This window comes from Magallana gigas, chromosome 2 (assembly GCF_963853765.1).
Source record: "Magallana gigas chromosome 2, xbMagGiga1.1, whole genome shotgun sequence".
NCBI lineage: Eukaryota > Metazoa > Mollusca > Bivalvia > Ostreida > Ostreidae > Magallana > Magallana gigas.
The window spans coordinates 4419554-4683526 of record NC_088854.1 but is presented as its reverse complement, the minus strand read 5'-3'; the positions used below and the strand labels follow the sequence as shown (position 1 = coordinate 4683526).

Below are 263973 nucleotides of genomic sequence, written 5' to 3'. Positions count from 1 at the left end.
TATCTGACAAATCTTGGGTTAGTAAAAATACTACAAATTGTTAGGACACCAATTTCACTTCATTATGTCCATAGGCTTTGAAATATAGGTGTAAAGACCAATGTTTATATAACTGAGCTACCATGGTTTTTCTGGATATTCCTTACAGCTGATGGTTCATGGTTTGTCTGGCAGTCCTTAGTGTAGAACTAGGTGTGTATTGCACTTTAGCATACTCTCAAGGGACTCAGTTCAGTTGATTAAATTTTTTTTGCATTAGAGTAACAATTACCACACTATCTTCAAACATGTCATAACAGATAATTAAAGTGAGAGACATCTTACACTGGCAAGAGGAAAGTTGTTGTCTACATTTCTGTTTAGTATTATAAGCAATATACTCAATAATATTGAAAATGAGTAATATGGGTCCACCATCTAACTTTGTCAACAACCTCTTTTTGCATCTAAAATAATGGAAATTTTGCTTTTGGAATCCCAAGTCACTGTATACCATGAAAATAACATCTGATTGTTTTGTTGGGGGAGGTGTCTCTCAAACTCAATTTGTTTGAGTTTTTCACAGCTTCTTTATTGATATTAAACCAGTACTCCATTAGTCATGTCTCTCCCAAGTGTGCCATTTTTCACTCAGGAGATAATATTCTTAATATCAAAGCCTACAGATGAATGTTGCACAAATCTGCATGATTGTTGTGTTTTTATCCTTTTTAGAGAATTTCTTGTGTCCAGAGAAAAATAATTGCTTGAATTTTCATGAACAACAACCAATACATAATAAGTGCACTAGCTAGCTTGCAAACCAGATTGAAAAAAAAAAAATTCTGTTATAAAGCATGCTAATAAGTTATTATTTTTCAGATGGCAAAAAATCTTTCAAATTAGGAATGAATGTCTCTCAATATTTCTACAAAAATATCTCAAAATCATATACTAATTATGACCAAAGATCATCAAATTGAAACAAGAAAAAACATTTTAGCATGAAATACAGTGAAAAAAGAGGAGTCATATTAAAGGGGAAGGAAAGTCAAAAACATATTTTATCTATATTAATAAAGTTCATGGTTTAAATTATCAAATGTTACAAAAAGTCATGCTGTTTTGAAAATAAGCTTTAATGTATGGTTGAAATTACAGAAATCGTATTTACTCAAGGTTGACATGATATAAAACTCTTTTGTATCAAAAACCAAAAATTAATTATTTTGAGGTCACATCATCTATTCCTTTTGGTTTACATATACAATATACACAGTGCTGAGCTATATAAAACACTGGTTCATGCCTTTCTGTCACTCAAGTATCCAACTAAACAAATTGATAATGTTTAAGTTCACATGTCAATTTAAAGAATATACATGTATGCATAAATACTAGTATATGCATTTTTAAAAAATGAATGACAGCTGTTAAGGTGGAATAACACACCTGGAAAGAGTCACTCAAATTAACAGAAAATGATTTGATTATGAAAGATATAATGATAAATAAACTGTACATATGTCAAATCAGCGAAAAAATTGCAGTTTTTGGATAAAAATGAATATCTAAAAAATTCAATTCAGTAAATAACAACAAAAGCCCCTGCAGGGATTCGAACTCGGGATGTACGGATCACAACCCCGACACTTTATTCACTCGGCTATGAAGTAAGTTACATGTTGACGTCGATAAAATCCTTTAAAAAAACAACATTTTGTTTCGATAAGAGAACAGCCATTATGTGATGATGTGTTATTCCGCCTTAATCTGCTATCATTCAAAATTGAAAATGACCTCGAGTAAATTTTTATTCCAAATCAAGTTCTTTGCTAACTAAATAAGTCTCTTATAATTGAAATATGGATGCTTAAAATACATTCTCTAAAGTCGGAATTAATAACCATGTCAAAATAACAAAAACATATTGTAGGATACTTGACATCTGTTAACAATTTCCACAACTACGCGGAGATTCAATCGACACTAACCTCTGCTTTAAGATTTCAATTGAACATTGCTCGGTTTAACGTTGGTTTGTAATTTAGTGGAAAGTTAAAAGTAAAAGAATGGTTTCCAATCGATATTCTTTCAAATTTTCCAGAACATTTAGAGCAAAAATCATGATTTGCTAATATTGATGCTATGTTGATAAAACAAACCATAATAATAGATGGTATGACGTCATAGATTTATTAATAAGATCAATGGCAGCTCCCATAGATGATAAATTTAAACTAATTAAGCAATCAATTTTCATGATTTATTCATTGTTCTAGGATTTTTAATGAAAATAAATACAATTTGCAATTATAGTAGATGATAATTGATTTATTGTACAACATATTTTTAGTTTCTTTACCCTTTAAATTACAATTATTAATTATAAAATACCAATTATTACATAGAACTTTAAAAATTTTCCTTTTAAATAAATTACTAAATAACCCTTTATAGCTGAACATATCATATCTTCAAATTTAAGGTAGATCTGACATGGGAAATTTTGTTGACCACACAGGCTATTAATGCATTGTGCTATCATCATATACCAAGGTGTGTGAAATATAAACACCTACTATAGAAAACTTTAATCTAGCTAACTCGTTAAATAAAAGTGGTGAGCATTTGTGAATTTGTGTAGACCAATGTGGTGTACTGAGTGAAAATCTAAAGAGGGAGTTGTAATTATAGACAAAGATTTGATAAATTTGAGCTTGTTTTTCTGCTTTTTTTAATAGCCCAGAAATAAATAAATGGAAATTGCAAAGTATTACTTAAATTCAACTGCAATTGTAATTCAATGAAGTACCGTATATTTCAAAGTAATTGACCCCAGTATATGAAAGTAATGGTAACAGAATGTAGTGAAAAGAATTTCAAGATTACAATTAAATATATGTAAACAATAAGTATTTGATAATCTCAATGTATCATTCATTGCAATAGTTTCACGTAATTTCGCTGCATCTATGAAATTTAGGTGAAGATTGGAACAGCAGTAATAACTTCAAAGGCATCTGCTAAAAAACAATAGGTAGCAAGGGACAGTTCCTGATAAAACACCTGTCAATACTCAAACTATTCTCTGCCTTGTTAAAGGTATTTGTGCTAAAGGGGAGCTGAGAAAATTATAGTTACAGAGTTCTGAAGACACGTAATATACCCCAACTACTGCAGTGACTTGTATAGAAAAACAAGAGGCCCCTATGAGCCAAATTGCTCACCTGAGAAACAATAACCAAAATGAGATCAGTTTTATGGAGTCATTACGACACTGGACAAAAAATGATTAGAATAGCTGACGTGAGCTTTCAGCTCAGATAAGGTCAAAACCACTAAGAGGGGCTGTTTATAAAAAGCAGGAAAAGCAAAATCACTGAGAGGTGTTAAACTTAATTGTCTTTAAGGAAAGGGATTGCTTGCTGAAAAAGCTTATCGGAAAGGAGAGTTTATTGTGGAATATTCTGGGGACCTCATCAGTTGCAAAGAAGGGCTCAGACATGAAAAGTCTTACCCTACCTAAAGAGAGGAAGTTCCCGAGTACGTTAAGGCAACTCCGAGTTTAATGATAGTTGATATTATGGTCATTTTAAAAATTAATGTTTATTTATATAAAAACAATGCTGAACATTAATATGAAGTGAGAGTATTCACTAAGATATTATAATGCTTCTACTTCGGAATAGAGTCAATCTTTGAAGCTTCGTGCCTTGGTATCACATGACAGTAAAAATATATCACTTTTTCACTTTAACAAAAAATCCAAAAGTATAACACTACCCAAAAATTCATTTGTTTGTAGGATATAATAATTCGTTCAGCAATTAGCTCATGTTTATAAGTATAGCTGCTGTAATCATAGTGTTAATCGCATAATTTATTATTATTTATCGAAAACCCATCATCGTTTTAAATTTCATTGAAAATACTATGCAATTTTCATTTTCAACTCCAAAGCAAAGGATTCTAGCAGCACTTTTTAAGTATTTAAGGTCATATGCTTTTGATATTTGCCAAATTCATCTTTCATAATATGTGTGGTAGTGTTACACTTTTGTCCTTTTTGTATACACAAACAGAAGAAAGGCCAGTCAAGCCACATAAATATTTATCTACTTTATAACCTTATAACACTTGCTGATAAAACAAAATAACCATGCCTGCATTATCCTTATCATATCCTAAATGACACTTATCTAACTCTTGGGTATCTGTATTAGATCAGTCTTATTCTGGCATTGTTTTCACTGCACTCCGATGATTTGCCTCCCGACATTGATCTACGTACTTTATCAAACATACTTGTGCTGTTATCAATGAAGACTATATCGCTTATACAGAGAAATCGAAAATATATTCAGTTAGAAGAGTTTTCAGTGACATTTTACGCCTGTAGTTTTTATAATTTTGACCAGAGATAAAGTTAAAATTGACAGGTTTCTTGAGTAAAATATGATATCATGCTGCTAATTTTGACATCATATCGATCAGAGTAATTTTTAATAAATCGATCGCTGAGAGTTGCCTGCGTTATATCTACTTTTTTGTCTAGAACAGCAGAAAGTACTGGCAGGTTTTTTAGCGAAACAAGGAATTATTTGAACTTGTAATAGTTATTATAACTCCGCTAAGCGGAGCATCTCCTCGCGACATCAGTTATTGTGTGGAGGATGCATTATTTAGGAATATATAGTTATGTAAATGAAGAGACCACATTCTACTAACCCTACAAAACTACTTAGACTAGATCTAAATCCAAAAAATACCAAGTTGTTGATTTGAACTGCCTACTTTCACTTGGCTTCACAGAAGAGAAGCGGAAGTAGTTATTGTCAAGTCGTACATAAAATTTGTTTAAAATTGTGTTATTTTAACGATATGTTAAAAAGTTCTTAACTAGTTGATTTGAAAATTAACAAGGTTTGTCCTTTTACCATGCCAAATAAGTGTACGAAGTTTGATTAATTTCTTTTAAACTTGCTTCCAAGCTGAACACACACACAAATAAACACACGCACAGCAGCGATGCTATATCCCCTTCGCAACAAGTTGCACAAGAGGATAATAAATCCTGAAATTCAAGAATCAGGCATAGTACCTGATCACTAACTTAGTTTTCCTGTTAAACCAGTTTTCACTGTAGTAGATGCTGTCTAACTCACTAACTGGGTGAATGTGTATATATACATAATAAATAACTTTATATCATTGAATTAAATAATGGTTAGTTTTTTTTATTTTTATTTGTTCATATTGTTTTAATTTCATATTCTTATTGTTCTCTTTTTTTCTTTGATAATTTGCTACTTCATATTCTTATTGTTCTCTTTCAGTTATTGTTGTTATTTCTTTGATAATTTGCTACTTAATATTACGCAGTGTTTCTGGTATAATGCTACTGTACATCTCACTTGAGGGGTTAATTTTATATGTCTGGCATCGACTAACCATCTGCAGTCAAACGGTAATAATCCGTAATCCTCAAAAGATCGTCATTAAATTAAAGCTGTCACAACATTTTCCTTCTGAGGTCTAAAATCTTCGGTAAACATTGTCAACAACACACGGCTTCAGTCCCAATGAATGAAGACTTCAGCCAAAGAAATGACACCCCGAACGAAAATACATACCAAAGCATATTCAGCAAGACAACAGCAAATAGCAACATGTTTTCACAATTGTAACAACAATACTACTGAGGGTGTTTAAGGATCAGAAGGTGCATATACAGTAAAACTCGTTTAGTACGAACACAGATATAGCAAATTCTCGGATATAGCGAAGTCTTTTTAAGTCCCCGGTAAAATTCTTTACAAATCTAAGCAAATATTTTAGGTTAAAACGAATTCGGATATAACAAATTTAGGGATATAGCGAACTGATTTTGAGTCCCGTAGAGGTGAATTATAACGAAATTTAACACTTTTATAACGAATGCCTTTACAGTTTTAAAAACGTTTGCACTACCCTAGCTTTAACAATATGATAGTTTGAATAAATTTATTAATTTTCAAATTAATTTTTCGACTTACAATCCAATTATAAAAGGTATCAAAGTAATGTTTAAAATGTTATTCTAAGCCTCAATTAGCAAAAAGTATAGTCTGGTCTAAGAATACATGTATATAGTGAATTCGCTATACCGTAATGTCTCGTGTATAACACGCACTTTTTTTCACTCCAAATTTACTCAAAAGTGGTGGGTGCGTGTTATACATAGGACCTAATTTCTACCCCGTTTTTTTCAGGACTATCCCTAGCACAGTAAGACAACCCATATCATGTCACGTACTGTGATCTACCGTTTACAAAACGATCGGGTCGATTAAAACATCTTATTAACGATCGGGTCGATTAAAACATCATATTAACGAATATTTACAAATCCTTTAAAAAAACGTACATTAACAAATAAATTTAGCAAACTTTGTTGTTTATTGTAATTGTATTCCTGTGTTATGTTCAAGATCGCCATTTTGACAAAGCACCTGATGCGTGATCAATAGTTACGCAACAATTTCCGGTAGCATATTTTGTGTCTCGTGCCCGACGATATAATGTAGTATAGTGATATTATATACATGAACTTTGGTAAGTAAGGTAAAAGAAGTTTTAAAATAAAATTGTGTTTCCCATTTTGTGTTCGATTTCTTTTAACTTATTGAATAATGAGTTCAACTTAAAACGTTTACCGGTAATTAAATAGACAGTGTCACTGATAGGGACTCATTACACGCTCCACTTCACATAGAACACCGTTATACTTGATAATTGTTTATTTAGCAATAACAATAGCACAATAAGAACAGGTAAGACAAGGGATATCTTGATTGTATACATATAATACACGACACAATCAAACATTATGTAACTCGTAAACACTCAGCACTAGCTTTGATGTACATGTACCGTTAATACACTTTCAACATTTATTTCGTTTATTTCACTGTCGACCCATCGCCACGTCTTCTTCTGTGAATCCGTAGAATACTTCTTTCTCACACTCGCTGTCTCTGTCAAATAGATGTTCATATTCTTCCTCTGTCCATGGGAAATCGCTGTCTGTGTAGATAGGATCCTCAGCATCACCCTCGTCTTCTTCTTTCTCGCTGTCGCTCTTGTCATCCCAAAGCAGGTCGTCCTCAGTCCCGTCCATGGCGTTGGAGATCCCACACTTCTTGAAGGCTTTAACTATGATCTTCTTAGGAAGCTCCAACCATGCGTCTAGAATCCACTGGCATATGGTAGGGAGATCTGGCTTCCTGCGTAGTCCCCCTTTGGTGTAGCTATGGTTCCTGTTCAGCATCCACTCGTTCCATTTTCTCCGTAGACTGTTCTTCATGGGCTTGTTGATGCTCACATCTAGTGGTTGCAGTATGCTGGTCATTCCTCCGGGGATGATCGCTGGTGTCGTCTTCTTCTTCTTTAGCAATTTCTTTGTCTTCTCTGTCTTGTGACATCTGAAGGCGTCCAGTACAAGAAGGCTTGGCTCGCTGGGTCTCGTCCTCTTCCCCCATACAGTCTTGATCCAGTCGTGCGTCAGCTCTTCGTCCATCCATCCTTTTTCGTGTACTTTAACTACCACTCCGTCAGGAAATTTCTCTTTTGGCATGGTTTTCCTCTTGAAGATGACGTATGGCGGCAGCTTCCCTCCATCGGCTGTACATGCAAGCATGACCGTGAATCTGTTCTTTTCATTTCCCGTTGTCTTAATGTTTATAGTTCTGTCTCCTTTGGTGGCGACTGTAGTGGTGTAGGGAATGTCGAAGGTTAGTAGCGTTTGATCAGCATTCCCGATCTGATCAGGGGCGTAGTCGTTCCTTTTTCTTTGCTGTATAACGAACCGCTGGAATTCTGTGACTTTGTCCTCGTAGTCTTCAGGCAGGCGCTGGGCTATGTGCGTTCTTCTTCTCATTGACAGATTGTGTCGCCGGAAAAATCTGTAACACCATCAGTGGGAGGCCTTGAAGTTCGCAATCTTCATCTGTTTGGCGATGATCTTTGCCTTGATCTTTACTTCTCCCATGGAAACGCCAACCCCCTGCTGCCGCACGTCCTGGATCCAGGCGTTGAGCTGTTCTTCCATCTGTGGGTGGAAGGTCTCTCTGCCTCTCTCTGCCATCTTCTTCTTTGGGAGTTGTTGAAGCCGGTCTTTTTTCAGCCGCCACTGTCTGATGTTCGCCTCGTTGACCTTAAATTCTCTACCCGCAGCTCGGTTGCCGTTCGTCTCAGCATACTTAATGATCTTTAACTTCACCGCCGTCGTGTAGGAAACTCTTTCTTTACCCATCATGAATTCTCAGATGATGTTTGATACCGATGTAAATCATACCCCCATATTTATGTAAAATTGTAAAAACAAAAAACAATACATATTTTGTAACTCCGCCCATTTAATTATGAATAACAGCGGCTTGTGTTTTTTTTAGATGAGACACTGACACTAATATCGCTTGGGCTAAGTTCCGATCACGAAATTGCAGTAATGGCGCTTGGGTTTCATTACGATAAAAACGGCTTGTGTTTTTTTAAGATGAGACACTGACACTAATATCGCTTGGGCTAAGTTCCGATCACAAAATTACAAAAATTGCGCTTGTGTTATAAAATTATTATTAAACATCGATAGTTCTGTGGGAAAATTACAAAAATTGCTCTTGGGTTATAAAATTATCATTAAACATCGATAGTTCTTGGGAAAATGGCGGCCGTCGATTTTCATTGTAATGTATGTGCTATGTTCCGATCACAAAATTACAGAAATTACGCTTGGATTTTAATATTATCATTTAACATCGATAGTTTTGGAGGGAATGGCAGTCGCTGATTTTTGTCATTTTTTGGGTGCGTGTTATACATAGGACCTGCTGTTTTTTGACCAATTTTTGATCAACTTTGGGGGTGTGTATTATACATGAGTGCGTATTATACACGAGACATTACGGTAGTTATTATTACGAATTTGTTATACGGATATAGCGTATTACGGATATAACGAAGTAAATCTATCGGTCCCTAGGACTTCGCTTGACCGAGTTTTACTGTACTACAAAATCACTTGCTAAATATAAAGCAAAATCTACAACGGCAATAAAGGCGTGAATCTGCAATTTTTCTATATCATAATATTATAATAAGTATATCTTAAATAGGCAGAGAAAGAGAATCAACAAGACTGTTTCAGGAAGCACAAAGAGCATTGAAAACATGAAGAAAATTGTTAATTCCAATCTTTAAAATTCAGAATTCAAAAATGTTAAATTCCTCCCATGCTCAACAAGATTCACCTATCACCAGATTGAAAAGAGCAACTTTTTGAACAGTTTGATTCACTGTTGGCATTTGAATGTAGCTACTGGATCTTTTCAGTACAGACCATTAATCGAGAACAGTGCATCATCACAAAAATAGACACAGAATATGTTCAACTGTTTTGCACCCTTTATGCCGCTATTTCTGCTGATTTCAATTAAAAATAATAGTATTAATGTCTTTGACAACATGCAAGACCACATTTTTGCTTGATTTATTGTTCCTTCTCACTGGTCTTTTTATCTGCTTTTTTTTTAGAAATTATATGGAATCTTAAATCATCACAGAGTTTGTTCTTTTAATACGTGCTGTCTAACACTAAGTAGAGAATACACTACCCCTTTTTGTGGTAGAGTCTCAAGTTGAAGCTTACTACTACAGCAGCCAAACATGAAGACTGTAGCAATGAAGAAAGCCAACCTTAAGAGGACAGTCTCTGGAATTGCCTCTCCAAGATGAAGACTTATTAAAAAGAGGACAGTTACTTAGCTCCATTTTATTACTAAGTTGTATTTCAAGATTTAATTTTATTTTTGAGTAGATTTGTTTAACTGAAGTGATATAATTAGTGTTATAGGTTTTTTATTCTTATTCCATTTGCTGTATGGATATCTGTGTTTCAGTGATGGGAAAATAATAATAAATAAGAAGTCAAGAAATCACGACCAAGTCAATTAATAAGCTCAGATGAAGAGGGAAGCCAAATAGTTACTTCTTAGGTTGGTAGGAACATGAAATGCTGTAATTCTGACCATAGTTTGATTTGATGTGTACGGCTGTTTGCAATTGGTCCTTCAAATTTCACAATTTGTTGTTTGTTCCATACATTACAGTTTTGCACGTTATGTACCTGAATATATAACAGAGTCCAGGGTAGAAATTACCTGAATATGCCCACCCTCTGATCTCAAATGAAAAGGTCAGATTCTAAGAGGAAATATCAAAACTTTCGAAGTCTAAAACTGAAGATGCCTGAAAGTTTTGTTTTTCTTTCGTCAGAAAGGCAAAACATGCTACACACACTTTTCTAGACAAAGATTAGGTATTCATTGTCCTTATTAAGTTAGGGATGGATTCTAATAATAATTTGTTTTTTATCTTAAATTTATCTATTCATCTTTTTACCAATTTTTTTTATTTATGAGTACTTCAATGAACTCCCCATTAATTTTCATTTATTAATTTATTCATTCATTTTATCTATCTTTTTAATATTTGCTTTTTTTCATGTATGAGTAGAGATTATTTATATTACTACGGTATCTATTTTATCATTTTATTACATGCATTATAATATCATTATCAAATTTTATTTAATATTTATTATTAAAATATATTAATAAACAGAATGATGAAGTCACCAGCATCGGCAAAGTCTACATATACCAAGGAAGCAAAAATTATATCAATTCACTATCAATATCAGCCATCACACATCAATTTTGATTTTTTTAAATTTATCTATATCCTTAATATTTATTTATTTATTTTTTAAAGCTTTTTAGACACTTAAAACCAAATTAGAGCCAGTTTTTGCATTGCATTGCTGCCATTTTACTAAAAAGACTAGATATGGCGATATTCTTCATTGCAGTGCGGCAAGTCCTGTAAAACAAGCAAACAGCAAACAAGAGGCACATGGGGCCACATCGCTCACCTGAGCAACAATGGGCATTCAAAAGATATTGTGCCATATGGTCCCTCGGTAGAATAACAAAAAATAAATATTCTTAGGAATAGCAATAATTATTTTATCCCCGCAGTCAGAACTATGGAAACTGTTTTAAAGATGTCGTTTTTATTTACTCATGTCTGAAAAACTATCAAAATTGATGTACATTTCACATTATTTATTGTAAAAAGAGATGGCCCCAGAGAGTAGGTATATACAGAATATCATTCTTTTATTTTGTTTGTACAAGTATTTAACATACCGTATTTTTCGAAAATTAGGTCGATATGGTTTATTGGGCGAAGGTGGCCGTTTGTAGCAAAAAAATAAAAAAAAGTATAAATAGGTCAACTTTGAAGAATTGGTCAAAAACTACCGCTAGTTCTAATGAATGAATGGTTTAAACCAATAACGTTATCATATGGTAGCCTTTAATCTTATTGCACAGTTTTAAACAAAAGGGAAATAAAATCTATGTCTTGAAAACATTGTAAGAAAATGTCTGAAATTGCTTCAAAATTTTCAAACCAATTAATTCAGTACGGCCAGTTTTAATTTAAGAGCGTTTTTTATTACTTCCCTGCCATGTGTACAAACTGGTGTTAACCGGGGGATAGTAACCTAGCCTGGAGGCATGACTACGGTAGCACATGCCACCCCGTGTCTCTGTGTGACTCTTTACTGTGTATATACACACGAGTCAACCTCTGATCTTATTGAAGCCTGCGGGCATGAGTAGCACATGCCGAAAGTTCAACTGTGTATAAACAAAGTATAAGCACTACCCAGACTGATTTCAGAGACACCTGGCTAAAATTTCATCGAAAGTTTTATGTTGAATATACAGAAAAAAACTTGTTCATGTTCTCTACTATAAAACAAATTGTTTTTTTTTTTTATTTCTACCCGATGATATTTTTTCCCCGTAAATGCCCTTTGTACGGTTCTCATTTTACTTTTACCGCGCGAAATCGATTTCCTGTTTATCATAAGCACACGATCAAAATGCATGACAGCATATAATAGTGATCGAAATAAGATTCAGTCAGTGATCAAAGTAAGAAATGTAAGAAGAAATAAATCTATTTACATTTAATTTTGTTTAAATGATAAATTACTACAGTATATTGATTAAAATCCATACGATTTTTACACAGAAATTCAAGCAGTATTATAGTAAACACTCATGATTTTATTGGAAGGTTGCATAAATTTTTGCAAAATTTCACATCAAATTTTCCAACCAAAAAAAAAAAAACATAAATTGGGCGAAGCGATGAACAGGGCAAGGTCCACGTGTTTGGGGAAAAAAAGTATCGACCTAATTTCCGAAAAATACGGTACTCTAATTCATATAGAATTTCTAATATTCAACCAAAATTTCAGCGTCAATCGTAGAATTATAAGCAAGATACAGAGCTCACAGTTCGCCTAGGTTTGAGTCATATTTTGTTCACATGAGTTTATTACATTCAGCTTAAGATTTTTAACTTGGTATTTCCTATTCAGCATTTAAAATGGAAAAAAAGAATGGCCTAAGATTTTCAATTCTTTTATTCACTCAAGACCAGTTTACTGGTATTTGAGGTTCAAAATCAGTTTATACAAATGTACACAAACACAGTCAAGGATCACATGTACAGTAGGAGTAATAATGACGAAAAAAGGTTAAGTTTACAATACAATAAGTTGTGAAAGTTGGTTTCTGGAAGAACAGACTTTGAAAATTTTCTTTAAAAATATTGACAAATTCTTTACTTTTTTAATCTTTAGTTTTTAAGATCTATGTTCAAACATAGAATTGTGAGCAAATCTCTGTATCTTGCTTATACATGTAATTCGAAGCTTAACACTCAAATATGGTTAGTAAATATAAATTGAAAACAATTAAACACAAGAAACATGCACTAGAACAAATAAAAAACACAATTTATTTTTTCGAAATGAATCATATATATACATGTATATATACCTACATATTTCTGTCAGCGGTATCAAACTCTATTCAAACTGAATAAACTCGAGAAAATGCCGAGCATCTTAACAATACCTATGCATTAATCTACCATTACGCAAAAGATAATGCCGAATTACCGATAGAATGAATTGTATTTCAGTACTTTTTTGATACATCAGATTTTGCTTAATTTGCAGGTAAACAGTTAACTGTTTGATTTACCGAAGTCTCTGTTTGATTTGATACATAAAAATCACGAAATACAGACGATAGTTCCCAGGTTACAAAACATAAATAATGAAAACGAAACGAAAATCAGAACAAGCTAACACCAACGTCATGTGAGAAAACTGTCAACGCATTGAAATATTTAGCCTCAATTTACTTCACAAAATCGGCACCAATATATTTTGCATGTTTCAAAAATTTCCCTTCATACGCAAACTGTTGCACAACAAGCAAATTCATCATAGTCAGATTGACCCTTTTTCGTATAATGTCATGGCTGCTTTAAACAAAGAACCTCGTTTTTGAAGTATGGAATACGAGTCTTGGTAAAATGGGTAGCAAACCGGGGCCGTGGCAAAATAAAAGCCGTGGCAGATCGGCAATCGTCAATTCCAAATACGCATTATTTTGCAGCAATATCTACAGCGAATACAACTAGAGATACTGTGAGCAAGCTCACAACTGATACCCCCCGCTAAGAAAAAAATCATAACGCGTGTTTTTTTGCTATTATAGAAAATATTAGATGAATCTATTTCACTGACCATATGCTATAAATAACAACTGCTCTATTTTTTAAAACTGTTAATGATAATGGGAGTAAACAAACCAATTAATATCCTTTAATTCCATTTTATTTTAAGTTAACTGTTAATGCATGAGGACATTTGCATCCTTCCTTTAACAACCATGACTCAAATCAAACGTAATCCACATGCCAAGCAGCCATTTAATATTTAAACATTTTGAATTATTGGTATACTGAGCCCGATTTATTCCGAAATTTTTTTTCCACACATTTTTTTTTCCAAATAAAAATTTCATCGGGGCTGGCCATTTTCAGAGAGATGGGGATGAAAATCTAAAAATAATTTTATGTGGCCTGAGAAGAGCAAGCTTTGTGTCAAATTTTAGCTTCTAATAATTCCATTAACACAAGAAATGAAAAAATTTAGCATTTTTGAAACAATGGCCTTGAACTTCCTCAATTGACCTTGGGTAAAGGTCATGACACACCCTTACGTCATAAGCAATATTTGTGTGAAGTAAGAATATTCAATGCTTCTCCATAAGGAAGATATGGACCATACACAAATTTTGCATTTTTTCTGCCAGTGACCTTGACCTTGCATGAATGACCTTGGGTCAAGGTCATAACACACCCTTTGGTCATAAGCAATATTTGTGGGAAGTAAGTACTTCCAATATTTCTCCATAAGAAAGATATGGACCGGACCCGAATTTTGTATTTTTTCTATTTTTTCTGCCAGTGACCTTGACTTTGCACGAATGACCTTGGGTCAAGGTCATTACACACCCTTAGGTCAAAAGCAATTTTTGTGTGAAGTAAGAACTTTCAATGTCAATGTTTCTCTATAAGAAAGATATGGACCGGACACGAATTTTGCATTTTTTCTGCCAGTGACCTTGACCTTGCCCGAATGACCTAAGGTCATGGTAATGACTCACCCTTAGATAATAAGCAATGTTTGTGTGAAGTAAGAACCTCCAATGTTTCTCCATAAGAAAAATATGGACCGGATACGAATTTTGCATTTTTTCTACCAGTGACCTTGACTTTGCCCAAATGACCTTGGGTCAAACAGAATTATTCCTTAATTTTTGCAATTTATTTTTCCTTCCAATAAGGATAATTTATGCTAAACTACGTTGAATTGGACTCAGTAGTTCTTGAGAACAAGATTTTTAAAAATGCACCCCCCTTTTTCTACAGTTTCAAAGTTTTCTCCGCTTTGAATACAGATCGGACTTTTATTTCTGCAATTCATATTCACCCTCCCAGAAGGATGCTTTGTGCCAAATTGGGTTGAAATTGGATAAGCGGTTTTAGAGAAGTTCGAAATGTAAAAAGTTTACAGACGGACAGACAGATGGACGGACGACAGACAAAAGGTGATCAGAATAGCTCACTTGAGCTTTCAGCTCAGGTGAGCTAAAAAAGAAGCAACACCCAAACAACAGGCCTATGGGCCATATTGCTCACCTGAGTAACAATAGCCATAATGAAGACAGATTTATGGGTTCATATACAAAATATCTGGACAATGAAACAAAAAAGTTCCTGCAAAAAAAAGATTTTAATTTTTCTCCAGATATTCTTATTTCAATCTTTGAGCCCCTTTTGTAACAGGGTGACTTCACAGTCATTGAGTATTGCAGTTCTCAAGAAGATCTTAAACAATTGTTAATATATCTATAAACCTACATCAAAGAGCTAGAGCCAGGAAGCATCAAAATGTGCCTTAAAACTCAAGTTTGAAACAATACAAATTGTAATTACTTATAATGTAGGGCACAATATTCTGCTTCTATGCTTATAAAATTATTTTCCAAATTTGAATGTGGCCACACTTGAGTACCTCTTTGAAACTTTTAAAACTGAGAAATATTGCATAAATGCTTCTGCCTGCAAAATTTTGTAGAGGTACTCAAGTGTGGCCAATGTGTATTTTACAAATTTTAAAAACTTTAGTAGCAGAAAATAAAACAGTCCCCTCTGTTTTAGGGTAGTTATTTGCTTACTTTTTATTAAAATAGCAGAATTTACTTAATAATGATAAAGAATTATTTGTGATTATTTACAAAATCATCATTTTATTTAATATTTAAGGAAGAAATGTATAAAAACTGAACTTTAAAATGCTTTATCTAGTAATTTTATACTGTGTAATCATGCTTACATCGTGCATCATCAATGACATCATAATTTGACGTTTGCGACGTCAGTTGAATCTGTACTTGGAATCTTGAGTTCTTTTTAAAGCATTATTTCTATGTACCACGGTAGTATTGAATTGCAGCAGAATATGAGATACATGAACATTGCTAACAAACAGAAAAAATTAAATTATGGCAATGTTAACATTGTACTTTCGTAAGTAAATATATATTCCTATACCTTTATGTAGAATACATGTAAGTGATAGCATATTGTATAAGTAGCTAGTTGTGGGTTTTTTTGTCAAACAGTGAAATGCATTAAACAAAACGAAAGATGCAAGCGATTTTTTTTTTACACAAGTGTTTCTGAATACCACGGGAGAAAGACAGTGGATATCACTTGTAAAACATGTATATATATGATAAACTTAACTTATTCCGTCAAAAAACTTGATTATTTAATTCCCAATGCATACGTCTTTTCGTGAGCAGCCACATGTTGATCAGTGTTGATTCGTCGCGTGGTCAATGTATATCTGGTGAACCGTTACATGCATTTACACTCCTTTTCCAAAGATCAATTGTGTCCGTTTTGATGAAGGCGGCTTTTGGTATACACAGCATAGAATACATTATCAGCATGCGCACTATATTAAAGTCTAATCCTAATTATGATGTTTTTGTTGATAATTTGTCCAATAAAATAAAAAATCATCCTAAATGTGTGTACACTGGTGACTTTTGTCTATAAAATTCTCGATTGAAATTATCTTCGATTATTTTAACGTTATGCGTATTAAATCTCATTAATGTTTGTCTTGCATGGCATATAAAAAAAATTCAGAATGCCGGGCCCTTTTCTTAAAAAAAAACAACGATGAGTGCAGAGAGATTGTTTCAACCCCCTCCCCTACCCTCTGAAAAAAATCGATTTGCAGCCGAGTTCATTAAAAATCTAAATACATATCTATATCATGTATATGATAACACAAATTCTACATGCTTGCTATGAATCCAGCTTTTCAAAACATTTTAAGACATTATTCATGTGCTACTGCTTGGCTTTAAAAAATCAAATGTTTTAAATAAGAATGTTCATTGTAACCTATCTTCCCTTCAAAATAGTAAGCCATCTCTCTCTCTCTCTCCCTCTCTCTCTCTGAAATATGATCTTGATTCTCAAGACATTTACGGATAGTTTGTCTTTTATAACAATTCTCAAAAGACATGAATATCACTAGAAAAAATGAAATGTAAATACAGCTTACTCCACTTATATTGAACTCGCTTATTTTGAAATTCCGCTTATTTTGAAATAGAAATAAACCCCCAGTTTTTACCTCTCATATTCCTTGCATTGATTTTACGGATATAATGAAATCGGTTATTTTGAAATATCGCTTATATTGAAGCCACTGATCGGTCCCCAAAGGTGATAATTAGTTGTTTTTATAACGGTTATATTGAAGTTCTCCCTGGCGGCTGTCGTCACGGTTGGTGACAGTAATTATGCCAGACTGACCGGTTGATATACAAAGGTGTGAATTGATAAGTTCTCATTATGTGTGTTTTTATACTTTTATCAAAAAGTAAAATTTATTCACTTTAATTTTTTGTTTTTACGAATACGGATGTATTGAGGCTAGACGTAATATGGAAACCCCACGGAAAAGACATACCTTATCTCCGGACGCTAAATACAAACTAGTTATGGCTATTGATGAAAGAACAAAGCCTAAATTCGAAATAGCTAAGGATTTTGAGATTATCGCGTGTACACTTACGATGATATACAAGCAGCGTTCAGCAATATTTGAAGCGTTTGAGTGTGGTGATTTTTCTCTAACGTTTTTCTAAAACGTAAAAGAATGCGATCCGAGATTATGATGAGGTTTAAGATAGCAACAAAACGAAACTTACAAAACTTTCGGATATAATTTTATTCAAACTTTCAAGGACTAATGTTCCATGTAATCCATTTATTGTAATAGATAAATGATGATCTAATAATTTGTTTGGGTTTGGTTTTCTATGCTTACATCGGGATTGAACTTTCAAAAATGGCTTATATTGAAATACGGATATATTGAAATAATTTGCATGGTCCCCTGAATTTCAATATATCCGGAGTAGGCTGTATTATGTTACGGTATTTATAGGAAAAGATTTAAAGATTTTAAAATATTTTCAAAGAAATCATTATTCTTTTTTCATTTAAAACACTGCTGTAATGTCATTCCCTTGTTCCAGCAGTCAAAACTTTTATTTGTGACAGTCCAATATATTAGTGAGCTTCTTTATACCAGACCGTTACCAGTGGTTACAATACTGTTAGTCTTTAAAATTGGGCTGTCTCAGGGAAATCAACAAGCAGTGATTTAAGTACGATATATACGTCAAACACTTCTGTATAAAAAAATATTAGACAGTTCTCGGCCCTTTAACGGGCCTCAAAACTGTTTTATATTATTTCATACAGAACTGCTTTCGGCATACCAGTAGATCCATTACATATACACAGTCCCTGAAAGGTTGTATTTTTCACTGGAACAGTTCGTGAACAGTGAGCTCACGCAGAGTGGAATTTGAATAGCGCTTATGAACAGTGAACTATGAGTGAATGCAGAGCCCAAACGGAAGCGCAAAGTGAACAGTGAACGATATTTGAACTCTGTGTGAACGCAAGATGAACGATTTCTTCGGAATGCCCCGGGAGGTATTGTTACATTGTGTTTCATTGGTAATCAGGAAATAATAACAATAAACTACATGTATGTATTGTTATTAGCCTAAATATAATATTATCTGACTAAACAATAAGTGAACACTGAACGAACGGTGAGCACAGGGCGAACGATATGTGAACGCATGGTGAACGCACGGTGAGCGCTTTGTGAACGATGAGCGGGAACGGAGCAGAGCGGAGAGCGCAAGTGAACGCACAGTGAGCGCACATGAACGCACGGTGAGCCCACGGGAAAATAAAACATTTCAAAATACTGAATCCTGGCATCCAATTACCCAAGGTCTGCCCCAAAATGCCTCCTTATGATGCACAGGCCATATCCCTAACACTCTTCCCTGCTGGGCTACCCTCAAGACTGTTTTTGAATAAATATATTACAGGTCTAAACAAATCAAAATGGCTGAGATATTGGACATCACTTACTATTGATCAGCCCATACATTAAGACTCTAAAGAAAATAGCAACATATTTAACACCAGAGGACCAATATACAATATTTGAAAAAAAAAGAAGACATTGTAAGATTAAAATTACTTCATATATGCATATTGCTAACATCAGAAAAAATGCCAATAAGAAGTCAGTAAAAAAAACACCTGCAAACCAACAGCAGAATATAATGCCAAGATCATAATAATATTATGATCATAAGATCATAATATACCATGTAGTTTTCCATCTGCTGACAAAGAACTGTTGTCTATGTTTATGGACAACAAAAATTATGTAATTAAGCCCCCTACAGACAAAGTCATTGCCCTCCGTTGCATAATCAATGTTGCCCCCAACCCTAGTCTGCTTAATAATTGGTGGACAGACATCATCAAACTAATAAGCATATTAAAATCAATTACTCTATATGTATTTTATTTATTTGTTTATTCATTTACTTATTTATTATTTTGTGTAAAGATAATATTTGCCTTTTCAGGATGTTCAGTTATTAAACATATAATATGAAAAACTAAGGAACTGTCAAGAAGCACATAAAAAAATTATGGACGGATAAAATAACGAAAACAGTTTACAGAAATGCTTAAAGTTAATTGTATATTTTTTATGAACAATCATGTACAAATCATGGCAACTATACCCACATACAACAAAAAAGATCATTTGATGAAGACGAAGAATCTACCAGTCATAAGATGCAGCAGCCATGAAATTTAGGTGAAGACAGGACAAGTAATAACTTAGATATAGATATGGCAATCAAAGGGCATCTGCTCAAAATCTTATGGTAGCAAGGGACAGTTTTAGATACAGTGCCCACCGATATATTTGTAAAATTGATGCGCAAAGTCATGCGCACTCGAACTGTACTCGGCCTCGTTAAAGGTATTTGTGCTGAGTGGGAGCTGAGGAAATTCTAGTTACAGAGTTCTGAAGACACACATACCTACCCCAACTACAGTAACTTGTATAAAAAACAAGAGGCACATAAGCTACATTGCTCACCTGAGCAACAATAGCCAAAAAGAAATCAGCTTTATGGGGTCATATACAACACCTGACAAATAGCTCACTTGAGCTTTCATCTCAGGTAAGCTAAAAAATTACAAAGTGGGCTGTTTAAAAAGCAGGAAAAGAAGGGATCCTGTGCTAAATATAAATCAAAGGCCAGATCTAGAACGGCCACACAGGCATCAATCTGACATTTTTCTATAACACATAATATTAAGTATATCATATAATATGAAGTATATGTCACATTATTTAAAATAATGCAGAAATTAAAAATTAGTATTGATAAAAGCAGAGAAAACTATCCAACATTTGTATTTATGAGATGGATGCCAAAATTTTGGGTGCATGTCTTAAATAGACAGGGAAGGAGAATCAACAAGGCCATTTCAAGAGTCACAAGAGCATTGATGATAATATGAAGAAAACTCCAGTGATGTAAGACTGATCTCTACATACAAATCCAACAAGATATCTGTGAGCCAATGCTCACTAGTGATACCCCCGCTCTGATGTGAATATGCAAAATAAGCAAAGTCGACATTTAACAGAAAGCTGGCATCCGATTGGTACAGAAATATATCCCATAATATGGCATGCCTAAACAAATAGTGTGTTAAAATTTCAAGCATCTGCGATTAATAGCTGCTGAGAAATCTTTGAGGAAAATTTGTTTGAAAATTTTGGCTAAAATAAACAAAGTACTCATTTAACAGGAAGATGACGTCCGATTGGTACAAAAATATATCCCACGATATGGCATGCCTTAACCAACACTGTGTAAAAATTTCAAGCATCTGCGATAAATAGCTGCTGAGAAATCTTTGAGGAAAATTTGTTTGAAAATTTTGGCAAAAAATAAACAGTCATTATTTAACAGGAAGTTGACGTCCGATTGATACAAAAATATATCCCACAATATGGCATGCCAAAACAAATAGTGTATTAAAATTTCAAGCATCTGCAATAAATAGTTGCTGAGGTATCTTTGACGAAAATTTGTTTGAAAATTTTGGCAAAAATTAACAATTGAAAGTCGTCATTTAACAGGAAATTGACGTCTGATTGGTACAAAAATATATCCCACGATATGGCATGCCTTAACAAACACTGTTAAAATTTCAAGCATCTGCGATAAATAGTTGCTGAGATAAATGCGACAGAAATGTTTGTTTCGGACGGACAGACAGACAGACAGACAGACAGACACACAAGGGTAAAACAGTATACCCCCTCTCCTTCGGAGCGGGGGTATAAAAATTCAGAATTCAAAAATTTTCCTCCTATGCTCAACATTTCTCTACCAAGATTTACCCATCATCAGATCAACACAGAGGAGCTTTTTGAACAGATTGGTTCACTGTCGTCATTTAAATGCAACTACAGGATCTTTCCAACAGACCTCTAATCGATGAACAACGCATCTTCATAGTTAGACACAGAATATGGAGACACAAATGAGTTACACAATGTGTCTTGTCTGTCATTTCAGAGTAATGACGACCCGCGTATCTGGATGAGTTTTGATGACAACAAACTACAGCTCTACAGACCTGTGAGGGAAACTATCAAGTCAGTCCCAACAAAGTCGAGAAACAGGCCATGGGACATAGCGGTTACCAAGATTGGAAGATATAGTGTACAGAGACTATGAAGAGAGGGCTTCCTGGTCTACATAATTTTTCACAGATGTGTTGGAGTAGAGAAGATTTTTGCCTTGCCCCTAAAGTCCCTATGGGGCAAGAGTCATGAAATTTGCAATTTATGTTCCCCTTACCCCAAAGATGCATCATATCAATTTGCTTTGGGTTTGCTCTTGGTCAGCTTTTAAGTTCCATTTTATGCACTGAAGTAAGATTAGCAAACCTGCATGTTCCTTACTGCCTGTAAGCCCTGCCACTTGTGTATCAAAATTACACACTCACAGATAGTCAAGTCACATACAGTAAGCACACATACATTTATTTAAAAAATTTAAATCAAGGACCTCAATCAAATTAATTAAAATTCACTATACTGGTGAAGAATTATTTGTTCAAGATTAAACTATTCCTACAACAACTAAAAAATCCTTGAAACAATCATGAAAGAGGATTATCATTTTTTTTGGTAACTGCATAATTCTCCATGGTAGTTGTGAATCTTAAATAAGGTAAACTAACCTAAGGCTTGTGTATTTTCATGGGATATTCATATCAGGTATCACAATTCTCAGAAGAAAGCAATGTGGTTCATAAACCTTATTTTCAAAATGATGGTTACATATATTACAGACTACATGTATTCTGAAGATGAGTAGGACATTCAAAATAAAAATTTAAGCTGAAGTACTAAATAATGCATTGATCAGTTTATTTGATGTTAGTACTTTCCTGGCTTTAAAAAGTGCTCTTAATTTGATAATTTTTCGTGACCGATTAACACGACCAGGCAAGATGTGCGGCCACACAAGTGAGACATCTTCAGCGAAATACTTTTATTATAACTATTAAGAGGTATGTGACTTACAGACCCTGAAACGTGCTACTACACCAGTTGCACCGTTCAGTTCGTTACACTTTTTTAACGGTACGGTTCGCTTTGTGAACGGTACAGTTCCTTTTGTGAACAGTACGGTTCGCTTTGTGAACGGTACGGTACGCTTTGTGAACGGAGCTGTTCGCTTCTTGCACGGTACGCTTTGCTAAAAATAGCTGCACGCTTTGTGAAAGGTTTGCGCGCTTTATTAATGAGGTAGGCGTGGCCTGAAGCTTTGATTTTTCTCGATATAATTTCGTTTAGTTTTTGCCTGATCTACTTCAGCAAGGTGGTAATTATGACATATGATAATAATTTTTTTGTTTATTTATATGATATTTTACAAATGTATTTCAATCTATTTAAAATCAGAACTTTCATCCGTTCCCCTGTTTTTGATACGTTTTGTGAAACGTGTACTCAGTGACAACCGTGGAGCGGGGTAATTTTTATTTTGATTAGTCTGCTATTATTAGTATTTTTGGGAGTTGATTTTAATCAACTCTCCTATGCAGTTACTCTGGCAAACCGAAAGTGAAACAGTGTTTGGACCTAAGCACAAATCATCACCGCTGACAAGATTTAGTTCTTGAAAATAATCGATAAATTCGATGTAATGTATCTTGAAGCATTGGTTTTTAAGAAACTTATTTATGAATACCTTGAAAATAGTCAGGTGTTAAATAGTACGGACAATTTAGATATTTTTTGCAATCGTATGTATTCATACGCAAGAGTTCAATAAAGTCTCGTTCAACCATCGACTGTCTCCGTAAATCTCCGACAAGCAGAGAGTATCTGATAATCGGTTAATCTGACAATTTTTGCCTGACAAACAGACTATCAGATTAAGCGGAACCCTCTATATTGAAATACGGATATATTGAAATAATTTGCATGGTCCTCTGAATTTCAATATATCCGGAGTAGGCTGTACTTGTTTTTATTTATTTTTATGTTTATTTATATTTTTTATTAGCTTACTTGTTGATTGATTTATTGTTTAGGGCTTAGGTACTTGAAACCAATGAAGGCCATTTTGCCAATGCATTGCTGCCATTTTACATGACACAACAGGTATGTCTCACCAAAGAAAGCAGCTTTTCATTGTCAAACCAGCTAGGCCTACATTTTGACCTGGATTGATCATAAACCTTCAGACAACAAAATGGTCAACAAAATTTGTCTAGAAATATCTGAAAAATTAGAAATGGAGGCTGTGTGTCTTCTTTGTTTAATTATCTATTATTTTATGCATTAGACTTCTTTATAAAAATTTTTAATTTATTTCTGAGTTTATTTTTTAGACACCTGAAACCAAATGAAGACACAGTAAAGCAACAGTGAAAAAAAGAACAACACCCAGAAATCCTCAAAAAGACATGCTTTTGCAAACTATACAAGCTTTACATGTTAGGCCTGCAAGCAAACACTGACTTTCAATCCACTAACAAATTATTTTTCTCAAAATTATTGGCTACTTTAACATGTGAAAAGCATTTTCAAATTCTGATTTTAAAAAACAGAGAAGTATATATTTGTAGCCTTAACAAAATGTTTTGTAATTGTGTGGCCTAGCGGTAGTGCATGGTTGTTTTGGTTTTGTGGTCGCTGGATTGATTAACCCCGGTAGTAAATATATTTTTGCTAGGATATAAGAAAGCTTAAATTTTATGTATCTAAAATGCTGGGTTTTGGAGAGCTAAAAAATGTTCAAATCCTTTTGTATTAATACTGAGTATGAGCACATCCAATATAAACAGGTTTCTTCAATAAAACTTAACACTCTAGTTTAGGCGAGAGAAATTTAATTTTTAGTTTTACGGATTTTGTTATAAAAAAAAATTGGGTCGAAGGAGGGAAAAAAAAACAACCCAGTGGGCAAACTTTTATTAATAAAAATTGCACATTATTTGCTTGAACTTATAATATTAAGTTTAATTTGTCCACTATCCACTGTGTACTTTGTGTTTGTTTCAAGATCATTGGTATTAACCTTACTAAACTTGTTCAAGATAACATTTTCTTTGCTATTCATGAAAACTTTTAAGCCAAACCATGCATGGCTGACCTCCATCTTAAATACTCCATGTTATAGAGATGCTTACACCTGAATTTAAAAGCTCCCTTTGTCAAACGTTTTGCAGATTTCAAATAAGATAGAGTAGTTTTAAAACCAAGATTGGTCAAACTTGAAAATTCCAGAAAAATTTCCGAAGATACAAATTTTTTTTCATTTTTTTTTTTTCAAAATCGAAAAAATTGGGTCGGCGGATCCGTAAAACTAAAAATTAGATTTCTCTCGCCTTAGTTTAGAATATCAATTAAACTTATAAACATTGTTTTCAATTTTCATTTCTTGATGCAGTTTTCTTGAATTTATGGACATCCAAAAGGTACTTTTCTTTCAAACATGGGTGCAGGCGAAATAATGGGGAAATCACTTAAGCTTTTCACAAAGCACCTTGCTCCAAAACTATAACTTGTGCTCATTAAGTAAGCCCAGATTTGGACTGACCTTGGGGCCTTAAGACTTTAATGATGAAGCTCAATCACTTTTAATCTCAGTCTCAATTTTCCACTTAAATTCCGTTTGGTTAAAGTGAAACTGATCAAAAGTTAAGACAGACTATGGATTGGAATTAATGAAGAAATGAGATTTCCTGTTTTAAAAAAAAATCTAATTATTCTTTTTAACTTATGTCAAAAGAACAAATCTTACTGACAAGACTACAATGTTGAAGGGAAATTGATAATTTGAGGTGGGAATGAGAAAACTAATTCATTAGTCTCTCTTGCTTACACGGCAAAATTCATCAAGACATGTTCAAAACATTGGTAAACGCCCAAGAGCTAGTTGACTGCCAAGGTGTTCCATAGTGATTGACTTTGGAACTACCAGTATTAGTTTACAAGATTAGCTTTTAAAAAAGCTAAGGAAGTCAGTCAGCAGAACATCAATTTTAGGACAAAAGTTAATACACAATTTAACCTATAAAAATAGAAGATATACAGTTTCCAGAACAACCATTATATATACAGGACTGATGTACATTTGGTTTACACCTTTATTTTCTAAGGCTGTATGTGAGGAAACAAGCATGTAGGGGTGTACATACAGTGTATAGAGTATAACTGCACATCTACATATACTTAAATTTGTAATTTTGCAAAGATTGCTCTCTGAATTTTATAGTCCCGTCGCAAACCACTGTTTTCTCTTATCTAGCTAAGAGAGTCGGGAAGATATACCAGTATATGCGGACTCGGGGCCACGACTGCGGACGATACCCATGGACAAGTCTTCCAAAGCGATGATGCGCAGTTTGACCTAAAAAAACTGACCTGTTTCATAACTTATATGAATTTCTCTAACATGGACTGTCTAATTCCTTCCCAGAATTCTAATTTACGCAAGCACAATTGAAGCTTCATCCTAACTTAATTAGTCAGCCTGTGGGCTGATTAAGTAATTTACCTAGGTTTATTACCTACAAAACTATGCACTGTTTGGTTCTTGGTATTAAAAAATCAATACAATCAACAATAATTAATAAAGTTAGCAATAAACTTCATTATGAACTAAAATAAGTTTGTATTCATTGCATATCATTTGGATTATTCTAACTGATAACAAAATTAAGTTAATTTTCTTTAGATGAATAGCAAGCCAACATTGGACAAAAATACATTTGCTGCAAAATTGTGAATGTTCATTCAAGTATTGACCTCCTTTCTTCCAATTTGCTAAGAGAAGCTCATCAATATTTATAGACTGTCAAAATCAGAATGTTGTTTGCCAAGATCTGCTCTGACTAGATGAAGTCGGACGAGTCTGTCATTGCATTCAATGTACTAATATCTATTAGCCAATAGCCAATGACAGGAAAGTTAACCATGAGTAGACCCTGCCTTCATCAATTTAGAGTTTGTCATGTACTGCCGAAAGTCCAAGCTTGTGTTAAAATTGTTGTAATATTAAAATATTGGTCGAAAAGAAAGATACCTATATAGCAGAGCCTCACAGTCATTTTCAAATTAGTAACGTGCGAGTACCCATTATTGCCAAAAAAATAAACAAGTATTCTCTATTACTCTCTTCATGTAAGTGTCATGTAAAAATTTCTAGGCAAATCTCTGCACTGTTCATTTATTTAATTTGAGGAATAATTTTTATTTTATTCTCATCAATACCGACTTACTTCTGGCTAAAATTACACCCTGTCCATGACCTTCGATTTACAGGAAGTTGAGTACCTATTATTGCCACTCAATCTTTCCAGTAATTAATCGGTAAAAGGTCAAAATTTTAAAAGAATCTAACAAAATAAGATAAAATGTAAGAATATAACATTATATAAATAGTGCCTGTTTGGGAGGGTAACAGTTGAAATTGACACCCCGAGAAAACCATTGTCAACGGAGGTTGACAATGGTTTTCAAGGGGTGTCAATTTCAACTGTTATCCTCCCAAACAGGCACTATTTATTTCATTATACTGAATGTCTTAACTTTAGAGAATTTTTTACTGCTATTAAATAGAAATGACGTGAATTCTACGGCGAACCGTACACGCATGATTTATGTGCATGTAACAATTCGTTGTGTTACCCTTTGCTAAGTGTGTTTCTAACGCTGAGGGTAATAGAACGGATTAATAACTGCATCTAATCCAATCAGATTTTAGTATTTAACATGAAAGTATAATTTAAAAAATTATATCATAAATGCAATTTAATCATATTATAAGCCATATTCTTTTCGATGTCCCTGCAGCCACATGCACAAAAACTGAGGAACATGTGCTTCACATGTCTTGGGAAAATGATTAAAAATTAAATTAATGCATTGTTTATTTATTAAAAAGCTTTTTTAAATAAGTTTTAGTGTGTCCATTAAAAGAAATAATGTGTGTGAAACTTAATAGAAACACCTCTGATTTACACCGAAGGTGCATGTGGATGAATCTTTGATCTGCCTCAGGTTGGAAACAAACTGGCGTATTACAAGCAAGCAGACGCTTTGTTTTCTTTCTTAAATATTGTGTAGTAGAAATGATATCTTGCTTAATTTTGTCAAATATCATAACACGAGTAACTTCGAATTTGGACTTAACCAAAAAATTCCCTGTCATCAAAGTGGATTACAAGTCAAACATTCAGTGGCATGTGTCATCGCACGGATACAAATGTGATACGTTTCCATAGGCTTACCTTTGTTAAGGTAAGTTCCGAGATGTTTGAAGTAAATTTTCTTCATTCCCAACTCTTAAAGTGTCTTTAAAGTTCTATTATTTATTTATTTTTGTTAGTAGCTAAAAATAACAAATAGATAGAGGAAATCTTGCTGTTTTTATAGCAATCGGCAATAATAGGTACTCAGCAATATTGGGTATAGTTGCGAACAAAAAAGAAATCTTGAAAACCATCAGGCCATACTTTTTTTGATTTTTTGCAGACAAATGATTGAATAAAAGACAGAGTATCAGAGTCACAGAACACCATATAACTTGCTGCATTGAAAAAAAAATACCACAGACCAGGAATACCACTTGATGGTCATGTAACATGGCAATTTTTAAATTATATAAATGAAAGTAATGAAATAATCACAAATAAAATAAAAGCAAACAAGAAATAAAATGACTGACCTCTCTCTCTCTCTCTCTCTCTCTCTCTCTCTCTCTCTCTCGTAATTATGTCTCAGGTCAAGTGACTCGCAATAAGGGTTTGACTTCATTCGCGATTGATTTGTTAAAAAAATAAGTAGCCTAGTTTTGCTTGAATTTAAACCAACCATGAGTGACGACCCGGAATCTTGGCGACTTCCCATATTACGACAAGAATTTAAACTGACCTGTTGAGAAAACGAAATGTTGCTTATTGACAAGTGAAATTCACCAACCTGTTAGGCCTACCACTCCGCAATTTCATTTTCACAATTTGTCGTCTCAGGTTACATCGTGTCCCTGTAGATCGAGCACATTACTGATGTAGTCGCGTGGGTAGCAGGACTTTTAGGCCCCAAGATGTTTAGGCCCTTAATCTATAAGATGTTTAGGCCCCAAGATGTTTAGGCACCTATCTTAAGATGTTTAGGCACCAACCTCCTTTTTTTTAAATTTGTTTAACATTATTGACTAATTTTATAGACTGAGATTGAGATTTATCTCTTACAAATCTTTTATTGTATTTATAAATTAAAAAAAAAATTCCTACTTAATTTTTATCAAATAAAATCTACATTAAAAAGTCCGTATTATGCGTCTTCTCTTTAATTAATTATCAAATTATTTTCAAATTCAGAATCTTATATTTAGATCTTAATTCCACTCAAAGGGTATTTGAATATTGCATAATTTTTATTCAACAAATTAAGATAAAATAATGAGCATTTCTTTACCATGTGTTGAACCACCATTACCATTAATTAAATTGTTAAAACAACATCCACCCTCCACCCCAATATCCTGCTCCCTCTCTGGATAGGTGCTAATAAGGAGAGATAATGAAGAGATACTGCAATACAATGAGGGTTTCACACCAATCATGAGAAGTAATTAAATTATGAAGAGACTAGTCTTCTTTAAGCAGTGATTTATCTAAATCTGTTATAAATATCACATATTCTATACATGTATGGGTTTTGTCAATGAAAATAATAAATTAACTCAAAAATGAGTATAATGTGTATTTGCTGTGCATGCCTGTTAAATTTCATTTAAAAAAAATATATCCAAAAATTATATAGTGAACCCTAAGAAATATATTTATCACCTGCATCTACAGTTAAGAATCAGCGTAATTATAACAGCCAAGTTGTATCTTTCTACTGGAATGATTACAGAAATAACTTGTGTTTGAGTAGAAAGTTGCTTTGAACAGGGATTTTATTCTTATTTATATATCGGTAAATCTGCTGCTGTGTGAAGAATATATATCAATGATAAAAGATTGTTTTTTAAATATTCAAACATTGTATTATTCCAATGATGATAGGCAACAAACCAATTTTCAAATATGAATACTATAATGCATACCCTCATATAACTTTAATTTTGTGTTCTAGTCATGAATCTCATAATGGCAGCTCTGACAATAATATCGCAATTTTTATGTAATTAATTTTCTCCAAATTTAATTAAAATGCATTTATTTGCTTAAAACTGCTCAAGAGATACATAATTAAACAGTATATTAAAAACAACAGGTGCCTAAACATTTTGAAATTGGTGCCTAAACATCTTGGGTCCTAAACGTCTTTGCTTGGGCCTAAACATCTTGGGTCCTAAACATCTTGGGGCCTAAACGTCTGTAATTCGTCGCGTGTATCTAAATATAGAACAGTGCTCGCACGGAGTGAAAATCCCCATCTCCAAGGTAGCAAAAAGAGGCCATAGAAATCAGTTTATATTCTATTTTTCATTTTTATTCCATACTGGAGGCTTTCGCACTCTATTAATATATATTTATTTATTCAATCATTTCTTCATTCACTCATTTATTAGGGCTTTTTAGACAGCATTTTTTTTTCAAAACGTGAGGGGGAGATCACGGTCACATCGGTAATCACTTTCAAATATGTGAAGATCTACAATCAAAGATTTCAGGGAAAACGTCAAGATTAATTCTCACCCCAAAAATACACATCAATTAGGCCTTAAAAGAAAATATATGACAAGATGTATCCTCCTGTGGAGAAAGTCAATGTCCCGGTATTCAACATGGACTAACTAATAAGACTGACCTTGGATTAGCCAAGGTGCTGAGATTCACAAAACAAGTTAATTAGTGCACATGTGGGAAGTGCTATGAACTTGCAGACCTGAGCAGTGAGATATCGTTCTCTGAGAGAGAGAGAGAGAGAGAGAGAGAGAGAGAGAGAGAGAGAGAGAGAGGCTGAAGGTGAGGTTAAATAATAAAATATTTCATTCAAGGAAATTAAAAAGCAGTCAAACTTAACAACTCAAAAAAAGTTCAAGATCCCCATAAGCAAAATGGAAATTAGTTCTTAATGCAAAGGAAATCTGTAAAACCCGCTTTCATATATAGCATTGTATTAAATTTTAAAAATGATAAAAATGAAGCTGCAGCATCGCAATCTACAAAATCAAAACTCAAATAATCTCTAAAGGTGGTTTTTTTTTTACACTTACACTGATCAAATTACATTTGAAGCAGAACTGAAATTGACAGCGTGTACTTTTGGCTTTTTACATTTTTAAGATATAGTACAGATGTCAGGGAATTCAACACTCATTATTTCTTTGGAACAAGAAATTAAAACCTCTCCACTCGCATGTTTCCCATGAATATTAAGATTAATATTCATGTTAACATACAAGCTGCTTTTCTATTCATATTTACATGATATATTGAACTGATTTTTTTTATGTACTGTGGTATTTATCATTTACAGGTTCAATACTTTTTGCATCCTTAAAAACTAACTTCAAGCAAAGTGCAACATGTGATACTCAAAACAACCTCAAAGGAAATTCTGACGTTGTGAAATATTTCTGATAGTGGTTGACCATGACAAAAAATAGATATGTCAGAGGTTGGGGCAGAGCTTGGCACGTAATCAAAATGAGTGAAAATCATACATGTGCTCTCAGTAGTGCTTTTATGAATTAATAGATTCTATAAATATGAGACTTCATACCAATTAAGACATACGCTTACACCACCCCTTTCAAAAAGTGTGTCATGTTCCTCAAAATCAAGAATAGGTTTTGGATAAAAACAGATGCTTTTCATTATCTGCTTGCACGAGGAATAAACCCACGACTGACTCATTAGTAAATAGTTTTTCAAATTTATGTGACACATACTGAAGAGCCAAATGTGTGAGTTATCTGATCTAATTCAGCTTAGACTTGATTAGCGTAGGGGCCTACCACAAGTCGCTTGCAGTATGGGAAAACAAAAGAAAGAATATTGCAGATTTTAAAACAAAATCAAAAAAGTTTTAGCACAAACTTAAAAAGTTGTTAAAAGTATTGATAAAGTTCTTCATTTGTCTAAAATATTTGCTCATTCAGAAATCCCCATGTGATGAAATAAATAATGAGACGAATCAATTTTATAAATCTTAAAATTTTGTCCCTGTCTCTACAAAGCTACATGTAGAGTTATATTTTTGTCAGAATTCAACGGTAACTATGAATAATAATTTGCAAGTTGTTGAAAAACAGAAAAATATTAATTGCATTCTAATTTTTCATTTTTTTAAAACGACACCAATACTAGTATATACTTGTTCAAAGAGCTGCATTTTTATGAATTGAATAAAAACGATGTTAGCTGCTTAAATATATGGCTTATTCAAATAAAAAATTAAACATTTAGTATAGAAAGTTATACATGTGCTTAAAGTACATACATAATTATTACAAGCATTGGTTTGCAAACATTTTGTGTTAAAACTGACAACAATAACCTTAATTAAGGACTCTCTCTCTCTCTCTCTCTCTCTCTCTCTCTCTCTCACACACACACACACACACACACACACACACACACACACACACACACTCACCGATTATTGAGTTGACGTCTTTTTCGGCACATCCTGGCTTGTCTTCTCCCCGGTAAATGAATGCCATTGCTTCCTCTTTTGCAGTAGCAAATGGAATTACCTAATTCAACCAAAAAAATGAAGAACGTGTCACCTGAGTAATCATTTATGAAATATCTTCTATATAATGATCAAGAAAATCAGATCAATTTTATACTTACATCTTGTTGAGCTCTCTTTCTGCTTATTGCCATCTGGAACATAAAAGGGGATTTGTAGAGAGAGAGAGAGAGAGAGAGAGAGAGAGAGAGAGAGAGAGAGAGAGAGAGAGAGAGAGAGAGAGAGAGAGAGAGAGAGAGATTGATCGATTGACCGTATTACCTTTTGGAAGTCCTGGAGTGAATGTTACACTGAAATATCCAATGAAAGAAAAACAAAATCCCTCCTACAAGCACGTTCACAAAAAAAGCAAACAAAAAATAATTATAAAAGATCATACAATTGAAGCTGAACTAAAAACGTGCAATACAAAGCTATATAAAAAGTATATGGTTGCAAAAATATAAATAAAAAGCTTTTCTATAAAATATTTTGCAAAATAGGAATTATAAAAATCTTCCAAAAAATGGCGTCCTTGTTCGGTTTTTTTCTAAATCAGAAAGGACTCATCTAGAAAAAAAATTGCGCATGTGCATTCTGGAAGCTGGCTTTTACGGGGAAAATAAAAAAAAAAACAACAACAATGTGATAATATATCGTATAATAGTATTCTTAAAACTGTTGGAATATATCAGTTTTATAATTATTAACTATCGAGGGAAATTAATATAGGAATAAGTATCCGCTTAATAATAATAAAAAAAACAACAATCCCCTTTGATACCCCCTAAGACCCTCTTCTCCTGGTACACAGGATTCGTCATTAAAACTTTGGCTAGTCTTGACAATAAATTTAAAGGGAGTTCCTCCAGATTCATGTAAACTGTTGCAGCTAAATAAGATAGAATCAGTTCTAACTTCTGTGTTGAAGCAATTTATTTTGCAAATCTTATGAAACTAATGCATATATCGTATGAAAATGTTTGAACTACAAGTAGATTTCACCCCTTTTCCACACAAATCTAATTTAACTGCAGCAGTAAATGAGACAACAATTAAGGTTTGTTCCATCATTCCTGAACCACACTCATAGTCTGACAACTTAAATCGCAATCAAATCCTCATAAGCTGTGCAATTCATTTTGTTTATGAACTTATGTAAACTTAAATCACAAAGTACCCTTTCTGGTGAATTAGTGTTGATTTAAATAAATTCCTAACAATCAATTAAATTGTCATATTTATCATAAACGTTTAAATCGATTGATTGTACCAGAAATGATTTTGCTAAGTAAATGTTCAAAGTAAAATTTTGATAAGAGTATTAAGCTGCATGTATTTTTAAATATCAACAATGCTTAAATCACATTTTAATTGATAGAAAAGATATTGATCAGAATTATGAAGATAATTTATTGATTTAAACATAACGATTTCAAATTCAAATGAATTGGGTATCAGACATAGTCTATGTAAACCCTCCCCATAAAAAAACGTAAGTTATTAAAGAAAGAAAATTCACAAATAAACTCATTCATCTCCAGCGATTAAAAAAGAAAAATTAAGATTAGAAGGATTAAGTATCGTTCATTCACGTATATCCCTGAGCTTCACTGAGTGTACATTGAGGTCATGCGTCTTATCAGCACATCGTAGTAGAAGAGCTAGGCAGGAAACTTGCATATTGTTATTAGATGGATACAAGGATGGATGTGAGATTGTTGGGTTTTTTATGTCATGAGTTCTTAAAGAAATTTTTCTTATCGTAAATAAAACGATTTTATTGCAAAACAACGTTAGTGTAATAAAATAATTAAAGTAATTTTTACTTGTTAAAAAAATGACTTACTAGTATTATGATAACAGTTAGATTTTAAGAACTCCTAATGATTAGGATCCAGAAAAAATGTTCTAAGAGTTTAATAGGGCCTATAATGTTATAGAGAAAATTAAGAATCAGAGATTTCTAAATTATTCATAAAAGGTGTCAATCTATTAAACAAATCATACACAAGACACGTAAGTAAAAGTTCGACAGTATTGTAATGGAGAGCGCTTATATGCACGAGTTCTTGTACGAGTTGTGAAGATTGTTCTACGAGAAATATATGTGTATACGACGTATTACGAATTGGCTATTCATTCGTTTGTTGGGTCTCATTGATAATTTTCCTTATGGCCCGAAAAAAGGTTCAAAAACCTATGCAATGGTGGTAGACGTTGCTAAAGATGATCCTATGATCATCCATGTAAAGTACTGAGATAAAATAAAAGAAAAGAAAACAGCTCAGAACATGTACAGATTCGTACAAATGTTGAACAGAAATCTTTCAAACTCGTTGCATACCGGGCGCATGTCGCGTAGAGATCGTATAAATGTCCTCGGAACTAGCAACGCAGCTCGTAACATGTCTAACTACTTTTTCACACGGCGAGAAGCGCCGACATAATACGAATTATCGCCGACGTGCACACAGGATTGGACGACATCAATTCAATATGTCTTCGATATTTGTTCGATAATAAAAATCGCATGCGCGGGAACTCATAACCGTGTGAAATTCTCCCGGTGGCTAATTGGCGAGCACTGGTGACATATTTAGACATTTATTTGACATGAACATATATGTGTTCGAGTCCTACACGATACCTGAGGAGTTGTGGTGAGTTTAAACTGGCCACAACTCGTAGCTCCAAATAATGACAGTGTGACCTGAGCTCCATTTAACAAAGCATGCTTATGACTAAATAATATATTTGCTTCTACGGGTGCGATCTTCGATATAAATTGAACGCACATTGAACAAACGTCACATTTTCGTCATGCGTGCACCAATTGCTCGTGGTGCGAACGAATCGCTCATAAACAAGATTTTTTATAAATATCGAAATCAAATCAAAGATTCTAGTAACGACTCTCTAGAAGCCAAAATTAAAACAAAATAGTACACACCCCCCCTCCAAAAAAAGAAAGAAAATAGAATGGCAAAGAAATGAAAATAGGACAATAAGGAACTGGATATTGAAGTAGATTGTGGAGAAAGGGTAAAAGATTCTCTTATCACTTGACTTGCAAGTGTGCTAGGATAGAATCATACACATTTTCGGAGTAAGGAGAAGAAAAATGATATTAACGGACAGAACGATATCTTTCACTATCATCAACTACACAAAACACTTCAACACATCCCACTGCAGAAAGGTGTTGTTTTCGTGAGTATGATGTTTATCCATTGTATATAGAGTATTTTCTCCATTTTGAAAATATTGATTATCATCTCATATGACCATTAAAACTTTATAAAACTGTTTTCATAATTGTATCAAAATCAGAATACAAGAAAAGAATTTGTAGATTTTGTTATTTAAACGAATGAAGTGTTTTTAAGAAATAACATATGTAAAAGCAAACGAATTCGATGTGGCTTTTTACTTTCAGTTGAAAGTTTCGTGAACACTTTTTCGAAAATCTTGTTAAGTTCAGCAAAGAGTAAACAAAATTGTAAAATCTTTTTAAACTATTACATTGGCCAGGAAAATTATCAGTTGATAATTAATTTGCTGATGTTAGACTTTTGCGCCGACTTCCTTTTATATTTAAGAGAAGTTTTCAATATCTATGGTATCAGGTTGGAAAGTTAAATTATGTTTTCAAAACATTCTTCATCTGTGTCGTCTAGTGTTAAGCTAGTCTGGTCACAAAACAGCAATTGCACGAGAATAGTCTCCTTTTTCTATGAGTTCTTTTGACGTTTCAGTATTTATTTCAGTATATAGATGCCCAAAGAAAAAATGTTTTTTAATTGAAAACAATAATATCTGTACATGTATGTGGTGCAGCCGCCGTGAGGCAAAGAAAGACATATGTCGGTACGATTGACTTGCGAGTGATCTACGACGCGAATAATATTAATGATTTTTATCCCGTTCGCAAGCCTAACGTACGTTTTGAGCACAATAAATGTAAGACGGAAGTACGGTTCTTACGGGCATCGCATATAGCAAATAGCAACCCGTCTTTATTAAACAGAATTGTACATGACTCCTACGACCTGCACGTCAAACGTCTGTTTGTCTTACGTTGCACTCTCAGGAACTTCAACGGGAATTTTAACGCTACGATCAGCCAGGGAGTCACTACTGGCAAAATCAATCGTGCCCGCACCAAACACATTTACGTACGGCCAGTTGTGATCGAGGCTTTAGGAAAGAATTTTTCCCTTAGTTTATTACTTATCCGTTACACGCGCAGATGGATAGGTGGTATAATTATAGGTATAGTGTACTTATAATGATTAAATTACACATGCCTAAGAATCACTGATAAACAATAAATAGACTTAACTACAGAATGACTGAATAGTTTGTCCTATCTCTCCACGAAATAAGTTTTTCTTTTTCGAGAAAATTTTTAGGTGTTTTTTTTTGTGCTTGTACAGGGGGGGGGGGGTATAAGATTTATTGTTGGGGGAGGGGGGCGGGGTGTGGGTGACCGGGAAGTAGTTTAGGAATGTCGATGCTAAATCCTCTATGGAAATTCGGTTTCATCCAGCAGTTGTCGCTTCTTCTATCAGCCGAGGTATATTTATCTGCGATGTTTCTTTTTGTAAGAGAGAAATCATCACACTTGTATCAAATATACAAGGAAACAGGCATTACGTTGAACTTCGTTAAAATTTCCACATCTCCTCATTTCAGATCTTACTTGTCATTGTATACGACTATTGTATTCCATTTAGAATATACCGTATGATAAAGTAAAATCATAAAATTTCCATTTCTCAACTAACGAGTTTAATTTAATTTAGGAATAAACATAACTCTATATGTTAACACATGTACAATGAACCAACTAGACCAAAAAATGCACTCTGTCATTCATAAAGAATAACAGAAGTTCTAGCAATGGTCAGTGTTTTCAATTCACTCATGTGGTAATATCTAAAAAGAGATAATAAGCATTTGAACGTGAACGTGTAGTAGGTGAATCCCTTATTTTATGTGTGTAACGTCATAATGTCTGCATACCGCATCATTCTACATCGAATCGAATGAACTCCTACAGAGACTCAATAATTTCTGAAACAGTCACAAAAATATAGGAATGTAAGCCGTTCCCTAGTATTTAAGTGGCCCATAAGATTTTCAGACAGAAGGGAGAATGTAATGGATGATGTGCGGGAGGGAAGACCATCATTTTGAAATAGTGGAGCCGTGAAAAGTAAAGTTCGTGACGTTATTGACGGTGATCTGTGAGTGAAGATACAGAAAAACGCAAAGTTTCAAAGACTTCGGCACATGACATTTAACTCAAGATTTGAATATGAGTCGTGTCTGTACACGATGAGTTTTAACACCTTTGACAATTGAAAATTTGAAAAATTAAGAGAGTAGAATAGTTGAGAAAGAGGCAGGCGGAAGTTTTTTGGACATGATTGTCACAACTTATGAAAGTTGGTTCCACTACTATGATCCCGAAACAAAACAACAGTCCGACCAATGGAAAAATACGAACTCTTCTCCACCGAAAAAAGCGAAAGTTACTAAACCTTTTGGAGAAACGCAGTACCCGCAGTACCCGATGGCCAGACACATGAGACAGTAAACTCCAATCACTTTTGCAAGGTAATTTAAACTTTTGAAAATAAAATTATAATAATAATTGTTACTTTTTATTTGAATAAAATAAGTAGCAAATAAAATGTTTCACTTTATTTAAAACAATATTTACATTCCATTAATTAGCATTTTAGAAATATAAAATGTTATTTAAATTGTTGATGTGGTATTAGCAGTGATTTGTTTTCTTGTTAGGTTTATAGGAGAGAGTGGGTACAGGCATGTGGAAAGAAGCGCCCATACCTCACAAAAATATTGCCCCCAGCCATACATTTAATATAAAACAGGTTAAAAGATTGATTTACTGGGGTTCTATTGCCTTCAGCATCTTCCATACAGCTTAATGGACTTTGCCGTATTCCCCCTACATCAAGTCAATTTCGCGCGGCTTAATATGTTTGGGGTTGGGTAACGTCACAAATTTTCGATTTGATGTTCCGGGTATAATTCAGTATCTTTTTGCATTTGCTGAAATTATCACTATTTATTCTTTGTTTGTGATAAAATTCGTATATTTAATAAAACATGAATTGAATGAAAAAACATTTTATTTTCTGTTTTCCCTTTTTTATTAAGGTTTTACACGAACTTTACGGTGAACCCTCGTACATCTATTAGGAATAATTTTACAGCCACAAATGGAGCCACAAGCAAACACCAGCACCCGTAACCATGAATTTAATTATTTTTACAAACTTTTAAGTATTCAGTTTTGGGTGATTTTTGGTGGTTGGGGTAGTTATCGGATAAGAATCCATCGTTTTCAATTTCATGCTACGTAGCTAAGGCTGGACATGCTATGTTTAAACAGGGGCGTCGGAATGTATTTTATATTAGGGCGGCGAATTTGATCGATATGGACGGAGGATCGATAGGAGTGTGGTTGGATGACTTGACCATGTTGAAATTAAGATATTTAACGGTATATTGTCACTTACATGATGGCAATGTAAAAACCAAAGCAACTCTGTATTTAATGTTAAATTTGTCTATTTACACATATGTGCGTAAAGATGTGTTAAAGATATGTAATTAAATCAAAAGTAGTTTTAGATGCCCTAATAATTTTCAAAATACACCAGAAACAAGTATATACCCCAGTTGTGCTTTTGTAAACAATCGAATTCACACATTGACACTTCATTATTTCATATACATAATTACAAACCATACAAGTATAAATGACTTAGGACAAAACGTTACTTCAATAGGAGCCATTTTATTTTACTCTGATTAAAATGCTCCTAAAATATGAAATAGCATAAGCATCCCAAAGTCAAGATCGGATAAAACCTACCACAACTCTTTTTTCATATCAATAGATATAGATTATTAAAGACTAGTCGCAATCAAAATGTATAGAGCTGTGATAATCTGTCCTGCTATAAACTTTATCATTCCCAAAAACACGCATACTCGAGATTTGAAACAATCTCTTTACTTCATATTCATAGTTACACCAATGTTGCTCTTTGAATAGGCTGAAGCCAATAGGTTCTTATAGATGAAACACATGTGTGTCTCTAAAATCCCTGTCACACCGGGGCTGCGTTCTCACGGCGATCCCGCTGCGTCCTTAATTAATGTAAAACGCCAAGATAAACGCAGTAGAGTCTCTTACAGCGCCATAACTTCGTTCGTCGCGGTGGGATCGCCCCTAGAACATTTTAGAACGCCATGTGACGGCGCGCACTTTGAACATGCACAAAGTACGCGCCGTTGCCTGCGTTCTAATACACATGCCGTAAAAGCAGAGTGAGGTCTCCAATAGCGCCACGAGAGCTCCGTTGGCGCGCTCAAGGTACGCAGCTAATCGCAGTGTAGACGCAGGGATAAGTCAATTGCACAGAGAACTCTCGGAGTCCTTTGGGATCTCACTGCGCCTCTATCGCGCTCTCACTGCGCATCCACAGCGTTTGCACAAGTTTTTTTTTCATTTGACTGCGTTCACACAGCGACCCCAAAGAGCCGTTGCTGCGTTCACTGCGCTCTCTTGACGTTTCTTAGATGCGTTTATTAGCGTTTGTATCGCGCCCCCCTGCGTTTCTAGTGCGTTGTCATCAAGACCACGAAAACTCGAACAATGACTGGTGTACAATAACAAGCGATGTAGTAATGTGGATGATTATGTAAAAAGCAGCATTTGCTAATATTCCAGGACATATCAAATGACGTAGATGAAATACATGCCATTTGGTGCTGATGTTTTCATATCTTTTCTATGTTTTCTTACAACTAATAACGGACCTTTTTGTAGATCTGACTATACTTTAATAGACCATCACAAATTGTTTAGAAGTAGTTAAGTTTCAATTACAATGTACCTATTCATCAAAACAAAACATTTTTTATCATTTATTTACTAATTGTAAATTCTTGGTTGTTTTCCATACAAATGTACAAATTAACATTAACCTCCCAAGAAGCAAAGAACGTCTTGTGCACGCAGTCAGCGCACAGAGCACGCCGTGGACGCGCGGTAAAAACTCCTAGCACGTCCTGAGCGCTCGACGAATACTAGTACCCAGCAAGAGCGCAGTCAATCGCCAAGTAGAACTCTGTGGAAACGCAGTTACACGCCGTGGGAGCTCCGTAAGAACGCCTCGGTCGCCGTCAGGACGCCGTTACATCTCCACTTGTAAAATTTTCAAATAAAATTGTACATTTGTTCTGAATTTTCCTTTCGATCCTACGGCGATTCCATGAATTTTACAACGCCGTGAACACGCCTTGGGAACGCAACTTGGTGTGACAAGGCCTTTAGCTATCACACAGATTAAGCGGTCACAAATGCGACGCATTTCAAATATTAAAATATGAACCGTTCATTTGAACGCTGTATGGTAAATATCTTAAAATATGCCATTGCAGGACACGTATACAATGTACTTAAAGCTTTAATTCATATCGTCAAAATCATTTACGACCTCCAGCATCCAAAAACGTCACCTGAGTAATATGTACAGTAGTAACCAAGTTTTGCAAATACATCACAATATGCATATAGTTAAAGACGTAACCGGTGATAAACATATAGTCACAACGTACAGATCACTTACATTAAATTAAAGAATACAAAACCAATTTCACAAGTCATTATCATTCAACAAATGAAAAATGCTTTTCATGATTTTTTATAACCAGTCATATAAACAGTCATACACCACTTAAACATAAATGTGTCCATAATATTAACTTTCTTCAGAATTCTTAAGCAGGTTTAAATCTACGGTGAAGTAAAAATTTTAATAATTTCAGATTTAATGAATCATTTTAAAGTTGTTTTAGCAGATGCTAGTTCAGAGATTTTATGTATTGTAACATTATCCCCCTACAGAAATGATTATTATATAAATAGTGCCTGTTAGGGAGGGTAATAGTTGAAATTGACACCCCGAGAAAACCATTGTCAACCGACGCGAAGCGGAGGTTGACAATGGTTTTCGAGGGGTGTCAATTTCAACTGTTATCCTCCCAAACAGGCGCTGAGGGTAATAGGACGGATTATTAACTGCGTCTTAACTAATCAGATTTCAGTATTTAACATGAAAGGATAACAAATTAAAATGTAGTACGTATTATGGTGCTAAAAGCTCTACGCGCGAAAATTTAAATGTCCCTATGATATTGTCATACTGTTAATTGTAAATGTTCTTGGTGGGTGCAAATACACATTTTACAGTATAATGTATGTTTTATATAAAATTGTAAATTTCATATACTTATATATATTTATTTTATTTACATCCTCCTTGTAAATTTACAGAAAAGTTTACAGGGAGGAAATTCAATATCGCCCAATTAACACATCCACGAATATATGTCCGAAAAGTAATTTCAAGTACATTCAATTCGTGTAAAGCATGCAGTTCCACGCAGTTAAAAGACAATTCAAAACTCGGTAGGTGTAGTTACGTGACGCTGAGCCGTGAGGACGTGTTTGTTCCACGCTCCGTGTTTTTGGCAATTTTTGAGGGATTTAAAGGCTTTTGGCTGAATCTTCTTCGCAGATTTTGTATATATTGTATTTCTGTATATAATATTTCTTTGAATCGTCATTTTCTTTCACTTTTGGATTTATTTTGACCGGTTTTTTTAAACAACCTGTGTACAACATTGTGATTTGTATTCAACGAATCGATCACCGAAAGTGTTGTGAGTGAAACTCTTTTACATAACGGGAATCAAACGGTTACATTGATTGTCCTTTGATTCTCCTTTAGAATTGGAGCTTCTGAAACCTTTTTATTTTAAGGACAAAGAGATCCACGGGATTATAACAAATGAAGCTAATCGTGTTTCTGATTATAAACTCTCTGTAGCAACAAGCAAAGTTGTGAATGATATTCAATGCATTAAAAAAGACAGAGGTCTTTGACGGGTCTAATCGTCCAACAGCAGATGAAAACTTCTACAGGAAGGGTTTGATATCAGAAATAGGCACATTAGTGTATATGACACCAACCCCTTCTCCGCAGGTACCAATGAACCGTCTGAGCAGGTGCTCAAAATTACGGTCAAAGGAGTCCCTCTGTCCGTAGATGATGATGAAATCATGAAAATGGTAAAACAGTTTGATCTAAATTTCACCAGTGGCTTAAAGTATGACAATATTAGACACCCCGAAACAAGAAAAATGACAGGAATTTTGAATGGTAAATACTTCATCTAAGTTAGCGCTCTTCCGGACGGCAAATTTCTGCCCCGTCAATGCAAATGCGCAGGGTTGCAGTGTTTCATATATCACTACGGTCAACATTCAAATAAACGCACCCCACTTTGTACTAACTGCTAGGAGGCTACCCACTATAAAAGAGACTGCCCTAACTCGGCCAGATGTAAGGTTTGTAAGAAGGGCGGACACTCCCCGGGTGACGATACTTGTGACCTCTACACAACACCTTTAGCCAAAGTTGTACCTTTTGCGGGGGCTTCTGATACCCTATCCAATTTTTCCCATGTGAAATAAAAGTATTTGGTGTTACTCACAAATCGTCAGAACACGCGTTTCAATACGTGAAAGCTGTACGAAGTAGCGATATTCCCAAAGCAAACGCAATTCAGTCTGCGATTGCTGCATTAGATGCACAAAAAATAAAATAAAATTGGAAAGACCATCTCGAACTCTAACCGTTACAAATCAGAAAAATTAGAATTGATGACAGAAATAATAGACGCGAAATTTGACCAGGTATCGGCTTTCCGTTAGGCTTTGGTCAAAGCAAAAAAATCAACAATCTTCGTTGAGGCAACCTACGATGATTTCTGGGCGTCCGGCCTTGACAAAGAGGGAACGATCCTCACCCATCCCACTGCCTGGCCCGGTCAAAACAATTAAGTAAGGAGAAATTCTGGCTATCGTCGCTACATCTCATTCTAAAGACAATCGAACCACTCAGCGCTCAAATTCAGCACCGAGAATGTCCAAAGACAGCTCCCAGCAGGCCATCTCCAGTATGCTCAGCGAGCTCAGAGCCCCGAGAAAACGCGATTGCTCCGGTACACGGAAAAATTCACCAAAGTCACAGAAACAAGCTAAGTGATGGCTAACATTTCATGTGAACTTTTACAAATAGTGTCAATCCGACTATCTGATCTCTTGAAAAAAATGGCCTTACAAGAGGATACCTGGACTTTTGCATAGGTACACATATTTACTATTCTTTGTTATCTTAAACAAAAAATATGGGTATTCAATTTTCAACAATGTTATTTTCTAATGGGTAGAAAGCTATTGAAAAATGACCGAGGGCATGAATTCAACAACTTTTAATTTTCAACAACAAAAAAAAAACCCACCCCGGATCGATAATCAACGTTGAAATATGACCCCGGGTCAATATTCTTCGTTACATCTGTTTTACCACAAGGGTGAAACTCTAGCTATACTGATTAATTGCAGAGGTGGATTTACCGGTAGTATAGTGGAACACTTTTTATAAATGGAAATGAAACGTTTTTTTTATTAATAAAATGATACATATATGTGTAACAATAAAATTAAGGAAATTACGAATGTATTTTAGTTTCTATTCGACGTATCTTAGTATTGTGAATAAAAATATTACATTTCCATTGAATATATTTACTAAGATTGGAATTTATTTATGTTTGTTTCATTTCACTTTCAGAAATAAGGAATCATTCTTCTAGTATTATGACTTTTGGTCGGCGCGTGGTCAAATCCGATAAAGTCCGAAAAGCTTTATGATATATATGATCACGCTCCGACCGGAGTTACGATCTTAAATATATAATGCTCACAAAATGATTCCTTATTACTTATATTTATAAAATTTTCAGCAATTGTACGATAATAGTTAATATTACATGTAGAATATTGACATATTTAATTATTCAAACCCCGCTGCACCCCAACAGCACGTCAATTGAATCAATACAAAATCGATTCGCAGTGTTATCACAGACATGTTAATAAACCGTAGATCAAAGAGGAGGTAATTCATTGGGGCAATGGAGAGAGAGAGAGAGAGAGAGAGAGAGAGAGAGAGAGAGAGAGAGAGAGAGAGAAAGCGAGCCTCTGTGTTTTTAATTAAGGTAATTGTTATCAGTTTTAATACTGTAATCCGGTAACAGGAGGGGGTCTTTAACCGCCCAAGGGAAAGTAAGCTAATTTTGTGCAGAGGTGGGAATAATATACTGGGGTGCTTTTTCCGCCCGTAGAGATACTCCAAACAGGGTCCTTTTTCTGTGGAAAAGAACTAAGCGGATGGGGGATCGATGCTTTAACATCCACTACAAAAGCTTTTTAATAATGGAAAATTCAACGCCAATTTTTAGCAGATACAGCAATAAGAGACCATGCAAAATTTATCACAATGATGGGACCGGTACAAAAAGAAAATTTTAATTGATATGTCCCATGGCTTTCACATTAAAAAAAAATCTGTGTCCCATGCCTGTGTGCTAAAAAAGTTACTTTCCCATGGATATTCATGAGATAGTAGCAACAAAAATTACCAAAAATATAATGTAAACAATTATTTCTCTATTCTATTAGTACAGTGTTTGTAGATGTACATGGAAGGGAGTACATGTAACCCCCTCTTTATTGTACAGAATGGCCACCACTTGAGTAAATTGGCATAGAAAGTAGGAATTTCCTATTCTGATGACAATATTTATCATACAGCCTTAAGTTAATTAATGAGATAAGAATAAATGCTTTAAAACAGTTTTTATGAATTGAATCATTAAATTTATAAATTTGCAGCAATTTTGCTGTCTGATTTTATGAAATGACACTAGGCAACCAAATTAATTAATAAACTCATTTTTTTGGAAAGAATATTTCTCTTTCAGATGTAGTTTACATGTAGACAAATGCAGTAACCATAGTATACAAAATCTCTAAACACCTACATTTACATGCATGCATGTAGTTGAAAAATGCCCCCCCCCCTTGTTTTTCTAATTGACTCCATTAACACTACGTGTAAGATGTGTAAATATATACATTTAATAACATTCAAATAACATCTGCTATGATTACTAATTTTGAAATGAACAAGAATCAACATCTTTTACCCTTTTATTGTATACTAGTATATGCATTAACAATGTAAAATTTGAACATTTTTCATGAAATTTTTATTGGTCTCCACTCTCCAGCTACCCTGGTGTGTTTGAATCTTAATTTAATTTAAGGCAGGCTTCACACTTGTAGGTTTTACTGTTTTAGCATTGTTTGATAAAAGGGGACTAGAAACCAGAATAGATAAAATACTCACAAAATATGATTGCTAGTTTCCTTGTTCATGGAAACAACAAACCACGTACTGGACGGCGTGTCTATTTGTATTTAAAAAATGCTAAAAATCATCCAATTTACCTAAAAAGAGCGATCAATTCTTAGCATCAGTGATGATATTTTAAAATATATGTGAGAAATGACTTAAGGAAATTTCTACAAGTTTCATGATATCAGGTAAAATATTTGAAATTATAAATGCTTTTTATGAAAATCCAAAGATAGGGGGAGGGTATACATGTAAGGTTATTTCTAAGTGATGTGATGCTTTTATCATGATAATATCATGTAGATGTATGTAGTATTGAATAAGGTTTCTTATTAAAATAGGTTGAACAGCAACTGACCTCAAAAAGATCATGTAAATATGTTTTACTGAAGGAGAGCTCTGTGATGCTGGGTTAAATAGAGGAAAATGGAAATGGTGGGTTCACTGAAATGGTCATGTTTTTCTTAAACCTCAATGAAATTGGCAATATGAGGCATACTTTTTCTAAGAATTGCATAATCTTTCTAATTCTAAGACAATGTATCTTTTCAGAGAATGCTAGTGTAAGTTAGAAGTAGCAAAGGACAGTTTTGGTTAACAAGGGGAGTATAATAAAAATAAAATATGTTTAAAAATAATAAATGTTTATCTTTAGATAACAACTGTAACTCATTTTTGAAAAATGTTCATCACATGAGTACTAAATACTAAAAAAAGTTTTTGTCCCATGCTTTTCCTTTATGAAAAAAGTCAGTGTCCCATGCCTGTTTGTACAGCAGGTCCCATCTTTGTTATAAATTTTGCCTGGTCCCTAAGAATAAAATAATAGAATATTTAAAATTATATTTTAGGCATTTTTCAAAGTATCTAAGTATCTTAAAGTAAAATGTTTCACTATTGTTGATTATATTTACCAAGATTAGAATTTGTTTCTTTTTGTCTCATTTCACTACATCTTACCAAAATTCCATTGGTCAAAGAGGAGGTAACTCATTGGGGTCACCGTGTACAGACGGTGGAATGTAAACAATGAGAGAGAGAGAGAGAGAGAGAGAGAGAGAGAGAGATTTTCAATCAATGGATATGCCGAGATATGTTATGTATTGCTGATTGCATGTATAATTGTTACAGATAAAAACATTATTAAATGAATGTAGTTTTTATTACTGATCATGTAGATTACTTATTTTAACACTATAGTAATATAAAGTATTAAAAATTAAGCCTACCAGTATTAATTTGAACAAATAAATGAACCTTTATTCTCAGATCAATCAAATACATAGTTTGTTATGTAAATGAATGAATGTTTAATTTTCTTAAACCTGATTGGCAAAAAAAAAACAAACCCCAAAAGTATTTACAAATGGTGTACAAATGCAAGATTATGAATGATGAAAAAAGATCAAGAGTTTACCAATAATGCCGAACTTAAGGATCATTAACGTGATGTTTTGTCTCTCATTAATACAATCCAGACTAGGATTTGAACCTAGATACCCCATAAAAATTATGGTTGCTTTACTTTAAGCTATCTGGATTTAAGATAAGAAAGAACTTTGAAACATCAGAGGAATTTAGAGAAAATAGAAACAATGTTTACCACAAGCTAACGTTCATTTACCAATTAATACATTTCGTGGGTTTTTAAAAACATCATTCTAGATCTCAGTCGTAATGATATCAGTGGGCATTTCTCAATTCTGATTGTCTGTGTTTTCCACATGTTTATTTTCTAAGCTACGTTATCAGCCACAAAGAGAAGATAACTTTACCATAGCCGCATAATGTAAACAAAAGCTCTTGCTTAAGAATTCGGCCAAGAAATCATAGTAAATACATTCTGTATTGATCCTTATTCAAGAAACAATTAAGTTTGTAAAAAAAACTGTGTATCTCGATAAATCTAAAATCATGTCGTTCTAAAGCACGAGATACATGAGATATGTTAATGAACTTGTATGTTTACGCACATTATTTAAAAGAATAAGGACGTGATAATACAAGAACGATTTTTGGTTTAATTGTATTTATGTATCGGATTTCAGAATGTACATGAGATCATAATAAAAACATTTTAGAGAATTCAAAAAATAAAATAGCGATAAAAATGTGGTATTTTTAACTTCTCTTTGTGTTATGAAACCCGCTTGGTTCGATAAGTTCAGTTTCTGCCGAGTACCATTAAAATATTGTAAGCTCCCAAATCTTTTTTCTATAGAACTTTTCAATACCTTCTCCCATTTAAACAAACAATGACAACGTTTACTTACTGTAAGGACGTAATGGTTTTTCCTTTTTGTAATCCAACGCAGAATCTAAATCTAAAAAAACACAAATCCGTTGATCTAAAACACAACTCCCTTGCATTCACTTTCTTCACACATCCTTATAACATTCCGCAATTGTAACAGATCAGTAAAAATCACAAGAAGCCGAACATTTCGATCGCCATTTCGTCTTCCATCTCGATAACTTTATTGGGTCAAGCATGCGTAGAAGCTTAAAATTATATACAAAAACAACACAGCTGAAAATGAGCACTAAAATTTCTGTCGACGGCGATATCTTTTGAAAACTAGATACATATGCATAGCGCAGTACCTCAAAAAAATAAGTCATAATATTAGCCAGTTACTCTGAGCTTTTTGTTGACATATGTATCAAATTTTAGAAAGAAATCTTCAAAAAACCGACGTTTGCTCCTAAATGACATCTCAGACGGAATCGCTCGGCCGGAGATATATACTTCCTGAATGGGTACCCTCAAAAACTTTACTGGCTTTAAGTTATTATGTATCAAATAATTATTTCAAAACTGAAATTTAACGTCTGAAAGAACTCTCCTTATCATGATTAGAGTTTACCTGGTGTCAGTTCGCGATTCGCCGAGTTAGAGCGATTTAAAAAACCCGATCGGACATAGGTGCAAACCGTTTTTTCGCCCCAAGTCCCGTTGGCACCTAAATGACACGTCAGACGGTTTCGTTTGCAGCTATGTGACAACATTCGGTTATATATATATATATATATATATATATATATATATATATATATATATATAGATATATATATATATATATATATATAGATATATATATATATATATATAGATATATATATATATATATATATAGATATATATATATATATATATATATATATATATATATATATATATATATATATATATATATATATATATATGTTTTTTTGTACATTCATACTAAGTAAACCAGTTCTATATGTTTAAAATTTGGATTATGTTTGTACTTTTATGCCTGATTTGAGGCGTTGAGTGGAATAAAAGTTTCAAAAAGATTATCTTTTAATTTCAATTTTTAATCTTTGTGGAGAACAGATTCAATTTTTAAGATCATACCAATAAACCTTCAGTTGAGGCAATCGGTTTTTAGAACGCAGTTCGCAGTTCGCAATTGAATAGTGAACTGCGTTCTAGAACGCAGTTCGCAATTCAAAATTTAGAATTCATATTTGGGGCCCAAAATTTTCAGGGACATCTACTAGTGGTATTTCACTACCACTGTGAAAATATGGTGATGAAGCTATCTCTAGTTTTTAAGAATCGGGCTTATATGCAATTGAATAGTGAACTGCGTTCTATCTAGAACGCAGTTCGCAATATAAAATTTAGAATTTATATTTGGGGCTCGAAATTTTCTGGGGCATCTCCTGGTGGTATACCACTGCCACCATGAAAATTTGGTGAGGTGGTCTTCTCTACTTTTTGAAATATTGGCCTTTTGGCAATCGAATAGTTAACTGCGTTCTAGAATGCAGTTCACAATTGAAAATTTAGAATTCATATTTGGGGCCCAAAATTTTCAGGGACATCTACTAGTGGTATTTCACTACCACTGTGAAAATAGGGTGATGCAGCTATCTCTAGATTTAAAAGAATCTGGCTTATATGCAATTGAATAGTGAACTGCGTTCTATCTAGAACGCAGTTCGCAATTCAAAATTTAGAATTTATATTTGGGGCTCGAAATTTTCAGGGGCATCTCCTGGTGATATACCATAATTATAACGTTATGAATAAACATTTGTTTCACTATGGCATACAATCAATGAATATGCTAATTTATTATCGAATATTTACATTTTTCATGTCATTTCATCATCTAACTATATTTGGAAAAAAAAAACAGGCGAATTTTTCGGCGGTCTGGAAAGGCGAGATCGGCGTACGCACAAATGAAGAATTAAGCCGGTTTATCAGCGATCAACCGGCGCATTCTGCAAACGCTGGTTTGATAATCGCTGGGAGCTCTATGGAAAACCCCACTGACCATGAACTTTGTACGACTCCGGACAAAGAGATACAAATGCTGTCCACCAAAATTATTGGTTTACAACATTATTTTTGACATTAAAAGCAAGCATACATGTAGAGAGCTGTTTGTAAGGACGGACGAGCAAGTCAACAGAACAGGACGCTTCTATGTTTCAGATCCTCAGTAATGTTCGATAACTCTGATAAGTCTTGAAATTATCTCGCAACCCCCCGCCGGAGTGTAAAATTATTTCATTAGAGTAGCATCACTTTCAAGCTGCATTACTACTGAACCCGAATCCTCTTCTAGACCCGCGCATGGTCTAGAACTCTAAAATGTACTTCTCCTTGACTGAATAATGTGTTTAATAGTGTGTGAAATAATGGAAATACAAGGCTTTCATGCAATTTTTAAGGTAATACCAATAAACCTTCAGTTGAAACTTAATGTACGGTGTCAGGGTTTGTTGTATGTACGTTCGTAATGAGGTTAGAAGAAAGAAAAACTGGAGATTTTTATGATAATACATGTACTTTAAGACATTATAAACATAAAATGAATTATTATTTTCAGATCTTGCTTCTGCACAATGCGATCTTCAAGCTGCAGTGGGCTGTCTGGCTGGCTTTCAACAGCTTGCTGGGTCGACCGATATGGCAGCAACATGCTCGTAAGTCTTTAAATTTTCAGACAGAATGATTTTGATTACCTGAAGTTGCAGTAAAGATTATATTTACTATAACCAAAATGTTATTTAACTCTGCATAATTTAGATCTATCTGTAGGATAACTGTGGGCAATTTCGTTTGTTTTAGCTGTTTTAGTTTAATATTGTCATGTTATATTTTTGCTATACGTTCATATATTGAACTTCAGCGGTGTATGCACACAAATTGAGTAACGTACGTTTTAACGTTTTAAGAAATTCTGATTAAAATTTACTAAGATTTTTTTTACTTCCTCCATCGTCTGGAATTCGAAATGTGATTGTAAATTATTTTATATCTTTTATATATTTATATACACAGGTATGACATTTAATTTGCATTTGAAAAAATCACAATATATATATATATATATATATATATATATATATATATATATATATATATATATATATATATATATATATATATATATATATATATATATATATATACAAAGTATTATTTCCTCTATTTCTTACGGAAAGTTATAGTTAATTCATAAATTCATAGCTGTATAGAATCAGCCAGACTGAAATCTACACGCCCCATTTATCGATTGGTCGAAATCTACAGCGGCTGAAAAGACAGGACTAAAATTGACACGCCCTGTTTATACATGTAGAGGGATTTCTAAGTGATGTGATGCTTTTATTATTGGTCTAAAGCTACAGCGACCTAAGCAAAATCACGGACTGCACGAAATAATATTGATGATGCCAGACTCAAAGTCTCAGAGGAGACAATTTGGCTGTTTCTTTTAGCTAACGCACTTATGTACATTAACAGTAATTTAGTGAATTTTACTAACTTTTCATAATCAATTTATTAATTAGTTAAAGAAAGATGTAAATATAAACAATAAAATGCCTTCTTTTATGATTCATGCGGTTTATGAAGGTAGCGATCATCGCAGGAAAAATTTACAGAACCTGGGTTATGTATTTTTCCTGCAATGTCGCTACCTTCATATCCCGAATGAATCACAAAAGAAAGCATTTAATTGTTTATATATATATAAATATTACCATTTCAGGAATTTTCAAAAAGTTATGACTTGCCTTGCGCCCATCAAGGAGAACTGTAATTCGGATGAAAACTTTCAGAGTAGCATGACCGCGCTTTATTCTGTCGAATCAATGTGTGCAGGTAATTCAAAGTTTCAATAGACACACATTCATATGCGGAGCAGAAATGGTAAAAAAGACCGTTCATGTACAATAAGAATTTAATAATACCCCCGCAAACGAAGTTTAGGGGGCTATATTGGTTTCACCCTGTCCGTCTGTCCGTTTGTTCGTCTGTCTGTAGACGCAACTTTGTCCCCCCTATAGAATTTTTTACTACTGCATGGAGCAGTCTGAAAATTTGTACATATGTTGATCACCATCTGCAGATGTGCACCGGCAATTTTTTTTTAAGATCAGACAAGATTTAGGATTTATATGACAGTTTTTATTTTCCTTATTCTGATGTTGAAAAGTAAGGGAGGTAATCCTTACAGATTTTATTAATTAACTAATAGTATTAAAACACTCTGAAATATATTTATATAAATACACCCAAATGGAGGTTTTTTGTCTTTATGTCTTAACTAAATTTGTTTTTTATAAGTAGTCTATCAACTGGTAATGCACAATTTTTGTTTGTCAATGATAAATTCGTAGGAGCTAATAAGAACATCAAAGACAAGTGTGGCTGAATTCATATGTCCCAAGGGGGCCATTATCTTAGCCATGGCTTAGATGGAGCATGTGTTTAGGGGAAATTGATAATCTGAAAAATGGGCAGTGGCTTTGGGGCTATTTTAAAACTGTTTCATGTAAACCAAAAGTTTTTATCATTATAAGGAAATAAATAATATCATTATTGATAAAGAAGTTAACTATTTTTAGAAGTTGTTTAAATTTATTAGTCAACCAAATTGATGAAGTGACCCTATAAGGCATTAATTTAAATGAAATTCAAAATTACTGATATGATTGTAGTGTTTTGGCAATTTTAAAATTGTTTGTATTATAATTTTTTTTTTTTTTTTTTTTCCATATTTTTACATAGTATGGTAATTATGGTAATGTTTTGGGAGTTTATTAAATTTAACAAGCTCATCAAAGAAAATCATAGTCTTATGGGATCAATTTTCTGATATGGAGTTCCATTGTACCCAGGAGAAAGTGGGGAAATTTTGAAACAACTAATTGCATCTGTCAAGACTTTTATTAGAAAGACATTCAAAGTTTTATCAACAGAAGAGCATTGCTTGGCTACCGGTATTTCCATTTACTGCAAAGGGAGGGGTTATTGTCTTTTTGTTGGTTTTTCTTTAAAACAATTAATAAAAAATATCATCAGATACATAAATTTGTAAATGTATTACTTTTATACATTTGTATTTACAGTGAAATTCTGACAATTTTGATTTAAATTTTTCTTTTACTTTTTTTTTTTTACAATTCTAGAATTTTGTTTAATTCAATTCAATTCAATTATTTGTCCCATCTGAAATTAGCCTTGCCGGGGTAGTAGTCCCATTAGGACAGTTCTAGTTATCTTAATCATTTACAAAACACACTTGCCTACCACAAAGTCAACTAGAGTTATGACATTGTTCTAATTATAACAAAGATGTTTTTCCCTAAAAGGTTTAAAATAATTAATTATATATGCAGGCTCATGTGATCAAATAATCTTTTTATGCTTTTGTTAAAATTTTTTGTTTAAGTAATTTCAGATGACATCCTTAAATAGTTGTCAATAGAGACTAAATCTACTTGAATACAAATATAAACCTTGATATTTTGTTGTTTTTTTTGTATTTTCATTTTTTTCTTACCTCTTTCACGCTAAGGATGAATGGCAATTTTAATATGTTTAAAGTGAATATTTGGAATTCATTAGGTCTCTATAACATGGTTGTATTGAACAGCGCACAGTCAAGAGACGGCTTATATTTTATTTTTAATCTTTTTAAAATATTCTCGTGCAAAATAATTTGTTGTTATTGTTTAATTTAAAGGTGGTGGCGAATGTACCGGACCCTTACAGAACTGCTACAAGGATGCTGGAATTGACACAACAGGAGCCAGTATGCCTGAGCCAAGCTGGTATTTTAATGATTTATTGTAGATTGATTAGAATAAGGCACGCAGGAATAGTCCGATTATTTCCTTGGTAACCTCAAAACCATTGCATAAGTAGCAAGTCAGTTTTTTATCAGAACTTCGCGTCGTGTTTATTTTTTGTTTGGATGACTCTACATTAAGGTGGTGTGTGGCCATCTTGTACATTTGAGGATAAGAATGTAAACATTTCTTGAACTGGCTTGTTTCTGACCGAAACTGACCAAAACTGTTGCCAAGAGGTATAAAAGCTTTAAATATAAGATTAAACATGTTTTGTATGCAAATTATGCATACACGAACAGGACAATGCCTTCTTAATCCCTTTAAACAACTGCACAGCTGCAGACTTATTTTGAAGATTTAAAAATCTGAAAAATATGAAAGTGGTTCATTGGTGTCCTCTCTACAACCATTTGTTGAGAAAAAGGTCTAAGCTTGCTTTTTTTATTATTCTTGATACATTGAGCCTTCTAGATTAATAAGATTGGTCTATCGACGCATCTTATATCTTCAAAAATAGGATTTCCATGATCTACATTTTATATGTTGCTTTTATGCCTTGTCAAATGTTTGGGTGTAACAAAACTTGTTAGACATAAACTGTTGTTCTGATTAGCGTTATGGTCCATTGGCCTCTAGTTTTGTTGGTGTCCACAGTAACACAAAAAGTATACTATTTATATACTCACATTTATTTTTATTTTTCATCTGCACCTCACACATTGTTTTTAGCTCACCTGAGCTGAAAGCTCAAGTGAGCTATTCTGATCACATTTTGTCCGTCGTCCGTCTGTCCGTCCGTCTGTCCGTCTGTCCGTCTGTCCGTCTGTTAACTTTTTACATTTTGAACTTCTTCTCTAAAACCGCTTATCCAATTTCAACCAAATTTGGCACAAAGCATCCTTATGAGAGGGCGAATATAAATTGCAGAAATAAAAGTTTGATCTGTATTCAAAGCGGAGAAAACCTTGAAACTGTAGAAAAAGGGGGGTGCATTTTTAAAAATCTTCTTCTCAAGAACTACCGAGGCAAATTCAACCTAGTTTAGCATAAATTATCCTTATGGGAAGGAAAATATAAATTGCAAAAATTAAATGGTAATTCTGTTTCAAATCTGAGTTATTACGAAAATAATAATAAAGGAAAGGCGTGTTTCAATCAGTTTAATAGCTTCGGGTTCGGCATACGGTAAAATGATTCCATACTTCTAAAACGAGGTTCTTTGTTTATGAATTTGCTTGTTGTGCAACAGTTCGCGTATGAAGGGAAATTTTGAAACATACAAAATATATTGGTGCCGATTTTGTGAAGTAAATTGAGGCTAAATATTTCAATGCGTTGATAGTTTTCACACATGACGATGGTGTTAGCTTGTTCTGATTTTCGTTTCGTTCTCATTATGCTTTGTAACCTGGAAACTATCGTCTGTATTTCGTGATTTTTACGTATCAAATCTTCGGTAAATCAAACAGTTAACTGTTTACCTGCGCAAATTAAGCAAAATCGGATGTAGGGGTACTGAAATACAATTCATTCTATCGGTAATTCGGCATTATCTTTTGCGTAATGGTACATGTAGATTAATGCAATAGGTTTTGTTGAGATGCTCGGCATTTTCTCGAGTTTATTCAGTTTAAATAGAGTTTGATATCGCTGACGGAAATATGTAGGTATATACATGTATATATATGATTCATTTCGAAAAAATAAATTGTGTTCTTTATTTGTGATACATGTAGTGCATGTTTCTTGTGTTTAATTGCTGGCAATTTCTATTTACTAACCATATTTGAGTGTTAAGCTTCGAATTATAAGCAAGATACAGAGATTTGCCCACAATTCTATGTTTGTACACAGATCTTAAAAACTAAAGCTTAAAAAATTAAAAAATTTGTCAATATTTATTAAGAAAATTTTCAAAGCCTGTTCTTCCAGAAACCAACTTTAACAACTTATTGTATTGTAACCTTAACCTTTTTAGCTCACCTGAGGGTGGGGCCACAATGGGGGGTCGAAGTTTAACAAATGAATATATAGAGTAAATCTTTAAAAATCTTCTCCTCAGAAACTAATCAGCCAGGAAAGCTGAAACTTGTGTGAAAGCATCATCAGGTAATGTAGATAAAAATTTGTGAAAATCATGATCTCCAGAGGTAGGGTGGGGCCACAATGAAGGATCGAAGTTTTACATAGGAATATATAGAATAAATCTTTAAAAATCTTCTTCTCAGAAACTAATCGGCCAGGAAAGCTGACACCTGTGTGGAAGTATCCTCAGGTAGTGTAGATTCAAAGTTGTGAAAATCATGACCCCCGGGGTACGGTGGGGCCACAATGGGGGATCGAAGTTTAATATAGGAATATATAGAGTAAATCTTTAAAAATCTTCTTCTCAGAAACTAATCAGCCAGGAAAGCTGAAACTTGTGTGAAGGCATCCTCAGGTAGTGTAGATTCATAGTTGTGAAAATCATGATCCCCAGTGATAGGGTGGGGCCACAATGGGGGATCGAAGTTTAAAATAGGAATATATAGAGTAAATCTTTAAAAATCTTCTTCTCAGAAACTAATCAGCCAGAAAAGCTGAATCTTCTTCGGAAGCATCCTCAGGTAGTGTTGATTCACAGTTGTGAAAATAATAACCCCTGGGGGTAGGATGGGGTCACAATGGGGGGTCGAAGTTTAACATATGATTATATAGAGTAAATCTTTAAAAATCTTCTTCTCAGAAACTAATTAGCCAGGAAAGCTGAAACTTGTGTGGAAGCATCCTCAGGTAGTGTAGATTCAAATTTGTGAAAATCATAACCCTGGGGGTAGGTTTGGGCCACAATGGGAGGTCGATGTTTTACATAGGAATAAACAGTGTAAATCTTTTAAAATCTTCTTCTCAGAAACTAATCAGCCAGGAAAGCTGAAACTTGTGTGAAAGCATCCTCAGGTAGTGTAGATTCATAGTTGTGAAAATCATGATCCCCAGGGGTAGGGTGGGGCCACAATGGGGGGGGGGGGGGTCAAACTTTAACAAAGGAATATATAGGGTAAATCTTTAAAAATCTTCTCGGAAACTAATCAGCCAGATGTTTCTTTATAATTGTTAAGAATTTGGCCCCAGGACAATTCTTTGGCCTCCCGAGAAGGTTCAGAGTTTGATGTACGTTTATATCTAATATATAAACTATTGTTAAGGATCATTTTGAGAACTGCAATACTCAACATGAAACAGTGCTGGTTCTATACTTAATATATAACACTGTATAAGGTTCTGGACATCCCTTTATTATTGCGATTACAGATATAATAGATAACAGATAAATAAATAAATGAATGAATGCCCTGAAATGAAATATAACAATAGTAAGTGATATGTATAAAATACATTATGGACACAGTTATATTTTACTCTTATTAAAGGGCAATAACTCTTATATGTAATTATACATGTAATTACACATTTTATCCATACAGATCATAAAAATGCTTTACAGCTATATATGAGATGTCTTTAAATTTGACATACGTTATAATAATAATGATAAAACATAATCCATACCATTCATATGGGAATGGGCAGTCCCACGCCCTATGAGTGTGCACTTTGCTATTATAGCTTACACAGCAGAGACAGACACTACAAATTACATATATATTTCCATAAGTAATACTAAAATACAGATTACTTTAAAATAAGGTTTTCACTAGTATTATCTCTAGTTCTTGAAGCTCAATATACTTTAATAAATATTCTTTCACTCAAAAATCACTCTTACTAAGAAAGTGCAAAAGGATAATTAGATTTGCTAAATTACAGGATATGTACCATTAATTAAATATTAGCACTTCTGTTATGGTTAGAAATATAATTAATGTTAGCTTACCAATATGAGATGAAGTAAAGTCTATACGTATCAAGGTCTTTCTAAGTCGTAAATATTAAGTCTTGTCTCCTTAGCTTTAATATGAAGAATGTCTTAAAACACAAAGAACTTCTGGAGGGAAATCCACAGACCAATGAAACCCAACTATACAAACTTAAAAACCAATAGATTCTCTCTGTAAAAACACACCTTTTGATTGACCATATAAGGACCATATATCCTAAGGGCCTTAATTAACTTTAGCAGGTAAACCTAGGTGTTCTACCTGGGTGATTTAATATAGAACTAAATGTATTGCTAAAATATATTATATCTTAACTAATTAATATCAAAACTGTAATTAGATTTATCAATATAATAATTAATAAATCTCATACTATTACATTCTCCCCCTCCTTTTAAAATGATGTCCGCATCATTTCAAAAAGAAACTTACTCAAATATAATTCCTTCCGTTGTACCCATCTGAAAATAAACTGGAATATAAAACATGTATTTACAATTAAAAAAAAATTTAGTCATCAGACAGCAACTTCAGCAATGTGGAGGAAGTCTCCTTATCCAATTTGCTGGCTTTGTCAGCTATCTGTGAAAAAAATAAAGCCTTATCTCTCCACTTACTGGACTGAATTTGGTTACAAATGTAACTATTCATCCAATTAGGCTTAGTCCTCGTTCGGGTTGATCGTCTTACTGGTGTTCTTTCTGGAATTTCATCAGATTCATGTTCTTGGTCTCTAACAGCATTGTCAGGATCATCTACAATCTGTAAAGGAATAACAACATTATTGTTATTTACATGTGTACTAACTTCTGGGTCATCAGTATCCGTCGACTGATTGAGAGCGTCCTCTCGCGACCCTTCTTCCAGGTTCTGGACACTATCCTGATCGTCACCAGTGACAGTGCCAGCATCACTGCTCCTCCCATCATCTAACACATCAGACTCATCACCAACTACAGGGGGTTGTCCTGCAAAATAAAGAAAATCATTCTCTTCATCAGACTCATCTGTGTTGTGTTGATTAGGGGGTTCTTCAGCTTCTACTTTCTGATCTCTGACTGTCCGCAGTTTCTTGGTTCTGGGAGCTGGCACGGGAGAAGTTAACTTCGTCCCAATCGGCAGTAGTAGATTCCTATGAAGGACTCTAATCCTCCCCTGACCATCTTCTCTACGGACCTTAAATACTGGTATCTCTTTATTAGGCTGCTTCAGGATGATATATGGATGATCTTCCCATCGATCCTGAATTTTGTGTTTTCCGTCAAAACTCACTACTTTGACCAAAACTCTATCACCCTCTACTAAGGTAACTCCTCGGACCCTGGTGTCATAGTGACATTTCTGTCTGGCTTGAGAGTTCTTGTTAGCAGTTTCTGCCAGTTTATATGCTTCTTGTAGATTCTGTTTTAAATTTTCTATATAAACTGGCATAGAGTTTGACTGTTCATTCCTATTTATACCAAAAACTAAATCAACTGGAAGGTTAGGCTCTCTACCAAACATTAAATAGTAAGGTGAAAATCCAGTAGAGTCATGGGCGGTACAGTTGTATGCATGAACCAGAGGATAGATGTAATTTCTCCAGTTGTGTTTCTGCTCTGGATCTAGAGTGCCTAACATGGAAATAAGAGTTCTGTTAAAACGCTCTGTAATTCCATTGCCCATTGGATGGTACGGTGTAGTCCTTGATTTTGAAATTCCAGTGATTTTACAAAGTTCTGTGATGATCTTGCTGCAGAAGTTTGCTCCTTGGTCGGAATGAAGTCTTTGCGGGAGGCCATAGTGAACAACAAAATGATTGAAAATGGCATCAGCTGTCGTCTTGGCAGTCTGATTCTTCGTTGGCACTGCAACCGCATATTTGGTAAAGTGATCTGTAAGAACTAAAATGTTCTGAATGTTCCCTTTGGATGGTTCCAAGGTCATAAAATCCATACACACCATCTCTAGTGGTTGGGTAGTGGTGACACTCACAAGTTCAGCCCTCTGGTTGTTGGGTGTCTTGAACTTAATACATCTGTCACATTCATCAATCCACTGTGTGATATCTGCATGCATCTTCGGCCAGTAAAATCTCTCTCTGACTAAGGAAGAAGTCCTGTCACGGCCAGGATGACCCATGTCATTGTGCAGATACTGTAAGACAAGATGACTAACCTCTCGAGGTATGACATACTGATACTTGTCTTCAGGTGTCTTGATCTGTCGAATAAGGAGGTCATCTTTGATCCCTAGTCTCTTAAAGTTCTGGTGTAGTATGGCTTCGAACTCATTCCTAGCTGTATTTGGACTTGGTTTTTCACCATCTCTGATGAGTTGTGTCACTGATGATATAACCTCATCTTCCAACTGCAACTTCTTCAGGTCAATGTGTCTTCCATCTAGATTGGGGAAAGTTGTCTGTAGTTGCTGACAGCTGGCTGGAGATGCTGGAAGAGTAATAATGTACGGCTGCTTCTCTCCTATAGCCGTGATGGCTCTAATGGCATCTGCATCTAATGTTTCTCTGTCAGTCTTACCTGGCAATCTAGACAATAGATCAGCATCAGTATTCATCTTACCTGGCTTATACGTGATGCTGAAATTGTAAGATGATAACGAAGCAATCCATCGATGACCTGTAGCATCCAGCTTAGCAGTGGTGAGCACATACGTCAGAGGGTTGTTATCCGTAAATACAGCAAACTTGGCTCCGGTCAGATAGTCTGAAAACTTTTCAGTGACTGACCACTTCAAAGCTAAAAACTCAAGTTTGTGTATCGGATAATTCCGCTCTGACTTGCTCAAACCTCTACTAGCATAAGCGATGACCCTCTTGGCTCCATCCTGTTCCTGGTAGAGAACAGCACCAAGCCCACTCATACTAGCATCTGTATGTAGTTCGAAGGGCTTGGTGAAGTCAGGGTAGCCAAGAATGGGTGCTGTTGTCAGTCTTTCCTTTAGAGTGCTGAAGGCTTTGTCTTGCTCTTTACCCCAATTCCACGAAGGTGGAGGCACTCTCTGTTTTCCTCTAGCTTTTTTTCCGACAGCCATGATGTCAATCAGTGGTCTTGCTATCTTGGAAAAATTCTTGATGAACTTCCTATAGTATCCAGCAAATCCAAGGAATTGTCGGACTTGTTCAGGGTTTGTCGGGATAGGCCAGTGTTCTACTTTCTCTATCTTGTCCGGATCAGCCTGTACCCCTTCCTCGGAAATAATATGTCCGATGTACTTGACCTTCTTCATCAGAAAATGACACTTCTTAGGAGACAACTTCAAACCAAACCTCCGAAATCGATCAAAAATCAACTTGAGGCGGTCAAAATGCTCCTCAATAGATCTTGAAAAAATGATGACATCATCTAGGTAGATAAAACAGGACTTAAGATGTAAATCTCCCAGGCATTCTTCTTGAAGTCGCTGATAAGTAGCTGGCGCATTTACAAGTCCGAAGGGCATCTTGTTGAATTCAAAGAACCCCAGAGGCCCAACGGTAAATGCGGTGCGCTGCTTGTGTTCCTCAAATATCTCAATCTGGTGATATCCAGATTTCATGTCTAGTACCGTGAAGTAGCGATTACCGGACAGTGAATCTAAAATCTCATCTATCCGTGGCAAAGCATAGTTATCTCTGATAGTACGAGAGTTCAACTGCCGGTAATCTACACACATTCGCAGGGACCCATCGTGTTTCCGGACCAATACAACGTTGGAGGAAAAGGGAGAATGAGATGTCCTAATTACTCCACTAGCAAGTAGTTCCTTGACATGGGTCCTCACTTCCTCGATCATGGATGGTGGTATCTGCCGGTATCTCTGCTTGAACGGTGTTGGGTCAGATAATTCTATATGATGCTGGACCTTGTCTGTTGTTCCGATGTCGGTTGCCCCTGTGGAAAAAATATCTTGGTACTTACCTATAAGACTTCTACATCTGTCTGTCTCTTCATCTGTAAGTAGATCACCGATGTTGATCTTATCCAAGATATTTTCTAGCTTGCTGGGTACTGATTCAGTAGATGGTAACTCTGCCAGATAAACTGGCTGCATCTCACAAATCAATGCTTTGGGAGGGACTGATACAGTCCTAGTAGTGACATTGGTTATCTCTACAGATATAGATGATGTACCATCATAGTCATAATAATGTAGAGATGGTGTCACATCTAGATCGGGAGGAATGCAGGAGTTGGATGTAGACTGCAACATGGACAGAACTTTATGATAGGGAAGCTTCTTGTCCATGTATGCATCAAGCACAACTCTACTGTTTGGTGGAATCAAGACTCTAGTTGCTTCAGCTAGCTTAAGCACTGCTAGACGATTCCCATTCCTCTGTAACTGTCTCTCCCTTAATGTTAAACATCTGAAAGCCATATAAAATGGAGCATGCACATCAGCATCTTGTAGGAATCTAGATCCATATTCGTCTCTTAAAATGTCTAATAGCCGATTCAAAATGTTTGTGCCAATTAAAATTGGAACTCTTGTATTATAATCACTGTCTGGAACAATCAAAAAGAGGCAGTCTCGTAAAACATCAGTGGAAGGTAAACCACAAGTGGCAAAATTAACTGACACATATCCAAGATAGGGCAAAGCTTGGCCATCAGCACACTCTACTTCCAACTGTTCTCCTATAGGCAAGAGCTGAGTAGTGTGGGCCAAGTAGGAGTCATAAAATGACTTTGATATAGTAGACACAGTAGCACCAGTATCCAATAATGCTAAACATTCTGTGTCGTTAATTGCCACAAGAACCTCATTTGATGTTCCAACTAATTCTTGGTAAATGGGACTTTTGTACCTTTGGTCAGATCCTTGTCCCTGGGATTTGACCACCTGGCGTTTAAATGATCCAATCGGACTCGACAACCTAGAGCAATATGCCCCTCTTGTCCACATTTGTAGCAAATGACTGGATCAGATTGTTGCTTCCATTGTGGATTCGTGGGTCTGGGAGCACTGGGACCAATAGGATGTGCAGGCATTCTGTAAGTATATCCTGGCTGTCCCCTGCTACTAGGATGTCCTCTACGTCCTCTCTGGAAAGCTGGTCGCTGCCTGTTCCCTGGAAAAGGAGGTCTATAGTATTGCTGCTGGCTCTGAAGTTGATTGATCTGTGCCTGCAGTTCCTCAAACTTTTCATCGACAGATGTGTCAGTCTTGGAAACTGTAGCTCCCTTAGCTAAGGCCTGCTTGGGTTTGTCTGCAGTAGTCTTTGCTGGGTGTTCCATCTCTATCTTCCTCACCTCAACTCTAAATAAATCAAAGTCATGGATGGAATGGTACAAGTATCCACAAAGATCCTTAAGTTCTCGTCTCATTCCTTTGTAGAACATGGTTTTCAGCATCTCGTTGGTGTTACGAGGAAGTACTTTTCCCAACTTCACAGCAGTATTCAGAGTTTCTTCCAAGCGGCAACTCCAAGCTGAACAAGATTCATCGTCCTTCTGTCTTGCACTATAAAATTCAGCTAAAACATCTTCCTTTTCCAAGACATTTCCATATATACTATCCATTTTATGGAGAACCTCGTCAATGGATGCACTTACTCCTAGTCTCATGATCACATTCGCTGCTTCACCTCTGACAGAACGGCGAATGGTCTGAAGTACTGTCTCTTCACTCTTAGATTCCTTCATCAGACAGGTTACTTCATATTTCCACAAATCATATGAGACATCAGATTTCCTGTCTCCTGAGAATATGGAAATCCGGGGTTGAGGTTTGAGGTATCCAGCTTCAGAGACTGACTTCTGCTTTGTTCCACTCTGTGGTTCAGGTTGAAGACCAGTACTGGAATTTGAAGCTGCCCAAGCTAAGAAATTCTCTGGTCTTATCTTCATCTTCTTCAATGCATTCCATACTTGAGTCATGTCATCTGGAGTCATTTCCTCACTACCTGATTCCTGTTGCTTCGCTGTCCTTTCTCCGCTAGTCTCTTGTTTAGCCATCCCTGAAGGATTACCTAATTCACTATCTGATTCTTCACCTTTGATGTTCGGCATATTTGATAAACACAAATAAAATAAGAGGTATACACCTAAAACAATTGATCAGGAGGGTCGTTCGTTTAGAACTAAATAAACACTGGGCTAAATAATTCAAGGGAAAGTCTATATTTCACCTATTGAATACTCTAGACACACCTATTAGGGATATTGTAATTCAAACAGGAGGGTAGCTCTTAAATAGAACTGTAAATACTGTTGGGCAACAAACAAAAATTTGTTCTCTTTTCAAAAATGAAAATAGAAATGCACTTCCGGTCTATTATGCACTTCCGGATGCAATACACAAAAGGCTATGTGAATATTGTCAATATAAATAACCTTGTAAATAAATAACCTGTGTATATCAATAATCAAGTACCTGTGGTGATGATGAGTAATCAAAACACTCTTACCTGATAAACATTGTTCGGTTTTTGAATAATCCTAAACTACATTAAATCAGAATTATAATTATTTATCTCTGAACAAAACACAAAAAAATCAGCTGTTCATCAATGATATTCAGAGACTCTTACACTTCATCGAATTTATTAGAATAAATCACTAGGAATGGACTGCGTCTGAAAAAGAATGCTATCTTTTACCTGTATGATAATTCAAAGAACAAGTGCAAACCAAAAACCTTGAATAACTATTGAAATAATTATAGGTAAACTAAATCGTAATTTTCGTTGCTTTCGTTAACTCGCTTCCGGTGTAAAACGGATTATACGGATATCGAGCTCGATCGGATTGCGCAATCAAGGAAACGATTCCGAGCTAAAAAAAAAATTGAACCCGATGCTAAATCTACAGCTAACGTAAATAAATAGCAAATTAACTATATCTTAAATTAAGTAAATTTTACAGGTAAAATAAAAATAATATGTAACTGAACCTTTTTTTTTTTTGTAGAACACCTCACTGACTTTAAAACAAACTGATGTAAATCCTCCAAATAAGGACCAAACAACCAACTCTATTCAATCAATGCCAATATATAACCGATCACAATTTACTTCAATATAGTAACTGTAAACGTCGTGTCAATAAGTCAACGTTGATCAGTCAAAGAAATAGAAGTTATATCTATATACTATACTCAGGTGAATTAGACAATTAGTAATAATTGGATATCTGGATCTTGGAATGGTGCTGCGCGATATGATACCTCACTTACCAAGTTCTTGCACACACGTATGGAATAATTCTGAATGAATTTATAATAAGTTGACAATTATAAATACCTCAACTGATTTATCTGTATGGAATTTCTAACTAATTAACTATGTTACTTAATTAAATCCCCAAAATACTGCAGCTGAATAATACACCGATTGCAATCTATATAGTCAATAGTAATACCGGCACAATTATTTTAAACACAAATAATATAAATTGCTAACATTTTGAATGACATATGGAATGAAACTGGCCAAAAGTAGAAAAATATGGTACCATTCAAACACTCACCGATCGGTTGATCAGTACAGACTGTAGTCACGTGACGTATACAAACACAAAATACACAATCACATCACAGTTGAATGAACACACACAGAAACATTGAAAGCACAGACACAATGCATACAGAATATGAATTCACAGGATATTCACAAAATCATCCATCCGGAGCCGTGTGCAACACTTGGATCATTTAGCTGTCGCAACTTGATCGTTGTATTGTACGGATATAAGGTCTACCGGTAATCGGGGAGGCAAGCTGTGCTGCGCGCGGAACACTTCCAGATGTACATGGGTACATGTATGCGTGGCACTATGAGCACTTCTCCGTAGGGTTGTTCGAGTGGGAATATCTGTATCACAATAAGGGATGTCCCAACGTGGGCGCCAATGAAACAGTGCTGGTTCTATACTTAATATATAACACTGTATAAGGTTCTGGACATCCCTTTATTATTGCGATTACAGATATAATAGATAACAGATAAATAAATAAATGAATGAATGCCCTGAAATGAAATATAACAATAGTAAGTGATATGTATAAAATACATTATGGACACAGTTATATTTTACTCTTATTAAAGGGCAATAACTCTTATATGTAATTATACATGTAATTACACATTTTATCCATACAGATCATAAAAATGCTTTACAGCTATATATGAGATGTCTTTAAATTTGACATACGTTATAATAATAATGATAAAACATAATCCATACCATTCATATGGGAATGGGCAGTCCCACGCCCTATGAGTGTGCACTTTGCTATTATAGCTTACACAGCAGAGACAGACACTACAAATTACATATATATTTCCATAAGTAATACTAAAATACAGATTACTTTAAAATAAGGTTTTCACTAGTATTATCTCTAGTTCTTGAAGCTCAATATACTTTAATAAATATTCTTTCACTCAAAAATCACTCTTACTAAGAAAGTGCAAAAGGATAATTAGATTTGCTAAATTACAGGATATGTACCATTAATTAAATATTAGCACTTCTGTTATGGTTAGAAATATAATTAATGTTAGCTTACCAATATGAGATGAAGTAAAGTCTATACGTATCAAGGTCTTTCTAAGTCGTAAATATTAAGTCTTGTCTCCTTAGCTTTAATATGAAGAATGTCTTAAAACACAAAGAACTTCTGGAGGGAAATCCACAGACCAATGAAACCCAACTATACAAACTTAAAAACCAATAGATTCTCTCTGTAAAAACACACCTTTTGATTGACCATATAAGGACCATATATCCTAAGGGCCTTAATTAACTTTAGCAGGTAAACCTAGGTGTTCTACCTGGGTGATTTAATATAGAACTAAATGTATTGCTAAAATATATTATATCTTAACTAATTAATATCAAAACTGTAATTAGATTTATCAATATAATAATTAATAAATCTCATACTATTACAAACATATGATATGACTATAAAATCATCTTGTTAGAAAAGGGACTAATGATTATAAACATAAGAATATCCAGGGGAAAATGGATTTTATTTATACAGGATCTACATGTATTATTGTACATTGTCCAGATAGTTTGTATTATGACTCCATTAAGCTGATTTTATCATACCTATTGTTCCTCAGGTGAGCGATGTGGCCCATGGGCCTCTTGTTTAAATAGCTGACCTTTCTTGAAACTCCACAAGGTCTATTATTTTTTATAAAGAAAAAAATTTGAAAGAAATGTCGAACTCTTTTTTAACACACATGCAGCGTTGAATGTTTCGAAATGGGAAGTAAAATTGAATTGATTTAGAGAAAATCTTGATTGTTTTTCAGTGAAGACGCAAAGACTCTTCAGACCTGTTTGAAGGGCTTAAGTACTGTGTGTGAGGGGAACTATGCGTATGACCAGAGCAAGACCAGTCTCCAGGACGTCGTAGCCAAATGTACAAGTAAGTAACCTCAGGGAACTCAGCAAAATTTAGATTTGACCCCCAATTTGACCATACCCTACCCCTAGGGATCATGATTAGAAAATCATTTAATATTAATTAAATAGAAGATATATTGGCGCTTCTGATTGGTCGAAAAATTTCTTTGATATTTTTGCCCGCTTTACTTTTCTCTACTGATTGAACACTGTTTATAGAACGAGAATTTCCAAAATAGACAATGTCAACTAAATATAAAGTTGTGTCTGTTTAATTGTAAGCAAACAAAATACAACTTTATAAATATGAAAAATTTAAAGTTTAACTTTAAAACACATAAATTAATTCACTGAATTGAAAATCAAGTATGCTTGAGGCGAAGATCAACATTAATGGCGAGGCTGGCTGTTCTAATTTCAGGAATCGTTATAAAGAACCTATAGTTCTATGCATGTTTACGGTAACACTGCTAACGATGAGTTTTAAATAAACACACGTACATGATCGGTCATCAGAATAAGCATTGTAGAGCACAGTGATGAGTAGTGCGTCAGCTCCCATCTTCAGAGCAGCGTATTCCAAACGGAAGGTATACCATTTAAGTACCTCACTGGCTATCTAGTTACCGCAACTTTTACAAAAGTTGCTCATACATACTATTCTCTGTCGACATATCAACTACTTTCCTCCATGATCGCGTCTTCTTGCATCGTGGTTATGCCCAGTTGCATGTTTTCAGCAATCTATCTCACATTAAAACTATTTTTAAAGAATCTTGTTGCACAGTGAATAATATCACTAGCCATCCTTTCGGTTTCAATTCAGCCGGTTCAGATTTTAACTCACTATTTGTTTCATTCATTAAATTCAGCTCAAAAGCTCTGCATCAGCTGAAGGCACAGCCATTTTGAATATTGTTGCGGTATTGTTTAGCATTCATATGCATCACTTCAGTTACATTATTTATATTTTTGCTCAATGACACCTCAAGTTTTAAGATTTGAGAATGTTTTATTAAATGATAAGAACTGATGTTTTAATAATTGTTACTATTTATTGACCGATCAGTTTTCCTTTGCTATGTCGATCAATAGAAAAAAATTTAAATTCATTTCTTAAAACTTGAATTAACGCTACTTAAGTATGCCTACACAAAAATTTCAGCTTTTCTGACCTTATGGCAAATACCACGAAATTTTCAATATTTTTGAATTTTTTACATTTAAAAGAGGGCTTGACCCTTTATTTCAACTTGAATTCCCATTACCCAATAATGTTTTGTGTCAAGGTTGGTCAAAATTCAAAAAGTTGTTTTGGAGAAGTTTCGTACGACCAATAGTAAGAACACATTCATCGCCAGTACATTGTTACGTCATTTTATTAACAAAATCATATACGAGAAATGACGCAACGAAAATTGACGTAACAATAAACTGACAAGTGCATTACTGCGTCGTTTTATCAACACATAAAATGATTATTATAAACGAAAAATGACAGAACAGTGCATTAGCAAGAAGTGGTCTTTGGCGAGAATAGATAGCACGTAAGAAAAGGCAAAACGCTTACGGACAGACGGACGTCGGATAGCAAAATATTTATAGCCCCCTTATTTATACCCTTTAAAGTATTTTTGGTATGAAGAATGCATGGGTTTACAACAAGTCAACGAAGGTTAAAGCTTGCTTTGAGAAGAAAAATTCCAGCTGATAGCTATATGCTCCGTTCTGCCACTGCTACCTTGTCTGTTTTGTTTTGTTTGTTCCCCTTTGTTTTACCTGTGTTACTTTTGTCTACTTGTCTTTTTTCACTTTCGTTTATTGACATGTGTTAACTCTGTCTTTTCTACCCATGACAGGTGCAGGAACCCAGGCCTTCCCCTCCTTTGTCCTTATCCTGGTTGCTGCCTTGATGACGTTTGTAAAGGCCTTTTAAGGATATTAATCAACATGCCTACCTCTGGTGAATATAAGCAGTCCATAAAAAGATAGTAATACTATTTTGGACCTAGGATAAAACACGTAGTTAAGTTATGTTGGAGAGAGATCATAAAACACAATTTTGATAAGGAAATTATATGAACAATATGATTTGGGCTTTTTGTTAAACAGTTCTCAAGCACGTATACTTGTTTGTTAGTTAATCCTTTACTACAGAATGAATCGTTTGAAAAATCAAGAACAATGTTTTATTTTACCGTGTTCCTTTCATTTTACTGCTGAAAACGTCACTTGTCCATTGTGCTTGTAGAAATTATTTTCATTTGGAAAGTGTTTGAAGATTAAACATGGTGAAATAGCTTAAGAAAAAGGTTATGCAATTGTTGTTTGTGGTTATTTCAATGCATAGAAGTTGATGTATTTGTAAAAAGTTGTATTAAAGGTTCAAAAGGGTTCAAGTAAAAATTATAATTAAAATTGATTTTTTTTACTTTTTCAGATTCGATTACCGAATTTGAAATGTTTGGTTCAGTAGTTTTTTTTGTAACGGTTAGTTAACTATATGAATGTTGTGTAAAAATGACTGAATGATGTTTTTAATGAATGTTGTATTCCATTCATAAATGGTGAATATACATAATGTGTATGTTGCTTTTATAGCATTGGGTTTTAATGGCTACACTTTTATGATTTTAGTTATTGTGTTTATGATGATGTCTTCTAGTCGTGAACAAATCACAACAAACAAGCGGTATGTTTAAACAAACTGCCTCTCTCCTAATCATACATCTACAGATATTATCATTTTACTATGATTATGTTCATACTTCAGCTATTTGCATAATTATACTTTTACTTACTTTTTGATACAACAATGTTACATTTGATTAAAACCATACAAATGGGTTTTTATGAATCAATGTTTGGTTTCTCTTTCATTATTGGAAAAAGTCTTATTAGTTTTTTGTCTAAATACTTTGTTCAATATTTACAAAATAAATGCTTTTTTAGGAAATAAACTGTCGTAAACATCAATACAAGCGTTGTTTACTTAATCCGAATTTGATGGTAATTAAATGCACCAAGTGGTTCATAGAAGCAGTGGATATGTTGAATGCTAACAGACAATTTTTCTTAACACTGTAAAATTGAGGTGGGCTATTACGTACAAAAATGATCGAACACCGAATAAACAGAAAAAAATCTCCCCTGCGCCCGTACATGTAGCTATACGGTCAGTACTGTAACCGTTTGGTAACGACAATTCATTTCTGTTAAACTTTGGAGGTAACAACGCCCGATCAAACCCATATCGGACATTCATTGGTGTGACGGTCTGTGGATTGACCAGCCGTGTTCAGTTGCTACTTATAACTTAATCATCAGAGAGGTGTACATACTGTTTCATTAAGTGACCGAGACATAAGTTAAGGGTCCTTTACTCTGGGTTGTATCGCATTGATTTTTCAATTTAGAGAAAAGGCATGTATTCTCAACAGAGACCGAGGGTTAATGTGCAATAAAGAGAAGCATGCAGCATCTTTTTTAGTGGAATGGGTGGGACTGACTTATCAAAAAATTATTTGTGTATATTTTTTAACATGAAATAAAATCGAATTATCAAGTTTTATTTAAGGAAACCAAAACAAAATAGGTTTCAGGAGCAGCTGAATGTATAACACCCTGTATTCTAAAATTACAAAAATAAATAATTTCTTATGTTTTTAACACTGTCCAATTGTCAACTTCTTTAACTTCTTTTTTCAATCGTTACGTTATGTATAACCCCCACCTTCTTGTGCACCTTTTATGCAGTTCAACATCTTGATATTAGGCTATAAATTCATTACGTGAAGTACTTATTTCATTTTATAATGTTTAAAAATCATTGTGTATGTAATGATACTTGAAAAAAGATCGTCTTTCCATACCGGCGACATCAGCGAACGATCAAATGAAGCATTAAGTCGGGTTACCACAAATCAACCGGCGCATTCTGCGTACGCCGGTTTGATAAATAGTCGTTTTATCCGAGGTGCAAGGGACAGTTTCGGATACATTATTTTTGTAAAATTGAGAGTTGCTGTACTTGAAGGCTTATAAGTGCTGCTAAAATTCATGAATTTTTTTTTTAATGATTATCATTAGTTAGAGGGATGTCTCTTGTTGAAATTGATATGCAATATGTAACCCCCTAAAAGTAAAGTACATTGGAATTAGAAGTAAAATGCGAAATTTGCGGCTATAACTGTTGTGTTGATTTTACACAGTGAAATTGCAAGTTACAGACAGGAGGTACATGTAAAATGACACAAAAAGTAGGTGGGTGGGACATTGTAAACTATACACCGGTAAGTTTCTGACATGTGATGGTGCAACATGCACAAGGCACGGAAGGTCAACCCTTTGTAGGGAATTAGCTAGGGAAGATCTAAAAAGCCGAAAGATCATGCAAAAGAAATATGAAAGGGTTTATGAAAGGGTCGAAATCTCGAAAAAAACCACTTTGTAGAAAAGGCTACCCATTACAAGTACTGCAATTTTCCTCAGAAAATGGCGATTGGCTTTATGACGAGTGAATTGAAGGTACTTTTGCTGAATGGGAACAAAGGAAATTCTAGTTACAGAGTACCGGACACTCATCTCCTGACTACAGTGATTTGTATAAAAAAAACCCGTCCCCTGTCACCTGAGATTGTATCGCTGGGCGCTCTCTGGAAAAATCTAATGAACTTTGTACGACTAAGGACAAAGAGATACAACTGCTGCTCACCAAAATTATTGGTATATGAAATGCAACCACAGCTTGTTAATACTAACATGGGAAGAGTACTGTTTGTAACGACGGGCGAGCAAATCTGCTTCAGTGGTTTCAGATCCTCAGTAATGTTCTCATATGTCTTGAAACCATTTGTTCATGTATACCTTTATGACATTATATATAAAACTTGATGTTGTTGCTGATTTTTATCATTCGAAATAGTTATGTTGTGTTAAAGATGTTTTAACTTCTTGTGGTTATGTTTATGTTGGAGAAATTAATCTCCCTGCTGAATATATATTGCATTTATCTAAAATTGTGACACAATACTTTACAAATCTATTTTTTGATGAATGGAAAATTCAAATACATAATTAATTAAACTGTTTAAACTATAGAGTTAATAAGACTAAATATTTGGCCTTGAGAACTATTTTTGTGTTTTGACTGCTGAACTCATGTATACATTTTGCAAATTCAGACGTGGTATTCTTAGACTGCCAATTGGAACTGGTAGGTTATTTCGCATAGGAAAAAGTGAAAAAGTGTGTGATTTCTATAATTAAAGAGAGCTAAGTGATGAGTTCTATAATTTGTTTAATAGTGATTGCAAAATTAGAAACATCAATTTTTTTTAGTACTCCTGAATAGCCATGAAAAATATGTTCTAATCAGATTAAATAAATACTGTAAAATGTCAGCTTTTAAAAAATAAATACAACAATATATTATCTTCCTACATCTGTAAACTCAAGGTATATATAGATATATATATATATATATATATATATATATATATATATATATATATATATATATATATATATATATATATATATATATATATATATATATATATATATATATATATGTTTTTTTGTACATTCATACTAAGTTAACCAGTTCTATATGTTTAAAATTTGGATTATGTTTGTACTTTTATGCCTGATATGAGGCGTTGAGTGGAATAAAAGTTTCAAAAAGATTATCTTTTAATTTCAATTTTTAATCTTTGTGGAGAACAGATTCAATTTTTAAGATCATACCAATAAACCTTCAGTTGAGGCAATCGGTTTTTAGAACGCAGTTCGCAATTGAATAGTGAACTGCGTTCTAGAACGCAGTTCGCAATTCAAAATTTAGAATTCATATTTGGAGCCCAAAATTTTCAGGGACATCTACTTGTGGTATTTCACTACCACTGTGAAAATATGGTGATGAAGCTATCTCTAGTTTTTAAGAATCGGACTTATATGCAATTGAATAGTGAACTGCGTTCTATCTAGAACGCAGTTCGCAATTCAAAATTTAGAATTTATATTTGGGGCTCGAAATTTTCTGGGGCATCTCCTGGTGGTATACCACTGCCACCATGAACATTTGGTGAGGTGGTCTTCTCTACTTTTTGAAATTTTGGCCTTTTGGCAATCGAATAGTTAACTGCGTTCTAGAATGCTGTTCACAATTGAAAATTTAGAATTCATATTTGGGGCCCAAAATTTTCAGGGACATCTACTAGTGGTATTTCACTGCCACTTTGAAAATAGGGTGATGCAGCTATCTCTAGATTTAAAAGAATCTGGCTTATATGCAATTGAATAGTGAACTGCGTTCTATCTAGAACGCAGTTCGCAATTCAAAATTTAGAATTTATATTTGGGGCTCGAAATTTTCAGGGGCATCTCCTGGTGATATACCGTAATTATAACGTTATGAAAAAACATTTGTTTCACTATGGCATACAATCAATGAATATGCTAATTTATTATCGAATATTTACATTTTTTATGTCATTTCATCATCTAACTATATTTGGAAAAAAAAACCGGCGAATTTTTCGGCGGTCTGGAAAGGCGAGATCGGCGTACGCACAAATGAAGAATTAAGCCGGTTTATCAGCGATCAACCGGAGCATTCTGCAAACGCTGGTTTGATAATCGCTGGGAGCTCTATGGAAAACCCCACTGACCATGAACTTTGTACGACTCCGGACAAAGAGATACAAATGCTGTCCACCAAAATTATTGGTTTACAACATTATTTCTGACATTAAAAGCAAGCATACATGTAGAGAGCTGTTTGTAAGGACGGACGAGCAAGTCAACAGAACAGGACGCTTCTATGTTTCAGATCCTCAGTAATGTTCGATAACTCTGATAAGTCTTGAAATTATCTCGCAACCCCCCGGCGGAGTGTAAAATTATTTCATTAGAGTAGCATCACTTTCAAGCTGCATTACTACTGAACCCGAATCCTCTTCTAGACCCGCGCATGGTCTAGAACTCTAAAATGCACTTCTCCTTGACTGAATAATGTGTTTAATATTGTGTGAAATAATGGAAATACAAGGCTTTCATGCAAAATGTCATTTTTTTTTTAACTTTTTTTTTTTTTTTTTTTTTTTTTTTTTTTTACATATTTTCCAATCTCATGTTTGGATATATACTCATATTAGATTATCGTTTTATTTCAATTTTCAATCTGTGTGGAGAACATTCAATTTTTAAGGTAATACCAATAAACCTTCAGTTGAAACTTAATGTACGGTGTCAGAGTTTGTTGTATGTACGTTAGTAATGAGGTTAGAAGAAAGAAAAACTGGAGATTTTTATGATAATACATGTACTTTAGGACACTATAAACATAAAATGAATTAATATTTTCAGATCTTGCTTCTGCACAATGCGATCTTCAAGCTGCAATGGGCTGTCTGGCTGGCTTTCAACAGCTTGCTGGGTCGACCGATATGGCAGCAACATGCTCGTAAGTCTTTAAATTTTCAGACAGAATGATTTTGATTACCTGAAGTTGCAGTAAAGATTATATTTACTATAACCAAAATGTTATTTAACTCTGCATAATTTAGATCTCTCTGTAGGATAACTGTGGGCAATTTCGTTTGTTTTAGCTGTTTTAGTTTAATATTGTCATGTTATATTTTTGCTATACGTTCATATATTGAACTTCAGCGGTGTATGCACACAAATTGAGTAACGTACGTTTTAACGTTTTAAGAAATTCTGATTAAAATTTACTGAGATTTTTTTTACTTCCTTCATCGTCTGGAATTCGAAATGTGATTGTAAATTATTTTATATCTTTTATATATTTATATACACAGGTATGACATTTGCATTTGAAAAAATCTATCACAATATATATATATATATATATATATATATATATATATATATATATATATATATATATATATATATATATATATATATATATATATATATATATATATATATATATATATATATATATATATATATATATATATATATATATATATACAAAGTATAATTTCCTCTATATCTTACGGAAAGTTATAGTTAATTCATAAATTCATAGCTGTATAGAATCAGCCAGACTGAAATCTACACGCCCCATTTATTGATTGGTCGAAATCTACAGCGGCTGAAAAGACAGGACTGAAATTGACACGCCCTGTTTATACATGTAGAGGGATTTCTAAGTGATGTGATGCTTTTATTATTTGTCTGAAGCTACAGCGACCTAAGTAAAATCACGGACTGCACGAAATAATATTGATGATGCCAGACTCAAAGTCTCAGAGGAGACAATTTGGCTGTTTCTTTTAGCTAACGCACTTGTGTACATTAACAGTAATTTAGTTAATTTTACCAACATTTCATAATCAATTTATTAATTAGTTAAAGAAAGATGTAGATATAAACAATAAAATGCCTTTTTTTATGATTCATGCGGGTTATGAAAGAAGCGATCATCGCAGGATAAATTTACAGAACCTGGGTTATGTATTTTTCCTGCAATGTCGCTACCTTCATATCCCAAATGAATCTCAAAAGAAAGCATTTAATTGTTTATATATATATAAATATTATCATTTCAGGAATTTTCAAAAAGTTATGACTTGCCTTGCGCCCATCAAGGAGAACTGTACTTCGGATGAAAACTTTCAGAGTAGCATGACCGCGCTTAATTCTGTCAAATCATTGTGTGCAGGTAATTCAAAGTTTCAATTCATATGCGGAGCAGAAAGGGTAAAAAAGACCGTTCATGTACAATAAGAATTTAATAATATCCCCGCAAACGAAGTTTAGGGGGCTATATTGGTTTCACCCTGTCCGTCTGTCCGTTTGTTCGTCTGTCTGTAGACGCAACTTTGTCCCCCCTATAGAATTTTTTACTACTGCATGGAACAGTATGAAAATTTGTACATATGTTGATCACCATCTGCAGATGTGCACCGGCAATTTTTTTTTAAGATCAGACAAGATTTAAGGATTTTTATGACAGTTTTTATTTTCCTTATTCTGATGTTGAAAAGTAAGGGAGGTAACCCTTACAGATTTTATTAATTAACTAATAGTATTAAAACACTCTGAAATATATTTATATAAATACACCCAGATGGAGGTTTTTTGTCTTTATGTCTTAACTAAATTTGTTTTTTATAAGTAGTCTATCAACTGGTAATGCAAAATTTATGTTTGTCAATGATAAATTCTTAGGAGCTAATAAGAACATCAAAGACAAGTGTGGCTGAATTAATATGTCCCAAGGGGGCCATTATCTTAGCCATGGCTTAGATGGAGCATGTGTTTAGGGGAAATTGATAATCTGAAAAATGGGCAGTGGTTTTGGGGCTATTTTAAAACTGTTTCATGTAAACCAAAAGTTTTTATCATTATAAGGAAATAAATAATATCATTATTGATAAAGAAGTTAACTATTTTTAGAAGTTGTTTAAATTTATTAGTCAACTAAATTGATGAAGTGACCCTATAAGGCATTAATTTAAATGAAATTCAAAATTACTGATATGATTGTAGTGTTTTGGCAATTTTAAAATTGTTTGTATTATTAAATTTTTTTTTTTTTTTTTTTTTTTTACATAGTATGGTAATTATGGTAATGTTTTGGGAGTTTATTAAATTTAACAAGCTCATCAAAGAAAATCATAGTCTTATGGGATCAATTTTCTGATATGGAGTTCCATTGTACCCAGGAGAAAGTGGGGAAATTTTGAAACAACTAATTGCATCTGTCAAGACTTTTATTAGAAAGACATTCAAAGTTTTATCAACAGAAGAGCATTGCTTGGCTACCGGTATTTCCATTTACTGCAAAGGGAGGGGTTATTGTCTTTTTGTTGGTTTTTCTTTAAAACAATTAATAAAAAAATATCATCAGATACATAAATTTGTAAATGTATTACTTTTATACATTTGTATTTACAGTGAAATTCTGACAATTTTGATTTAAATTTTTCTTTAACTTTTTTTTTACAATTCTAGAATTTTGTTTAATTCAATTCAATTCAATTATTTGTCCCATCTGAAATTAGCCTTGCCGGGGTAGTAGTCCCATTAGGACAGTTCTAGTTATCTTAATCATTTACAAAACACACCTGCCTACCACAAAGTCAACTAGTTTTATTTCAAATAAGTTATGACATTGTTCTAATTATAACAAAGATGTTTTTCCCTAAAAGGTTTAAAATAATTAATTATATATGCAGGCTCATGTGATCAAATAATCTTTTTATGCTTTTGTTAATTTTTTTTGTTTAAGTAATTTCAAATGACATCCTTAAATAGTTGTCAATAGAGACTAAATCTACTTGAAAACAAATATAAACCTTGATATATATATATTTTTTTGTATTTTCATTTTTTTCTTACCTCTTTTACGCTTAGGATGAATGGCAATTTTAATATGTTTAAAGTGAATATTTGGAATTCATTAGGTCCCTATAACGTGGTTGTATTGAACAGCGCTCAGTCAAGAGACGGCTTATATTTTATTTTTAATCTTTTTAAAATATTCTCGTGCAAAATAAGTTGTTGTTATGTTTAATTTAAAGGTGGTGGCGAATGTACCGGACCCTTACAGAACTGCTACAAGGATGCTGGAATTGACACAACAGGAGCCAGTATGCCTGAGCCAAGCTGGTATTTTAATGATTTATTGTAGATTGATTAGAATAAGGCACGCAGGAATAGTCCGATTATTTCCTTGGTAACCTCAAAACCATTGCATAAGTAGCAAGTCAGTTTTTTATCAGAACTTCGCGTCGTGTTTATTTTTTGTTTGGATGACTCTACATTAAGGGGGTGTGCGGCCATCTTGTACATTTGAGGATAAGAATGTAAACATTTCTTGAACTGGCTTGTTTCTGACCGAAACTGACCAAAACTGTTGCCAAGAGGTATAAAAGCTTTAAATATAAGATTAAACATGTTTTGTATGCAAATTATGCATACACGAACAGGACAATGCCTTCTTAATCCCTTTAAACAACTGCGCAGCTGCAGACTTATTTTGAAGATTTAAAAATCTGAAAAATATGAAAGTGGTTCATTGGTGTCCTCTCTACAACCATTTGTTGAGAAAAAGGTCTAAGCTTGCTGTTTTATTATTCTTGATACATTGAGCCTTCTAGTTTAATAAGATTGGTCTATCGACGCATCTTATATCTTCAAAAATAGGGTTTCCATGATCTACATTTTATATGTTGCTTTTATGCCTTGTCAAATGTTTGGGTGTAACAAAACTTGTTAGACATAAACTGTTGTTCTGATTAGCGTTATGGTCCATTGGCCTCTAGTTTTGTTGGTGTCCACAGTAACACAAAAAGTATACTATTTATATACTCACATTTATTTTTATTTTTCATCTGCACCTCACACATTGTTTTTTTAAATAGTTGACCTTTCTTGAAACTCCACAAGGTCTATTTTTTTATAAAGAAAAAAATTTGAAAGAAATGTCGAACTCTTTTTTAACACACATGCAGCGTTGAATGTTTCGAAATGGGAAGTAAAATTGAATTGATTTAGAGAAAATCTTGATTGTTTTTCAGTGAAGACGCAAAGACTCTTCAGACCTGTTTGAAGGGCTTAAGTACTGTGTGTGAGGGGAACTATGCGTATGACCAGATCAAGACCAGTCTCCAGGACGTCGTAGCCAAATGTACAAGTAAGTAACCTCAGGGAACTCAGCAAAATTTAGAGTTGACCCCCAATTTGACCATACCCTACCCCTAGGGATCATGATTAGAAAATCATTTAATATTAATTAAATAGAAGATATATTGGCGCTTCTGATTGGTCGAAAAATTTCTTTGATATTTTTGCCCGATTTACTTTTCTCTACTGATTGAACACTGTTTATAGAACGAGAATTTCCAAAATAGACAATGTCAACTAAATATAAAGTTGTGTCTGTTTAATTGTAAGCAAACAAAACACAACTTTATAAATATGAAAAATTAAAAGTTTAACTTTAAAACACATAAATTAATTCACTGAATTGAAAATTAAGTATGCTTGAGGCGAAGATCAACATTAATGGCGAGGCTGGCTGTTCTAATTTCAGGAATCGTTATAAAGAACCTATAGTTCTATGCATGTTTACGGTAACACTGCTAACGATGAGTTTTAAATAAACACGCGTACATGATCGGTCATCAGAATAAGCATTGTAGAGCACAGTGATGAGTAGTGCGTCAGCTCCCATCTTCAGAGCAGCGTATTCCAAACGGAAGGTATACCATTTAAGTACCTCACTGGCTATCTAGTTACCGCAACTTTTACAAAAGTTGCTCATACATACTATTCTCTGTCGACATATCAACTACTTTCCTCCATGATCGCGTCTTCTTGCATCGTGGTTATGCCCAGTTGCATGTTTTCAGCAATCTATCTCACATTAAAACTATTTTTAAAGAATCTTGTTGCACATTGAATAATATCACTAGCCATCCTTTCGGTTTCAATTCAGCCGGTTCAGATTTTAACTCACTATTTGTGTTTCATTCATTAAATTCAGCTCAAAAGCTCTGCATCAGCTGAAGGCACAGCCATTTTGAATATTGTTGCGGTATTGTTTAGCATTCATATGCATCACTTCAGTTACATTATTTATATCTTTGATCAATGACACCTCAAGTTTTAAGATTTGAGAATGTTTTATTAAATGATAAGAAATGATGTTTTAATAATTGTTACTATTTATCGACCGATCAGTTTTCCTTTGCTATGTCGATCAATAGAAATTTTTTTTAATTCATTTCTTAAAACTTGAATTAACGCTACTTAAGTATGCCTACACAAAAATTTCAGCTTTTCTGACCTTATGGCAAATACCACGAAATTTTCAATATTTTTGAATTTTTTACATTTAAAAGAGGGCTTGACCCTTTATTTCAACTTGAATTCCCATTACCCAATAATGTTTTGTGTCAAGGTTGGTCAAAATTCAAAAAGTTGTTTTGGAGAAGTTTCGTACGACCAATAGTAAGAACACATTCATCGCCAGTACATTGTTACGTCATTTTATTAACAAAATCATATACGAGAAATGACGCAACGAAAATTGACGTAACAATAAACTGACAAGTGCATTATTGCGTCGTTTTATCAACACATAAAATGATTAGTATAAACGAAAAATGACAGAACAGTGCATTAGCAAGAAGTGGTCTTTGGCGAGAATAGATAGCACGTAAGAAAATGCAAAACGCTTACGGACAGACGGACGTCGGATAGCAAAATATTTATAGCCCCCTTATTTATACCCTTTAAAGTATTTTTGGTATGAAGAATGCATGGGTTTACAACAAGTCAACGAAGGTTAAAGCTTGCTTTGAGAAGAAAAATTCCAGCTGATAGCTAAATGCTCCGTTCTGCCACTGCTACCTTGTCTGTTTTGTTTTGTTTGTTCCCCTTTGTTTTACCTGTGTTACTTTTGTCTACTTGTCTTTTTTCACTTTCGTTTATTGACATGTGTTAACTCTGTCTTTTCTACCCATGACAGGTGCAGGAACCCAGGCCTTCCCCTCCTTTGTCCTTATCCTGGTTGCTGCCTTGATGACGTTTGTAAAGGCCTTTTAAGGATATTAATCAACATGCCTACCTCTGGTGAATATAAGCAGTCCATAAAAAGATAGTAATACTATTTTGGACCTAGGATAAAACACGTAGTTAAGTTATGTTGGAGAGAGATCATAAAACACAATTTTGATAAGGAAATTATATGAACAATATGATTTGGGCTTTTTGTTAAACAGTTCTCAAGCACGTATACTTGTTTGTTAGTTAATCCTTTACTACAGAATGAATCGTTTGAAAAATCAAGAACAATGTTTTATTTTACCGTGTTCCTTTCATTTTACTGCTGAAAACGTCACTTGTCCATTGTGCTTGTAGAAATTATTTTCATTTGGAAAGTGTTTGAAGATTAAACATGGTGAAATAGCTTAAGAAAAAGGTTATGCAATTGTTGTTTGTGGTTATTTCAATGCATAGAAGTTGATGTATTTGTAAAAAGTTGTATTAAAGGTTCAAAAGGGTTCAAGTAAAAATTATAATTAAAATTGATTTTTTTTACTTTTTCAGATTCGATTACCGAATTTGAAATGTTTGGTTCAGTAGTTTTTTTTGGAACGGTTAGTTAACTATATGAATGTTGTGTAAAAATGACTGAATGATGTTTTTAATGAATGTTGTATTCCATTCATAAATGGTGAATATACATAATGTGTATGTTGCTTTTATAGCATTGGGTTTTAATGGCTACACTTTTATGATTTTAGTTATTGTGTTTATGATGATGTCTTCTAGTCGTGAACAAATCACAACAAACAAGCGGTATGTTTAAACAAACTGCCTCTCTCCTAATCATACATCTACAGATATTATCATTTTACTATGATTATGTTCATACTTCAGCTATTTGCATAATTATACTTTTACTTACTTTTTGATACAACAATGTTACATTTGATTAAAACCATACAAATGGGTTTTTATGAATCAATGTTTGGTTTCTCTTTCATTATTGGAAAAAGTCTTATTAGTTTTTTGTCTAAATACTTTGTTCAATATTTACAAAATAAATGCTTTTTTAGGAAATAAACTGTCGTAAACATCAATACAAGCGTTGTTTACTTAATCCGAATTTGATGGTAATTAAATGCACCAAGTGGTTCATAGAAGCAGTGGATATGTTGAATGCTAACAGACAATTTTTCTTAACACTGTAAAATTGAGGTGGGCTATTACGTACAAAAATGATCGAACACCGAATAAACAGAAAAAAATCTCCCCTGCGCCCGTACATGTAGCTATACGGTCAGTACTGTAACCGTTTGGTAACGACAATTCATTTCTGTTAAACTTTGGAGGTAACAACGCCCGATCAAACCCATATCGGACATTCATTGGTGTGACGGTCTGTGGATTGACCAGCCGTGTTCAGTTGCTACTTATAACTTAATCATCAGAGAGGTGTACATACTGTTTCATTAAGTGACCGAGACATAAGTTAAGGGTCCTTTACTCTGGGTTGTATCGCATTGATTTTTCAATTTAGAGAAAAGGCATGTATTCTCAACAGAGACCGAGGGTTAATGTGCAATAAAGAGAAGCATGCAGCATCTTTTTTAGTGGAATGGGTGGGACTGACTTATCAAAAAATTATTTGTGTATATTTTTTAACATGAAATAAAATCGAATTATCAAGTTTTATTTAAGGAAACCAAAACAAAATAGGTTTCAGGAGCAGCTGAATGTATAACACCCTGTATTCTAAAATTACAAAAATAAATAATTTCTTATGTTTTTAACACTGTCCAATTGTCAACTTCTTTAACTTCTTTTTTCAATCGTTACGTTATGTATAACCCCCACCTTCTTGTGCACCTTTTATGCAGTTCAACATCTTGATATTAGGCTATAAATTCATTACGTGAAGTACTTATTTCATTTTATAATGTTTAAAAATCATTGTGTATGTAATGATACTTGAAAAAAGATCGTCTTTCCATACCGGCGACATCAGCGAACGATCAAATGAAGCATTAAGTCGGGTTACCACAAATCAACCGGCGCATTCTGCGTACGCCGGTTTGATAAATAGTCGTTTTATCCGAGGTGCAAGGGACAGTTTCGGATACATTATTTTTGTAAAATTGAGAGTTGCTGTACTTGAAGGCTTATAAGTGCTGCTAAAATTCATGAATTTTTTTTTTAATGATTATCATTAGTTAGAGGGATGTCTCTTGTTGAAATTGATATGCAATATGTAACCCCCTAAAAGTAAAGTACATTGGAATTAGAAGTAAAATGCGAAATTTGCGGCTATAACTGTTGTGTTGATTTTACACAGTGAAATTGCAAGTTACAGACAGGAGGTACATGTAAAATGACACAAAAAGTAGGTGGGTGGGACATTGTAAACTATACACCGGTAAGTTTCTGACATGTGATGGTGCAACATGCACAAGGCACGGAAGGTCAACCCTTTGTAGGGAATTAGCTAGGGAAGATCTAAAAAGCCGAAAGATCATGCAAAAGAAATATGAAAGGGTTTATGAAAGGGTCGAAATCTCGAAAAAAACCACTTTGTAGAAAAGGCTACCCATTACAAGTACTGCAATTTTCCTCAGAAAATGGCGATTGGCTTTATGACGAGTGAATTGAAGGTACTTTTGCTGAATGGGAACAAAGGAAATTCTAGTTACAGAGTACCGGACACTCATCTCCTGACTACAGTGATTTGTATAAAAAAAACCCGTCCCCTGTCACCTGAGATTGTATCGCTGGGCGCTCTCTGGAAAAATCTAATGAACTTTGTACGACTAAGGACAAAGAGATACAACTGCTGCTCACCAAAATTATTGGTATATGAAATGCAACCACAGCTTGTTAATACTAACATGGGAAGAGTACTGTTTGTAACGACGGGCGAGCAAATCTGCTTCAGTGGTTTCAGATCCTCAGTAATGTTCTCATATGTCTTGAAACCATTTGTTCATGTATACCTTTATGACATTATATATAAAACTTGATGTTGTTGCTGATTTTTATCATTCGAAATAGTTATGTTGTGTTAAAGATGTTTTAACTTCTTGTGGTTATGTTTATGTTGGAGAAATTAATCTCCCTGCTGAATATATATTGCATTTATCTAAAATTGTGACACAATACTTTACAAATCTATTTTTTGATGAATGGAAAATTCAAATACATAATTAATTAAACTGTTTAAACTATAGAGTTAATAAGACTAAATATTTGGCCTTGAGAACTATTTTTGTGTTTTGACTGCTGAACTCATGTATACATTTTGCAAATTCAGACGTGGTATTCTTAGACTGCCAATTGGAACTGGTAGGTTATTTCGCATAGGAAAAAGTGAAAAAGTGTGTGATTTCTATAATTAAAGAGAGCTAAGTGATGAGTTCTATAATTTGTTTAATAGTGATTGCAAAATTAGAAACATCAATTTTTTTTAGTACTCCTGAATAGCCATGAAAAATATGTTCTAATCAGATTAAATAAATACTGTAAAATGTCAGCTTTTAAAAAATAAATACAACAATATATTATCTTCCTACATCTGTAAACTCAAGGTATATATAGATATATATATATATATATATATATATATATATATATATATATATATATATGTTTTTTTGTACATTCATACTAAGTTAACCAGTTCTATATGTTTAAAATTTGGATTATGTTTGTACTTTTATGCCTGATATGAGGCGTTGAGTGGAATAAAAGTTTCAAAAAGATTATCTTTTAATTTCAATTTTTAATCTTTGTGGAGAACAGATTCAATTTTTAAGATCATACCAATAAACCTTCAGTTGAGGCAATCGGTTTTTAGAACGCAGTTCGCAATTGAATAGTGAACTGCGTTCTAGAACGCAGTTCGCAATTCAAAATTTAGAATTCATATTTGGAGCCCAAAATTTTCAGGGACATCTACTTGTGGTATTTCACTACCACTGTGAAAATATGGTGATGAAGCTATCTCTAGTTTTTAAGAATCGGACTTATATGCAATTGAATAGTGAACTGCGTTCTATCTAGAACGCAGTTCGCAATTCAAAATTTAGAATTTATATTTGGGGCTCGAAATTTTCTGGGGCATCTCCTGGTGGTATACCACTGCCACCATGAACATTTGGTGAGGTGGTCTTCTCTACTTTTTGAAATTTTGGCCTTTTGGCAATCGAATAGTTAACTGCGTTCTAGAATGCTGTTCACAATTGAAAATTTAGAATTCATATTTGGGGCCCAACATTTTCAGGGACATCTACTAGTGGTATTTCACTACCACTTTGAAAATAGGGTGATGCAGCTATCTCTAGATTTAAAAGAATCTGGCTTATATGCAATTGAATAGTGAACTGCGTTCTATCTAGAACGCAGTTCGCAATTCAAAATTTAGAATTTATATTTGGGGCTCGAAATTTTCAGGGGCATCTCCTGGTGATATACCGTAATTATAACGTTATGAAAAAACATTTGTTTCACTATGGCATACAATCAATGAATATGCTAATTTATTATCGAATATTTACATTTTTTATGTCATTTCATCATCTAACTATATTTGGAAAAAAAAACCGGCGAATTTTTCGGCGGTCTGGAAAGGCGAGATCGGCGTACGCACAAATGAAGAATTAAGCCGGTTTATCAGCGATCAACCGGAGCATTCTGCAAACGCTGGTTTGATAATCGCTGGGAGCTCTATGGAAAACCCCACTGACCATGAACTTTGTACGACTCCGGACAAAGAGATACAAATGCTGTCCACCAAAATTATTGGTTTACAACATTATTTCTGACATTAAAAGCAAGCATACATGTAGAGAGCTGTTTGTAAGGACGGACGAGCAAGTCAACAGAACAGGACGCTTCTATGTTTCAGATCCTCAGTAATGTTCGATAACTCTGATAAGTCTTGAAATTATCTCGCAACCCCCCGGCGGAGTGTAAAATTATTTCATTAGAGTAGCATCACTTTCAAGCTGCATTACTACTGAACCCGAATCCTCTTCTAGACCCGCGCATGGTCTAGAACTCTAAAATGCACTTCTCCTTGACTGAATAATGTGTTTAATATTGTGTGAAATAATGGAAATACAAGGCTTTCATGCAAAATGTCATTTTTTTTTTAACTTTTTTTTTTTTTTTTTTTTTTTTTTTTTTTTACATATTTTCCAATCTCATGTTTGGATATATACTCATATTAGATTATCGTTTTATTTCAATTTTCAATCTGTGTGGAGAACATTCAATTTTTAAGGTAATACCAATAAACCTTCAGTTGAAACTTAATGTACGGTGTCAGAGTTTGTTGTATGTACGTTAGTAATGAGGTTAGAAGAAAGAAAAACTGGAGATTTTTATGATAATACATGTACTTTAGGACACTATAAACATAAAATGAATTATTATTTTCAGATCTTGCTTCTGCACAATGCGATCTTCAAGCTGCAACGGGCTGTCTGGCTGGCTTTCAACAGCTTGCTGGGTCGACCGATATGGCAGCAACATGCTCGTAAGTCTTTAAATTTTCAGACAGAATGATTTTGATTACCTGAAGTTGCAGTAAAGATTATATTTACTATAACCAAAATGTTAGTTAACTCTGCATAATTTAGATCTCTCTGTAGGATAACTGTGGGCAATTTCGTTTGTTTTAGCTGTTTTAGTTTAATATTGTCATGTTATATTTTTGCTATACGTTCATATATTGAACTTCAGCGGTGTATGCACACAAATTGAGTAACGTACGTTTTAACGTTTTAAGAAATTCTGATTAACATTTACTGAGATTTTTTTTACTTCCTTCATCGTCTGGAATTCGAAATGTGATTGTAAATTATTTTATATCTTTTATATATTTATATACACAGGTATGACATTTGCATTTGAAAAAATCTATCACAATATATATATATATATATATATATATATATATATATATATATATATATATATATATATATATATATATATATATATATATATATATATATATATATATATATACAAAGTATAATTTCCTCTATATCTTACGGAAAGTTATAGTTAATTCATAAATTCATAGCTGTATAGAATCAGCCAGACTGAAATCTACACGCCCCATTTATCGATTGGTCGAAATCTACAGCGGCTGAAAAGACAGGACTGAAATTGACACGCCCTGTTTATACATGTAGAGGGATTTCTAAGTGATGTGATGCTTTTATTATTGGTCTGAAGCTACAGCGACCTAAGTAAAATCACGGACTGCACGAAATAATATTGATGATGCCAGACTCAAAGTCTCAGAGGAGACAATTTGGCTGTTTCTTTTAGCTAACGCACTTGTGTACATTAACAGTAATTTAGTTAATTTTACCAACATTTCATAATCAATTTATTAATTAGTTAAAGAAAGATGTAGATATAAACAATAAAATGCCTTCTTTTATGATTCATGCGGGTTATGAAAGAAGCGATCATCGCAGGATAAATTTACAGAACCTGGGTTATGTATTTTTCCTGCAATGTCGCTACCTTCATATCCCAAATGAATCACAAAAGAAAGCATTTAATTGTTTATATATATATAAATATTATCATTTCAGGAATTTTCAAAAAGTTATGACTTGCCTTGCGCCCATCAAGGAGAACTGTACTTCGGATGAAAACTTTCAGAGTAGCATGACCGCGCTTAATTCTGTCAAATCATTGTGTGCAGGTAATTCAAAGTTTCAATTCATATGCGGAGCAGAAAGGGTAAAAAAGACCGTTCATGTACAATAAGAATTTAATAATATCCCCGCAAACGAAGTTTAGGGGGCTATATTGGTTTCACCCTGTCCGTCTGTCCGTTTGTTCGTCTGTCTGTAGACGCAACTTTGTCCCCCCTATAGAATTTTTTACTACTGCATGGAACAGTATGAAAATTTGTACATATGTTGATCACCATCTGCAGATGTGCACCGGCAATTTTTTTTTAAGATCAGACAAGATTTAAGGATTTTTATGACAGTTTTTATTTTCCTTATTCTGATGTTGAAAAGTAAGGGAGGTAATCCTTACAGATTTTATTAATTAACTAATAGTATTAAAACACTCTGAAATATATTTATATAAATACACCCAGATGGAGGTTTTTTGTCTTTATGTCTTAACTAAATTTGTTTTTTATAAGTAGTCTATCAACTGGTAATGCAAAATTTATGTTTGTCAATGATAAATTCTTAGGAGCTAATAAGAACATCAAAGACAAGTGTGGCTGAATTCATATGTCCCAAGGGGGCCATTATCTTAGCCATGGCTTAGATGGACCATGTGTTTAGGGGAAATTGATAATCTGAAAAATGGGCAGTGGTTTTGGGGCTATTTTAAAACTGTTTCATGTAAACCAAAAGTTTTTATCATTATAAGGAAATAAATAATATCATTATTGATAAAGAAGTTAACTATTTTTAGAAGTTGTTTAAATTTATTAGTCAACTAAATTGATGAAGTGACCCTATAAGGCATTAATTTAAATGAAATTCAAAATTACTGATATGATTGTAGTGTTTTGGCAATTTTAAAATTGTTTGTATTATTAAATTTTTTTTTTTTTTTTTTACATAGTATGGTAATTATGGTAATGTTTTGGGAGTTTATTAAATTTAACAAGCTCATCAAAGAAAATCATAGTCTTATGGGATCAATTTTCTGATATGGAGTTCCATTGTACCCAGGAGAAAGTGGGGAAATTTTGAAACAACTAATTGCATCTGTCAAGACTTTTATTAGAAAGACATTCAAAGTTTTATCAACAGAAGAGCATTGCTTGGCTACCGGTATTTCCATTTACTGCAAAGGGAGGGGTTATTGTCTTTTTGTTGGTTTTTCTTTAAAACAATTAATTAAAAAATATCATCAGATACATAAATTTGTAAATGTATTACTTTTATACATTTGTATTTACAGTGAAATTCTGACAATTTTGATTTAAATTTTTCTTTAACTTTTTTTTTTACAATTCTAGAATTTTGTTTAATTCAATTCAATTCAATTATTTGTCCCATCTGAAATTAGCCTTGCCGGGGTAGTAGTCCCATTAGGACAGTTCTAGTTATCTTAATCATTTACAAAACACACCTGCCTACCACAAAGTCAACTAGTTTTATTTCAAATAAGTTATGACATTGTTCTAATTATAACAAAAATGTTTTTCCCTAAAAGGTTTAAAATAATTAATTATATATGCAGGCTCATGTGATCAAATAATCTTTTTATGCTTTTGTTAAATTTTTTTGTTTAAGTAATTTCAAATGACATCCTTAAATAGTTGTCAATAGAGACTAAATCTACTTGAAAACAAATATAAACCTTGATATATATATATTTTTTTTTTTGTATTTTCATTTTTTTCTTACCTCTTTTACGCTTAGGATGAATGGCAATTCTAATATGTTTAAAGTGAATATTTGGAATTCATTAGGTCTCTATAACGTGGTTGTATTGAACAGCGCTCAGTCAAGAGACGGCTTATATTTTATTTTTGATCTTTTTAAAATATTCTCGTGCAAAATAAGTTGTTGTTATGTGTAATTTAAAGGTGGTGGCGAATGTACCGGACCCTTACAGAACTGCTACAAGGATGCTGGAATTGACACAACAGGAGCCAGTATGCCTGAGCCAAGCTGGTATTTTAATGATTTATTGTAGATTGATTAGAATAAGGCACGCAGGAATAGTCCGATTATTTCCTTGGTAACCTCAAAACCATTGCATAAGTAGCAAGTCAGTTTTTTATCAGAACTTCGCGTCGTGTTTATTTTTTGTTTGGATGACTCTACATTAAGGGGGTGTGCGGCCATCTTGTACATTTGAGGATAAGAATGTAAACATTTCTTGAACTGGCTTGTTTCTGACCGAAACTGACCAAAACTGTTGCCAAGAGGTATAAAAGCTTTAAATATAAGATTAAACATGTTTTGTATGCAAATTATGCATACACGAACAGGACAATGCCTTCTTAATCCCTTTAAACAACTGCGCAGCTGCAGACTTATTTTGAAGATTTAAAAATCTGAAAAATATGAAAGTGGTTCATTGGTGTCCTCTCTACAACCATTTGTTGAGAAAAAGGTCTAAGCTTGCTGTTTTATTATTCTTGATACATTGAGCCTTCTAGATTAATAAGATTGGTCTATCGACGCATCTTATATCTTCAAAAATAGGGTTTCCATGATCTACATTTTATATGTTGCTTTTATGCCTTGTCAAATGTTTGGGTGTAACAAAACTTGTTAGACATAAACTGTTGTTCTGATTAGCGTTATGGTCCATTGGCCTCTATTTTTGTTGGTGTCCACAGTAACACAAAAAGTATACTATTTATATACTCACATTTATTTTTATTTTTCATCTGCACCTCACACATTGTTTTTTAAATAGTTGACCTTTCTTGAAACTCCACAAGGTCTATTTTTTTTATAAAGAAAAAAATTTGAAAGAAATGTCGAACTCTTTTTTAACACACATGCAGCGTTGAATGTTTCGAAATGGGAAGTAAAATTGAATTGATTTAGAGAAAATCTTGATTGTTTTTCAGTGAAGACGCAAAGACTCTTCAGACCTGTTTGAAGGGCTTAAGTACTGTGTGTGAGGGGAACTATGCGTATGACCAGATCAAGACCAGTCTCCAGGACGTCGTAGCCAAATGTACAAGTAAGTAACCTCAGGGAACTCAGCAAAATTTAGAGTTGACCCCCAATTTGACCATACCCTACCCCTAGGGATCATGATTAGAAAATCATTTAATATTAATTAAATAGAAGATATATTGGCGCTTCTGATTGGTCGAAAAATTTCTTTGATATTTTTGCCCGATTTACTTTTCTCTACTGATTGAACACTGTTTATAGAACGAGAATTTCCAAAATAGACAATGTCAACTAAATATAAAGTTGTGTCTGTTTAATTGTAAGCAAACAAAACACAACTTTATAAATATGAAAAATTAAAAGTTTAACTTTAAAACACATAAATTAATTCACTGAATTGAAAATTAAGTATGCTTGAGGCGAAGATCAACATTAATGGCGAGGCTGGCTGTTCTAATTTCAGGAATCGTTATAAAGAACCTATAGTTCTATGCATGTTTACGGTAACACTGCTAACGATGAGTTTTAAATAAACACGCGTACATGATCGGTCATCAGAATAAGCATTGTAGAGCACAGTGATGAGTAGTGCGTCAGCTCCCATCTTCAGAGCAGCGTATTCCAAACGGAAGGTATACCATTTAAGTACCTCACTGGCTATCTAGTTACCGCAACTTTTACAAAAGTTGCTCATACATACTATTCTCTGTCGACATATCAACTACTTTCCTCCATGATCGCGTCTTCTTGCATCGTGGTTATGCCCAGTTGCATGTTTTCAGCAATCTATCTCACATTAAAACTATTTTTAAAGAATCTTGTTGCACATTGAATAATATCACTAGCCATCCTTTCGGTTTCAATTCAGCCGGTTCAGATTTTAACTCACTATTTGTGTTTCATTCATTAAATTCAGCTCAAAAGCTCTGCATCAGCTGAAGGCACAGCCATTTTGAATATTGTTGCGGTATTGTTTAGCATTCATATGCATCACTTCAGTTACATTATTTATATCTTTGATCAATGACACCTCAAGTTTTAAGATTTGAGAATGTTTTATTAAATGATAAGAAATGATGTTTTAATAATTGTTACTATTTATCGACCGATCAGTTTTCCTTTGCTATGTCGATCAATAGAAATTTTTTTTAATTCATTTCTTAAAACTTGAATTAACGCTACTTAAGTATGCCTACACAAAAATTTCAGCTTTTCTGACCTTATGGCAAATACCACGAAATTTTCAATATTTTTGAATTTTTTACATTTAAAAGAGGGCTTGACCCTTTATTTCAACTTGAATTCCCATTACCCAATAATGTTTTGTGTCAAGGTTGGTCAAAATTCAAAAAGTTGTTTTGGAGAAGTTTCGTACGACCAATAGTAAGAACACATTCATCGCCAGTACATTGTTACGTCATTTTATTAACAAAATCATATACGAGAAATGACGCAACGAAAATTGACGTAACAATAAACTGACAAGTGCATTATTGCGTCGTTTTATCAACACATAAAATGATTAGTATAAACGAAAAATGACAGAACAGTGCATTAGCAAGAAGTGGTCTTTGGCGAGAATAGATAGCACGTAAGAAAATGCAAAACGCTTACGGACAGACGGACGTCGGATAGCAAAATATTTATAGCCCCCTTATTTATACCCTTTAAAGTATTTTTGGTATGAAGAATGCATGGGTTTACAACAAGTCAACGAAGGTTAAAGCTTGCTTTGAGAAGAAAAATTCCAGCTGATAGCTAAATGCTCCGTTCTGCCACTGCTACCTTGTCTGTTTTGTTTTGTTTGTTCCCCTTTGTTTTACCTGTGTTACTTTTGTCTACTTGTCTTTTTTCACTTTCGTTTATTGACATGTGTTAACTCTGTCTTTTCTACCCATGACAGGTGCAGGAACCCAGGCCTTCCCCTCCTTTGTCCTTATCCTGGTTGCTGCCTTGATGACGTTTGTAAAGGCCTTTTAAGGATATTAATCAACATGCCTACCTCTGGTGAATATAAGCAGTCCATAAAAAGATAGTAATACTATTTTGGACCTAGGATAAAACACGTAGTTAAGTTATGTTGGAGAGAGATCATAAAACACAATTTTGATAAGGAAATTATATGAACAATATGATTTGGGCTTTTTGTTAAACAGTTCTCAAGCACGTATACTTGTTTGTTAGTTAATCCTTTACTACAGAATGAATCGTTTGAAAAATCAAGAACAATGTTTTATTTTACCGTGTTCCTTTCATTTTACTGCTGAAAACGTCACTTGTCCATTGTGCTTGTAGAAATTATTTTCATTTGGAAAGTGTTTGAAGATTAAACATGGTGAAATAGCTTAAGAAAAAGGTTATGCAATTGTTGTTTGTGGTTATTTCAATGCATAGAAGTTGATGTATTTGTAAAAAGTTGTATTAAAGGTTCAAAAGGGTTCAAGTAAAAATTATAATTAAAATTGATTTTTTTTACTTTTTCAGATTCGATTACCGAATTTGAAATGTTTGGTTCAGTAGTTTTTTTTGGAACGGTTAGTTAACTATATGAATGTTGTGTAAAAATGACTGAATGATGTTTTTAATGAATGTTGTATTCCATTCATAAATGGTGAATATACATAATGTGTATGTTGCTTTTATAGCATTGGGTTTTAATGGCTACACTTTTATGATTTTAGTTATTGTGTTTATGATGATGTCTTCTAGTCGTGAACAAATCACAACAAACAAGCGGTATGTTTAAACAAACTGCCTCTCTCCTAATCATACATCTACAGATATTATCATTTTACTATGATTATGTTCATACTTCAGCTATTTGCATAATTATACTTTTACTTACTTTTTGATACAACAATGTTACATTTGATTAAAACCATACAAATGGGTTTTTATGAATCAATGTTTGGTTTCTCTTTCATTATTGGAAAAAGTCTTATTAGTTTTTTGTCTAAATACTTTGTTCAATATTTACAAAATAAATGCTTTTTTAGGAAATAAACTGTCGTAAACATCAATACAAGCGTTGTTTACTTAATCCGAATTTGATGGTAATTAAATGCACCAAGTGGTTCATAGAAGCAGTGGATATGTTGAATGCTAACAGACAATTTTTCTTAACACTGTAAAATTGAGGTGGGCTATTACGTACAAAAATGATCGAACACCGAATAAACAGAAAAAAATCTCCTCTGCGCCCGTACATGTAGCTATACGGTCAGTACTGTAACCGTTTGGTAACGACAATTCATTTCTGTTAAACATTGGAGGTAACAACGCCCGATCAAACCCATATCGGACATTCATTGGTGTGACGGTCTGTGGATTGACCAGCCGTGTTCAGTTGCTACTTATAGCTTAATCATCAGAGAGGTGTACATACTGTTTCATTAAGTGACCGAGACATAAGTTAAGGGTCCTTTACTCTGGGTTGTATCGCATTGATTTTTCAATTTAGAGAAAAGGCATGTATTCTCAACAGAGACCGAGGGTTAATGTGCAATAAAGAGAAGCATGCAGCATCTTTTTTAGTGGAATGGGTGGGACTGACTTATCAAAAAATTATTTGTGTATAATTTTTAACATGAAATAAAATCGAATTATCAAGTTTTATTTAAGGAAACCAAAACAAAATAGGTTTCAGGAGCGGCTGAATGTATAACACCCTGTATTCTAAAATTACAAAAATAAATAATTTCTTATGTTTTTAACACTGTCCAATTGTCAACTTCTTTAACTTCTTTTTTCAATCGTTACGTTATGTATAACCCCCACCTTCTTGTGCACCTTTTATGCAGTTCAACATCTTGATATTAGGCTATAAATTCATTACGTGAAGTACTTATTTCATTTTATAATGTTTAAAAATCATTGTGTATGTAATGAAACTTGAAAAAAGATCGTCTTTCCATACCGGCGACATCAGCGAACGATCAAATGAAGCATTAAGTCGGGTTACCAGAAATCAACCGGCGCATTCTGCGTACGCCGGTTTGATAAATAGTCGTTTTATCCGAGGTGCAAGGGACAGTTTCGGATACATTATTTTTGTAAAATTGAGAGTTGCTGTACTTGAAGGCTTATAAGTGCTGCTAAAATTCATGATTTTTTTTTTTAATGATTATCATTAGTTAGAGGGATGTCTCTTGTTGAAATTGATATGCAATATGTAACCCCCTAAAAGTAAAGTACATTGGAATTAGAAGTAAAATGCGAAATTTGCGACTATAACTGTTGTGTTGATTTTACACAGTGAAATTGCAAGTTACAGACAGGAGGTACATGTAAAATGACACAAAAAGTAGGTGGGTGGGACATTGTAAACTATACACCGGTAAGTTTCTGACATGTGATGGTGCAACATGCACAAGGCACGGAAGGTCAACCCTTTGTAGGGAATTAGCTAGGGAAGATCTAAAAAGCCGAAAGATCATGAAAAAGAAATATGAAAGGGTTTATGAAAGGGTCGAAATCTCGAAAAAAACCACTTTGTAGAAAAGGCTACTCATTACAAGTACTGCAATTTTCCTCAGAAAATGGCGATTGGCTTTATGTCGAGTGAATTGAAGGTACTTTTGCTGAATGGGAACAAAGGAAATTCTAGTTACAGAGTACCGGACACTCATCTCCTGACTACAGTGATTTGTATAAAAAAAACCCGTCCCCTGTCACCTGAGATTGTATCGCTGGGCGCTATCTGGAAAAATCTAATGAACTTTGTACGACTAAGGACAAAGAGATACAACTGCTGCTCACCAAAATTATTGGTATATGAAATGCAACCACAGCTTATTAATACTAACATGGGAAGAGTACTGTTTGTAACGACGGGCGAGCAAATCTGCTTCAGTGGTTTCAGATCCTCAGTAATGTTCTCATATGTCTTGAAACCATTTGTTCATGTATACCTTTATGACATTATATATAAAACTTGATGTTGTTGCTGATTTTTATCATTCGAAATAGTTATGTTGTGTTAAAGATGTTTTAACTTCTTGTGGTTATGTTTATGTTGGAGAAATTAATCTCCCTGCTGAATATATATTGCATTTATCTAAAATTGTGACACAATACTTTACAAATCTATTTTTTGATGAATGGAAAATTCAAATACATAATTAATTAAACTGTTTAAACTATAGAGTTAATAAGACTAAATATTTGGCCTTGAGAACTATTTTTGTGTTTTGACTGCTGAACTCATGTATACATTTTGCAAATTCAGACGTGGTATTCTTAGACTGCCAATTGGAACTGGTAGGTTATTTCGCATAGGAAAAAGTGAAAAAGTGTGTGATTTCTATAATTAAAGAGAGCTAAGTGATGAGTTCTATAATTTGTTTAATAGTGATTGCAAAATTAGAAACATCAATTTTTTTTAGTACATCCTGAATAGCCATGAAAAATATGTTCTAATCGGATTAAATAAATACTGTAAAATGTCAGCTTTTAAAAAATAAATACAACAATATATTATCTTCCTACACCTGTAAACTCAAGGTATATATATATATATATATATATATATATATATATATATATATATATATATATATATATATATATATATATATATATATATATATATATATATATTTTTTTTTTTTTGTTTTTTTGTACATTCATACTAAGTTAACCAGTTCTATATGTTTAAAATTTGGATTATGTTTGTACTTTTATGCCTGATATGAGGCGTTGAGTGGAATAAAAGTTTCAAAAAGATTATCTTTTAATTTCAATTTTTAATCTTTGTGGAGAACAGATTCAATTTTTAAGATCATACCAATAAACCTTCAGTTGAGGCAATCGGTTTTTAGAACGCAGTTCGCAGTTCGCAGTTCGCAATTGAATAGTGAACTGCGTTCTAGAACGCAGTTCGCAATTCAAAATTTAGAATTCATATTTGGGGCCCAAAATTTTCAGGGACATCTACTAGTGGTATTTCACTACCACTGTGAAAATAGGGTGATGAAGCTATCTCTAGTTTTTAAGAATCGGACTTATATGCAATTGAATAGTGAACTGCGTTCTATCTAGAACGCAGTTCGCAATTCAAAATTTAGAATTTATATTTGGGGCTCGAAATTTTCTGGGGCATCTCCTGGTGGTATACCACTGCCACCATGAACATTTGGTGAGGTGGTCTTCTCTACTTTTTGAAATTTTGGCCTTTTGGCAATCGAATAGTTAACTGCGTTCTAGAATGCAGTTCACAATTGAAAATTTAGAATTCATATTTGGGGCCCAAAATTTTCAGGGACATCTACTAGTGGTATTTCACTACCACTTTGAAAATAGGGTGATGCAGCTATCTCTAGATTTAAAAGAATCTGGCTTATATGCAATTGAATAGTGAACTGCGTTCTATCTAGAACGCAGTTCGCAATTCAAAATTTAGAATTTATATTTGGGGCTCGAAATTTTCAGGGGCATCTCCTGGTGATATACCATAATTATAACGTTATGAAAAAACATTTGTTTCACTATGGCATACAATCAATGAATATGCTAATTTATTATCGAATATTTACATTTTTCATGTCATTTCATCATCTAACTATATTTGGAAAAAAAAACCGGCGAATTTTTCGGCGGTCTGGAAAGGCGAGATCGGCGTACGCACAAATGAAGAATTAAGCCGGTTTATCAGCGATCAACCGGAGCATTCTGCAAACGCTGGTTTGATAATCGCTGGGAGCTCTATGGAAAACCCCACTGACCATGAACTTTGTACGACTCCGGACAAAGAGATACAAATGCTGTCCACCAAAATTATTGGTTTACAACATTATTTCTGACATTAAAAGCAAGCATACATGTAGAGAGCTGTTTGTAAGGACGGACGAGCAAGTCAACAGAACAGGACGCTTCTATGTTTCAGATCCTCAGTAATGTTCGATAACTCTGATAAGTCTTGAAATTATCTCGCAACCCCCCGGCGGAGTGTAAAATTATTTCATTAGAGTAGCATCACTTTCAAGCTGCATTACTACTGAACCCGAATCCTCTTCTAGACCCGCGCATGGTCTAGAACTCTAAAAAGCACTTCTCCTTGACTGAATAATGTGTTTAATATTGTGTGAAATAATGGAAATACAAGGCTTTCATGCAAAATGTCAATTTTTTTAAAACTTTTTTTTTCTTTTTTCTTTTTTTTTTTTTTTTTTTACATATTTTCCAATCTCATGTTTGGATATATACTCATATTAGATTATCGTTTTATTTCAATTTTCAATCTGTGTGGAGAACATTCAATTTTTAAGGTAATACCAATAAACCTTCAGTTGAAACTTAATGTACGGTGTCAGAGTTTGTTGTATGTACGTTAGTAATGAGGTTAGAAGAAAGAAAAACTGGAGATTTTTATGATAATACATGTACTTTAGGACACTATAAACATAAAATGAATTATTATTTTCAGATCTTGCTTCTGCACAATGCGATCTTCAAGCTGCAATGGGCTGTCTGGCTGGCTTTCAACAGCTTCCTGGGTCGACCGATATGGTAGCAACATGCTCGTAAGTCTTTAAATTTTCAGACAGAATGATTTTGATTACCTGAAGTTGCAGTAAAGATTATATTTACTATAACCAAAATGTTAGTTAACTCTGCATAATTTAGATCTCTCTGTAGGATAACTGTGGGCAATTTCGTTTGTTTTAGCTGTTTTAGTTTAATATTGTCATGTTATATTTTTGCTATACGTTCATATATTGAACTTCAGCGGTGTATGCACACAAATTGAGTAACGTACGTTTTAACGTTTTAAGAAATTCTGATTAAAATTTACTGAGATTTTTTTTACTTCCTTCATCGTCTGGAATTCGAAATGTGATTGTAAATTATTTTATATCTTTTATATATTTATATACACAGGTATGACATTTGCATTTGAAAAAATCTATCACAATATATATATATATATATATATATATATATATATATATATATATATATATATATATATATATATATATATATATATATATATATATATATATATATATATATATACAAAGTATAATTTCCTCTATATCTTACGGAAAGTTATAGTTAATTCATAAATTCATAGCTGTATAGAATCAGCCAGACTGAAATCTACACGCCCCATTTATCGATTGGTCGAAATCTACAGCGGCTGAAAAGACAGGACTGAAATTGACACGCCCTGTTTATACATGTAGAGGGATTTCTAAGTGATGTGATGCTTTTATTATTGGTCTGAAGCTACAGCGACCTAAGTAAAATCACGGACTGCACAAAATAATATTGATGATGCCAGACTCAAAGTCTCAGAGGAGACAATTTGGCTGTTTCTTTTAGCTAACGCACTTGTGTACATTAACAGTAATTTAGTTAATTTTACCAACATTTCATAATCAATTTATTAATTAGTTAAAGAAAGGTGTAGATATAAACAATAAAATGCCTTCTTTTATGATTCATGCGGGTTATGAAAGAAGCGATCATCGCAGGATAAATTTACAGAACCTGGGTTATGTATTTTTCCTGCAATGTCGCTACCTTCATATCCCAAATGAATCACAAAAGAAAGCATTTAATTGTTTATATATATATAAATATTATCATTTCAGGAATTTTCAAAAAGTTATGACTTGCCTTGCGCCCATCAAGGAGAACTGTACTTCGGATGAAAACTTTCAGAGTAGCATGACCGCGCTTAATTCTGTCAAATCATTGTGTGCAGGTAATTCAAAGTTTCAATTCATATGCGGAGCAGAAAGGGTAAAAAAGACCGTTCATATACAATAAGAATTTAATAATATCCCCGCAAACGAAGTTTAGGGGGCTATATTGGTTTCACCCTGTCCGTCTGTCCGTTTGTTCGTCTGTCTGTAGACGCAACTTTGTCCCCCCTATAGAATTTTTTACTACTGCATGGAACAGTCTGAAAATTTGTACATATGTTGATCACCATCTGCAGATGTGCACCGGCAATTTTTTTTTAAGATCAGACAAGATTTAAGGATTTTTATGACAGTTTTTATTTTCCTTATTCTGATGTTGAAAAGTAAGGGAGGTAATCCTTACAGATTTTATTAATTAACTAATAGTATTAAAACACTCTGAAATATATTTATATAAATACACCCAGATGGAGGTTTTTTGTCTTTATGTCTTAACTAAATTTGTTTTTTATAAGTAGTCTATCAACTGGTAATGCAAAATTTCTGTTTGTCAATAATAAATTCTTAGGAGCTAATAAGAACATCAAAGACAAGTGTGGCTGAATTCATATGTCCCAAGGGGGCCATTATCTTAGCCATGGCTTAGATGGAGCATGTGTTTAGGGGAAATTGATAATCTGAAAAATGGGCAGTGGTTTTGGGGCTATTTTAAAACTGTTTCATGTAAACCAAAAGTTTTTATCATTATAAGGAAATAAATAATATCATTATTGATAAAGAAGTTAACTATTTTTAGAAGTTGTTTAAATTTATTAGTCAACTAAATTGATGAAGTGACCCTATAAGGCATTAATTTAAATGAAATTCAAAATTACTGATATGATTGTAGTGTTTTGGCAGTTTTAAAATTGTTTGTATTATTAAATTTTTTTTTTTTTTTTTTTTTTTTTTTTTTTACATAGTATGGTAATTATGGTAATGTTTTGGGAGTTTATTAAATTTAACAAGCTCATCAAAGAAAATCATAGTCTTATGGGATCAATTTTCTGATATGGAGTTCCATTGTACCCAGGAGAAAGTGGGCATTGCTTGGCTACCGGTATTTCCATTTACTGCAAAGGGAGGGGTTATTGTCTTTTTGTTGGTTTTTCTTTAAAACAATTAATAAAAAAATATCATCAGATACATAAATTTGTAAATGTATTACTTTTATACATTTGTATTTACAGTGAAATTCTGACAATTTTGATTTAAATTTTTCTTTAACTTTTTTTTTTACAATTCTAGAATTTTGTTTAATTCAATTCAATTCAATTATTTGTCCCATCTGAAATTAGCCTTGCCGGGGTAGTAGTCCCATTAGGACAGTTCTAGTTATCTTAATCATTTACAAAACACACCTGCCTACCACAAAGTCAACTAGTTTTATTTCAAATAAGTTCTGACATTGTTCTAATTATAACAAAGATGTTTTTCCCTAAAAGGTTTAAAATAATTAATTATATATGCAGGCTCATGTGATCAAATAATCTTTTTATGCTTTTGTTAAATTTTTTTGTTTAAGTAATTTCAAATGACATCCTTAAATAGTTGTCAATAGAGACTAAATCTACTTGAAAACAAATATAAACCTTGATATATATATATTTTTTTTTTTAGTATTTTCATTTTTTTCTTACCTCTTTTACGCTTAGGATGAATGGCAATTTTAATATGTATAAAGTGAATATTTGGAATTCATTAGGTCTCTATAACGTGGTTGTATTGAACAGCGCTCAGTCAAGAGACGGCTTATATTTTATTTTTAACCTCTTTAAAATATTCTTGTGCAAAATAAGTTGTTGTTATGTTTAATTTAAAGGTGGTGGCGAATGTACCGGGCCCTTACAGAACTGCTACAAGGATGCTGGAATTGACACAACAGGAGCCAGTATGCCTGAGCCAAGCTGGTATTTTAATGATTTATTGTAGATTGATTAGAATAAGGCACGCAGGAATAGTCCGATTATTTCCTTGGTAACCTCAAAACCATTGCATAAGTAGCAAGTCAGTTTTTTATCAGAACTTCGCGTCGTGTTTATTTTTTGTTTGGATGACTCTACATTAAGGGGGTGTGCGGCCATCTTGTACATTTGAGGATAAGAATGTAAACATTTCTTGAACTGGCTTGTTTCTGACCGAAACTGACCAAAACTGTTGCCAAGAGGTATAAAAGCTTTAAATATAAGATTAAACATGTTTTGTATGCAAATTATGCATACACGAACAGGACAATGCCTTCTTAATCCCTTTAAACAACTGCGCAGCTGCAGACTTATTTTGAAGATTTAAAAATCTGAAAAATATGAAAGTGGTTCATTGGTGTCCTCTCTACAACCATTTGTTGAGAAAAAGGTCTAAGCTTGCTGTTTTATTATTCTTGATACATTGAGCCTTCTAGATTAATAAGATTGGTCTATCGACGCATCTTATATCTTCAAAAATAGGGTTTCCATGATCTACATTTTATATGTTGCTTTTATGCCTTGTCAAATGTTTGGGTGTAACAAAACTTGTTAGACATAAACTGTTGTTCTGATTAGCGTTATGGTCCATTGGCCTCTATTTTTGTTGGTGTCCACAGTAACACAAAAAGTATACTATTTATATACTCACATTTATTTTTATTTTTCATCTGCACCTCACACATTGTTTTTTAAATAGTTGACCTTTCTTGAAACTCCACAAGGTCTATTTTTTTATAAAGAAAAAAATTTGAAAGAAATGTCGAACTCTTTTTTAACACACATGCAGCGTTGAATGTTTCGAAATGGGAAGTAAAATTGAATTGATTTAGAGAAAATCTTGATTGTTTTTCAGTGAAGACGCAAAGACTCTTCAGACCTGTTTGAAGGGCTTAAGTACTGTGTGTGAGGGGAACTATGCGTATGACCAGATCAAGACCAGTCTCCAGGACGTCGTAGCCAAATGTACAAGTAAGTAACCTCAGGGAACTCAGCAAAATTTAGAGTTGACCCCCAATTTGACCATACCCTACCCCTAGGGATCATGATTAGAAAATCATTTAATATTAATTAAATAGAAGATATATTGGCGCTTCTGATTGGTCGAAAAATTTCTTTGATATTTTTGCCCGATTTACTTTTCTCTACTGATTGAACACTGTTTATAGAACGAGAATTTCCAAAATAGACAATGTCAACTAAATATAAAGTTGTGTCTGTTTAATTGTAAGCAAACAAAACACAACTTTATAAATATGAAAAATTAAAAGTTTAACTTTAAAACACATAAATTAATTCACTGAATTGAAAATTAAGTATGCTTGAGGCGAAGATCAACGTTAATGGCGAGGCTGGCTGAATCGTTATAAAGAACCTATAGTTCTATGCATGTTTACGGTAACACTGCTAACGATGAGTTTTAAATAAACACACGTACATGATCGGTCATCAGAATAAGCATTGTAGAGCACAGTGATGAGTAGTGCGTCAGCTCCCATCTTCAGAGCAGCGTATTCCAAACGGAAGGTATACCATTTAGGTACCTCACTGGCTTTCTAGTTACCGCAACTTTTACAAAAGTTGCTCATACATACTATTCTCTGTCGACATATCAACTACTTTCCTCCATGATCGCGTCTTCTTGCATCGTGGTTATGCCCAGTTGCATGTTTTCAGCAATCTATCTCACATTAAAACTATTTTTAAAGAATCTTGTTGCACAGTGAATAATATCACTAGCCATCCTTTCGGTTTTAATTCAGCCGGTTCAGATTTTAACTCACTATTTGTGTTTCATTCATTAAATTCAGCTCAAAAGCTCTGCATCAGCTGAAGGCACAGCCATTTTGAATATTGTTGCGGTATTGTTTAGCATTCAGATGTTTTAATGATTGTTACTATTTATCGACCGATCAGTTTTCCTTTGCTATGCCGATCAATAAAATTTTTTTTTAATTCATTTCTTAAAACTTGAATTAACGCTACTTAAGTATGCCTACACAAAAATTTCAGCTTTTCTGACCTTATGGCAAATACCACGAAATTTTCAATATTTTTGAATTTTTTACATTTAAAAGAGGGCTTGACCCTTTATTTCAACTTGAATTCCCATTACCCAATAATGTTTTGTGTCAAGGTTGGTCAAAATTCAAAAAGTTGTTTTGGAGAAGTTTCGTACGACCAATAGTAAGAACACATTCATCGCCAGTACATTGTTACGTCATTTTATTAACAAAATCATATACGAGAAATGACGCAACGAAAATTGACGTAACAATAAACTGACAAGTGCATTATTGCGTCGTTTTATCAACACATAAAATGATTAGTATAAACGAAAAATGACAGAACAGTGCATTAGCAAGAAGTGGTCTTTGGCGAGAATAGATAGCACGTAAGAAAATGCAAAACGCTTACGGACAGACGGACTTCGGATAGCAAAATATTTATAGCCCCCTTATTTATACCCTTTAAAGTATTTTTGGTATGAAGAATGCATGGGTTTACAACAAGTCAACGAAGGTTAAAGCTTGCTTTGAGAAGAAAAATTCCAGCTGATAGCTATATGCTCCGTTCTGCCACTGCTACCTTGTCTGTTTTGTTTTGTTTGTTCACCTTTGTTTTACCTGTGTTACTTTTGTCTACTTGTCTTTTTTCACTTTCGTTTATTGTCATGTGTTAACTCTGTCCTTTCTACCCATGACAGGTGCAGGAACCCAGACCTTCCCCTCCTTTGTCCTTATCCTGGTTGCTGCCTTAATGACGTTTGTAAAGGCCTTTTAAGGATATTAATCAACATGCCTACCTCTGGTGAATATAAGCAGTCCATAAAAAGATAGTAATACTATTTTGGACCTAGGATAAAACACGTAGTTAAGCAATGTTGGAGAGAGATCACAAAACACAATTTTGATAAGGAAATTATATGAACAATATGATTTGGGCTTTTTGTTAAACAGTTCTCAAGCACGTATACTTGTTTGTTAGTTAATCAAATTTATCCCTTACAGATAAATACAGTTATTGAGAATAAATTAGGTAATTTAAATCTAACAAAATATCTCAAATTTTTCCGGAATTTTTTGTTCTATACAGCATGACTGATACTTTATTTATTCTTGAGCATGCGCTCTTGGCCTTTTCATTTTAATCCTCGGCCGAGTGAACATAGAAATTGAGTAGCGGAAAAAATCAAATACCATCATTGAGGTAAAGTACCCATCCGATTTAATTTAAGCGTCGAAATTGAAAAAAGGACACATCAATTACATTTCTTCAATGTATTTTCATTTTATTGGCTAAAAAATCGTGGACGTGCACGCAGATTAATTTTCAGTTATAGATTAACAAATCGAGATTTGTATGTTAAGTCTTGACAGTTTTCTTGTTTATTTGCAAGAGAATGAGCACTGGAATGTTGAGAGCGGGATCGTCTCGCCGATCGAAAACAAAGTCCCCTTACGCGAGACCTGCTCGATCAACACGATCCATGCCGGCCACGGACCAAGCACGTGGCCCCGCACTGGCCACAGACCAAGCACGTGCTACAGACCCCACCCTCCCCACAGATCAAGCTACGACGTCAAGTGTCCAAAACATCCCCCAAGTTCCAAGCAGTGTCCCTAATGCCTGTGGAATGTATAGCTCACCGCCTGCGCAGATGTCAACTATGCCTGCGTTGGAGCCTCAACACAGTCAACCGCAAGGAACCAGTATGTCTACTGTAACATCACCTCTGGTGGCTCAACACGGTACGCATATTAATCCGCTAGTTAGCATTACATCTGATCTTGGTGCTAATGTTTTACTGTCAACACAAGAAAAAATCTGGAATAATGAATACATTGATCTAGCAAAGTTATTGCATTCAGACCCTGCAGCTGAAAATCAACAGCTTCTTGTATTAGAAGATGGGCAAATTAAGATTACAAACAAATCAAAAGATAAGAAAATAGCTTCCATTTCCGAATGGACAGATGCTATTTTAATTTATGCTGCTATATATCTGAAAAGGTTTCCCCAGCATGTCCAGGGTATAATCAAGTATATAAGTTCAATAAGACTAGGGGCATCACGGTCCACAACAATGGGGTGGAGGGACTATGACATACAGTTTCGGTTGAGAAGGGCAAAGAACCATTTGATTAATTGGGAAAACATTGATGCAGAATTGTGGTTATTATATATGGGTCAGGGATCTGTGCCTGAACGGAAGCCTGTTTATAGCTTGCACCAGCACAAGCGCTGTTATGATTTCAATTTGAAGGGTTCCTGTCTCAAAAGAGATTGTAGATTTTCACATAATTGTCTTAAATGTGGTCAAAACCACCCCTCCATTACCTGTTCCAAGATTCAAACCACCCATAATACTAGTTTGTCCAAAAAGGTTTCCCACAGTGTAGGTCAACAAGGCAATGCCAATTTTCATGCGACTAGATTTCCGAGGTCATTTCGTCAATAAGCATTCAAGTCTTTGGGATTTAGGTTACACCCCAGTCAATGTTTCTGCATTTACCACTTTGTTACAAAACTATCCAAACAAAACTGTAGCAGATCAGCTGTTGCATGGGTTTACATTTGGTTTTTCATTGAATTATACGGGTCCAAGGGGTCCTGTATCTTGTAAAAATATGGTGTCTGCTTCAGAAAATAAAGACCAATTGTTAGGTAAATTGAACAAAGAAATACAATTAGGTCGCATTGTTGGCCCATTTGATGTCCCGCCATTTAAAAACTTTCATTGCAGCCCAATAGGAGTTTTACCAAAGAAACAAGGTGGCTTTAGGTTAATTACCAATTTATCTGCTCCTCGCGGAAATAGTATTAATGAATTATCAAGCTGTTAACATGGTACAAAACCTTGGTGCAAATGCACCGTTAGGAAAAATGGATATTTCTAATGCTTTTAGATTGTTACCAATAAGACCAGAGGATTTTAGTCTTCTCGGTTTTAAGTTTCTTGACAAATACTATGTAGATAAGTGCTTACCAATGGGTTGTGCCATATCATGTGCATTGTTTGAGAAATTTTCTACTTTCTTACATTGGTCAGTAGAACAGCATAGTAACTTAAATTCCATTGTTCATTATTTAGATGACTTTTTGTTTGCTGGAGCTCAAGGGACAGGCAATTGTTCAATATTAATGGATAGTTTTCAGCAAATTTGTTACAGGTTAGGTGTTCCTTTATCAGATGAAAAGACTGAGGGTCCAACAACTTATATTGTATTTTTAGGTTTAGGTTTAGATTCAGTTAGTACATCAATTTTCATTCCAAAAGAGAAAGTTGAAGCATTAAAGAAAGATATACTTCAAATTCAAGGAAAATCCAAAGTTACTTTGAAACAGCTTCAATCATTAGCAGGTTCATTAGCTTTTGTAACAAGGGCCTTACCGGCCGGTAGGACATTTACATGTCGCATTTATGGGCTAATGTCTGGTGTTTCTAAACCATATCATTTTGTACGCCTGACAAGAGAAATACATAGTGATCTTCAGATGTGGTTGAAATTTCTTAATGAATTCAATGGAACTACAAAATTTCCAGATTTACATTGGGAATCTGATAAAAACTTGCATTTTTATTCAGATAGTTCAGGGTCAGTAGGATGTGGGGTGATTTTTGGAAGTTCTTGGTCTTATTTATGTTGGCCAGGGGAGTGGAACACGGTTATGAAAAATGATATAACTTTCTTAGAGTTTGTCCCTATAGTTTTAGGATTTTATTTGTGGTCTGACAAGGTGCAAAATAAGAAATTAATACTCCATGTTGACAATCTAGCCTTGGTAGAAATTTTGAATCAAAAAACTTCCAAAAATAAGAGGGTAATGACATTCATGAGAGAATTAGTCTTATTGTCATTGAAGTTCAACATTCAGATTAAGGCAGTTCACATAAGTGGTTATAGAAATGAGATTGCAGATTCAATTTCTCGATTGTAGTGGCGCAGATTCAGGCAGTTGGCACCATGGGCAGACTGCCATCCTTATCCAGTACCTACTCAATTTTGGAGCCTTTTGAAGGGCATGTCAATCGTTTAATTGACGCGAGTCTCTCAAGCAACACAAAGATTGCTTATGACAAAGCCATTAATGTTTTTCATGACTTCAGGTTACAGTATTGTTTACCACCACTTTGGCCACCCCCAGTAGATCACATAGTCAATTTTTTAGCTTTTTTAGCTTCAAAAGACCTTGCATATTCGACAGCTAAAGTTTATTTGTCAGCTTTGAGCCACAATTTGCAAATGCTTGGCCTAGACAATCCACTCAAAACTTTTATTGTCCAAAAAATGTTGGCTGGTTTAAGAAAAACTAAGCCTGTGAAAGACATTAGAAGCCCCATTACTTATCAACTTTTGCTCAAAATATTGCAGGTTTTACCAACAGTGACAAAATCTAGGTATGAGCATTTATTATTTGGATCTGCTTTTTCAGTTGCATTTTTCGGTCTTCTCCGCATTAGTGAGTTAACATCTGCATCAAACAACAATAACAAAAATGTTATACATCTCTCAGATCTACAATTAACCAAAGATACTATCATACTAAACCTCCGATTTTCTAAAACAGATCAATGTGGCAATGGTTTTATTATTAATATAAACAAATCATCAGAGTCATTAGTATGTTTTGAAATCTTGGAGACTTTTCTGCAATGCAGATCTAAGGATGATGGCCCTTTATTTTGCCATTTAAGTGGCAGTCCCCTGTCTTCATACCAGTTTTCAAGCATATTGCACAAAACACTGACATTTTTAGGTATTGAAACAAAAACATTTAAAACACACTCTTTTAGAATAGGAGCTGCTACACACATGTACATGTTGGGCATAGCTGAACAAGAAATTCAAAGAAGGGGGAGATGGTCTTCAGATGCATATAAGCATTACCTGAGACCTGAGTTGGTTACATATTAACCGTCAATTTAATCTGAATGTTTTACAACTTTAATTAACAACACCACCATTTCTGCAGTTTGTTTACTTATCAATTCAGCTTGCAACTACTGCTACATGTATACATGCATTGTTTATTGTTTATAATATTGTAGATTCAATATGGATTGTCATCTCTTATTAAAAGAGCTGAGCAGTATGCATCAATGTCAACAGAGTTTGGTACAGACCTTTCATTACCTAATGTATCAGTGTTATGGAAAGGAGTATCAGGGTTAAGTTTTGACAGTGTTGCCGATATCATTTGTGACTTGCGATCAAAATATCCACATCCAAGGTTTCTGGTCATCCATGCAGGTGGAAATGACATTGGTAAAGATGATAACCCATTATCTAGACAACAAAAGTTTATAAAAAAAGTTATGGTCAATTTGAGTACGGATATGCCTTCAACATGCATTGTTTGGTCACATATATTACCTAGATTATATTGGCGACATGCCATTTCAAACATGGCAGCAGAGACATCTAGGCTTAGGATAAATAGTTCTGTGGCCACTCTTGTTTTGAAGATAGGTGGTGCTTCAATTAAATATGTTGACATTAAACCCAATCAAAGTAATCTCTTTCTGAATGACGGGGTTCATTTGTCGCCTTCGGGCAATCATGAATTTGTGTCAACCATGCAGTCAGCTCTAAGGCAATTTATTGAGGGTAAAAGTTTATGTTATCCAAAGATATGATCAAGAGTTAGTCTGGAACTGTTGTGGCTTTTATTATGAATGTGTTGAAAAATGATTTTAATATGTACATGTATATACACATTGTTAGGTCGATATATGTGAATGTTGCTATGGAAGCTTTAAATGGTCAAAATTAAACCGCTGTGATGGCGGTTGGATTTCATTCTGCATGAAATCCAATTGGCGCAATTTTGACATATAACCATTTGCTGAGGGATACTGTTGTCTCCAGGTCCCCCAGCTCTGATATGGTTTGTTGAATGAATAATTTGTGAATGCTATGCTGCCAAAAGCTTACAAGTGGTAAGATCGGCGCATAGAGTATGAACATGCAAGTGGCATGTTAACTGTGAATGTTGATATGAATAAAAAGCCATGACAGTTCCGCCATATATGTGTTTGAGTAATTTTACTTATGTCAGAGGTGATGTTGGATTAAATACAAATTCAATTGAAGATCAATAAATGCACAATATATATATATATATGTATAATTGTGCAAGAGTGGTTCAATATTTATGCATTTCGAAATAATCAAATTTATCCCTTACAGATAAATACAGTTATTGAGAATAAATTAGGTAATTTAAATCTAACAAAATATCAAATTTTTCCGGAATTTTTTGTTCTATACAGCATGACTGATACTTTATTTATTCCTGAGCATGCGCTCTTGGCCTTTTCATTTTAATCCTCGGCCGAGTGAACACAGAAATTCCCTCCCACCCCTCCCCTAGATATTATGGTTGGTTTGAACATCTATATACCTTGTTTTGTACGTTTTGCATAGCTATTCAGATACTTTTTGCTGCTGTGTATTTTTTTTCAATTCCAGATATCGTCATGGCGTTTAAAAAGTTTGAAAAGAAATCCATGGTTGTGGTGATGAGGACAGATACATTGATGAGAGTGTTGGCGCAATTTTGACATATAACCATTTGCTGAGGGATACTGTTGTCTCCAGGTCCCCCAGCTCTGATATGGTTTGTTGAATGAATAATTTGTGAATGCTATGCTGCCAAAAGCTTACAAGTGGTAAGATCGGCGCATAGAGTATGAACATGCAAGTGGCATGTTAACTGTGAATGTTGATATGAATAAAAAGCCATGACAGTTCCGCCATATATGTGTTTGAGTAATTTTTACTTATGTCAGAGGTGATGTTGGATTAAATACAAATTCAATTGAAGATCAATAAATGCACAATATATATATATATATGTATAATTGTGCAAGAGTGGTTCAATATTTATGCATTTCGAAATAATCCTTTACTACAGAATGAATCGTTTGAAAAATCAAGAACAATGTTTTATAATACCGTGTTCCTTTCATTTTACTGCTGAAAACGTCACTTGTCCATTGTGCTTGTAGAAATTATTTTCATTTGGAAAGTGTTTGAAGATCAAACATGGTGAAATAGCTTAAGAAAAAGGTTATGCAATTGTTGTTTGTGGTTATTTCAATGCATAGAAGTTGATGTATTTGTAAAAAGTTGTATTAAAGGTTCAAAAGGGTTCAAGTAAAAATTATAATTAAAATTGATTTTTTTTACTTTTTCAGATTCGATTACCGAATTTGAAATGTTTGGTTCAGTAGTTTTTTTGTAACGGTTAGTTAACTATATGAATGTTGTGTAAAAATGACTGAATGATGTTTTAAATGAATGTTGTATTCCATTCATAAATGGTGAATATACATAATGTGTATGTTGCTTTTATAGCATTGGGTTTTAATGGCTACACTTTTATGATTTTAGTTATTGTGTTTATGATGATGTCTTCTAGTCGTGAACAAATCACAACAAACAAGCGGTATGTTTAAACAAACTGCCTCTCTCCTAATCATACATCTACAGATATTATCATTTTACTATGATTATGTTCATACTTCAGCTATTTGCATTATTATACTTTTACTTACTTTTTGATACAACAATGTTACATTTGATTAAAACCATACAAATGGGTTTTTATGAATCAATGTTTGGTTTCTCTTTCATTATTGGAAAAAGTCTTATTAGTTTTTTGTCTAAATACTTTGTTCAATATTTACAAAATAAATGCTTTTTTAGGAAATAAACTGTCGTAAACATCAATACAAGCGTTGTTTACTTAATCCGAATTTGATGGTAATTAAATGCACCAAGTGGTTCATAGAAGCAGTGGATATGTTGAATGCTAACAGACAATTTTTCTTAACACTGTAAAATTGAGGTGGGCTATTACGTACAAAAATGATCGAACACCGTATAAACAGAAAAAAATCTCCTCTGCGCCCGTACATGTAGCTATACGGTCAGTACTGTGACCGTTTGGTAACGACAATTCATTTCTGTTAAACAGAGGAGGTAACAACGCCCGATCAAACCCATATCGGACATTCATTGGTGTGACGGTCTGTGGATTGACCAGCCGTGTTCAGTTGCTACTTATAGCTTAATCATCAGAGAGGTGTACATACTGTTTCATTAAGTGACCGAGACATAAGTTAAGGGTCCTTTACTCTGGGTTGTATCGCATTGATTTTTCAATTTAGAGAAAAGGCATGTATTCTCAACAGAGACCGAGGGTTAATGTGCAATAAAGAGAAGCATGCAGCATCTTTTTTAGTGGAATGGGTGGGACTGACTTATCAAAAAATTATTTGTGTATATATTTTAACATGAAATAAAATCGAATTATCAAGTTTTATTTAAGGAAACCAAAACAAAATAGGTTTCAGGAGCGGCTGAATGTATAACACCCTGTATTCTAAAATTACAAAAATAAATAATTTCTTATGTTTTTAACACTGTCCAATTGTCAACTTCTTTAACTTCTTTTTTCAATCGTTACGTTATGTATAACCCCCACCTTCTTGTGCACCTTTTATGCAGTTCAACATCTTGATATTAGGCTATAAATTCATTACGTGAAGTACTTATTTCATTTTATAATGTTTAAAAATCATTGTGTATGTAATGAAACTTGAAAAAAGATCGTCTTTCCATACCGGCGACATCAGCGAACGATCAAATGAAGCATTAAGTCGGGTTACCAGAAATCAACCGGCGCATTCTGCGTACGCCGGTTTGATAAATAGTCGTTTTATCCGAGGTGCAAGGGACAGTTTCGGATACATTATTTTTGTAAAATTGAGAGTTGCTGTACTTGAAGGCTTATAAGTGCTGCTAAAATTCATGAATTTTTTTTTAATGATTACCATTAGTTAGAGGGATGTCTCTTGTTGAAATTGATATGCAATATGTAGCCCCCTAAAAGTAAAGTACATTGGAATTAGAAGTAAAATGCGAAATTTGCGGCTATAACTGTTGTGTTGATTTTACACAGTGAAATTGCAAGTTACAGACAGGAGGTACATGTAAAATGACACAAAAAGTAGGTGGGTGGGACATTGTAAACTATACACCGGTAAGTTTCTGACATGTGATGGTGCAACATGCACAAGGCACGGAAGGTCAACCCTTTGTAGGGAATTAGCTAGGGAAGATCTAAAAAGCCGAAAGATCATGAAAAAGAAATATGAAAGGGTTTATGAAAGGGTCGAAATCTCGAAAAAAAAACACTTTGTAGAAAAGGCTACTCATTACAAGTACTGCAATTTTCCTCAGAAAATGGCGATTGGCTTTATGACGAGTGAATTGAAGGTACTTTTGCTGAATGGGAACAAAGGAAATTCTAGTTACAGAGTACCGGACACTCATCTCCTGACTACAGTGATTTGTATAAAAAAACCCGTCCCCTGTCACCTGAGATTGTATCGCTGGGCGCTCTCTGGAAAAATCTAATGAACTTTGTACGACTAAGGACAAAGAGATACAACTGCTGCTCACCAAAATTATTGGTATATGAAATGCAACCACAGCTTGTTAATACTAACATGGGAAGAGTACTGTTTGTAACGACGGGCGAGCAAATCTGCTTCAGTGGTTTCAGATCCTCAGTAATGTTCTCATATGTCTTGAAACCATTTGTTCATGTATACCTTTATGACATTATATATAAAACTTGATGTTGTTGCTGATTTTTATCATTCGAAATAGTTATGTTGTGTTAAAGATGTTTTAACTTCTTGTGGTTATGTTTATGTTGGAGAAATTAATCTCCCTGCTGAATATATATTGCATTTATCTAAAATTGTGACACAATACTTTACAAATCTATTTTTTGATGAATGGAAAATTCAAATACATAATTAATTAAACTGTTTAAACTATAGAGTTAATAAGACTAAATATTTGGCCTTGAGAACTATTTTTGTGTTTTGACTGCTGAACTCATGTATACATTTTGCAAATTCAGACGTGGTATTCTTAGACTGCCAATTGGAACTGGTAGGTTATTTCGCATAGGAAAAAGTGAAAAAGTGTGTGATTTCTATAATTAAAGAGAGCTAAGTGATGAGTTCTATAATTTGTTTAATAGTGATTGCAAAATTAGAAACATCAATTTTTTTTAGTACTCCTGAATAGCCATGAAAAATATGTTCTAATTGGATTAAATAAATACTGTAAAATGTCAGCTTTTAAAAAAAAAATACAACAATATATTATCTTCCTACACCTGTAAACTCAAGGTATATATATATATATATATATATATATATATATATATATATATATATATATATATATATATATATATATATATATATATATATATATATATATATATATATATATATATATATATATATATATATATATATATATATATATGTTTTTTTGTACATTCATACTAAGTTAACCAGTTCTATATGTTTAAAATTTGGATTATGTTTGTACTTTTATGCCTGATATGAGGTGTTGAGTGGAATAAAAGTTTCAAAAAGATTATCTTTTAATTTCAATTTTTAATCTTTGTGGAGAACAGATTCAATTTTTAAGATCATACCAATAAACCTTTAGTTGAGGCAATCGGTTTTTAGAACGCAGTTCGCAATTCAAATTTTAGAATTCATATTTGGGGCCCAAAAATTTTCAGGGACATCTACTAGTGGTATTTCACTACCACTGTGGAAATATGGTGATGAAGCTATCTCTAGTTTTTAAGAATCGGGCTTATATGCAATTGAATAGTGAACTGCGTTCTATCTAGAACGCAGTTCGCAATTCAAAATTTAGAATTTATATTTGGGGCTCGAAATTTTCTGGGGCATCTCCTGGTGGTATACCACTGCCACCATGAAAATTTGGTGAGGTGGTCTTCTCTACTTTTTGAAATTTTGCATCTCCTGGTGGTATACCACTGCCACCATGAAAATTTGGTGAGGTGGTCTTCTCTACTTTTTGAAATTTTGGCCTTTTGGCAATCGAATAGTTAACTGCGTTCTAGAATGCAGTTCACAATTGAAAATTTAGAATTCATATTTGGGGCCCAAAATTTTCAGGGACATCTACTAGTGGTATTTCACTACCACTTTGAAAATAGGGTGGTGCAGCTATCTCTAGATTTAAAAGAATCTGGCTTATATGCAATTGAATAGTGAACTGCGTTCTATCTAGAACGCAGTTCGCAATTCAAAATTTAGAATTTATATTTGGGGCCCAAAATTTTCAGGGACATCTACTAGTGGTATTTCACTACCACTTTGAAAATAGGGTGGTGCAGCTATCTCTAGATTTAAAAGAATCTGGCTTATATGCAATTGAATAGTGAACTGCGTTCTATTTAGAACGCAGTTCGCAATTCAAAATTTAGAATTTATATTTGGGGCTCGAAATTTTCAGGGGCATCTCCTGGTGATATACCTAATTATAACGTTATGAAAAAACATTTGTTTCACTATGGCATACAATCAATGAATATGCTAATTAATTATCGAATATATACATTTTTCATGTCATTTCATCATCTAACTATATTTGGAAAAAAAAACGGCGAATTTTTCGGCGGTCTGGGAAGGCGAGATCGGCGTACGCACAAATGAAGAATTAAGCCGGTTTATCAGCGATCAACCGGCGCATTCTGCAAACGCTGGTTTGATAATCGCTGGGAGCTCTATGGAAAACCCCACTGACCATGAACTTTGTACGACTCCGGACAAAGAGATACAAATGCTGTCCACCAAAATTATTGGTTTACAACATTATTTCTGACATTAAAAGCAAGCATACATGTAGAGAGCTGTTTGTAAGGACGGACGAGCAAGTCAACAGAACAGGACGCTTCTATGTTTCAGATCCTCAGTAATGTAAAATTATTTCATTAGAGTAGCATCACTTTCAAGCTGCATTACTACTGAACCCGAATCCTCTTCTAGACCCGCGCATGGTCTAGAACTCTAAAATGTACTTCTCCTTGACTGAATAATGTGTTTAATATTGTGTGAAATAATGGAAATACAAGGCTTTCATGCAAAATGTCATTTTTTTTAACTTTTTTTTTTTTTTTTTAACTTTTTTTTTTTATACATATTTTCCAATCTCATGTTTGGATATATACTCATATTAGATTATCGTTTTATTTCAATTTTCAATCTGTGTGGAGAACATTCAATTTTTAAGGTAATACCAATAAACCTTCAGTTGAAACTTAATGTACGGTGTCAGAGTTTGTTGTATGTACGTTAGTAATGAGGTTAGAAGAAAGAAAAAATGGAGATTTTTATGATAATACATGTACTTTAGGACACTATAAACATAAAATGAATTATTATTTTCAGATCTTGCTTCTGCACAATGCGATCTTCAAGCTGCAATGGGCTGTCTGGCTGGCTTTCAACAGCTTCCTGGGTCGACCGATATGGCAGCAACATGCTCGTAAGTCTTTAAATTTTCAGACAGAATGATTTTGATTACCTGAAGTTGCAGTAAAGATTATATTTACTATAACCAAAATGTTATTTAACTCTGCATAATTTAGATCTCTCTGTAGGATAACTGTGGGCAATTTCGTTTGTTTTAGCTGTTTTAGTTTAATATTGTCATGTTATATTTTTGCTATACGTTCATATCTTGAACTTCAGCGGTGTATGCACACAAATTGAGTAACGTACGTTTTAACGTTTTAAGAAATTCTGATTAAAATTTACTGAGATTTTTTTTACTTCCTCCATCGTCTGAAATTCGAAATGTGATTGTAAATTATTTTATATCTTTTATATATTTATATACACAGGTATGACATTTAATTTGCATTTGAAAAAATCTATCACAATACACACACACACACACACATATATATATATATATATATATATATATATATATATATATATATATATATATATATATATATATATATATATATATATATATATATATATATATATATATATATATATATATATATATATATACAAAGTATAATTTCCTCTATTTCTTACGGAAAGTTATAGTTAATTCATAAATTCATAGCTGTATAGAATCAGTCAGACTGAAATCTACACGCCCCATTTATCGATTGGTCGAAATCTACAGCGGCTGAAAAGACAGGACTGAAATTGACACGCCCTGTTTATACATGTAGAGGGATTTCTAAGTGATGTGATGCTTTTATTATTGGTCTAAAGCTACAGCGACCTAAGTAAAATCACGGACTGCACGAAATAATATTGATGATTCCAGACTCCAAGTCTCAGAGGAGACAATTTGGCTGTTTCTTTTAGCTAACGCCCTTATGTACATTAACAGTAATTTAGTGAATTTTACTAACTTTTCATAATCAATTTATTAATTAGTTAAAGAAAGATGTAAATATAAACAATAAAATGCCTTCTTTTATGATTCATGCGGGTTATGAAGGTAGCGATCATCGCAGGAAAAATTTACAGAACCTGGGTTATGTATTTTTCCTGCAATGTCGCTACCTTCATATCCCGAATAAATCACAAAAGAAAGCATTTAATTGTTTATATAAATATAAATATTACCATTTCAGGAATTTTCAAAAAGCTATGACTTGCCTTGCGCCCATCAAGGAGAACTGTAATTCGGATGAAAACTTTCAGAGTAGCATGACCGCGCTTAATTCTGTCGAATCAATGTGTGCAGGTAATTCAAAGTTTCAATAGACACACATTCACATATGCGGAGCAGAAAGGGTAAAAAAGACCGTTCATGTACAATAAGAATTTAATAATACCCCCGCAAACGAAGTTTAGGGGGCTATATTGGTTTCACCCTGTCCGTCTGTCCGTTTGTTCGTCTGTCTGTAGACGCAACTTTGTCCCCCCTATAGAATTTTTTACTACTGCATGGAATAGTCTGAAAATTTGTACATATGTTGATCACCATCTGCAGATGTGCACCGGCAATTTTTTTTTAAGATCAGACAAGATTTAAGGATTTTTATGACAGTTTTTATTTTCCTTATTCTGATGTTGAAAAGTAAGGGAGGTAATCCTTACAGATTTTATTAATTAACTAATAGTATTAAAACACTCTGAAATATATTTATATAAATACACCCAGATGGAGGTTTTTTGTCTTAATGTCTTAACTAAATTTGTTTTTTATAAGTAGTCTATCAACTGGTAATGCACAATTTTTGTTTGTCAATGATAAATTCGTAGGAGCTAATAAGAACATCAAAGACAAGTGTGGCTGAATTCATATGTCCCAAGGGGGCCATTATCTTAGCCATGGCTTAGATGGAGCATGTGTTTAGGGGAAATTGATAATCTGAAAAATGGGCAGTGGCTTTGGGGCTATTTTAAAACTGTTTCATGTAAACCAAAAGTTTTTATCATTATAAGGAAATAAATAATATCATTATTGATAAAGAAGTTAACTATTTTTAGAAATTTATTAGTCAACTAAATTGATGAAGTGACCCTATAAGGCATTAATTTAAATGAAATTCAAAATTACTGATATGATTGTAGTGTTTTGGCAATTTTAAAATTGTTTGTATTATTAAATTTTTTTTTGTTTTTTTTTTTTTTACATATTTTTATATAGTATGGTAATTATGGTAATGTTTTGGGAGTTAATTAAATTTAACAAGCTCATCAAAGAAAATCATAGTCTTATGGGATCAATTTTCTGATATGGAGTTCCATTGTACCCAGGAGAAAGTGGGGAAATTTTGAAACAACTAATTGCATCTGTCAAGACTTTTATTAGAAAGACATTCAAAGTTTTATCAACAGAAGAGCATTGCTTGGCTACCGGTATTTCCATTTACTGCAAAGGGAGGGGTTATTGTCTTTTTGTTGGTTTTTCTTTCAAACAATTAATAAAAAAATATCATCAGATACATAAATTTGTAAATGTATTACTTTTATACATTTGTATTTACAGTGAAATTCTGACAATTTTGATTTAAATTTTTCTTTAACTTTTTTTTTTTACAATTCTAGAATTTTGTTTAATTCAATTCAATTCAATTCAATTATTTGTCCCATCTGAAATTAGCCTTGCCGGGGTAGTAGTCCCATTAGGACAGTTCTAGTTATCTTAATCATTTACAAAACACACTTGCCTACCACAAAGTCAACTAGTTTTATTTCAAATAAGTTATGACATTGTTCTAATTATAACAAAGATGTTTTTCCCTGAAAGGTTTAAAATAATTAATTATATATGCAGGCTCATGTGATCAAATAATCTTTTTATGCTTTTGTGAATTTTTTTGTGTAAGTAATTTCAGATGACATCCTTAAATAGTTGTCAATAGAGACTAAATCTACTTGAATACAAATATAAACCTTGATATTTTTTTTTGTTTTTGTATTTTCATTTTTTTCTTACCTCTTTCACGCTAAGGATGAATGGCAATTTTAATATGTTTAAAGTGAATATTTGGAATTCATTAGGTCTCTATAACATGATTGTATTGAACAGCGCTCAGTCAAGAGACGGCTTATATTTTATTTTTAATCTTTTTAAAATATTCTCGTGCAAAATAATTTGTTGTTATTGTTTAATTTAAAGGTGGTGGCGAATGTACCGGACCCTTACAGAACTGCTACAAGGATGCTGGAATTGACACAACAGGAGCCAGTATGCCTGAGCCAAGCTGGTATTTTAATGATTTATTGTAGATTGATTAGAATAAGGCACGCAGGAATAGTCCGATTATTTCCTTGGTAACCTCAAAACCATTGCATAAGTAGCAAGTCAGTTTTTTATCAGAACTTCGCGTCGTGTTTATTTTTTGTTTGGATGACTCTACATTAAGGGGGTGTGCGGCCATCTTGTACATTTGAGGATAAGAATGTAAACATTTCTTGAACTGGCTTGTTTCTGACCGAAACTGACCAAAACTGTTGCCAAGAGGTATAAAAGCTTTAAATATAAGATTAAACATGTTTTGTATGCAAATTATGCATACACGAACAGGACAATGACTTCTTAATCCCTTTAAACAACTGCGCAGCTGCAGACTTATTTTGAAGATTTAAAAATCTGAAAAATATGAAAGTGGTTCATTGGTGTCCTCTCTACAACCATTTGTTGAGAAAAAGGTCTAAGCTTGCTGTTTTATTATTCTTGATACATTGAGCCTTCTAGATTAATAAGATTGGTCTATCGACGCATCTTATATCTTCAAAAATAGGGTTTCCATGATCTACATTTTATATGTTGCTTTTATGCCTTGTCAAATGTTTGGGTGTAACAAAACTTGTTAGACATAAACTGTTGTTCTGATTAGCGTTATGGTCCATTGGCCTCTAGTTTTGTTGGTGTCCACAGTAACACAAAAAGTATACTATTTATATACTCACATTTATTTTTATTTTTCATCTGCACCTCACACATTGTTTTTTAAATAGTTGACCTTTCTTGAAACTCCACAAGGTCTACTTTTTTTTTTATAAAGAAAAAAATTTGAAAGAAATGTCGAATTTTTTTTAACACACATGCAGCGTTGAATGTTTCGAAATGGGAAGTAAAATTGAATTGATTTAGAGAAAATCTTGATTGTTTTTCAGTGAAGACGCAAAGACTCTTCAGACCTGTTTGAAGGGCTTAAGTACTGTGTGTGAGGGGAACTATGCGTATGACCAGAGCAAGACCAGTCTCCAGGACGTCGTAGCCAAATGTACAAGTAAGTAACCTCAGGGAACTCAGCAAAATTTAGATTTGACCCCCAATTTGACCATACCCTACCCCTAGGGATCATGATTAGAAAATCATTTAATATTAATTAAATAGAAGATATATTGGCGCTTCTGATTGGTCGAAAAATTTCTTTGATATTTTTGCCCGATTTACTTTTCTCTACTGATTGAACACTGTTTATAGAACGAGAATTTCCAAAATAGACAATGTCAACTAAATATAAAGTTGTGTCTGTTTAATTGTAAGCAAACAAAATACAACTTTATAAATATGAAAAATTTAAAGTTTAACTTTAAAACACATAAATTAATTCACTGAATTGAAAATTAAGTATGCTTGAGGCGAAGATCAACATTAATGGCGAGGCTGGCTGTTCTAATTTCAGGAATCGTTATAAAGAACCTATAGTTCTATGCATGTTTACGGTAACACTGCTAACGATGAGTTTTAAATAAACACACGTACATGATCGGTCATCAGAATAAGCATTGTAGAGCACAGTGATGAGTAGTGCGTCAGCTCCCATCTTCAGAGCAGCGTATTCCAAACGGAAGGTATACCATTTAAGTACCTCACTGGCTATCTAGTTACCGCAACTTTTACAAAAGTTGCTCACACATACTATTCTCTGTCGACATATCAACTACTTTCCTCCATGATCGCGTCTTCTTGCATCGTGGTTATGCCCAGTTGCATGTTTTCAGCAATCTATCTCACATTAAAACTATTTTTAAAGAATCTTGTTGCACAGTGAATAATATCACTAGCCATCCTTTCGGTTTCAATTCAGCCGGTTCAGATTTTAACTCACTATTTGTGTTTCATTCATTAAATTCAGCTCAAAAGCTCTGCATCAGCTGAAGGCACAGCCATTTTGAATATTGTTGCGGTATTGTTTAGCATTCATATGCATCACTTCAGTTACATTATTTATATTTTTGATCAATGACACCTCAAGTTTTAAGATTTGAGAATGTTTTATTAAATGATAAGAAATGATGTTTTAATAATTGTTACTATTTATCGACCGATCAGTTTTCCTTTGCTATGTCGATCAATAGAAAATTTTTTAAATTCATTTCTTAAAACTTGAATTAACGCTACTTAAGTATGCCTACACAAAAATTTCAGCTTTTCTGACCTTATGGCAAATACCACGAAATTTTCAATATTTTTGAATTTTTTACATTTAAAAGAGGGCTTGACCCTTTATTTCAACTTGAATTCCCATTACCCAATAATGTTTTGTGTCAAGGTTGGTCAAAATTCAAAAAGTTGTTTTGGAGAAGTTTCGTACGACCAATAGTAAGAACACATTCATCGCCAGTACATTGTTACGTCATTTTATTAACAAAATCATATACGAGAAATGACGCAACGAAAATTGACGTAACAATAAACTGACAAGTGCATTACTGCGTCGTTTTATCAACACATAAAATGATTAGTATAAACGAAAAATGACAGAACAGTGCATTAGCAAGAAGTGGTCTTTGGCGAAAATAGATAGCACGTAAGAAAATGCAAAACGCTTACGGACAGACGGACGTCGGATAGCAAAATATTTATAGCCCCCTTATTTATACCCTTTAAAGTATTTTTGGTATGAAGAATGCATGGGTTTACAACAAGTCAACGAAGGTTAAAGCTTGCTTTGAGAAGAAAAATTCCAGCTGATAGCTATATGCTCCGTTCTGCCACTGCTACCTTGTCTGTTTTGTTTTGTTTGTTCCCCTTTGTTTTACCTGTGTTACTTTTGTCTACTTGTCTTTTTTCACTTTCGTTTATTGACATGTGTTAACTCCGTCTTTTCTACCCATGACAGGTGCAGGAACCCAGACCTTCCCCTCCTTTGTCCTTATCCTGGTTGCTGCCTTGATGACGTTTGTAAAGGCCTTTTAAGGATATTAATCAACATGCCTACCTCTGGTGAATATAAGCAGTCCATAAAAAGATAGTAATACTGTTTTGGAACTAGGATAAAACACGTAGTTAAGCAATGTTGGAGAGAGATCATAAAACACAATTTTGATAAGGAAATTATATGAACAATATGATTTGGGCTTTTTGTTAAACAGTTCTCAAGCACGTATACTTGTTTGTTAGTTAATCCTTTACTACAGAATGAATCGTTTGAAAAATCAAGAACAATGTTTTATTATACCGTGTTTCTTTCATTTTACTGCTGAAAACGTCACTTGTCCATTGTGCTTGTAGAAATTATTTTCATTTGGAAAGTGTTTGAAGATTAAACATGGTGAAATAGCTTAAGAAAAAGGTTATGCAATTGTTGTTTGTGGTTATTTCAATGCATAGAAGTTGATGTATTTGTAAAAAGTTGTATTAAAGGTTCAAAAGGGTTCAAGTAAAAATTATAATTAAAATTGATTTTTTTTACTTTTTCAGATTCGATTACCGAATTTGAAATGTTTGGTTCAGTAGTTTTTTTGTAACGGTTAGTTAACTATATGAATGTTGTGTAAAAATGACTGAATGATGTTTTAAATGAATGTTGTATTCCATTCATAAATGGTGAATATACATAATGTGTATGTTGCTTTTATAGCATTGGGTTTTAATGGCTACACTTTTATGATTTTAGTTATTGTGTTTATGATGATGTCTTCTAGTCGTGAACAAATCACAACAAACAAGCGGTATGTTTAAACAAACTGCCTCTCTCCTAATCATACATCTACAGATATTATCATTTTACTATGATTATGTTCATACTTCAGCTATTTGCATTATTATACTTTTACTTACTTTTTGATACAACACTGTTACATTTGATTAAAACCATACAAATGGGTTTTTATGAATCAATGTTTGGTTTCTCTTTCATTATTGGAAAAAGTCTTATTAGTTTTTTGTCTAAATACTTTGTTCAATATTTACAAAATAAATGCTTTTTTAGGAAATAAACTGTCGTAAACATCAATACAAGCGTTGTTTACTTAATCCGAATTTGATGGTAATTAAATGCACCAAGTGGTTCATAGAAGCAGTGGATATGTTGAATGCTAACAGACAATTTTTCTTAACACTGTAAAATTGAGGTGGGCTATTACGTACAAAAATGATCGAACACCGAATAAACAGAAAAAAATCTCCTCTGCGCCCGTACATGTAGCTATACGGTCAGTACTGTAACCGTTTGGTAACGACAATTCATTTCTGTTAAACATTGGAGGTAACAACGCCCGATCAAACCCATATCGGACATTCATTGGTGTGACGGTCTGTGGATTGACCAGCCGTGTTCAGTTGCTACTTATAGCTTAATCATCAGAGAGGTGTACATACTGTTTCATTAAGTGACCGAGACATAAGTTAAGGGTCCTTTACTCTGGGTTGTATCGCATTGATTTTTCAATTTAGAGAAAAGGCATGTATTCTCAACAGAGACCGAGGGTTAATGTGCAATAAAGAGAAGCATGCAACATCTTTTTTAGTGGAATGGGTGGGACTGACTTATCAAAAAATTATTTGTGTATATTTTTTAACATAAAATAAAATCGAATGATCAAGTTATATTTAAGGAAACCAAAACAAAATAGGTTTCAGGAGCGGCTGAATGTATAACACCCTGTATTCTAAAATTACAAAAATAAATAATTTCTTATGTTTTTAACACTGTCCAATTGTCAACTTCTTTAACTTCTTTTTTCAATCGTTACGTTATGTATAACCCCCACCTTCTTGTGCACCTTTTATGCAGTTCAACATCTTGATATTAGGCTATAAATTCATTACGTGAAGTACTTATTTCATTTTATAATGTTTAAAAATCATTGTGTATGTAATGATACTTGAAAAAAGATCGTCTTTCCATACCGGCGACATCAGCGAACGATCAAATGAAGCATTAAGTCGGGTTACCAGAAATCAACCGGCGCATTCTGCGTACGCCGGTTTGATAAATAGTCGTTTTATCCGAGGTGCAAGGGACAGTTTCGGATACATTATTTTTGTAAAATTGAGAGTTGCTGTACTTGAAGGCTTATAAGTGCTGCTAAAATTCATGAACTTTTTTTTTAATGATTATCATTAGTTAGAGGGATGTCTCTTGTTGAAATTGATATGCAATATGTAGCCCCCTAAAAGTAAAGTACATTGGAATTAGAAGTAAAATGCGAAATTTGCGGCTATAACTGTTGTGTTGATTTTACACAGTGAAATTGCAAGTTACAGACAGGAGGTACATGTAAAATGACACAAAAAGTAGGTGGGTGGGACATTGTAAACTATACACCGGTAAGTTTCTGACATGTGATGGTGCAACATGCACAAGGCACGGAAGGTCAACCCTTTGTAGGGAATTAGCTAGGGAAGATCTAAAAAGCCGAAAGATCATGAAAAAGAAATATGAAAGGGTTTATGAAAGGGTCGAAATCTCGAAAAAAAAAACACTTTGTAGAAAAGGCTACTCATTACAAGTACTGCAATTTTCCTCAGAAAATGGCGATTGGCTTTATGACGAGTGAATTGAAGGTACTTTTGCTGAATGGGAACAAAGGAAATTCTAGTTACAGAGTACCGGACACTCATCTCCTGACTACAGTGATTTGTATAAAAAAACCCGTCCCCTGTCACCTGAGATTGTATCGCTGGGCGCTCTCTGGAAAAATCTAATGAACTTTGTACGACTAAGGACAAAGAGATACAACTGCTGCTCACCAAAATTATTGGTATATGAAATGCAACCACAGCTTGTTAATACTAACATGGGAAGAGTACTGTTTGTAACGAAGGGCGAGCAAATCTGCTTCAGTGGTTTCAGATCCTCAGTAATGTTCTCATATGTCTTGAAACCAGTTGTTCATGTATACCTTTATGACACTATATATAAAACTTGATGTTGTTGCTGATTTTTATCATTCGAAATAGTTATGTTGTGTTAAAGATGTTTTAACTTCTTGTGGTTATGTTTATGTTGGAGAAATTAATCTCCCTGCTGAATATATATTGCATTTATCTAAAATTGTGACACAATACTTTACAAATCTATTTTTTGATGAATGGAAAATTCAAATACATAATTAATTAAACTGTTTAAACTATAGAGTTAATAAGACTAAATATTTGGCCTTGAGAACTATTTTTGTGTTTTGACTGCTGAACTCATGTATACATTTTGCAAATTCAGAAGTGGTATTCTTAGACTGCCAATTGGAACTGGTAGGTTATTTCGCATAGGAAAAAGTGAAAAAGTGTGTGATTTCTATAATTAAAGAGAGCTAAGTGATGAGTTCTATAATTTGTTTAATAGTGATTGCAAAATTAGAAACATCAATTTTTTTTAGTACTCCTGAAGAGCCCTGAAAAATATGTTCTAATCGGATTAAATAAATACTGTAAAATGTCAGCTTTTAAAAAAAAATACAACAATATATTATCTTCCTACACCTGTAAACTCAAGGTGTATATATATATATATATATATATATATATATATATATATATATATATATATATATATATATATATATATATATATATATATATATATATATATATATATATATATATATACATATATGTTTTTTGGTACATTCATACTAAGTTAACCAGTTCTATATGTTTAAAATTTGGATTATGTTTATACTTTTATGCCTGATATGAGGCGTTGAGTGAAATAAAAGTTTCAAAAAGATTATCTTTTAATTTCAATTTTTAATCTTTGTGGAGAACAGATTCAATTTTTAAGATCATACCAATAAACCTTCAGTTGAGGAAATCGGTTTTTAGAACGCAGTTCGCAGTTCGCAATTCAAAATTTAGAATTCATATTTGGGGCCCAAAATTTTCAGGGACATCTACTAGTGGTATTTCACTACCACTGTGAAAATATGGTGATGAAGCTATCTCTAGTTTTTAAGAATCGGGCTTATATGCAATTGAATAGTGAACTGCGTTCTATCTAGAACGCAGTTCGCAATTCAAAATTTAGAATTTATATTTGGGGCTCGAAATTTTCTGGGGCATCTCCTGGTGGTATACCACTGCCACCATGAAAATTTGGTGAGGTGGTCTTCTCTACTTTTTGAAATTTTGGCCTTTTGGCAATCGAATAGTTAACTATGTTCTAGAATGCAGTTCACAATTGAAAATTTAGAATTCATATTTGGGGCCCAAAATTTTCAGGGACATCTACTAGTGGTATTTCACTACCACTTTGAAAATAGGGTGATGCAGCTATCTCTAGTTTTTAAGAATCGGGCTTATATGCAATTGAATAGTGAACTGCGTTCTATCTAGAACGCAGTTCGCAATTCAAAATTTAGAATTTATATTTGGGGCTCGAAATTTTCTGGGGCATCTCCTGGTGGTATACCACTGCCACCATGAAAATTTGGTGAGGTGGTCTTCTCTACTTTTTGAAATTTTGGCCTTTTGGCAATCGAATAGTTAACTGCGTTCTAGAATGCAGTTCACAATTGAAAATTTAGAATTCATATTTGGGGCCCAAAATTTTCAGGGACATCTACTAGTGGTATTTCACTACCACTTTGAAAATAGGGTGATGCAGCTATCTCTAGATTTAAAAGAATCTGGCTTATATGCAATTGAATAGTGAACTGCGTTCTATCTAGAACGCAGTTCGCAATTCAAAATTTAGAATTTATATTTGGGGCTCGAAATTTTCAGGGGCATCTCCTGGTGATATACCATAATTATAACGTTATGAAAAAACATTTGTTTCACTATGGCATACAATCAATGGATATGCTAATTTATTATCGAATATTTACATTTTTCATGTCATTTCATCATCTAACTATATTTGGAAGAAAAAAAACCGGCGAATTTTTCGGCGGTCTGGAAAGGCGAGATCGGCGTACGCACAAATGAAGAATTAAGCCGGTTTATCAGCGATCAACCGGCGCATTCTGCAAACGCTGGTTTGATAATCGCTGTGAGCTCTATGGAAAACCCCACTGACCATGAACTTTGTACGACTCCGGACAAAGAGATACAAATGCTGTCCACCAAAATTATTGGTTTACAACATTATTTCTGACATTAAAAGCAAGCATACATGTAGAGAGCTGTTTGTAAGGACGGACGAGCAAGTGAACAGAACAGGACGCTTCTATGTTTCAGATCCTCAGTAATGTTCGATAACTCTGATAAGTCTTGAAATTATCTCGCAACCCCCCGGCGGAGTGTAAAATTATTTCATTAGAGTAGCATCACTTTCAAGCTGCATTACTACTGAACCCGAATCCTCTTCTAGACCCACGCATGGTCTAGAACTCTAAAATGTACTTCTCCTTGACTGAATAATGTGTTTAATATTGTGTGAAATAATGGAAATACAAGGCTTTCATGAAAAATGTCATTTTTTTAAAACTTTTTTTTTTCTTTTTTTTTCTTTTTTACATATTTTCCAATCTCATGTTTGGATATATACTCATATTAGATTATCTTTTTATTTCAATTTTCAATCTGTGTGGAGAACAGATTCAATTTTTAAGGTAATACCAATAAACCTTCAGTTGAAACTTAATGTACGGTGTCAGAGTTTGTTGTATGTACGTTAGTAATGAGGTTAGAAAAAAGAAAAACTGGAGATTTTTATGATAATACATGTACTTTAGGACACTATAAACATAAAATGAATTAATATTTTCAGATCTTGCTTCTGCACAATGCGATCTTCAAGCTGCAATGGGCTGTCTGGCTGGCTTTCAACAGCTTGCTGGGTCGACCGATATGGCAGCAACATGCTCGTAAGTCTTTAAATTTTCAGACAGAATGATTTTGATTACCTGAAGTTGCAGTAAAGATTATATTTACTATAACCAAAATGTTAGTTAACTCTGCATAATTTAGATCTCTCTGTAGGATAACTGTGGGCAATTTCGTTTGTTTTAGCTGTTTTAGTTTAATATTGTCATGTTATATTTTTGCTATACGTTCATATATTGAACTTCAGCGGTGTATGCACACAAATTGAGTAACGTACGTTTTAACGTTTTAAGAAATTCTGATTAAAATTTACTGAGATTTTTTTTACTTCCTTCATCGTCTGGAATTCGAAATGTGATTGTAAATTATTTTATATCTTTTATATATTTATATACACAGGTATGACATTTAATTTGCCTTTGAAAAAATCTATCACAATATATATATATATATATATATATATATATATATATATATATATATATATATATATATATATATATATATATATATATATATATATATATATATATATATATATATATATATATATATATATATATATACAAAGTATAATTTCCTCTATTTCTTACGGAAAGTTATAGTTAATTCATAAATTCATAGCTGTATAGAATCAGCCAGACTGAAATCTACACGCCCCATTTATCGATTGGTCGAAATCTACAGCGGCTGAAAAGACAGGACTGAAATTGACTCGCCCTGTTTATACATGTAGAGGGATTTCTAAGTGATGTGATGCTTTTATTATTGGTCTAAAGCTACAGCGACCTAAGTAAAATCACGGACTGCACGAAATAATATTGATGATGCCAGACTCCAAGTCTCAGAGGAGACAATTTGGCTGTTTCTTTTAGCTAACGCACTTATGTACATTAACAGTAATTTAGTGAATTTTACTAACTTTTCATAATCAATTTATTAATTAGTTAAAGAAAGATGTAAATATAAACAATAAAATGCCTTCTTTTATGATTCATGCGGGTTATGAAGGTAGCGATCATCGCAGGAAAAATTTACAGAACCTGGGTTATGTATTTTTCCTGCAATGTCGCTACCTTCATATCCCGAATGAATCACAAAAGAAAGCATTTAATTGTTTATATATATATAAATATTACCATTTCAGGAATTTTCAAAAAGTTATGACTTGCCTTGCGCCCATCAAGGAGAACTGTAATTCGGATGAAAACTTTCAGAGTAGCATGACCGCGCTTAATTCTGTTGAATCAATGTGTGCAGGTAATTCAAAGTTTCAATAGACACACATTCATATGCGAAGCAGAAAGAGTAAAAAAGACCGTTCATGTACAATAAGAATTTAATAATATCCCCGCAAACGAAGTTTAGGGGGCTATATTGGTTTCACCCTGTCCGTTTGTTCGTCTGTCTGTAGACGCAACTTTGTCCCCCCTATAGAATTTTTTACTACTGCATGGAACAGTCTGAAAATTTGTACATATGTTGATCACCATCTGCAGATGTGCACCGGCAATTTTTTTTTAAGATCAGACAAGATTTAAGGATTTTTATGACAGTTTTTATTTTCCTTATTCTGATGTTGAAAAGTAAGGGAGGTAATCCTTACAGATTTTATTAATTAACTAATAGTATTAAAACACTCTGAAATATATTTATATAAATACACCCAGATGGAGGTTTTTTGTCTTTATGTCTTAACTAAATTTGTTTTTTATAAGTAGTCTATCAACTGATAATGCAAAATTTCTGTTTGTCAATGATAAATTCTTAGGAGCTAATAAGAACATCAAAGACAAGTGTGGCTGAATTCATATGTCCCAAGGGGGCCATTATCTTAGCCATGGCTTAGATGGAGCATGTGTTTAGGGGAAATTGATAATCTGAAAAATGGGCAGTGGTTTTGGGGCTATTTTAAAACTGTTTCATGTAAACCAAAAGTTTTTATCATTATAAGGAAATAAATAATATCATTATTGATAAAGAAGTTAACTATTTTTAGAAGTTGTTTAAATTTATTAGTCAACTAAATTGATGAAGTGACCCTATAAGGCATTAATTTAAATGAAATTCAAAATTACTGATATGATTGTAGTGTTTTGGCAATTTTAAAATTGTTTGTATTATTAAATTTGTAAATGTATTACTTTTATACATTTGTATTTACAGTGAAATTCTGACAATTTTGATTTAAATTTTTCTTTAACTTTTTTTTTTACAATTCTAGAATTTTGTTTAATTCAATTCAATTCAATTATTTGTCCCATCTGAAATTAGCCTTGCCGGGGTAGTAGTCCCATTAGGACAGTTCTAGTTATCTTAATCATTTACAAAACACACTTGCCTACCACAAAGTCAACTAGTTTTATTTCAAATAAGTTATGACATTGTTCTAATTATAACAAAGATGTTTTTCCCTAAAAGGTTTAAAATAATTAATTATATATGCAGGCATAATCTTTTCATGCTTTTGTTAAATTTTTTTGTTTAAGTAATTTCAGATGACATCCTTAAATAGTTGTCAATAGAGACTAAATCTACTTGAATACAAATATAAACCTTGATATTTTTTTTTTTGTATTTTCATTTTTTTCTTACCTCTTTCACGCTTAGGATGAATGGCAATTTTAATATGTTTAAAGTGAATATTTGGAATTCATTAGGTCTCTATAACATGGTTGTATTGAACAGCGCTCAGTCAAGAGACGGCTTATATTTTATTTTTAATCTTTTTAAAATATTCTCGTGCAAAATAAGTTGTTGTTATGTTTAATTTAAAGGTGGTGGCGAATGTACCGGACCCTTACAGAACTGCTACAAGGATGCTGGAATTGACACAACAGGAGCCAGTATGCCTGAGCCAAGCTGGTATTTTAATGATTTTTTGTAGATTGATTAGAATAAGGCACGCAGGAATAGTCCGATTATTTCCTTGGTAACCTCAAAACCATTGCATAAGTAGCAAGTCAGTTTTTTATCAGAACTTCGCGTCGTGTTTATTTTTTGTTTGGATGACTCTACATTAAGGGGGTGTGCGGCCATCTTGTACATTTGAGGATAAGAATGTAAACATTTCTTGAACTGGCTTGTTTCTGACCGAAACTGACCAAAACTGTTGCCAAGAGGTATAAAAGCTTTAAATATAAGATTAAACATGTTTTGTATGCAAATTATGCATACACGAACAGGACAATGCCTTCTTAATCCCTTTAAACAACTGCGCAGCTGCAGACTTATTTTGAAGATTTAAAAATCTGAAAAATTTGAAAGTGGTTCATTGGTGTCCTCTTTACAACCATTTGTTGAGAAAAAGGTCTAAGCTTGCTGTTTTATTATTCTTGATACATTGAGCCTTCTAGATTAATAAGATTGGTCTATCGACGCATCTTATATCTTCAAAAATAGGGTTTCCATGATCTACATTTTATATGTTGCTTTTATGCCTTGTCAAATGTTTGGGTGTAACAAAACTTGTTAGACATAAACTGTTGTTCTGATTAGCGTTATGGTCCATTGCCCTCTAGTTTTGTTGGTGTCCACAGTAACATAAAAAGTATACTATTTATATACTCACATTTATTTTTATTTTTCATCTGCACCTCACACATTGTTTTTTAAATAGTTGACCTTTCTTGAAACTCCACAAGGTCTATTTTTTTTATAAAGAAAAAAATTTGAAAGAAATGTCGAACTCTTTTTTAACACACATGCAGCGTTGAATGTTTCGAAATGGGAAGTAAAATTGAATTGATTTAGAGAAAATCTTGATTGTTTTTCAGTGAAGACGCAAAGACTCTTCAGACCTGTTTGAAGGGCTTAAGTACTGTGTGTGAGGGGAACTATGCGTATGACCAGATCAAGACCAGTCTCCAGGACGTCGTATCCAAATGTACAAGTAAGTAACCTCAGGGAACTCAGCAAAATTTATATTTGACCCCCCAATTTGACCATACCCTACCCCTAGGGATCATGATTAGAAAATCATTTAATATTAATTAAATAGAAGATATATTGGCGCTTCTGATTGGTCGAAAAATTTCTTTGATATTTTTGCCCGATTTACTTTTCTCTACTGATTGAACACTGTTTATAGAACGAGAATTTCCAAAATAGACAATGTCAACTAAATATAAAGTTGTGTCTGTTTAATTGTAAGCAAACAAAATACAACTTTATAAATATGAAAAATTTAAAGTTTAACTTTAAAACACATAAATTAATTCACTGAATTGAAAATTAAGTATGCTTGAGGCGAAGATCAACATTAATGGCGAGGCTGGCTGTTCTAATTTCAGGAATCGTTATAAAGAACCTATAGTTCTATGCATGTTTACGGTAACACTGCTAACGATGAGTTTTAAATAAACACACGTACATGATCGGTCATCAGAATAAGCATTGTAGAGCACAGTGATGAGTAGTGCGTCAGCTCCCATCTTCAGAGCAGCGTATTCCAAACGGAAGGTATACCATTTAAGTACCTCACTGGCTATCTAGTTACCGCAACTTTTACAAAAGTTGCTCATACATACTATTCTCTGTCGACATATCAACTACTTTCCTCCATGATCGCGTCTTCTTGCATCGTGGTTATGCCCAGTTGCATGTTTTCAGCAATCTATCTCACATTAAAACTATTTTTAAAGAATCTTGTTGCACAGTGAATAATATCACTAGCCATCCTTTCGGTTTCAATTCAGCCGGTTCAGATTTTAACTCACTATTTGTGTTTCATTCATTAAATTCAGCTCAAAAGCTCTGCATCAGCTGAAGGCACAGCCATTTTGAATATTGTTGCGGTATTGTTTAGCATTCATATGCATCACTTCAGTTACATTATTTATATTTTTGATCAATGACACCTCAAGTTTTAAGATTTGAGAATGTTTTATTAAATGATAAGAAATGATGTTTTAATAATTGTTACTATTTATCGACCGATCAGTTTTCCTTTGCTATGTCGATCAATAGAAAATTTTTTAAATTCATTTCTTAAAACTTGAATTAACGCTACTTAAGTATGCCTACACAAAAATTTCAGCTTTTCTGACCTTATGGCAAATACCACGAAATTTTCAATATTTTTGAATTTTTTACATTTAAAAGAGGGCTTGACCCTTTATTTCAACTTGAATTCCCATTACCCAATAATGTTTTGTGTCAAGGTTGGTCAAAATTCAAAAAGTTGTTTTGGAGAAGTTTCGTACGACCAATAGTAAAAACACATTCATCGCCAGTACATTGTTACGTCATTTTATTAACAAAATCATATACGAGAAATGACGCAACGAAAATTGACGTAACAATAAACTGACAAGTGCATTATTGCGTCGTTTTATCAACACATAAAATGATTAGTATAAACGAAAAATGACAGAACAGTGCATTAGCAAGAAGTGGTCTTTGGCGAGAATAGATAGCACGTAAGAAAATGCAAAACGCTTACGGACAGACGAACGTCGGATAGCAAAATATTTATAGCCCCCTTATTTATACCCTTTAAAGTATTTTTGGTATGAAGAATGCATGGGTTTACAACAAGTCAACGAAGGTTAAAGCTTGCTTTGAGAAGAAAAATTCCAGCTGATAGCTATATGCTCCGTTCTGCCACTGCTACCTTGTCTGTTTTTTTTGTTTGTTCCCCTTTGTTTTACCTGTGTTACTTTTGTCTACTTGTCTTTTTTCACTTTCGTTTATTGACATGTGTTAACTCTGTCTTTTCTACCCATGACAGGTGCAGGAACCCAGGCCTTCCCCTCCTTTGTCCTTATCCTGGTTGCTACCTTGATGACGTTTGTAAAGGCCTTTTAAGGATATTAATCAACATGCCTACCTCTGGTGAATATAAGCAGTCCATAAAAAGATAGTAATACTATTTTGGACCTAGGATAAAACACGTAGTTAAGCAATGTTGGAGAGAGATCATAAAACACAATTTTGATAAGGAAATTATATGAACAATATGATTTGGGCTTTTTGTTAAACAGTTCTCAAGCACGTATACTTGTTTGTTAGTTAATCCTTTACTACAGAATGAATCGTTTGAAAAATCAAGAACAATGTTTTATTATACCGTGTTTCTTTCATTTTACTGCTGAAAACGTCACTTGTCCATTGTGCTTGTAGAAATTATTTTCATTTGGAAAGTGTTTGAAGATTAAACATGGTGAAATAGCTTAAGAAAAAGGTTATGCAATTGTTGTTTGTGGTTATTTCAATGCATAGAAGTTGATGTATTTGTAAAAAGTTGTATTAAAGGTTCAAAAGGGTTCAAGTAAAAATTATAATTAAAATTGATTTTTTTTTTACTTTTTCAGATTCGATTACCGAATTTGAAATGTTTGGTTCAGTAGTTTTTTTGTAACGGTTAGTTAACTATATGAATGTTGTGTAAAAATGACTGAATGATGTTTTAAATGAATGTTGTATTCCATTCATAAATGGTGAATATACATAATGTGTATGTTGCTTTTATAGCATTGGGTTTTAATGGCTACACTTTTATGATTTTAGTTATTGTGTTTATGATGATGTCTTCTAGTCGTGAACAAATCACAACAAACAAGCGGTATGTTTAAACAAACTGCCTCTCTCCTAATCATACATCTACAGATATTATCATTTTACTATGATTATGTTCATACTTCAGCTATTTGCATTATTATACTTTTACTTACTTTTTGATACAACAATGTTACATCTGATTAAAACCATACAAATGGGTTTTTATGAATCAATGTTTGGTTTCTCTTTCATTATTGGAAAAAGTCTTATTAGTTTTTTGTCTAAATACTTTGTTCAATATTTACAAAATAAATGTTTTTTTTAGGAAATAAACTGTCGTAAACATCAATACAAGCGTTGTTTACTTAATCCGAATTTGATGGTAATTAAATGCACCAAGTGGTTCATAGAAGCAGTGGATATGTTGAATGCTAACAGACAATTTTTCTTAACACTGTAAAATTGAGGTGGGCTATTACGTACAAAAATGATCGAACACCGAATAAACAGAAAATAAACTCCTCTGCGCCCGTACATGTAGCTATACGGTCAGTACTGTAACCGTTTGGTAACGACAATTCATTTCTGTTAAACATTGGAGGTAACAACGCCCGATCAAACCCATATTAGACATTGGTGTGACGGTCTGTGGATTGACCTGCCGTGTTCAGTTGCTACTTATAGCTTAATCATCAGAGAGGTATACATACTGTATCATTAAGTGACCGAGACATAAGTTATGGGTCCTCTTCTCTGGGTTGTATCGCATTGATTTTTCAATTTAGAGAAAAGGCATGTATTCTCAACAGAGACCGAGGGTTAATGTGCAATAAAGAGAAGCATGCAGCATCTTTTTTTAGTGGAATGGGTGGGACTGACTTATCAAAAAATTATTTGTGTATATTTTTTAACATGAAATAAAATCGAATGATCAAGTTTTATTTAAGGAAACCAAAACAAAATAGGTTTCAGGAGCGGCTGAATGTATAACACCCTGTATTCTAAAATTACAAAAATAAATAATTTCTTATGTTTTTAACACTGTCCAATTGTCAACTTCTTTAACTTCTTTATTTAATCGTTACGTTATGTATAACCCCCACCTTCTTGTGCACACTTTTATGCAGTTCAACATCTTGATATTAGGCTATAAATTCATTACGTGAAGTACTTATTTCATTTTATAATGTTTAAAAATCATTGTGTATGTAATGATACTTGAAAAAAGATCGTCTTTCCATACCGGCGACATCAGCGAACGATCAAATGAAGCATTAAGTCGGGTTACCACAAATCAACCGGCGCATTCTGCGTACGCCGGTTTGATAAATAGTCGTTTTGGTGGCATGGGACAGTTTTTTTGGAGTGCCTAACATGTACCGAGGGGGTAGACATATACTTGAGGTCAATGTAAATAAATAAGGGGGGACAGTTTCATGAGGGCTGTTTAATTACACTTCATATACCCCTAGCTTAAATAATAGACCCACCCAGAGCATGTAATCTACATATTGCAGTGCAGATGCACTAAAAACACACTGGGGACCCTGCAAGATTTTGGCTTGATTTTTGAAAATTTGGGCCTCATCCGCACCCCTACAGCCCCTCTCAGTCCCGAGCGAGGGAGATAAATTACAAAGCATTTGGTAGATAATTGTATGCCCTGATGAAATTTCACCAATTGATCTGGGGTCAATCACCTTCGTTCTGAGATACAGACCTTCTTCTAAACCCTACTGCTTACCAGCGGAATTTCCTCAGCATCTCACAGCATGTATTAGTTTCGCATTTGCATCTATGTCTATCCTAAGCATCATAGTGACACCTACATATTGCACATCATTTTTCTCAGCAAGCACTCTGCTATACAGGAAATGTATCTGATAATTACTTTAATTCATTTTTATTCATAAGATATCTCGTCAAACAGCACCTATCACTAATTTTTAAGAAATTTGACCGGGTCTTTAGTACGAAACTATCCCCTGCCACCTTTATCCGAGGTGCAAGGGACAGTTTCGGATGCATTATTTTTGTAAAATTGAGAGTTGCTGTACTTGAAGGCTTATAAGTGCTGCTAAAATTCATAATTTTTTTTTAATGATTATCATTAGTTAGAGGGATGTCTCTTGTTGAAATTGATATGCAATATGTAGCCCCCTAAAAGTAAAGTACATTGGAATTAGAAGTAAAATGCGAAATTTGCGGCTATAACTGTTGTGTTGATTTTACACAGTGAAATTGCAAGTTACAGACAGGAGGTACATGTAAAATGACACAAAAAGTAGGTGGGTGGGACATTGTAAACTATACACCGGTAAGTTTCTGACATGTGATGGTGCAACATGCACAAGGCACGGAAGGTCAACCCTTTGTAGGGAATAAGCTAGGGAAGATCTAAAAAGCCGAAAGGTCATGAAAAAGAAATATGAAAGGGTTTATGAAAGGGTCGAAATCTCGAAAAAAAAACCATTTTGTAGAAAAAGCTACTCATTACAATTACTGCAATTTTCCTCAGAAAATGGCGATTGGCTTTATGACGAGTGAATTGAAGGTACTTTTGCTGAATGGGAACAAAGGAAATTCTAGTTACAGAGTACCGGACACTCATCTCCTGACTACAGTGATTTGTATAAAAAAAACCGTCCCCTGTCACCTGAGATTGTATCGCTGGGCGCTCTCTGGAAAAATCTAATGAACTTTGTACGACTAAGGACAAAGAGATACAACTGCTGCTCACCAAAATTATTGGTATATGAAATGCAACCACAGCTTGTTAATACTAACATGGGAAGAGTACTGTTTGTAACGACGGGCGAGCAAATCTGCTTCAGTGGTTTCAGATCCTCAGTAATGTTCGATAACTCTCATATGTCTTGAAACCATTTATTCATGTATACCTTTATGACATTATATATAAAACTTGATGTTGTTGCTGATTTTTATCATTCGAAATAGTTATGTTGTGTTAAAGATGTTTTAACTTCTTGTGGTTATGTTTATGTTGGAGAAATCAATCTCCCTGCTGAATATATATTGCATTTATCTAAAATTGTGACACAATACTTTACAAATCTATTTTTTGATGAATGGAAAATTCAAATACATAATTAATTAAACTGTTTAAACTATAAAGTTAATAAGACTAAATATTTTTTTTTTTTTTTTTTTTATTTTAAGTTGAACAATCAAATGCATTTGTATACAATAAAGTGATAACAGCTTTGAGAAAATTTACTTATATTTAAGACTAAATATTTGGCCTTGAGAAGTATTTTTGTGTTTTGACTGCTGAACTCATGTATACATTTTACAAATTCAGACGTGGTATTCTTAGACTGCCAATTGGAACTGGTAGGTTATTTCGCATAGGAAAAAGTGAAAAAGTGTGTGATTTCTATAATTAAAGAAAGCTAAGTGATGAGTTCTATAATTTATTTAATAGTGATTGCAAAATTAGAAATATCAATTTTTTTAAGTACTCCTGAATAGCCATGAAAAATATGTTCTAATCGGATTAAATAAATACTGTAAAATGTCAGCTTTTAAAAAATAAATACAACAATATATTATCTTCCTACACCTGTCAACTCAAGGTATATATATATATATATATATATATATATATATATATATATATATATATATATATATATATATATATATATATATATATATATATATATATATATATATATGTTTTTTTGTACATTCATACTAAGTAAACCAGTTCTATATGTTTAAAATTTGGATTATGTTTGTACTTTTATGCCTGATATGAGGCGTTGAGTGAAATAAAAGTTTCAAAAAGATTATCTTTTAATTTCAATTTTTAATCTTTGTGGAGAACAGATTCAATTTTTAAGATCATACCAATAAACCAGGGGCAATCGGTTTTTAGAACGCAGTTCGCAATTGAATAGTGAACTGCGTTCTAGAACGCAGTTCGCAATTCAAAATTTAGAATTCATATTTGGGGCCCAAAATTTTCAGGGACATCTACTAGTGGAATTTCACTACCACTGTGAAAATATGGTGATGCAGCTATCTCTAGTTTTTAAGAATCGGGCTTATATGCAATTGAATAGTGAACTGCGTTCTATCTAGAACGCAGTTCGCAATTCAAAATTTAGAATTTATATTTGGGGCTCGAAATTTTCTGGGGCATTTCCTGGTGGTATACCACTGCCACCATGAAAATTTGGTGAGGTGGTCTTCTCTACTTTTTGAAATTTTGGCCTTTTCGCAATCGAATAGTTAACTGCGTTCTAGAATGCAGTTCACAATTCAAAATTTAGAATTCATATTTGGGGCCCCGGAAGCTCATGAATTCTGACGATTTTTAACACTAACAATCATCGCAGAAATTGAAAGGAATGCTCACTATTTAAGCATATTTTTAAGCATTTAAAATTGTTTTGGTTATAGTTTATGCATAAGATAAAATGACAAAACTTATTAAAAGCTTATTAAAAGAAGAAAACACTTTTGACGCTTGTTTTTGACCCACTCAAATCTTTTATTCTTAAGTTCATTTTCACCTAGTTAATGCTAATGAATAAAGCTGTGATATCTATGGGGGAAATTAAGAGGATGTGCTTTATTAGGTACATGCATTGTGTACTGTTCTTTAATAATTATAATAATTATGATACTGTAAGACAACATTGCGTGTCTAAATTTGGTACTTAAGACGTCTTTGTTTAGCATTTATTCCGGATAAAGTAGGATTGGGTGACGGAAACCGGTTGAAGGGATAGCTAAGTATGGACCTTAATACGAGGGAGCGCATGTCGATATAAGAGAGTGTGGCCAGAAAGGATTGTAGGGAATTCTCACTTCAGAGTTACACCACAATGTATTTTTTACTTCTGCTAGGAATCTCTGCGGCTTGTTTGACCGGTAAGATGACTTAACATTTGCAAAACAATTTGAAAATAAATCTCTTTTGTTTGTGGTTTGATATAAATGGTCAGTGGCTTCGTTTTGAACTGCCCTCATTTATATTAATGGTCGGTTGAAAATTTTGGCGTGGCTCACAGCGGTAGACATTTTGAGGGCATGTCTTTCTGTCCTTTTCCTTTTATTCTCAGCCATTGTTTTAAACTAATATGTTAATTATAATTGGAACCAGTTGAGTTATTAAAGAATATGTATGTATATATGTATGTATATTTTATTCAAATCAAGGATTCTCAGGGAACACATCTTTTTCTTGTAATTATATATAATTAATTTTATACATAAATTGTATGTTCTGTTCTATATTTGAAAAGAAAAACTATAAATCAGGATTATAACAAGAAAGAATATGCTTATTAAGATAATGTAAATATGCTTATTAAGATAATGTAAATATTTAAAATAAAATATGCTTGCGTTGATATAATTATGGTGACGGTATATATATATAGGTTATACATGCGCGGACCAAAAAAAAAATCCGGGGGGGGGGGGGGGTCAGAGTGATAGTTGTGTTTGCCATGGAGGTCCGAGGCATCATATTTTTGGCAGTTTAAAATTTAAGAAATTTAAATTTTCCGGACCCCTAGAACCCCCCCCCCCCCCCAATCCCTCTGTATCTGCGCATGGCTCGCGTAAAATGACGGATTCATGGGATTGGCAAATAAAATAAACCAGCGTTAAAACAAAAACGGAGGATTAAATTGTTGTCATAAATGTGTATGTATAACCATGGTAACAATCGAAACAAATCGAAATTATATATGTATTAAAAGTACCACGAAATACAAATTTTTCAAGTACATGTATTTTCTCCACAAACTTAAAAATCATTTCGATAGCCTCGTTATGTATTCTGGAGCATGTCTACCCAGCATATGAGAACAGTGTAGGCTATGCTTGTCCACTTCTCAAAAGATAATATGGCCTAGTTTAGATGAATTAAACGTTAATTATAACGTTATGAATAAACATTTGTTTCACTATGGCATTCAATCAATGAATATGCTAATTTATTATCGAATATTTACATTTTTCATGTCATTTCATCATTTAACTATATTTGGGGAAAAAAAACCGGCGAATTTTTCGGCGGTCTGGAAAGGCGAGATCGGCGTACGCACAAATGAAGAATTAAGCCGGGTTATCAGCGATCAACCGGCGCATTCTGCAAACGCTGGTTTGATAATCGCTGGGAGCTCTATGGAAAACCCCACTGACCATGCACTTTGTACGACTCCGGACAAAGAGATACAAATGCTGTCCACCAAAATTATTGGTTTACAACATTATTTCTGACATTAAAAGCAAGCATACATGTAGAGAGCTGTTTGTAAGGACGGACGAGCAAGTCAACAGAACAGGACGCTTCTATGTTTCAGATCCTCAGTAATGTTCGATAACTCTGATAAGTATTGAAATTATTTCGCAACCCCCCGGCGGAGTGTAAAATTATTTCATTAGAGTAGCATCACTTTCAAGCTGCATTACTAGTGGTCTGAACCCGAATTCTCTTCTAGACCCGCGCATGGTCTAGAACTCTAAAATGTACTTCTCCTTGACTGAATAATGTGTTTAATATTGTGTGAAATAATGGAAATACAAGACAAAATGTCATTTTTTTTAAACTTTTTTTTTTTTTTTTTTTTTTTTTACATATTTTCCAATCTCATGTTTGGATATATACTCATATTAGATTATCTTTTTATTTCAATTTTCAATCTGTGTGGAGAACAGATTCAATTTTTAAGGTAATACCAATAAATCTTCAGTTGAAACTTAATGTACGGTGTCAGAGTTTGTTGTATGTACGTTAGTAATGAGGTTAGAAGAAAGAAAAACTGGAGATTTTTATGATAATACATGTACTTTAGGACACTATAAACATAAAATGAATTAATATTTTCAGATCTTGCTTCTGCACAATGCGATCTTCAAGCTGCAACGGGCTGTCTGGCTGGCTTTCAACAGCTTGCTGGGTCGACCGATATGGCAGCAACATGCTCGTAAGTCTTTAAATTTTCAGACAGAATGATTTTGATTACCTGAAGTTGCAGTAAAGATTATATTTACTATAACCAAAATGTTAGTTAACTCTGCATAATTTAGATCTCTCTGTAGGATAACTGTGGGCAATTTCGTTTGTTTTAGCTGTTTTAGTTTAATATTGTCATGTTATATTTTTGCTATACGTTCATATCTTGAACTTCAGCGGTGTATGCACACAAATTGAGTAACGTACGTTTTAACGTTTTAAGAAATTCTGATTAAAATTTACTGAGATTTTTTTTACTTCCTTCATCGTCTGGAATTCGAAATGTGATTGTAAATTATTTTATATCTTTTATATATTTATGTACACAGGTATGACATTTAATTTGCATTTGAAAAAATCTATCACAATATATAAATATATATATATATATATATATATATATATATATATATATATATATATATATATATATATATATATATATATATATATATATATATATATATATACACACAAAGTATAATTTCCTCTATTTCTTACGGAAAGTTATAGTTAATTCATAAATTCATAGCTGTATAGAATCAGCCAGACTGAAATCTACAGGCCCCATTTATCGATTGGTCGAAATCTACAGCGGCTGAAAAGACAGGACTGAAATTGACACGCCCTGTTAATACATGTAGAGGGATTTCTAAGTGATGTGATGATTTTATTATTGGTCTGAAGCAACAGCGACCTAAGTAAAATCACGGACTGCACGAAATAATATTGATGATGCCAGACTCAAAGTCTCAGAGGAGACAATTTGGCTGTTTCTTTTAGCTAACGCACTTGTGTACATTAACAGTAATTTAGTGAATTTTACCAACTTTTCATAATCAATTTATTAATTAGTTAAAGAAAGATGTAGATATAAACAATAAAATGCCTTCTTTTATGATTCATGCGGGTTATGAAAGTAGCGATCATCGCAGGATAAATTTACAGAACCTGGGTTATGTATTTTTCCTGCAATGTCGCTACCTTCATATCCCGAATGAATCACAAAAGAAAGCATTTAATTGTTTATATATATATAAATATTACCATTTCAGGAATTTTCAAAAAGTTATGACTTGCCTTGCGCCCATCAAGGAGAACTGTACTTCGGATGAAAACTTTCAGAGTAGCATGACCGCGCTTAATTCTGTCGAATCATTGTGTGCAGGTAATTCAAAGTTTCAATTCATATGCGGAGCAGAAAGGGTAAAAAAGACCGTTCATGTACAATAAGAATTTAATAATACCCCCGCAAACGAAGTTTAGGGGGCTATATTGGTTTCACCCTGTCCGTCTGTCCGTTTGTTCGTCTGTCTGTAGACACAACTTTGCCCCCCCCCCCTCCCTATAGAATTTTTTACTACTGCATGGAACAGTCTGAAAATTTGTACATATGTTGATCACCATTTGCAGATGTGCACCGGCAATTTTTTTTTAAGATCAGACAAGATTTAAGGATTTTTATGACAGTTTTTATTTTCCTAATTCTGATGTTGAAAAGTAAGGGAGGTAATCCTTACAGATTTTATTAATTAACTAATAGTATTAAAACACTCTGAAATATATTTATATAAATACACCCAGATGGAGGTTTTTTGTCTTTATGTCTTAACTAAATTTGTTTTTTATAAGTAGTCTATTAACTGGTAATGCAAAATTTTTGTTTGTCAATGATAAATTCTTAGGAGCTAATAAGAACATCAAAGACAAGTGTGGCTGAATTCATATGTCCCAAGGGGGCCATTATCTTAGCCATGGCTTAGATGGAGCATGTGTTTAGGGGAAATTGATAATCTGAAAAATGGGCAGTGGTTTTGGGGCTATTTTAAAACTGTTTCATGTAAACCAAAAGTTTTTATCATTATAAGGAAATAAATAATATCATTATTGATAAAGAAGTTAACTATTTTTAGAAGTTGTTTAAATTTATTAGTCAACTAAATTGATGAAGTGACCCTATAAGGCATTAATTTAAATGAAATTCAAAATTACTGATATGATTGTAGTGTTTTGGCAATTTTAAAATTGTTTGTATTATTAAATTTTTTTGTTTGTTTGTTTTTTGTTTTCTTTTACATATTTTTACATAGTATGGTAATTATGGTAATGTTTTGGGAGTTTAATAAATTTAACAAGCTCATCAAAGAAAATCATAGTCTTATGGGATAAATTTTCTGATATGGAGTTCCATTGTACCCAGGAGAAAGTGGGGAAATTTTGAAACAACTAATTGCATCTGTCAAGACTTTTATTAGAAAGACATTTAAAGTTTTATCAACAGAAGAGCATTGCTTGGCTACCGGTATTTCCATTTACTGCAAAGGGAGGGGTTATTGTCTTTTTGTTGGTTTTTCTTTAAAACAATTAATAAAAAAATATCATCAGATACATAAATTTGTAAATGTATTACTTTTATACATTTGTATTTACAGTGAAATTCTGACAATTTTGATTTAAATTTTTCCTTAACTTTTTTTTTTTTACAATTCTAGAATTTTGTTTAATTCAATTCAATTCAATTATTTGTCCCATCTGAAATTAGCCTTGCCGGGGTAGTAGTCCCATTAGGACAGTTCTAGTTATCTTAATCATTTACAAAACACACTTGCCTACCACAAAGTCAACTAGTTTTATTTCAAATAAGTTATGACATTGTTCTAATTATAACAAAGATGTTTTTCCCTAAAAGGTATAAAATAATTAATTATATATGCAGGCTCATGTGATCAAATAATCTTTTTATGCTTTTGTTAAATTTTTTTGTTTAAGTAATTTCAGATGACATCCTTAAATAGTTGTCAATAGAGACTAAATCTACTTGAATACAAATATAAACCTTGATATTTTTTTTTTTTTTGTATTTTCATTTTTTTCTTACCTCTTTCACGCTTAGGATGAATGGTAATTTTAATATGTTTAAAGTGAATATGTGGAATTCATTAGGTCTCTATAACGTGGTTGTATTGAACAGCGCTCAGTCAAGAGACGGCTTATATTTTATTTTTAATCTTTTTAAAATATTCTCTTGCAAAATAAGTTGTTGTTATTGTTTAATTTAAAGGTGGTGGCGAATGTACCGGATCCTTACAGAACTGCTACAAGGATGCTGGAATTGACATAACAGGAGCCAGTATGCCTGAGCCAAGCTGGTATTTTAATGATTTATTGTAGATTGATTAGAATAAGGCACGCAGGAATAGTCCGATTATTTCCTTGGTAACCTCAAAACCATTGCATAAGTAGCAAGTCAGTTTTTTATCAGAACTTCGCGTTGTGTTTATTTTTTGTTTGGATGACTCTACATTAAGGGGGTGTGCGGCCATCTTGTACATTTGAGGATAAGAATGTAAACATTTCTTGAACTGGCTTGTTTCTGACCGAAACTGACCAAAACTGTTGCCAAGAGGTATAAAAGCTTTAAATATAAGATTAAACATGTTTTGTATGCAAATTATGCATACACGAACAGGACAATGCCTTCTTAATCCCTTAAAACAACTGCGCAGCTGCAGACTTATCTTTAAGATTTAAAAATCTGAAAAATATGAAAGTGGTTCATTGGTGTCCTCTCTACAACCATTTGTTGAGAAAAAGGTCTAAGCTTGCTGTTTTATTATTCTTGATACATTGAGCCTTCTAGATTAATAAGATTGGTCTATCGACGCATCTTATATCTTCAAAAATAGGGTTTCCATGATCTACATTTTATATGTTGCTTTTATGCCTTGTCAAATGTTTGGGTGTAACAAAACTTGTTAGACATAAACTGTTGTTCTGATTAGCGTTATGGTCCATTGCCCTCTAGTTTTGTTGGTGTCCACAGTAACATAAAAAGTATACTATTTATATACTCACATTTATTTTTATTTTTCATCTGCACCTCACACATTGTTTTTTAAATAGTTGACCTTTCTTGAAACTCCACAAGGTCTATTTTTTTTATAAAGAAAAAAATTTGAAAGAAATGTCGAACTCTTTTTCAACACACATGCAGCGTTGAATGTTTCGAAATGGGAAGTAAAATTGAATTGATTTAGAGAAAATCTTGATTGTTTTCAGTGAAGACGCAAAGACTCTTCAGACCTGTTTGAAGGGCTTAAGTACTGTGTGTGAGGGGAACTATGCGTATGACCAGATCAAGACCAGTCTCCAGGACGTCGTAGCCATATGTACAAGTAAGTAACCTCAGGGAACTCAGCAAAATTTAGATTTGACCCCCAATTTGACCATACCCTACCCCTAGGGATCATGATTAGAAAATCATTTAATATTAATTAAATAGAAGATATATTGGCGCTTCTGTTGGGTCGAAAAATTTCTTTGATATTTTTGCCCGATTTACTTTTCTCTACTGATTGAACACTGTTTATAGAACGAGAATTTCCAAAATAGACAATGTCAACTAAATATAAAGTTGTGTCTGTTTAATTGTAAGCAAACAAAATACAACTTTATAAATATGAAAAATTAAAAGTTTAACTTTAAAACTCATAAATTAATTCACTGAATTGAAAATTAAGTATGCTTGAGGTGAAGATCAACATTAATGGCGAGGTTGGCTGTTCTAATTTCAGGAATCGTTATAATGAACCTATAGTTCTATGCATGTTTACGGTAACACTGCTGTTCAGATTTGCTAACGATGAGTTTTAAATAAACACACGTACATGGTCGGTCACCAGAATAAGCATTGTAGAGGACAGTGACAGTGCGTCAGCTCCCATCTTCAGAGCAGCGTATTCCAAACGGAAGATATACCATTTAAGTACCTCACCGGCTATCTAGTTACAGCAACTTTTACAAAAGTTGCTCATACATACTATTCTCTGTCGACATATCAACTACTTTCCTCCATGATCGCGTCTTCTTGCATCGTGATTATGCCCAGTTGCATGTTTTCAGCAATCTATCTCACATTAAAACTATTTTTAACGAATCTTGTTGCACAGTGAATAATATCACAAGCCATCCTTTCGGTTTCAATTCAGCCGGTTCAGATTTTAACTCACTATTTGTGTTTCATTCATTAAATTCAGCTCAAAAGCTCTGCATCAGCTGAAGGCACAACCATTTTGAATATTGTTGCGGTATTGTTTAGCGTTTATATGCATCCCTTCAGTTACATTATTTATATTTTTGATCAATGGCACCTCAAGTTTTAAGATTTAAGAATGTTTTATTAAATGATAAGAAAAGATTTTAATAATTGTTACTATTTATCGACCGATCAATTTTCCTTTGCTATGTCGATCAATAGAAAATTTTTTAAATTCATTTCTTAAAACTTGAATTAACGCTACTTAAGTATGCCTACACAAAAATTTCAGCTTTTCTGACTTTATGGCAAATACCACGAAATTTTCAATATTTTTGAATTTTTTACATTTAAAAGAGGGCTTGACCCTTTATTGCAACTTGAATTCCCATTACCCTATAATGTTTTGTGTCAAGGTTGGTCAAAATTCAAGAAGTTGTTTTGGAGAAGTTTCGTACGACCAATAGTAAGAACACATTCATCGCTAGTACATTGTTACGTCATTTTATTAACAAAATCATATACGAGAAATGACGCAACGAAAATTGACGTAACAATACACCGGCAAGTGCATTATTGCGTAGTTTTATCAACACATAAAATGATTATAATAAACGAAAAATGACAGAACAGTGCATTAGCAAGAAGTGGTCTTTGGCGAGAATAGATAGCACGTAAGAAAATGCAAAACGCTTACGGACAGACGGACTTCGGATAGCAAAATATTTATAACCCCCTTATTTATACTCTTTAAAGTATTTTTGGTATGAAGAATGCATAGGTTTACAACAAGTCAATGAAGGTTAGAGCTTGCTTTGAGAAGAAAAATTCCAGCTGATAGCTATATGCTCCGTTCTGCCACTGCTACCTTGTCTGTTTTGTTTTGTTTGTCCCCTTTGTTTTACCTGTGTTACTTTTGTCTACTTGTCTTTTTTCACTTTCGTTTATTGACATGTGTTAACTCTGTCTTTTCTACTCATGACAGGTGCAGGAACCCAGGCCTTCCCCTCCTTTGTCCTTATCCTGGTTGCTGCCTTGATGACGTTTGTAAAGGGCTTTTAAAGATATTAATCAACATGCCTACCTCTGGTGGATATAAGCAGTCCATAAAAATTAGTAATACTATTTTGGAACTAGGATAAAAAACACGTAGTTAAGCAATGTTGGAGAGAGATCATTAAACACAATTTTGATAAGGAAATTATATGAACAATATGATTTGGGCTTTTTGTTTAACAATTATCAAACACGTATACTTGTTTGTTAGTTAATCCTTTACTACAGAATGAATTGTTTGAAAAATAAAGAGCAATGTTTTATTATACCGTGTTCCTTTCATTTTACTGCTGAAAACGTCACTTGTCCATTGTGCTTGTAGAAAATTATTTTCATTTAGAAAGTGTTTGAAGATTAAACATGGTGAAATAGCTTAAGAAAAACGTTATGCAGTTGTTGTTTGTGGTTATTTCAATGCATAGAAGTTGATGTGTTTGTAAAAAGTTGAATTAAAGGTTTAAAAGGTTTCAAGTAAAACTTATAATTAAAATTGAATTTTTTACTTTTTCAGATTCGATTACCGAATTTGAAATGGTTGGTTCAGTAGTTTTTTTGTAACGGTTAGTTAACTATATGAATGTTGTGTAAAAATGACTGAATGATGTTTTAAATGAATGTTGTATTCGATTCGTAAATGGTGAATATACATATGGTGTATGTTACTGTCATAGCGTTGGGTTTTAAGGGCTACATTTGTATGTTTTTAGTTATTGTGTTTATGATGATGTCTTCCAGTCGTGAACAAATCACAACAAACAAGCGGTATGTTTAAGCAAACTGCCTCTCTCCTAATCATGCATCTACAGGTATTATTATTATACTATGATTATGTTCATACTTCAGCAGTTTGAATTATTATACTTTTACTTACTTTTTGATACAACAATGTTACATTTGATTAAAACCATACAAATGGGTTTTTATGAATCAATGTTTGGTTTCTCTTTCATTATTGGAAAAAGTCTTATTAGTTTTTTGTCTAAATACTTTGTTCAGTATTTACCAAATAAATGCTTTTTTAGGAAATAAACTGTCGTAAAGATCAATACAAGCGTTGTTTACTTAATCCGAATTTGATGGTAATTAAATGCACCAAGTGGTTCATAGAAGCAGTGGATATGTTGAATGCTAACAGACAATTTTTCTTAACACTGTAAAATTAAGGTAGGCTATTACGTACAAAAATGATCGAACACCGAATAAACAGAAAATAATCTCCTCTGCGCCCGTACATGTAGCTATACGGTCAGTACTGTAACCGTTTGGTAACGACAATTCATTTCTGTTAAACATTGGAGGTAACAACGCCCGATCAAACCCATATTAGACATTCATTGGTGTGACGGTCTGTGGATTGACCAGCCGTGTTCAGTTGCTAATTATAGCTTAATCATCAGAGAGGTGTACATACTGTTTCATTAAGTGGCCGAGACATAAGTTATGGGTCCTCTTCTCTGGGTTGTATCGCATTGATTTTTCAATTTAGAGAAAAGGCATGTATTCTCAACAGAGACCAAAGGTTAATGTGCAATAAAGAGAAGCATGCAGCATCTTTTTTTTAGTAGAATGGATAGGACTGACTTATCAAAAATTTATTTGTGTATATTTTTTATCGAAATAAAATCGAATTATCAAATTTTATTTAAGGAAACCAAAACAAAATAGGTTTCAGGAGTGGCTGATTGTATAACACCCTGAATTTTAAAATTACAAAAATAATTTCTTATGTTTTTAACACTGTCCAATTGTCAACTTCTTTAACTTCTTTATTCAATCGTTACGTTATGTATAACCCCCACCTTATGCACACTTTTATGCAGTTCAACATCTTGACATTAGGCTATAAATTCATTACGTGAAGTACTCTATTCATTTTATAATGTTTAAAAATTATTATGTATGTAATGATACTCGAAAAAGATCGTCTTTCCATACCGGCGACATCGGCGAACGATCAAAGGAATCATTAAGTCGGGTAACCAAAAATCAACCGGCGCATTGCGCATTCTGCTGTACACCGGTTTGATAAATGGTCGTTTTATCTGAAATGCATGGGACAGTTTCGGATACATTATTTTTGTAAAACTGAGAGTTGCTGTACTTGAAGGCTTATAAGTGTTGCTAAAATTCATGAATTTTTTTTTAATGATTATCATTAGTTAGAGGGATGTCTCTTGTTGAAATTGATATGCAATATGTAGGCCCCTAAAAGTAAAGTACATTGGAATTACAAGTAAAATGCGAAATTTGCGGCTATGACTGTTGTGTTGATTTTACACAGTGAAATGGCAAGTTACAGACAGGAGGTACATGTAAAATAACACAAAAAGTAGGTTGGTGGGACATTATAAACTATACACCGGTAAGTTTCTAACATGTGATGGTGCAACATGCACAATGCACGGAAGGGCAACCCTTTGTAGGGAATTTATTAGGGAAGATCTAAAAAGCCGAAAGATCATGAAAAAGAAATATGAAAGGGTATATGAAAGGGTCGAAATCTCGAAAAAACCACTTTGTAGAAAAGGCTTCTCACTACAAGTACTGCAATTTTCCTCAGAAAATGGCGATTGGCTTTATGACGAGTGAATTGAAGGTACTTTTGCTGAATGGCAACAAAGGAAATTCTAGTTACAGAGTACCGGACACTCATCTCTTGACTACAGTGATTTGTAAAAATAAAAACATCCCCTGCCACCTGAGATTGTATCACTGGGCGCTCTCTGGGAAAATCTAATTAACTTTGTACGACTCAGGACAAAGAGATACAACTGCTGCTCACCAAAATTATTGGTATATGAAATGCAAGCACAGTTTGTTAATACTAACATGGGAAAAGTACTCTTTGTAACGACGGACGAACAAATCTGCTTCAGTGGTTTCAGATCCTCAGTAATGTTCGATAACTCTCTTATGTCTTGAAACTATTTGTTCATGTATACCTTTATGACATTATATATAAAACTTGATGTTGTTGCTGATTTTTATCATTCGAAATAGTTGTGTTGTGTTAAAGATCTTTTAACTTCTTGTGGTTATGTTAATGTTGGAGAAATCAATCTCCCTTTGGAATATATATTGCATTTATCTAAAAATGTGACAAAATACTTTACAAATCTATCTATTGATGAATGGAAAATTCAAATACATAATTCACCAAACTGTTTAAACTATAAAATAAATAAGACTGAATATTTGACCTTGAGAAGTATTTTTTGTGTATTGACTGCTGAACTCATGTATACATTTTGCAAATTCAGACGTGGTATTCTTAGACTGCCAATTGAAACTGGTAGGTTATTTAACATAGAAAAAAATGAAAGACTGTGATTTCTGTAATTAAAGAGAGCTAAGTGATGAGTTCTATTATTTGTTTAATAGTGATTACTTAAAAAAAGACAGATCAAAATTTTTACCAATTGATTTATGCAAAAATAGAAATATCATAAGTTTTTCTGATCTCCTGAATAGCCATGAAAAATATGTTCTAATCGGATTAAATAAATACTGTAAAATGTCAGCTTTTAAAAAATAAATACAACAATATATCATTTTCCTACAACTGTAAATTCATGGTATATATGTTTTTTGTACATTCATACTAAGTAAACCAGTTCTATATGTTTAAAATTTGGATTATGTTTGTACTCTTATGCCTTATATGAGGCCTTGAGTGGATTAAAATTCTCAAAAAGATTATCTTTTAACTTCAATTTTTAAACTCTGTGGAGAACAGATTCAATTTTTAAGATCATACCAATAAACCTTCAGTTGAAACATGCTTAACTAATTTACGGTGTCAGAGATTGTTGAATGTACATTTGCAATGAGGTAAGAAGAAAGCAAAGCTGAAGATTTTTCTGATAATACATTGGTAAACTATAATCATAAAATTTATTATCATTTTCAGATTTGGCTTCTGCACAATGTGATCTTCAAGCTGCAATAGGCTGTCTGGCTGGCTTTCAACAACTTGCTGGGTCGACCGATATGGCAGCAACATGCTCGTAAGTCTTTACATTTTCAGACAGAATGATTTTGATTACCTGAAGTTGCAGTAAAATTGATTCTGTTTACTATTTATAACCAACATGTTAGTTAAGGAGGTTGGCACCTGAAATACTAGCAATGTTAGTCATCCAAAACATCTTGATACAGAGATGGGGACCTAAGAAGTTGATTTATCTAATTTGTGACCTGTGTCACATGCCATGCTATGGAAATATGTGGTGCCAAACAAAAATAAAATTTTCCTAAAATTATTACTTCATGGAAATTGATTATTTGAAGGTATCATATATTTATAGTTTGAACTATTTTTTATTAATGATTTTGATACTGTATGAAGTTGAACACATGTAGTTACTATAAGAGTATTATCCAAGTCAAAGTTTAAAAACCTTGCTTTACTGATGGCTTAAAATGCCAAAACTTAATGAATACAATGTAAAAATTGTAAAAATGTTTGGAGTAATCAAATCATTTCGCAAATTAAAAAAACAGTAGTAATGTCAAATCTTTGCATACATATAGACATACATTTATTGTCTCATATACAAATTGAGATATGACATGAAATAAGCTAATTTTAGGCAAACATTTGTGAATTATTTTTTTGACTTCTACGAATATAAGCTAAATATGCCAATATATATCGATAGAAACATCAAAATATTGTTCAAAAATGTTTTTTTTTTTAGACAACATGAATATATCGTAATAAACAAACTATCTGGACGTTTAGTTTGCGCTAAAATTTAGGAAGCTAAAGTAACAGAACTAAAAAACTATTGAGTTGTGAATATTGTTCATTTTGTTTTCTTAAAACCTTCCGCTACAAAATATAGTCCCTTACTAAACTCTGTCAATATATAATTTTCTTTAAACAATTTTATTCAATACGGTTTATTTGGCATTGTAAAATATAAACATACAAATAGAATTAATATTAGATTTTTAGATAAGAGGTTACATAAACAGTTACTCCAAAACGAGAGGAGCGAACCAAAGTGTTAGTTAACTCTTCACACAGTTTAGATATATCTGTATGATAACTCTGGACAATTTCGATTGTTTTATCTGTTTAAGTCATGTTTTATTTTTATACCTTTAAATATTGAACTTCAACGGTGTATGCACACAAATTGAGTAACGTGCGTTTTAAGAAATTCTGATTTAATTTTCCTGATTTTTTTTTTTACTTTTTTCATCGTTTGCAAATGTGATTGTAAATTATTTTAAATCTTTTATATATTTATACACACATGTATGACATTTAATTTGCATGTGAAAAAAAAATCTATCACAACTATTGTATTGGGAGATGGCCACACACACGAGCACACAGGCACATACATATCCAAAATGAGTTAAATTAGTTGTTATGATCTTAAAAATAGAATATGCGCTACATACAGATTAAAAATTGAAATTAAAAGATAATCTAATATCACATAAATCCATGCATGAGTTTCACCGTTAACCAAACTGATCCATGATGGAAAATTGTAAAAAAAAAATTGACGTTTTGCAAGAAAGCATTTTATTTTCAAACATATATTATTATTTCAGGAATTTTCAAAATGCTATGACTTGCCTTGCGGCCTTCAAGGAGAACTGTAATTCAGATGAAACCTTTCAGAGTAGCATGACCTCGCTTAATTCTGTCCCAATCTGGTATTTTAATGATTTATTGTAGATTTATAAGAATAAAGCACGCAGGATTTGTCTAAACATTTCCTTGGTAACCTCATAAGCAACATTTTCACAAACAGCTAAAACCAATGCATAAGTAGCAGGTCAGTTATGGAGCTTTTTAGGTCACCTGAGTCACTCAGGTGACCTATTGCAATTGGTCTTCGTCCGTCGTCGTGCGTCGTGTGTCGTGCGTTAACAATTTTACATTTTGAACTTCTTTTTGAAACTACCAAGCCAATCGTTATTATTTTTGGTGTGAAGCATCTCTATGGTAAAAAGAATCTAAATTGTGAAATTCATGGCTCTACCACCCCTGGGGTGCCACGGGCGGGGCCAAATATGCAAAAAAAAAAGCCAAATTTTCAAAAATCTTCCTCTCTACTCCCACACATGCGAGGAAAAAATGGGTTGCATAGTTATGATGTCCATGAAGCCCTCTACAAAAATTGTGAAATTCATGGCCCCTGGGTCAGGGGTCTGTCTCTAGGGTGGGGCCAATATGACCATATAGTAAAAATGTATTAAATTAAAAAAAAACTTTTTATCTACTCCCATATATATTTGTTAAAAACTAAATGCATGATTATGATGTCCATGATGCCCTTTACCAAAATTGTGAAATTCATGACCCCTGGGTCAGGGGTTCAGGCTCTAGGGTGGGGCCAATATGGCCATATAGTAAAAATGTATTAAATCTTAGAAAATCTTCTCTACTCCCATGTATATTTATTAAAAACTAAATGCATGATTATGATGTCCATGAAGCTCTCTACCAAAATTGTGAAATTCATGACCCCTGTGTCAGGGGTTCGGGCTCTAGGTTGGGGCCAATATGGCCATATAGTAAACATGTATTAAATCTTAAAAAATCTTCTTCTTTACTCCCACACATGTAGGCAAAAAACTGAATACATGGTTATGATGTCCACTAACTCCTCTACCAAAATTGGGAAATTCATGGCCCCTGGGTCAGGGGTTCAGGACTTGGGAGGGGGGGGGCAACATAGTGTTAATGCATATTATGTTTAAAAATCTTCTCTATTCTCGCACATCTTTATGAAAAACTGACTTCATAATTATGTTTACCAGGAAGTCCTCTACTAAAATTTTAAATTTCATGTCCCCTGGAGTATGGGTTTTGACTCTACGGCAGGACCAAAATGGATGTATATGTGTTAATGCATAAAATGTTTAAAAATTATCTTCTTTACTCCCACACACCTAAAAGGAAAACTGAATTCATGATTTTGTAGAACAGATCTTTAAGTATTTTTTACCAAAATTATAGGTTTCATAGTTCTTTTTGAAAGATTTCAGGCAAGAAGGTGGTCGTTATTACAGATTTATAATTTTCCTACTCCAGTATGAAAACTAATAAAATGCATATATGAGACTCCTCGACAAGTTTGTGTATGGGTTATATGCTACTCAGGTGACCGATAAGGCCAATTGGCCTCTTGTTGTCAGATCTTCGCGCTGTGTTTATTTTTTTCATTTGTTGACTCTACATTAAGAATACAACTTTATTAATTTCTGAAAAGAATATGAAAGTAATATTACAATTTTACATTAGATCTTAAATAAAATCCCCAAATTGGATAAACCAAACTCAACTAAACTAAATCAAGGATGAATAACCTTTTATAAACGTATTACAACAAAATACGAACGAAATGTTAATTGCAAGTATCTTTATAAGATCTCCTCAACGTAAAAAAAAACAACACGTAACATAAAACTAACCTCCAAAGACAGACAAAACGGGGGATTATGCAAGCAAGTGAAACCAGCTGTCTCCCTGGTTAACTATGAAGATAAACATTTTAATGTAGAAAACAGAACAAAAGAAAGTTGTCCTCAAAGTTATTGGCTATTGAATAAAATTGGCGTTGCTAAACTAAAAAATAAATTTCAACGGAATCAGAGTACTAATGATAATAAATAGAAACAAAAACCCTAATACGCATATTTTATAAGTTAAGTTTTATCATATTCAACTGCTGAGCAATGACAATTTTTCCATGCGAGATTTTCTCACCACTTTTTGTCTGCTTTTTAGCATTATTCATAATTTTTTTTATTATCCTTGATACATTGAGCATTGTAGATTTAAGGTTGGTCTATCGATGCATCTTATATCTTCAAAAATAGGGTTTCCATGATCTACATTTTATATCTTGCTTTAATGCCTTGTCAAATGTTTAGGTGTAACACAACTTGTTATAAGAGACAAATGTAAAGATACGTGAATTGTTGTTCAGATTAGCGTTATGGCTCATTGGCCTCTTGTTATGATGGTGTCCTCAGTCACACAAAAAATATATTATTTATTTTCTAAACAACTCACATTTATTTTTATTTTTCAGCTCACTACACATATTGTTTTTTTAAATAATTGACCTTCCTTGAAACGCCACAAGGTTTATTTTTTTTTTTTTTATAAAGGAAAGAAAAAATAAATTTGAAAAAAAAATGTTGATTTCTTTTTTAACACACATGCAGCGTTGAATGTTTCGAAATGGGAAGTAAAATTGAATTGATATAGATAAAATCTTGATTGTTTTTCAGTGAAGACGCTGAGACTATTCAGACCTGTGTGATGGGCTTAAGTACTGTGTGTGAGGGGAACTATGCCCATAACAAGAGCAAGACCATTCTCCAGGATATCTTAGCCAACTGTACAAGTTAGTAACTTCAGGGAATCAGCGAAATTTAGAGTTTCTTGGCGTATTTTTCATGTTAAAAATATTTGATTGATTGGTTTATTTAAGTATGTTATATAAAGATAGATCTTCACAATAAATTACGCAGTTGATATCAATCAGGTTAAAAGATATAGAAATTAATAAACAAATTAAATAGTTATTGTGGAGTCCACAATAAATATAGCATTTGAATAAACCCCGCCCTTAATCGGTCAAGTGATACAACGCTCAGACTATCCAACAACAATGGCAACGACGAAAGATAGGTTAAACCGTTGAGTTTGACAGATTTGGCAATGAAAGAAAAAAGAGACAGACTGATAAGGATAGGAACAAAGGGAAGATTATCATCGGAGACCATGTAGATTCATGAAATAGGAATTAAAGCCGAATTAAACTAAAGTTTTTAACTTTTTATCATGTCATGAAGTTGTAGGGGTTTTGCTAGTTAGGTTCGTACGTACTCCCTGTGTTCCATATCTGTACTTTATAAATTATAAGCCACAAGTGCATTTTCGTTTAGAGGAATTTTTGAATACAGAATAAATAAACACTCTCAGTACATGCATCGCACAGATTGATGCTAAAAGTAAAAACCGTGTTTCATTTTTATTACACATAATTATCAATTTATATCGTTCTACATTAACGAATAGCGAAATAATAATGCTTTCGGTATCATCTGATGTAAGAATTATCTAATTTAAGACATAAAAAACTGTTCTTCCATCGTCATGGTCCTGTTTTAAATGCTAAGCTTTCCCGCTCTAATGCGCAGTGGCGTTACGAATGGCAGATCACATTAATATTCATCAGACGTGTAGCAAAGTTTAGAGACAAATAACTAAAGAAAGAGGAACATGTTTTACGGGCCTAAAGTTTGTGAAACGTATAATTATAAGAAGCATGATGTATATTTTTTACTCAAACTCATGTCAAATATTTAACTGCAAATACGCCACATATATCTTAAATAATAATTAGATTGACGAGATATTGGCGCTTCTGACTGGTCGAAAAAAAATCTTTGATATTTTTTCCCGGATCTACTTTCTCTACTGTTCTGAATTAACCTATTTATAGAGCGGGAATTTCCAACATAGACACTGTCAATAAAATATTCAGTTGTGTCTGTTTGATTGTAAGCAAAGAAAATACAAATTTATAAATATAAAAAATTCAAAGTTTAACCTTGGAAAATAAACAATACACATTATTTTATTCACTAAAAAGAAAATTAAGTGTTTTATCGCGATTTCGTCTGCTTGAAGCGACGATTAACATTTATGACGAGACTTGCTGTTCTAATTCCAGGAATATTTTAATGAACATATAGTTCTATATCCTTTTACGGTAACACTGCTGTTCAAAGAACAAGATACAGTATTGGCATTATTTGGCCGCAAAATTTACGATTCTTTCAACGTCTTTGTCTGCGTTATTGAAGTTGTACATTGTACTATTTATGTTATTAGCGAAATCCTACAGGCACTAAAATGACGTCATTTTTCATTATGACGTCACTTATGTGCGCTAAACATGTAATGCTCGTTTAAATGCGTTACAATTTGATGTTTTATGAGTAGTTTTCGTTAAAATTAGACACTTTCACATGCGACAACCACTTTTATAGTTTACGTGCCGGTGTAATGAAGAATAATGACCCCCGTAGAATAATGACCGGGGGTCATTTTTCTACATAGAATAATGACCCCCCGGTCATTATTCTACGCAGAAAAATGACCCCCCGGTCATTATTCTACGTAGAAAAATGACCCCTTTGCCTGAAGAATAAGTGTCATTTTCATAAAAATGAGCACACTCCACATGAAGAAAAGTGACCCCTGTAGAATAATGACCCCCTTGTAGATTAAAGTTTTTCAGTATATTATTTTATTATTTGTCTTTACACTATTGTAATTTTCACTGCTGCAGTTTACAGAAAGTAACAGAAATTATAATTCATATTCAAATAAACTTAAAGTGAAAGAAGGGGTATATCTTAGAAAATAAAAATCCTTCCGTTATAACAAGGTATTGAGGTATTGCATCGGGGTATGGTTGTCGTCTTAACAATTACATTTACATATATCTATGGTGTTCCGATAGGGCCACTTCGACCTAAGTTGCAAGGGCGATAGTGCGAAGGCGAAGGAGCAAAAGTGCGAAGATGTGATGCATAAAGTTGCGAAGGCGAAGGAGCGATACTACTATCGCTCCTTCCCAACTTTGCACTCTGGCCTTCGCATCTTCGCACTTTCGCCCTCGCCTTTTTTATTGCATTCAGTAAGTCTCGGTCGATTACATAGAATTTAATACAGGTACTGTACTCGCCAAGGTTTTCCGATTAATCCATGCTATTATTGGTACGCATGCGCTAGGCCATCGCGCTTACTATGAATGTTTATAAATATTTTAATGTGTACATGTAACATAAATGTTTACCAGTGCTGGCTATGCCTAATCATTATATACTCCACATAAAATGTAATGTCCGCCATAATGTATACATATGCACTTCCAGACTCCTGTCACCTACCAGCCGTCTGATTACCGTGGACCAAACACAATACCATTCTAATTTCATTATGCGACACTCCTTGCTCATGCATGGATCTAGAGGGGGGGAGGGGGTCCAATTCAATATTAATAATTTTACGCAGTCCGGACCCTATCCCCCTGGATAATTTAATTTTATTAATTTTATTTTTAAAAAATCAAAAAATATGCCTTGGAACCCTTTAAACGATGGAGAACTCCGCAATTATAAAACATAGGTAATCACAGATTACAAAGCTCAGCGAGACGAGACATCACCTTTATGAGGCATCACCTTTATGATACCACCTTTATCATATTATTTGAAAACCATCCTTTATGATCTTGGATATTCATGGATTCTGTTTTGACACAAAATCGTATATCACATGTTAAAAAATTGTATGATAATCATATGTCCATATGTTAATCAATACAATAATATACAATTAAAAGTGCATCTAATCATACTTACAATATACGAGGGTCAATCAAAAAATACGAAGACAATGCGGCTGTCTATCATATATTTTTCATGAAAGTCATACTTAACAGATTAATCTGTGCACCAACACTTATGTTATTGATATGCGAAGTTTTAGTCCATTTGATGAAACGGTATTTTTGTTACCCCTTTTTAAAAACAACATGTTTTGTCACCACGGCGCACGGTAACGTTCAAAGCATGACGTCAAGATTAAACACCCACAGTTTATAGATATACCCCATCTTTATATCACGCTTAGTCTCACGTGCCTTTCTCCTTACAATTTAAAATTGCACTTAACATCTTTTTTTGCACACATTTGTTCGAGAATCATAGGTTAGTTCTTCAAAGTTTTTATTTTCTAACCGTGTATCTCTTAGTTTACAGTAAGGATAACCCTGAACGTCGGTTGACGTTACTTATTTTTTGACCAAATATTTACAGATATTCTACTCTCTTTCGGACTGTTTTATATTCAAAACACAATTACCACCACCCCCACAAAATTTATTACAGTTAAACACAAACTTACAAATAATTGTTGACTTATTTTTTTTGCACCATTGAGCATTTTCACAGCTTGTATCGTCCTTTTCCTGAGTTAAGTCTGTTTTGTTTGTACTTCTCGTTGCGCCGTGACGTCCGCCGACGTCGGTGTTTTTAGTCAATTCTAAAGAGGACTATCTGTCTTTAGTTACTAATATCTGTTCGACAAAACAATATATCCCGTCACTATTTGGTACACAGAATACCATGACTTCACTTAATTTGAGGTTTCAATATTATTTGGTTTTAAGCCCAATTTACAGAGATATTACTTTCAACATTATATGGTTTATTGTTGACATAACACAAATTTTGACCGTGCGCCGTGACCTCATTTTTGCAGGATTAGATTCTAAATAATTCTAAGAAATAAAGGAATTAATTAACTTTTTTTCTTGCAAATTATTTCAAACTATTGCTAAATTATGTCTACCAAATTTAGTAATGATATGACGCTAAGTAACATAACTATGACAAAAGTCTTCGTATTTTTTGATTGACCCTCGTATATCATATAAAACCATAAAATACCGTAAAAAATTGTGAGATATGATATTGTAACGTATGATATGACATTGTATTGTGTTATAATTGTAATTATAATTGTATTTGATCAAATAATAGAATGTCATAAAACATAATACAATATAGTATTATATGAAACAATATCATATTGCAATAATACATCATAACATTGAAACATATGATATCATACTGTATAATTAAGCATTGAATCATTATTTTTTGAAAGATGTGGTCTCATAACTGCAACGGTGTGTGCATGAAAATTTATTTGCACTCATCGTTGCAGTTATATATAAGACCTCATGTTTCAAAAAATAATGAATCAATGCTTATATTTACGTTTTTAGCTCACCTGAGCCAAAGGCTCAAAGTGAGCTTTTCTGATCACAATTTCTCCGTTGTCTGTCGTTGTCGTTGTCGTTCTCGTCGTCGTCGTTGTTAACTTTTCACATTTTCATCTTCTTCTCAAGAACCACTGGGCAGATTTCAACCAAATTTGACACAAAGCACCACTAGGTGAAGGGGATTCAAGTTTGTTCAAATGAAGTGCCACGCCCTCTTTAAAGGGGAGATAATTAAGAATTATTGAAAATTTGTTGGTATTTTTCAAAAATCTTTTCTCAAAAACTATTTGGCCTGAAAAGCTGAAACTTGTGTGGAAGCATCATCAGGTAGTGTCGATTCAATTTTTTTCAAATCATGGTCCCCGGAGGTAGGATGGGGCCACAATTGGGGGATCATGTTTTACATATATAGGAATGTATAGAGAAAATCTTTAAAAATCTTCTCAAAAACTATTAGGCCAGAAAAGCTCAAATTAAAATGGAAGCATCCTCAGGTAGTGTAAATTTAAATTTGTTCAAATCATGGTCCCCGGGGGTAGGGTGGGGCCACATAGGGGGATCATGTTTTACATAGGAATATATAGAGAAAATCTTTAAAAATCTTCTTCTCAAAAACTATTAGGTCAGGAAAGCTCAAATTAAAATGGAAGCATCCCCAGGTAGTGTAGATTCAAGTTTGTTCAAATCATAGTTCCCCTGGGTAGGGTGGGGCCACAATTGGGGGATCAAGTTTTACATAGGAATATAAAGAGAAAATCTTTAAAAATCTTCTTCGCAAAAACTATTAGGCAACAAAAGCTCAAATTAAAATGGAAGCATCCTCAGGTAGTGTAGATTCAAGTTTGTTCAAATCATGGTCCCCGGGTGTAGGGTGGGGCCACAATTGGGGGATCAAGTTTTACATAGGAATATATAGAGAAAATCTTTAAAAACCTTATTATCTAAAACTATTAGGTCAGAAAAAGCTCAAATTTGAGTGGAAGCATCCTCAGATAGTGTAGATTTAAGTCTGTTCAAATCATGGTCCCCGGGGGTAGGGTGGGGCCACAATTGTTTGATAAATTGTTATATAGGAATATATAGAGAAAATCTTTTTTAAAAAATTTCTTTTAAAAACTATTAGGCCAAGAAAGATCAAATTGGCGTGTAACCATCCTCAGATAATGTAGATTCAAGTTTGTTCAAATCATGGTCCCTAGGGGTAGGATGGGTCCACAATGGGGGATGATTTTTTTTTAAATAGAGAAAATCTTTAAAAGTCTTTGCAGGGAAATTTTTCGGTCCAAAACTCAGTACTTAGTGTGAAAGCACTGGTTATGCAGATTTAAGTTTGATGAAACCATGATTCCCTAGAGAAAAGTGGGGCCATGAAATGGGGGTATATAGGAATAGAGAAAAAAACAAAAGGGGCTTAGTATTTACCAAAAAATAAGAGGTACTGGATAAAAATTGTACTCGGTTGTCAAGATATTTTGATACTGTAATGCTAATTTGATCCGAATTAAGGCAATTGTTGATCAGGTGAGCGATGTGGCCCCTGGGCCTCTTGTTTAAACATGTATTTCCTTCCCAAAAATATGATTTGTTTTTAAAAAGCTCTATCTTATTCAACGAGGTATGCGAAATTAACGGAATGGCCACTGGAACAGCCGAAACATGCTGACAAAAATAGTGCACAGCGTTTTAAATTCTAATAACACAATTTTATTTTTCTTTCTGTAATTTAATGAATTTGCTCTTGGTAAACTAAGAAATTAATCAATTGAATTCATTTAACTGTCAACATATATTTACATCAATGAAATATTCATCAGTATAATAACAGGTCGTTATCCGGTTTGAAGTCGCGAGAAGAGTCAGTTCTTCGAGAAATACTGAAGAAATACTAAATGTATTCATACGCACCAGATTTGGTGATTGGGTCTTCTGTGTTGTGCGTAAATATCACTCAAATCAACCAATGCAATTTAATAGAGGGAAAGAAAGTGAATGTAAATATTATATTATGGTATTGTATTGTATGATACTGTATCATATTTGATACATAATATGATATTGTATTATATAAAACATATAATTTGATATCATATCAAATGATACAATATCATGGGATAAAGTAAAATATTATATAATACAATCATATTATACACATTGTATCATATGATACAATAATTTATTACATACTTAGTAATAAATACAGGTTTTTTGCACATGCGATACCGATGACATCACAAAATCCGTTTCGGCCTCCGGGGCTGATACAGGTTATCAGCCCTCCAGGGCTGATACGGATCCGTATCACACCCCTTGCGGAAATCCTCTGCCTTTTTTCGCTTCGGCATTTTTTGCATGTTTACAGACGAAAAATAAAACATTTCCAGTTACAGTCGACATTTGTAAGGGCAGTTGAAAACTTCAAATGCTAGCAAATGTTTTAAAGCAGTCAACTTTTAAAACCTGAAGAAATTCCTTTCTGTAGCTTCATGTTTGTTAAAACAAGAAGAACTCATATTTTTATTTAATACATGTACAGACTACTTTCAAATATTATTTAAATTCAATTTGTTCAAGTTGATGCCTTTTTACATAATTTATTACTAATTATGTAATAAATATAATAATAAATACCCTTTTTCCATATCACAACCTGTATCAGCCCTCGACCAATATCATCCCTCGGGCCTTCGGCCCTCAGGCTGATATTGGAGTCTTGGGCTGATACAGGATGTGATATGGAAAAGGGTATGTATTATTCTCTATATATATTAAAGTATCATAAAATACAATTTCATGTGATATGATAATATATCATATAAACCAATATCATATTATACAATATCGTATGATACGATATTTTATAATATTGTATCATAAAAATCAATACTATACATAACAATATCACGATACAATATCATATCATAAAATATAAAAAAAAATTGATACAATATTTTATCGTAATCATATAACGTTTTACAATATAACATATGGTATTATATTGCATCCTATTAAACAATAGTGTTTCAAATCATACAATACTATATCATAGGAATCATGTCACATCATTTAACAACAACCACATCTATCTATCAAACAGGTTTGAGTGAGGTAGGAGATTTCTCTAGCATCCTTGATAAAGGAGATCAGGCTCTGCATCTAAAGCAACATCTACGTTTCATTTATAATATAGTTAAATCAACTATGCAAGCTACATGTGACCTGTTCCAAAAAAACTAAACTTCATCAAGAAACCTATGGCTCTGATTCAAGATTCAAGTCTGTCAGGTGCATCAGTATCATATGACGCACCATCCATACAAGTTTAATGAAGTTAGGACCAGTAATAACTAAGATATAATCATTAGAGGGCACCTGCAACAAAAACTGTAACCAGCTCCGAAACCTTAACCTCCTCCATGATCCGAAACCTTTAGCTCAGATTCAGCACTCAAGCCTGTCTGGTGCATCAGTATCATAAGACACACCATCCATGCAAGTTTGGTGAAGTACGGACCAGCAGTAACTTAGATATTGCTATTAAAGGGCACCTGCAACAAAAAACTTTAACCTGCTCCAAAAACCTAAACCTCTTCCAGCATCTGAAAGTTAGGAACCAGATTCAGTAGGTCCAGATGCATCATTCATGTCATTTTGGTAAAGAGAGGACAAGTAATAGCTTAGATACAGGAGCTGCAACTAAAACTTTAACCAGCTCCGGACGCCGACGCCGGGGGTATAGCATATGCTCCCATTGACTTCGTCTCGGTGAGCTAAAAAGACGAAAGCGCGAAGTTTCGAAGGCGAGAGTGCGAAGTTGCAAAGGCGAAGAAGCAATAGTAGTATCACTTATTCGCCTTCGCAACTTAGCACTTTCGTCTTCGCATCTTCGCGCTTCGCCGTCGCATCTTCTATATTTTTCATATTGTTCATGAATTATACTTGCATTGAGGATTTCCATAATACAAACTGCTGGGTATACAAGTTCATCACCCAGAATTGATGATAAACCAAAATTATGAAAAGTTTACTCCACTGCATTATAACCAAGCTGAAATTAGTAGGCACTGACAGCAGCCACTACGCCAGTAGAGGTTAACGGCCAATAAGAAAAATCGTCAAAGTACTGAGAGTACTTGTACTGAAAATATATATTTCTTTATCCTCGGCATACTTTAGTTTAGTTAATATCAAGATGATTAATGCTTCAATAGTTTGTATGAGCATATTGGTAACTTTGGATACAATAAAGATCGTGTGATCAAAATCAAGCGGGATATAAACCCCTAACATGGGCCCTAACCTCTTATCAACGCTTTTAGAAACTATATTTTCTTATTATTATCGATCAGTGTTTATTATCTATTTAAATTTACTATAGTCAGATACTCTTCACAAATTTGCTCCAAAAGAATAAAGTCTATTCATGATCACAAAACAACATTACAACAAATGTTTAGAATATTGATGTTGATGTATTACGTAGAAGAAAACAAAACTAACGCAGAATGATTTTTTTAAAAATCACTTTCCCCAAGAAATGTAAATAAGATAATATCCATATTCCTACGTTACCTGTCCCTTAGTTTTTTCCAAAAAGATATATACATGTATCATTCTTCGATTGACAATTCATTCACCAATGAATATTACTTATATCATTACAACAATTATTCTTTCATGATTATTGTTCGTTCATTATCACACATATCCTCATTGTGTATGAATTTTTCTTAATTTACGTCATTTCCCGCCGTATGTCGACGAGAGAAGTAACGTAACTGTTAACAATCATGCAATTTGTGGCAATGTCGGAATGTTTTGCGTGTCCTTGCTACGGATATGAAAAACTATATACATGTACAGCGATATATTTACAAGTTCGGTGTTTATAACTTCAAAATTAGAACCAGTTTTAACGAATCTTGTGGCACAGTGAATAATATCACAAGCCATCGCATGTATTTTTCTTTCGTTTTCAATTCACCCGGTTCAGATTTCACTTTTCTATTTGTGTTCAATCCATTAAAGTCAGCTGCCTCAGCTGAACGCACAGCCATTTTGAATATTGTTGCTGTATTGTTTTGTATTCATACGCGCCGCTTCGGTTACATTATTTATATTTTTGATCAATGACACCTCAAGTTTTATGATTTGAGAATGTTTTATTAAATGATATAAAATGAATTTAATTATATTTGCTATTGATCGACCGGTCAATGCATATTTACAATGCATGTACATAGTCTTTATTTATTTTTATCTTGTTCTCGTGAGAGTGTGAAATGGGAAACCATATTTACAGGGAACTGCTGGTCCGATAAAAACAGGGCATGACTGGTCTGAGTAACTGACGCTATAACAAATCCGTTGAATCAATGTGCAACTAGTCCGAATTTTCTATTCACAAAGATTTATTTGTGTATATCTTTTAGCATTAAATAAAATCGAATTATCAACTTTTATCTTAGAAACCAAGGGCAAAATAAGTTTCAGGAGTGGCTGAATATATAACACATTGTGTTTTAAAATTCTACTAAATATATAATTTCTTATGATTTTTAACACTGTCCATTTTTTTAACCTTTAACTTTTTTATTCAATCGTTACGCTATGCAGAACCCTCTTCTTGTGCAGTTGCAAAGTATTTTTATGCAGTTCAACATTTTGACAATAGGCGATAAATTCTTTATATGAAGTACTTATATCATAATGTATGATGTGTAAAAATCATTATGTATGGTGGTAAAACCTTAATGTATTGTTTTGAATACGTTACACGCAATGGTAAATCCTTTATATGATTTCACAATTTCATTATATGGCGTTACGAGGTCAGTCTTTAAGGTGCTATGGCACATCTGTCGATATGAATGTGGATTAAAGTACATATACATTATGATTTGCAGACTTTCACCGGTTTAGAATTTTCAAATGTTACAATATTTAACCAAAAATATTACCTTTTGAAAATATTTGGAGAGGTAAAAATTGCAAAAGCCCGAGCGGGATTCGAACTCATGACTTACAGATTCGTAGTAAACCCTCTAACCCAGTGCGCTACGCTGTTAGGTAGACTATTGGGAAAGAAAATACTTCTATAATTACTCTTCATTTTATTGTTTATTTTGATAAACAATACGTCACTACATGGAAGTGTCCAATACCACCTTAACATGATGTGATTACTTCATTATATGGTACGGTAGCTTCTTTAGGTTCAGTCATAAATTTACTATGAGGTTATAAATTGGTTCTCTTTGAAAAGTTTTGACGGGAAAAATCTATTTACTACTGCTTTTAAATTTCGAGGATTTGCATTTATGCAATATTTAATAGCTAAATATTTATTTTGTATTCCTTAGTACCTGTATTTGCTGCGTGGTTTTTCTTCAGACACTTAAATGTACATGTGTCGATCATCGAGAAGGTCTCCTGCCTTTTAAAAGCAGTACAGATATTATACTGTATTTTGAAAACCCCCCCCCCCCAAAAAAAAATAAAAAACAAAAACAAAAAACCCCAAAAAACCAAAACAAAACAAAAACCTGCATGCCTCCCCCTGTTCAACCAGTTTGGGGCAGTGTTGAAAATCATACACGACTTTTCTTATATTATTACATATTTATTAGAATTATTAGAACCATGCATCCTTTTATTTACTTTGTACAAGAAGTAACGATCCCATGACATTTAAATTAAAGTACAACGCCGTTTCAGAAAAACAAAAAAACCCTTTTTACCGTTTTATTTGAACGGCTTTGAAATGCCAGGATTTTGTTGTTTCCCGAGACAGTAACTATATATTTCCTGAGGCTGAAATTAATTCTTGTTACTTTGAGATATAGTCAATAACTTACTTTATTTTAATATCGTATCTACTGTTTTCACATAATTACCATAATACATGTATTGAACCATTTGAACAAGAGCTCGGATTTTGGGTAGTTGTATCAAACAGCAATGTGACGTAGGCCTGTCTATTTCATTGTAGGTCACTCAGCCATGGCTCTTTAAAATCAAGATTTGTCTGGCTTTTTAGCCAAGACTACACAATCGGTGTATTGTTTTGACGCAAAAACAAAGACAGTTACGTCCTACTGAAAGTCGAAGGCCTTGTTTAGAATGGTTCTACTTCGTTCAAACGCCTCCGACATCTCTCAGTACTCTCAGTACTTTGAACATTTAAAGGGAGATATATATATATATATATATATATATATATATATATATATATATATATATATATATATATATATATATATATATATATATATATATATATAATATGTTTGCAATTTTTAATCAATTAAAATATTGTATAAACTTTAACATAGTTCGGGTAAGAATACTTCAATATATAGCACACTTCATTTTAAAATAATGTACATGCCTGTACAATATTTTTCATTGAATCAAACAAGTCCTTACGTGAACTATTCCAAAACCGTAAATATTTGTTATTTATAAATGTGTACATTACTGAATGATCTTGTTGTCCTTATCAGACCCCTGGCCACTCTTCTACATTACCGAGGATTATCTGTGTATTGACACGATCTCGCTGACAAACCGTCTGTAAACAACTTGTTAAAAATAAAATCTACCATTGATTTAGCTGTGTATTAAAATATCAACATCACGACCCCCACCCTCCTGTACCCGTGTGTATTGTATGCATTCAAGCGGAAAGTGATCTCCTGTCAGTGTTTAGTTCAACAGTTGTACAATGTATATTTCACAACGTCATTTTGATATACACTGTAAAATAATATTTCCAAGACCGATGTCCCAAACCATGCATCTGTCACTTTGTGGGATTGTAGAATTAATCGAATCTTTGGATTTTTATCGAGTCGGTAAATTATTTAGATAATTTCCTTAAAACCGTATTCATAGATTGAGTCGGATGAACCGCGAAATAGTCAGATCCATCATATATATGCTATCAAATCGATGTTGGTATGGAGTTACAAGCCGGCGATCAATTATGCAATTGCTTCTTACTCCCTGATGCCCGCCTCACCGTGAGTCAACGAATCCAGACTTTGGTATAATTAGTCATCGCCACTGTCAGCGGTTCGGTGTGCGCGCGTGTGTATAGGATATTTCGAATAGAAAGGATTGCTTGGAATTAACAGCACAATGAATTCTTCACTTCTGCTAGGAATCTTTGCGGTCTGTCTGATCGGTAAGAAAACATTACAATATACTGCATAAACATTTCAAAGCTGCAAATATATTTGACACTTTTCTTTATACAGGGGCCCAGGTATGTGTCAGGTTAGCTCGAGCCATTTGTTTTGGACTGCCCTCATTTAGTTTATCGCTTGGCATACCTGCATACATTTTCTTTATCGAGGTCTTGTCCGTTTGTTATATTAATGAAATAATACGATTTTGATGAACGCAATCATTACAATATAATATTTCACAAAATGTGCTTGCTTTGATACAGCTTGCAGTAATTACGTGTATTATAAGCAGTAAATTATATTCAGCATTTACCAATACACATTGTAATGCTAATCTTGCCGCAGGGCGCCGCGCCATAAAAAAACCAATGACCGTGAACTTTGCCTGACACTGACTAAGAGAGACAACTTCTGCCCACAAAAATGCATATTCATGAAATTATGTCAGTTTGAAAGAGAAAAGATAGGTGTTCGTGAAGGTGGACAGATGGGCAAGTCAACAGAACAGGATACTTCAATGGTTTCAGATCCTCAGTAATGTTCAATAACTCTTAATATCTTGGAATAATTTAAGGAGTTATACAAGAATCATTGAATTTATTGGACTGTATACCCGGTAGTACAAAATCGATATGTATAGTGTTATCACGGACAAAGACACTGGTAAATGTAAATATTTGCTCATAGAACCATACATGTATGTAGTTACACACTGAGGAAAACACAACGTGCGAGGATCCACATATATTTCTCGAGGAGTCCAATTTGCGCCAGGGCTAGGGGGAGGGGTGGGAAGGGAACTTTAAGAAATCTTTTCAATGTTTGAATATTTTCCAATAGGGCTGGACCCTCCCCCTTACCACCACTACCTCTAGATCTGCTCGAACACTACTTTGTACTTCTTGACTGAAGAATTATATTCATGCACATCATTATGTGTTAAAAATGTATGCAGGTTTGAATCCACTATATAATGCTTTAATGCAAAATGTCTCTACTTTTTACACTTTTTCCCATCATGAATCAGCTGGGTAAGCGAAGAAACGCATGCGTGGATATTTATTGTATTATAATATCTTGTTACTTTTAATCTGTGTGGAGAACAGACATTTAAGGTCACTAGTAATGAGGTTAGAAGATAGCAAAACTGAAGATTTTTATGATAATACATGTACTTGAGGACATTCTAAACATAAAATGAATTATTATTTTCAGACCTTGCTTCTGCACAATGTGATCTTCAAGCTGCATTGGGCTGTCTGGCTGGCTTTCAACAGCCTGCTGGGTCGACCGATGTGGCAGCAACATGCTCGTAAGTCTTTTACAAAATTCTCAGACAGCAAGAATACAGTTGAATGTTTTTTCAAGTCATTCTTAAAGAAGTCATTTAAGGATTTGAAATAAATTGATGCAAATAAATAATTAACATAAAAACAGTAAAGTTTTCTTTAAAATGACACTCCCTGACAATGCATGGTTTTCTTGGGGGTGTCAATATCAACTGTCATCCTCTTAAACAGGCACTATTTATATAATGGTATATATAATGATATATATTTGCTATATATTAACAAAACAATGAAGAGTATTGATGCATGCCACATTTTTGTCAATCTGAAAAATGGCCTAAGTTTGCAGTTACTGTAAACTTTTTACGTTACACAATACAGCAATATATTACTACACAAATAATCGTTACTGCTTCATTTAAAGAATTAAGCCATTTAAAAACAGAAGAATTCAGTTAACGAATGATGGGAAACATATAGAAATCAACAACATTATATATAAAAATAAGCGTTGTTTGTGTGTACTTTTCACTTTTTATATAATTCCTTCGATGTCCGATCACCAATGTATTTACAGTGGGGCCTCAGATATCCGGACGCCAGATAACCGGACGCTTCAGTTTACGGACGATTTTATTTGGGAACAGATTTTTTATACGTTATTTTGTCTCATTTATCCGGAATTCCGCGTTCCGGATCCGGACGGTCTGTTTTTACCACAAAACACTGATTTACTACTAATTCTGCTTCATTTAACCCGACGGTAAAATATGATTATATCCTATTCAGTACAAAAGATTACCCCTGTCAATTAAGTTTCACACCTTTTTTACGTGCTAGATCCTCATGAGTAGCTTGTATAAACACACTGACTTCCCAAATCACTTTCATGGAAAATTACAAACAACAGTGTATCACACACATATCACAATTGGACACAAAGAATTTAGCTAGATTCGGTTATCATTATTGTCCGGTTAATATTTCATGACAAAATAATAAAATAAAGCAGAGTTCTTTATATCTAAAAGCGTTCATATTGTCAGACAACTCTAGCATGTGTTGCTATATGGAATGAAACGCAAATAAAACCTAGTATCAACACTGGGAGCCATTGTATACAAATACATTATCATTCATGACAACAATAGACACATTTCAGATATCCGGACGCTTCATCTATCCGGACGATCGGACTTGGGAACCAAAGCGTCCGGATAACTGAGGCTCCACTGTATGCCCAACAATAAAGAATTAAGAAATGTAAGCTAGCTATAAATGCGTGTGAATTTATAGATTAATATAATAAATCCAATTGATATCAATAAATGCAAATTTTGATTTATAAAGTATATAATTATAATTTCCTGAATTGTGTATACATTTATTGCTGAACGCCAATTACTGTTAAACTCACTTAATTATTACATAAAGAAAAAAAATGATGTACCGGTAAATGTTTGTTTAAACAATAAGTAAAAGTTGTTTTACTTGTTTATCTACGATACCTTATTCATGATTTAGTATTTCCGATGCACAAGAATGAAGTTACCTCGTTCTAAAGATTTTTGGTTTTATGAATTAATTTTACATTATTCGAATCTTCGTGAAAAAAAACTATTATTGTCTTAAATTTGTATAATTAACTTCCTAAATATAAATGGTATGGTATAGGGTAGGATTGTCTAGTATAGTAAGAGATTATTTTCATGATAGGATGCAGGAAAAGGATATAGGATAGGATTGTTTTGTCAACTTTCATGATAGCACAGGGTTGTCTCTAAAAATTGAAGTAGAAGGGAGAAAGAAAAAAGTAGAAGGGGATCTGGAGGTCTAGCTTATAGCTAGATTGTGTTTGAAATGCAATAATAGCCGGGTAATTACGTCACTTTAGGCGGGGAAATTCCCCGCCTCCCGGGTCTTAGAGCGTTCACATATCGTTCACCATGCGTTCACTGTTTTATTTGCGCTTTGTTTGTGTTCTACATTCACTCATCATTCATCGTTCATAAGCGTTCACCAAATTCCATTCAGCGTGTGGTGTGCTCACCGTTTGCTCAGAGTGCGCTCAGCGTGTGCTCACTGTTCACTCACTGTTCAAATGGGAAAGTAGAACATTTGAGAGACTGTAACCACCTGGCCACCTAGGTCTTGTTCAGTGCGAGGAGATTTGGTTTCAGAGGATGTGAGTTCAAGCCTCGGCCAGGGCGGAGGTGGAGCTCACATATAGTGATTCCCTGTGCTTTATGTTTATCTCTGTTCTTCACTATGGGCAGGTATATGTCAGTTTGAAAGTTATTTCAGTGTTTGTTCTGGCCTGCCTCATGCTTTCAGTAGAGAACATTATATACCTGCATACATATAATTTACATTACAGGAGTTTTCAAAAAATTATGACTTGCCTCGCGCCCCTCAAGGAGAACTGTAATTCGGATGAAATATTTCAGAGTAGCATGACCGCGATTAATGCTGTGGAACCAATATGTGCAGGTAATATACATAAAATCATCTGAATACCAGACAGTTAGAAAACATATAGATTGTACAATAAACAATTAAATTTCTAAAACATTTTATAACAAACTTGCATACCATAAATTCAGCTGGATTAGTTTCAAATAAGCATTGGCATTGTATTATCTAGTAATTATAAACAAGGGCTTTTTTTCTTAAAGCTAAATAACTAAATTTATATGCAGGCTCATGTAATCAACAATCGTTTTTTATGCTTTAGTTAAAATTGTTTTTGTCTGAATCATTTCAGATGATATCCTTCGTTAGTAGTCAATAGAGATTTATGTACATGAATATATTGATATTTTGTATGTATGCATATTTTGTTACCCCTTTTGCACTGGAGCAATGATCATTTTGATATGTTTAATGTAAATTTTTGGAGTTCATGAGGTCTTCAAAGACTGAGTTTATATTTTGTTTTTAATTTTAGAGTGAGAGGGAAAATCCGAGCCAAAGTTTTAATTTATGTTAAACTGATTTTTTTAATCGCAGGTGGTGGCGAATGTACCGGACGTTTACAGAACTGCTACATGGATGCTGGAATTGACCCAACAGGAGGCATTAATCCTAATATAACTTGGTATTTTGATGATTTACCATCTGATAGATTGATAAGAATAAGGCACTTATTATTAGTCAAAGAATTTCATGGATTATGTCATATAAAAATGTTTTCACAAGCAGCTTGAACCAATGCATCTTTTATTAGCAAATTATACTCAACTGTTGAACAATGTAACCTTTATATGACTTGAGCTGAAGTGCTGAGCTTTTCTGATCACTTTTTTGTTTTATAGCATATGTATGTCTGCCTGTCTGTCTGCCCATCCATTTATTAAACTTTTCACTTTTTTGAATTCCTCGCTCAATTAATTGGGCTAATAAAAAACTTGGCACACAGTATTCTTACTAGGTATGAACATATATTTAAGTTTGATAAAGTTAGGAGAGATAATGAGAATCATTTAATTAACTTTTTTAAGACTTTAAGTCTTTAAACATCTTCTTGAAAACCAAACCCAAAAAACTAAATTTTGTATGGAAGCATGTAAATTAAAATGATGATCCCCAGAATTAGAATGGGTCACAAAGATGAGAAAATTTTACTTTTACCGGTATTAGATTAAAAATTACCTTTAAATACCAGGTATTTTCTTTTCAAGAATTATTTGGTCAGAGCAGCTAAAACTTATTAGATAAAAGTGTCCCTGGACAGTGTAGATTCAAAATATGATCCCTAGGAGTACTCTAGGGTTACCATTGAGGTTTTAAAATTTCACATTAGAATAAATAAAGAAAATTCTTTGTAAATGTTTTTTTCAATGTTAAATAAAAAAAATGTGAAGAGTTTACAGATGGGTGATCCAATGAACAGATGGACAGAAATTCATTTTATTTTTTTCTCTTTATTTTGTTTTATTCATTTTTTTAAAACCCACATGCTGTGCTGAATATTTGAAATGCTGACGTAAAATTAAATTGATTTAAATAAAACTGGATTGTTTTTCAGTGAAAACGCCAAGACTGTTCAGACCTGTGTAATGGGCTTAAGTACTGTGTGTGAGGGGAACTATGTGTTTACCCAGACCATGACCAGTTTCCAGGATGTGGTGTCAAACTGTAAAGGTAACTAACTACAGGGACCCCAACAAAACTTAACAATTACAAATAGAAATCAAAGTACTGAAGTACTGACGGGAGTTGATTTTATCGATTATCATTTATTCAAAATCAACGATATGTGATTTTGCATGGCAAGTAGTATCAGTAATCGAAAAATTTCTGAAAAATTGTATGGATCCAGGCAAGGTTGAACTCTTGTCTTGTTCAACCAAACGCTCGACTGTCACCGTTTATCTCCGACAAGCAAAAGAGACTCTGTTTTGTCGGATATTAACGGAGACAGCCAAGCGTCTGGTTGAACGAGACTACATTGAACTCTAGCGTAGGAATACATACGACTTTAAAAAATATCTAAACTGTTTGTACAATTTAAAATCTTACTATTTTCATGGTATTAATAAATAAGTTTTCTTGAAAAACAATGCTTCAGAATACATAGCATCGAATTTATCGATTATTTTCAAGAACTTAGTGTTGTCAGCGGAATTGATTTGCGCTTAGGTCCAAACACTGTTTCACTTTCACTTTGCCCGAGTAAGTGCATAGGAGAGTTGATTAAAATCAACTCCCAAATATGGTTAAATAGAAATGAAAGGAATATTTTTTTGTTATAGCACACTGATAGAACAGACAGAAGTAGTCTCAAATTTTCAATTTAAGGTGGCTCTATACACCCACAGTTTATTCCAATTTTCAATAGAAGACCACAAAACATATACGGTACTTATCAAATATTAAAATGATGATATGGATACTATAGGTATTTTTAAAGAATTTTCAAATGTTTTTTTGTGTTTTTGTAAAATAATTTTTAAAAAGTTAACTATTAACAAATTGAGAGAAATTTTTTTTGTCATATGATGGATATTTCCTTCGGACACCTAAAAATAAATATAATACTTCTTAACATTCAGAAATTTTATTATTGCAATTTTTTTTTGTATTTCCCCAAAACATAATTTTTCATATTTTCTTACTCTGTTGACAAATTATCCGAAAAAGCTGCTTGATGTTATAAGAAAATGTATTTTAATAACTGTGACATAAAATTTTTTAATAAAAATCATTGCAAATATACACAAAAAATATTTTAAATTTTATTTGGTATGAAAGTTCCTCAGGTAAGAGTTATCGTTCTTAAGTCCCAAGGCCCAAACATCTTGGGGACTTTTCATTTCTGAGTTAAAGAAAATTTTCTAAATATCACGATGGAATGATAAATACATACATATTTCATTATAGGCCTATATAAGTGAATTTATTCGCTTTAATGCAAAACTTAGTCAAATAAATAAAGGGGGAAATTAACTAATAGGATTTATGTATCCCAACCTGAGAGAAATTCAAAGCCACCCTCCCATCCCCTTATGATGGTTAGGAACATCTGTCACTATTAATGTGGATTAAGGTGTATTATAATTAAAATATTTTCACCGGTTTAGAATTTTCTTTCACAGTATTCAACCAAAAAATACGTTTTAGAAAATTTTGGAAAGTTAAAAATTTTATTGTCCCCAACGGGATTCGAACTCATGACCTACAGGTTTGTAGTGAACCCACTAACCTACTGAGCTACGCTGTAAGATATCGAAGATCAGAAAGAAATATTTAAAAAATTATATATAGACTTGATTTTATTGTTTTTTACGATAAATAATACGACACAACTTGTTATAAATGATTTTTCCAATTAAAAATATAAATCTAAGACTATTCAATTAAAATTTTTTTTAAAAGAGCGGTCCCCATCATACAATTTGCCTCAGTTTAAATCAGCCAGTAGTACCGAAATTGCACGCATCCAGATTTACTTTTTTGCGTACTTTTTTGCGTACATCAAAAAGTGGTGTATAGAACCACCTTAAAATTAGCTATCTTATAACAGGCTGATTTCTGAGAGTTTCTTCCCAGAAACAAATGGATCTTGAATTGTGTTATGATCCTTGCAAATTAAATTTTAGAGTATTCATACATGTATGTTTCACATTCTCGACTAAAAAGATATCATAAGAATAGGGGGTTATATGCATAGAATTCCTATGTGCTTAAGCATATTTTTAAGTACAGAATTTTGACTTAGCAGATTGAGATTTGACTTAGAATATTGCTTAGCATGTTGCATAAAATCTCTCAACTTTAAGGCAGAAATTTAGCGTGCTCTTAAATCTAAGCATTGGTTCTCATTGTCTTAAGTATTTAAACATGTTGCTTAAGTGTATGATAACTGGAAGGCTGTCAGGGTTGTCTCTAAGACCCGGGAGGCGGGGAATTTACCCGCCTAAAGTGACGTGATTACCCGGCTATTATTGCATTTCAAACATAATCTAGCTATAAGGTAGACCTCCAGATCCCCTTCTACTTTTTTATTTCTCCCTTCTACTTCAATTTTTAGAGACAACCCTGGGCTGTACAACAAATCATAAATAAATAAGAAAGTTAATCCTGCTAAATCCTCTGCATACACCTTTTAATTGAGCAGACCGTTTAAGAATGTGATACAAGCCTGTGTATCTCAAAACAGTCTGTTTTTTAAATTTATTTTTAAACATAGTTTTTAAAGTAACAAACTGACGTCATTTTATTTTTGTGTCATGTGCATTTATCCGGTGCTTGCATCATGGCTTTGCCACGAGCTCTGCTATAGTCATTAATCTATGATTGTTGATTAGGCACGGACAATGACTTACCGTGAAACAGGTCACATTTGATTTGCCTGAGATGATACAGAGCTCAATTATAAGTCACAATAAAAAAAGGAAAAGCCAGGACATTTTCTAACGTATACGGTATTTAGATAAAATACTTTTCAATTCATTTTAAATCAAATACATTTAGTATATGTTATCATAAGTTTTTAATGTTCTTTAGTTGAAGATAAGATGTGTGCGGCAGTAGCATGAATTGATTTAAAATCAAGGACTCACGGTTTCTAATATTAGTAAATCATCAAGTACTCGACTATTGCTCGACTAAAGCCTCAGATTAATTGACTAAGCCAACCGAGTAAAATTGACATCCCTAATAGAAGTAAATATTTACATTTGAACCCACCTTCCTAATTAAAGGCCCTGTCACACCAAGCTGCATCCCCTTGGCGTGTTCACGGCGTTGTAAAATTCATGGAATCGCCGTAGGATCGCAAGGAAAAGTCAGAAAAAATGTATAGTTTTATTTGAAAATTTTACAAGTGGAGATGTCACGGCGTCCTGACGGCGACCAAGGCGTTCTTACGGAGCTCCCACAGTGTGTAACTGTGTTTCCACGGAGTTCTACATGGCGATTTACTGCGCTCTCGCTGAGTCTCCGCCGTGCGCTCATGACATGCTAGGAGTTTTTACTGCACGTCCACGGCGTGCTCTGCGAGCTGACTGCGTGCACAAGACGTTCTTTACTTCTTGGTAGATTAAATTTAATTTGTACAATTGTTTGGGAAACAAACAAGAATTTACAACTACCTGGTAGTATTTTTTGATTTTATGAAAAGGTACATTGTAATGGAAACATAACTACTTCTAACAAATTTGTGAAGTCTTAGTAGTCAGGTCTACAAAAAAGATCTGTTATTAGTAAATATTGAAAAGATGTGAAAACATCAGAACCAAATGGCATGAATTCCATCTACGTCCATTGATAGGTCTTGGAATAATAGCAAATGCTACTTTTTACATAGTCATCTACATCCAGTTTGATTCATTGTTCAAGTTTTTGTGGTCTTGATGACAACGCACTAGAAACGCCATCGGAGTGCGGTATAAACGCAGAAGAAACGCTGCGAGAACGCAATGAACGCAGCAACAGCTCTTTGGGGTTGCCGTGTGAACGCAGCCAAATGAAAAACAACTTGTTCAAACCATGTGGATGCGCAGTGAGAGCACAATAGAGACGCAGTGAGATCCCAAAGGACTCCGTGAGGTCTCCGTGCAAGCGCAATTGACTTATCACTGCGTCTACACTGCGATTAGCTGCGTTCCTTGAGCGCGCCGACGGAGCTCTCGTGGCGCTGTTTGAGATCTTTCAGCGTTGTCACGGGGACCTCACTATGCTTCTACGGCGTGTTTATCAGAAAGCAGAGCCCTGGCGCGTAATTTGTGCGTGTTCAAAGTGTGCGCGTCGCATGGCGGGAGGACGCAGCTCTGGTGTGACAGGGGTTTTACATATGAAGATACCTACTGGTACTGTATACATGCGGTGAGCAGTACTGTACTGTTGATTCCTAGTTGAACACTTGAAATAATATCCGCATAAAAGCACGTCTCGCGGGTTTGAAAATTTTGCCCTTTTTTTGGACAGAATCAATGAAAAAATTCAATGATCACAATTTGAATACTGGAATTAAGTACTTCCTTAAGATAAGGAATCTACAATAATTATGGATTAATCTAATGAGGATTTAAGGAAATAAGATATATAAAAGTTTAAGAACCTTTATAATTTTATCGACATGCACAGATCATTTTTGCATTTTAACAATTTGCAGATATATGCTTCTTTAAATATATGAGCCTATATATATATGATAACTCTTTCCCTATTTTCTACCTGCATTCTTTTGATCATGAATTTGAAAACTGCTTCTATTAACATGATTAAGTCTTGGCGGAATACATGCACTGTTGTTTCTTTATGTGTGATGACAATTATGGTAGTTAATAGCCCAAAAAACCACTTACAATATCCCAGCCATATCTAAAACTATGTGAAAATGTTTTTTTTTGGTACAGGTGGTGATCAATGTACCGTAGGTTTACGGAAATGTTACGTGGATGCTGGAATTGACACAACAGAAGGCAGTAATTCTGATCTAACTTGGTAATTTGATGATGTTTAGAAAATTGATAGGAATAAGGCACTTATTATTATAATCTAAGCATTTATTTTATGGATCAGCAGTTAATGCCCTTAAATATTTTGTTTTGTTTTACATGTATGTATTTATATTTTTAAAACCCACATGCAATGCTGAATGGTTTGATATGCTGAAGTAAAATTAAATTGATTTAAACAAAACATGGATTGTTTTACAGTGAAGACGCCACGAATATTCAGACGTGTTTAATGAGCCTAGGTACTGTGTGTAAGGGGAACTTTGGGTATGATATGTCCATGACCAGTGTTCAGCGTGTGGTAACGAATTGTACAGGTAAATTATGGCACACCAAATTCACCAAAATGAGCTAATCATAGTTTCACAGTCGATCAACTAGATTTAACAGTTATAAACTATAGTTTAGGGACAGAAAACTATAGTTATCGACGATAATCTAAAGAACTATATATGATAAGAGTTAAATTTGGCCCCGATAATTCAACATTATTTAAAGTGTTTCGGGTACAATAAAATGTAATGTTATAATTTAGAGGAGTTGATACAAAATATATTTTTCACATATTTGTTTGATTTCTTTGCACTCATTTGCAGTATATGACGTCAGAAGTGACGCTATTTCGAAAATTGACATTTTTCTCATCTTTTTTACAAATGGGAAATATAGAGCGCATGCTTGAACTAGGACAAATTTTTTGTCACTTATTAGACTTGGCTAGATACATCTCTGATTAAAATATTTTGTTGGTTCAAGCATGCGCTCTATGTTTCCTGAAAGTAAAACTGATTGAAAACAAGCTTATTTATGCCAAAATGCAAAAATGGGGGGAAAGGGTTGTCTTTAAAATGCTGTATTTCTAAATTGTTGGCACTTGAATCAAAATGAACATAAAGTTAAAACATCACATATATATCTGTACAAAGAAAAAGAATTACAGTAAAATAATGATATTCCTTTTAGGGGGCCATTTTAGGCCCATACCATATATAGTCCTTTCACATCTGTTAACCATAGTTAACGCAATCATCTATGTTTCAGAAGCATAAACTGTAATTATCACTGGAAACAAGCATTCGCATTTGCAGAAAAATATTTTGTTTGATAAATATAGTTTTACGATTGCGAAACTATGATTAACAGCTCTTAATTATACTAAACGACTGTAAATTATAATAAGTAGATGTGAATCTATATTTATCAGCATAATCTATCGTTAACGTTATTTGCAGACAGATAAAATTAGATTAATACTTGAAATTTATAGTTTACATTTGTTAAATATAGTTAACTATAAACTATTGTTAACTACAGTTTAGCGTTCGTAAACTATGGTTAACAGTCAATAAACCTATATAGTTTATCATCTCTGAAACTTTATTTAATGCAGTTAATCTATATTTCACATCTGTAAACGATCGTGAAACTATGAAAATCTATACTTATAAATGCCAATAACCTTCAAATGCCCACACCAAAGTATTGCTTATACCATCAGTATTTCATCAGTGTGAGGTGATGTCAGTATATTATAATTGAATTTTACCTTATCTGAATGAAATTGTGAAATGAATAAAAATCCTACTTTTTTTTTTAATTAACCAGCCCAAAATGGCAAAAATAGGAGTAAGGTAGTGGAAACGCTTTTTAGCTCACCTGAGCTGAAAGCTCAAGTAAGCTATTCTGATCACATTTTGTTTGTCTTCCGTCTGTCTGTCCGTGTTGTCTGTCCGTCTGTAAACTTTTCACATTTTCAACATCTTCTCAAGAACCACCAAGCCAATTTCAACCAAACTTGCCATAAAGCACCCTTACCTTAAGGGGATTTTAAGTTGTGAAAATTAAGGACCAAGCCTTCTTACAAGGGGAGATAATTAGGAATTAATGAAAATTTCGAAAAAACTTCTCAAGAACCATTTGGCCAGGAAAGCTGAAACTTATGAGGAAGCATCCTCAAGTAATATAGGTTCAAAGTTGTGAAATTCATGACCCCCGGGGGTAGGATGGGGCCAAAATGGAGGGGGTCGACTTTTTACATAGGAACATATAGAGTAAATCTTTAAAAATCTTCTCAAGAACCATTAGCCAGAAAAGCTGAAACTTATGTGGAAGCATTCTCATGTACTGTACATTTAAAGTTGTTAAAATTAAGACCCCTGGGGGTAGGATGGGGCCAAAATGGAGGTGGTTGACTTTTTACATACCTGGTAGGTATATATAGAGAATATCTTTAAAAATCTTCTTCTCAAAAACTAATTAGCCAGGAAAGCTAAAACTTGTGTGGAAGCATTCTCAGGTAGTATTTTTTAAAGTTAAGAATATCATTACCAGGGGTAATATGGGGCTACAATGGGGGGGGGGGGTCAACTTTCTACATTGGAATTATTAATTAATTTTTAAAAATCATCTTCTTGGAAACTAATGAGCCAGGAAAGCTAAAACTTGTGTGGAAGCATTCTCAGGTAATGTAGATTCAAAGTCATGACCCTTTGGGTGTAGGGTGGGGCTACAATGTTGATTTTTATCATAGGAATATATAGAGTAAATCTTTAAAAAATCTTCTTCTCAAAAACTAACCAGCCAGGAAAGCTGAAACTTGTGTGGAAGCATTCTCAGGTAGAGTGTATTTAAAGTTGTGAAAATCATTACCCCCAGGGGTAGAGTTGGGCCACAATTTGTGATCAAATTTCTAAATAGGAATATATAGAGTAAATCTTTAAAAGTCATCTCCTTAGAAACTAATTAGCCCGGAATGCTGAAAGTTTCTGGAAGCATCCTCAGGTAGTGTAGATCCAAATTTGTAAAAGTCATGATTCCTGGGGATAGGATGGGACCACAACTGGGGTGGAATGTTTACATAGGAATATTTAGAGTAAATCTTTAAAAATCTTCAGCTAGGTGATTATTTAATATTGTGTAGATTTTTGCTTCTGGACGATTCCTGGATGATTGGGTCTCACAAGGGGTTCAGAGTTGGATGTAGGTTTATATCCCATTTATAAACAATTGTTTAGGATCTGTTTGAGAGCTGCAATGCTCAACATGTGATATTACTATAAAATCATCCTGTTAGAAAAGGGACTAATGATAATAAACATAAGAATATCCAGTGGAAAAAATTGACATTTATTTTTACAGGATCTACATGTATTATAGTACTACACTGTTTAGATAGTTTGTTTTATGATTCCATTTAGCTGATTTTATCATACCTATTGTTTCTCAGGTGAGCGATGTGGGCCATGGGCCTCTTGTTTGATTGAATTCAGTTGGAGTATGTATTTACTAATAGATATATCACTTGCAATAAAAACCAAGAAGGGCAAACTAATTAACAACACAGCGGAAAGTGTATGGCAAATTTGTAATGCTTTTGGTAGATACCTTGAATCGAACAACTTTGGTTAAATACATAAATAAAAAGTATGCATGCATATGAACTGATGAATTACAGTAATTAACTGTTGAAGGAGGCTGTCAATTTTTTAAGATAAACATGTAGATTAGGAGTAAAAAATATATTTTTAAATTTCCTCTAAATGTTGTTCTATATTTGTAATTATTTTATAAAGATTTTAAATTATTTTATATAATTTAGAATAAGACACAGTTCTTTACACATGTATTTTACAAGTATGTAGAATTAATACATATAGTTACTCTAGAGTCAGGATGATATATTGTATATTGTCATAAACCATTAAGATATGTAACTGAATAGGAGCGAATGAGTTGACAAATTCAGTCACCTTGTCAGTAACAAAAAAAAAACCACTTGGGCTAAATTTCATTTGCTTGTTTATTTCAAAATAACGCATGTCACAATATTGTGGTGATATTTTGTCCAGTGACCTATACATACACTGAACACTTACTTTAAGTATCTGTCTGTTCTACATATTTTTAGAAACTTATTATTCCCCACTCAGAAGGAGAAGGGGGTATACTGTTTTTCCCTTTTGTGTCTGTTTGTCTGTCTTTCCGTAACAAAAATTTCTGTCGCATTTTTCTCAGCAACTATATATCGCAGATGCTTGAAATTTTTACACCCTATTTGTTTAAGCATGCCATATTGTTGGATATACTTTTGTACCAATCGGACTTCAACTTCCTTTGCTTAATTTGCCTTAATTTGAAATTGAAGTATTTTTTTTTTAATCTGTGAATTTTTCTTCCATAGCAATGTGTAACTATATTAAGGAATGCAACATGGATTATACTTTTCCAAACGGCATCCCAAGCAAACCGGATTATGAGTCGGGGTGTCGGTGAGTTTAATTTGTATCAGCATCTTTATATTTACTGTGGAATCATTACATTTCGTGGCGGCTCAATTTTAGTGGAATTTGTGGGTACCTCTAATCCACGAATAACTATCCTCCACAAATTAATAAATAAGAATTATAATGGCATAATATCTTTTGTAGGTATAAGAGATTAAACGAAATTACAACCCACCAAACCTTTAAATTTTAAGCAATCCATAAAAATTGGCCCCCACAAATTCTAATGATTCCACAGTAGATAAAAATAGTTATATATTTAATATATTGTTCATTCTCATAGAACTCTGATTAAACTTGTGAATCATGTTTGAAACAAATATGGAAAAAATAATGGATTTAATAAAATTATCTGTTTTGGACAGTGCTATTAAATGCGTGGAATCTAAATACAAACGATGTTTTACTGATAAAGCCATGGAAAGCTCAATCAAAAAAATGAAAGCCTTTTGTATGGATGCCAACTTAAAGAATGGTGAGTCTGCTGATTTTTATTTATTTGTGTAAAAGTTTAAAATTCTTACAAAGGCTAACTTTTGCATTTTATCTGTACCTTTTTTTCAACAACATGTTTGCATAAATGAAAATTCATTAAAAACATAATGTTTAATACGTATGTAAATCAATTATGGGACTTATAAAGCTTAGTGAAAAACATTTTGCTCAGGACTGGAGACCTACAAGGATTGTCTGGCTACGTCAACCATTAATGAGGATTGTAAAGGGCACCTGGCCCCAAAAATTGAAATAGGGGGTAACGAGACTGAAGCTGAGGAGTGTATGTAAGTCTATACTGATATCTCTATTTGTAAGCTCAATAAACCAGTCCCCATAACATCAACTTAAGTTTCCTTCAGATATGTCTCAGAAAACCAAATATTGTGTTAGCAAAATAAACCTAGCTAGCATTGAAATAATGCAAGATTTCTCTCAGATATAACCTGCATTAGTAATATATAAAAGATAAGAATTGTTTCAATTTTCTTTGATTCTGTGGATATGAATCATTACTTACAATTTAAGTCAAATTGTTCAAAATCATTATTACATTTACTAGTATTATGCCTATTGACATGGATATTTATGCGTTAAGATAAACATCAGGTTTTTGAAATATAAAAATACAATTTATATATTCTTTTTAAGCTTACCTGAGCTGAAAGCTCAAGTGAACTTTTCTAATCAAAATTTGTCCATTGTCTGCCGTTGTTGGCAGCGTTGTCGTTGTAAACTTTTCACATTTAATAACAAACCTTATAAACAATAATTGTCAACGATGTACTAATTTTGCATTTTGGTTTTATTTTATCATTAATAGATGTGAATTTGACCATTAATGGCTACGTAGTTCGTTAATGGTAAAATAATATTATAAATGGACAGCATTTCGGCAGCTAATACAACTTTACATAATTAGAAAATGGTTACTACACAGCTTCTCTTTATAAGACTGTAGAGACTGAAAGTCGTTCTAAGAAAAAGTAGTAGCTCTTTAATATAACTGTATTGAGTAATATAATATAACATAATTGTCTTTATGAAATGTAGACACTACTTACGTTTAGATCGAAAGTCATCGTGATATATTTACACTGCTTTTTAGCTCACCTGAAGCATCCTCAGGTAGTGTAGATTCAAGTTTGTTTAAATCAATGTTCCCGGGGATAGGTTGGGGCCAAAATGGGGCAATGGGTTTTTACATAAGAATATATATAGAGACAATCTTTAAAAATCTTCTTCTAAAAAACTATTAGGCCAGAAAAGCTGAAACTTGTGTGGAGGCATCTTCAGAGTGTAGATTCAAGGTTGTTCAAATTATGGTCCCCAGGTGTAGGGTGGGGCCGAAATGGGGGATGAATTTTTAAATAAGAATATATAGAGAAAATCTTTAAAAATTTTCTTTTTAAAAACTATTAGGCCAGAAAAGCCTAAACTTGTGTGGAGGCATCCTCAGGTAGAGTAAATTCAAGTTTGCTAAATCATAGTCTCTTGGGTAGGGCTTGGCCGCAATGGAGGGATAGATTTTTACATAGGAATATATAGAGAAAATCTTTAAAAATATTTTGGGAAAGTTTTCTGTCCAAAAACAGTAACTTGTGTGAAAGCACTGGTTGTGCAGATTAAAGTTTGATGAAACCATGATTCCCTAAAGAAAAGTGGGGACACAAAATGGAGGGAGGGGGTATTTAGGAATAGAGAAAAATCTTCTTACAGGTACAACAACAAAAGGGGCTTGGTATTTACCCAAAAAATATGTGGTTAAAAATTGGCAGATTTTATTATTTTTTTTAGCAAGATCTACTGTACTTAGTTGTCATGATATTTTGATTTTGATAATGTAATGCTAATTTAATCAGAGTTAACTTCAGTTAAGGCTATTGTTGCTCAGGTGAGCGATGTGGCCCCTGGGCCTCTTGTTTTTATTAAGGATGACACAAAAGTTAAATTGACCTGTAGATCTTCCTTGAACTTTAGAAATTTATACATTTGGCATTAATCTAATTTTGGGTAAAGGATAAATCCAAATACTCTAGTTTTAAAATTTTGAACATTTTCTCTATCTTTATGCATAATTCTTTATATAAAGAAGGTAAACATTGTAAAAGTAACCAAAACATCTCATGGACTATCCAGCCTTCTTAATTGATGAAAAATGATGGAATGTTTTCCAACTGTAGGAGAATAGAAGAATATGCCATGTGTGCCAAGAATGGAGTGACAAGCTGTGACGAAGAGGGCTTCCAGGCATATGCTGAAGACACCGCTAGAAAGGTTATCAAGCTGAAGGCGAGCCGTGAGGGTGGAATCGAGTGCTCTACTAGTAAGTCTTGTACTGTAACAACTATTGTCAATGTCTCAGTTTGAAGAACATAGTCAAATCAAAGGCAATACGTAAAATCACTTACCTTTGCAGACATATATCAATTTGTGATAACACTAACACACACACACACACACGCACGCACGCACGCACGCACACGCACACACACACACACACACACACACACAGGCCAATGCAAATCCTGTATTTTTGTGCGATATTGTCATTGCTGTGATGGTGTGACCACAAGTTTACTGCTATGGTGTATGTTTGGTCTCGAAGATTAATTTCAGAAGGAGAAAAAAACGCTATTTGTTTTTTATTTTAATTTTTGTTAGAATCAAAATATTGGTATTATTAGAGGAAAAAACCTGTATTATGTCTTTTCTGCTTGTGTTACCTTTGTTCAACATTTATTTCCTTCATCTGTTTTACCTGCTTTACTTTTGTTTGCTCTGCCTGTCTTATATTTGTCTATGATATTGTTGTCTGATCTACCTGTATTACATATGTCTGTTCTACCCATGGTAGGTGCAGGAGTTCAGGCCTTTTCATCCTATGTCCTTATTCTGGCTGCTGCCTTGCTGATGTTTACAAAGGCCTTTTAAGGATACATCCCAACCTGCTTACCTCTTAATAGTGATATGAGCATTCCATGGAAATTAGTGATATTATTCAGGACTAAAGATAAAAACACCAAGGGAAACAGACAGAATACAACAGTGGTATCAATATGTTGCAATGTTGGTGAGGGATTTTACCAACTAAAAAAATTAATAAGGGAAATCTTATATAAAAGAATCACGATAAAGTGAAACCAAATGAGGCTTAATATTGTTCATAAATTATCAATCACCTAGAATGTTCATGTATTTAATTGGTTGATGTTTATCCTTTACTACATAATGGATATTTTGAAAGATCAAGAATAATGTTTTATTATACTGAATTTCTTTCGTTTACTGCTGAAAATATATCATTCAATGCTAAAAATATCACTTAATTCTCAATCGTGCTTCAGCTTGTAGAAAGTTATGGTCCTTTAGAAAGCGTTTGAAGATTAAACAGGGTCATAACAGCTTAAGAAAGCTCTATACAATTGTTGCTTGAGGTTTTTTAAAGCATATTCATTGTTCAGGATTTTCAGGAGTAAATTATTTTTTAAACTGAAATTCATTGACTTTCCTCAAATTAGCTATAGATTACTGAATTTTGGTAGTGTTTTTTTTTACAAGTGTAAACTAGTTGTGTCTATCTATATGAATGTTGTGTAAAAAATGATTGAATGGTGTCATAAATGATTGTTGTCTTCAATTTATGAATTGTAAATATACTATGTATGTATTGTGTATGTTACAATTAATCTAGCGTTGGGTTTTAATGGCTACATTTTTATGTTTTTAATCATTGTGTTTAAATGGTTTTATGATTATGTCTTCCAGTCGTGAAGAAATCACATGAGACAAGCGGTATGTTTCAACATACTACCTCTCTCCTAATCATATATCTTCATATATTATCATTATGCCACTATGGTTAGGTTCTTACTTAAATTATTTGAATGATATTACTTTTATATGATATTTTTTACAACAAAATATTACTTTTTAATTAAAACCATTGGGTTTTTATGGATCAAAACTTGCCTACTTCCCAATTTTTGGAACGGTTTTCTATTTTTGTCTGCCTAAGTATATTGTTCATAATTTACAGTAATTGTGCTTTTTATGAAATAAACTGTCGTACACAGCAATGTAAGCCTTGTTTATTTAATCAGGGTTTGAGGGTAAAAACATTATTTAATGTGCATCAAAAAGTCTATATAAAGCAGTGGAATTGTTGAATAATGAGGGACAATGTTTCTTGATTCTAACCGTGAGATTGAGGCCACAAAATGGGTTGAACACTGAATAAACAACCTCCTCTGGTTTCGTATTTGAGACTATGAAGTGAGGATTACAACTTTCTGTTTGATAGATTTGCTAACAGTTCTTCTGCGAGATCATAAACTTCATTTTCAACTCTGTTAAAATTCATTTTAAAACTGCCATTTCCAAAGCACTATGAAGGAATTAAGTAACAAATCATAGACTTTGTTCATGTTTGACTAATGAAATTTATCTAATAAGCCCACAGTATCTAAAAAAAGGTATTAAAATCTCTTGAACTCTTCTTACGATGATGCCAAATTGAGTAGCAGTAAGTCGTGATCAGTAAGTCGTGACGACTTTTCCCGTGAATTCATATAGATTATAATGAAATTGTATCATTTTCTATATAATTCCCTGAAAACCTTAAAATGCAGGGAATAGATTCATCCAATTAATTATGACGTCCTAATGGATCGTTCCCCCGATTTCTACAAAGAGCACACAGCGGGTGTGACCGGTCAGCAGAGGATGCTCCCTCCTCTATGGCACCTGGTCCTACCTATAAGTTTTGTAGAGGTCCGTGTTTGCTCCTGTTTTGTTTTTTCCTTTGGACTTTTGATTCTGAACTCTGTTAATTATCACCACATGTCATCTAGCACTAAGAAGAAATTCTAGAATCATTTAGTAGATCTTGATCTTTAGTAGATCTTGATCTTAATTAATGGAGGCAACAACGCCAGATTAAATTCTTGTTAAAAATAAATTAGTGTCAGGATTAGTGGATTCACCATCCTTGTCCCTTTGCTAGCTTATCATCTGTGTGGTAGATTGTTTCCATTAGTGACCTTATAAGGTATGGGGACCTCTATTCTGGATGCATAGTATTGATGCATGATTGATTTAAGTAAGAGAAAAAGACTTTATTCTGACGATATCGATAAATTGAGAGTCATTTTGAGATGAAAACTCGTTCAATTGATGGTATCATAGTGACTGGGAGTTATTTTATTTTAGATAAAGTCGGCGATGGAAGACTTCTTCGAAATTTCAAAAGCAAAAAATAATATAAATTATAAAAAAGGTAGACCCCCCCCCCCCCAAAAAAAAATAACAAAAAAACAAAAACCCTAACCCCCACCCCCCCCGAAAAAAAATCCTATTTGCTATTTTTCAAAATCCTAATCCTTCGGAAAAGGGGGTTGCAAAGTTCCCAAAATTATATTTTCATGTTCATTTACTTAATTTCCTGTAATTGTTTAATAAATTCAATTTCCCTTTTTATAAATTTAACAAAAAATGTATGTTGCCAGAAAAGGGGTCTTCCTTCCTCCGTCTCTGCTCACCTTATGATACGGGCCTTTTGTTGGTAGAATGAAGACCAAGATTCGGTAAGGTTAGTCCATACTCGGAAAGATATGGTTACAGCGATGTTTTTTTATACCCCCGCAAAGGAAGTTTAGGGGGGTATATTGGTTTCACCCTTTCCGTCTGTCTGTCCATCCATCTGTCCGTCTGTCTGTAGATGCAACTTTGTCCCCCCTATAGAATTTTTTATTACTACATGGAACAGTTTGAAAATTTGTACATATGTTGAACACCATCTGAAGATGTGCACCTGCATTTTTTTTAAGATCAGACAAAATTTAATGATTTTATGACAGTTTTCATTTTCCTTATTCTATATATTGTACACTAATGTTGACAAGTAAGGGAGGTAATCCTTACAGATTTTATTAATTAATTAATAGAAAACACTCTAAAATATATTTATATAAATACATCCAGATGGAGTTTTTTGTCTTTATGTCTTAATTTATAAAATTTTTTTATAAGTATTCTATCAACTGACAATGCAAAGTTTTTGTTTGTCAATGATAAATTCTTAGGAGCTAATAAGAACATCAAAGACAAGTGTGGCTGAATTCATTTGTCCCAAGGGAGCCATTATCTGAGCCATGGTTCAGATGGAGCATGTGTTTAGGGGAAATTGATATTCTGTAAAGTGGGTGATGGTTTTGGGGCTATTTTAAAACTGTTTCATGTAAACCAAAAGGTCTATCATTATAAGGAAATAAATAATATAATTATTAATGAAGAAGTTAAACTATCTTTAGAGGTTGTTTAAATTTATTTGTCAAGTAAATTGATGAAGTGACCCTATTGGGCATTAATTTAAATGAAATTCAAAATTACTGATATGATTGTAGTGTTTTGGCAATTTTAAAATTGTTTGTAATTTTAAATTTTCTTTTTTTTTTTTTTTTTTTTTACATATTTTTACATAGTATGGTAATTATGGTAATGTTTTGGGAGTTTATTAAATTTAACAAGTTCATCAAAGAAAATCATAGTCCTATTTTCTGATATGGAGTTCCATTGTGCCATAGGAGAAAATGAGGAAAATTTGAAACAACTAATTGCATCTGTCAAGACTCTTATTAGAAAGATATTGAAAGTTTTATCAACAGAAGAGCATTGCTTGGCTACCGGTATTTCTATTCACTGCAAAGGGAGGGGTTATTGTCATTTTGTTGGTTTTTCTTTAAATCAATTAAATTAAAAAAATATATCATCAAATACATACATTTGTAAATGTATTACTGTTATAGATATGTATTTACAGTGAAATTCTGACAATTTTGATTTTAATTTTTCTTTGTTAACTAATTTTTTTTTTTTTTTTTACAATTGTAGAAATTTTTCTTTGTATGTGTTCCAAACCTTTATTATTCAATTCAATTATTTGTCCCATTTGAAATTAGCCTAGCGGGGGTATTAGTCCCATTAGGACAGTTCTAGTTCCTTTTAAAATTATCTGTCATTTTGTGCAGTGATTAACTGATATAAGAGAAAGTTTATAACACATGTATAAGGACATGATACTAATTAAAATCATTACAAAAAATTGATATTCTTGTAATTAAATGGTTCATTAACTTGTTTTTTTCTTTAGAGTATTTGAGAAGTTAGAATGATATTTTTGAAGAGTTTGATCGTGTAAACTTGAACAAGATGTAAAGCCTATTTCACATGGATTTGCGAAAATCATCACTTTTTTGTTAATACCACTTGATAGTCCTCAGGAAAACAAATCACTTATTAGGTTTGTAACTGAGTGACTACAGAAATATAGAGTCTTGCCGTCTATGAGATCGATAAACCCGATATATTACTGTAGTCAGTAACAAACCAAATAAGTAATAATTGTCAACGATGTACTAATTTTGCGCTTTGGTCTTTTATCATTAATAGATGTGAATTTGACCACTAATGGCTATGTCGTTCGTTAATGGTAAAATGATATTATAAATGAACAGCATTTCGACAGCTAATACAACTTTACATAATTAGAAAATGGTTACTACACTGCTTCTCTTAATAAGACCGTAGAGACTGAAAGTCGTTCTAAGAAAAAGTAGTAGCTCTTTAATATAACTGTATTGAGTAATAGTCTTTATGCAATGTAGACACTACTTACGTATAGATCGAAAGTCATCGTGAGATATTTACGCTGCTTTTTAGCTCACCTGAGCTGAAAGCTCAGATGAGCTTTTCTGATAAAAAATTTTCCGTTGTCTGTCGGCGTTGTCGTTAGCGGTGTTGAAAACTTTTCACATTTTCATCTTCTTCTCAAGAACCACTAGACAGATTTCAACCAAACTTGGCACAAAGCATAACTAGGTGAAGGGGATTCAAGTCTGTTCAAAGGAAGATCCACACCCCCTTTCAAGGGGAGATAATTAAGATATATTAAAACTTTGTTGGTATTTTTCAAAAATCTTCTTCTCAAAAACTATAAGGTCAGAAAAGCTGTAACTTGTACTGAAGCATCCTCAGGTAGTATAGATTCAAGATTGTTCAAATCATGGTCCCCGGGGGTAGGGTGGGGCCACAGTAGTGTGGGGGATGGATTATATATAAGGATGTATAGAGAAAATCTTTAAAATTCTTCTTCTCAAAACCTATTTGGACAGAAAAGCTTAAACTTGTGTTGAGGCATCCTCAGGTAGTGTAGATTTAAGTTTTTTCAAATCATGGTCTCTGTGGGTAGGGTGGGGCCACAATGTGGGGGGGGGGGGTCACATTTTTGCATAGGAATGGTTTGAACATATTTCAATGTGTATTTACACAATGGGGTTGGGCACAAGTTCCATAACTTATTAAGCCCTCTCCCTACAAAAATATAAACAAACATAATATAAAGTATAGTAAAAGGTCACATACATGTATTTAAAACAGATGCAATATATATGGAGAAAAGCTTTAAAAATCTTCTTATCAAAAACAATTTGGCAAGAAAAGCTCAAATTGGCTTTGAAGCTTCCTCAGATAGTGTAGATTTAAGATTCTTTAAATCATGGTCCCGGGGGTAGGGTCGGGCCACAATTAGGGGATCAAGTTTTACATAGGAATATATAGAGAAATCTTTAAAAATCTTCTTTTTAAAAACTGTTAGGCTAGGAAATCTCAAACCTTTGTTGAGGCATCCTCAAATAGAGTAGATTCAAGTCTGTTTAAATCATGGTTCCTAGGGGTAGGGCGGGGTAACAATGGGGAGGGGGGTGAATTTTCACATAGGAATATAATGCGAAAATCTTAAGAAATATTCTGGGAAAGTTTTTAGGCCAAAACTTGTGTGAAAGCACTGGTTGTGCAGATTTAACTTTGGTCAAAGCATGATTCCCTAGAGAATGGTGGGGTCACAATTGGGGGGGGGGGGAGGTTATATAGAAAAACATCTTACAGGCACAACAACAAAAGGGGCTTTATATTTACCATAAAAATATGTGGATAAAAATCGGTAGATTTTTTTTAAAATGGTGAGCAAGATCTACTGTACTTAGTTGTTAAGATATTTTGATTTTGATACTGTAATGCTAATTTGATCAGAGTTAGGGATATTGTTGCTCAGGTGAGCAATGTGGCCCCTGGGCCTCTTATTTTTGATGTCGTAGGAGGCAAAATAAAAAGAGGCATAATGAAATAAGGTCACGGCCATGAACACTCTAGAAACTCTGTATGTTTAATGAACAGTAAAACTGTATTCAGCATATGTTGCTCTGATTGTCTTCAAATGTCATGTTTTTATTGGACGAGACTGATTAAACCGTTTCTGATACTGTAGTTTCAGACCAAGCCAAAAGTAATATTTTACCTATCTGTTCAAAGAAACGCATGAACAATTTTTTTTTATATTTTAATTCACAATCAGTGGAAAGCTTTAATATAACTAACGTAATATAGTTTGAGGTTTGAGAAAAACAAGTTTTTAGAAGAATAACAATTAAAGCTGACAGGCTTATTTCAAATCGAAGGTAACTTGTTAGTGTCTCTATTAATTAATTCTATTACTCATAATTAATTTACTAATCTCACCCAATACAGATTACAATTAAACGGTTATGGGCAGACAAGATAGATTGATCTTAGGAGGACTGGTTGGTCGAAGCCATTGAAAAAATATCCTTCATATGAAGAGCTCTGTATGAAAATTAAAAAAATATATTTCAATTCAAAATATAAGATTTTTTTCTTTAATACTTAAAGATAGTTCATGGCCAAAAAAATTATATATAAAATTTAAACCAGATCTGATGGAATGGGAATTTATTGAGAATCCAGCCTTCTCAATGAAATAAGCATAATTTCCTACCAATTAGATTAATTTCATCCAAATAAGTTAAATAAGTAAACACAAAGTCCTTCTTCAAAATTTGTGATAAATAGGTCGTTTTGATGCAAAATCTTATATATTGATTGTGATTGAGATTGAGACAAAAGAAAGGTACCGTATAGTATATGTGAAGAAAAATAATCCATGTTGTGTTTGCTTACGTACTCCCGCGCCTACATGTGGACTTTTCTTCCCCGCGGAGAGCCCCTGTTGAAGCTTTACATAGTATGGAACCTGTCAGCACAACAACTGTCGAAAACAACCATGTGTCGAAAGTTTGCTCCGGAAGTAATCGTTTTATTTTTTCTCTTTGCAGGTAAGAGTTTTGATGTGACAATGTTTATTCTGAAATATTTATTTGATAATACGTAATTTTATTCAACCAATCCTCAGCCCATATCTTGTATTTAAAAAAAAGTCATTAGTTTGGACTGAAACTGATCAAAGTCATGGGCAAAATTAAGTGATAGTTTACATTTTGCCGAAGTTACAATTCTTGGTTACACCATGATGGCAACAATACGAAAAATGAGATCTATTATAATTCACAAATGAAGCTTTAAAATCAAGTTTTTGCATTGATGAGAAATGTAAATTTTATTTGAAATAAGCATAAGGTGTAATAAGCGCAAAAGCCTTTCTTACTGAATTTTTTGGATTACTAATGACTGTGTAGGAATACCTTTGCCAACTGTTTACAACCAATTGATTAATGAGATACAAGAGTAGTTCACGACAGGGAAACTTTGTTTTCTGTATTTAATTTATGGTGATGTAGTATTAATTAATGTCAAACAATTGTATCGCATCAACTCGCAAAGAATTAAAACATCGAAAATAAATTCGATGGTTGGACAGATCTGTTGCAAACGTGTCTCAATACCATGCAGCCATGTTGCTGATGAAACTTTTTTATATTGTTCGACAGAATTATAAAGGTGGTAATGATAATTCGTATTATCATACCATAAAGTTTTTGAATTTAGTGTACTACCGTGACATACCTGGATCTGTCAGAAACTTAACCCACGACTGACCCGCATACAAATAAATTACACGTACGTCTGTTGACGGCGTGTGATGGCCAGTCACGTGTAACAAATTTATGCAAGGTTTCAGATTTTAGTGTTGTGTTTTCCGTCCTCTTTATTAACATTATGAATCAAGTTTGTTGAGTAGTTACGTTATTCAACAATTAGTTAAATTAATCATACATGATATTTTGTAATACATGACAAAGTTTGATTTCTTTCTATGGTAAGACAATGTTCGCGGGCAATGTAACCTAGAGGGAGCACAAGTCTGTCTGGCCAACATCAGCATTCCCGACCAAAACACCCAAGACATACGGGAGGCCTGTCAGTAAGTTCCACATCTATCAACACGTAGGAGTGGGTTTTTAACACTTACATAAATTCAGAATATACCTAATTCCACTTGGCCAACATACTTGTTTACATTTGTAAATCCCAAAAAATTATACTTTATTAAACATAAATTATACATACAAAATCGGTATTTAAAATTTTTGGAACAACTTTTACCCCCCCCCCCAAAAAAAAACCAACAAAAAAAACAAAAAATAAAACAAAAACCAAAAATAAAAACCCCCAACCAGTTTGAGATATGTTTAAGATATACGCTTTTCTATAAGTCTATATGTACACGCTTTAATTTGCGTCATTTATGAATGACGGCATATTTGTTAAAGAAATAAACAACAATGTCGGACTATTTTGTATTGCACAAGGACACACCAACCGCAGAACGTTGCATCATCATTAATAGGTTCAATTCGTGTCATTTCAGGGGCTGTCCCAAAAGCTTTATAATACTTAATCGTATGAAATAAATAACTACATCTATAATGGTACGATTTTACATTTGCTATATCTAACGAGTTGAAATGGTTATATTAGTATTCTCCCGACAAGCTTCACGAATAAAATACACCTAAATACACCGTTTCAACTCAATAATTAAAGCAATATATATATATATATATATATATATATATATATATATATATATATATATATATATATATATATATATAAAGTGTATTTTCAATAAGATTATATACGAAATTGCATACTTTAGAATCTTGCACAAGCGCCTGGTAAGGTACCCCAATTTTTTGCAAGAAAGATTCTCAAAGTAGTAAGAAATTAATTATAAATTCCTGGAAAAAGTTATATAAAATTTAGCAATGTGTCGTCTGACATTAAGAGAGCAAGGCTATTTCTTTTCCCGTGAAGCAAATTTTGATCATCGTTACGAGAAAAAAATCATGACTTTAAGTGATCTGCCACACATTGAGGAGTGTTATGATGTTGTGACCTCTTCATGAACAGGGCGTATAAAAATGTAGACTCCTGCCTCTCCCCATTCCAAGCCAGCTGTCAGCAGGACCCAAGCTACCAGGAAATGATCTCGGCGTTTGCCGTTATGGAGGGTTACTGTGTCGGTAAGCGATCAATGGATAGACTATACATTAGAGGAAATAACTAGTGCTCTGTTTAACAACTTTTATATAAATTTGATTATTTACAGGTAATGAAAACTGCGACCCGTCTAAATGTTACCAAATCGTTGGAATAGACATATCTGGAGCTAGTCAGCCATCTCAGGACACCAACAAATGGTATATTTAAAACCTACCAATGTTAAACAGCTGGTACTTTAATATGTATGAATGAATAATTTACGAAAACAATTTTGATGGTAAAGTCCTAGCATCTTTTAACAGTCTTTTAATATTAGCATTAGTTTTTAATATTAACATTTTACTTTATTTAGACGATATTAATGCCCTTTCTTACATTTTACAGAAATTTATTATTAATTGAAAGTTTTGTTTGTTTTTAAATTCCAGCGCAAAATATGCTGATTTTAAGAAGTGCGTGGAAATCCAAACTCCTGCGTGTGAAGGGAACATTATGTTAAGCATGTTAAACGAGACCTACGCCGCTCTAACAATAGCATGCACGGAGGAAATCAATCCGGGTAACTCGTTCACACAGCAGGTGCTAGTATCATTATTTAAATTTTCTTTAATTAAAAATAAACTTAAATTCATACATTTGTCTAATTAGCGTATTAATAATAAATCTGTAGGTGCCATGACCCCTGATTGTGATATCCAGGCCTTTGGAAAGTGTGTAGCTGAGTCAGGCAAAGACCCAGGAACTCTGCAGAAAAAATACAACTGGTAATAAACTTCATGAACTTAGAACAAAAATATAACGGTACTTTTTTTGTGTGGGAGTAGTTTCGGTTCAGTCAGTTTATAACACTTTGTTGTTTTACAGTGATATATTAAAAGCAACGTCAGCTTGCATCTCAAAATTTGAATCCAAATGTAAGGAACACTCTATGTACTCAGCCATGGCCTCGGAGATTAAACAACTTATAAAGGGTTGTGAAACAAGTATGTTGTTTAAGCTACTCAAAATATTATTTATCAAAGACTTAAACAAACAAGATTTGGTTTAAATCTGATACAATGTTTATTGAAAATATCGTGTGAAGTTAATGGCTAATGCATGAATCATGCTATAAACTGAATTCAATAACCAAATTAAAAATATTAAGTAACATTATCCCAGTAATATTTATGGTAAGAAATAGTGATGCATATACTCTCTTTACGATTTTGTAGTCTGTAGAATTGACGGGTGTTTGGCTGGGTTAGACTTTCCTGTTGACAATTGCATGTGAGTATCAACTGTAAAACAGAGTCACTGTCCTGTACGTTATTTATTTCTTCATGACAAACACGTTTCATTACAGTAGGATTGGTTACCTAGCCAAAAATATGAGTAAGAGAATGTTGACTTATTCATTTGAGTTACTGCTAGAAATAAGAATATACATAGTCATTTTTACTTGGTCCAAAAAATTCAGGTGATGACAAGACCTGAGTAAACGTCGGTCATTTTGCGAACTCATTTATGGACAACTACTGTATATGGCGTCACGGACCTGAGGACCAGTAAATGTTATAGTTCTGGTACCTTCTACCTTGTATTATATGTCTTCATTAAATTCTGCTCAGATATACACATACTACACTGATTTAGTTGTTATCATAGGTACTTTGCAGTTCTTAAACGATAAAATCATGATTATTTGATAAGAACTTTTTTTACATGATGAAACTATCTATCAATGATCATGCTATCTTGTCGGCATCATTGTTACGTGTGATTTTTATTAAGCTCAACTCATGTTTAAATGCACATTGTATATCTGTAAATTGTACATTGTAAATCTGTACATTGTGAATAAATATATTTGGAAAACCGTGAACTAATGACTTAAGAACGAATAATTGTTTGATTTTGGAGTGTTGAACTTCGTAAAAAATGTTTTTATCAAAATGGCACTGCGTTTTATATCTATTATCAGACAACTTAAAATCTAAATTTCACAAAAGAGATAAAAATGTGTTTGTTTACTTGTTGTTTTGTTTATAAATCATTTATGATTACTTCTCTTCAACAGAAACATAAAAAATTCTATAGCTTGTGTAGAAGCAAAGAAATATGAATGCCAAGAAGATCCCTCTTTGCAAGACACAGTCGTTGGGCTCAACAAACTTTGTACTGAAATATCAGGAAAGCGAGGTTTGTTATAAATGGTAATGATTTAACTGACGGTTACTGCTTTACAATCCACTAAATATTTTCTTGAGTGCTCAAAAAAGTTTATTTTTGAAACAATACTGAATCTTTTTTAAGAACAATCAGCTTACAAAACCTGCTTTGATGAGGCAAAAATTAATACAAATTGTCAGAAAATCTTGGAAACTCTACCAGAAAATGACAGTACAGACAAAGTCTGCAAGTAAGTATTCGTATATTTTGATTGCATTAGCTTGTCATAGATTTTTATAAGAAGAAAACTTTGGTAAAAATTTTTTTGTGAAATAAACATACAACTAAGAAATTAACTACTACTTTTTGTCTGCAGGAGAAAATTAGTAAACATTTTTTTAAATATTTTTTTTTCGGATAAAATAAAGTAACTGATGCTTTAAGGTCAAGATCTAGTAAATGAGAGGTGCCTACAGGTTTATAAAATTTGAAATATAAATTCTTACAAGGATGTTTCATAATAATAGCTTTGTTTGATAGGGTGTACCGGGGCTAAAATGTTTGGTAAATACAATGAAAAATCATGTTTTAATCTGTCATTTTCAATAAAATATGAAGGAAATAAGGAACAAATTTCGGAGTTTTGTCCATTTTTGACTAAGAAAATATATCTAGAATACCTACAGTCTCTCCAAAAACGGAATTTAACAAGCTCTTGACCTCTTTAAAATGATGTCAAATTCAATATAGGCATCGGGATTACTTTTTCCATGATTTAACATAGAATGTCCAGAAATTGTTTAATTATCCACATTATTCCTTTAAGGCCGTAAAGTACGGGGGAAAATCCTCAAATCAATTATGACGTCATAATGGTTCTAGCACCAAAAACACACTCTGAAATCGTTTACTAGATCTTGATCTTAAATTTGTTTCATGTTTGCTTAGCCATTAGAAGGTCAATAATTAATGCTGTAAATTTTCATGTCTTCAACAACAAGAAATACTATGTTAATCAGAAGTTTTATAGTTAGAATGTCCAGAAATTGTTTAATTATCCACATTATTCCTTTAAGGCCGTAAAGTACGGGGGAAAATCCTCAAATCAATTATGACGTCATAATGGTTCTAGCACCAAAAACACACTCTGAAATCGTTTACTAGATCTTGATCTTAAATTTGTTTCATGTTTGCTTAGCCATTAGAAGGTCAATAATTAATGCTGTAAATTTTCATGTCTTCAACAACAAGAAATACTATGTTAATCAGAAGTTTTATAGTTGGATATCTAGCATCAAAACCTACCATATCATTTAATACCTATCATTCATTAAGTACACGTAAATCAAAACACAAAACTAGGACAAGGACTTATTTTTAAAAAGTAAACATCCCACCGTAAGACAGAAGGTTAAATTGGATGTAATTTAGGAGGTATTGCTTAATTTTTCTGCTGTTTTAAACAGTAAAGTACTTCAAATAATTTGATGAATCATTGATGGTACCATCAATAATTTTGCCAGGTAAAATATCCACTGATTAATGGAAGTTTTTTATGTCTCAGAAAAGTAACCGAGTATTCCATGTGCGCTAAGAGGTCTCTCTCAGGGTGTGACGGCGAGGTAGAGGACTTTGTTACAGACACGTCGAAGAAACTCATCAGCCTGAGAACCAGGCGGAAGAATGGCATCGAGTGTCCAACAAGTAAGTCTTTGTGTGCATTAAACGTGGTACTAAAATTCATCTAAGGAAATGTAAAGATCTTTAGACCTAAAAACTATTTGGGATCAAAAAGTTTTTTTTTCAGGTATAAAACGGTTTATTTGTGCATTTAAAATGATTTACCAAAATTTGAATGTTGTAAATCAAGTTACAAGCGAGATAAAAGGTTTGAAGTCATTGTTATGTAAACAAAGCTCGTGTCTTATATTTGTTTACAAACAATGTAAAAATTGGGAATAACCATTTCTTTGACAAAGCACACAAATACTCTTTGCAAACAAGATAAACTGTTTTAACGTGTTCATGACTATTATTATAAACAAAGGAAAGCATAATTTGATTAAAACTAAAACCAATACAACACATCTGTACACAATAACGAGACTCGCGCTATGTTTATAAAACGAAGAATTTCAAATTCCATATCTTGCTTTTAACTCAGTATTTGATTTTCAAACTTTGACGAACTATTTAATAAACCATATTTGCCATTGTACACAATAAAAATATTAAAAAAACCCATGATTTTATTTACTTCAAATTGCGTCTAGGTATTAACGGTAATGAATATTGACCAATTTTAGAAAATCAGTACTGGTAATACTTTTCAAAATTCTAAACGATTCCTTTCAAAAGAAAGTTATTGTTATCTTTGATTATCTTGAAGATTTTTGTAATAAAGTTTTGCATTATGAAGTAGAAGAAAAAAATATGTTTCATTTATCATTTAAAACTGTGGTAGAACATGTTGAAATTTTAGGCAATAGAAGAAGATAACCCATTCTTGTTCAAACTCTTGTTTAATTAAACAGTGGTTACTGTTCTTTGATTGATTCGTGCCTTGTGGTAGTTGCAGTTTTTAATACGGTGTTTTATTAGATTTGTTTTCATCACAGTGTTGTTTTTTAATTATTTTTAAATATTTTGGTTTTTTTGTTTTACATTCTACAGGTAGCGGAAGAGCTTTCATTCCAACATCATGGATAGCTATTATAGGGCTTCTAGTATTCTTGACAATGAATGCTCAGTAAATTTGGATGTCAGATACCACCTGTTATTAGCTTTTTAATCTCTCAGGCATATTCTTATTTACCTTCAATGTTTGTGTATTAAATCTTCGACAACCATTGGGAAGTTAATTACATTACCAAAAATTCATGACAATGTATATCATATACATGTCTAACATTTTGTCGTAATTGCCACGTTATTTAGTATATTAGGTATAAATATTGATCAAAAATCGGCTGCACTTGCAATAGTAAAGAAACATTGGGGGAAAACATGCAGTACTGTCATATAAAAGTCACTTGAGTGAATCCGATGAATTACTTGCTCATTAAAAATGTTTTATGAAAATGATTTTGGGGTTACACTAATGAGATGAGGCATATTTGATATTTCAATGTAATGCTAATTATGATTATAAGCCCACATAAAACTTTATTTATAGCAATCTGTATTATATGTTTTTGTACCATGTAGTGTTATTGAACACATCAATTAGAGGATCGACCTGACATAAGTATGAATGTCAGATGAATAAATTCAACTCATATGAACTAATTGACCCTTCAAACTGTTGCCTTCTTTTTGTGATATATTTATCAGCTTGTATTGGATTTCTGAACACATGTTAGCTGTTGATCTTGAATGTTTCAATATTTACTAGTTTTGTACATGCCATTGCGAATTGGTTGTTTAATGTATCACATTTGTATTTGAAATAAAACTCTCCAACCTTTCAATTTGAATGAGCTGTGTAAAAATTAATGTTCTTTGATAAGGCAATCAAATCGCAGTGCATACCATTTATTTCTTTTGGAGTTGTTATTCTATGCAATTTAAAACCATATCTAAATAAAGCTGTATTCAGGAATCAGGAACGGTTAGATTGGGCTAGGTGTAGTTTATAAAGATGTGAATCGGTCACTAACAGCAGTGATATTAGAATTTTAAGGCAGCTGTTGTGCTCTTATCACGAAACCAGTGATCTGTACAGTGGAACATAGTTAGACAACAGGTAAAATACACAATGATTATTCTTATAGTAAATTATGGTTTGTTTCACAATATGGATTACAGATCTCAATTTTCTGTAAGTTATGGCAACAAACAAAACAGTTTCTCTGAAATTATTCATGAAATACATAATTTATATAACGTTTGCAATAAATTCCTGGTTCTGAAATACGATAGCCAATCCAACGCCTACAGTAATTGATTTTATTAATGTGAGTTCACGAATGTTGCTGGTAAGAACACTTTTATTCTTTTTTTGTGAACAACTAGTATTGATACAGTCATTATGAACAAATTCATTTCATAACATTGTTATTGTGAAATGACACTAAAACCAATGGAACAACAAAATAACACAGATTAGTCGCACACCTTAGTGAATGTAAACTATTTCCTTATTTAAGTTGAATACTCATAATGATAACAAGTGTGTATGTATAATAAAATAATAAGCGGGGATGATAAGGAAAGACGAATGCATATCTGACCAAGACTAAATAAATGATCAGGAACAAAAACAGAAAAAAACTAATTTAGCATTTCCATTTATGTGACATGCTACCAAATAGAATGACAAGGAAATGAAAGAAGTTTTCGATATATTCATAAGGAAGAATTTATTGATATTGACAACTTTAAGTCAGTATTTGCATTCATTTTGTATTTACAGTTTTTAGCTCACCTGCTGATAGGTCAAGTAAGCTTCTCTGATACATTCGTCTGTTGTCTGTCTGTCTATTCGTCTGTCTGTCTGTCTGTACGTAAATTGCTCACATTTTAAACATCTTCTCCAGAACCAATGGGCCAATTTCAACCAGGCTTGACACAAAGCACCCTTAAGCAAAGGAGATTAAAATTTGTTAAAATGAAGGACCACGCTCTTTTTCTTAGGGAGAAAATTAGGAATCATTGAAAATTTGGGATAAATTTTTAAAAAACTTCTTTTCAAGAACTTTATGGCCAGGAAAGTTGAAACTTATTTAATTGAAAGCATCCTTAGGTAATGTAAATGTACATAGAAATATAAAGAGTAAATCTTGAATTTTTTTTCCCAGAAACTAATCAGCCAGGAAAGCTAAAACTTGAGTGGTAGCATCTTCAGGTAATGTAGATTCAGGTTGTTGAAATCATGATCCTAAGGGGTAGGGTAGGGTCACAACGTGGGGGGGGGGGGGGAGCAAAATTTTACATAAGAATATATAGAGAAAATATTTTTAAAATCTTCCTCTAAAAGCCATTTGCCTTTAAAAGCTGTAACTTTAATGATAGCAACCTCAGTTAATGTAGATTCAAATTCTGTCAAATCAAAATCTTTAGAAGTAGGGTGGGGCCAGATTGGGGATTCAGTTTTTCAAAGGAAATTATTATAATTATTCACAAAACCTAAAATGATATAATATATGCAAGCATTTTGACAATTGCTGATTTTTAAAATTGTTTAGACCTTGGCCTTTGGACAATTCTCAGGACTCAGAAAAGTTCAAGAGTTTGATGTAGGTTTATATTCCATATATAAACAATTGTTTATGATCTTTTTTAAGAATTGCAATGCTCAGCATGTGATATAATTATAAAATCATCCTGTAAGAAAAGGGACTTAATTAAAGACATAAGAATACCCAGGGGGAAGCGGAGAATTGATTTTTATTTACATGTGTATCTGCGTGTATATTAAACCACATTGCCTAGATATTCATATTATGACTCCATTAAGCTGATTTTATCATACCTGTTAGACCTCAGTTGAGTGATGTGGCCCATGAGCGATAATATTTTTATTAAAATGTCAAGTACTAGTAAGTATTTGCAATTTTAGTATGAAAATATAAAGTAAAATTGTGATATACAGCTTGATCACAGAAAAATTCTTCCATGATCTTCTGATATTCATATATGTGTAAATATGTTTATTTATAAACAAACATATTCATATTTGTAATACAGTTCAATCAAGTTCACACTTGAATTGAAGTAAAACCTAGTTGCTTGAATGTAATGCCTTAAAGGATTGAGTAAGAGGTTGAGAACAAATTTTTCATCAAAACGAAAATATGTATAGGACATCTTAATTTTGTTTCAACTAATGATTTATTTAAAAAAAAATGTAGATTGTACAACTGCATTTACTATTTAATTATTACAATTGAGTAAATACAATCAAATTACCTTTTAAAGTAAATTTTGATAATGTTGGTTGCTTTAAAAGAAGGCAATACACAATTTTTATTGAGAAATCCTTATGTTACCGAATATGGTTACGGTAACTTTCGCTAAGCACGGCCGCCGAGTAGGTCAAATGCTTGTAAGGGACATTCAAGAAAGGTTCAACTTGGTACTGGTCCACAAAAAATTTGAACCAGTAACTCTGTACACATTATCTAGGTCGTCTGAATCAAATATTAAATAGATTGTCTAAATCATTATTGTAAAATTGATTTAAAATGCATTTAACGACAATGACACTTTCAACAATATCATTACACATTTTAAAGTGTTGATAATATCAATATTTGTATTTAATATTCAGATGTAAAACAAGCGATCATGCTTCATTTTGTCAACATGGTAAAACGACAGATGTCACGCGATGATCGGACCTCTTGCTATGGTCAGATCTCATCAATTGCCTCATGTCTTGTGATTTATTTTATCCGCAGCACAATCTTTTTTTTTATCGATCACATTCACAGACCTGACTGCAATGTGATATTATCTTGGCAATATTTACTTTTAGTCTGCACCTTCGATAAAACACACAGCAAGGAAAATGTGAAAATATTTTCTTTGCATGTAAAAAAGTTAATCAGGAAGGAAAAACTATATTAGGGTAATTTGAAGTGAAGTGATAAGGTAAGTTGATATCAAACATTGTCATGATTATCATTTTCTTCAAATATATTTGATTAGTCGTATTTTGAAGAAACGTTTTAATTTTTAATTTGCTGGTGTTGGACAATAAAACTGCTTAATTTATAAGAATTGATTCGAGCCTTCAGATCCTGGTCCAAATATGGATTCCATGTAGGCCAGTATGCAATGATAATGGCAACATTCATCTATGTTCATTCAATGCAAGTCATTCATCTATTTAAAATATATATTTTAAACTAAATAAGCACGTGTTATATTTTTATCCTATCAATCTACCTTTTACTTGATTGTGTAAATAAAATCACAATATAATACAAGTAGCATGTGATTGTACAAATACACAGTCGATTGACTCAACACATGGTCGCCATCTCTTTTTGAGACCAAAACATAGACCATCACTTCAGCTCTTCACATTATTCATTCATAACATGCATCCAACGATAACTACCACATATAATAGCTAGCATAAATTATATTTTTACTTCTTTCTAAATGTCCCTGCCTTACATTGTCGAAAACCATGACTTTTGAGCAATACATGTTTTTTAACAATACAGGCTTCGTCATTCAACAAACATATTCAGTTTGTCAAATGCTATATTTTGTTTAGCTTTTATTAGTTGAAAAACAATTCTTAAAATTAAAAAAACGGAGGAGCAGAAATAGGTATTCAATTGGCTACACTTGATCAAAGCGACAAAGGGATATTAAAATTTTACTGATACAGATCTATTACAGGTGGAGTTTTTAGGACTGTACCTTGCCCATTTAGCTTTTTTTGAAGTATACAAAAACAAATTTGTTTCCTGGCTCTTTATGATAAAGTTCAGACTGCTCCACAGTTTATTGTTATTTTTCTATTATGTCTTAAACTGGGCCATTTAACTTGTATAATACAAAACGAAAAACAACCATGAAAATGAATTTAATTATCTCTTGAACATAGTTTGACTTTGAGATCAGTAATTTTATCATTATGTTTCATTTCTAGGTTAATGAGTATGTTAATTGGAAAATCACAAATTTTTTTTCTCTATATCGATTAGTATCGTATTTGAAACCTTAAAAAACACTGTTATTTTGTATTTATTTTGACAAAAAACAACGTTCAAATAGTCATAAATAATAAATTTAAAATAAGCGCCAAATGATATTACGGATGTCTCTAGTATACTTGTTTTGTATGGAAAACAAATGATTGCACCACCATCCAATGAAACGGCATATTACATGTTGCAATCGACAAACCGGAGGTGTTAAACAGGTTTGAGTTAAAAAATTGCATGAGGACAAAAGTATTCGTAAAGTCAATAGCAAGATTTTTAAGGTGTGCAGGTAAGAAAAGATATGAAAGGTGCGTGATGGGGGTTTCCACTAATCATTATCTGTTTTTGTCGCAGTATCATTGCTATATTTTCAATCAATATATTTTAGACGTATATCAATGGTTGTTTATTTGTAGGGGGTTTGGTTTAAGTCACTGATGATCTAATTCCCAACAATATTTTGACCTTTTCAAACTTGGATGACTGATGCATAAGTCGTTACATAATAAAAGTCATGTTATGGATAATGTGACCTACATTAACTGGATGTGACAGGTTATTTTTAGCATTTGCACTCACATATATGAGACACACTTAATCGAACTGTGCACGGATAATGCATACTAGCGATTACATTTTGGACTGCGTGATGCTTTAAGTGTAAAGAGAACTCATTTCCAAGTATCTGTCCGCACCTATCCAAAGAAAATATATACGGATGATGTATCTCACGTTGCATTGTAGATGATGAATGTGACTTGTTACCAGTTTAAAATCTGAATGCTAATAGAGCTTGTTCTCCTACTTTATCTCTTCTTCGGAAAAATATATGTGGCCTATACTTAAATTTTAAAAAAGAGGCAATTTTATCATTCAATAATTGTTAGTAATAAATTGCATTTGAAGAAAATATGAATCTGAGGATGTACATTTCAACTTAATGAACACATTTTTTTTACAAGGCAGCTCATATCCTTCCATTAATTAATCTATTACCGTTTGTTTATAAAGAGTTACCTGTAATTATTTTTATATAGTTGAAGCTTCCTGGTTAAAACTTTTTTGTACATAAATTTACGTGGCTTCTAGTAATAGGTTCGCATAAAATTGTCCCATTAGGATTTATATTTATGTGATAGTTGGGCTATTGCCCATGTGCTCGATTTCAGGTAATATGAGAGAGAGATAGAGAGAAAGAGAGGTAGAGAGAGAGATAGAGCGAGAGAGAGAGAGAGAGAGAGAGAGAGAGAGAGAGAGAGAGAGAGAGGTTTATTTTGAAGATTATTCTTATAAATGAAATGTCAGAGTATAAAATGTTTTGTTGTAAAATACAAAAGGATTAACCACGGGCACCTGATTTTATAAATTTTTTTATGATTAAAATATATACCGTCTACCAAATAATACATAAGGTACACATCGCCGCCATCTTGGTAGTATTTAAAATTGTCTAATCAGCCGGAATATTTGCTTGAAACTCGTCAGTAAAATTATTATGCGATCTTCTCCGTCTTCCAATCGGTGCTTCAACACCTACGCGTACAACCGATTAAACCAAAACGGTGCATTACAACTGTCTTAAATAAAAATCACCATTGTATTGACATCTACTGCCTTAGATATGCGCCGAAGGTCTACAGGGGGGACGGAAGTTGTCAACTTTATGTAAATGAGATTTCCTTGCATTGTGTGTCTGTGTCAGTATTTCAAAATACATGCATTTATAAACATGTTTACATAAAATATGTTTAATGAAAGATTTAATTGACAGTATATATTATCCACTTTCATCGGTTTAACTTATATTGTTATTGAATTCAAAATCGATGCCTTTTCAATATTATTATTATTATAAATATTTTAAAATTCATATAGCGCAAAATATAATAAAAAATTACTCTAAGGCGCTTTACCTAAATAATGATGTGCAATAACATTAAATGGTTAAAATAGACAATTTACAGGCATAGAACATGATTAAAATAGATTTAGTAGTGATAAGAGTTACATTACTTTAAAATGTAAAATCAGGAGTCCTGTAAACAGATATCAATAAAATGGATTACCGTGTCAAATATAAAAAAGCTAATTTGAACAGATGAGTCTTAAGTGATTTTTTAAAACCGGACTGATGTTGTTCGTGCCTTAGATCTGCCGGGAGACCTAACGTCAAACCGCCTATCACCATATTGTATTGTGCGGACACGAGGTTGGACTTGAACTTTCGGACAGCAATGTCCGCATAGGAACATATAATTTTGCAAGGTCCTGTATGTATGATGGTGACGTCCTGTGAAGCGCCTTAAAAATAGTCACAAGTAATTCATACTGGATTCGAAATTCCACTGGCAGCTAATGAAGAGACATAGGCACAGGGGTTATATGATCATACTTCTTTGTCTTTGTTATAATTATATATTTCGTCTTACTTTAGCCTATCGTCGCATACCTAAGACAGTAGATGTCAATCGAGGGGTGATTTTAAATAAAGGACAGGTTTTATGCATCGTTTTAACTGAATCGGTTGTAACTGCTTAGATGTTGAGGAACGATCAGAAGACGAAGATGATCGCAAAATGATTTTACTGATGAGTTTCAAGCAAAATTCTAGCTGAGATGAGTTTTAAATACACCCAAGATGGGGGCGATATGTACCTTGTGTATTATTACATGTAGTTAGAGGATATATATTTTCATTATGAGAAAAATATATATAACATCACGTGCCTGTGAAAATAACTTATTAGATAGGCCTATAAACATTGTTAAAATGTTGACACGTTATGGTCAAATGTTTTCCGAATATAAGAAATTATTGTTCTTGATACCCTGTGTTTTTAAACATAATGAGTAATGAGGTTATTTTACCTGTATGGTTATTTGAAAAAAGAGATGGCTCAACATTTAATTTATCTAAAATTACCCTTTTTTATAACCATGACAAATATTTGAAGCAAAAACGGAATATATTTCCTAAGACACTTTTCATTTTAGTTATTATCAACTCAAATGTAGATTGCTAATCTAAGACAAACACTTGAAAGGATAAAATGAAATATTTCAGTTATTACTGGTTGAATTATGTTTCTGTTTATAACATTTTAATAATTTAAGCACGGGTCTCTTTTAAACTCCGTATCCAGTACTGTTATTTATTTGTGTAGAAAATAAATATCCATAGTTACTTCCGATATGACGTAATATTTAGAACACAGTCAACTATGTAAACAGGAATTAAAAACTTATCAAGAAGCCGGTTAAACATAACCAACATTCACAACCTCACAATGTCCTTTAACAAATTTAATTATTACAGTCCTGTTCACATGTCTTGCTTGTAAACAACCTTAAAGATTAAATACTCATCAGACAAAAAAAATTGACAAGAGTAGGATACTAGATAAAACAAAAATAAACTTTTGCATATAATGAACAGCACAAGCAAATTTATCATTTTCAAAGTATGTTAGTGATAAAAGAACTTACAAACTGGAATGGGTAGATTTTGTGGATCATGAAATGTAACCTATAGCTTAAATTAACATTTAATTTCAAATTTTTTTTCTTCAGTTTTTACATGAACATTCTCGATTAATATGACCCTCTTCAATTTTCTTCATGCATTCTAAATAATGCAATTGAGGTTTAAATTTTGTTTTATTTTTTTGTGAGAAAAAATTATTTAAAACATAACTTAAATATTTTGTATCGGAACATGCTGATTTTTTCTCTGTAATATATTTTTTTATTATGTCAGAAAGGAAGAATCTTCGCACACCCAAAACAAAAGTAATTAATTCGAAGGTGAGTACAATATCCAAACATCTCTATGAGTATTTTGTTTACAATTATTAATAAAATATCCTAATTATAAGCTACAAAATTATAAACATTTCATTTTATTCAAACATAGTAAATGCCAGTTATTACAAGTACCATCATAAGCATATAAGATTAATATTTTAAATTTTCCGGTGTGGATGTTTTTTGTGTTGTGTCTTCTAATAGTTTTTGTGCTATATTTTTACAAGTGAAAGCAAGATGAAACATTTATGCGGCGTTCGACCTTCAATTCCGACAATTATATCAGAGACGAAGCATTGTTAATAAATAAAAGAACACAAATCGCATCACAGGAACATGAACAATAAAGAACAGGTAACCAATTTCTTAATACTGAAATGCTCTTTTTATCACTTTAAGCACTGACAAAGCATTTTGAGGCTCTTGTACATCCCAATATGAGATTGCCATGAATAAAAATACAAATACAAAATGGGTCATTGTGCTGATTAAGGACTACGCAAGTAAATACAATATTTGTGAATTTTGATTTTAGCCCACTGTTTTGATAAGATATTAACAATTGTTTATTATTTACAATAATAAATGTAAACTATGCTTGTCATTTAATTACCTCATATTACCATATGATTACCCCGAGCTTGAACCATTAATGTATAAAAGTTTCAAAATCAATAATTTATCGTGAGCACTTAGTGTAGGGACTATAAAAAGAACGCTTTGACTTCTATTTATTACTTGACAAAAATTATATTCTGTATAATGACTGTGATTTCATGTGACCATGTAATAAAATAACAACATAACAAAAATTAGTTGTTCCGTATAAATTACCTTAATATTATACATCCATTGTACTAAATCATTATTCACATAACTTTTGAAGTCAGATTCAAATTGCTTCATGCTAAAGATTCATTGTTGCTTCAAAATGTGGAAATAATACTTGAACAGTGGGTTTTTTGGTTCATCATGAATTAAAAAAATACTTTTCAAAACGTAAGCATAAACAAAATATTCCTAAAGTGAAATAAAGCGACTATTTATCTCGCGTTCATTATTGTGTTTTTATCAAACGAATGCATGTTTAAATTACAAAAATGTTTTTGTTGTTTAAATAACCTTACCATTCTTTTCAATAGAAATAAAGTTCAAATAAATCGAATTCCAAGGAAACAAAACAAAAGAATCCTATATCAGAGATGAATAGTATGATTGCTGTTTAATTTTATAAGATATTAAGAGTTTTAAGGTGATATCAAGTAAATATTCAGTATATAGCTCACAAAATATTAAATGAAAATAGCTAGTAGAAAGATGGTTCCAAAGCAAATGGACAAATGGAAAGTTAGTTATGAATACATTTGAGAAAACATTTTTGTCAAAATGTTTTTTCTATAAAACTATACAATATTCTCTTATAATGAAAAGTCATATTTTTATTTACCTCATTCACAAAATAACACTCGTCCAAAATTCACCCGTGTCTACTGAACATGTATTTTCAAGCTGCACATAATACTAGTACATAAAACATTTTTTCCAATAAAAGTAAATTAAAAAAGAAGGTATCTGGGAAGACAGTGATAATAAATGGATTTACCTCTATTCTATTTTATGTAATTGCATATATATTTACATGTACGATTTTGATTTTCATCTTAGATAGCTAAAATTAAACATAATTGAATTTATTTTGCATTAAAAGATACATTATGATTACCTGTAATATTTTCAACAGCATAATCTAACAAAGGATTTATACAGAAACGTAGCCACCAGGACATGCCATACTTTGCTGGCTTTGAAAGGAATTCTTTTGGTATATTTGAACCTTTATAGATTATTTGTAAATATTTCTGATATGTTAAGAATTATACAAATTGAAAATACCTGTATCTTATCTAAAGTTGGTAACATGTTAAAATTTCTCTTAAGGTTGCAGCAATTGTGCTAATATCGTCTACAAAAGAGATTTCAATAGCCAAACCATGTGACCTAGAAAAAGTGCTTGTTTCTTTTGGTGTGGACCAAACCTCACCCTGTAAATACGACGACATAAAGAAAAAGTCAACAAATCTCTGCACTTTAGGCATATCATTCTTAGTTCTAAATGGAATTATTTTCCTTCTGATATTGAATTTCTTGTGGATTCCTAAAAACAAGAAATTCGGTATATGCATCGCAGTAAGTATGCAGTGAATATGTATGGAAATATATATTTTGTGGTAAATATCAAGAAACACAAATGTTATGTGTTGGTTGCTGGATATATTTGTTTCACAGCTTGTAGTCGTGAATGCAGTTGTTGCAGCTGTATATTCAGGCCTAACGATAAAGTTCTACAAAGAAGTACTTGACTCCAAAGAAAAACAAACGGAACCGGTTCGAATGATTTTTTTTACACCATTAGACTATGAATGTGCATATGAATGTGTATAGTAAACATGTTTTTCGTCACAAAATAAAGAACAATTATATAAATTTCCGATGGATGTTACCTTCTAAACATATCTTTATTTTAAAAGAAAAAAATCGAGATAACATAATTTTTTATACATTCATCGCACATGTTTTCACCATTTTTAATCTAAAAATAAAAGTTTATCAAATTACCAATAATTTTTTTTTTTTATAGAACTATTCCCATATAAAAACAACAATGATGACTCTACTCATGAAAAATTATACATCGGATAATGTTACCAGTGGCGATGCAATATCTGATAGTTGGAACAAGTTCTTCATCGAGGTAAAAAAAACCCCACCATAGCAATGCAGTGAAAACCTTGAAATGTAGTATCTGTATATTTAACAATAAAGTGATTTTAGTTCAACAGAAGCATGCTGTATTGTACACCCGTTAGACCAACTTAAGGTCTCCTTTTCAAGCCGTCTATCATTTTTATCAACCGTTTTGACTTAACCATGATGCTTTCTTCAACGCTAGAAATACTATTAGCCTTGTTAGTCTCATTTTAAAGATATACCCAATGATTTAAATTTGAATGTTCCTTTTGTCTGAAATTTTTATGAAATTCCAGTATGATTGTTGTGCTATAAACCAAGTCACAGGAACGACCAACGACTTTGACAGCACTCCGTGGTGTACAACATCCGGTTCCTGTCAGGCAACGGCCTCACAGATCCCAAAGACCTGCTGCAATGGTGTCTCAGAGGACGATTACGGAAGCGCACCGTCCGACTGCCATTCCTCTGTTAATCCTGGGACATTCAAATCTGTAAATAATAATATTGCATGGCTCTTTGGCAATTTCTAAAAATATGATATGCTATACCTTAATGACAAAAAATGCTGATAAATTTAAATCACTTTGGGTTTGATAGGAACAGTAATGGATAATATACTTTGAATATGATAAAAGGACAATTTATTAGCTCTATATTTTGCAAACAATGTTCTTTTTAGATCACCTGCGCTGAAAGCTCAAGCGAGTTTTTCTGATCACATTTTAATCACCGTCCGTCTGTCCGTCCGTAAATATTTCTCATTTTTAACTTTTTTTCCTTAAGCCACTTGCCCAAATTAAACCAAATTTGGCACAAAACATCCTTATAGAAAGGTTGTTTTCGCTTGTTTTCATTTAATTTTCTTAATTATGGTCTTAACTTGAGGAGGTATCGCATGTATTTTAGTATAAAATCAAACAGACTTCGGTAAATCTGCAAAATTTGATGCATTAGCAACACACTAAAAGACAATGAATTCATTCAATTTGTAATTCGGTATGATCTCTGCGCAATTGTTGATTAATGCAATGTATTTTGTTAAGATGTTTAGCATTTTCTCGAGTCTATTCAGTCTAATCAGACATATTTGTTTTTGTGCATTTTCCTCTGTTTTTTATTGTTTACAATTTTCTATTTACTAACAATATTTGAGTGTCAAACTTCGAGTTATAAGCAAGATACACAGCTCTGCTCACAATTCTGTTTCTTCACAGAGCTGAGGCCCCTTTTTTGTCGTTTACGTATTCAATGCAAAAAAAAAAATTCACCCCACCCCTCTATAAAATATTGAATCTTACAAAACAAAGTCATTATACTTAACTTTGCTGAATATCAATATTTTTCTTTTTTAATTAAATAAAGTGTTTTAAGTCAAAAAGTTACCTATTGTTGCCCAAGTGAGCAATTTGGCCCATGGGTCTGTTGTTTTCTTTTGTTATAACTGTATTACTGGACATCATTTAGAACTGTATGATCCCTATCAAGAAACTAAGCACTATTAACATTGGAGAGTGTCAGATAAGCCTAGTACTGATCACCTTACTGACTATTGGGACTTTGGGGGTAAGTTTGTATGTATCGAAGTAAGAGTTATGATATACTGTGGCAATCAATAAATTGTTATTACTTTAAATAATTTAATTGATTACGATAAGAACTTATTTATTTGTATGTAAAAAGTTTCGTTTATTTACAGATAGCTGAATTTCTTCTTGAAGGAATTTTGATATCATATTTTGCTGTTTGATTCGAAACAAAATATGGCCACCAAAAAAGGAGGAGACTGAACTGAATGAAAAAAGGAACTGACCTTTTAACTTGTGTTTGATTTGATGAAACATAATGCAATTTTTATTTTAAAAATTTACCTCTAAGTTATATATTTTGAATACCCTAGATATTCTACACGTTGAACGCTGTTTTTAACCTTTATTTATTAAGCCTATTAGAACTATTTTACAGTCATTGTTTGTTTAATTTTAAAGAGTTACGGGAATTCTGGTCGGATATTTAGAAAAAAAGTAATATAGTCTTTTTGATTGATACATTATATTTACATCTACCGAGTATGATTCCCTCTATTTCTTACGAAAACTTATTGTAATTCATGAATGTAAAACCTATTGCAACCTCAGAAAATTCACGAACTGCGCGAAATAGTTATAATAATGCCAGACTCAAATTCCAATAGGAGACGATCTGGCTTTTTCTTATATTCAACATACTGATGTACATTAACAGTAATTTAGTTTATTTTACTTACTCTTTTTTTTACTTAACTTATCATTTAGTAAAAGGAAAGATGTAGATATACGCAATAGAATGCTACAACAGAAACGCAATAGAACAGAAACGCTAGTATGTAGACATTTCGTTTTTAGTTCTGTAAAAAATTCTTAAGGGAGAATGTTTGAATACGATTTTGTTTTAAGAGATATTGTCCTTAAAAAATAAGAGTAAAAGATTGCCCAAATTTTTTTTTTTTTTATCATTTTTGCTTTAATGGGTCTGCTGTAAAATATTTTCACTCCTATGTGTTGATGTTTAACTCCATTCAAGGAACGTTTTAAAAAAGGTGTATGTAGTGGGTATATCTATCTCATATATAAAAATATTTTTTCGAATATAATAAACCTTCGATTTTTATATGACAAAAGCGCATCCTGAGTAAAACACTTACTCCATTGAGTAATAAAGATACATTATAAATCTATATTTTGAATAAAATGCACATGATATAAGTACAATTAACACTATCGCAGTTTTATTATTTTTTTTAAATAAAGTTTGTGTTATTTGAAGACATGTCAGGATGATGGCACTTTCAGTTTTTTACAATGTAATTTGAATCATTGCAACGGATCTAGAGTATATGAGACAATTTCTGGGGAATCACATATACCATGGACTGTAATACTTTGTAAATGACATTGACACTCTTATTTTTATGATGGAATACTTATTATTTATTGAAAACCGGTGTTTTCAGATCGTTGAGGTTTTGTATAATCCTCTATTTTTCGTGAAATCAAAACCTATATATACCAATGAAACACAGTGTACATTGTATGGAATTGTTGTTATTTATCATTCTTGTAAAAAAAAAATCAGTTGTTTTTTGGGCGATAAATGCTTTGACGGACTGTAACCGTTTAAACACTAAGTGCTTAATGTTTATTTGAAAAGTAATGTAATCTTCGGAAAATATCAAAAACAGAGTTTTAATTATTATATTGGAGATGGGCTAATAATTATTCATGGCTGTACCTGGAATTGTGTATTTACATATTTGTATTACGTAAAATATTTTCATGTTCATTTATTGAAAGTCTTATCATACAACCATTTGCATAAAGATATGTTTATTTTTATTTTTTTAAATGTTGTTCTGTATGTGTTTTTATAATGAGATCTACTCTTTGTGCTTTGTGCTACTAAACACCAATAATTCGTTAACACGAGGTTATTTTTTTATATATACAAAACAACTCCAAAAAATCTCAAAAGAAATATACTTTGTTGAATCCTTGTGTTTAAATTATTAATTTCATCTGTTGGCACAAGAGGTTCACATTTATCTATAGTGGTAAAAAATGTGACCAAAAATTTTATACCAGCAATACAACCATTTTACAATTTGAATTTGATGTTTCAACCGCAGACTATTTACTTTTGAACATGCCATCTTGGATGCATTGCTTCGAAGTCAATGTTAAACAGTATTTTTCTGGATAGAAGTAGCATAAAGTGTGTTGGATGGAAGATGTTGATAGCAACAAGTAAATAATGAAATACCACGATGCATCGCTGTTCATTATATTCTAACTATTTTAGTATCATGTTATACAAGTAAATGTGGTTGCTATTGGGAGTTGATAATTGATTGTATTTCAGGTAGAGATAACCAAGGAGATCAATTTTGAGGACAGAAAATTTTGAATATTATCGAGAGTTATCTCTCTTTTGCATATGTTTGCATATGTAGTCTCTATACATCGCAAATTTTGGCATTTAATATAAAACATTGACTGTCAAACAAATACATAACGAAAAATAGACAAAGCTATGAAAACCAATAATTATATTAGTAAAAATAATTATCTGAGGATAAGAAAATTTAAAGTCGTTGTAAATGTAGTTTTTGTTTAACGAGGCCGGGTTTAATTAGTTCTGCCCTAGATTTTTTAAAGAAATTTTTTACCCGAATTTCTACTTATATAATTATTATTTTAAGATTAAAAAATAAAACATTTACCACACCGTTTGTTTAGGGGGTCATCTCAAAGTTTGTTAATCTTTAACATAGGACCCTATGGGATTTCGCTTGAAATGTATCAATTTTGCACAATTTTTAAACTTCTGCCCTAGGAATTTCTTTTTCTGTTCTACATATTAAAGTTATTGCTAAAAGGCATCAAATGGTCAAATAAAAAAAACCTTTTACCTCCTGGTTTGTTCCAGGGGTCTTATCAAAGTTGATTTTTGTATGCCAAATTTCCCAGATTTGTCAGATAATGGCTATTTTTTATTTGAGAAAGGCGGAAAAGGTGATCTTTATAGTATTATTAAAGCATTCAGACATATTTAAGTAATAAAAAAATATATAACATCACATATTAAGGGTCATTAATATAAAATACATGGTTACTGTCTTGAAATATATGAATTAAGCTATATTTAGGCGGGTTAAGAAACGTGACAGAGGGCTAGGCCTGCTGAACCCTCTTCACGTTTTCGACCCGAGTCCAAATATAGCTTATACTTCGAGACAGTTATGATTATTCCACAATATAACATTAATTTTACGCATTAAACGAGCCATTTTCAACAAATTTCGCAGAATATCTGCAATTGAAACTATCACGCCATGGCGTCAACCAAGCAAAAAGATGACGTCACAATACAAATGAAACGCTGCGCGAAAGCGTGCGTACTCGTTCTGTACTCGGCCTCGTTAAATATATATAAATTTTCCTTTGTGTTTATATGTATGGAAAATTGAGCTGAAATGTCATTTGAATTTTCGATAGTCCGTACATGATATAAATTTGACGAGAGGACATTTGACCCAAATGATCGTTAAGATGGTAAAAAATAACAAGCCTTCAAAATCCCACGTGTACCGTAAATTAAGACGATTTGGTTTTTCCTGCTTCTTTTTTTCTACGACCTTTAGAACACATATACCCCCTTATCAAATGCAGCTAAAAAAGTGTCACGAACACAATTTAAAAATACATCAGAAAACAGCATTTTATTTCTTTGCTTTGATAAACTACTAAAATCTCAGTACAAAAATTCACGATTTCCAACTACTGGACCCAATAAGATCAAAACATTTATATACTTGTAAACGTTATTTACACTTGACTGCTTCTATCAAATTCAGAATCATCAATTAAACATTAAAAATAAGGGCAAAAAACGGTAAATCCGAACAAATATCGTTTTCGATTTTAAAGCTTATTATATCTGCTAAATTGATGACGCGTCTGAGTAGGGATCCACCTTAAATTGTCAATATAACTAGCTATAACAACACAATTTGAAAACATTTTAAGAGTGTTGTTATCAAGAATTTTATATCATTTGAAAAATTTACTCCAATTAGTTGGGCATATTCATGAATTCCTACTGTGAGGAATGTGTTCACAACACACAATGCCCCCAGGATAATCTAAGTATCAAAACAATCCATTGTTTTAAGAGGTGCTAAACACCCTGATCCCCGCCCTTCTCTTAACTGTGTTCCATTAGAATAGAGAACAGACATACATCCTTTAAAGCAGAAACGAATGCACTGTCCAGTCATGATCTCTGAAAGCTTAAATATTATTTCCAGTAATGTGTATTATAACCTATTTCAAAATAATTTTACTCTCTCTCTCTCTCTCTCTCTCTCTCTCTCTCTCTCTCTCTCTCTCTCTCTCTCGTAGTGTTGTATATATTAAATAGTTTGTACTGAAAGAAAATACAAGATTCATGTATTTTTTCTATTATTGCCTGAACACTCATATCTTAGATTTTCAAACCCGACAGGATGCAGTTAAAAGATAAAACCTTTGAAACTTTGCTGATCATAAAGTGCAACATCAATCTTGTATAAATCATTAAATTTGAACCTGATAGTGAATATGAACCAGTCATTATTTTTATTAATACACGTAAGCGTGTTTTATATTTGAAATATTTGCAAAAACTTTTTATTTAGCTTTGAGGTGGCTCGACACACCAATGCATTATTTGATGGATCGATGAAGAATTCTCTTTGAGAAATGATTATTAAAAAATGACACCTATATCGGCCTCTGATTATTTTATATGAATTGTTTTGTATTTTTTTTTTTATAGAAACCGGAAACATCGTTTTAGCTGCGAACAAGATATATTAGAGCTAAAAATTTGTTATCAATTAATGCACAATACAATTATCTATAAATACATATCAAAAACGGCCAGATAAACTTTGAAATATTTCTGTAAAAAAAATATTTATGAAAATGAAAAAAAAAAGGATTGTAGATATTTTTTAAATCTATGGATAAAAACTGCAGATAAACTGTTACTCGCATTTAACAATTGCTGTACAATCATATTTCAACAAGAAATTGAAACCAAATAGTGAAATTAAAGTATAAATGGAAAATTTTAAAATCGAACCGATCCCGATTGTAATTAAACTGATCCCGAACGAAATCACATAAAGTTAGAATGAATCAGAATTTTGCAAAAATTTCAGGTTGTTTAGCTGTACAATGGTTTCGTCATTTACTAACTTTATAATTTATATCAATTACTTAGAAAAAAACTGCAGTTTATTTGTAAAATTTCAATTTTAAAATAATTCTGATCGGGATCAGTTTTTTTTCAATCGGGATCGGTTCAAATTTGATAAATAGCAATTTTTCCAAAATTTCGCATTTTCATTTCAATTTCTTTGTAAAATATCATTGTTTAGTAAATATTTTATGTGACTATATGTTATTTTTAAAATTTTATCCATAGATTAAAAAGATATTAAAGAATTACAATTTTGATTTTCAGAAATATTTTTTTAATTAAAAAATTAAACACTTGACCAAACGATCTTTGGCATGAATTTATTTATAATTATATTACACATTATTTGACAACAAGTTTTAAGCTCTAATATATTCTGTTTGTCTGCAAAACAGTTTTTCCTATTTCACTGAAAAAATACAAAAAAAATTCGTATAAAATAACTGAAAGCCGATATTGATCTCTGTTTTGTGGAATCATGTTTCAAAAAAGATTCTCTATCGATCTATAAAATAAAATTTTGGTGTGTCGAGGAACCTTAAAATTACTTATTGTCGACTTTTCTCAAAGTATTGGTAATGGTAATGCATTACTTTACTCATGTAATGGTAATGTAATGCATTACTTCAAGAAATTTAAGTAATGGTAATGGTAATTTAATGTCTAAATTCATGAAGTTATGGTAATGTAATGCATTACTTTACAATGTAATTCACCCCAAGCCTGGCACACATTGAGCAGTATTATTATGTTGTGATCTCTTTATGAACAGGGGGTATAAAAATGTAGACTCCTGCCTTCCCTATTCCAAGCCAGCTGTCAGCAGGACCCAAGCTACCAGGAAATGATCTCGGGGTTTGCCGTTATTGAGGGTTACTGTGTCGGTAAGCGATCAATGAATAGAATATACAATAGAGGAAATAACTAGTGCTCTGTTTAACAACTTTTATATAAATTTGATTATTTTCAGGTAATGAAAACTGCGACCCGTCTAAATGTTACCAAATCATTGGAATATACATATTTGGAGCTAGTCAGCCATCTCAGGGCACCAACAAATGGTATATTTAGAACCTACCAATGCTAAACAGCTGGTACTTTGATATGTATGAATGAATAATTTACGAAAACAAGTTTGATGGTAAAGTCCTAGCATCTTTTAATAGCATTAGTTTTTAATATTAACATTTTACTTTATTTAGACGATATTAATGCCCTTTGTTACATTTCACAGAAATTTATTATTAATTGAAAGTTTTGTTTGTTTTTAAATTCCAGCGCAAAATATGCTGATTTTAAGAAGTGTGGGGAAATCCAAACTCCTGCGTGTGAAGGGAACATTATGTTAAACATGTTAAACGAGACCTACGCCGCATTTACAATAGCATGCACGGAGGAAATCAACCCGGGTAACTCGTTCACACAGCAGGTGCTAATATCATTATTTAAATTTTCTTTAATTAAAAATAAACTTAAATTCATACATTTGTCTAATTAGCGTATTAATAATTAATCTGTAGGTGCCATGACCCCTGATTGTGATATCCAGGCCTTTGGAAAGTGTGTGGTTGAGTCAGGCATAGACCCAGGAACTCTGCAGAAAAAATACAACTGGTAATAAACTTCATGAACTTAGAACAAAAATATAACGGTACTTCTTTTTTTGGGGTGGGAGTAGTTTCGGTTCAGTCAGTTTGTAACACTTTGTTGTTTTACAGTGATATATTAAAAGCAACCTCAGCTTGCATCTCAAAATTCGAATCCAAATGTAAGGAACACTCTATGTACTCAGCCATGGCCTCGGAGATTAAACAACTTATAAAGGGTTGTGAAACAAGTATGTTGTTTAAGCTACTCAAAATATTATTTATCAACGACTTAAACAAACAAGATTTTGTTTAAATCTGATACAATGTTTATTGAAAATATTGTGTGAAGTTAAATGGCTAATGCATGAATCATGCTATAAACTGAATTCAATATCTAAATTAAAAATATTTAAGTAATATTATCCCAGTAATATTTATGGTAAAAAATAGTGATGCATATACTCTCTTTACGATTTTGTAGTCTGTAGAATTGACGGGTGTTTGGCTGGGTTAGAATTTCCTGTTGACAATTGCATGTGAGTATCAACAGTAAAACAGAGTCACTGTCTTGTGAGTTATTTATTTCTTCATGACAAATACGTTTCATTACAGTAGGATTTTTTACCTAGCCCAAAATATGAGTAAAAGAATGTTGACTTATTCATTTGAGTTACTGCTAGAAATTGGAATATACATAGTCATTTTTACTTGGTCCAAAAAATTCAGGTGATGACAAGACCTGAGTAAACGTCGGTCATTTTGCGAACTCATTTATGGCCAACTACTGTATATGGCGTCACGGACCTGAGGACCAGTAAATGTTATAGTTCTGGTACCTTCTACCTTGTATTATATGTCTTCATTTAATTCTGTTAAGAAATACACATACTACACTGATTTATTGGTTATCTTATGTAGTTTGCAGTTCTTAAACGATAAAATCATGATTATATGATAAGAACTTTTTACATGATAAAACTTTATCTATCAATGATCATGCATCATTGTTACGTGAGATTTTTATTATGCTCAAATCACGTTTATTAAATGTACATTGTTTATCTGTAAACTATACATTGTAAATCTGTACATTGTGAATAAATATATTTGGAAAACGTGAACTAATGACTTAAGAACGAAGAATTGTTTGATTTTTGAGTGTTGAACTTCGTAAATTTTTTTTAAATTTTTTTAATTAACATGCCACTGCGTCTTATATTTATTACCAGACAACTTAAAATCTATATTTCACAATAGAGATAGAAATGTTTTTGTTTACTTGATGTTTTGTTTATAAATCATTTATGATTACTTCTCTTCAACAGAAACATAAAAAATTCTATAGCTTGTGTAAAAGCAAAGAAATATGAATGCCAAGAAGATTCCTCTTTGCAAGACACAGTCGATGGGCTCAACAAACTCTGTACTGAAATATCAGGAAAGCGAGGTTTGTTAGAAGTGGTACTGATTTAACTGACGGTTACTGCTTTACAATCCACTGAATCTTTTCTTGACTGCTCAAAAAGTTTAATTTTGAAACAATACTGAATCTTTTTAAAGAGCAATCAGCTTACAAAACCTGCTTTGACGAGGCAAAAATTAATACAAATTGTCAGAAAATCTTGGAAACTCTACCAGAAAGTGACAGTACAGACAAAGTCTGCCAGTAAGTATTCGTATATTTTTATTGCGTTAGCTAGCTGTAGATTTTTAATAGGAGAAAACTTTGGTAGAATTTTTTTTTGTGAAATAAACATATCGACTAAGATATTAACTACTACTTTTGTCTGCTGGAGAAAATAAGTTAGATTTTTAAAAATATTTTTTTAGGATAAAATAAAGTTACTGATGCTTTAAATTTGTTTCATGTTTGCTTAGCCATTAGAAGGTCAATAATTTTATGCTGTAAATTTTAATGTATTCAACAACAAGAAATGTTATGTTAATCAGAAGTTTTAATAGTTGGGATATGAAAACACAGAACTATGACAAAGACTTATTTTTACAAAGTATACATCCCACCGTAAAACAGAAGGTTAAAATGGTTATAATTTAGGAGATGTTGTTTAATTTTTCTGCTGTTTTAAACGGTAAAGTACTTCAAATAGTTTGATGAATCATTGATGGTGCCATCAATAATTGTACCATGTAAAATATCCATTGATTAATGGAAGTTTTTTTGTCGCAGAAAAGTAACCGAGTATTCCATGTGCGCTAAGAGGTCTCTCTCAGGGTGTGACGGCGAGGTAGAGGACTTTGTTACAGACACGTCGAAGAAACTCATCAGCCTGAGAACCAGGCGGAAGAATGGCATCGAGTGTCCAACAAGTAAGTCTTTGTGTGCATTAAACGTGGTACTAAAATCTATGGAAATGTAAAGATCTTTAGACCTAGAAACTATTTGGGATCAAAAAGTTTTTTTTCAGGTATAAAACGGTTTATTTTTGCATTTAAAATGATTTACCAAAATCTGAATGTTGTAAATCAAGTTACAAGCGAGATAAAAGGTTTGAAGTCATTGTTATGTAAACAAAGCTCGTGTCTTATATTTGTTTACAAACAATGTAAAAATTTGGGAATAACCATTTCTTTGACAAAGCTCACAAATACTCTTGGCAAACAAGATAAACTGTTTTAACGTGTTCATGAATATTATTATAAACAAAGGAAAGCATCATTTGATTAAAACTAAAACCAATACAACACATCTGTACACAATAACGAGACTCGCGCTATGTTTATAAAACGAAGAATTTCAAATTCCATATCTTGCTTTTAACGTTTTTATCTTGCTTAAAACGTATTTGATTTTCAAACTTTGACGAACTATTTAATAAACCATATTTGCCATTGTACACAATAAAAACATAAAAAAACCCATGATTTTATTTACTTCAAATTTTGTCTAGGTCTTAAAGGTAATGAATATTGATCAATTTTAGAAAATCAGTACTGCTAATACTTTTCAAAATTCTAAACGATTCCTTTCAAAAGATCTTTGATTATCTTGAAGATTTTTGTAATAAAGTTTTGCATTATGAATTAGAAGAAAAAGTATGTTTCATTTATCATTTAAAACGTTAGTGCCATGTTTTACGACTTTTTCTTTTCTGTGGTAGAACATGTTGAAATTTTAGGCAATAGAAGAAGATAACCCATTCTTGTTCAAACTCTTGTTTAATTAAACAGTGGTTACTGTTCTTTGATTGATTCGTGTCTTGTGGTAGTTGCAGTATTTAATACGGTGTTTTATTAGATTTTTTTTTCATCACAGTGTTGTTTTTAATTATTTATAAATATTTTGTTTTTTGTTTTACATTTTACAGGTAGCGGAAGAGCTTTCATTCCAACATCATGGATAGCTATTACAGGTGTTCTAGTATTCTTGACAATGAATGCTCTGTAAAGTTGGATATCAGATACCACCTGTTATTAGCTTTTTAATCTCTCAGGCATGTTCTTATCTACGTTCAATGGTTTTGTATCAAATCTCCGACAACCATTGGGAAGTAAATTACATTACCGAACATTCATGACAATGTATATCATATACATGTATAACATTTTGTCATAATACGTTATTTAGTAGATTAGGTATAAGTATTGATCAAAGATTGGCTCCTCTTGCAATAGTAAAGAAACATAGGAGGAAAACATGCAGTACTGTCATATAAAAGTCACCTGAATGAATCCGATGTATTACTCGCTCATTAAACATGTTTTATTAAAATGATTTTGGGGTTACACTAATGAGATGAGGCATATTTGATATTTCAGTGTAATGCTAATTATGATTAGAAGCCCACATAAAACTGTATTTATAGCAATCTGTTTTAATGTTTTTGTACCATGTAGTGTTATTGAACACACCAATTAGTGAATCGATCTGACATAAGTATGAATGTCAGATGAATAAATTCAACTAATATGAACTAAACAACCCACCAAACTGTTGCCTTCTTTTTGTGATATATTTATCAGCTAATGTTGGATTTCTGAACACATGTTAGCTGTTGATCTTGAATATTTCAATATTTACTAGTTTTGTACATGCCATTACGAATTGGTTGTTTAAAGGATCACATTTGTATTTGAAATAAAAACTCCCTAACCTTTCAGTTTGAATGAGCTGTGTTAAAATTAATGTTCTTTGATAAGGCTATCAAATTGCAGTGCTTACCATTTATTTCTTTTGGAGTTGTTGTTCTATGCAATTTAAAACCTTATTTAAATAAAGCTGTATTCAGGAATCAGAAACGGTTAGATTGTGCTAGGTGAGGTTGATAAAGATGTGAATCAGTCACAAACAGCAATGATATCAGAACGTTAAGGCAGATGGTGTGCTCTTATCACGAAACCAGTGATCTGTACAGTGGAAAATAGTTAGAAAACAGGTAAATACACAATGATTATTCTTATACAGGTAGTAACTTATTGTATGTTTCACAATGTGGATTACAGATCTCAATTTTCTGTAAGCTTTGGCAACAAACAAAACAGTTTCTCTGAAATTATTCATGAAATACATAATTTATATAATATTTGCAATAAATTCCTGGTTCTGAAATACGATAACCAATTCAAGGCCTAATGTAATTGATTTTATCAATGTGAGCACACGAATGTTGCTGGTAAGAACACTTTTATTATTTTATTGCGAACAACTAGTATTGATACAGTCATTATGAACAAATTAATTTCATAACATTGTTATTGTGAAATGACACTTAAACCAAAGGAACGACAAAATAACACAGATTAGTCGCACACCTTAGTAAATGTAAACTAACTATTTCCTTATTTAAGTTGAATACTCATACTGATAATAAGTGTGTATGTATTATAAGGTATTAGTGAAAAGCGGGGATGGTAAGGAAAGACGAATGCATATCTGACCAATACTAAATGAATGATCAGGAACAATAGCAGAAAAAACAGATTTAGAATTCCCTATTAGTTGACATGCTACTGAAAAGGATGACAAGGAAATGAAAAAAAAATCGATAGTTAATGAGGAAGAAATTTTTAATATGGACGGCCTTTAGTTTGTGTTCATTTTTTCTTTGCATTTTTTTTAACATGAGAAGTCAAGTACAAGTGCAATTTTCGTATAAAAAGATAAAATAAAATTGTGATATGCAGCTTGATTAAAGAAAAGTATGTTTATGATTTGATATTTATATACTTTTATATATTCTTATTTATAAACAAAAATATTCATATTTGTTATAAAAATCAATCAAGGTCATACTAGAATTGAAGTAAAACCTAGTTGCTTAAATGTAGATGTCATAAAGGATTGTGTAAGAAGTTAAAGTCAATTTTTTCATTAAAATGTAAATCTTTTAAGAACATCTCCTTTTTAGTTTCAATTAATACTTTAATTTTGATAATGTTGTTTGCATTAAAAGAAGGCAATCTATTCAGAAATCATTATGTTACCGAAGCGTTACCGAAATATTTGCGCTTAGAACGGCCGTCGAGAAGGTTAAATTCTCGTGAAGGACAATCATAAAAGCTTGGTACTGGTCCACACAAACTCTGTACACATTATCTAGGTCTTGTGAAGCAAATATTAATCAATATGGCTAAAATATAATTGTAAAACTAATTGATTAAAAATGTATTTAACGACATTGACGCTTTCAATAATATCATTACACATTTTAAAGTGCTATGGTCAGATCTCATCAATTTTCGATCACTTTCACAGACCATACTGCAATGTGTTATTATCTTGGCAATTTTTACTTTTGGTCTGCACCTTCGATAAAACACGCAAAGGAAAATGTGCAAATATTTTCTTTGCATGTGAAAAAGTTTATCAGGAAAGAAAAAACTATACTGTAGATTCCTTATTTTACGCGAGTACTTAATTCCGCGATTCAACGATTTACCATCAAATCGCGAGTACATAAAATCGCGATTGCCGAAATTTTATCAAAGTTTCATGTAGTTTACATGTGTCCCAAAATTAACAGCGAGATTTTAGAATTCGCGAGACGGGCTTCTCGCGATTTTACGCGGATATTAATTCCTCGCGTTTAATTAGGAATTTACAGTATTAAGGTAATTTGGAGTGAAGTGATAAGGTAAGTCGATATAAAACATGATCATGATTATTATATTCTTGAAATATATTAGTTTAGTTGTATTTTGAAGAAACTTTTTAATTCTTTATTTGTTGGTGTTGGACAATAAAACTGCTTAATTTATAAAAATTGATTAAAGCTTTCAGATTCCGGTCCAAATACGGACTCCGTGTAAGCCAGTATGCAATGATAATGGCAACTATTATCTGTGTTAACTCAATGTAAGTCACTTATCCATTCAAAATAAATATTTTAAACTAAATAAGCACATGTTATATCTTAATCACACCAATCTACCTTTTACGTGATTGTGTAAATAAAATCACAATAGAATACAAGTAGCATGTGATTGTACAAGTACACATTCGATTGACTCAAATAACACATGGTCGCCATCTCTTTTTGAGACAAAAAACATAGACCAATACCTCAGCTCTTCACAATATTCATTCATAACCTGCATCCAACGACAACTACCACATATAATAGCTAGCAGAAATTATATTTTTACTTCTTTCTAAATGTCCTTGCCTTACATTGTCGAATGTTTCTCTTAACAATACAGATTTCGTCATTCAACAAAAAATCTCGGTTTGTCAATTGACTCCAACTTCTCAATCTTTCATTGTATATTTAGTAACAATTACTAGTACATTTCCGGCGAGAAAAAGTAGGGGTGGGGGGGGGGGCTAAACTGTCTATGATGCTATGTGCCTAATGGTTAAGTCTAACTTTGCAAAAAAAGTGGGGGCTAAGCCCCCCCTAGCCCCCCCCCCCCGGTTCCGACGCCTATGAAACAATTCTTAAAATTCAGAAATCGGAAGAACAGGTACGTTTTTTAAAAGAAAGCTTTGGCTTTAAAAAAGCTAGAATAGGTATTAAATTGGCTACACTTGATCAAAGCGGCAAAGGGATATTTAAGTGTTACTGATACAGATCCATTACTACACGGGGGGGCTTTTCAGGACTGTACCTTGCCCATTTAGCTTTTTAGGTATTATACAAAAACAAATTTGATTCCTGGGTCTTTATGATAAAGTTCGGACTGCTCCACAGTTTATTATTATTTTTCAATTATGTCCTAAACTGGGCCATTTTACTTGTATAATACAAAACGAAAAGCAACCATAAAATGAATTTACTTATCTTTTGAACATAGTTTGACTTTGAAATCAGTTATTTTATAATTAAAATGGTTCATTTCTTGGTTATTGAGTATGTTAATTGGAAAATCATAATTTTTTCTCTCTATATCGATTAGTATCATACTTTAAACCTTAAAAAGCGCTGTTATTCTGTATTTATTAAAACGACGTTTAAATTGTCATGAATAATAAATTCAAAATAAGCGCCACATGATATTACGGATGTTTTTAGTATAGTTGTATTGTATGGAAAACAAATGATTTAACCACTATCCAATGAAACCGCATGTTACATGTTGCAATCGACAAACCGGAGGTGTTAAACAGGTTTGAGTTAAACATTTGCACGAGGACAAAGGTATTCGTAAAGTCATTAGCAAGCTTTTTAAGGTGTGGAGGTAAGAAAAGATATTAAAGGTGCTTGATGGGGGTTTCCACTAAGCGTTACATGTTTTTGTCGCAGTATTATAGCTGAATTTTCAATCAATATATTGTAGAGGTATGAAAATGGTTGTTTATTTGTAGGTGGTTTGGATTAAGTCACTGATCTAATTTCCAACAATATCTGGACCCTTTCTAACTTGCATGAATGATGCATATGTCGTTACATAATAAAAGCCATGCTATGGATAATGTGACCTACATATAGTGGATGTGACAGGTTATTTTTAGCATCTGCACACACATCATCGAGACCCACCTAATCGAAATGTGCACGGATAATGCATACTAGCAACCAATGTTTGAATTTATACCTTTGGTACACAGGTGCTTGTGGACTGGACCGTGCACTACCACCCCCCCCCCTTTCTATTTTTTTTTATTTCTTTTATTAATTATCGTTAACAACCCCTTATATATGTCTCCAGTCGAAAAATAAAAGAAATATCACGACTCGGTAGCATTTTATAATCACACTCGTTTCCCCTATATATATAAAGAGAGAAGGTAAGCAACTCCCGTTTGTTTACATTGAGGTACCACCTGGGAAATTCAAACGATTACTATATCAAAAATCGCTATACCTTTGGTGTCATCTATTTTTCTCACTTCCACACATATCCTTCTATCTGAAAACTTATATGAATTAGCACGCTGAACCGTAATCTATCCAATTAATAAACATTTGTCACTCGCGACCACGATATTTTGAAACGTTCCAAGTAGAAGCTACGGAAGTTAGCTGCACAGCGACATCTATGCTAAGAACGATAACTCTTTCCGTGTTCCGAATGTCATTGACTTAACGGTAACGCACGAGAGGCCCGAAAAAAAATCCGGGAAAAGTTTTAGCGCAATATTTAAGAAAATGGATGTAGATCAATTGTTTACTTTTCAAGCAGCAATTAATGGCCATAACTTGGTCATCACTGGCCAAGCTGGGACAGGAAAAACACACATAACAAAAGAAATTGCAAAACACATTAGGTATACTAAAAAAAAGAAGTATCAATAGTATGCTCTACATGCATTGCAGCAACACATTACCAGGATTTGAAAGCCCAGACACTTCATAGGTGGGCTGGCATTGAAGACGGCAGATATTCAAATGCTGAAATTTTGCATTTAATTAATCATGATGAAAGATTTCAAACAGCTAAGAAAAACATTCAATCAGTAGAAACACTTATTATAGATGAAGTTTCCATGATAAGTTCCAAAATTTTACAACAGGTCCATTACTTATGTAAAAATGTGCGAAAATCAAACAAAATTTTTGGCGGCATACAAATAATTTTAGTAGGCGATTTGTATCAACTTTCACCTGTTTCAAATGAATTATATGGCGATCCAGGCAAACATTGTTTTATGCTGCCATGGTTTGATGAATTTTTTACCCATAAAATTAATTTAAATATCATCCATCACCAAGACGAACCAAATCTTATAAAATGTGTAAATGAATTAGAAATTGGTACTCCATCAGATGAAACAGTGGCGTTTTTGAACTCTTTAGACAGACCTTTGGAAAATGAAGATGACTGTGTACATTTATTTGCAAGAAATTTTGATGTGGACATGTTTAATTATACAAAACTGCAACAAATTCCAGGTGAATTAAAGATTTATAAATCAAAAGATGAAGGCTCTGAATACTATTTGAACCGGTTTCCTGTCTCCAAAAATTTGGGACTCAAGATTGGCTGTCCAGTAATGATAACTAAGAATTTAAATGAACACTTAGTCAATGGGATCCGTGGAACTATAACTAACTTGGATGAGGACTCTGTAGATGTAAAATTCGAAATAAAAGACAAGATGCATACTGTCAATATTGTACCTGCAACATTTACCACTTATGATCCAGTTGATAAGATTGTGCTTGCTACACGAATACAGCTTCCAATAAAGGTGGCTTATGCTTTCACAATACACAAGTCACAGGGCATGACATTGAAAAATGTTATTGTTAACTGTCAGTCTTGCTTTCAACCAGGACAACTAGGTGTTGCAGTAGGGCGAGCTGTTTCTGTTGCTGGATTAAAAATTGTGAATTTCAAGAAAAGTCTTTGCAGAAAACATTCAAACAGTGTAAACCAATTTTATACAGATTTCACACCTGGTGAATTAAAGTTTGAATTATCATGCTGCAGAAATAAAAATGAAATTGACAACAGAATTCAAGAAAATTCAGATACTGACACAGGGTCTGAAATTGAGAATACAGATAATTCTGCTCATGATGTTAAATTTATTGATGAGGATTCTGATTTTTCAGATTCTGAAATTGATAAACTTGAATATCTGGAAAACATTGTTGACAATTCAGGCTGCAGAGTGTTTCAGTTGCAATCACTTACTGCATTGGAAAATGTTTCTTTGGAATTTATGGATACTCCATTTGAAAAACAAATAACTGACTTTAAGCAAAGCATCATCAGTAATTACAAGTGTTTTGATGACTGGTTTGCAAAGCAGTCTTCACTTATAGATGACATCGGACTGCTATGTTTTCCTGAAGAAGAGAAAAATTTTTCACAGAAGCACAGAAATGAATTTTTTATCAAATTCAATAAGTACATGAACTCAAAAGAATTTGAAAATGGCACTATGAACCTATTGAACTCATATAACCAGGATGTGAAGGGACCTGCTTTGCGATTATTGACATCAGTTTTATTTTACCTTGAAAGAAGCTTCTTCCAGACTTTGTGTACTCATCTTCAGTTAACTTCCTCAGAACCTCTGACAAAACCTGCTACTGATAAAACCTTGGACACTGCAGGCAAAGGTAAAATAAGATATGTCAGTGGATATGTCATAGCTAAATTAAAGCACAGCCTGTCTGGAAAAATAAAGAACTCTTTATATGTGAAAGGAAAACAGCAACAGTTGAAGTACCATCAGAATCAAATGGATATATTGAATTCCTTATGTGCATTATATGATGAGTTACAATTTTCCTCTTGTGATCCAGACACTCTCCATAAGATAAAACGGGAAACAAAATCAAAGAGAAGGACTAACAAACATATCTGATTTGGCGTTTAATTTCTTCCAAAAACTTGAAATTCTTTGTCGCAAAAGGCTGACACATGAAAACTTAATTACTGTTGGAAAAACCATGTTTACAGTAGTTAAAGAGGAACTTCTCAGAGATCCTGACTTATATCAATCATGGCTGGAGTGTGTTTCAAACTCTTTCAAAACTGCACCACAGAGTGAACAGAGAGATAGCATTGAAGAACTAATGTTTTTCCTGGTGATGGCAAGTGAAAATGTTTTAGACTTATTTAAATCAGTAGTCAATCTATTTCTGAAAGTGAGCTTTAGTCAATTTAGAAGAGATTATCTTGCATTTTTGAAAAAGGAAAAGGGAAAAGCCTTGCGAAAAAAGGTAATGGAAAAATCAAAAAAGGTAGTGAAAAGTTTCAACATGAAATTCTACAATGAGGACAAATCAGTTCATAAACAAGAATCTATTTTAAGATTAAAAAGTGAACTTGTGCAGAATGATAAGTATTTGAATGACTGCTCTTTTACAAAAAAAGAACTGTTATTGCTATGCAAAGACTTTAAAATTAAGATTTCTGCACAGAAGAGAAAAGATGAAATAGCTGGCTTAATTTCAAAAACAATCTTGAGTAGTGATATTGCTTACATACCTGAGGAATCAAATACACTTGACGCTGAAGAACCTGGACCAAGTGGGACGACTACAAGGCCTTTGTGTTCTGTGTCCGTTCCTTCAGGACAGCCTGAAAAAGAAATAAGAACTGAAAAAAGGCAATCAAAAAGAAAAGGAAAGGGAAAGGGAAGAGGGAAAAAAAAGAAAGACTTCAGAAGATTCTGATGATAAATGTTCAGTGTGCAATAAATCAGCTTTGGAAGGGGAATTTTGGATATGTTGTGATTATTGTTCCCTATGGTATCATAGAGATTGTGTACATCTACAAGATAAACAGGAGTGGTTGAGACTTACAGAATCATGAGATCCCTTTTCCTGTCCTATGTGCATTTAATTTTTTTAAGCACAGTAATTTTGTCTTTAGATTGAATAATATGATTACTAATAAACCATGCAGTGACCTAGTGATACTATATTTTATAAATAAGATGATATTTTGAGTTTGAATATAATTACAATTTCTGTGATATTATGATTTTCTAAATGAAATCACTTAGAAACATATAATCATCTTTCTTATTACAGTAAATTTAAGAAAAAAAATATACCTTTTGAAAGTTGGAAAGTTTGGAAATTGATGATGATAATCACCTGCAATCTGTGCAGCCTCTCCACCAGTGTTTGATTTTCTTGAAATTGTTGCTTGTCCTAGTATAACAGAATTAATGGAGTAGCAATAGCCAAGGTATGTTGGATTGGTATTTGCACCATTATGTAGTGTTCTTTGTTGACAAAATATGTTTTCTATAACATCACTGTTTAATCTGCATGGAATAATAGAAGCACTTTGCTTTTTCAGTTTATGCATACATAACTCCTCAAATCCCAGAATACTGGAAATTATGTCTTGTCTTGTCTGGTGTGATATCAAACATGTTTCATTCTTTTTTACACTTTGATCTGCCATAATTTGCTTCTCCCAGTTTATGAAAAAGTCCATTGCATCATGATTCTGTTTAAGTCTATCATCACTAGAATCAACAATTGGTCTTTTGTCTCTGAAATTTTTAATTAAAACACTTGTGTTTTTCAACAGTTCCATAGGGGCAGTCAACTCAGCTCCTGCTCCACCAAGACTCTTTTGGTACATCCCCATGAGATGAAGCATGTCAGCATTCAGTACCTCTTCCGCCAGATGATTACGCATTTTTACTTCGGATGTTAAGAATAGATGTTCTTGAGACAGTTTATGGTGAATGGGGAAAGGGTGAGAGGAGATGTCCCACAAATATGCGCGTGTAAAATGGTTCCATTCAATAAACTGGTCTGCTAATTTCAGATGACGTTTGCAATGAGCTTCTTTTCCACTTTTTGAGATGTTGTTTCTTACTTTTTTTACAACATGAGAAAAATCCATTATAAAAACAACTTCTTCTTCAGGATTATAAAGGTTTCTAAATGAGCAAGTTTTTGGATTAATAGTCTTAAACTCTGGCAATAAAAGTTTAAAGAGATCTCTGTTTGTCTGTGCTCCATCTGTGCTGATGTACTGAATTTTAAAGCCGAAATTTAATAACATATTAACAGATTGCCACATTAATAAATACAGTTCATGACCAGATGCAGTGTCAGTTGCAAAATGAGCAAATGGGAATCTGAATCCAGTTGAGCCTAAGAACACAAGCTGAAGGACATGAGTAGCCAGAATTCTTTCATTTTTGTTTGATTTTAGTTTTTGAAAAATGACTGATTCTGGTAACAGTTCTGTGAATCCAATTAGTTCAATTTCTTTGTCTCTCTTTTTAAATTGCAATCTGGTTGAATTGACATTTCATCAACTATTAACCCCCCTTCAAGACTTCAGGTGAAACATTTTTAACTTTTGCTTCATATGACATCCAATGAAGAATGTCTTTATTGATGCCTGCTTCTTGTTTAATTGAATTTTTGAAGCAGTTTTTCGGATGGTAGAATTAGAAATTTACTATTTCTTAATTCACCGTAGCCCCTTGGACTCCTGCACCATAGTGTCAGGCAAAGGCGGATGATATCTCTATCCCACCGTCTACCATGGGGAAGTCTGTCGAGAGCCATTTTTTGAGAAAGAAGAAATGTTTTTCACTGCAGTTGGGAAAAACAGATAATAACACTTTTGACATATCTTCATTGTCTCCTTGACATAATAACAATGTTTGATTACCATGATTATTTGTAAAATCATTCGGAACATTTTCTTGGAAATTGTGGGGTTGTTTTAAAACATCTACATTAATATTTTCTTTGTCTGCAGACTCTCGTTCATGTTTGCTTTGTCTTCTTTTCTAGGTTTTTGCATTTTAAACAAGATGAACTCGCCTTATTTGAGGTTTTAAAAGGAAGGACCATGTCACAAAGCTTTGACAGGTATTTAAGCTTTTTAGAATTTCCATCCAAAACATGTTCTGTAAAGTAGTCAGCTTTGTCATTATAAACCATATTCACACCATCACAATAACATAATTGTCTAACAAAATTAAATGTGGTGTCAGCACAAAATGTATTACGTAAACCCAAAACAACTGGGTCAATTTTCTTTTCCTTTACCTGTAAGCCCCAAGTATTATTGGAATGCACACAAATTTCCGTGAGCAACTTCATTTTATTTATCATCACACCACTGAAATGTCCTAATGTTAAAGCATTCGGAAACTTTGACAATACAAAAAAATCATCAGGGATTTGCGGTGGAAATGAACTTTGAATGTCACTATCGGTTTTTGCCACAATTTTCCATTTGATGCCATAGTAACGCTAAGTCATTTTCGTCCAGTTGTCTTTGCAGCGCCCATTTTTTATCGTAACCTTTTTAAAAGATTTACTTACAAAATTCCCAATACAAATACTTGAGGCCTCACCGGAATATTTCTCTTTGATTTCCTGCAAATCAACGAAATCAGCTGCTGTTCCATATTCTAAATTGTTAATTAAATATATCATTATTGGTGTGTGTTCTGTGGAGTTCATATCGGATTTCTTTTCGCCGAAATCTTCTGGATTGAATTTTTGCCGATTTGTATATTGCGCCAAAACTTTTCCCGAACTTTTTTTTCGGGCCTCTCGTGCGTTACCGTTAAGTAAATGACATTCGGAACACGGAAAGAGTTATCGTTCTTAGCATAGATGTCGCTGTGCAGCTAACTTCCGTAGCTTCTACTTGGAACGTTTCAAAATATCGTGGTCGCGAGTGACAAATGTTTATTAATTGGATAGATTACGGTTCAGCGTACTAATTTATATAAGTTTTCAGATAGAAGGATATGTGTGGAAGTGAGAAAAATAGATGACACCAAAGGTATAGCAATTTTTGATATAGTAATCGTTTGAATTTCCCAGGTGGTACCTCAATGTAAACAAACGGGAGTTGCTTACCTTCTCTCTTTATATATATAGGGGAAACGAGTGTGATTATAAAATGCTACCGAGTCGTGATATTTCTTTTATTTTTCGACTGGAGACATATATAAGGGGTTGTTAACGATAATTAATAAAAGAAATAAAAAAAAAATTTGAAAAAAAAATAGAAAGGGGGGGGGGGGGGTGGTAGTGCACGGTCCAGTCCACAAGCACCTGTGCTTTGGTACCTAAAAAGTAAATTATTTAAAGTAGAAAAGCAAAACTTTAAAACATACAGACACCAGCACATTGCTATGCTACAAATTCAGTTTCAGGGACACAATGCCTATACAATAAATATTTTTTTTTTTTTTTTTTTTTTTTTTTTTTTTTATACAAAAATTATAAAAACTAGAGCAGAGCTCGTGGCAAAGCCACGAGTAGGTCTTCCGTTGTTGTTGCGAGTTGAAAATTTATATGATTTGGGGTCAAACGATTATAATGACTAATGACTAAAATTTCACTTCTGCTTTTGTTATAAAAACGTGTTGTGATTGAAAGCCTGTATAAAGACAGGAAGAAAATGTTTTAGGAAAACTATTTATCGAACACAGTTTGTGTAATTGTTTTGAAAACTCTTTAAAGCCCTGTCACACCAAGTTGCGTTCTCAGGGCGTGTTCACGGCGTTGCAAAATTCATGGAATTCGTAGATCGCAAGGAAAGTTTACATATGAAAATGTCACGGCATCCTGATGGCGACTGAGGCGTCCTTACAGAGCTCCCAACTACGTTTCCACAGAGTTCTACTTGGCGATTGACTGCGCTCTCGTTGGGTATCCGCCGAGTGCTCATGACGTGCTAGGAGTTTTTACCACACGTCCACAGCGTGCCCTGCGTGCACATGCGCTGTCATGGCGTTTTAAAATGTTCTAGGATATCCCACCGCGGCGAACGAAGATGCCGTTGCATTGTTACGGCGCTGTAGGAGACTCTAGTTCGTTTACCATGGCGTTGTACATTATTCAATGACGCAGCGGGATCGCCTTGAGGACGCAGCTCCAGTGTGACAGGGGTTTAAACAATGAGAAGTTTAATGGCGAGTTAAATTTTTAAGGGTAGCAAGGATTGTTATATATACATGTATTCATGATTCATGTAAGGAAATGCACGCAAAAACGTGCATAAAAAACACGTAACTTCTGTAATTAAATCTTTCTTATTTTTTGAAGACTATGTGCAAGATTGAAATTGTTGCGTGCTGTCAAAATTTGGTAAATAGCCAAAATTGATGGCATCTCTGAAAATTTGTTCAGGGCTGATATTATTTGATAATACGAGGAGACTTGAACATTAAAATAATAATCAGCTATGAAAGATCATCGGGAGAATTTATGCATAAGTGAGCGTCTAAATTTTACATCTGATATAGAGACACCGTTATGTAACTTAAAATTAAATGACATTATTTACAGAAATGAATATTACTTCTCTCGACGATGCAATAATATGCAAATTACCTATTTTTAGGTCAGTTTTTTCTCCTTTACCGGATCATAAGTAATTCTCTCGGAGAAAGTTTACGAATGTATTTTGAAAAAAAACCCCGGTTAACTTCAATAAAAATAAGCGAAAATTTAGGTGTTACGGTTTTTATTTTCAGTCACTTAAATTAAATGTGACAAAGGGGCATATTCGGTCGGAATTTTGGGGTAACATGTACATGAAGTAAATTTGATGCAAGTTCCCTGTTTGTTTTTTGTGGGTTTTTTGTTTGTTTTTGTTTTTTGCTTTTCTCTGTTTTATCATAAAGATATATATATATATATATATATATATATATATATATATATATATATATATATATATATATATATATATATATATATATATATATATATATATTTCGTACGTCACAAGCAATATTTGCCTTCTCTATTTCTCTGGTATTTTAATAGATTGTGTATTCATTGTTGACCTAAAATTAGTATCCACTGGCTGTAGCTAACCTTGCAGGTAAATTAAGTTGCATGACAACCTCATACCACACAACTTCAATAAAACTTTTTTTTAAAATCAATTTTCATATAATTCAAATCAATTTTCATATAATTAGCAATAAAGAAAATCCCCAAGAACACATGTCCATCTCACTGAAGTGTAACTTTGAGAAGCGCATAATTTTTTGGAGGCAGATACATGTATGTCACTATATTATAGTCTGTAAGTCAAGTGAACTAATCTGTCCACACTTGCAATACTTTGATGATTTCTACGGCGAACGCCTGCATAGCATAATGTAGTCGTATTTCATAACATCTAATCCAAAGAACAAATTACCTTTGACTTAAAACTTTTTATTATAATATATATAATTCTGTTCATAACTATATATAATAGAAGTTTAGCGTGTTCAACAGGTCAATTTAATATAGCCACATTCTCAGATTATGAACTCGCACCTTTAATGTGAAAATGAGAGTCTTATTGTTTGATAATTGACCACTTTGAAGAAAGCACCCTGCGAACTGTTGATTAATTACATAACAATTGATGATTTGCAGCCATAAATAACCTGGGGCTATATATATGTTCTGAGCTGTGTGCGCTGAAGCGACACAAGATTTTCGGTAGCACGTGGCAATTGAATTTACGCAATAAAGAAAGTTGAAATTTACAAAGACTGACCGAATTAAAAAAACGGGTGGGAAAGAGAAACACGTTCAGGAGAAAATGTAAAACATAAGAAGAAGTCACTATCAAATGATTTTCGACAGATCTGGAATTTAAAAAAAAAAGAGCACTTGGCAGCGGGGCGGTTGGAGGGCAACACAGAATAAGTTCGTTTTCACAATGAAATGATCGAACGACCATGTAGAAACACTACAGAAGTTATTTATATGTGACCGATAGAATCTAAACAAAACTTGTTTCAAAACTCAAGTGAATATTTTTTAAAATAATCACCGAATGCCTCAATTTAGGGCATTCTTTTATCGTGCCAGCACCTACTGCAAACATGTAACATGGAACTTTGATCATAATTTGATTTTTAAATTACCTTGTACGCTGTCGTATAAATCAATGCTAAATCAACTGTACGAGTAACCTAAATTCATCTGTTTACCTTAAACCAATATAATAGTTGAAAACATAATAAAAATAGTTGCGTTCATACAAAATACCAAACATGCACGTGTGATAAGGTAAATGTAGAAGATGTCACTTGCGCGGGGTCTCCTCGGCCATGTGCGAGGGATGATCATTATTTAAAGGTTTTAATATTTGTGTGTGTGTGTGTGTGTGTGTTTTGTTTTTTTTTTGTTTTTTTTTTGTTGATTGAAAACATTATTTGTACAGTTTTTAAAACATTTAAGACTTTCAAACCAACCATTCAAATATGTCTGACGAGTATTTCCGATTTGGAGTAATATCGTTTTTATTAATTTTCAGAACGACTTTTTAATTTACTCTCCAATGTTTAATTTAAACAGATACAAAATGAACACACTTTCATAACATATAATTAAAACAGTGTACAGTGTATTTACGGCTATATAAACTCAAACAAGTTCATATTCATGTAAGTGTGCGGGTGCGAATCTTGTGTATTTAATTAGATAACCGTTTACCGCTAGGTTGTGTAGCCGCGGATGATTTCTTCGGCCGCGGGCGAACGATAGATTACGTAAAGATCGATTGAACGCATACACACGCACAGCTCAGAACTTAGGAAGATTTGAAAAGTTTGCAATTTAATGACTAAAATCTATCAAATAGAAACTTTTTTTTTACTTTAAACCCACAATTGATCTATATGTCTGATATTGCATTAGATTGAGAATGGCATTGATTTTATTAATTAACTGAACGATTTATTAATTGACACCCTATCGTTTAATCCAATTGAAGAATAAAGCTTTATGTGTACGTTATCAAAACTTAAACAATTCTTCAGGTCGAAGCTAAATTAACTCATATATGAGAGACGCAACGCTCGTCTATTGGATAACCGCTGACCCCTAGGTAGTCCAGCCGCGACCATGGTGACCGATTTTCTCGGCCGCGGCCGAGGGATAGCTTACGTAATAATATGCACACAGCTCTGATTCAAGGTGGATTTTAAATGCATGTAGTATGATAACTAAAATGTAATGCTTAGAATTTTTTTCAATACGTACTTTTTGTTTTACTAGAGAAGAAAAAGAATATTTTGTTTTCCGATTCTCGTCTTTAAGAACTGTGCACCATAAGAAATAAGCATCAAGGACTTAAACTTCGGAATTCTTTAAAAAAAATAAAATAAAAAACAGCATGTGTTCTAATTTTTTTGCTCATGAATTAAAGCCTCCTGTATAAACCAGCATACTTTCTGTGGTCACTTTATGCAAGTTTTAAGCACAAAGACTTTCGTTAAGTTGCCAAATGAAAACAGGTACATGTTGACATGCAAAGCTTTTTACACTCATACTACACAAATCACTTACAAAATAACATTGTAACTATCTTTATAAGATCCCAACAAACAACTTTTCCAGTGACAGCCATATCGAAATCCTAACCGTTTTTGAGTTATTCAGCAAAATCTTTTAAAGGCTACTGGCCCTTAATTTAAGGGGCCAGCCCTTTTCTATTGGTGTCAAATAAAAGCCCCTAACATTCTGCACAACTTTTGTTCTATATGTATTTAGGAAATATTTCAAACTAAAAAGTTACGAAGCTAAAACATGAGAAATTTTTTACTATTTTTAGAACATAGATTTCGATTGATTAATTCTAGTGGAATAATTGGAAAAAACTAAAATACAAAAATCAGAGGACAATATTCAAAGTGTCAATAATAAAGATTTTTAACTATAAATTATTTGCTACGGACCATTTCGGAGCCTTTGTCTGGAAACTAATGCCCCTAAAATTTTAGAAAAAGGGAAATAACTCAAAACCGGAAGTTTCGATTTCAATTCTTTTTGTGCTCTAGCAACCTTATTTAATTTACAATATACCGTGAAAATTGGAACGAAATCGGATGACAAACAAATAAGTTATTGAGGATTTAAAAACGTCTAGAAGAAGAAAAATAATAATGAAGAAGAACCATCAGAATCAGTACAAGGTCTTCCGTTGGAAACGGAAGACCTTAATAACATATTTTGAATGCAAAGTCTACAATAAAATTATTAGCAGCTCCCCTTCAAGTACATAATCGACATACTGTACTGTTTCAAATGATGCTATTTAGTTAATTTTACCGTTTGAGTGTAAAAAAAAAAAAATTGGTCATCTATTACCGTTTGTTTATAAAGAGTTATCTGTAATTCTTTTTATAAAGTTGTAGCTTCCTGGTTAAAACTTGTTTGTATATAGATTTACGCGGCTCCTTGTTATAGGTTCTCATAAAATAGTCCCATTGGGGTTCAGATTTATGTGTTATTTGGGCGCAATATCAGGTAATATGAGAGAGAGAGAGAGAGAGAGAGAGAGAGAGAGAGAGAGAGAGAGAGAGAGAGAGAGAGAGAGAGATCTGTTAATTTAAAGATTATATTTTTGTGTCTGTGGTAAATAAAATAATCATAATTCGTGTATTGAACATGTAGTATATATGGATATACATGTACACAAATTATGAGCTTGGAATGCTAATGTGTGCTTGCAATTGTACTGATTTAGCTGAGTCGGTTGTAAGCTTATATGTTGAAGGAACGATCAGAAGACGGAGATAATCCGAAAATAATTTAACTGATGAATTTAAAGCAAAATTCTAGCTCCAAAATGGGGACGATGTGTACCTTGTGTATTAAGTTAGAGGATATATTTTTTGATTATGAGAACAATATATATAACGTCAGGTGCCTGTGAGAATAACTTATTAGATTTATGCATTGTTGAAATTTTGACACGTTGTGGAATTTTTGTTTTTGATACCCTATGTTTTTAAACATTATTGGTAATGAAGTATGATATTTTAACATGTATAGTTATTTGAAAAAAAGAGAGAGAGATGACTAAGCATTCATTTTATCTAGAAATACCCCCTTTTTTAAAACCATGACAAATAATTGAAGCAATAACGGAATATATTTTACAAGCCACTTCACATGCCTTAGTTGTTATCAACATGAATGTGGATTGGTAATCTAAGACAAACACTTGGAATGATAAAATGAAATATTTCAGTTACTACTGGTTGGATTTTGTTTCTGTTTATAACATTTAAGTTGTTTAAGCAGGTGTCTATTTTAAAATCTATATCCAATACTGTTATTTATTGTGTATAGAAAATAAACCCCCATTGTTACTTCCTTTATGACGTAATATTTAGAACACAGTCAACTATGTAAACAGGAATTAAAAACTAATCAAGAAGCCAGTTTAACATAACCAACTATCACAACCCCTCCAATGCGCTTTAACAGATTTACTTTCAAACGTTTTAGCCTCAGAATCATGAGGTAATTTGAGACTTAAATCAAAATTTCAATAAGTTATAAAAAAATTATTTGTTGTGATATGAAAATTTAAATTTGTAATAAACAACATCATACCAAAACCCTTTTAACTTAAGTATAAGTTTGCACCATGATCCTGGGGCCAGTTCACATGTCTTGCTTGTAAACAACTTTTAAGATTAAAGATTCATCAGAAAAAATATTTTTTGACTAGAGTAGGATACTAGATAAAACAAAGATTAATATGAACTTACAAACTGGAATGGATAAGATAGTTTTCGTATATCATGAATTATACCCTAACTTTTAACTACCAATTTATTTCAAAATCATTTTTTCAATTTCTACATCAACATTCTCGAATAATGTGACCCTATTCAAATACCTTCATGTATTAAAAATAATGCAATTGTGGTGTAAATTTTGTTTTTGTGGGTTTGTTTTGTGCAAAAAACCCCATTATTAAACACATAAAAATATTTATGTAACGGAACATGCTGATTTTTTTGTGTAAATAATTTTTTTATGTCAGGGCGGAAGAATCGTCGCACAAACAAAAGAAAAGTAATATGTAGGAAGATGAGTACAATATCCAAACATTTGTATGGATATTTATTTTTACACCTATTATTATAATATCCTTATAAACCGTAAAATAATAAACATTTCATTGTTTACAAAAGTAGTAAATGCCAGTTTACACAAGTATTATTTAGGCATATATAGATACTTGTGTTAACTAGCATTTACTAATTTTGTAAACAATAATTGATATTTTAAATTTTCCTGTCAGTCAATAAGTTAACAGTATGGGTGTGTTTTGTGTTGTGTCTTCCAATAGTTTTTGGTGCTATGTATTTACAAGTGAGATGACACATTTATGCTGCGTCTGACCTTTATACCCAACATTTATAACAGAGGCGTAGAATTTTAAATAAGTTGAAGATTACAAATCGCATCACAGGAACATGGACAATAAAGAACAGGTACCAATTTCTTAATACTGAAATGTTCTTTTTATCACTACAAGCTGTGACAATGCATTTATTTTACATAATTTACCTTACCATTCTTTTCAATAGAAACAAAGTTCAAATAAACCCAATTCCAAGGAAACAAAACAAAAGAATTCTATATCAGAGGTGAATTTTATAATTTCTGTTATTTTATTAGATATTAACAGTTTGAAAAAAAGTGACCTCAAGTAAATATTTAGTATATAGCTTATAAAATATCAAATGAAATAATCTGTTAAAATATGGCCCAAAGCAGTATTATTCGGAATGGACAAATGGCAAGTTAGTAATGGATACATTTGAGAAAACATTTTTGTCAAAAGGCTTTTTCTATAAAACTATCAATATTTTCTTATAATGAAAAGTCATTTTTATTTACCTCTTTCACAAAATAACACTCGTGTAAAACTCACCCGTGTCTACAGAACATGTAAAAATACGATTTTTTTGTTTCAAGCTGCACAGAAAACTTTCAAATTTAAAGAAAATTGATAAAAAAGTATCTTGGAAGAAAGCGATAATAAATGCATTTACCCCTATTTTATGTGTAATTTGCATATATATTTACATGCCCTATTTTGATTTCTAGTTAAGATAGGTTTATAACTCAAATTCAACATCATTAAAATTTGTTTCGAATTGAAATAAATTATTACTACCTGTGATATTTTCAACAGCATAATATAACAAAGGATTTATACAGAAACGTGGCCACCAGGACACATCATACTTTGCTGGCTTTTAAAGGAATTCTTTTGGTATATTTGAACGTCTATAGATTATTTGTTCAATATTTCTGATATGTTAAGAACTTTGCAAATTGAAAATACTTGTAATTTATCTTAAGTTTATAACATGTTAAAATGCTCTCTTAAGGTTGCAGCAATTGTGCTAATATCGTCTACAAAAGAGATTTCAATAGCCAAACCATGTGACTTAGAAAGAGTGCTTGTTTCTCTTGGTGTGGACCAGACCTCACCCTGTAAATACGATGACATAAAGAAAAAGGCAACCAATCTCTGCATTCTAGGCATATCATTCTTAGTTCTGAATGGAATTATTTTCCTTCTGATATTGAATTTCTTGTGGATTCCTAAAAACAAGAAATTCGGTATATGCATCGCAGTAAGTAAACAATGAATATGTGTGGAAATGTATATTTTGTAGTAAATATCAAAAAATAAAAATGTTATGTGTTGGTTGCTGGATATATTTTTTCACAGCTTGTAGTTGTGAATGCAGTTGTTGCAGCTGTATATTCAGGCCTAACGATAAAGTTCTACAAAGAAGTACTTGACTCCAAAGAAAAACAAACGGAACCGGTTCGTATGATTTTTTTTCTACCATTAGACACAGATTTTTATTTACTCTCTGCATATGAATTTCTATAGTACACATGTTTTATATAAATTTACGACGGATGTTATATTCTAAACATGTGTTTATTTTAAAAGAAAAAAACCAGGGATAACATGAATTTTTATACATTCATTGCACTTGTTTTCACCATATTTTATTCGAGAAATAAATGTTTATTAAATTATCATTAGAGTCGTATCGTGCTTTTTTTTTTATATAGAACTACGCCTATATAAAAACATCAATGATTACCCGACTCATGAAAAATTATACTTCGGATAATGTTACCAGTGACGATGCATTATCTAATAGTTGGAACAAGTTCTTCATCGAGGTAAAAAAAAACCCTTACCAAAACAATGCAGTAAAAAAACTTCAAAAGTAGTATCGGTATATTTAACAATGAAATGATTTTAGTTCAACAGAACTATGCTGTGTAGTACACCCATTAGGGTAGACCAACTTAAGGTCTCTCTTCAAGTCGTCTATCATTTATCAACCGTTTTGACTTTACCATGATGCTTTCTTCAACGCTAAAAAGACTTGTTAGCCCTGTTAGTCTCATTTTAAAGATATACCCAATGATGTCAAGTTGAATGTTCCTTTTGTCTAAAATTCATGAAATTCCAGTATGAGTGTTGTGCTGTAAACCAAGTCCAAGGAACGACCAACGACTTTGACAGCACTCCATGGTGTACTACATCAGGTTCCTGTCAGACAACGGCCTCCCAGATCCCAAAGACCTGCTGCATTGGTGTGTCAGAGGGCGATTATGGAAGTGCACCGATCGCCTGTCATTCCGCTGTTAATCCTGGGACCTATAAATCTGTAAATAAGAATATTGCATTGCTCTTTGGCAATTACTACTAAAAATGAAATGCTATACCTTTATGGCAAAAATGTGGATAAATTTAAATCACTTTAAGTTTAAATAGGTACAGTAATGGATTTTGATTTTGATTTTGACTTTGATTTTGATAAAAAAAAATATTAGCTCTATTATATTTTGCAAACAATTTTGTTTAGCTCACCTGAGCTGAAAGCTCGAGTGAGCTTTCCTGATCACACTTTGTCGTCCATCTGTCGTCTGTCCGTCCGTAACTCTACTCATTTTTAACTTTTTCTCTAAAGCCATTTTGCCAAATTCAACCAAATTGGCACAAAGCATTCTTATAAAAAGGGCCAGTTTTCATTTAAAGCGAAGAAAACCCCCAAATATAAGGGGGCATTTTTAAAAATCTTCCTCCTTAAAACCACTGCTTCAAATATTAAATGTATATTAGCATAAATCACACTCATGGAAGGAAATGCAAATCATAAAAATTATGGACTAATTCTGTTCCAAATTTAAGCTTAAATAAAATAATAATAAAGGGGGAAAGGGGGGGGGGTCAATCAGTTTATAAGTTCAAGTTCGTTTTCTACATCTCGAAAAAGAGTTTCTTTGTTTGAATGGTCGCATGTTAAAAGGGTCAAACTGACAGAGATAAGCTTGTTTGTTTTTGAACAGTTCACGTGCGTATGTAATCTTTGAAACATGCAAGATATATTGGTACCGATTTTGTGAAGTAAATTGAGATGAAATATTGAAATGCGAGGAGATTTTCTCCTATGACGATGGTTTTTGCTTATTTTGCTTTTCCGTTTCATTTTCATTAATTATGCTTTTAACTTGGGGAAGAATCGCATCTATTTTAGTATCAAATCGGACAGACTTAGGTATATCGGCAAAATTTGATGCATTAGCAGACCAAAAGACAGAGAATTCATATAATTGGTGATTCGGTATAACCTCTGCTCCATGGTTGATCGATGTATGTGTTTTGTATAAGTTGTATTTAATTTATATATTGCAATGCATTTTCACCCCATTCCTCTTTAAAATATGAAATCTTACAACATAAACTTTTGGTACTTAACTTTGCTTAATACTATTTTATATTAAATTTTAATCATTAAAAGTGTTTTAATTCAAAGTAGTTACCATTTGTTGCGCAGGTGAGCGATTTGGCCCATGGTTCCCTTGTTTTCTTTTGTTTTAATTGTATTACTGAACATTATGTAGAACTGCATGATCCCTATCAAGAAACTTGGCACTATTCACATTGAAGAGTGTCAGATAAGCCTAGTACTGATCACCTTACTGACCATCGGGACTTTGGGGGTAAGTTTGTATATATCGAAGTAAGAGTTATTAGATGCTGTGACAATCCATAAATTGTTATTACTTTAAGTAACTTAATTATTCAAAATAAGAACTTATTAATATTTAAGAAACTTTGCTTCTTTACAGATAGCTGAATTTCTTATTGAAGTAATGTTGATATCATATTTGTGCTGTTTGATTCGAAACAAAATATGCCCACCAAAAGAGGAGGAGATTGAAATGGATGAAAAAAACAAGTGACCATTCAACTTGTGTTTGATTGGATGAAACAAAATGCAATTTTTATGTTAATAATTTACCTCTAAGATACATATACCATACCATAGATTTTTCTACACGTTGAACGCTGTTTTTTCAAAGTTTATTTGTCAAGATTATTAGAACTAATTTAGTCTTTGTTTGGATTTTAAATGTTAAAGAGTTACGGGGATCATGGTTGGATATTTAGGAAATAGTAATATAGTCTTTTTGATTGATAAATTATATTTACATCTAGCAAGTATTGTTCCCTCTATTTCTTACTAAAATTTATTGTGATTCATGAAACCTATAGCGTCCCCAGAAAAATCACGGACTGCACGAAATAATAATAATAATGTCAGACTCAAATTCCCATTGGGGACGATTTGGCTTTTTCTTTTATTCCACATACTGAAGTCCATTAACATTAATTAAGTTTATTTTACTTAATTTTTGCAATTAATTTATTATTTAGTTAAAAGAAAGATGTAAATATATGAGGATTGAAATGCATTTTTGGATGAATCATGAGAGTTACGAAGGAAGCAATCATTGCAGGAAAAATTTACATAACCCACTGACGCAACAATAAATTGGAAATTAATATAGAAAAGCTAGTATGTAGGCAATTCGTTTTAAGTGTTAACTTCGTCAGTAAAGCATTGTATTGTATACTGGCTTTAAACAATTTCTGCAAAAAATGTTTGAATACGATTTTGTTTTAACAAAGTATTTAAAAAAAAAATAAAATAGGAGTAACTGATTGTCAAAATCTTGTTTATCATTTCTGCTATTATGGGTTTACTGTAAAACAATTTTACTCCTATGTATTGATGTTTTACTCCATTCAAGGAACTATTTAAAAAGATGTATGTAGTGGCTTTATCTATTCCGTATATAAAAATATTTTTTTATATTTGAAACATATTGGTTCGATCTTTACGGGGCAAAAGCGCATCCTGGGTAAAACACTTTTATTCCATTGAGTAATAAAAGATACATTATACGTGTATGTTTTGAATAAAATGCATATTATATAAGTGCATTATCGCAATCGCAGTTTTTTTTAAAAATAAAATTTGTGTTATTTAAAGACATGTCAGACTGATGACACTTTCAGTTTTTTACAATGTGATTTGAATCATTGCAACGGATCTAGAGTATATGAGACAATTTCTGGGGAATCACATATGCCATGGACTGTAATACTTTGTAAATGCCATTGACACTCTTATTTTTATGATGGAATACCTATTATTTATTTAAAACCAGTGTTTTCAGATCGTTGAGGTTTTGTTTAATCCTCTATTTTTCGTGAAATCAAAACCTATATATACCAATGAAACACAGTGTACATTGTATGAAATTGTTGTTACTTATCGTTCTTGTAAAAAAATTCAGTTGTTTTTTTGGCGATAAATGCTTTGACTGATTGTAACCGTTTAAACAATAAGTGCTTTATTGTTGTTTATTTGAAAAGGAATGTAATCTTCGGAAAATATCAAAAACAGAGTTTTAATTATTATATTGGAGATGGGCTAATAATTATTCATGACTGTACCTGGATTTGTGTATTTACATCTTTTTATTGCGTAAAATATTTTCATGTTTATTTATGGAAAGTCTTATCATACAACCATTTGCATAAAGATATGTTAATTTTTATTTTTTTTTAATGTTGTTCTGTATGTGTTTTTATAATGAGATCTAATATTTGTGCTTTGTGCCACTAAACATCAACTATTCGTTAACACGAGGTTATATTCTTATACAAAACAACTCCAAAAATCTAAAAAGAAATATTATACTTTGTTGAATCCGGGTGTTTAAAATATTCATCTGTGGGCACAAGAGGTCCACATTTATCTATAGTGTTAAAAAATGTGACAAATAACTTTATAGCAGCAATACAACCATTTTATAATTTGATATTTCTACCGCAAACCATTTACTTTTGAACATGCCTTCTTTGATTCATTGCTTCGAAGTAAATGCATCGATTTTCATTGTATTCTAGCTTTTTTAGCATCATGTTATACAAGTAAATGTGGTTGCTATTGGGAGTTGATAATTGATGATATTTCAGGTAGAGATAACCGAGGACTTGATTTCTGAGGACAGGAAATATTTAATATAATCTAGAATTATCTCTCTTTTGCATATGTTTGCACATGTAGTCATGCTGTCTTTCTCTAAGTCAATTATAGATCAGGATGGAAAAGAAACGTACAAGAAACCAATACATCGCAATTTTTGGCATTTAATATAAAACATTGACTATCAAACAAATACATAACGAAAAATAGACAAAGCTATGAAAGCCAACGAAGATATTAGTAAAAAAATTTATCTGAGCACAAGTAGATTTAAAGGGGCATGGTCACGATTTTGGTCAAATTTTTTTTCTTCCGATTTTAATGTTTACAATGCTTCAGTGAGGCATTCTTAATAAACAACCAAAAATTGAGTGTCATTTGTTGAGTTTTAAGCGAGTTACAGAGCTTACAATTCTTTGTAATGTAAACAAAGCTTTTGTTTACATTTTGAATGTTGAAGTGAAAATTTCAATTCTAGACATAAAATGAATGTGTTAAACGTTAGGAACTGTTTATTTATGCTTAAAATGAATAAGAAGATAGAAAAATTAGCTTGAAAAAGGTTTTTATTGGTATATTGAACCTATGTAAACAAAAACAGGGCACGAGCCTTGTTTACATGACACAGATTTGTGAGCTCTGTATCTTGCTTAAAACTTAAAGACTGACTCTCAAATTTTATTTCATCATTAGAATTGCATTTCTAAAGCACTGCAAATAATAAAAACAGAAAAAATAGAATTTGACCAAAATCCTGACCATGCCCCTTTAAAGTCGCTGTAAATGTAGATTTTGTTTTTATATTTATAAATTGTTCTGACAGTTGTAAATGCACTACTAGTTTTGTAATTTGTTCTGTGTGTTTTGATTTTACTAAACGCGTATTTCCTGTAGTTAGGATTCATTTCAGTAATTTTTCCTATGTGTTTATATGGAAATTTGAGCTGAAATATTAATGTCATTTGAATTTTCAATAGTCCGTGCATGATATAAATTTGACGAGAGGACATTTTGACAGAAAGATCGTTTTGATGTTAAAAAATAACAAGCCTTCAAAATCCCACGTGTACTGTAAACTAAGACAATTTAGTTTTTTCTTCTAAGACTGCCCTAAAAATTAAACGTAATTATTTCCTCTTATTTAATGATAAGACTATTGATACTTGAGGAACTGAACAAATCAAAACCAGTTTAGAGCTCGAGATGCAACAAGAACGTGGAATTAAAATTAAAAGAAATAAACCTTTATATGAACAAAACCATCTAGTATATATGATAATTTCAAATTTGATATTTATGCACTGAGTACTAGGAAAACTTGCAATTTGATACAATCCATAACCCCACATATTACTTTCACGAAAGATCTTACAAGTTGTTTACGATATAAAACAAATAGCACATAATTACCCTTTAAAACAAATTTGATCCAATTTTCAACAATAACTTTTTTTTCATTTTTTACCATTTATTAATACCTTACAAACAAGAATATAATAACATGTTTCCGAAAATAACATATCAGTACTACCACACAACATAACAAATGGTGAAAAAAGATTAACAATATATATCACGTTTTTTATGACATGAAAATGTAACATGTACACTGTACATGTTTATGTGTTTATCAGAAAGAAAATATATGTTGTAAAAAAGATTTACATACCCGATATATATCATGTTTTTATGAAATAAAGATTTTACATATACACTTTACATTTATATGTGTTTATCGAGGAAAAATGGAAAAAAATCTTGCATTGATAATTTACAGTGCATCATCGTAAATACACAGAAACATTATTCATACATATGCATGTGATTTTTTCTGGCCCACATACATCAAAGGGTTTCACCATCATCTGTCAAAGTCAGTGTCCATGTTAGAAACCCTTGGTATATAAACAACTGAAGGACTGTCTCCCTTGGAGGGTGGGCGTATATATATATATAATAGTTATAAGTATAAATACATAATATCATAGCATAATAGCAAAATTTTGAAACAGATTTTTTTCTTTCATTTGATGTAAAAAAGATAGAACTGAACAGTATGACAAAGCATTCTCTTTAATAGACATTCTCAACGATTGACTTGTTTCTTATAAATTTTCAACTCTACAGATTATTTTATATTTGTAAATTCTGAATGCAATAAACGAGAGGAAGATATTATAAAGCTTTGTTGTTTCGTTGTCATCTACCAAAAAACCAACAATAATTAAGATTGCCTCGTTATCCTAATTTGATAATGCTTTGTGAATCATTTTTGGCATCAAAACAACTTAAAAAATTTTCATGATATTTTCAGAAAGAGTCATTTATTTTTTTATTGCTTGATTTGATATTTTTTTTTGAAATTTAATCAAAAATATCTAATAATCCTAAACTTCACTTAAGAATAATAAATTTAGGCATCGACACAGTAGAATGAGTTTTCTCTATCAATCCATGGTTAGAATATCATCAACGTGTTGAAAGTGCTATAATATGAGGTGATTTGGTTTTAAAATTGCAAGTCAATGATCATCATGTTTTTTTTTCGTGTTTCAAGGTGTCATATCTATACTGATTAGATACTAGCCAAGTGATATATTAAGAAAGGCCACCACTTTGTAATGTGTTCTAAATAACATATTTACGTCATTCGAAATGCAATAAATACCAAAATACATCATTTTAATGATGTTCCTTGAAAAAAAAACCCCTTAATTCTTGATGAGAATATATTTTTATGAATAAGTGTCACATGACTAAATTCTCAAAACCTGAAATTAAGAGTAATACACCCGAGTTACTCTTCTATATATTGTTAACGATATAAATTATAATTATTCAATTAAGAGTGTAAAGATCCAGATAATGAATGTCGATGTCATGTGTGGTAATATTGCCTCAGAAAAAAGTAATAGGAAATGTAAGCTGAAGGTAATAAATCATAAGAGTGCATTTTAAATTGAAAATCGTTTTAAAAACTTACAAACAATTTAATTTTAAATTTCAAATTTACAAACAACTAGAAATGCCTAAAAGAAGATATTATTCTTCACTTGAAAACTAAAACGTATACCTTTTTGATCATTGTAAATAATCTAAACAATGATTTGTTATAATTGAATTACAGTTAAAAAATGATTACTAATTATGATACTTCGTTTAGGGACTTAATCAACAGAATGAACTAAAAATGTTGTAAATACAAAGTGAAACACAAAAGATATAAACTGGACAATATGTTTCATTTGAAAGGTTTGTGCTTTTATCTAATTTTTGCGATTTCATTACTTGTAAAAGAGTCTTTGAGTATATAATACGTTGCTAAAACAGTTTATTTATCTACTATTCAACAAATCCTGTTTTAAATATGTTGGCAAAGGTTTAATTTGTTACTTAATTTTCTTCCTGTTTAATTCTTTTATTTACTTTCACCAATGCACAGTTTCTTAATCACATCAACAGCACTATAGGGTTTGATAGTTGTCCAGGTACATTATTGATTTTGATCTGAGTTATACAATGCATTGGCTTTAGGCGGAAGAAATTATGAACAAAAACTGTAAGTAGAAATTGAAAAAAGAATCTTTTGATAAAAAAATCTGTACTATTAGTAGTCAATATCAAATACGATTTACAGGAAAAAAGGTAGAATATCTTATTTTTTCTCTATTTATGTTTGCCTTATGCATGGTAATCACATAATATATATCTAATGTAAATGTTTTTTGTGCACAAAATCACAATTAGAAAAGTTAAATGGTTGTCATCCATATTTAAAATTGGAAAACTATAGTCATATCTAGTATATTGTGATAAAAAATTGTCGCTGTTTTTATCGTCATAAACGTTCCATTTTATCTTCTTCTTTAGATCCGTTAAGTCAATTTAAACCAAACTTGGCACAATGCATCCTTTTGATAAAGGAATCTATAGTTTATTACAATAAAGAGCAACACCCTATTAAAAAAGGAATTACACCTATTTAAAAATTATTGGTACTTGTAAAAAATTGAAACTTGTATGGAAGCATCTTCAGATAAAGTGGGTTCAAGTATATAATAATATATAATATTATATAAAATGGCCATATAGTGAAGGCTTTTAAATCTCACAAAATTCTCGTTAACAAACTTTCTTTTTACTCATTGACAAGTGACCATTACAGGCCTACAAATATACAATTTTACAATTTGTGGCTCCTAGGGAGCAAGGGTATTGATTATTCGAGATTCATTCGACTCTTGCACCCCCGCCCCTTTATCGGTTGATAGTTGCAAACATCAAATATCAAATAGTGGAAATTACTTTAACAAGCAAGTATTCTAACAAATATAAGCTTTTTGCAGTACTAGTATTTCATATCAACTAAATTATTTCAGGACTAAAACATATTTGTTAAGATTGAATCAAGAAATACAGAGATTTGCGGTTAAATTTACGAGTGTGGGATAGAGATACTACAAAAAGTGTTTAAGGAATGGATGTCTTTCCTGCAGAACATGTAATTCATATATATATATATATATATATATATATATATATATATATATATATATATATATATATATATATATATATATATATATATATGAAATGATGTATCTGACATTTTTCTTATTAGGAATGAAAAATTCAAGATTAAAAAGAATCATACCTAGAAATATTTCACTCAAAGTATGCAAACAGAAATTCAGAAACCTAATTTGAATTCATTGAAATCATTTGAAATATATTGTAGAGACCAAAAATGTCCTCATGCTTCACATTATGCCAATATAGATAGATATGAAAACAATATTTTTGTTTAAAAAAGGTTAGTTTTTGAATACAAACTTAAACAAATGAACTACATTTCCAACCTCCTCAATTATTATAATTTTTTTTTTATTGTGTATGAATGAAATTTGTTTACTTTTTTAAGATGTGCAGAGAGACATTGTAAGACGCAGTATATAACAAAAAATACCTTTGTCTGTCTCTCACAAGACAAGTTGTTCACAACAATAATAATGAAATAAAAGAAATTTGATAACAAATTGATCCTCTTTTACCCTAAGAAGGAATTTTTCAAAAAGGAAACTGTAATAATCATCAAAGCACCGAGACAGTTAACAAACCATGGGATTTAGAGATGTAAAAGTAATTTAATTTGTATGGATTTCCTTTAACTTTGATAAATGTTTTTATTGATATCGTGTTTTAATTTGCATTGATTGATACATGTAAATATATTTCATAGTTTTTAAACAGGATGTTGTTATGATAGCATTTCGTTATAACCAACAGAGCACTAAAGAACGCAGCACTAGGCATGGCAAATGTAAAGGTATATATGGCATATTTTGATAAAATAATTTAATCTAATTTTGATTGCTTTTTAATGCCTGCTGATACTATGTCTGTCTTCATCTTTTATGAGTGTCTGCTGGAAAATATAAGTATTGACCTTTAACAAAAATATGTGTTACACTATCCTGAGCAAAACATTTGTATAATAGGATATTTTAATGGCATGTAATCAAAACAAAGCACGGACAAGACGAATGAAAAAGAAAAGATAACAAACATCTGAAAATTTATTTTTGACAACCTCCCTTATATCAATACCCACTATTTTATAATATATGTCGTATTTTTCTTCTTAACAATTTAAAAATAAGTTACACACTATCGAGGTTAGGAGTTGTTTTACCGTAAGAATTATTTTCAGCCTGTAAAACGCCTACTATTTTTTTGCATTTTTAACACAGTTAACACGTGATTTAGTTTTTAGTTTTCTTGGGTCAACAACGTAGTTCATAGAATACTTTTTAAAGATGCAGATCAAATACATTATAACACTTGGACATTGAAAACATTTTTATTGTGATAAAAGAGCATTCGTAGAAAGTCTGAACCACATTTATAAAGAAAGTACTTTTTGTTTTTCAATATCTAACTATGGCAACATCCCCCAATTTCTAACGCCAAGCAGTTTCTTCTTTAATAAAGAAATATTTATACCAAAGTGTACAAAAATTTATTCATTATTCTCCAAAAAAGAGATATTTGTTTAATCCGAACTATATTCTTCTTTCCATATTAATACATTCAAGTTTCAAAATGTTTGATTGCATGCTCATCGTGTATCTAATTCATTTTCTTATATCAAAAATATATGGAAGAAATTCTAATACACTTAGATTTAAGTCTTTTTGTGTCTTCAAAATGAATATAAAAGTCTCAGTCTTGCTGAATAAATTAAAAATAAAAAAACAAATGAACTTTGTTGCATTTGAATTTCAATTACCTGTTACCCTCATATCATGGCATGATTGGAGAGGTTTTGTGATAAGTATACGTGTCACTTACTTTTAAAGGATATATTTGATAATCTTCAATATCTAATCCCTTAATCATCATCATCATCATCATCATCATCATCATCATCTATCTTGCACATAAAGAATTAAAAAAACTCCATCACACCAATCTAAAACTTTCACAATTTCTTGACACTTTTAAGTAAAATTATGTATCTGATATCATTATGAAATCATTGAGTATAAAAATGCTGTGGTCCTAATCTTTATTATATCACATTTGACTTGTAAAATGCAGATGAGGTTTATCCTTGTAGTAAATTTTTTCATTCAAAGCAACCAAACTATTTTATTAATTAGTTGTGGACTGGGACTTATTTATGGTCTGACGTCGTTAGCTTCGAAGAAATGTTTCCTAGATATATTTTAGCTATTACGGTTAGGTAAGCATGATGGAGTCTTACATTTTATGTAATACTGACTATATGTTTTCATAACGGTATTCAAAACTTATTATATGTAATAAAAAGTTTGTTTTTTTTTTTAATTTTTAACATAGTGTATGAAATAATTAAAAAAACCTGTAGATGTTTGAGAAAGAAGCTTCCTTAATCAAGAACATACTTATTAATGAAATACTGAAACTTCTTGGTAGTAAATGTTGTTGTTCCTTATCTGCAATACGAGTTTTAAAATTCTCACACCACACCTGATAAAGTCTAGGAAAGTTTCAAATTGACACATTAAAAGGTGTCACTCAATAAAATCACACCATGTACTAATTATTTGTTAGTGCTCAAACTAAAGAGGCCAAATAACGGGGTATTTTAACCTAATAAACGAAAAAATTTTACTTTACAACAAATAAAGATATCAATTATAATTTCGAAATATGATATTTGTATTTGATTTTTGAATGTAATATCCTTTTTGAGTGTCACGTTTTCGAGAAGAAAAGTCTAATTTAAAGCTAATGTTAACTTGCCTAGAGAAATTGGAAGAGATTCAAGAGCTATATTTTATTCGTTGTTTGGAGGGAGAGGTGCTTTAGTGGAAGTCTACTCTAGTATTAAGGAACATGTTTAATGACTACAATAATACCCATCTTTTATTGCATTAGACTCTCGATCAAAATGATAAGACATCGACCTAAACGGATGATTTTATGTGCAATATGGAACTGCGTTACCTTGGATGTATGTCGCCGTCTGTCTTATAGTTTCACGAAAGTCACACCTAACACATTAACTTATGCACAAACATTTATTTCGTTGATATGTAAAGTTTCATTGCAGTTGTTTAAAAGGGATTTTTGTTACCCGATTTTAAAATCAGCGTAATTTGTCACCACAGAGCCGGTTATGTGTAAACACGACTTCATGACGAAGCATGTGCAGTTTATGAAATCGCCTCATCGATATCTTTACTTCATAATTAATGTCTTGTGTATCTTCCAGTGTATACAAACATGAATCTATACTACATGGTATCCTATTTGCTGACAATTGATTTAAAATTAGCCATGTGTATTTCCTTGTTCACAAAAGAGGAAAGCCTTGAACGTAAGAAGACATGCTGTGAAATCATTTTTATTCGTATTGGTCAATGTTCGATGGCAGCCAAAATTTTCCTGGTTTATGGGGACGCATATTCGATGGTAGTGCAATCGGGATAATTTTAATAAATATTAAACAAATGATTCTGTATAGGTTGGTAATTCGTGGGCACCCTCAAAAGCCACTAACTTAAGTCCACACCAATATTGATGATTCTACAGAAATTAACTATTCGGCAAAATGTTTACAAATATTCTGATTTCTTTCGGGCTCCTGAGATGTCCGAATCACAGTCTCCACCACCTAAAAATTTTATAAAATAAAGACACAAATGCGAAAATTACTTTTTACATATCATTTTCATCAACGGGAATTCTAACAGCTTTCAGCGGTGTTTTTCAGAGTTGATCTCATAGTTTTATTACTTTTCTGCCTTTAATAAACGATGTCTGTTCAAATAAACAATATATCCCATTATAATTTGATACATAAAATATCATAATAATACTCAGTTTGATCTTTAAGTATTACATGTATTCTATTTTAGGCCCAAGTTTTTAAAAATAAGACTTTCGATATTATATAATTTATTGTTTCCATGCCACAAAAGTTGCCTTATTTTTGCAGTTTTTCAATCTGAATAAAATCTCGATATAAAAGGATATTTTTAATTTTGTGAGCTCAAGTAATTGAGAAAATTATTGCTTTTTATGCCTACAAATTAAAGTTTTGTTATTATATGACGCTAAGTAAGTAAGATACTTCAAAAGTCCTTGCATTTTTTTGTACCCCGTATTTAATTAAAAGTATTAGCACTTTTGTTTATATTTCTTGTTTCAAACTGCTATTTCATATTTTATTTCAACCTTGTTTAGTTCTTGTATATTTTTTCACATTGTATTTTATTTAAAAATACTTACCTCAACTCTACCATTTAATATAAAGGTGTCACAGAACTTGCTGATATAAAACCAAAAGTATGTAAACTATTAAGTGTTGAAGTTAATTCTCTTAAATAAGTTGATTCATTCGAAAGCGAGCATTTCGTCATCATTGTTTAAAGATTTCCTTTGTTACAAAGTCAGACCTGTGCAATACTTCTCGACAATAACAGGCAACTTACAGTCATTAAGAACGTAGATTAAAGCTTGGTGTAAAGTCATCTAAAGACTTTAAAGTACTTTTTGCACAAATGACGCTCAAAAGTTTGAATTGTAGAGACCCCTTCCAGATATACCAGTTAGTACAAAGCAAAAACAAGAAAATGCAACCCCCAAGGTAAATATTGTTTATTACCACTTTTAAGAGTTTGCATATGAATAGCACACGCTTAAAGAAAAAGAGTTTGTTGAAATGACATTTGAACACATTAGTGTATATTTTAAGAAATAACGCTCAAAAGTTTACATTGTAGAGACTCCTTCCAGAAATACCACTTAGTACAAAGCCAAAGCAAGAAAATTCAACACCCCAGGTGAATATTGTTTAACTAGTATTGTATGCTTAAAGAAACAATGTTTGCTGAAATGACATATCCAGACATAAGTGTATATTTTGCTAAAATGATATAAAAATAGGACATTTTAGAGACTCTTTTCACAAACACCAAACGATAAACAGCAAAAACCAGAGAATTTAACGCTCCATGTGAATATTGTCTCGCCTATAGAAGTTTGTAAAGAAATATGTCATTTATTTTAATCACAATGTTTATATAAAACGATTTTCCAGATACACATTCCAAAAGGAACAAGATCTCACGCACAAAAGCCTTTAACAGAGTTCATTAACTCTTATTTTGTTTTGTTTAATCACACAAAACACATCTCACGCCATGTTAATGAATTGTAAAATTAAGATAAATATGAAAGATTTAGATATATATTTTCAAGAGCTAAAAACATCAAGGGAAAGTTAGAAAATGAGTCAGTCATAGATAATTAAATGTCAATCAATTAATGATCAATCCTAATCATAACTTTTTATAATGCTTACTAAGTATTGTTTTAAGAACTAAGTTGAATTTGTCACAATAGGCAAACAATTTATAATTATATAGATTTATCTTCCAAATGATATATATCTACTGATGAAGAGCGTGTTTTGCTAAATCAAAGCCAAAATCAAATATACTATCTAGAGGTGTATAAATCTATGAAGACATGCAATTTATGACTTATTTTCTAGGAAACTTTTTGGAATTGATTGGTTTGTAAACCTAGTGATATTTCTGTATATGTCATTAAAATTATTAAAAAAAAAATTAAGTTATGTCACTATACAATTTTTTCCCGAAAATATCGAGATACCAAAATAAAGATTGAAAGTTGAAGTTCCTTACACAAAGATCGTTATTTGTATTCGAAATAAAAATATACTAATAATATCCAATAAAGTTCAAACGGGAGTATTCCCGTTCATAAATTCATGTTTGATAACTATTATTATTTACAGACTAATGATTGAATAAATATATATGATTAAGGTGGCTCGACACACAAATAGTATCTTTGATGAATCTATCAAGTGTATTTAAAAAAAATGATATCACAATTAAAAGACCAAATTAAGCTATTAATTATTCATATGATGTAGTAAGCTATTCATGATAACCCATTTAGATATTCAATAAAATGCTATTTATCGATAATTGTTTTCCGTATGAAGGGGCTTTAACTTATGTAGTTGACGTACATAATTGATTTCCGTATGAAGGGGCTATAACTTATGTAGTTGACATACATAATTGATTCCGTATGAAGGGGCTATAACTAATGTAGTTTACTCGACGTATGACCATCAGATTCATCTTTCAATACATAATATATAAACAAAACAAGACACATCATATGTTGCTTCTTTCCACAAGCGTGACTTGATTTGTTACATAACAGTGTAACACTGCGTAAAGTATTATAAATTGATATTACGTAATACTACCATTGAAATCTAATTGAATTATGTCACAATTCTGCATTTGATCTTAACATGATGTAATTATAATTAATTTCGGAATAGTAAATAATAATCATATACAAAAATGACTTTTATTAATTGGCTGTATCGAGAATCGTTATGTAATATCGTCAAACAAATTCCTTGTGGTCTGAAAAAGCCATGTACATCAACAATAAAATACATGAATGAAAAAAGAAGAAAAAATGAAAATAAAGAAAATGATATAAAAAATCAACACTGAAAAGGTGGAGAGGAGGTAATTAATTTTTAAAGAAATGGTCCAAAGGAACAGAATCAGTATTCAAAGGTGTTACCCGAGCGGCGTCCTGAAGGAAAGTGAATAAGCGCGTCTTTCTAAACAAAGATGGTCGCTAGAATTCCCGCGTTTAATTTCATTGGTCAAATGATGACACCAACGTTAACTAACCAAGTAGAGCACTCTCTATTTCTTGATAATATACATTAAAAGTGCGATAACCCTTGTAAGGCGAGAAAAAGTAAAATCAATATAAGAAAGCATTTTTATGCAAACTAGTATGAATGGAAATCTGAGCGGTACTGTTTTTATTCAGCAATCATTCTCTTTTTAAAACTATCATTGAACTTTCAGCAACAATACATTTGGAATAAGAACAACTCAATGGAAGGCAAAGCATCCTCCATCATATTGGCTTTTAAAGGCATAATTATGGTATATTTCAATCGTTCATATTTTTTTTGTTTCTTTAGAAAGGTCAAATTTCCTCAATACTATTATTTATCTATTCCTAATGCCGTTCATAATTTGTTACATTTTCTATAGGTTGCAACTATTGTGTTAATATCATTAAGCGAGGAAATTGCCAGGGCTAAATCATGTGATTTAGAGAAGGCTCTCAAATCAATCAGTTTAAACTATGATTTTCCCTGTAAATACCACGACATAAAGGATAATTCTACAACTCTGCGTAATTTGGGAATAGCATCCTTGGCTGTTGACTTCATATTTTCCCTCTTGATCTTGATTTTCCCGTTGCTGTTTTCAATATGCAAACTGCTAGTACGCACATTTGTAAGTAATTCTTACATTAATTTGTGCATTTTTAATGTTAATTTATTTTAAAAAATATGATTCATAATCTAATTGCTAAATTTACCCTTTTTTCAGCTTCCGCTCGTTGCAATATTTTCGGTATTCATGATCATGGAATATAATGATATTCTTAACTCAAAAACAGCGGAAAAAAATATGGTTTGTATAATTCTATACTATGTTAGATTGTTTTCTGCATATACTGAATTGTTAAATAAAAACATACTATATAAAAATTGATACTGAGTGACACCATACCAATTAACAAGGAACCTGGCTCTAAGAAAATTTATTTTTGATACAAAAGATTGAATGAAATCTATATTTCTGATTTGATAAAACTAGTTATCATTCACATTTGACATGCATATTTCTGTTTTTTCTTCCCGTCACTCTCTTATTGCCTTTACATAAACGCAATTTAAGCTGCATTCTTTTACTGCAAAATTGTATTTTTTTTTTAAATGAAGAAATTTTTAGTGGTTTATTAACTTATTATGACATATTTTCCTTGTAAAATCTATTATAGGACCTAAATGAGCAAACATAGCATTATTGTCGTCTTGTACAAAATTGATCTCCTTTATACAACACATTTATCTTTATTTAGAAGAAATGTAACGATTTGTGTTTATATTATCAATTAAAAAAGATTAAGTTGAATCCACATACAGAATTATTATAAAAGAATATTATTGCAGCAAAATACAATTTTAAAAAAGAAGTTAATATCGATTGAATATCTATTTTAGATACTTTGAATGATTTAATGAAATTGACAGGTTGATTTGATTTTCAGAATTATGTTCAATTACAATCAGATCTGACAATTTGGCTGGAGAAACATTATACTTCTGATGATATCAGTAGTAGTGATGAAATATCGAATAGCTGGAATAAGCTCTTTATTGAGGTAAGATATTTAAATTCAGGACGGATAAATATCATGATTACAAATCTTTGTTATTTAAAGAATACTCAAAAATGTTAAAAAGAATAAACCACGATGTTTCAATGTATTTAAAGTACGTGAGATTAATTGTTCAATAATCATATCGCTTTTTCAAAATAACCACTTTTTTGAAGTACGACTGTTGTGGTATAAACCAAGTTCAAGGAACGACCAACGACTTTGACAGCACTCCATGGTGTACAACCTCAGGTTCATGTCATGCAACATCCTCCCAGATCCCAAAGACCTGCTGCAATGATGTCTCGGAGGACAATTATGGAAGTGCACCAACATTCTGTCATTCCTCTGTAAATCCTGGGACTTTTAAATCGGTAAATTTATACTATGTGTTTTGTGAATATTTTTATATGGCAATCATATGCAAGGTAGTAGATATGTCGATGAAATTAAATTGATAGATATAATTAAAGAAAAATTACTTGGTTATAATGATGGAAAGATGAAATTGTGAATGAGATGGTATAACGTTTGGTCGTTAAAACAATTGAATGTATTCCTTTGATATATAAGGAATATAAGAAAATTTCTAAACAAAAAAACATTTTCTGAACAATTTTTTATGTAGAACTGCATGATCCCGATCAGGATGCTAAGCGTTGTAGGCATTGAAGAGTACCATGTAAGCCTGCTTCTGGCCCTCTTACTAATTATTGGGACTTTAAAAGTAAGTTTTATTGAAAACTAAGTAAGTGATATGGGTCACGGTGCCATTGAATTATGATTTAACTCTAATTAACTCATCTATTTACAATATTGACATTATTTTTGTCATAAGAAATGTCTCTCTCTTTACAGATAGCTGAATTACTCATTGAATTGTGGTTGATATCAGTACATATTTACTTTTTGGTTGTTTGATTTGAAAAAAAATCAAAATAAGAGAAAGAGAAGATTGACACTGAAAATAAAACGAATGGAAAAACAGAGTAAAACATGTAACTGCATAAATGTGAAAATCAACTTGCTTATTTATTTTGAATGTTTTATAGAATAAAAACCCTAAAATGTATACTGATGTATTTTGGCTGTGTTTCACCCTTAGTATGTATAAACCCGGGACACATTCGCCTTAATTGTGCAACAATGTGGAGTATGAAGAGTTATTTCTATTTAAGTCTGGTTTCAGTAATAAATCTGAACATTATTTACCATTTTAACGTCGCTCCTTCTCTCTCTCTCTCTCTCTCTCTCTCTCTCTCTCTCTCTCTCTCTCTCTCTCTCTCTCTCTCTCTGTTACATATCATGCATATACCTCAATGATAAACTTTTATCTTCACATATCATTGCCGCGTTTTTATATTGGAGAAGTCTGACGTACTTGTATCAGGCGGAGATCCAGGAAAATAGAACACAAACGTTCCGTTCATTTACAAGCTTCTTTTTGCATTGTTAACTAACACAAAGACAAAAATGGAGGAAACTACAATGTAATTGAGATCAACGTTTATTTCATACAAAGATGTTTTTATAATATGTATCTGTAAAAGCACTCTTATATACAATAATTAACACGATGCATAATCTTCCAAGAGAATCAAACTGAATACATATTATCATGTACGCATGTACCCAAAATATTATTTATTTTTATTATTTTATAATATTATATATTATCAATCCGTCATGTACTGATTCTTTAACGGTGATCGGTGATGACAGTGCTACAAGGATGCATCTCGAATGACAAATTTTTTGAACACAAAAGTACTATCTTATAATGCATATACTATTTACTGATATATTAAAATAAATAAGAATCAATGACTGACTCTTCTTTTTCTTTGTATTTAGCAGAATTGTTTTCAAGTTTTCTTTTAAGAAATACGCAACATAAACCTATACCTCAAAACCCTCTCACAGATGATGAAATGAAGGTTTTTCCGTACCCTACCCCTTCTAAAAGGTTTTTACCGTCTATATTTTCAAATATAGTTTTAATTTGTTCTCATGACTCATGTGTAGAATGATACATGAAAGTTAATTCAACTATGATTCGTATTTTCATAGTATTCGATATTATACAACATTTACTTCTAGGTTTGAGCATGTGCGGATGATTTTTATTTCGTACAGTTTAGTGTCGTAAGAATACATGTGATCATATTTGTGATTTGATTGTTTAATTTAGATACTGAATCTCGTATAACGAATCTCTAATGAGCCTTCTAGGCTTGTTTATATACAGCATCTAACTAGCATTTTGTCATAAAATTATTACCATAATGTATCCATGCACTTGCTTTATACAAGAATTGATTTTGCTAATATAAACAAAAGAAAGTTCATTCTTGTTAATTTACAGTTTTTATCAGGTACACAATAAGAACTGTGATGTTTTGTCACAAATAATTAGTTTGAATTCATGATTTAAGTAACAAGTACGACAATGTTCATTAGGCATTTAGATGCATTTGGTTATCATCATAAAAGTCAGTGTGTTTTTTAAAATTAAAAAATAATAAATTGTTTTAGGTTTCCGGAGCCAACATTTTAATGAACTTTTTGAACAAACCTTTATTATTGTCTGTAGTTATCATCATTAATAATTTCCTTATTGTTTTCATACTGTTTCGTATTATAAAGGACTTTTGTTTCATCGGAAGACCTTACTGTTATTGCTTTCTTTTCCATATTATCGTTATTTTTTTCTGGAAAGTTTTTTCAAAACTGCTTTGTTCGATTTCAATGAAACTTTCAGATATTACACTAAACGAAGTTTGTAAGAAATTCATTCAGCGGTTTTGGTCGTCACTTGTGGTCCTCAGATATAACAGATTTTATGTTTTTGATTCTTGACAATTTTTTCTCAAAAAGTATCAAACTCTCAGCGATTGTAAGTAGTGTTTAGCCACAGTGCCTATTGTATATATGATGTCCGCTGTCACTTCCAGTCGTCACCAGATGGTAACAAGGAACCCTACTTTTTTCAACTTTTTTACTTTAAAACTTTTTTTTTTTTTAAATGTTGAAGGTCATTTGAGACGCTTTAACAAACGAAGAATATGTGATTTGTTTAAGTTCGATCAAAGCATTCACAAGATTTTGGGGTTTCTGCAGTGAGAGTTTCCGTGGCGTAATAGTTAAAGTCGTGGACTTGCGCCAAACCTGGGTAAAATTCCTGAGGTCGAATGTTTTTTCTTCCTTAATTGTATTTTGATTTGTGCATTTGTTTTTGAAATGATTAATTTTTTTGTATGATACCAAGACTGACCCCTTAAATAGGGGCCCAAGAGACGCATAAATTTAATTACAAATAACTTTAAAACAATTAAGACTTTGAATTGCATTTTATAAGCAAAGTTGTTGATCGTAACATTATGTTGAA

The 263973-nt window shown here is 32.7% G+C and overlaps 6 protein-coding genes and 1 long non-coding RNA gene across 18 annotated transcripts; all 7 read left to right on the top strand.

The window, feature by feature from the left end:
• The first annotated feature begins 50430 nt into the window (after positions 1–50430).
• Positions 50431–93103, top strand: LOC136272660 (uncharacterized). Of its 3 annotated transcripts, none has more exons than XM_066074640.1 (11): positions 50431–50529; positions 51600–51712; positions 53580–53667; positions 66820–66935; positions 74282–74378; positions 75496–75608; positions 77473–77560; positions 78472–78587; positions 89028–89115; positions 90027–90136; positions 91982–93103. In XM_066074640.1, the coding sequence occupies exons 1-11, from the start codon at positions 50513–50515 to the stop codon at positions 92056–92058; spliced, it is 1023 nt and encodes a 340-aa protein (XP_065930712.1). In that variant the 5' UTR covers positions 50431–50512; the 3' UTR covers positions 92059–93103. The 3 variants fall into 3 exon arrangements, with proteins under 3 accessions (XP_065930712.1, XP_065930711.1, XP_065930713.1); XM_066074639.1 differs by having other exon boundaries at positions 90027–90142; XM_066074641.1 differs by lacking the exons at positions 89028–89115; positions 90027–90136; positions 91982–93103 and adding an exon at positions 80427–81548.
• A 4403-nt stretch (positions 93104–97506) lies between these two features.
• LOC105347327 (uncharacterized) lies at positions 97507–186809 on the top strand. 3 transcript variants are annotated; one of them, XM_066074635.1, is made up of 19 exons: positions 97522–97598; positions 98676–98788; positions 100591–100678; positions 101589–101704; positions 115041–115137; positions 116258–116370; positions 118255–118342; positions 119256–119371; positions 127025–127121; positions 128228–128340; positions 171999–172086; positions 173017–173132; positions 177851–177938; positions 178154–178269; positions 182133–182220; positions 182601–182710; positions 182903–183017; positions 184914–185056; positions 185588–186809. In XM_066074635.1, the coding sequence occupies exons 1-19, from the start codon at positions 97537–97539 to the stop codon at positions 185662–185664; spliced, it is 1944 nt and encodes a 647-aa protein (XP_065930707.1). In that variant the 5' UTR covers positions 97522–97536; the 3' UTR covers positions 185665–186809. The 3 variants fall into 3 exon arrangements, with proteins under 3 accessions (XP_065930709.1, XP_065930708.1, XP_065930707.1); XM_066074637.1 differs by lacking the exons at positions 171999–172086; positions 173017–173132; positions 177851–177938; ... (4 more) ...; positions 184914–185056; positions 185588–186809 and adding exons at positions 129858–129945; positions 130857–130972; positions 143640–143727; positions 144638–144747; positions 146599–146935 and having other exon boundaries at positions 97507–97598; XM_066074636.1 differs by lacking the exons at positions 171999–172086; positions 173017–173132; positions 177851–177938; ... (4 more) ...; positions 184914–185056; positions 185588–186809 and adding exons at positions 129858–129945; positions 130857–130972; positions 143640–143727; positions 144638–144753; positions 146599–146935 and having other exon boundaries at positions 97508–97598.
• LOC136272661 (uncharacterized) lies at positions 103950–109496 on the top strand. The gene is made up of 2 exons (XR_010710646.1): positions 103950–104484; positions 106676–109496. It is a non-coding gene; the product is annotated as an uncharacterized lncRNA (long non-coding RNA).
• Positions 186810–192852: 6043 nt separating the features above from the next.
• On the top strand, positions 192853–223905 carry LOC117681664 (uncharacterized). 3 transcript variants are annotated; one of them, XM_066074621.1, is made up of 12 exons: positions 192853–192917; positions 193864–193963; positions 194956–195068; positions 195155–195245; positions 195477–195607; positions 219719–219812; positions 219917–220035; positions 220269–220323; positions 221113–221234; positions 221348–221453; positions 221976–222115; positions 223114–223905. In XM_066074621.1, the coding sequence occupies exons 1-12, from the start codon at positions 192866–192868 to the stop codon at positions 223191–223193; spliced, it is 1203 nt and encodes a 400-aa protein (XP_065930693.1). In that variant the 5' UTR covers positions 192853–192865; the 3' UTR covers positions 223194–223905. The 3 variants fall into 3 exon arrangements, with proteins under 3 accessions (XP_065930693.1, XP_034302995.2, XP_065930694.1); XM_034447104.2 differs by lacking the exons at positions 219719–219812; positions 219917–220035; positions 220269–220323; ... (2 more) ...; positions 221976–222115; positions 223114–223905 and adding exons at positions 195719–195812; positions 195913–196031; positions 196263–196317; ... (2 more) ...; positions 198764–198903; positions 199873–200377; XM_066074622.1 differs by lacking the exons at positions 192853–192917; positions 193864–193963; positions 194956–195068; positions 195155–195245; positions 195477–195607 and adding exons at positions 218425–219082; positions 219169–219259; positions 219477–219607.
• On the top strand, positions 204996–215220 carry LOC105320321 (uncharacterized). The gene is made up of 11 exons (XM_034447121.2): positions 204996–205152; positions 205280–205418; positions 208621–208667; positions 208895–209021; positions 210409–210489; positions 210606–210854; positions 210954–211052; positions 211306–211419; positions 211712–211909; positions 212883–212981; positions 213115–215220. The coding sequence occupies exons 4-11, from the start codon at positions 209004–209006 to the stop codon at positions 213163–213165; spliced, it is 909 nt and encodes a 302-aa protein (XP_034303012.2). The 5' UTR covers positions 204996–205152; positions 205280–205418; positions 208621–208667; positions 208895–209003; the 3' UTR covers positions 213166–215220.
• Positions 223906–227336: 3431 nt separating the features above from the next.
• On the top strand, positions 227337–247003 carry LOC105331091 (uncharacterized). 6 transcript variants are annotated; one of them, XM_066074625.1, is made up of 13 exons: positions 227337–227422; positions 231679–231838; positions 232190–232360; positions 233419–233496; positions 241775–241895; positions 241992–242051; positions 242603–242683; positions 242802–243050; positions 243149–243247; positions 243505–243618; positions 243915–244112; positions 245350–245448; positions 245578–247003. In XM_066074625.1, exons 5-13 carry the CDS (start codon positions 241878–241880, stop codon positions 245689–245691), a joined length of 1032 nt encoding a protein of 343 aa, XP_065930697.1. In that variant the 5' UTR covers positions 227337–227422; positions 231679–231838; positions 232190–232360; positions 233419–233496; positions 241775–241877; the 3' UTR covers positions 245692–247003. The 6 variants fall into 6 exon arrangements, with proteins under 6 accessions (XP_065930697.1, XP_065930695.1, XP_065930699.1 ...); XM_066074623.1 differs by having other exon boundaries at positions 241751–241895; XM_066074627.1 differs by lacking the exons at positions 231679–231838; positions 232190–232360; positions 233419–233496 and having other exon boundaries at positions 227346–227422; positions 241751–241895.
• A 6070-nt stretch (positions 247004–253073) lies between these two features.
• On the top strand, positions 253074–261659 carry LOC109617614 (uncharacterized). The gene is made up of 10 exons (XM_066074630.1): positions 253074–253113; positions 256864–256923; positions 257060–257119; positions 259214–259294; positions 259406–259654; positions 259751–259834; positions 260475–260588; positions 260762–260959; positions 261214–261312; positions 261444–261659. The coding sequence occupies exons 1-10, from the start codon at positions 253099–253101 to the stop codon at positions 261504–261506; spliced, it is 1023 nt and encodes a 340-aa protein (XP_065930702.1). The 5' UTR covers positions 253074–253098; the 3' UTR covers positions 261507–261659.
• Positions 261660–263973: the final 2314 nt, after the last annotated feature.

Excerpts from the sequence above, each read along its gene's own strand:
- LOC136272660 (XM_066074639.1), top strand. Across the intron at positions 66,936-74,281 it reads CGTCGTAGCCAAATGTACAA|ATCTTGCTTCTGCACAATGC; the intron begins GTAAGTAACCTC and ends TAATATTTTCAG. Across the intron at positions 77,561-78,471 it reads AGTATGCCTGAGCCAAGCTG|TGAAGACGCAAAGACTCTTC; the intron begins GTATTTTAATGA and ends ATTGTTTTTCAG.
- LOC105347327 (XM_066074635.1), top strand. The coding sequence starts at position 97,537 with ATGGGCTGTCTGGCTGGCTTTCAACAGCTTCCTGGGTCGACCGATATG. Across the intron at positions 118,343-119,255 it reads AGTATGCCTGAGCCAAGCTG|TGAAGACGCAAAGACTCTTC; the intron begins GTATTTTAATGA and ends ATTGTTTTTCAG. Across the intron at positions 119,372-127,024 it reads CGTCGTAGCCAAATGTACAA|ATCTTGCTTCTGCACAATGC; the intron begins GTAAGTAACCTC and ends TAATATTTTCAG.
- LOC117681664 (XM_066074621.1), top strand. The coding sequence starts at position 192,866 with ATGTGTCGAAAGTTTGCTCCGGAAGTAATCGTTTTATTTTTTCTCTTT. Across the intron at positions 220,324-221,112 it reads TTTCCTGTTGACAATTGCAT|AAACATAAAAAATTCTATAG; the intron begins GTGAGTATCAAC and ends TCTCTTCAACAG. Across the intron at positions 222,116-223,113 it reads TGGCATCGAGTGTCCAACAA|GTAGCGGAAGAGCTTTCATT; the intron begins GTAAGTCTTTGT and ends TACATTTTACAG.
- LOC105320321 (XM_034447121.2), top strand. Across the intron at positions 210,490-210,605 it reads CTTTGAAAGGAATTCTTTTG|GTTGCAGCAATTGTGCTAAT; the intron begins GTATATTTGAAC and ends ATTTCTCTTAAG. Across the intron at positions 212,982-213,114 it reads TGACTATTGGGACTTTGGGG|ATAGCTGAATTTCTTCTTGA; the intron begins GTAAGTTTGTAT and ends GTTTATTTACAG.
- LOC105331091 (XM_066074625.1), top strand. Across the intron at positions 242,052-242,602 it reads AAAAGAATTCTATATCAGAG|CATAATATAACAAAGGATTT; the intron begins GTGAATTTTATA and ends TATTTTCAACAG. Across the intron at positions 243,051-243,148 it reads AATTCGGTATATGCATCGCA|CTTGTAGTTGTGAATGCAGT; the intron begins GTAAGTAAACAA and ends ATTTTTTCACAG.
- LOC109617614 (XM_066074630.1), top strand. Across the intron at positions 260,960-261,213 it reads ATCCTGGGACTTTTAAATCG|AACTGCATGATCCCGATCAG; the intron begins GTAAATTTATAC and ends TTTTTTATGTAG. Across the intron at positions 261,313-261,443 it reads TAATTATTGGGACTTTAAAA|ATAGCTGAATTACTCATTGA; the intron begins GTAAGTTTTATT and ends CTCTCTTTACAG.